Genomic DNA, 270634 nt, shown 5'->3' with positions numbered 1-270634 from the left:
ACTTCCAAGGCCAACGAGTGTTCTTTGATCAAGACTACGCGGGAGAGATACTGAAGAGAAGGAAAGAATACACCCCCATTAAGAAAGCACTTAAAGAGAAGGGTATTCGCTTCCAAACACCATTCCCGGCAAAAATGCGGGTATTTCTGGAAAATGGCCCGGTTACATACGAGCATGCACACGAGGCAGCTGAGGACCTGAAGTCAAGGGGCTTCCCAGTGGAGTATACTGCCAGGAGAAAGGCGACATCACCAGTGGAAAGACTTGAGCAGGCTCTCCCTTGGATCATTGTTGACAAGCAGGGTCATGGAGAAAGAGGAAAACCCTCTCGGCGAGAGGACGTTCACATCCAAGAGAGACTCAGGCATTTCCAACGGGAAGATGTAAGACACGGAATCGGATTTAACAGAAATAATAGTTACCGCGAGCTGTTAAGACTTTGGGTTGTTACGGTTGACATTGCAATAGGTAAAATATATCCCCTATTTTCCCCCAATGCTGAACAAGGGTGAGTAGCCAAAAGCATGTGTTCTTTATGAACACACTAAGTAGCGTCACGTTAATAACATATATATTAGCTAAGGATTAATGACACATTGACGGGGCGACAGAAGGGCATATCAAGGGGAGGATTCATGAAATGCACGCATGACCGATATAGTTTTCACTTGTAATATACCGATGTGTATAAGCGACGAAATAGGCGCCCTTATTATTTTTGGTTCCACTAGGTCTTGTTTGTGACTACGTCACACATTTTCATATCTGAGCGAGGGGCCCATCCTGAGGACAGGCTCATCTCCTCAAACCCCAGAGGCAAGAGACCAAAGTATTTTCCCACTTTGGTTTACTTTATGATCGTTTTTGATTTTTTTGTTCATTTTTAGGTTCATGATAAGCAGGCAGATATGTTGCACAGGGCTTTTTATTTATAACGATGCATCATGGGGAATTTAAGGTCATCAGTCTCAATGTAAACGGACTGGGGAGTGACATCAAGAGAGGTAAGGTAATAGCAAAGATGAAACGGGAGAGAGTTGACGTACTATTCTGGCAGGAAACTCACTTATCCACACCTGAATACGAGAAACTCAAGAAAATGGGATACAGGAACACTTTTTTTTCTTCTTACAAAATGGGTAGAAGGGGAGTTGCAACCTTGATCCCAAATTCAGTTAATTTTGAGTTTGTCAGAAATAAAAGACAAGGAGGGTAGGTTTATACTTGTTAAATGTAAACTGGATAACAAGGAAGTTACATTATTTCATGTATACGCACCCCCAGGGAGTGACATGGTCTTCTACAGGAAGTTACATTATTTAATGTATACGCACCCCCAGGGAGTGACATGGTCTTCTACAGGAAGTTACATTATTTAATGTATACTCACCCCCAGGGAGTGACATGGTCTTCTACAGGAAGTTACATTATTTAATGTATACTCACCCCCAGGGAGTGACATGGTCTTCTACAGGAAGTTACATTATTTAATGTATACTCACCCCCAGGGAGTGACATGGTCTTCTACAGGAAGTTACATTATTTAATGTATACGCACCCCCAGAGAGTGACATGGTCTTCTACAGGAAGGTGTTTGATTTAATTGCCACAGAAACCACTGGCACTCTTATCTGTGGAGGGGACTTTAACACAATTCTAAACTCAAAATTGGACAGCACAAACCAAAATAGGAAAATTAGCCTAGTTGCCAAAAAGATCAATAGGATATTGCAGGATCTAGGACTGCTCGATGTATGGCGTGACACCCACAAGACCGATAAGGAATATACTTTTTACTCAGCCCGCCACACTGAATACTCCAGGTTAGACTACTTTTTGATGTACAGTGCAGATAGACACGGGCGTAAGGATTGTAAGATCGGGCAGAGCGACTTATCAGATCATAATGGAGTTTACCTAACTCCACACCTTGATAGCAAACCAAGAAATACTATATGGAGACTTAATACAAGCATGCTGAATGATCCAGCATTCAAGGAATCAATAAAGACAGAATTGAACATCTATCTGGAGAATAATGATAATGGGGAAGTATCTCCTGCTATATTGTAGGATGCAGCTAAGGTGGTTATACATTTACATTTAAGTCATTTAGCAGACGCTCTTATCCAGAGCGACTTACAAATTGGTGCGTTCACCTTAAGACATCCAGTGGAACAGCCACTTTACAATAGTGCATCTAAATCTTTTAAGGGGGGGTGAGAAGGATTACTTTATCCTATCCTAGGTATTCCTGAAAGAGGTGGGGTTTCAGGTGTCTCCGGAAGGTGGTGATTGACTCCGCTGTCCTGGCGTCGTGAGGGAGTTTGTTCCACCATTGGGGGGCCAGAGCAGCGAACAGTTTTGACTGGGCTGCGCGGGAACTGTACTTCCTCAGTGGTAGGGAGGCGAGCAGGCCAGAGGTGGATGAACGCAGTGCCCTTGTTTGGGTGTAGGGCCTGATCAGAGCCTGGAGGTACTGAGGTGCCGTTCCCCTCACAGCTCCGTAGGCAAGCACCATGGTCTTGTAGCGGATGCGAGCTTCAACTGGAAGCCAGTGGAGAGAGCGGAGGAGCGGGGTGACGTGAGAGAACTTGGGAAGGTTGAACACCAGACGGGCTGCGGCGTTCTGGATGAGTTGTAGGGGTTTAATGGCACAGGCAGGGAGCCCAGCCAACAGCGAGTTGCAGTAATCCAGACGGGAGATGACAAGTGCCTGGATTAGGACCTGCGCTGCTTCCTGTGTGAGGCAGGGTCGTACTCTGCGGATGTTGTAGAGCATGAACCTACAAGAACGGGCCACCACCTTGATGTTAGTTGAGAACGACAGGGTGTTGTCCAGGATCACGCCAAGGTTCTTAGCGCTCTGGGAGGAGGACACAATGGAGTTGTCAACCGTGATGGCGAGATCATGGAATGGGCAGTCCTTCCCCGGGAGGAAGAGCAGCTCCGTCTTGCCGAGGTTCAGCTTGAGGTGGTGATCCGTCATCCACACTGATATGTCTGCCAGACATGCAGAGATGCGATTCGCCACCTGGTCATCAGAAGGGGGAAAGGAGAAGATTAATTGTGTGTCGTCTGCATAGCAATGATAGGAGAGACCATGTGAGGTTATGACAGAGCCAAGTGACTTGGTGTATAGCGAGAATAGGAGAGGGCCTAGAACAGAGCCCTGGGGGACGCCAGTGGTGAGAGCGCGTGGTGAGGAGACAGATTCTCGCCACGCCACCTGGTAGGAGCGACCTGTCAGGTAGGACGCAATCCAAGCGTGGGCCGCGCCGGAGATGCCCAACTCGGAGAGGGTGGAGAGGAGGATCTGATGGTTCACAGTATCGAAGGCAGCCGATAGGTCTAGAAGGATGAGAGCAGAGGAGAGAGAGTTAGCTTTAGCAGTGCGGAGGGCCTCCGTGATACAGAGAAGAGCAGTCTCAGTTGAATGACTAGTCTTGAAACCTGACTGATTTGGAACAAGAAGGTCATTCTGAGAGAGATAGCGGGAGAGCTGGCCAAGGACGGCACGTTCAAGAGTTTTGGAGAGAAAAGAAAGAAGGGATACTGGGTCTGTAGTTGTTGACATCGGAGGGATCGAGTGTAGGTTTTTTCAGAAGGGGTGCAACTCTCGCTCTCTTGAAGACAGAAGGGACGTAGCCAGCGGTCAGGGATGAGTTGATGAGCGAGGTGAGGTAAGGGAGAAGGTCTCCGGAAATGGTCTGGAGAAGAGAGGAGGGAATAGGGTCAAGCGGGCAGGTTGTTGGGCGGCCGGCCGTCACAAGACGCGAGATTTCATCTGGAGAGAGAGGGGAGAAAGAGGTCAGAGCACAGGGTAGGGCAGTGTGAGCAGAACCAGCGGTGTCGTTTGACTTAGCAAACGAGGATCGGATGTCGTCGACCTTCTTTTCAAAATGGTTGATGAAGTCATCTGCAGAGAGGGAGGAGGGGGAGGAGGATTCAGGAGGGAGGAGAAGGTGGCAAAGAGCTTCCTAGGGTTAGAGGCAGATGCTTGGAATTTAGAGTGGTAGAAAGTGGCTTTAGCAGCAGAGACAGAAGAGGAATATGTAGAGAGGAGGGAGTGAAAGGATGCCAGGTCCGCAGGGAGGCGAGTTTTCCTCCATTTCCGCTCGGCTGCCCGGAGCCCTGTTCTGTGAGCTCGCAATGAGTCGTCGAGCCACGGAGCAGGAGGGGAGGACCGAGCCGGCCTGGAGGATAGGGGACATAGAGAATCAAGGGATGCAGAAAGGGAGGAGAGGATATTTATGTTATTAGAGGGAAGATCATAGCCACATTATCTCTCAAGAAAAAGATTAAAGCACAGAAACTGCTGAAATTACAGGAAACCCTAAGAAACTTAGAACGATCTAATAGTCAATAAAAAGACCCTCTTATATTACGAGAGATTAAAAAGGTAAAACAGGAAATTGACCAGATTTATAGAGAAGAAGTAGAGAAAAAGCTTAGGTTCCTGAAACAACGATATTATGAAGCAGGCTCAAAGGCAACCAAATTACTAGCATGGAGACTCAGGAAACAACAAGCACAGAATACCCTTTTCAAAATAAAAGACCCCAAAACAAAAAAGATCACATGCAAATGAGATGAAATACAGAATGCATTTGAATCATATTACACAAATCTGTACAAGCAACCAGAGAAGGCAGATGCACAGACAATAGAGCACTTTTTGAACTCACTTGATCTCCCCTCAATTGGGACAGAGCAAAATGATAGACTAACTTTAGAAATATCCACAGAAGAAATTAATAAAGCAATATCTCAACAAGAAGTCAACAAGTCTCCAGGCACTGATGGCTTCCCTTCAGAATGGTTCAAGACCTTCAGAGAACAATTAGCACCTCTACTTTAAGGCCTGTTTTAACTGGACTCTGAGGGAGGGGGGTCTCCCACCGTCATGGAGAGAGGCCATCATATCAGTAATCCCAAAAGAGGGTAAAGATAAGAAGGAATGCAGTTCATATAGACCGAATGCAATTCTTAACTTGTTATGGAAGCGGTTCCCCATTGGGAATCGCATTTTCTGAAATTTCAAGTGCACCACGCATAGTTTATGATAAAAGTCAAAATGTCATAAAAATTGACATCCAATATACCAAATTAAAGCTACACTCGTTGTGAATCTATTCACCAAGTCAGATTTGTAAAATGCTTTTCGGGGAAAGCATGAGACGCTTTTATCTGTACCATGCAGCCTCACATAAATGCAACATCACAAAAACGACAGATTTTTCGTTAGCGCTCGCAAACGAAAAGGCTGAAATAAAATATAAAACATTCCTTACCTTTGACGAGCTTCATTCTTGGCACTCCTAGATGTCCCATAAACATCATTTAGGGTCTTTTTTCGATTAAATCGGTCCATATATAGCCTAGATATCGAGCTAGGAATACCTTGGAATTGGAGTAAAAAATTAGCATTTTATAACGTAACGTAATTTTTTAAAATGCCAAAAGTCGACGATAAACTTTCACAAAACACTTCGAAATACTTTTGTAATGCTACTTTAGGTATTAGTACACGTTAATAAGCGATAAAATACCTCAGGAGACGGTGTGAAATCGTTAGCTGGTCCGTGGAGAAAAACATGTTTGAAAATGGTCGCTCGAAAATCTGGGCGGTGGCAGTAGGAAAGTAGTTCCTTTGTTTCGGTTAGACCAAGAATCAATTGCGAAACTAATGACGTAACTCTAGACAGCATGGGGAAGCTGTAGCCAATGAGAACGCGGCTCTATTTAATTCTGTTCTCTGTAAACAATTGCCTGCAGGCGCGGAAGAATATATTTTTACATTTTCAGTGAACAGATTTTCATGACATATTCGACCGAAACGCACGTTCTGTAAATGGCACAGGCGTGATTTAAACACTTTTGGAAAGGTCTGACTGTTTCCTTTCCACACAAACTAACCAAATGAACGTACCATATTCCTGGCATGAATAGCAGGGCGCTGAAATGTTGCGCAATTTTTTTTTAAAGACTGCGAAAATTCGCATGCTCCACAGATTATAAACTATATGCATCAATAATAGCCAAAAGAATAGAGAACATAATCCCAGAATTGATTGACGGAGATCAAACTGGTTTCATACAAAATAGGCAGTCACAGGACAATATAAGGAGAACACTACATGTCATGAACCACATTACTCAGAATAAGACAAGTGCAATATTAATCAGCCCAGATGCAGAAAAAGCATTTGATTCAGTGGGATGGGATTCCCTATTCCAAGTTATGGAAAGATTTGGTTTCAACAAAGAAGTGATACAGTGCATCAAACCACTGTATTCATGTCCGACCGCTAGAATAAAGATAAATGGACATTTGACACGAACGATAAAATTAGAGCGAGGGGCAAGACAAGGCTGTGATCTTTCACCCACGCTCTTCTCCTTGTACCTCGAACCATTAGCACAGGCAATAAGACAGGACCCAACCTTAGAGGGAATAACAATAAGAGGCAGTGAAGATAAGATATGCATGTATGCTGATGACGTTCTGTTATTCCTTAAAGACCCAGGCTCAAGTGTACCTAGATTGATGGATGTTTTACAAACATTCGGAACATATTCAGGCTATGTGCTTAACGTACAAGACCCAAGCCCTAGTAGAAAATTATACCCCACAGGAAGAGCTGAAGAGTAGGTATAACTTCACCTGGACCTTTTCATTCGTTAAATATCTGGGAGTAAATTGACCAAAAGATACACATTATTTCTTAAGGTAGATAAAAGTGACTGACCCTCGAGCACCTCCAAAATTAATCCAAGTATTCACTAACGCATACAAATCTCTACTTAGGTATTCAATCCTCAAAGAAACATTCTACAAACTATATTAAAAAGAAATGGGAGGAGGAACTTAACATTGAAATAACTGATGACACATGGTTGAACATATTAGAGACTCAACAAAGCTACACCAACTCAAGGTCATGGAGAGAATTCTGTTGGAAGAATGTTATACGTTTCTTCATAACACCTAAACTGAAATCAAAACAGACTAGCTCACTACACCCTTGTTGGAGAGAATGCGGTCTATTGAGGGCGGACCACTCTCATATCTTTTGGACTTGCCCCGCAATCGAAACTTACTGGGGAGAAATAAGATCTAACATTGGGAAAAATAATGGGATTTGACACAGAACAAACATTAATTTCTTTGTACATGGGTGAAATACCTGATAACTTACACAATAGAGAAAAGTACCTCTTGAAGGTCCTACTGGCAGCCAGTAAAAAGGCTGTCACTAGGAAATGGCTACAAAAAGACCCTCCCACAGTGACACATTGGATAGACATTGTAGAAGAAATACACCACATGGAGCGTGTGACCTTTGCTTTTAGCACTCAACAGGAGAGAGGTCAAGAATACTGGGGAAAATGGGTTTCATCTTGGAAAAGGTCTAATACAAAGATGTCAATGTAACTAATATGATGATGAAGGTATGAAGTGCACTGTAACTGCCAGATCTTTTTTTTTTTGTTCTTTTATTTGACTTTGTTTGTACTTCCTTTGTGTTCCTACAATAAAAACTAAGTATAAAAATAAAATAAAAAGACTTGACTAGGTTGTTGATTTCTATGTTGGCCTGGTATGGTTCCCAATCAGAGGCAGCTGTTTATCGTTGTCTCTTATTGGGGATCATATTTAGGCAGCCATTTCCCCACTGTGTTTTGTGGGATCTTGTTTTTGTGTTGTTGCCATTGAGCACTTCATTGACATCACATTTCGTTGTTTCTTTATTTTTTCTTGTTCAAAGTTTCACTTCAATAAATATGTGGAACCCAGATCACGCTGCGCTTTGGTATGCTTCCCACGGTGATCGTGACAAGGTATGTATGTATGTCACTGATAAAACAAACAGTTTGGTATGCTTCCCACGGCGATCGTGACAAGGTATGTATGTATGTCACTGATAAAACAAACAGTTTGGTATGCTTCCAACGACGATCGTGACAAGGTATGTATGTATGTCACTGATAAAACAAACAGTTTGGTATGCTTCCAACGACGATCGTGACAAGGTATGTATGTATGTCACTGATAAAACAAACAGTTTAGTATGCTTCCAACGACGATCGTGACAAGGTATGTATGTCACTGATAAAACAAACAGTTTGGTATGCTTCCAACGACGATCGTGACAAGGTATGTATGTATGTCACTGATAAAACAAACAGTTTGGTATGCTTCCAACGACGATCGTGACAAGGTATGTATGTATGTATGGTCACTGATAAAACAAACGCTTTGGTAAAGAGAAAAATGACCAAGGGGGTTGACCCTACAGCAGGAACCAGCAGCCTTAGAATCTTCACAGCCGAGCAGGGTCTCAGATGACATCACTGGGGGAGATGGCAGCATTGTTAGTGTCCCAACATGGGGCAGTGTATTAAATGCAGCATGAGCTTGATCCCCTTTCAGTCTTGACTTAGCTGCACAGACTCTAAGACCTATGACATAGTCGCACATTCTTAGTGTGACCTCACTCATGCAGCCTGTTGGCTCCCTTGGAGAGTTAAAAGTCACAAAGAAGAATGCTGATAGCCACCAGGAAGATTTCAGCACACTAACAATGCTCTTTTTCCCTCGGCCATGGGGTGGGTTAAAGAAGGACCTGCTCGTGATAGCAGTGGAGCGAGGAGCACCCACTTTGATTGACAGTGTCTGTCAGGGACAATGAACTCCACTTAAACATTGTATTTATGTGTTCCGTGTAGAGTTGTTCGACTGTGACCCTTCCATCTGTTCTTGCTAATCTGTCCATCATTTGGACTGGGTGTCTCTTGATAGGCATCCGTCCAGTCTCCTCTCGTTCTCTCCAGTACGTATAGACGGGTGTTTCAGATGGAGAAAAATGAAGAGGACAGTGAGCCTCACTAAGAACCTCACTTCAGTCGAGTTCAGACTTCACTGAATGACAACAGACGGAATACAATATGGAATATTATTGAATAGTTTGCGGTAGGCCTCGTCTCTGAGGAATGCTCATCCGAGCCAGATGTTGATGACAGGTTGCGCTATACTGGGTAGCTGGCATCAACCCCCCTGCTTTGAGAATGGGGTTTCTGATGACGGGCCTATAGGTTATAATGCTGGGGGTGGTGGGGAGGTAGAAGGTTGGTGCAAAACATCAAGTGAGAGGCAAGGGGGAGTTAACATAAGTACTCCCCTTGACGTATGCCCATTGATTGACAGAAAGGGAAGTGATTATTACACGAGTGATCCCATAGGTTAATCAGCAAGCGTGGTGGAATTGCCTTAGTGTGCCATGCTCATTGGCTGAAGTTAATAGGTGAATGACATTCCCTACGCTTGCTAATGGTAAAGACGAGGAGAGACATGACTCTATACTGATGAGGTAACATGAACAACTACCCTATAAATACCTGCTTTGCTGATGAGGTAACATGGGCACGCCATATCAATACCTGCTATGCTTAGAATGCAGCATTATAAACACTACTATTAATACCTGCTATGCAGGTAGCCTAGTGGTTAGAGCGTTGGGCCAGCTGGATCGAATCCCTGAGCTGACGAGCTGATGCCAAGCTCAACAGATCAGAGGGCATCCAGAGGACTTTGAAGCTACTGCTTTAATCTGCATTATTACTGCTGACTCATTCAGCAGCAACATGGGCACTTAGAGTATTTCTCAAAGAAACATGAGAAAGAGAAGATTTTCATAACCTTTGTTATTGGCCTTGACCCCATGTGTCCATTGACTTTAAGGGAACCCGAGAAAGCTGACATCAAAGCAGGATGAGGGGGGAAAAATACTCAAGGTTACTTGCGGAACCCAGGTTCTCTGATATTAGGAGTGAGATATCTCACATGTGGGATTCACCAGAATCTCAGAAGCTTGAAAGAACCGATCACACACGTCTGTTGGATACAGACAGGTCGAGTGGCGAATGAGGTGAGCCCCTCCCCTCATTACAAGGAGCCACTCGGCCGCCCTCTGTTCATTCTCGAACATACCGAACTTCCTCACACTTATGCTAGTAGGGGAATGCGGTGAAATACAGGTAACTGCCAAAATAAAGGAAACACCAACATAGTGTCTTAATAGGGTGTTGGGCCACCACAAGCCTCCAGACCAGCTTCAATGTGCCTTGGCATAGATTCTACAAGTGTGTATTGGAGGAATGCGTCACCATTCTTCCACAAGAAATTCCTTAATTTGGTGGAAAATGCTGTCTCAGGCACCTCTCTAGAATCCCCCATAAGTGGTTAGTTGGTCTGACATCTGGTGACTAACACACACAACACACCTGGGTACCCAACCCTGAAATCTGAACATCTCCGGAATGACGTGTTGATCACACCCTGTTGAACATGCGGTCACCCGAGAGGGTTGCCTGATAAGAAAGAGAGGTATTCTATTCTCTGTGTTGGCACCAAACAGCCCTTTATCTGATTTGATCTTGAACCCTAGCTCGGAGAGGTGGGTTACAAGGGAAGTCGTGTCACGTACCTCTTAAAAACGGGATCGAAAAGCGGGTGGTCTCAGCGCAAACTGCAGTCTGTAGCCCTTCGTAACCATGGACCAGACTCAGGGCTGGACTGTGCATGCGCGCCATTTCCCTGCTCTTGTGGCGAGTACCCCACAGGTCGGTAGACTCTCGCTCACCAGTGGTGCCGGAGCGTCCTGTGGTGGCGATGGAGCGAGTCGCCCTTTCATTGTATTTTTGCTCTGTGTGCTTGGCATGATGCCTGGATACAACAGAGACTTTTGTTGTTGTTGAAAAGTGCAGTGTTGTCACACCCTGATCTGTTTCACCTGTCTTTGTGCTTGTCTCCACCCCCCACCAGGTGTCTCCCATCTTCCCCATTATCCCCTGTGTATTTATACCTGCATTTTCTGTTTGTCTGTTGCCAGTTCGTCTTGTCTCATCAAGCCTTTCCATACTCCTGTTTGCTCTAGTCGTCCCAGTTCTGACCTTTCTGCCAGTCCTGAGCCTGATCCTGCCTGCCGTCCTGTACCTGCCTGACTCTGATTTGGATTACGATATTTTGCCTGCCCCTTGTACTTGAATAAACTCTTGAGACTCGCACTATCTGCTTCCTATGTCTGTATCTTGGTCTTATCCTGAGCCGTGATAAGTGTTGACACACGGGGACAGTGCTTGGTGGCACGTCACAATTTGTTTTCCTGCCTCTTGCACGGAGGGCACTCGGGGGGGGGGGGGGGGGGGGAGGAGCGAACACATAGAAATGGGTTGCTGCACATAAAGGGTTCTAGGAGCATAGATGTAAAGTAGGAAGGAAAAACTTTGAGTGGCGAAACAGTGCTTCTGTATTTTATACTTTTTCAAACACTTCTAGGTTTTATATTTTTAACCTCTTAAATGTAATGGCATAATGTAGATTCTCGCCTAAATAGACATACCCATATTTGGAAAGAAGACATCTGAGAGATTATGAGGAATTGATCAGAAGAGAGGAGTTACATAATTCAGAATACATAAGATCAAGCACACGCAAAATATGTATTTTGAAAGTAATCTTTCATTGACAAGCTATAAATGAATGATTGATTCCCAAAGCTGTAAACACATCAGATGGCGTCCACAACATGTGAACAATATCAGAAAAAAATGGGATTGATAGACCTAACAATTAGAAATGGCTAGATGTTTTAGTAAGTGGTATCAGATGTGGTCTTGGGACGTTTCCAAGTGTCCCTAAACCTCTCCAAAGTGGCATATGTCTGTAAATTAGATAATTCCAGTGATATTACATATTTGCAATCCCTAAATGCCACTTGTTCAGTATAAATACACCATTTCTACCATATCAACCTCACTCAAACATTGTGGTGGTGTTATGGGGTATCCAGGGTACATTCAAGTGTCCTTTCGACCTCTACAAAGTGTCAGAACTTAGCTAGCATCAAATGCAGCTAGTTAGTTTAGCCTACTCAAACACCTGGCGCAAACAGAGAAGGATGCTATGTTAGCTAGCTGGATATGGCTATCCAACACTGAAACTCTTCCAAGTCTGTATCAATCATTACAGGGATGTAAAAAAAAAAAGGTGTTTCCTTGGAGAAAACTTCTGGGGTACTATAACTTAGTTCAGTTAAATCTCAATTTGCATCAACAGTTGACTAGTTTTTGTACCTAAAACGCAGGCTTTTTTTAATGCCCGTTTCTGTTTAGTGTATGTATTTGTTTATTGTACTATACACACTAAGAAAAAAGGGTTCCAAAAATATTATGCGGCTGTGAAAAGGGTTCTACCTGGAACCAAAAGGGGCGCTTCAAAGAGTTCTCCTCTGGGGATAGCCGAAGAACCCTTTTTGGTGCTAGATGGTACCTTTTTTCTGAGTGTAGTCAGCAAGCGATGAATCTCTCGGAGCTGAAACACAAAACATTGCACACCAGATGTCCATGTGAAGTCCCCCAAAAACGGCAAGCACATGGCCTTTAACGTAAAGTTGGCCATTAATTAATCCCTGTTTTTCTCTCAAAATACCCTATCCTTCGGCTCTTTTACTGTTTTCAACACACTCGGGAGCTGAACTATAGGGGAGTGAAAAGCTCCATAGAAGAAGTGAAGTGTCTTAATTAAAGCCCAGAATTACCAGCGCCCTCCACCTCTCCCTGCTCCTTTCTTCCAGGCCCAGAGAAGCAGGAGGAATGGTCCAATCCCACTTGAAGGCCCCCTTGTTTTCTACCGCCAATAGAAAGTCCCATTAGATACAATGACAGAGAGAGGGCTCAAACTAAAACTAAAACTCCTCTGCCTATGTCCTCCCCGCTCATTATTTCCAAAATTAGAAAGCGAGAGGGAGTTGAATGTGGCTTCTTCAAATCCTCGGCATGGCAACACTTGATGCTAATTAACAGAGACTTATTGTCGCAAACCAATGTATATATAAGGGTTTAGTGGTCCTAGAGAAAAGCCCCAAAGTGAGGGCGAATAACTTCATGGATAACTGACACTCATTGGCTTTCACCCTGCCCAGCCTGGATGGAGCTACACTATACTGTCATTTTTAAAATGAACTAATTGCGACATAACTTCTCATAGAACTTGGTCTAGTCAGTCAGTTCAGATAAATATGATGTACAGTAGATGGGGATAAGACAAGACAGTTATGTTCATTTTATGTGGGATACAGAAAACTGTAACTTAGAAACTTTATTATGTGGATCATACACAAAACTCCATATTCCAAAGCACCTTAGACTTGTTTTTCTAGGATCAAAGTGGAATATGGTTAGAGGAAGTAGAACTATAATCACTTGATAAACAAATAACACGCTTTCTAAATACTGTAGATATTTAATGAGTGTAGTAAAATATGCAGTTGCCATTTTAAGGAGGACGGATCTCTTCTTTATTCCAGTTAATAAATGTGACTCAATCCATCCAAAATGAAAGACTCGAGTCCCCTGAATCCTTTCCCCGTTCCACTGTGGAGTGGCACAAAGAGAACGATCCAGAAGTCTTGGAGTCCGCACATTCTGATGACTTTATACATGACTTGGCCGCTCACTCTAGTATTCCCAGATAGAGGATTCGTTTTCTTTGAGACTATGCTTTTCGAATTCATCCTCATTTTAACTTTTCTTTTCACAACCGCAACGTGCCCCTTCAAACAAATCAGGCTCTCTTTTCTTTCGTGTGGTGGATAGATGAGAGAATATGTCAGTATGTAAATTGTCGGTACATATGAGGCCTTTTTTGTTGTTGTTCTCCTTCTTTTTTGTTCAACCCCCCCCCCCCCCCAAAAAAAGAAACAATTATTTGGACCACAAAGGAGATGTGGAGGGGGGGATTCACGGAGAAAACGATATAAATCACATTTTGGGGAGTATTACAGAATAATTACACATATGCTTAGATGGGAGGCATTCATTGGGGTTCACAATATTTTAGGGATTAAATATGTTTAGTGGTGCAGCCACTAAGGGACGGGGATCGTTGACACATTCAAATGCAAACGCGTAGCATTTGGAGAGTGTAATGCCGTCTGTCTCTGGCGCCTTCTACACATTTTGGAATGGCTTTCCTGCATCCAGGCACTGGGCCCTTAATTCCTAAATATGTTCCCTCGTATAAAGCAGGTGACAAAGGCAGGCAGCTTTCATTGTGTAAAAGTAATTACCTTTGAGCTGATCAGAAGAATCTCCTCCACCCCAAACCTCTGTCTACTGCAACAGGCAACTGACCACAAATACCACAGTGTTTTTATTTGATCTCACACTTTAGTCCACCATTCTAACTTCATGGTTAGTGACAAAGCATAATACCTGCGGTGCTATTTTACAGGTGTACTTGTCTTTCCTCCCTTGAATGTCTTCAGAGAATATATACCAGCTCAAAATAAATTTTCCAGATTTATAAAACGTGTTTTCCTTTCACTCAACTGTGGTCATCTGTGATGAGAGAGACAATAGAATTGTAGAGTTTTCAGCCTGCTAAATTCTGCAGCTCAAATCGAGCTCTACTCCGTCATTTCACCTTCTCCGTGCCATAAAAAAAGAACCACATTTGTATCCAGACTGTAACAGAGACTCTGGATTGTATGTTCTCTTTCCTCTCCCTGCCAGTGTGGATCTGCCTGGCTGAAGTCGGGGCCATGAAATCCCTTTTTTGTTGATGTTTAGACATGGAAATGTAAAGTATTCATGGCAATTATAGGCATGAAAAATGGATGAAATTACAGTCTGTTCGTTGAAAGAGACCGAGTGGGTGCGAAACGAAAGGCGATTGGCTGTGTCTGCAGTGTGGTGGTGGCTTTCAAACAGGTGAAGGGCCCTGTGTGTGGGATGACTGGGATCGGCACGTGAATGTGGCAGGACAACAGGCCTCCTGCTGGGCCGGCACAAAGAGGGGGCACACACCAGAACCGCCAGGACATTGACTGAAATCAGCACCCACTCTTTCTCTGAGGGAAATCTTTTGGACCTCCTCGAGTGTTACAGATACGGCACATTTCACCAAACGAAGACCTTCAAATGGGAGGTGAATAGCTTAGTGCACGCTTTCATTTCCCCCAGCCCTTTTCAAAGGAGCGGCGATATGGGATGAATGAGCGCCGCTTGAGAATATCCTCCGTATCGCCTTTCTTTCTCTTTGTATGTGTGGGTGTGTGTGACTTTAGTCCTTGTGAAATTATTAAACAAAGCTGGTGTAGGAACCTGAATGAAAGCAGAGCATGCTGAGCGTGTGACTATAATCTGGTGAATGATGTTGTGGTGGACGTGATAACGTTTTCAAAGTGAAAATGAAATGAAAAAGCATGTATTTATCCACTCACATTGTGAAGGGAATCGTATTAGCCTTGACCCTATTTGTATATTACCAGTTTGAATACTGAATTCTATGTTCTGTTTTGTAGCATTTGTCATCTTGCTTGCTGTCAATTCTGTGGGATTCCAAGAACCGATTTCATACTTCTTCAAGATCGTCCTTTTGTTTAAAAAAAAGAGTATATTTTTAGTTTAAAAAAAAATACTCTATAAGTGGCAAGTGTTTTTCTGCCTTTTATATTTAATGCGTTTTCACATGAGACAGTTTAACGGTGACACGGCAGAGCGCAAACAAGCCTTTCATTCAGAATCAATGTACCTCTGGGGTGGGAAAGGAAGTGGAAAGCAACTTCTTGGCCTCTCTGCGACAACCCCTTTAAGGCAGGCCATCTGATAAACCCTGTTAATGAAAACACACACACACAGATCGAGGAAAGCAAATCATCCTATAGCCAAGTCCCATATTTCTTCTGCTGCACCCTGTGTGAAGTGCTAAGCTAACTGTGTCTTGAGATGTGGCAGAGAATAAAAGTCCAAGGAACCACTGTGGCCCTCTGTGGGTTCCATTCACAGCCATGCTTCCATGAATACAGCAAAATCTAAAATGAAACTTTCAATCTCTGCATCACATTCAGCTCCCTAAGAATGGGGACTTCCTTTTTAACAGCTTCCCCCACCAACCTTTTGTGTTCTCTCTGCTCGTAATAGTCTTTAGATTTCTCTCTGACCCAGCGAGCGTTATAGACTGCTGAAAGACTCCCCTTTGTCACACTCCGAGAGAATTATAAGGCAAAGGGGGAAAAAAGGAGGCTTGTTTTTTTGTCTGAATGTGATTCACTTTAAAAGAAAAAAAGGCAATGTTTCCTGGATATGGACAAGAAAAAGGTGCATATGAGGAAGCAAGTAGTGTCCTAAAACTCCTCACCTTTTCTCCCTCTTTCAGAAAATGACTTCAGTCCATTGAAGGTCAGCATACAGAGCGTTGCTCCTGTTTAAAAATACACAGAAGTATTCATGTTTTATTCAGAATCAAATGTAGTATCAAGTTGAGAAAAGGTCCCGTAAAAATGTCTGGAGGGCCATTGGGACCCCCAGGACCTTTGTAAAGGGGACCCCTCCTCATCTGAAGGAGGAATGATTTCATGACTGAGTAAGAATGAAAAAACACCCCTCAAGAACAAACCTCAGCTCTTGTGACTATTTTTGTTATTTTCTCTCTGAGCAGTAACACCTACATTGTATTCAGAGAGACAGAGAGCATTCAATGGCCTCCGAAAGAAAACCCATTCACTTCAAGGCAGCTGGGCAGGCCAAGTACTCAGTCCAGCCTCTTCACTCTTGGATGGGTTTTGTACAAAGCTCAGATTCAGAAGCCTCTGTTTCACTCACTCTGACAGAGAGTGACTATAAATTCACCTTGTGGGTATTTTTACAGAGCTTGCTAGCTTCTTGGAATGCAGGCCTCAGCGTATAGACACAGTGGCATATTATTCTACTTCACTTTATCCCCATTCATTTTTACTCACACAGATACAAGACATATGAGAAAAGACTAAATGATGTTTTACTCATAGCGGAGTGTGTTTGGTGTGGGTGGCTTAGGCTATTGCAGAGGGCTTGCCCTTTCAGGTTTCTCCAGGCAGTATTTTAGGCACCCTGATCTGTGTCTGTCCGTCAGAGAACTGAATACAGAGGACCCTGAAAGCCCCTCTTTAGAGGGCATCCCAGAGTTCAAAAGGTCCTGCAGAAATGTTTGGGACCTTTCTGTCCGCAGTCTTGACCATCAGTGGACAGGAGAACCACTGGAGGTTTCAGGGGCTGGTCACTTCATGAAGTCCCACGCCAAAAGAAGTCCCTTTGGGGGCGATTCCTTTATTCTCTTTATACCTCCACCTTCTCATGCATTGTGCTCTCCCTGGCCACTGTTTGTATAATCTATAGCAGCGCTCCAACCTTTCATCGAAAGGGCCAGGATTTCTCAGAGTTTGAAACCGTACTCATTGCACATTGTTTGAATTTTATGTATTCTACTTCTGTCAATTACTCTTAATGCTATTGTCATTATCTCTCAGATGGATGCACAATGGAGAGCAATAGTAACAGAGTCTTTTTGTAGGTATTAAAGGAGGCCAAAGCCTATGGAGAAATTAGTGTTTTTTTGGAGAGTTTGGGATGAACGTTGAAAATGAGGTCTGTGGTAAACACAGACTTAGGAGATCGAATACGTTTTTGTTCTATGAATTTTGAAGCATTTGTGTAATCACAATAGTTCATAAAGGTCATGTTAACTGACTGATATTATCTCATAGACCAAACTTTATAAGATCTCATTAAAGCCTGTGATATCCTCGGACCTTATTTTCGGCATTTATCACAAAGCCCCATTCAATTCCCCCATAGGAATGGCTGAACGAACCAGAGGTGACTCATTTCCGTTTGTTAGGACTACAAGCTGGCGAGCTCTATGTCATAGAGGTTATACCGAACATTTGACGAGGATGGTTAAATTCACCACTATTTTATAACGATATAAAGAATGGATAGAGACAAATTCATATTTGGGCTATCAACAAAGCATGGAATAGTCCTATAAAAGTTGGTACTTACTCTGTTTGTCAAATATTTTCTGTCTTGGAAAAGAGTGTGGTAACAGGTGGAAAAAAGACAACTTGAAATATCTTTAAAGCCGCAGCCAGGAAGGTTTCCAGTGATTTCAATGAATGACTAGAAGATCATAGAAAGTCGGACAGAAAGGAACAGCATATGCTGAAAATGATGTCTCATCTCATTCACTTTGTATGGATCAACAGATCCTGCCCTCGCATGGTGTCATGACAACAATGATATTCAGTGGGGCAACCACATCAGAAGTTATTATCCCTTTGATTCAGAGAACAAGGATACCAGCACAAGCAGCTTGGGATCAGATGTTCTCCATATGGGGGTGAGGACGGGGGGGGGGGGCAATATCACCCACCTCTTCAGGAAGTGTACTGTGAAAGCCCAGAGTAGTAGGGAAGGGGCTCCCCACAGCCGTGTGGAGTCCACACAGCCAGCAGGCACAGCGGCTGGCAGCATTATCCCGTTGGAGGAGGAGATCCAGGGCTGCCAGTCCCCGTCCTCTGCTCCCCCATGCCTTTCAACCCCCGCGACCTGCCACACAGAAAAGGAGATTAGGATTAATCTTGCGTCTGACATGCTGATATTAACACCATTTTTTTCTGTCTTTCCTTTTAGTTGCTGTACATTTTTGGGCTTGTGAAAAAGGAAGGAGGGGTGGGGGCCAAAATCAAAGTCTGGGCCCTGGATTACTCCTAGAGAGGGAGGGGGCAGGTTCAAAGGGGTTTTCTTGTGATGGACACAGAAGGAGAATCATTTTGGCAGAGGACAATATAGTGTCAATATCACTCTTTTACTGATCTGATTTGGGATATGTGGGTTCAAATTGACACGGGGAAAAAAGAGAGTGCTTCCATACTTTAGGTCTATTATTTCTCTCGTCTCAAAATGCGCACTAGCCAATGAAAATCGTCGATGTGGTTGTGCGTGATAAAACGCCACATGTTAGCTGTTCACACACTTAGCCCTACGATAACAAATTCTGCATTAGACAATCAAAGATCTTAGACTTTGTATCCTACAACCAATGGCATTTTTAAAAAAATAGGTCAACTTGGCCATGAGACAAATATATTTTATACCTCCAAAATCAAGGTTTACATTTGTTCCTCTTGGTCTGTCACAATTGTTGTGTGTCAAAGTTGCATGATGCATCCTTGACTAGGCTACTAACTACTAACGTTAGACAACTCTGGAGGCACGTTAGACCAAATTAAATAGGCACGTTTTCTCATATATGATAAAATATGACATTTTTGCTTATCACACACGTCCATGTGCTTTTATGCAAACATTTGAAATTAGGTTCAGAGTGTGAATTATACCGTGACATTCAGGGGAGGCTCTATTGGGTGCACGTGCACACATTTATTTTATGGGCCTAATAGTAAATACATGTAATTTAACTGTAAAAATGATGAATGAAATTCATCTGGTTGTCAAACAAATCACTTCAAAAAGTAGGCTACCTGCGGCAGCGCACATTCATCCACTTCATTTGCTGAATGGAAAGAGACATCTGTTACAAAAACCATAAGTGACATTCGGCGACTTTCATTGAGCCTACTATAATCACAGATGCCAAGGGAAGCCATGCCTCCCAAAAATAGGAACAATTAAAAAAAGAACAAAAACGAATTAATCATTTTTTCATAATTGTCCTTCAATTTGCAAGTGGCTCTTCATGTTTTTGTTTTGATGTACGATAAATGTACACAGAGTGCAAATTACAGGGGTGACATGAAAAGATTTAGATGCACTATTGTAAAGTGGCTGTTCCACTGGATGTCTTAAGGTGAACGCACCAATTTGTAAGTCGCTCTGGATAAGAGCGTCTGCTAAATGACTTAAATGTAAATGTACATGAGCTCCTCTCTAAATATTGATCATTTGACCGAAACGTGCGCCTCCAGCAAGAGCATCATCTCATTGGAGAAAGCATCCGAGCGAAACAGCGCCCCCCTGTTTCTGTATGTGTAGCCCATGTATCTGATGCTGTCTGGCCAAAAAGAGGGCCACTGTTTCGCTCGCTTGGATGCTTTCTCCGGTGAGATTGATGCTCTTGCTGTCGGCACGCATCTTGGTCAAATTATCAATATTTAGAACCCCCCCCTCCCCACTTAAGTTTGACTTTTGTTTCCTTAAGAGGAGCTCATGTCTCCCCCGTAATTTGCACTCTATGTAAGTTTACTGTACATAAAAAAAAGATTAAGTGCCTATGGATTCAAATTGCTGCCATGTACCACTATTGCCATCTCTTCCAGGTGTCACGCATCACTAAAGTGGTTGACTTGAAATCTGCACGGCACGTTAACTGTTGCTAAGCGCCCCGCTTGTGTGAAGATGTTTTGTTAAGCAAAACCCTTTTCACTGCTAGTCCTCGATGCTTGTTTCAAATAATACATATGGGATGAAGTGGATGATTTAGAATAATGCATATCAAATGCTGTTCATGTAAAAATGTTCTTCCTCTTAATCTTAATTTTTCAAGATTTTGGCAGCACTTCCCTTCTCACCACACGTAACACAATAAATATAATTATACATTTCAAAGGAAAAAACGACATCTCACCTGGGATTCAAATTTACCACAAATGGCGAAAATTACCAAGAACCACTGAGCTTTTTGTCCAGTTTATATTTTGCACACGTTTTTGTTCGTTTTGACTATCAGATCATGCCATTTGACCTCTCTGTTAAAGGACGTGAAAAAGTGTTCAATCAAGTCCACCTACATCAACATCTGTAATTGGCTGATGCAGAATTTGTTACTGGAAATAATCATGTCCAGCTGGTCAGGTTAGCATATAGAGCTAAGTGTGCCAGGTTATGTGGTGGGAACAGCTAACACGTAGCGTTTTATCACGTGCAACTATGTTGACGATTTCAATTGGCTGATGCACATTTTGAGACAGAGAAAAAGTTGAAACGTAAACTTTTTATAATGTTCACATGTATGGACCCAGGGACTTTAGGTAAACCTAGCCTTTCGATAGGCCTACTCTTATTTTCAAAAACAAACAGACTAGTCAAACAACACTGTGCTCCAGAACCAGAACTGAAATCTTAATTCCTGAGACCATATATTGTTTAATATTGATCATATTTCCTTGGTCCATTTGTATAATAACAAACAATGAACTCCATTAAAATTATAATATTTAGAAAAGCAGGCCTCCTACCTAAAAAAAATAAATAAATAATAAATAAATAAGCTGTAAAAACAACAAAAAGAACAACAACAAACAATTGTTGGTGAAATGATATCACGTGAGATTCACAGCACTTAAGGCGTATTACAGTGCCTTAGCCTGACATTACTGCTCCTTTAGTGGGAAAAGTGAAATGTTTTTTTCCCTCTCCCTTTTGATTATCCCTGTGAGAAACCCTGCTCCTCCTAAAGTACATGAATAGTATACACTTCCAATAACGCTTTACACTTAACAGGGGCTAGGCCAGGGAACCCTTCAGAAAAAGACATACTCACACACAGAAAAGGCAAACGGCCTTTGCTGTTATGCAAATATATCAGTCGGTAAACGGTTAAATGCGAATTATATTTGAATTAAATGAGTCTTTGGCTTTCTATAACTGAATTGCAAGGCGAAGTCTCAATACAGAATCCCCTTGCCGCGGCCACGCATATTATGCACTTGGCGAAATGCGAACCGACATGGCTCACTTTCAATCCGATTACTCGGCTAAACCACATCAATACCATCCAGCCAACAGGCGCTAGCGTCCCCCCATTCAAGTGGCCAGAGAACAACCCCAGCTCCTCCTTGGTACACAAGCGCCCTCGCTGCCACTGCAGAGCCCCCACGCTCAACCCATCAGCCAAACTCAAAAGAGCCCTTTCGACAAGGTGCTTTCCTCAGCTCTCCAAGCTCCGGCCTAAAAGAAAGCTAAAGATTGTGTCGACGTGCCCAAACTCCCACTGCAGCCCCGTCAGCACATACAAGTACTCAGGTTTAAAAAATACTCTCCCCTCCAAGGACTCGGGCTCTTTCGGTGTGCCATCTTATTGATTAGGTTTTCCCAATGTGTTCCCATTATCAGAGACGCCATGCCCATAAGGGGCACGGGGGCACGTGCCCCCTCAGATTTGTCCTGTTTAAAAATATATACAATAATAATAATAATATTGTTGTTTCTGTGTAATACTACTAGCCACATAGTAATTTTATGAAGTTGGCTTATAGCCCAGATCTCCCAAACTAATAACTAGCTACAAAGAAGCCATTTCAGGGTATCAATCAAATTAGAGTAGCTAGCTTGTCTAACTACAGGTAACTGCCAAAATAAAGGAAACACTAACATAAATTTTCTTCAAGGGTGTTGGGCCACCACAAACCAGAACAGCTTCAATGCACCTTTGCATAGATTCTACAAGTGTCTGGAACTCTATTGGAGGGATGCGACACCATTCTTCAATAATAAATTCCAGAATTTGGTGTTTTGTTGATGGTGGTGGAAAACGCTGTCTCAGGCACCTCTCCAGAATCTCCCATAAGTGTTCAATTGGGTTGAGATCTGGTGACTGAGACAGCCATGACATATGGCTTAGATTGTTTTCATGCTCATCAAACCATTCAGTGACTAATCTTGGATGGGGACATTGTCATCCTATGGGGGCATAGCCATGGTAGCCAAAATAATGGCCTGCCCTGCATTTTTATACATGACCCTAAGCATGAGGGGATGTTAATTGCTTAATTATGTCAGGAACCACACATGTGTGGAAGCACCTGCTTTCAATATACTTTGTATCCCTCATTTACTCAAGTGTTTCCATTATTTGGCAGTTTCCTGTATCTTAGGTGGTATGCCTCCTGGCAAGGTTGGTAAGACTTTAGAAAAGCAAGCCATAACTTAATGTACTGAATAAGACTTTACCCAGATTTGAGCAGAGATGCAGAGAAGCATATTTAGTTTATTTGAAAAAAGAACCACCAGTCAGGAGGATACAGACAGATCAAGAGGTATGCTTAGATACGCAGAAAAATATACACATTTTTTTACATAACATTAAGCATACTGATTATGGCTCTAGATAACAGGATAAAGCTGTTTCGGGTGTTTGAAAAATACAAAATTCTACAGGGGCAGGGGGACTAGCCGCCCTCCAGCCTCATGTACTTTGTGCACCCTCAGATTTTTCGGGTACACGATGCCCTGGACATTATAATGATCAATAACAATAATTACACAGTTAGCATGACTAAGAGGTGTTAGCAACCAGCCCTGCATTCACACTGGTGTTGACAACCACTAAGATTCCCCCCTTTTTGGGCTTTGTGGCAGTGCTTTGGTTTTTCGTGGAGCACATTTTAACCAGAGGCGTTCACAATACTTTTCTAAACAACCTGCCAGGTGCAGAGGGATCCCTAAAGATCCAGCTAGGCAGTGTAATGCTATGAGGACCAAAAATATTAGAATGTTTATTAAATATGTCCCCTGAGCTCCCATGACTGATTTAAGACTAATGAGCATTCTATGAGGGTTTCAAAAAGTCCAATGTTTTTAGCCATCTATCTTAATGAGAGAAAATAACCAAGTTTTGAATTGAAATGGTTAGTTGAGCTAAGGGAGGGTACAAAAAGACAATATTGAGGCAAATGTTTCCCATATACAGTACCAGTCAAAAGTATGGTCACACCTACTGATTCAAGGATTTTTCTTTATTTGTATTATTTTCTACATTGTAGAATAATAGGGAAGACATCGAAACTATGAAATAACACACATGGAATAATGTAGTAACCAAAAAAACAAATCAAAATATATTTTACATTTGAGATCCTTCAAAGTAGCCACCCTTTGCCTTGATGACATCTTTGCACACTCTTGGCATTCTCTCAACCAGCTTCATGAGGTAGTCACCTGGAATGCATTTCAATTAACAGGTGTGCCTTTTTATTAAAAGTTAATTTGTGGAATGTTTTTCCTTCTTAATAGGTTTGAGCTAATCAGTTGTGTTGTGACATGGTAGGGGGGCTATACAGAAGATAGCCCCTTTTGGTAAAATACCAAGTCCATATTATGGCAAGAACAGCTCAAATAAGCAAAGAGAAACGACAGTCCATCATTACTTTAAGACACAAAGGTCAGTCAATCCGCAAAATGTCAAGAGCTTTTAAAGTTTCTTCAACTGCAGTCCAAGTGTTACCACGAAACCCATGTGTCAATTGGTAGAGCAAGGTGTTTGCAATGCCATGGTTGTGGGTTTGAATCCCATTGGGACCAGTAAGAAATTGTATGCTCTCGCTATTGTAAGTCACTCTGGCTAAGAGTGTTTTCTAAATGACAAAAACAATATATATAGTTAACTAAGCAAAACATAATTATGAATATATGACCAGATATAGCATGGACTAACTGACATTGGTAGGGGTTCGAGATGAAAGCCATCATAGACAGATTGGCTACCAATGAAATTGGGGAACAGGTGCATCGAGAGCAACACACACTGAAACGCTTTGTCCGTTGGACTTGTGCCTCTCTCCGTTTGAAAACGGGGGTTATGTTTAAATGCAAAGTTAATATCGATGTAATGCTGGTCAGAGCTTCTCTGTATTTTAGGCCATTCCTAATCCCTTCAATGTTCCGCAGTGGCCGGATCCTAGTCAGAAACAGATGCTGAGCCAGACTTGAAGAGGGAGAGCCCGCAAGCAAGGCGGCTTAGCGAAGGTGTTAAGACCAAAGCAAAGCAGCGTGTAAAATAAATACCATGCAAAAACACAATTTAAACTTGATGATTATCTTCTAATAATATAACCAATAATAGCCCACGTTACTTTTTAACAGATTTGGTAGTATAGTTTTTTAATTTTTAATTTCCCTGAATGTTGTCATAATTTGCAATCATGATCAAAACCCCTCCTTATTATGGTATTTATTTGATTAAAGGAAAATAATTGAATTAGTCTAAATGCAAATGATGGGCATCTGCTCACTAAGTTGGCTACTCTTAAATATATTGAATAGACTGGCAGAGTGAAAATCAGGTAAAGAGTCCAATATATTCGGTTAAACAAATAGAGGTTGCAAGAAGGCAATATATATATTTTCAAAATGTTAAATCACTTTACTTAATTCACCTGAATTTAAAACAGTTATTCTAGTAGGCTAAACGGTTCAAATAATCATGAGGCAGTATTAACGACTGAATCATTCTCATTTTAATGCAGCCACATCTTGTGTTTAGGGACAGCGAGGGTGGGTGGTGAGAGTGCACCTTATGTGGATATAATATCTTAAAAAATGGGTTTAAATCTTTAAACTGGATTAATTCAGCGACTGACCAGCTGTTGTATCTCTATTTGGTTAAGAGAAAACAATCGTGCTGGCTTGGAAAGCTAGTAGAAATTAGTTTCGGTCACTGGGGCTAAGCTATATTTCCTGCAAACCATCTGCTTGATTTGTACAATAGGGGGATTTTCGAGGGATCGCGAAAGAATAAAATGCTTTGAACATACCAGTGATGTTTTTTTCTTCTTCTGTGAAGGTGGGTGCTGTGTTAAGGTGTCTTAATATGGGTTTGGCTACAGTTTGTCTTTGCCCTGATAAATACACGATTCAATGGTCTGAGAGTAGGCTTCATCAATGTTAATGTGGAAGTGTTTCTGAGGATGTTATTATTGTCATGGTCAACGCTATTAACCTGAAAATAGGATAAATAGTCCAAAATAACTCAATCGACCCTGCTTGCGTAACATGCAGGACTATTGGATCAGAGGGATGGATAGTGGGTAGCCAGCCTACTAGTGTGAGATCATTTGTCAAATATATTTAAATCATTACAATTCATGTTGTTGTTAGTTATGGAAGTACGCTACCACACTGTAAACAAAATCTAGTTGTTTCAACTATTATTAAGTAACTGGTTTCATGGCCTTTTTTTTGTTTACTCAACTTTTTTACCTAAATGTTAAAAAAAATTGTTAGCCCAAACTTAGCTTCAACATAAGAAAACGTAGGCAAAAAAATCAGTAAATTTAAAATCACGTGTTTGCTCAATTTGTCTCGTATGTTCTTTCAACTAGAAATGATTATTTTGGCATTTTACAGGCCTGAGGAACTAGTTACACACACTGCTTTTAATATACGTTTTCAACTAACATATTTGACACACGTTGACTACATTGTGCATGTTTATTTTTACAGTAATTAGTAGCCTATTAAACATGTCCTCACCTGGGATTTGAACTCACAACCTCATGGAGCGGTAGGTAGCCATAGGGGTTAAGAGCATTGGGCAAGTAACAAACGGTTGCTGGTTTGAATTCCCGAGCCGGCAAGGTGGAAAAGTCTGCCCTTCAGCAAGGCAGTTACCCCCAACAACTGCTCCCCAGGCGCCAATGACGCGTGAGACATCGATTAAGGCAGCCCTCCATGATTCAGAGGGGTTGAGGTAATGCGGAAACGCATTTCAGTTGAGTGCAACTGTCTAGGTATCCCCCCTTTCCAACAGTATTCCAAACTTCCTGTTACCCCACAATGTCTGTGTCAAGAACTGATTTCGCCTGTATTGGTGCACTTCAGAGTAAATCTCAGCTCTGTTAAAAGTACACTCAAGAAAAGCTATTTTATTTATCATAGTGAAGGAGTAACATTAAAACAGATTAATATGTTCCACCATTAGACACCTGTACAACTATAAACAAATACATCAAATCGAAGATGAGATAATAGATGAACTGATAATCTACACAGACATGGGGTGTATAGCAGGAAGATCGGAATGCCATGAACCAAGAGGTTATGAGTTCAAATCCCAGGTGAAGACATATTGAATAATGTTTACTGTATACATGAACAATGTAATCACGTGTCAAATATGTAAGTTGAAACCATTGTATGGCAAAAGCCTGTTCCACAGCCTTTTCTTAGTTGCATGAACATATGAGACAAATTGAGCAAACTCATCATTTGAAATGCATTTCACGTTTGAGTACATTTTATCATGTTGGTTGGTCATGTTTTTTCAGGTAACACTTTGAGCGAAAAGTTTAGTGAACAAAAACAAAGGAGGTGGAACCAGTAACTTAATAATAATTAGTTGAAACAACTAGATTTGTTGGTTTGTTTTGTTGTTGTTTTTACAGTGCATGCATCTATCTTCCTGGGAAGCGCCTATAGAGCATAATTTCATGGAGATTTACCTTTTGCGCCAACACTTAGGACACACCCGGGCTTTCTCTTGCCTTCGCATTCAAAGCAGAACAGGTGACTCCTCAGAAAGAAATGTGTAAGGTAACCACTTGAAAATGAATGGTTAGGATTTAGGAGAACAAACCCGAGAGCAGCAGTCAAACACCATTAGTTGCAGGTCTTAGCCAACAGGCCTCAGGATTCACCTCTCCTGTCGTATCACACAGAAAATAACTTCGAAATACTGTATATTCTTCCTCAAATAAACTCTGTTGTTAACTTCCCCCCTGTTTTATGATCTATTTCATCAATGGGCGTTTATCATTTTCCTTCTGCAAGCTATCCTGAAACGTTTTTGCTTTGACATACTACAATGAAATGAACCCACGTGTGGCCCAGCATGCGTCTGATCTAGCCCTCTGAACAATGTCTCCCCCTCTACCCGCAGTATACCGTGCAAGAAAAGTAAGTAATGGAAAAAAAATCATGCCCTCCATCTATTTGTTTCAACTTGTTTCTAAACTTTTAACTCTTAAAAATATTATCTGACATTAATTGAATGACAGCCGTGTAAACTATGTATAGCTGTCATATTATAGGCTACCCAGTTTATTGGTGATTTATGACTAGGCCTATACATAGGGTACTAGGGGGTAACTAGTCCCCCTTAAGAACAATGTCTAATTGATGACACAAAAAAAACATTTGGGGAAAAAATGGTATGTGGATGAAGGGCATGCTTAGGTGCATAAACTATAAAGGGAAATAAATGGCTACAGTTTACACTTTTTTAGTTATGTCATGAAATCTTGTTTTTAGAAAAGGGGCGTTTTTCTTAAAAACCACCAGTTACCCCGGTGGAAGATTAGGGCATAGTCTTTCATACAAGTGTGTTAAAATCCATTTAATCCGTTTTATTTAGAGCTTTGTTAGTAAGTGATACTTAAAAGCTAAGTCTAGTTGTCTTATTTTAACGATTTAAATCAAATATGGGGGGGGAAATGGTGTTGCACCATTAATATCTGCACTATGAGGAGACTTGATGTAAAGTCCCTTTCTAACTCACCTGCAAATTAATTTTATTTGTCCTTTCTTTGTTTTCCCTTTTCTATACCATCCATTATGTACAATTGCACTAAATTTGATTTGAATAATGCAAGATTTTAAATCCCAGCAGTCTTTAAAATTACATTCGGGAGCAAAAGGTTTTCAACAGCTGTTTTTAATTAATACAAAAAATAATATATTGGAATGGAATATAAATAATACAATTAAATAACATTGGAATATAACATTAACTTAACTAATTAACTCAGTGTACCATTGATGTGGCAACTCTCTTATGCTCTGCTATTGCACGATTCTAATTTGTACCTGTAGGTCACACATTTTTTATCTTTCACTTTTATTTAACCTTTATTTAACTAGACAAGTCAGTTAAGAAAAAAATCTTATTTATAATGACGGCCTACCCCGGCCAAACCCTAACGACGCTGGGCCAATTGTGCACCGCCCTATGGGACTCTCAATCATGTCTGGTTGTGATACAACCTGGACTTGAACCACGGTCTGTGGTGAAGCCTGCAGTATTGCAATGCCTTAGACCATTGCGCCACTCAGGAGGCCCCAAATAAAGCTATTCCCACTCACATTGGAGCACAACTCATGAGCCCACCTCCTGCACTGCTCACACCTAATCCAGTCTCCACCTGTGGCTAAAAACAGGGGGAGAGATACCAATTGAAAAGCTCTCTCTTAAAAATGTAGATAGCTACCTAGCTATATGACATAAAATGCTGTGTAAAATAGTTTAAAGGTTCTAAAGTTGCATTAACTTTAAAGCTATCGGTCACCAATTTAAACATTTACAACTGAAATGCAAGTTACATTATCTTTTTTAATGTATTTTACCTCAGATGATCTCGTAGTAAGGTTAGTAGCTAGTACTCCTAGCAGCTTATGCTAACTAGCTAGCATTTACTGCTAGTGAAGTTGCTAGCTAGCAAGTTAGCATAAACTAGCGTTAACTGGGCTAGTCATGGGGAGCGGGGGTGAGTTGCCCCCAACACACTCATCCAACTTGTACTACTCTCTAAACAAGTGGATTATTTATCTTAAGGCCTTCCTACTTGTACATATGTATTAAAATATATAGATATAACTTCACTGGAATATATCTACATCTTTTTCAAAATGTATATATATTTTTTTCGATTAATTTACCACAAAGGATTTTGTCACAGACAGGGAAAGTGTTGAGAAAATAATTTGGTGACATCTTGTGTTCTTTATGTGAACTACAGGGAGGGGGGCAGTTGCCCCAGGAGGCTCGTTACCGCCTACTACCCTAACTATCATGAATTTTTAAATAAAAAAGGCCCTATGTCCTTTATTTTTTTATAGATAAATCATAGGGTTCATTCTCGTTCCATATGAGGCTTATAATGACTGTTAAATGATCATAAGCATCTAATTAGGCTCAGTGCTTCTTTTTTTTGTCCTGTGTTTTGGTCTTCCAAGAAATAGGACACTAATTGCCAAGGCGCACACTGGAACACAACAATTATTTTGAATAAATTCAGTCATTAAATTCAAAACCGTTTGGTGTCTTACAGCCCAAATTCACTTTCACTAAAGAATGATACTCTAACCGCACATTTGAAATCAAGCTGAAAACGATTTTCCAGAAAGTTACTTCTTGGATAAGAGATAAGAGATAAGAGCGCCAAGGCCAGAGCTGCACATTATTTTCAGCGGGACCATCGACATCAAACGTGATCGCTCAGATCAACAGTTTTAACACACCAGTTCAAATGCTCGGATATGAAACCTGTCTGATTTCCAATGAGAAAAACTGATTGGTACAGATGACAAAGCCTATTGTGCTCATAATATCCTACTGAATATGCTACAAAAAAAAATAAACAAGAGAAAAAGGTCATACAAAAAAATATAATACAGTCGGCTGATAATAATCATCACAAAAACAATAATAATTATGATCATCATCATACCATAATAATAATACTAATACCCTAATAATAAAACAATAGCCTAACTACAACAATATTTTGAAAACAAGTGAATGCGGATAATATTTATAATTATGACATTTTACAATCAACTTTTGTGGTCATGTAAATTGTCTCACATTGCAACGCATCCTAATAGAAATGAGGCAATCACTATAATATCCTAGTTCCTCTAACAAGTCCGAAACTAACGACATTATGCAGTTAGGTGCTCAAATTAATTGAAAATATTTTTTTATTTTTATAAACCCTCTATTCACAGACTAACGTTGTTTTGGAGTCCTTTAAAAATAACATGTTTTATTAGTTTGTGTGTGCTGCCACCATTATCACAGTGAAAGTTTTACCAGAGTGGTAAGTATATGTAAAACGGATGACTACACTTTCTTTGTTATAGGACATTGTCTAGTCTTTGCTTATGAAGTCTAATCCAATCATAAATTGTTTATTCGGACCAATCAGGAGGCACTGAATTTCCCCTGAAAGAAATTCACGTCGAGAACTTTGTTTAACTTCATTGTTAGGCTGTCAGTTTCGAAAGGGCTTTGGTAAAGGTCCACTATAAAACCCTTCCTCTAAAGGGAAGGGCCAGAAGAGAACTGTGAGTCTTTCCACTTGGATCCTATAGGCGAGGGGAAACTCCTTTAGTGAGAAAGGGCTCTTTACAATTACTTTTCCTTTACCCATCCAAACTGAGCAATGATGTTCCCTAATGCACTTGCGCCTCCCGCTATATGCCCAAGTCTTCTTCGACCGCCGGTGGGTCTCTCTCTGCCCCAGTCCTTGCATTCAGCTTTCCCCGCCCACTCGAGCTTTTTGGTGGAGGACCTGTTGCGGATCAGTCGGCCGGTGAGCTACTTCCACCGGACGATTCCCTCACCCAGCGTGTCTCCCCTGGCATCAGGAGCCACCACGCTGACCTGCAGTCGTTACACTCACCAAGCTGTCATCTCCACTTTAGCACAGACAAGGACGGGTTCTCCTCAGACCGCACTCTCCATCAACCACGACCCTAACTATCTGAAGTTTGGAGTTAATGCCATCCTAGCACCATCAACGAGAAACGGTAAGATTATTGCGAAAGTATAGGCTAATGTAAAAATGGTTAAGAGTGAATTTAGCCTACAAACAGGCGAGCTGCTTTGAATTTATGCAAATGCATGGAGATTATGTATATTTTGTCTACATGATTTAACGAAACGAAATGACAGACAATTAATGTAAATGTTTCTTTCATTTTGAATCACAGCATCGTCTCCACGTTTAATGCATCATGCTATGCACGCAAAAGCCTTCCCTCTGCCATATTTTGACTGTTCGTTTCATCCCTTCATCAGAGCATCATATTTTCCAGGTAAATCCACTTAACCCTGTCATGCCCATGTATTCAGCTGATGTTGTTGAACCTAATAACAATCTGCCTTTATTAGTTGAACCTAAGGAGAATACAATCATTAGTTCAGAGGTTGGGAGCCGTAGAACTCCGTGGAATCAGTCTCGCCAATTTGATGCCCTATTTAGCAGTGCTGACATTTTGCATCAGTCCCCCTAATCTACAAATTAGCCGCAATTGTCATGGTCTAAATTTGAGGCGGATCCCCTCTCACAAGGAAGCTGCTGGCGTCTCTTCATTGCTTCTTTTTCCCACCGAGCCAGTGAATTTAGCTACTGATAACTCACAAAGCTTTCAGCACCATGACCAATTGGCCAGCTCCCTCCGGGAAGCCACACTTGACTTAAACATGCTGTTGATAGGCATTTACCAGTCATGGACTAATTCCCCATTAGAGGCTATTCACTATTTCAATATTCTCACAAGACCACATAGAGTGTTATGCATGTTTATGCATAGTGCTGTTGTGAGAAATCTAAAGTTAGCAAACAGTAAATGGCACAGGATCCTGGAGTAATGTAGTTCAAATATAATGACGGGCTAGCTAATGCTACAATGCTAGGTGTTATATATTTCAAGATTAAGAATAGCTATAGTGAATTCACACATCCTTTGGCTTTTGAATAGTCAAGAATAAAGATAGTGATACGAAGAATCTAAAATGGCTACGCTATAAGGTACAGATCTGTGTTAAGAAGACTTCTTTTGAGAGCAATAAAACAACTTCAGCCTTATGACTAGCTTTTTGTGTTGATTTGATGACAATGATGGGACAAAAATAGGGCCCAGCCATCACTAGGCTATTCTCCTGGACCCAATTTCCTAAAAGCATTTTTAAGGCTTAGTTCATCGTTAGAACCTTTGTAGGAGCATCGCTAAGGGCTATATTCAATCCGTATCACAGAAGTTAAGCGTTACAGCGTGATTGAAATGTAATGGCAATGTTCCCGTGTTGGCTGAGACAGCATTCACGGTAAAAGCTGCATATGTCGGCTCAATAGGAAATTACTTTTAAATGTAGCCCATGATATCTGAGCCCTAAATATCTGAGCTGTTTCCCCAAAACCACCGTTATAGGCCTACTACAGTTGCAATTGAAAACGCTCGTTATTTGCCGACTGCATCAGACCATGTAGAACAGCCAAGAGCGTCTTTAGATGCTTTTTGCCCTTCGCGTCACTTCATATACAGCGGATTCCCAATAAACATATCAAGATGTGTAGGCCCTACAGTATCTGTCTCTCTGTGACCACCGATAACTTCAGAACGATGTTGCCTACAATTACAAATTAGCCAATGTCTTTGCAGTTGTTACAAACACGCGTAGGATAAAAATAGACTTAAAATGAAAACAGAGGGGACTGCATTCAAATATAAAACAGTAGGCTACATAGGCCTATTTTTTTCCCAATAGTTGACTTTTGAAATCAATATCATGTTCAATCTATTTAGTTATATTTTGGCAATTGTAGGCTACTGTATCATAGACTATGTAAATATCTGCCTCAATATATTTAATGATGTGTAACAACATGTGCGCAATTATGTGCCAAATCTGTGATTTAAGCTAGTGCTTTATTAGAGGGTAAGCCATTGGAATCGCTATTGGGAAACCGGGGCCAGATGATCTAGGCATGCGGTTGTGTTTAGTTTGAAAGTTTAAATCTCTTTTGTGGCAGTAATATATGGCTTTAGTGTCCTGTCCTAAGCCTTTTTCAGTTAGTTCATTACTACACAATTACCGTTCACGCTTCATCAGCCCCTCTCCTCTATCTTTCATTGGGGTTTTCGAAAGGGATATGCCTTTTTACCATACCAATGCTATAAGGGACCAATCAATGTGCTAATTAGCTGATTCGTGCCAATTCATTCAGGCGGACTGCATTTAAGAACTTAAGAACAAAAAACCCGTCAATATTTATAGACTTCGAGAGACTTTGCTTTAGACTACGAAAGAATTCGCTTTTATGCACGTTTATCCCCTCCACCCACTCCCTGAGTGGCTAGGCTACTTTGTTAAGCAAGGCTTACTTTGTTAGCCTATGTGTGCATTTCCTGGAATGACACGACGCAAAGCTAATGGTATGTTTTTTTCTTTTAGCATCCTCTTCAGTGGTTCCTATCCCCGGTACATTTTCATGGCCGCTGGCTGCAAGAGGAAAGCCCAGGAGGGGGATGCTACGACGAGCAGTGTTCTCTGATGTCCAGCGCAAAGCCCTGGAGAAAATGTTTCAGAAACAGAAATACATCAGCAAACCAGACAGAAAGAAGTTGGCTGCAAAACTTGGGCTTAAAGACTCACAGGTAAAAATAATAAAACAAAAATACAAAAACAACCAGTAGCCTAAGTGAATAAGACCCACATCAATGTAAAATATTCATGTTATGTATATTTGGATTACTGGCATGTTATAATATTATTAGAATAAACCATGACTAGATAGCCTTATAATATTTAATGTATTTTTCAAGGTGAAAATCTGGTTCCAAAACCGAAGAATGAAATGGCGTAATTGCAAAGAGAGGGAGTTGTTGTCGTCCGGAGGTTGCCGGGAGCAAACCCTTCCGACTAAAATGAACCCCCACCCGGACCTCAGTGACGTCGGGAAGAAGTCTTGCGAGGAGGAGGTAGACGCGTACAGCCCGCGCGCGGCCTTCTGCCGCTCTCCATCAGAGCGCGAACTTTTGAACAGTGTGGAGTCGCATCTCTCTTCGCCTTGCAACTCCAGCAAGCACTCCGACTTTTCAGAATCAGAGGAGGAAGAGATTACAGTGTCTTAATTATGAATAATACACACGTTATGTTTGTATAAAGTTGTTGGATCACATACATTGTTGCATATATTGTATATATAGACATTATTACCCAAATTAGATCCACACATCCTTTGATTTGAGTATATTATTTGTCCGTGATATTACCAATTCACCTATCTCTATACATACATGTAGGGGCCATATTGGTTGTGGTAGATATTTCAGTGCTTATTAAGGGATTCACCTAGTAAATTAGATGTATTCTTGCAGCTTTTGCTATTTGTACCATATTTTGTAAGGGCCACTTTTATATCAAGAGGATTATACCTGATTTAAAGGCTTATATTAGATGCATTGCTTTTAATCTATGTAGATGTTAAATCTATAACTTAAAAATAAATATATTATTTGTATGCTTTGTTTAAATGTTGTACTTTGAGAGTATTTTTTCAAATAAAACTAAAATGTAAAGAACAACTGCTGCTTTCTTGACAATGGTACAACAAACAGAATAACACTTAAATAGTTTCATTATATTCCCACTATAACAAGTAAACAATGTTTGATAAGGCTTGTCACTGCTTTTTTTGCTTTTCTTATAAGAAAGACAAGCGTGTCAGAGAGAGTGCAGTGTCTTCTATTGCCTTAGAAATGAGAATGAAAAACTCTCCATCTGGGTTTTACACACTTCTACAGGTATTTTCATTTAACTAGGCAAGTCAGTTAAGAACAAATTCTTAATTTCAATGACAGACTAAGAACAAACAGTGGGTTAAATGCCTTGTTCAGGGGCAGAATGACAGATTTGTACCTTGTCAGCTCAGGGATTTGATCTTGCAACCTTTCAGTTACTAGTCCAACACTCTAACTACTAGACTACCTGCCACCCCAGTATAGGGCTATACACCAGGACGTCAGTCACATAGGTAGCCTAAATAATAACAGCCCATTACATTATTTCCAACAATGCTACTGAGTTGAGACAATTGAAATGAGTTCAACACACTGAACATAGCTGAACAATATTTAAAACCACGTGAGGTCAAATAAAACTTTAACCATTTAAAACAACTTAATAAATAAACACTGGTTTATTGATTTCTCTATGAATAAAAAATATGAAAGATTGAAAGTACCGTGTTGTGACCAGATTTATTCTCACAGTCTCAAAGTTGTTCACTCTTATAGAAAAAGGAACAACCCGTGGAGGAAACCTAACTGTAGGCCTACACACATTACTCTGTAGTTTAGTAAAAGATGTACAGAAAATGTTTTGAAAACGTGGGATTCATAATCAAATATATACATCTTCACATTACAAAATAAAAATGTGCATAAACAAAATTCAAACAACTCAACAATTATCAACCACTAGATTCAATAGCATACCTTTCACATCATTCCAACATCCTAACTGTGTGGGACCAAGAAAAGACAAAACGACCACTTTGATTTGTGCTTGCACCATCCTTTACAGTCCAGCAAGATATGCTAGTGAAAATTCCAACCTTGCAAAATATTCACAGATCAATGTACCTGCAATACAAATCTTGACAATACTTAAAAATACAAGTAAACTGTTTTGGTTTCAGTCGAAAGTTCCAAATGAATGTTGAAAATAATTTGTTACTAAGAACACTCATGGGATGAATAGCAACAACACTGACAGATAATGGGGACATTGTGAGGGGGAGCAACCAAAGTGGTACCTCGTAGTAGAGTAAGCTGCTCTGAGAATACTCCATTTTATGAGGGAATAAAGCCTAGTTACTCCAATACAGCAACTCTGAGGATCCCATTAACGCCTCCGTCTCAAAGCCATGCAGTCGCTCTGATCCTTTTCTAGCCAGAGACCTTTGAGATGTGGGTCTACATGTCCAATGCGCCTCTATACAGGGAAACACCGTGTTGGAACATTTCATGCAGGGATGGAGCTCTGTCTAGAGCTGAACAAAAGACAAACAAGTGCTTTTGGGATACTGTTTGAAATGCTCACGAGGTGTAACGTTCTCATCTTCCTCAGGAGAGCACCAACAATCCGAAAAGTACCTTCTCGCTACCAGCTAGCTGCACATAAACGATGTGGAGTCATTTTCATCAAAGTACGAGCAAGTTAGCAGCCCCTAAACTCTGCACCGCCTCTATAGAAATCAAGTATATCAAAGGCATTGTCAATGCATGTGACCACCGTTGTTAATAAAGGCAGCAAGGCATCATTTGAAAGTTAAGCACCAAAAAGATGTCTCTTCACTAAGAAAATGCACACAGGTCAAGCTCTGTGAAGCTGAGTGACCGTATGTACAGTTTTTGCTACTCAGTTTGGACCACATAGCTATAGCCTAGATTAGGTCACAGTCAAGGCAACTGGTTTGATGTCTCATAAACTACGTCATTCATTCTATATGGCTGTGTCTTTGTCTGTGACTGTAAACAGACTCCTAATAAACACTGAACACAGTAGAAATACTGAGGTGAATTTATTCAGGCTATTGAACTTCGACTGGCATTTCCATCTCGGGTTACCTGCACCCAGTACATCTATTTATTCTCTTATGTATCAGTACACAGTGTAAATAGTGAGTTCCAACTGGTATATAAGATGCTCTGACTGCCTAAAGACATGAAATCGCAGAGGTCAAATTTGAACTTGAAATACATGACCGAACATTGAACCTCATATCAATGGATGATTAACGCAAAAGGTATGTTCATTTAGGATGTGTCCCAGAGTGAGTACTAGCTGACAGAGGGAGACTCATAGTGTGTACTCCCGTGGTGAGTCCAGCATGTTGTCTTCATGGGGATCCTGGTTGCTGTTGGAGTCGCTGTCATAACTCTGAGTGCTGCCGGAGCAGTGGGCTGCCTCCTTCAACCTCATCAGCATGTTCATCTGTGGAGATGTATAGAGGTCAGAGGTCAGATAGCTTGTCACCTACATAGAGACACTCATGCTAAACATAAAGCCGCAGATAGTCTGTCAATAAGGTGCTTTTAAAGAGTATGTTCTTGGATACAAATATCAAGTCAAACCTTTGCTCATACAGACCATCATCACATACAGGATTATTGTGTAATGCCATACCAAACATACTTTCTTGATTATTTCCAAGTCCAACTATTTAGGTTAAAGGTTGTCAGAAAAGTTAACAGGAGGTGTAAGACTTGTATCAACGTACCAGGGGGTCTCTGTCTGTGCATCCCTGGGGAAGCTGTTTTCTGGGACAGCCATCTTTGGAGATGGAGTATCCATCGAAGCCCACGTCCTCTGGCCGGAGCTGCAGCAGCTGGGGCCATTCGTGCTGCAGGGGGCTGGCTGCCCAGGGGTAGCTCTCCATCACCCACCGTGCTGGATCCTCCCAAGGAGCTCTCCTCCCATACATCTGGAGGATGGACAGACTCATAATAACTGCTCAGTGATTTGCATTAAGAACAGTAAATGTGTGTCAGCTTATTATAAACAGTGCCTTCAGAAAGTATTCACACCCCTTGACTTTTTGTTGTGTTACAAAGTGGGATTAAAATGGATTTCATTGTCAGCTTTTGACAGCAATCTGCACAAAATACTCTGTAATGTCAAAGTGGAAGAAAAATCAGAACATCTGTAAAAAATGTTAAATAAAACAGTAATATATCTTGATTAGATAAGTATTCAACCACCTGAGTCAATACATGTTAGAATCACCTTTGGCAGTGTGCCTTTCTGGGTAAGTCTCTAAGAGCTTTCACAAGTGGATTATGCAACATTTGCCCATTATTATTTTCTAAATTCTTCTAACTCTGTCAAATTGGTTGTTGATCATTGCTAGACAACCATTTTCAGGTCATGCCATAGATTGTCGAACAGATTTAAGTCAAAATTGTAACTTGGCCACCCAGGAACATTCACTGTCTTCTTGGTAAGCAACTCCAGTTTGGCCTTGTGTTTTAGGTTGTTGTCCTGCTGAAAGTTGAATTCCTCTCCCATTGTCTGGTGGAAAGTAGACTGAAACAGGTTTTCCTCTAGGATTTGTAGGGAATTTCCTCCCGAGTCTGTAGGGGAGTTGCAGTGATGGGACAACCAACCATTGGATATTACAAAATTAGGGAGAAAAAGGGGGTAAAAGTACAAAAATGAAAGAAAAAAAAACTTGCCCTTTGTATTCAGGAAAATAAGTTAATTCCTTTGGAACATATTTTGCAGTATCACTTTAGTGCCTTGTTGCAAACATGATGTATGTTTTGGAATATTTGATTCTGTACAGGCTTCCTTCTTTTCACTGTCATTTAGGTTAGTATTGTGGAGTAAATACAGTGTTGTAGATCAATCCTCAGTTTTCTCCCATCACAGCCATTAAACTCTGTAACTGTTTTAAAGTCACCATTGGCCTCATGGTGAAATCCCTGAGTGGTTTGCTTCCTCTCCGGCAACTGAGTTAGGAAGGACGCCTGTATCTTTGTAGTGCCTGGGTGTATTGATACACCATCCAAAGTGTAATTAATAACTTCACCATGCTCAAAGGGATATTCAATGTCTTCTTTAAAAAAATGTATCTACCAATAGGTACCCTTCTTTTGTGAGGGATTGGAAAACCTCCCTGGTCTTTGTGGTTGAATCTGTGTTTGAAATTCACTGCTCAACTGAGGGACATTACAGATAACATTTCAGCTTTTCATTTTGAATTCATTTGTAAGCATTTTGAAAAACAGAATGGGGTATTGTGTGTAGACCAATGACAAAAACATCTACATTGAATCCATTTTAAATTCAGGCTGTAACACAACAAAATGTGGAAAAAGTCAAGGGGTGTGAATACTTTCTGAAGGCACTGTACGTACTCTACGTAGTATCTCTCTGTGTCCGTGCGTTAGTTTACGAGCCATTATTAAAAGGGATAGAGCTACTACAAATGTAAATTGATGCCACATTTCAAACGTTATGTCATTGTACCTGCAGCCCCTCTCGGACAGCCTCCAGCATGTAGGGAATGATGGAATAGTTCCACAGATCTGTGAACCACACTCTGGATCCCTCCACATCCATGGGACAAGACAGGAAGAGGCGGGGCCCTGGGAGGAAGAGAGACAGACATATGTCAACAAAACATCCCTTTCATTCCATAGAACCTTCAATCTTGTCCCTTATATATATTCTTTATTGACAAATCTCAAATATACAATTGAAAAGTATGTGTTCATTCAAGTATAGTCTATTAATCTATTTCTTAAATCATAATGTAAAAAAACATGGTAATGTATTAACAAAAGGAGAAAATAAGAAGATGAATGTGATTTCCTTTGAATCTTACCGATGGTGACATCCGAGGAGCTGTGGGACTCTAGGAAGCGGTTGAGGTGATGCCAGACAGTAGGGATCCACTCGATGATCCTCACCAACTCAGCGTTGCGCTGCCGGCTGCTGATCTCTGTCTCCATCAGCCTCCTCCTCAGGAACCGACCCAGGAAGCCCTTCACTGGCTCAGTGTGGTTGGCACACAGCACCCACCTAGACAGGACACACAGGAAACAGACAACAGCAGAGAGGGTTATCAGTTACTGTTCAAACAGACCTCAAACGAGGGTTAGGCAGAGGACATATCACTATTTAAATACCGCCCTCTTGTGGCGGCTACATAACACAGCAATTACATTTTACATTTCAGAATAGAGATGACATCAAATAACATTATCTTGTAACTGAAAAAAAGACAGTAACACATTATAGATATGATGTACCTGAAGTTATGATGTAGCTGCAGGTTGGGAGTGGATGATGTAGCCTGGTTCATTGTTCCAATGATATAAGGACTGGGAACAAACATGGCAATACATTTAAAATTAAGAACAAGCAAATAAACACTGTGTGAGTGTGTGCATGCGAGCCTGTGTGTGTGTGCGCCTGTGTGTGTGTGTGTCTGTATGTGTGTGTGTGTGTGTGTATGTGTACTGACCACCGATGGTGCTTGCAGCTGAGCAGGCCATTGAAGACCTCTCCTAGAGAGCTGACGTTGTGCAGGTTGTCCAGTACTACCACCAGGGGCATGTCTACCCCATGACTCGTACTGTTGCAATGGTCAGCCAGGTTAGACAGGTACTGACGCAGCTCCTGGACACCAGAGAGAAGAGTTTACAAAGACAGTACAGTTAATCATTTCACATGAACCACAAAATGATTCCCCATACAGCCTCTAAAATACCACAGTACATTACTAATGACATATCAAGCATTTCATCTATAGAGGGGTTGCAGGTGCTTCACAAATCACCGAGCAATCACACCAGGCTCCATGCTGGAAGACCAAAGTCAGTCTGCTGGAACTTTGGTGCCCTGTGTGTCCTCCAATCTTCCACATGGCTGGCTGTAGTGATGGGAAACCGAGGCTTTGTGAACCCTTTGGGGCTTTCATGAAATTCCAATAGTGTGCAACTGCAGCCCGCAATTTGGGGTGTTCCTGCATGTGGGCATTCCTGCATCTGCAAGAACGCCTCCCCTCGAGCATCCCATTGGTTTCTTCATGAATACCTCCACCCCCCTTGAGTATCCCATTGGTTCCTGCATGAACTCTTACTAGTTAGATAGCACACAGTGTCACCCCCGGCTCCCGCCTGCTGTGTACCAAAGTCCTCCTTAGGACTAGCTGGCTAAGCTAGCACACAGTGTCCTTTTCTCCCACCTGCCGAACAGCTGTTCTCGCCGTCGTTAACAGAAGTGCTGGAAAACATGTGAACGACACTGTCTACCGGTGTACGGCTAGCTAGCTTCTTAAGGATCGGACCCTTTTTTAAAAAAAATTTTCGCCTAAAATGACATACCCAAATCTAACTGCCTGTAGGTCAGGACCTGAAGCAAGGAAATGCATATTCTTGATACCATTTGAAAGGAAACCCTTTGAAGTTTGTGGGAATTTGAAATTAATGTAGGAGAATATAACACATTAGATCTGGTAAAATTATTTTTGAAATGCAAGATAAAGGCCACAATGTATTATTCCATTAGGCACAGTTTAGGTTTTGGACACTAAATGGTAGCAGTGTATTTGCAAAGTTTTAGACTGATCCAATGAATCATTGCATTTATGTTCAAAATGTTGTTTCAAGTCTGCCCAAATGTGCCTAATTAGTTTATTAATACAGTTTCAAGTTCATAACTGTGCACTGTCCTCAAAGAATATCATGGTATTCTTTCACTGTAATAGCTACTGTAAATTGGACAGTGCAGTTAGATTAACAATCATTTAAGCTTTCTGCCCATTTCAGATATGTCTATGTCCTGGGAAATGTCCTTGTTACTTACAACCTTATGCTAATCACATTAGTGCACCTTATGCTAATCACATTAGTGCACGTTAGCTCAACTGTCCCGTGGGGGACACACCGATCCTGCAGAGGCTAGGTACTGCTGTCACCCCAGCCCCTCCTCCTGTGGGGTTGATCGGCTGCTGGCATCCAATGTTATTGTGCATTACAGCCATCTACCTTACCGGAGCGCCCCCGCCTTCTGCCTGTTCTAACAAAAAAATGTACCAATAGAAGTATAAAGAGGAGTTCCTGCAGATGCAGGAATGCCAATATACACAGGAACGCCCCGAAATGTGGGCCGCAATTGCACCCATTTCCCAAATTGTGCCGAATAAACGGTTCATTACTCTGAGCTTTTCTCACAGTGCATATTAGTGACATCTGCTGGTCAGGAATAAATATCAACATGTTTGATGTTTACATAGACTTGTTTTCCCATTGCGCCCATCAATACGTCATGGAGCAATGGATAGGAATACCACATCCAGGTTGACCTTTTTTCTTCCTGGTTCATTATTTAGGATGCTGAAGACGAAAGATTATCATAGGCTAAACTAATAAACTATTATAACAAATTATTATATTTTGTGCCAATGCTGGTGTCCGATCCCAAATCCCCGTCCCTACCTGCTGAGCTACCGTTCAGGTGCTATAAAAGGGAAGAAATGTAACTAAATGTGTAAATAAAGTGTCCAGTAGAGGTCAGTGTTTGAAGGCAACTTTGCATCAAAAAAGCACCGGCACCACAGTGTAATCAGTGGGATCTCAATTTTGCGGAAAAGCATGTGATCAAACGAAGCTTCGGACGTCATTGATCACATGGTAATGTTACTTCGAAACAAGCAACCTCGATTTTTTTGTTACAAACAAAACATTTACAGAAGACGTCGGCTCCATTGCGTGATTTAAGATGTTAAATAAAAAAACTGAACAGCCTATGCTTATTGAAACTCGTCATTTAAAAGGTAGAAATACAATGTCGCCAGTATTTCAATAATAATCTATACAGGGATTTGATCCTGAGCCTCCACAAGGCAAGAGACTCACTCATTGCTCTATGGGCAGATCCACCTGTTAGGTAAGCTAGGCTAGGGGTTAGGGTTAAGTTTAGGCATTAGGTTAGAGGGTTAGGGGAAGGGTTAGCTAACATGGTAAGTAGATAAAAAGTAGTAAGTTGCTATGTAAATAAAATGCTAAAGCTGTCAGTGATGAGATTCGAACTCGCAAACTCTGGAATAACGCCCACTCATTCACCCCGACCAACCACCCTTCTTTCGTTTTTGACTTAAGTAACCATCTGTCGTATTTAGCCATTCCAAACGTAACATATCATACTAAATGGAGTGTCGCGAATTTGAGACCAGGTTGGCTAAGAAGGTGAAATATCTAGTTAAAAAACTAAAAGCTTTCAGCAGAGGTTGGTGCACTCGGTTACGAGTTCCAACACCTGTCAGATGATAGTGTGACGTCCAAAGCTTTGAACGTCATTATCACGTGCTATTGTTACTTTGATCAGAGGAAGAGAGGCCCAACTCCGCGGAAAATCTATCTCCCTCCAACAGGTAAAAAAAAATGTATGGCCTATTTGCTACATGAGGTTTATTTGATGGAATAGAAGTTTCGTAATGCTGAAGTTGTTACGAGTACCGACATAAGTTGGACACCTGACATCCCGGCAACTGTGAGAAAATATCGGAGTTGTCTCTGCATATTCATGACATGAGCCTAGTAGCATAGCATCTCTCGCTATTGAATACAGACGGTTGACGGTATTACAATAATGAGATGCATCCACCAATCCAAAGAAAGGACAGGCAGGAGCTAAACAGCCCACAGTGCCGCTTTGCAGACAACGACTTCCATTGTTAGGGCGGAGAGACATGCATCTTGTCAGGAAATCCATCATCTTTGCTTTGATACAAGCATTGATATGTTGTGTCGAATCAGTATGCTTTGAAAATGGCATCAGAGCTCCGGTATCAATCATCCCATCACTAGCTGGCTGCATTTTGCTACCACCAAAAACATCGGGAAGATTTCCCATTATTTTGTTTTTCTTAGGACCCAGAAAATGGAGGTAGTGGGAGAACATATTTATATTTACAAGATCATAAATACATTTATACAATTATCAAAAACAATATATTATTAGCTAGCTAGCTTGCTACAGTAACTTCATGTTAGTGTGCAGGCTAAAGTTAACCCAAATGAGCCTCTAATGTAATGTTATCTAGTGTCACACCCTGATCTGTTTCACCTGTCTTTGTGCTTGTCTCCACCTCCCTCCAGTTGTCACCCATCTTCCCCATTTATCCCCAGCATATTTATACCTGTGTTCTCCGATTGTCTGTTGCCAGTTCATTTTGTTTCGTGAAACACACCAACATTTTCCCCCTTGCTCCTGTCTGTTCTAGTTCCTGTTTCCCGGTTTTGACGTTTCTGCCTGCCCCGACCCTGAGACTGCCTGCCGTTCTATACCTTGCCCCACCACACTGGATTACTGACCTCTGCCTGCCTCTGACCTGTTATTTTGCCTGCCCCTGTATTAGTAATACACTTTTGTTACTTCAACACTGTCTGCATCTGGATCTTACCTGAAACGTGATACCTAGCTAGCTAGCCAACTTTACATACGGTATAACTAGTTAAGTGAAAAAATATACCACCCGCGAGCTAACTCCCGAGTGGCGCAGTGGTCTAAGACACTGAATTTCAGCGCAATAAGCGCCACTGCAGTACCTCGTTCAAATCCAAGCTGCATCACATCCGGCAGTGATTGGGAGTCCCATAAGGCGGCGCACAATTGGCCCAGGGTCGCCAGGGTAGGCTGTCATTGTAAATAAGAATTTGTTCTTAACTAATTTGGCTAGTTAAATAAAAACTTCATATTAGCTAGATATCTTGATGTATGTATCATTGAAAACTAAAAACTCAAAATGCATTTGTAGCTAGGTAGCTAACAGTCATGGACGGTGAAAAGATTAACTTTAGCAGCTCCAGCTGTCAGAGAATGGAGAGAGTAGGCTACTCTGGATAGGGCAAGTACCTTTGTGGGAGGACATTATGAAAAGATTCTCCAGTACCAGTCCCTAGAGGGGAAAACAGAGATATACATATAGCAAACAGGTCAGGGAAAAAGTTGTGTAGAAGTACAGATCAGGGTTGGGTTATAAAAAAATATCAGAAACTTTGAACATCCCACGGCGCACCATTAAATCCATTATTAAAAAATTGAAAGAATATGGCAGCACAACAAACCTGCCAAGAGAGGGCCACCCACCAAAACTCATGGATCAGGCAAGGAGGGCATTAATCAGAGAGGCAACAAAGAGACCAAAGATAATCCTGAAGAAGCTGCAAAGCTCCACAGCGGAGATTGGAGTATCTGTCCACAAGACCACCATAAGCCGTACACTCCACAGAGCTGGGCTTTACGGAAGAGTGGCCAGAAAAAAGCCATTGCTTAAAGAAAGGAAATAAGCAAACATGTTTGGTGTTTGCCAAAATGCACGTGGGAGACTCCCCAAACATATGGAAGAAGGTACTCTGATCAGATGAGACTAAAATGAAGCTTTTTGGCCATCATGGAAAACTATGTCTGGCGCAAACCCAACACCCCTCATCACCCTGGGAAACCAGTTTCATTCTTCCAGAGATTTGAGACTGGGATGGATGTTCACCTTCCAACAGGACAATGACCCTAAGCATAACGCTAAAGCAATACTCTAGTGGTTTAAGGAGAAACATTTAAATGGCTTAGAATGGCCTAGTCAAAGCCCAGACCTCAATCCAATTGAAAATCTGTGGTATGACTTAAATATTGCTGTACACCAGCAGAACCCATCCAACTTAAAGGAGCTGTAGCAGTTTTGCCTTGAAGAATGGGCAGAAATCCCAGTGGCTAGACGTGCCAAGCTTATAGAGACATACCCCAAGAGACTTGCAGCTGTAATTGCTGCAAAAGGTGTCTCTACAAAGTATTGACTTAGGTTGTGAATAGTTATGTACCCTCAAGTTCTGTTTTTTGTCTTATTTCTTGTTAGTTTCGCAATAAAAAATATTTTTCATCTTCAAAGTGGTACGCATGTTGTGTAAATCAAATGATACAACCCCCCATCCATTTTAATTCCAGGTTGTAAGGCAACAAAATAGGAAAAATGCCAAGGGGGTGAATACTTTCGCAAGCCACTGTACATCCTTCTATACCATGGTTTATATGTGTACCTATGTTAGCAAAAATACAGTTTAAAAGCTACGCACAATGTATAAACCTATTACAACTGGAGCAGACCAAACCTGCTGGGTTTGTAAACGTTAGACATTTTAGTAAGAAGTAGAGTATTACTACAAAAGCAAAAAAAAAGTAAATACCAGAGATGGCGAACCTCGCTCCACTGATCATTGATCATTGATCTATCTACGTCATATGTCACCTGGCAACACTCTGTTCCAATTACTGTATCCTCCAACAGTTCCAATTTGCAATGTAAAGGGGAATAAGCATTTCCGTTTGTGAATCTCCTCTCTCATATATTTCCATATCGGTTACATTTTGACACCTCCACTATCATACAGAAAGTATCCCTTGGTAAAGGTTCTTTCCTACATTCAACATATTAATCATGATAGTGTTTGACAGACCTTGCTGGACTTGTGGTCTACGTTGAACGTGGCAATGGTCCCGTCGGTGACCTCTCTCCCTTCCCTCAGCACTATGTGTTCGGCCAATCGGCTGGCCAGGAAACTCTTCCCGGTGCCACTGGGGCCAGACAGGATGATCCGACGGTGCTCATGGAGCTGGGACACGTAGCGCTGCAGCAGGGGTTTGGGGATCAGCGTCTCAAACACCAAGTCGTCTTGGCTGTGCTCACACACACCTGCAGGCAGGGGGCAGCAGAGGACACATACATTAAAGGATAGGTTCACTGGTGTTGTTATTGACTGATCCAGACCGCTTTGAATTACAGGGTTCAAATTTATTTAAATATTGACTGCCAGCAAAAACAACGCGAGTGGTAGAGGTATAGTTCTAATTTTCCAAACTTCCGAGAGGTCCATTCTTGCCCATACCTTTGAGGGAGACAGAGATGGTGTCACTGTCTCCAACGAGGTATCCACAGGGCAGAAGTTCAGGGGTGTCAGTCCCACGTGTGCGATGGATGTCCCCGATGCTATAGCCCAGGACACTGTCTGAGTTTAGACCCAGCTGGCTCACTGGGTCCACGTGGATAATGTACTCCTGCAGGACCAGGGACCAATCAAACATCAGATACAGGACAATGGACCAATCATACATCAGACAAAGGACCACCAACCAATCACATGTCAGATACAAGTGTCACTCTAGTCACTCCTATAACAGGCTGAGTTTTTAGTGTCTGTTGATTTACCTTAAAGAGACGTCTGACCACCCCATCTAGCACATCCCATTTGGTTTTCCCACTGACACCAATGCAACCAATCAGGAACTGGCGAGGTCTACGCTCCTATAAAATATGAGGACGAACTTATCATAAGATCTGATATTAAGGACAAATAAGGTGAAAGGCATACATTTTCTTGGTAGCCATTGTAATTACTGTTGGGTTGGAAGTGTTAGAAGTTTCATACCTCTTTCCACTTGGCATCCTCATCTAGAGTTACGACCACCTTGACGTGTCGTCCTTCTTTCCGTGAGCTACCGTCCCCGTTGTCCTCCAACAACATGTCTACAGAGACAGGGACATAGATATCAGCTACAGCAGACAGGACTACAAACACACACACACACACACACACGGACAGGTGAATGCATGTGCTCGCGCACAAAGACTAACACAGGCGCACGCACGCTCGCTCGCTCACTCACACTCTCTCTCTCTTACCGAGGCTGGTGGACTCTGTTAGAGCGAGGCTATGCTGTGACTGGCCCGCTGAGGGTGAGGCCACTGAGGCCTGTGAGGCTGCTCTGCTGCAGCTGCCCTGACTCTCCATCTTCAGACAATCGTTCTCGGTCTTCAGCTTCTCTATCTCGCCCTGAGGACAGGTTACAACACACAGGGTCAAACACAGCTCACAGCATCGTACGACTTTGTATTTGGCATGCTTTGTGATGGCCAATGACCATGCAAACCTTGACCAGGAAAATGCCAGGTCACTAGGTCAGGGAAACCTCCAGGCCCTCATCATGTTATATCAATGGTCATATGTGGTCCTGTTTCAATCACCCTCACCTGCATGCGGTTCATGGATTCCCTGAGCTGGTCCAGCTGGTGGGCGGAGCTGAGGGCCTCCAGGCGTATGTCAGTCAGCTTCATCTCCTTGTCTCGGAGCTCGCTGCGGAGCGCCATCACAGTCTCCGCCTCGCTGTCTGTGCACTCTGAGATCCTGCACACGAGACAGATGTCTGGTCAGTTCAGGGATAAACAGAATGCTAGTCCTCAAGAGCACATCCCCGAGAAACCTCATGGAGCACAATTATAATTTTCTTACAAAGATTTTTTTTTTTACTCAGTAACATGCTGTACAAATTATTGGTTTGTCACTGCAAAAAAATATTGTCGCTTATTCCAAGTTAATCCAGAGGCACAGAATCACTGTGCGATAGATAGGGGTTCAGGCAATTGTAAACAGGACAAGATCAAGGTCCTGTGAAGGATGTGTGTGATTGGCTCAGAATTCCAGTTGCAATGGCACAACATGGCATGAGTGATCGAGTCGATATTAATTGGTTAAATAATAATTTGGTGCATCAAGGACATTTGTTAGGATTAGCTATCATCAGAATTGCTCATAAAGTGAATGTGGGTTATTCAGACATTTTTCATACTCTATTACCAAGCGAGAGAACCAGTCCTCAACACCCCAGTGATACCGCCCCAGCCACGCCCACTAACAGGCAGGGGAGAGAGAAAGGGACTAGAGACACACACAGACAAACAGACGGACAAGAGAAGAACAACTTCAATACAAACATCCAACTATCGACTAAAACAATGAGGTCATGCAGTCTCTAATGATAACACACACATACATACACAGCTTGGGGTACTGGTATATACACACACACACATACAGTACCAGTCAAAAGTTTGGACACACCTACTCATTCAAGGGTTTTTCTTTATTTGTAGAATAATAGTGAAGACATCAACACTATGAAAGAACACATGTAGAATCATGAAGTAACCAAAAAAAAGAGTTCAACAAATCAAAATATATTTTATATTTGAGATTCTTCAAAGTAGCCACCCTTTGCCTTGATGACAGCTTTGCACACTCTTGGCATTCTCTCAACCAGCTTCATGGGGAATGCTTTCCAACAGTCTTGAAGGAGTTCCCACATATGCTGAGCACTTGTTGGCTGCTTTTCCTTCACTCTGCGGTCCAACTCATCCCAAACCCTCTCAAATGGGTTGAGGTCGGGTGATTGTGGAGACCAGGTCATCTGATGCAGAACTCCATCACTCTCCTTCTTGTTCAAATAGCCCTTACACAGCCTGGAGGTGTGTTGGGTCATTGTCCTGTCGAAAAACAAATGATAGTACCACTAAGCTCAAACCAGACGGGATGGCATATCGCTGTAGAATGCTGTGGGAGCCATGCTGGTTAAGTGTGCCTTGAATTCTAAATAAATCACTGACAGTGTCACCAGCAAAGCACCCCCACACCTTCTCCTCCACGCTTCACGGTTGGAACTACACCTGAAGAGATCATCTGTTTACCTACTCTGCGTATCACAAAGACATGGCAGTTGGAATCTAAAATCTAAAATGTGGACTTATTAAACCAAAGGACAGATTTCTACCGGTCTAATGGCCATTGCTCGTGTTTCTTTGCCCAAGCAAGTCTCTTCTTCTTATTGGTGTCCTTTAGTAGTGGTTTCTTTGCAGCAATTCGAACATGAAGGCATGATTCATGCAGTCTCCTCTGAACAGTTGATGTTGAGATGTGAATGTTACTTGAACTCTGTGAAGCATTTGTTGTTTGGGCTGCAATCTGAGGTGCAGTTAACTCTTAATGAATATTTCCTCTGCAGCAGAGGTAACGCTGGGTCTTCCTTTCCTGTGGCGGTCCTCATGAGAGCCAGTTTCATCATAGCGCTGGATGGTTTTTGCAACTGCACTTGAAGAAACTTTCAAAGTTCTTGAAATTTGAAATATTTCCTTATTTGAGTCAACTGATTGGCTCAAAGAAAGGAAATAAATTCCACAAATTAACTTTTAACAAGGCACAAGGTTAATTGAAATGCATTTCAGGTGACTACCTCATGAAGCTGGTTGAGAGAATGCCAAGTGTGTGCAAAGCTGTCATCAAGGCAACTTTGAAGAATCTCAAATATATTTTGATTTGTTGAACACTTTTTTTGGTTACTACATGATTCCATGTGTGTTATTTCATAGTTTTGATGTCTTCCCTATTATTCTACAATGTAGAAAATTGCACAAATAAAGAAAAACCCTTGATTGAGTAGGTGTGTCCAAACTTTTGACTGGTACTGTATATATACAGTGGCAAGAAGAACCCTTTGGAAATACCTGTATTTCTGCACAAATTTGTCATAATATTTGATCTGATCTGCATCTAGGTCACAACAACAGACACACACAGTCTGCTTAAACTAATAACACACTCGTGTTTTTATTGAACACGCCGTGTAAACATTCATAGTGCAGGGTGGGAAAAGTATGTGAACCCTTGGATTTAATAACTGGTTGACCCTCCTTTGGCAGCAATAACCTCAACCAAACATGTTCTGTATTTGTGGATCAGACATGCACAACGGTCAGGAGGAATTTTGGACCATTCCTCTTTACAAAACTGTTTCAGTTCAGCAATATTCTTTGGATGTCTGGTGTAATCTGCTCTATTGAGGTCATGCCACAGCATCTCAATCGGGTTGAGGTCAGAACTCTGACTGGGCCACTCCAGAAGGCGTATTTTCTTCTGTTGAAGCCATTCGGTTGTTGATTTACTACTGTGTTTTGGGTCGTTGTCCTGTTGCATCACCCAACTTCTGTTGAGCTTCAATTGGCGGACAGAGACACTTGGGAATTAATTTTTCTGTGATAGCAAGCTATCCAGGCCCTGAGGCAGCAAAGCAGCCCCAAACCATGATGCTCCCTCCACAATACATTACAGTTGGGATGAGGTTTTGATGTTGGTGTGCTGTGCCTTTTTTCTCCACACGGTGTTGTGTGTTCCTTCCAAACAACTCAACTGTAGTTTCATATGTCCAGAGAATATTTTGCCAGTAGCACTGTGGAACATCCAGGTGCACTTTGGTAAACTTCAGAAATGCAGCAATGTTGTTTTGGACAGCAGTGGCTTCTTCCGTGGTGTCCTCCCATGAACACCATTCTTGTTTAGTGTTTTACGTATCGTAGACTCATCAACAGAGATGTTAGCATGTTCAAGAGATTTCTTCAAGTCTTTAGCTGACACTAGGATTCTTCTTAACGTCATTGAGCATTCTGCGCTGTGCTCTTGCAGTCATCTTTGCAGGACGGCCACTCCTAGGGAGATTAGCAACAGTGCTAAACTTTCTCCATTTATAGACAACTTGTCTTACCGTGGACTGATGAACATCAAGGCTTTTAGAGATACTTTTGTAACCCTTTCCAGCTTTATGCAAGTCAGCAATTCCTCATCTTAGGTCTTCTGAGATCTCTTTTGTTTGAGGCATGGTTCACATCAGGCAATGCTTCTTGTGAATAGCAAACTCAATTTTTTTAGTGATTTTTTTATAGGGCAAGGCAGCTCTAAACGCAACATGTAAAGTATTGGTCCCATGTTTCACGAGCTGAAATAAAAGATTGCAGAAATGTTCCATACGGAAAAAAATCGTATTTCTCTCAAATTTTGTGCACAAATTTGTTTACGTCGCTGTTAGTGAGTATTTCTCCTTTGCCAAGATAATCCATCCACCTGACAGGTGTGACATATCAAGAAGTTGATTAAACAGCATGGTCATTACACAGGTGCACCCTGTGCTGGGGACAATAAAAAGGCCAGTCTAAAATGTGCAGTTTTGTCACACAACACAATGCCACAGATGTCTGTGAGTTTTGAGGGAGCTCGCAATTGGCATGCTGACTGCAGTAATTTCCATCAGAGCTGTTTCCTGAGAATGTAATGTTAATTTCTCTACCATAAGCTGCCTACAACGTCATTAGAGAATTTGGCTATTTTATAAAAATGTTAAAAACGGAACCAATCACATTTATGTAACTAGTCAGACACTTTACTCAGTACTTTGTTGAAGCCCCATTGGCAGCGATTACAGACTCCAGTCTTCTTGGGTATGAGAATTTCTCCCATTCTTCTCTGCAGATTCTCTTAACCTCTTGAACCTCTGGGGGCAGTATTTAATTTTTGGATGAAAAACGTTCCCGTTTTAAACAAGATATTTTGTCACGAAAAGATGCTCCACTATGCATATAATTGACGGCTTTGGAAAGAAAACACTCTGACGTTTCCAAAACTGCAAAGATATTGTCTGTGAGTGCCACAGAACTAATGCTACAGGCGAAACCAAGATGACATTTCATACAGGAAGTGAGCCAGATTTTTGAGGCGCTGTGTTCCAATGTCTCCTTATATGGCTGTGAATGCGCAAGGAATGAGCCTACACTTTCTGTCTTTTCCCCAAGGTGTTTGCAGCATTGTGACGTATTTGTAGGCATATCATTGGACAATTGACCATAAGAGACTACATTTACCAGGTGTCCGCTCGGTGTCCTCCGTCGAAACTATTGCGTAATCTCCAGGTGCGTGCATTGTTCCATTTTGAACAGAGGAGAAACCAAACTGCCACGAGTGACTTATCATCGAATAGATATGTGAAAAACACCTTGAGAATTGATTCTAAACAACGTTTGCCATGTTTCTGTCGATATTATGGAGTTAATTTGAAAAAAAGTTTGCGTTTTAATGACTGAATTTTCGTTTTTTTTCTTAGCCAAACGTGATGAACAAAACGGAGCGATTTCTCCTACACAAATAATCTTTTTGGAAAAACTGAACATTTGCTATCTAACTGAGAGTCTCCTCATTGAAAACATCCAAAGTTCTTCAAAGGTAAATGATTTTATTTGAATGCTTTTCTTGTTTTTGTGAAAATGTTGCCTGCTGAATGCTAGGCTTAATGCTATGCTAGCTATCAATACTCTTACACAAATGCTTGTGTAGCTATGGTTGAAAAGCATTTTTTGAAAATCTGAGATGACAGTGTTGTTAACAAAAGGCTAAGCTTGTGAGCCAATATATTTATTTAATTTCATTTGCGATTTTCATGAATAGTTAACGTTGCGTTATGGTAATGAGCTTGAGGCTATAATTACGCTCCCGGATACGGGATTGCTCGGCGCAACAGGTTAAGCTCTGTCAGATTGTATGGGAAGTGTCGCTGCACAGCTATTTTCAGGTCTCTCCAGAGATGTTTGATCAGATTCAAGTCCGGTCTCTGGCTGGGCCATTCAAGGACATTCAGAGACTTGTGGCTGGGCCACTCCTGTGTTGTCTGACTGTGTGCTTAGGGTCGTTGTCCTGTTGGAAAGTGAACCTTTGCCCAAGTCTGTGATCCTGAGCGCTCTGGAGCAGGCTTTCATCAAGGATCTCTTTGTACTTTGCTCCGTTCATCTTTCCCTCAATCCTGACTAGTATCCCATTCCCTGCTGCTGAAACTCATCCCACAGCATGATGCTGCCACCACCATGTTTTACTGTAGGGATGGTGCCAGGTTTCCTCCAGATGTGACGCTTGGCATTCAGGCCAAAGAGTTCAATCTTGGTTTCATGAAATCTTGTTTCTCATGGTCTGAGTCCTTGCTGGCTGTCATGTGTCTTTAATGAGGTGTGGCTTCCGTCTCACCACTCTACCATAAAGGCCTGATTGGTGGAGTGCTGCAGAGATTGTTGTCCTTCTGGAAGGTTCTCTCATCTTCACAGAGGAACTCTGGAGCTCTGTCAGTGTGACCATCGGTTTCTTGGTCACGTCCCTGACCAAGGCACTTCTCCCCCAATTGCTCAGTTTGGCCGGGTGGCCAACTCTACGAAAAGTCTTGGTGGTTCCAGACTTCTTCCATTTAAGAATGATGGAGGCCACTGTGTTCTTGAGTACCTTCAATGCTGCAGACATTTTTTGGTACCCTTCCCCAGATCTATTCCTCAACACAATCCTGTCTCGGAACTCTACGGACAATTCCTTTGACCTCATGGCTTGGTTTTTGCTCTGACATGCACTGTCAACCAGACCTTATATAAACAGGTGTGTGCCTTTCACAATCATGTCCAATCAATTGAATTTACCACAGGTGGACTCCAATCAAGTTGCAAAAACATCTCAAGGATGATCAATGGAAACAGGATGCACCTGAGCTCAATTTAAAGTCTTACAGCAAAGGGTCTGAATACCTATGTAAATAAGGTATTTCTGTCTTTTGGTGGTGGAGGCAATGTGATGGTCTGGGGGTCTTTCAACAGATCTTCTGTTGAATCTGACAATTAATCTTAATGGTTGTACAGTCATCTCAAATAAAACTGTGAAGCACCTCGGCGTTACTCTGGACCCTGATCTCTCTTCTGACGAACATATCAAGACTGTTTCAAGGACAACTTTTTTCCATCTACGTAACATTGCAAAAATCAGAAACTTTCTGTGCAAAAATGATGCAGAAAAATGTATCCATGCTTTTGTTACTTCTAGGTTAGAACACTGCAATGCTCTACTTTCCGGTTCCCCGGATAAAGCACTAAATAAACTTCAGTTAGTGCTAAATACGGCTGCTAGAATCCTGACTGGAACCAAACATTTTTATCATATTACTCCAGTGCTAGCCTCTCTACACTGGCTTCAAGGGCTGATTTCAAGGTTTTACTGCTAACCTACAAAGCATTTACATGGGCTTGCTCCTACCTATCTCTCTGATTTGGTCAGAGACCTCTCTCTCGGAGGACCTGAGCCCTAGGACCATGCCTCAGGACTACCTGGCATGATGACTCCTTGCTGTCCCCAGTCCACCTGGCCGTGCTGCTGCTCCAGTTTCAACTGTTTTGCCTGTGATTATTATTATTTGACCATGCTGGTCATTTATGAACATTTGAATATCTTGGCCATGTTCTGTTATAATCTCCACCCGGCACAGCCAGAAGAGGACTGGCCACCCCTCATAGCCTGGTTCCTCTCTAGGTTTCTTCCTAGGTTTTGGCCTTTCTAGGGAGTTTTTCCTAGCCACCGTGCTTCTACACCTGCATTGCTTGCTGTTTAGGGTTTTAGGCTGGGTTTCTGTACAGCACTTTGAGATATCAGCTGATGTTCGAAGGGTTATATAAATACATTTGATTTGATTTGATTTTTGGTGGTGGTAAAGTGGGAGATTTGTACAGGGTAAAAGGGATCTTGAAGAAGGAAGGCTATCACTCCATTTTGCAACGCCATGCCATACCCTGTGAACGGCACTTAATTGGAGCCAATTTCCTCCTACAACAGGACAATGACCCAAAGCACAGCTTCAAACTATGCAAGAACTATTTAGGGAAGAAGCAGTCAGCTGGTATTCTGTCTATAATGGAATGGCCAGCACAGTCACCGGATCTCAACCCGATTGAGCTGTTGTGGGAGCAGCTTGACCGTATGGTGTCAGGATTTGGCCAGGGTTGTTCCGGTTTTTGGTCACTAGATGCCCCCATTGTGCCTTTTGACCTTTTGTTTTCCCTTGATCCCCATTATTATTTGCACCTGTGCCTCGTTTCCCCTGATTGTATTTAAACCCTTTGTTTTCCTCAGTCCTTTGCTCTGTGTTTGTATGTTAGCACCCAGCCCTAGTACTCTGTGCACTCTTGTTGATCCCGGTGGACTCTCTTGTGGAATTCTGTTTTTTGTTCTTGTTTGTTTGTTTTTGAGTATTTTTTGAGGCTTTTTGTGCTATACCTTCCACCTTGTGGATTTACCTTTTTGTCTTGGAGGATTACCTTTGTTCTTGTGGAATTCCTTTTGAAGTTGTGGAGTTACATGTTTTCCTGAAGAACTTCATTTTTTACTTCATTAAATACATCGTCTCAAGTACTGCTGTGTCTGCCTCATCTTCTGGGTTCTGCCAACTATTCGTGGCTCAGTTGGTTAAGTGACTGTTTCTCACTCCGGAGACCCGGGTTCGTAACCGGGTCCTGACATATGGTACATAAGAAGTGCCCATCAAGCCAATCCAACTTGTGGGAAGTGCTTCAGGAAGCATGGGGTGAAATCTCTTCAGATTACCTCAACAAATTGACAACTAGAATGCCAAAGGTCTGCAAAGCTGTAATTGCGGCAAATGGAGGATTCTTTTGATGAAAGCAAAGTTTGAAGGACACAGTTATTATTTCAATCAAAAATCATTATTTATAACCTTGTCAACGTCTTGACTATATTTCCTATTCATTTTGCAACTGATTTCATCTATGTTTTCATGGGAAACAAGGACATTTCTAAGTGACCCCAAACTTTTGAACGGTAGTCTATATATAATATAAAGCTGTTGAGAGAGCTGTATCAGACACTATGGGAGTCAGTAGTAATCATTAATACGGTCATGTGATCTTCCAGACCCCTGAGTTGACTGTATTAAATGAGAAAACAGGGAGCCTCCACTATGATCCACTATCCTCTCCCATTTAGAAACAGGTGAGTGTCTAATAGCCTGGGCCCAGGTACTCACAGAGAGTGGGAGTTCCGGATCATGGGTGTTGAGGCGGTGGAGCCGTTGTATGCAGTTAGCTTGGGGGAGGAGGGCAGGGAACAGTCGGCCATCTCTTCTACGTCGGAGTGGGAGGACGCAGACTTGGACGACTTCTTCTTCCCAAATGCCTGCTTGAAGGAGCTCCGCAGCTGCAGCCAAGGATGGGGATGGGGTCAGAGAAGAGAAGAAAACAGAGAGACCTGATTACATAGTAAAGCACACAGACATATAAGGGGCCCAGAAATACATTTTGAATCACAAAACAGTTTACAAACATCTACTCTTTCACTATCTCCACCTAATCATTTTGGAAATGAGTGTGTTAATCTTACCTCATAAACCTCCACACGATAGGAGAGCACAAGAGGGGAAAGACAAGACCATAGCATGCTGATCATAGACCATTTCAACTTGGAGACACAATAGAGGTAGGGTGGATTTGTTTTGTTAAGACAGGTCTTAACAGACAGGCTGTCCACAAGGCGGCTCACTAAAGAGACTGAACGCAAACTATACCCTCACAGCTACAAACAAGGAATGAACACAAGGCTAGGGAGGAAGAGTTATCACCTTTTACAAACTTCTCACTAATTGACACGACTACTCAACCACTAAAGGGGAGATGTAGATATTTAAACTCAGTAGTCATCTGTCCCCTTGTGGTCAAATAGTCAGGTACACCACGGTTGTATTTCTAACTAATACACAGATACTAGTATCATCACCGTCTGCGTACATAGTCATCATTCACCTTCCCTCCAGCACACGCAACAGCATCATGTCAGGACAAAAGAACACACGCGCAGACATTTTCATTTGACTTCATAGGTTAGTACAGGCAGTGTTCAAACAACATACATACTGTGTCCACACCTCTTTTCTACAGGCAGAAAATGCATGAGTATATTGACCTAACCTTGTGTCTCCCGACTAACAGATTACAGGTGACCTTTTCGTAGTTGCGTGCAGTTTCTTTGCGGTTTTGCCATGTGTAATAAGGGAACACCTCACAATCTAGTTTCTAGAGCAGCTCACTAACAACAATAACCATATTCACCTTTGCTCCTGTGCAAGAAGGCTGAGCACAAACAGAAGGATTGGAGGAAAGGGCAAGAACATCTGACAGATTAGACGTGCAGACAGAGACAGACAGACGAACAGACAGCTAGCCAGCCATGTTGATAAACAGACAGACATAGAGGGACAGACAGACAGCTAGCCAGCCATGTAGATAAACAGACAGACATAGAGGGACAGACAGACAGCTAGACAGCCAGCTAGATAGACAGAGAGTGGAGGACCTACCCAGTTCTTCTTCGTCTTTTTGTTCTTGGCGTCCAGCTCCAAGTTGCTGCCCACGCTGGAGTGGCTGGTGGCGCTGGTGATGCTAGACACACTGTCAGACGAGTGCTGTCTGCGGATACACAGATCCTGCTGAGACTGGGGGCTTTCATTGGCTGAGGCCGTGGGATGCACAAGAGAGAGAGTGAGACACGGACCAGCATAGAATTCTAATCCATTCCGATTCGGTGTCAGATGCCCTTTTTCTCACTAGCAAATAGTCATTTGTTCTTGTTGGGTTTCATGTTAATGTGGGAGGTAACTTCTCACCTGGCCTATCACCTTTGCATGTGAGCTCTGGCAGGTTGATGACACCGTCCATGGCTGCCTGGGCTGCTGTGTTCTGCTTCTTCATGTGCTCTACGGTTTTCCTCAGGTCGTTCAGCTCAGAATCCTAAAGTACAACAACACGATGAAGCAACACAGGTAGCATCACAATCCATCCAAGGAAAGACAGACATATTTCTGAGGAAACCCACATTTTGACGGCTCCAGTCCTTACCTTCTGCTCAGCCGTGGTGGTAAGGCCCTGGAGTCGGATGGTCATGTTCCCCAAGCTCTGCTCAAACGCTGCTACCAGGTGAGCCTACGGACACGCACACAGCAGTACGCATTCAGCTAGCCATGTGTAAGTTTGCAAACTGACCTGCAGACAATGTCATTTGTCCTCCTTCAACTGACACACATTTGTATGATTCGCAAGCCCCCCCCCCCCAGGTCTGGGAAAGTTTTAGGAAAAGGTCTCGCTCGTAAGAACACACCCACATACCTTTCACGACATGCAGACACAGAGCCAAAACAAAAACATACACAGGCGATGATGGCTTCCGTGTCAAGGTGTACGTTGAGTATTCTGAGTAAGAACGACGGGAGTCGGGTTGCTCCACAGGGACAGCTGGGGGAGTCACTGCATGTTAGAAATGGATCCATGCTGATATAATGGGCCAGGCTCTCTGCCGACCACCTGTCTACCTGTCTGGGCAGGGTTCCATGGTTCAGTAGCATGGTAGAGATGAACATGAGGCCAACACGAGTCCTAAAAAAAAAAAACACTCTAGCTAGCTACCATCGGGCTTCGTGAAACCAGAGACCCGCTACCTTCTCACCGCCACAGACGAGCAGAGAGAAAGGAAAAAGAGGGTTAAGCGGAAAACATTTCGGATGTTTTCTCCTCGTACGCAGAGTAAACGGATCACACGTATTTGTTATCTTCTGTAGAGATACAGGTGAGAGAGAAACATGCTGCTTCAAGTCATGCTGGTTATCAACTTGCACGTCGATTTACTCATCAATGCCACAGCTGGAAATTTGAAGGTGTACAAAGAGATTGCAGACCGGCTCAGTACGCAGTCAGTTTGGCAATCATATTCATCCAAAGAAACCACCTCAAATGCATGAAATCAATGGATGGCTTGTGTTGTAGAAGATAAATGCTAAAACTATTCCATACCGTAGGTGCTAGGATTTCCAAAGCTGCGGTGGGTTTTAGATAGTACATATTCTCTTATGCATCGCTGTTGTTGATATGCTTTGCAAAGGACAAGAATCAGCGCAATCGATTCACATTACACAGAAAACCTAAAGCATGCAATTAAAAAAAAGAAGAAAAATCAAACATGAAATCAAACATCACGTTCCTGGTAGTTGATAACAGCTTTACAGGCTAAACAAAAGCAGAACATCAAGAGCATTGCAACAGAGACAAGCCTGTCCTCTGGCATATCTAGGACAGACACACTGAGCTCCAACCTCTAGTTACAGCTCACAACCCAGCCATGTACTGTAGTAGCAGTAGTACACAATACTGCTGTCTCCACAATAAACAGACAAATACCCAGGATGTAGTAGCAGGAGTACACAATACTGCTGTCTCCACAATAAACAGACAAATACCCAGGATGTAGTAGCAGGAGTACACAATACTGCTGTCTCCACAATAAACAGACAAATACCCAGGATGTAGTAGCAGTAGTACGCAATACTGCTGGCTCCACAATAAACAGACAAATACCCAGGATGTAGTAGCAGTAGTACGCAATACTGCTGGCTCCACAATAAACAGACAAATACCCAGGATGTAGTAGCAGTAGTAGGCTATACTGCTAGCTCCACAATAAACAGACAAATACCCACAGGCCAACATACAAGCTCACTTCCCAAAACAAAACATCCAGAGACTCAAAGCTCCTGAAGCCCTGTGAGAGCCCAGAGGTTCCAGTCAGATCCCACCTCAGTGAGGTCCTGCTGTATGTTGCTGTCCTCCTTGTGGCCTGCAGGGCTGTAGCTCTGGCTACGTCTCAGCCTGGGCTGCAGCTTGCGTCTGGCCTTCCCTCTGGTTGCCTCCTTCCCCAGGGACGGGTAGTGGTTCAGGGGACACCACGTCACCATCACCGGGCTGCTAGCCCCCGGACTGGGGCTTTTGGCTGACATGGCTAAAGCGCCTCAGCTCAGGGTGATCCAGGTCCAGTCAGGGACCAGTCTGCCTTTGATAAAGAATGAGTCCGGTAGCAGACAGACGCTGAAGACGGATACTTAGGTGCTTCTGTTCTGATCATCACACAGAGGTATGAGTAAACACATGTTCTGATTCCTATCACAGCCCAGAGCCCGGCCGCCACGGAATATGAGCTGATAGCTTGGCAGAAGAGAAGGCGGGGAACAGATCTGGAGGGTTTCCATCAGACAGAGGGGCTGGTGTTGGGGCATGTGGCAGGCTGGCTGATTCCTCCACTATCAGGCTGTACAGTCTGTCAGGTCCTAGTGCAGGTACGTCTTACAGGGCTGGTAAGGCCAGGGGCTCAGGCCATACTCTAGCAGCCTAACCCGAGTTCTCTTACAAGGAACTACAGCCTTCATACTCCACCCAAGCCCCCCACAGCTGCTCTAGCCTGCTGTGTTGTGAAATCTCTGTTTGTGAGATCACATAACCAGTGTGGATGCGGGCCCGAGGATGTACCATTTCATTAGGCTGTTACTGACTCTGTTTCTGCTGCAAGGCTGTCATGTTTGTTTACATTCAGAGAGCAGATAATGGGGCTGAACGCCTGTTTCCCCTCTCAGACCATTACCCAGTGTCATGTTCAATGTGCAGTAGGAAGCCATGCAAAGGTAAACAAAAACACCACGCGCAATGCTGGAACCCTTTGACTTCTAGGCATTTTAAATTCTGGTAACACGCAACACTAGGACGAATCCATTCCAATGACCACAACCAAGGCATTATATACAGTTAGCAGGGTTGGGGTCAATTCCATTTAAATTCCAGTCAATTCACAACGTACACTGAAAGACCAATTCCAATTCTCTTCTGTGCTTTTCAATGAGGAAAATGTGGAATTGGAATTTGGTTTACTTTATGAATTGACCGAAATTTAAATGCAATTGACCCCAACCCTGACGGTTAGTACCAGCGGAACCCAGGTTTTGCCACAGTGCTTAGCATAGTAACCATTTGCCATCAAACTTACATTAGCACTCAGCTGAGTGGTCAAACCAGACACCTTCTCCTGGGAAGCGTCCAATTCTCTCCGCAGCTTACGAATCTGAGAACAGACAAACAAGATAATGCTTATCGACAGGAAACATAATATTAGGATATAAAGTATGTAGTACCCAAATAACTTGCTGGCTCATTAACAGTTATGATGTTACAGTCCCAAAGGTAATCAATGGTGGAAAGTAAAGTTGTTCTTACCTCCGACTGAGATTTCTCCTCCGGCTATGAAAAAGAGGAGAGGAGAAGAGAAGAGAGGGTTATGCGGGTCACAGTATGCATGGGATAAGACAGCAAGGAAGACAATCTGAACCTATTCAGTTTCCACCTCAGGCTATAAGGATTCAACCAAGCAGTTGATTAGCAATGCAACTCGGCAGTCAAGTCAGACACATTGAGATGGTCCCTCTTCCCTTTCACCCATAAAGCTCACTGAGGGCTGGTTTCCCAGACACAGATGAACCCTAGTCCTGAACTAAAAAGCATGCTCAATGAAGAACCTCAATTAAAATAACTTTTTTTTTTTTTGCCCGGGACTAGGCTTAATCTTTGTCTGGGAAACCAGCCCTAAGTATATTAACATTGGTGCTGTGTGTTTGGACAGTGCATCAAACATGAATCAAAGTGTCGCTCACCATGGAGTGGGCAGAGGAAGTGCTGGACACTAGAGACAGAGAGGAGCCGTGGACTGGAGAGAAACAAAAAAACAACACTCGACTCATTCCTCTGGTGACGTCAATCATGGATAATGGCTTCATGCAAAGCAGTGATTCATCTCCCCTTGGACGACTTTGGAGACAGGAACATGCATAAACAGCTCCCCTGGGTGAACATTTACAACAGAGGTGCTGCTCTAGGTGTGTGTGTGTGTGTGTGTGTGTGTGTGTGTGTGTGTGTGTGTGTGTGTGTGTGTGTGTGTGTGTGTGTGTGTGTGACCGCGCGTGAGTGCGTGCGTGTGTGACCGCGCGTGAGTGCGTGCGTGGCACTGTTATGTTACTGTGACTCGCTCACGTTGTAACCTACCCTTTAATTGTGCTGATATGGTTTGACATCCACACATCAGCCCCGATATCTAACTGCCTGACTACACTCACATAACCACATGTCCAGACATAAAATCGCCCCGGTGAGACATACGGTAGGACACATTCACACTTTAGCAGCAGTCATCAGCCTATACATCATCATTACGCTTTAGTGAGTGCTGTTACTACACTAACACAGCCTCGCTATATGAGCTGTCTCTCTCTCCATTAATCATAATGGAATGGAACCACAACATCACTGCAGGACTAAAATGACAGCAGGGGGAAGTGCCAAACTTAAAGGTCCAATGCAGCCATTATTATCTCAAATCATTTCTGGGTAACGATGAAGCACCTTACTGTGATTGTTTTCAATTAAAATAGTCAAAAAGAAACAAAAACAGCTTCTTAGCAAAGAGCAATTTCGCAAGCAAGAATTTTGCTCGAACTGTCTGGGGGTGGTCTGAGTAGGTGCAGAAAAACGGAAAACTAGCTGTTATTGGACGAGAGGTTAGGAACTCTTTCTTATTGGTCTATTAACTATACTGAACAAAAATATAAATTCAACATGCAACAATTTCAAAGATTTGACTGAGTTACAGATCATAAAGAAATCATTCAATTGAAATGAATTCATTAGGCCCTAATCTATGGATTTCAAATGACTCGGCAGGGGTGCAGCCATGGGTGGGCCTGTGAAGGCATAGGCCCACCCACTGGGGAGCCAGGTCCAGCCACTGGGGAGCCAGGCCCACCCACTGGGGAGCCAGGCCCACACACCGGGGAGCCAAGCCCAGCCACTGGGGAGCCAGGCCCACACACCGGGGAGCCAAGCCCAGCCACTGGGGAGCCAGGCCCACCCACTGAGGAGCCAGGCCCAGCCACTGGGGAACCAGGCCCACCCACTGGGGAGCCAGGCCCAGCCAATCAGAATGAGTTTTTCTACATAAAAGGGCTTTTCACATACATAAATGCTCCATTTCTGGGATCTTTTATTTCAGCTCATGAAACATGGGACCAACACTTTGTATGTTGCGTTTATATTTTTTTTCAGTATAATTTACTGCCTGGTGATGTTACCAGGCAGGCCAAAACAGGCTGTAATTACAGGTGGTCTTTTCAAACAGCTCTTAAACTAAATGGGCATTATCATATTCACAATTTTCCAGTATTTCCCCAATCTCGTAGTGTGGAAATGTGTGTGTGTGTGTGCATATATATATATATATATAAATAACACAGAGAAATCACATTTTTGCCTGCACTGGGCCTTTAACTAAATGCTTAGCTGCTTTCCAAGCCTTTGTACAATTATGTAGAGCCCTGAGTGTGTTCTCTAATGTCCCAGAGTCCACTGAAGCGTGTGGATGTATAGTGGGGTAAAATCATTCCATAACAGTCTGGATTTCCAGGCACTGGTGTCAAAACCAAGGGCAGGTCTTATAGGACTACAAGCTCAAGGAAACCCATGAAGAGTTACGGGGTTCAGCTAGTTACAGATAGTGACATTTAGCCCAGGTATACACTTAGTTGCCAGTTTATTAGGTACACCCATATAGTACCGGGTCGCATCCCTCTTTGCCTACAGAACAGCTTGAATTCTTTGGGGCGTGGAAACATTGCTCAATTGGTATCAAGGGACCTATTGTGTGCCAGGAAAACATTCCCCACACCATTACACCACCACCACCAGCCTGTACAGTTGACAGCAGGCAGGATGGGGACATGGACTCATGCTGCTTACGCCAAATCCTGACTTTGCGGACACAACAGGAACCGGGATTCGTCGGACCAGGCAATGTTTTTCCATTATCAACTGTCCAGTGTTGGTGATCGCTTGCCCACAGTAGCCGCTTCTTCTTGTTTTAGCCGATAGGAGTGGAACCCAGTGTGGTCGTCTGCTGCAATAGCTCATCCATGACAAGGACAGACAAGTTTTGCGTTCCAAGATTCCGTTCTGCACACCACTGTTGTACTGCGCTGTTATTTACCTGTTATTTACCTGTTATTTTACCTGCACACCTGTTAGCTTGCACGATTCTTGCCATTCTCCTTTGACCTCTCCTCAATGAGCTGCTTTCACCCACAGGACTACCGCTGACCGGATGTTTTTTGTTTGTCGCCCCATTCTCGGTAAACCCTAGACACTGTCGTACATGAAAAGCACAGGAGGCAATCCGTTTCTGAGATACTGGAACTGGCGAGCCCGCCCCCGAAGATCTTACCAGGCTGAAAGTCACTTAGTTCACGCGTTTTGGCTCTTCTAACCTTCAATCAAACAGTAACTGAATGCTTCGATGCCTGTCTGCCTGCTGTATACAGCAAGCCGCGGCCGCGTGACTCACTGTCTGTTGGAGCGAACCATTTTCGTGAGCAGGGTGGTGTACCTAATAAACTGTATATCATTGCAGTAGGCCTATACAGTGCCTTCGGGAAAGTATTCAGACCCCTTGACTTTTTCCACATTTTGCTACCTTACAGCCTTATTCTAAAATGGATTAAATTACAAAGAAATCCTCAGCAATCTACACACAATAACCCATCATACATTTTTGCTAATTTATTACAAATAAAGAACAGAAATACGTAAATATAAAGACCCTTTGCTATGAAACTCGAAATTGCTCAGGTGCATCCTGTTTCCATTGATCATCCTTGATGCTTACTCCCGCTCCTCGGTGCTCTACGTCGCTATTTGTCTAATCATTACGGACACCTGCCACCATTGTTACCTGCACCTCATGACACTCCCCTGGACTCCATTACCTTCCTGATTACCTCCCCTATATCTGTCACTCCCCTTGGTTCTTTTCTGAGACATTATTGACTCTGTTTCTGTCTGTATGCTTTTCGTGTTTCTTGTTTGGTACTATGTTATTTTTATTATAAAATGTGCACTCCCTGTACTTGCTTCCCGACTCCCAGCGTTATAGAATAATGCCTCCCCAAGGGGAAGCAGCAGCAGGGATTATATATATATATTTTTTTACTGGTGACGTCGGCTCCCACGCCTCGGCTGGCTCGCCCTGCTCTCACGCGCCTCGCCTGGATCGCCAGGCTCCTGCGCCTCGGCTGAATCGCCAGGCTCCGGCGCCTCGCCTGGATCGCCTGGCTCCTGCGCCTCGGCCGAATTGCCCAGCTCCTCGGCCGTCTCCCGCGCATTCATTATACTTGCTTCCTGACTCCCAGCATACACGTTACACTTGAGGTATTTCTACAACTTGATTGGAGTCCATCTGTGGTAAATTCAATTGATTGGACATGATTTGGAAAGGCACACACCTGTCTATATAAGGTCACACAGTTGACAGTGCAAGTCAGAGCAAAAAAACTAACCATGAGGTTGAAGGAATTGTCCATAGAGCTCCGAGACAGGATTGTGTCGAGGCACAGATCTGGGGAAGGGTACCAAAACATTCCTGCAGCATTGAAGGTAACCGAGAACACAGTGACCTCCATCATTCTTAAAGGGAATAAGTTTGGAACCACCCAGACTCTTCCTAGAGCAGGCCACCCAGCAAAACATGAACATGATGGTCACTCTGACAGAGCTCCAGAGTTCCTCTGTGGAGATGGGTGAACCTTCCAGAAGGACAACCATCTCTGCAACACTCCACCAATCAGGCCTTTATGGTAAAGCGGCCAGACGGAAGCCACTCCTCAGTAAAAGGTACATGACAGCCCACTTGGAGTTTTCCAAAAGGCACCTAAAGACTCTCAAACCATGAGAAACAAGATTCTCTGGTCTGATGAATCCAAGATTCAACTCTTTGGCCTGAATGCCAAGCTGGAGGAAACCAGGCACCATCCCTACGGTGAAGCATGGTTCTGATCATAATGTGGGGGTGTTTTTCAGCGGCAGGGACTGGGAGACTAGTCAGGATTGAGGCAAAGATGAACGAAGAGATCCTTGATGAAAACCTGCTCCAGAGTGCACAGGACCTCAGACTGGGGTGAAGGTTCACCTTCCAACAGGACAATGACCCTAAGCATACAGCCAAGATAACGCAGGAGTGGATTCATGACAAGTCTCTGAATGTCCTTGAGTGGCCCAGCCAGAGCGCGGACTTGAACCCAATCGAACAATGAGGGCCTTCTACACCTTCAGAGAAGGGCTAAGGATTTATATAATAATTCTAATAATAATAATTCTAATTACATTATTATTTTCAATGATGTTCTGATTCAATCTTTTCAGTTTTTGTTGGAATGGGTTAACAATTAAGTGAAAAGAATATCCAATCAGGATTTTTCTTTAGTGGTCTCGGGAAGAAATTACGAGTCCTCACTGTCCTAGAACGAGTCAAGACAGAGTACAAATGCATCAGACTCCGAGACAAGACCGAGACGCTCAGAATGAGTCCAGTCTCGAGACCTACAACACTGATATGTATACTGTTACTGGAGCAGGGATTTTCCCATGTTCACTCTATAATCTGTGATCTCCTGTCAGGAGGCTGGTGTTGAGTCAGATGCCTGTCTGCGATGGGGGGAGGAGAGGAGATACTTATCAGCCTTTCTCCTCCTCCTCCTCACCCTGGCCTGCATGCCACAACACCAGCCCAGAACCTGGCATCATAGAGGGATCAGCTAAAGTGAGAGCCTCAGGACAAGCACAAACCACAAGAGCAACAAGCCATTCAGAGCCAAAGAAGTGCAGTCAATCATCAAACCTCAGTCTATGTACATTTCGCAAATCGAACAAAGTGCTTCTTTCTATTTCCCAATTCAACTGTAGATGTGTGGAAAGTCAACACAGGTTCCAAAAGACACTGGCACACTAAATGTAATGAATGATTTCACTGGTGATTTAAGTGGTTGGTTGAACAAGCATGTCGATTCAATACATATTCATTTTGTAAGAAAAATATGAATCTTTCACTAGCGTCCTGTAAAGAATGAAAGCTTTCAAAAAATGATCTTAGTTAAAGCAAAAGCTTGATTTTCTAAGGGAGTTATAATCCATTCAGAAGTAAAATGAGAGTTCCGTCATGCACGTGGAGTGTCAAAACAACCCTCTAAAAAAACTTGAATAAACAAAAAATGACTTGACCGGTATTTCTCTGAGGCCATGTGTGAGAGCAGATACTGTAGGTAGAAGAGTGTGTCAGTCTGTCTTACCCTCCTCTAGTCCATCCCTGAAGGACCCAGAGCTGCTCATGGTGCGACTCTTCTCCTCCAGAGACATGGACGAGTTCCTCAGGCGTTCACTGTACGGGTCATATGGCCCTTCCTGATTGGCCAGGCCGCTTCGGAGGTTGGCCAGGTTGATCTGTGCAGCTGTGGTAGGGCTGCCTGCTGGGGCACATCCGTTACATAACACAGGTCTAAGGTTATCTTAAAAACAGACATGGGCAGAGGGCATTGATCAGACATCTTTGCTTGCGGTCTGTTACTCTTCACTCCAAGTGGAAAGTAAGAGTGAAATACAACATTTAAGTGATAATGCCAGAGCCATGCAAACCGTGCCAATATGTCCTCCAAACACCGGCTTCGAGGGTATTATCACTTTTGTACAACGGGTTACCAACATATTCAAATAATGATTGGCATATTTTCATTAAAAAATGTATTTTAATTAATTTAAATCTAGGGTTGCTACCCAAGACGGCTGGTCATTCGTTCTATCAGTTCGGTTGCTAGAGACTCGGCGACCCAGTCATTCAGTCTTTTTGTTCTGTATCTATTCGTTCATTCTAAATGTCGCAATTTTCGCTTGGCATAGAACATGTGCTCTCTCATCAGGACACTGTTGTTGTTCAGAGGAGCTAGCCAACAACACAGTTAACACAATCACTTCAAACTGAAGGTGGAAAGACTGCAAACTAGCTGCACTTCATTTAGTTGTACCTTTATTCATTGACATTTCTTTATATATAGATCCATAAAAATGAAGCCAGCTGACTCATGACTTAGACTGGCTGAGAAACGCAGACTGTCTGTCTGTCTCATTCCGTCTCCTGACACGTTCATTACTATGGGACAGCTGGAGATCGAATTTGAATATTGAAACAAAAAAACAAACATTGGAGAGACAGACAAGGTTTATTCAAATCTCAGCTTTTGAAAACAAAATGTTAGTCAAAAAGAAATGTGAGATAATGTCTGGATGATTTTTATAGAGGAGATCATGTTTATAAATAGCTTGGCTGGGATGAAGAGACAGTGGATTGCATAGTCAGATGGAACAGAGTAAATAGGCATTTTAACATAGATTTAGCTGGTGGCAACTTGTAGAATTGACACCGTCTGGAATGCGGTTTAACCAATCAGCATTCAGGATTAGACCAACCCGTTGTATAAAATAGATATAATCACTACTACTTTTCCTTACGTCACCACTAATATCACTGTAGTCTCTTGAAAGAGAGGAAACATTAAGCCAGCATGCACACAATATTTAGTTCTGGGTGCAGAGATGACTATCACTGCTCCTGCAATGATTATCATAGCGATGAGTAGAGAGGGTTGAGGCTACACCTACCAAGCTGGGAGAAGTTGAAGCGGGCTCCGGAGGGCGAGGTGAGGCTGGAAGCGGGGGAGAAGGGGGAGCTGCCGGCAGACTCCTGAAGACCTCCTGCAGAGTGGGAACGCAGCCAGTCCCGGGGGTCGTCATGACTACGCAGCTGGGGCAGGTGGCCGTACCTTGAGAGAGATGGGAGATGCTGAAAAGCCACCTCACATCCACATCTATGTGTGAATGTTGCAAGTCACTAGCTGCACAGATATAATGACCTAGGTTGTTGATGGACAGGGAGGCACGTGGATAACGTCAAGGCTGTCTGATAATGTGCATCTAGTACAATCACAAATCACAGGTGGAAGTTGTACGTCAATGTACCTTCATGAAAACAATGTTTAAGTGCCTGTTTTTTCTCAATGTGTCTATTTTTTTTCCTGAGTAAAAATCTCATGGAAATGGTGATTTACGGAGAAGTATTTTGGGAGTTCTGCCCTTGTTAAAGTAAAAGAAAACTGGTGTAATATGCATCTAATCACAGGGCCAATTCCTGTGTTGGTGCAGGTAGGTGTGTTGTCATTCTGAACATATAGAGACAGGAGACTGCTTCAGCTAACTGATCTCTTATCTATAGAAGCATCACAGCTGCTGTGTCCTATATGCTTTGATGTACATCTCAAGATTAGGCCTCAGACTACAGGCCTGCCCTTCCTAGCTCAGCCAGAAGATGGCGCTGTGCATGCGGTGAAAGAGATGCAGGCAGTGAAAACATCCAACACCCACTTCACTTCACAACACAGTACACCACACACAGGCAGCTGTTTCACTATCAAGCAAGCCTAGCTCCATATAGACACATTTACCTGTCCTGTTTCCGGGGTAAAGTGTTTCTGCTGAATTTGGGACTAGCTGAGGGAGAGGAGAGGGGGCTAAGACTAGGGGGTAGGGAGAAGGGGGTTAGGGGGTAGGGGTAGACAAAACAGAGAAAGGAGCAGCACCAAGAGAAGGGGGAAAACAGAGAGATCATCAGTCATGATAGAATCCATGCTTTCATCCCACCAACACCTGCTAGGAGTCAGTCTCCTATCATCTCCTTTATCATCAATATGGCCAGTCAAACACTTCTGTTAACCCTCATGCACACAACAGTTTAAAGGTCGCGTTACAAAGGGAGAAAAAGGGAGGGAGTTTGTAGGAGATATACAAACACATAGCCACACCTGGCCGTTCCTGGAACCACCCTCCCCCTCCTACCTTTCTGAGATTCCTGCTTTGATGCCGTTGTTCCTGACGCAGGCTGGCAGTGTGTCGTGACCATGGCCGTGGTGTCCGTGGCCACCGCTGCCCAGGGACACGTCGATGGACTCGCTGCTGGTGGCAAGGCTGCTGAGGGAGGGGTAGCCGGGGCTCAGGGTATCCCTGCTCATGGTGCTACTCCAGGCCAGGCTGTGGGAAGGGGTGGACAGGGCCGAGCCTGGGCTGGAAGCCAGGGGGGAGAGGGAATGGGCCTCAACACCCAGACGACCTCCACCCCCATACAGAGGGCTACTGCCCCCGCTACTGGCCGAGGGGGAGTCCAGAGCGCCGCCCTGCTGGCCAGAGTTGGCGTGGGGGTTGGAGATGACGGTGGAGTTCTTCATGTTCTCTGCGGTGGTGACTGGGGCCTGCTGCTTAGCCTGCTTGCCTCCGAACAGTCTGGATGGCACGGGAGAGGGGTGAGGAGTGACAGGAGAATTATATGCGGTACATGGGTTTTAAGTAGAGAATTGTTGAAGGAATTTGTAATGAAAAGGCTGGTTAATGCAAACAGAAGCGAAACAAATACATATCATAACGTTGCCACGGGAACACAATACCTACTTCATGGTATAACCATATAATCACAAGAAAAATAAATCTCTCTCTCTGATTCACCGGTCCGTTTTGGGCGTCCGTGTGAACAGCTATCATACATCTTCTACCGTGGCGTTTAATCAACAGGTCATTTATATTAATTAAAGCAGGATGTAAAGCGTGTGCCACAGACACCACATTTGTTTTGACAACATTAAATCAACAAGGTTTAAATGAGAAGGGAGACTCTCAGACCACTGAGGGAAAACAGCTGCTCTCTTTTCTCATTACCTCATCAGGCGATTAGTCAGATAAGTCCAAGCACCAGCAGCATCAGTTAAAGCAACACCAGGCAGCCCAGTCCTGGGTTCGAGCTAGAGAAAACACTGGCCTCTCAGTCTGGGCCATGTCACCCTGCTTTTAATGAGCAGTGATAGGCCATTATTTCACAGGCCACAAGGGAAGAGAGGCCCTCTAGCTGCCTAGTGATAAAACAAGCCTTTTTCGTTTATGGGAAAAAAAGTAACTGGCAAAAAACATAACGAAACCCTGATAAGGTCTCTCTAAATGTTCTTTAATGCCGATATGATGATTATCCCAACTCAAATCTGTTTGCACTGTGCCTGAATACATCGCCCCTTGAAACACAAGCAGGATGGTGTGGTAGTGCTGTCAGGGCTGGAGAGAAGGAACTATCAGACTCATCAACAGTCAGTGTAAGACAGACCCTGATATATGGGGGTAGGTGGACTTTAAGTAGACTGTAGTATGGAGGTGATGGGCTCACCTGCGCAGAGTAGGGGAGGAGATGTCTGGGTACTTTCCCCCTGGCTGCCTGGCTCCCTGAGGGGGTAGAGTTGTTGAGCCCTGGGCCATGGGATTGGCTTCAGAGAACACCCCCTTCTCCTTGTCTGTCTGGTTAGATCCAGAGCCAGGCAGAGGGATGCCACCGGCGCTAGGCTTGGGGACTTGGCTTCGGCTTTTGGGGCCGTGGTGCGTGTTGGACCTGGAGCTGAGGTTGGACTCGATGCTGGTGCTGGAGGAGCGGTTGGTGCTGCGAACCCCGCCAGAGGCTCTGCTGGGCCGGGGCAGGCTGCGGTACTGCAGGGTGGAGTGGGAGCTCACAGGCAGGTAGCCATCATCCACACTGGCCTGGCGACCAAGACCCCGACCCCCGTGGAGCTGCACTGATTTGGGGATCTTCCCCAGGGTGGCAGAGCCACCGGTGATGGTGACTCCGCTGGCTGTCACCATGGTCATACCTCCTCCTGCGTGCTTCTTGAAGCCAAACGTGTTGGTGGTGGGGGTGCGGCTGGAGGTGGAGGGGGTCTTCTTGGCCTCGTCTCCACTGCTGCGGCCCGTGTCTGATGGGGAGCGCTGCATACTGCTGTTGGCCCGGGGCAGGAGAAGATGCTGGCCCTTCTCAGACACCTTGGTGTCGTCCGTTTTACCTGTGGGTGGAGACATGACACAGTCTGTCAACCATGGACCAAGCACATTCACTCAGCAGTGCAGTTATACAGTAGCATCAGACATCCTGCTGAGTTCCAACACGTTTCAACTCAAAGGCCTCTCTATCTACCACTTCAATTATAAAAAGGTAAGAGATCACGTCTTCAGAACAGTTCTCCGGAGAGTGGTTTCATCACCTGGCAACCTGAGCCCTGATCTCACCAGATAAAACCTCTCTGTGGTTGACTGTTGGCTGTCTTTTCACATGCTCCAGGAACCCATGCAGTTCAGACTGACAGAGCACAATACACAGACAGTGTGGCTGTTGGGACTGCAGACAGAGACAACATAGCTCTACTATGTATGTAACGTGCCTGTTCCATGGGTCTTCAGCGTGCCGCAGACTGGCGTGACAGGCGCCTTGGTCCTGGGCGAGGTCACGCCCACCTGGGCACTCAGGCCTCGCCTCCAGGAGCCCGTGTGGGCCATGGAAGGCGTTTTGCGGTCCGAGGAGCTCCTGCCCGACTCTTCCGACATGTCTGAGGGGCGGCGGCACCACTTGGAGCCCGATTCCATTTTGAACCCGCTGTCCGAGCCCCCGTCTGACCTCTTGACCTCGTCGCTGCCGGACCACACAGAGTTCTGCTCGACGGCTGAGTGCTTCTCCGCGTCCGTCTGGAGCTGAGGGGGAAACCAAACATAAAACATCTGTTACTTCTGTTTATTCAAGTGGTGTAGATACTACACATACCATATCAGTACAATAACAGGTGAATCATCTCACAAGGAGAGCAAGCAGAAAGAAAAGCAACGATCTACTATAGCATCTCCCCTCATAAGCTCACCCTTATGCTATCATTCCAGTCAAACAACTCCACATGCCCCTATTACTGTGAATGCTTTAACATTCTCATCAGCAAACAGCACTCGTTGACGAAACACTGTCAAGACCAGGGTGCTTTTCTTAGTGGCGTAAGCCCCGTCCACCTGAGGATCTGTCTTTTTTCAGTCATCTATCTCCTGTGTTTGAGGGTTGCAAAATCCACTTGTCACTTCAATCTTGCTGAGACTAAGTTATTCTTTTTTTTTAAATGATTTTTTCCCCCACCTTTTATTTAAACAGGTAGGCCAGTTGAGAACAAGTTCTCATTTACAACTGCGACCTGACCAAGATAAAGGAAAGCAGTGCGACACAAACAACCACACAAGAGTTACACATGGAATAAACAAACGTACAGTCAATAACACAATAGAAAAATCTATGTAGTGTGTGCAAATGTAGTAAGATTAGGGAGGTAAGGCAATATATAGTCCATAAAGGCGAAATAATAACAATTTAGCATTAACACTGGAGTGCTAGATGTGCAGATCTACTTCCGGGTTGGAGCGAGCGGTCGCATCCGCACTCGGTCCGCAGGTAGTATTACATTTCATTACATTTCATTATAGTACAACGGTTTGATTTGTCTAATCTTAGCAATTTCTTCTTAGCTAGCTACATAGCCGGCTTTGTATCATAGATAATTGCGTAATTATCGTATTTCGTCGTCCTAACGCAGTCTACACTGCTATCTGCCCTGCAGCTAGCCAGCTAGCTAACGTCCACCGTCTACCGATTAGCAGCACAACTATTACACTCAACTGAACGACTTGATTAGTGTAGTGTTAGCTAGCTACATAGTTGTCTTTGCTGTCTTCGTATCCAAGATAATTGTGTAGTTTAGAGTGTGTAGTTTTAGAGTGATTATCTTAATTTACCGAGGTTAGCTAGCCAGCTATTTGTCGTCCTTAACGTAGGAGACACTGCTAGCTAGCCAACAGCTAGCCAACGTCTACCGAACAGAACTTCCGCACTCAACAACCCGGTCGCATTTCGCTTCGCTCCACAGGTAGTATCACATTTTTCATTTCATTTCATTACAGTACAACGGCTTGATTTGTTTGATCGTAGCTAGCTACATAGCTAGCTACATAGCCGTCTTTGTATCAAAGATAATTGTGTAGTCTAGAGCGATTTCCTAGGTTAGCTAGCCAGCTATTGTCGTTCTTTTAACGCAACGTAACGTAATCAACACTGCTAGCTAGCCAGCTAGCCCCGAATAGCAGCACAGTAGAAACTATTACACTCAACGGAACGACTTGATTAGTGTAGTGTCAACAACGCAGCCACTGCCAGCTAGCCTACATAGTCAACAACGCAGCCTCTGCCAGCTAGCCTACTTCAGCAGTACTGTATCATTTTAATCATTTTAGTCAATAAGATTCTTGCTACGTAAGCTTAACTTTCTGAACACTCGAGACGTGTAGTCCACTTGTCATTCCAATCTCCTTTGCATTAGCGTAGCCTCTTGTGTAGCCTGTCAACTATGTGTCTGTCTATCCCTGTTCTCTCCTCTCTGCACAGACCATACAAACGCTCCACACCACGTGGCCGCGGCCACCCTAATCTGGTGGTCCCAGCGCGCACGACCCACGTGGAGTTCCAGGTCTCCGGTAGCCTCTGGAACTGCCGATCTGCGGCCAACAAGGCAGAGTTCATCTCAGCCTATGCCTCCCTCCAGTCCCTCGACTTCTTGGCACTGACGGAAACATGGATCACCACAGACAACACTGCTACTCCTACTGCTCTCTCTTCGTCTGCCCACGTGTTCTCGCACACCCCGAGAGCTTCTGGTCAGCGGGGTGGTGGCACCGGGATCCTCATCTCTCCCAAGTGGTCATTCTCTCTTTCTCCCCTTACCCATATGTCTATCGCCTCCTTTGAATTCCATGCTGTCACAGTTACCAGCCCTTTCAAGCTTAACATCCTTATCATTTATCGCCCTCCAGGTTCCCTCAGAGAGTTCATCAATGAGCTTGATGCCTTGATAAGCTCCTTTCCTGAGGACGGCTCACCTCTCACAGTTCTGGGCGACTTTAACCTCCCCACGTCTACCTTTGACTCATTCCTCTCTGCCTCCTTCTTTCCACTCCTCTCCTCTTTTGACCTCACCCTCTCACCTTCCCCCTACTCACAAGGCAGGAAATACGCTCGACCTCATCTTTACTAGATGCTGTTCTTCCACTAACCTCATTGCAACTCCCCTCCAAGTCTCCGACCACTACCTTGTATCCTTTTCCCTCTCGCTCTCATCCAACACTTCCCACACTGCCCCTACTCGGATGGTATCGCGCCGTCCCAACCTTCGCTCTCTCTCCCCCGCTACTCTCTCTCCTCTTCCATCCTATCATCTCTTCCCTCTGCTCAAACCTTCTCCAACCTATCTCCTGATTCTGCCTCCTCAACCCTCCTCTCCTCCCTTTCTGCATCCTTTGACTCTCTATGTCCCCTATCCTCCAGGCCGGCTCGGTCCTCCCCTCCCGCTCCGTGGCTCGACGACTCATTGCGAGCTCACAGAACAGGGCTCCGGGCAGCCGGCGGAAATGGAGGAAAACTCGCCTCCCTGCGGACCTGGCATCCTTTCACTCCCTCCTCTCTACATTTTCCTCTTCTCTCTCTGCTGCTAAAGCCACTTTCTACCACTCTAAATTCCAAGCATCTGCCTCTAACCCTAGGAAGCTCTTTGCCACCTTCTCCTCCCTCCTGAATCCTCCTCCCCCCTCTGCAGATGACTTCGTCAACCATTTTGAAAAGAAGGTCGACGACATCCGATCCTCGTTTGCTAAGTCAAACGACACCGCTGGTTCTGCTCACACTGCCCTACCCTGTGCTCTGACCTCTTTCTCCCCTCTCTCTCCAGATGAAATCTCGCGTCTTGTGACGGCCGGCCGCCCAACAACCTGCCCGCTTGACCCTATCCCCTCCTCTCTTCTCCAGACCATTTCCGGAGACCTTCTCCCTTACCTCACCTCGCTCATCAACTCATCCCTGACCGCTGGCTACGTCCCTTCCGTCTTCAAGAGAGCGAGAGTTGCACCCCTTCTGAAAAAACCTACACTCGATCACTCCGATGTCAACAACTACAGACCAGTATCCCTTCTTTCTTTTCTCTCCAAAACTCTTGAACGTGCCGTCCTTGGCCAGCTCTCCCGCTATCTCTCTCAGAATGACCTTCTTGATCCATATCAGTCAGGTTTCAAGACTAGTCATTCAACTGAGACTGCTCTTCTCTGTATCACGGAGGCGCTCCGCACTGCTAAAGCTAACTCTCTCTCCTCTGCTCTCATCCTTCTAGACCTATCGGCTGCCTTCGATACTGTGAACCATCAGATCCTCCTCTCCACCCTCTCCGAGTTGGGCATCTCCGGCGCGGCCCACGCTTGGATTGCGTCCTACCTGACAGGTCGCTCCTACCAGGTGGCGTGGCGAGAATCCGTCTCCACACCACGTGCTCTCACCACTGGTGTCCCCCAGGGCTCTGTTCTAGGCCCTCTCCTATTCTCGCTATACACCAAGTCACTTGGTCGCTCTGTCATAACCTCACATGGTCTCTCCTATCATTGCTATGCAGACGACACACAATTCATCTTCTCCTTTCCCCCTTCTGATGACCAGGTGGCGAATCGCATCTCTGCATGTCTGGCAGACATATCAGTGTGGATGACGGATCACCACCTCAAGCTGAACCTCGGCAAGACGGAGCTGCTCTTCCTCCCGGGGAAGGACTGCCCGTTCCATGATCTCGCCATCACGGTTGACAACTCCATTGTGTCCTCCTCCCAGAGCGCTAAGAACCTTGGCGTGATCCTGGACAACACCCTGTCGTTCTCAACTAACATCAAGGCGGTGGCCCGTTCCTGTAGGTTCATGCTCTACAACATCCGCAGAGTACGACCCTGCCTCACACAGGAAGCGGCGCAGGTCCTAATCCAGGCACTTGTCATCTCCCGTCTGGATTACTGCAACTCGCTGTTGGCTGGGCTCCCTGCCTGTGCCATTAAACCCCTACAACTCATCCAGAACGCCGCAGCCCGTCTGGTGTTCAACCTTCCCAAGTCTCTCTCACGTCACCCCGCTCCTCCGCTCTCTCCACTGGCTTCCAGTTGAAGCTCGCATCCGCTACAAGACCATGGTGCTTGCCTACGGAGCTGTGAGGGGAACGGCACCTCAGTACCTCCAGGCTCTGATCAGGCCCTACACCCAAACAAGGGCACTGCGTTCATCCACCTCTGGCCTGCTCGCCTCCCTACCACTGAGGAAGTACAGTTCCCGCTCAGCCCAGTCAAAACTGTTCGCTGCTCTGGCCCCCCAATGGTGGAACAAACTCCCTCACGACGCCAGGACAGCGGAGTCAATCACTACCTTCCGGAGACACCTGAAACCCCACCTCTTTAAGGAATACCTAGGATAGGATAAAGTAATCCCTCTCACCCCCTTAAAAGATTTAGATGCACTACTGTTCCACTGGATGTCATAAGGTGAATGCACCAATTTGTAAGTCGCTCTGGATAAGAGCGTCTGCTAAATGACTTAAATGTAAATGTAATGAGATACTGGGGGTGCAAAAAGCAACATTTTTTAAAAACAATATGGGGATGAGGTAGTTGGGTGTGCTATTTACAGATGGGCTGTGTACAGGTACAGTGATTGGTCAGCTGCTCTGACACCTGATGCTTAAAGTTAGAGAGGGAGATATGAGTCTCCAGCTTCAGTGATTTTTGAAATTTGTTCCAGTCATTGGCAGCAGAGAACTGGAAGGAAAGGCGGCCAAAGGGGGTGTTGGCTTTGGGGATGACCAGTGAGATATACCTGCTGGAGTGCGTGCTACGGGTGGGTGTTGCTATGGTGACCAGTGAGCTGAGATAAGGTGGGGCTTTACCTAGCAAAGACTTATATATGACCTGGAACCAGTGGGTTTGGCGACGAATACGTAGCGAGGGCCAGCAGGTCACAGTGGTGGGTAGTATATGGGGCTTTGGTGACAAAACTACATCCAATTTGCTGAGTAGAGTGTTGGAGGCTATTTTGTAAATGACATCGCCAAAGTCAACGAACGGTAGGATAGTCAGTTTTACGAGGGTATGTTTGGCAGCATGAGTGAAGGAGGCTTTGTTGCGAAATAGGAAGCCGATTCTAGATTTAATTTTGGATTGGAGATGCTTAATGTGAGTCTGGAGAGTTTACAGTCTAACCATACAGCTAGGTATTTGTAAGTTGTCCACATATTCTAAGTCAGAACCGTCCAGTGTAGTGATGCTAGTCGGGTGGAGGGGTACGGGCAGCAATCGGATGAAGAGCATGCATTTAGTTTTACTAACATTTTAAAGCAGTTGGAGACCACATAAGGAGTGTTGTATGGCATTAAAGCTTGTTTTGAGGTTTGTTAACACAGTGTTCAAAGGAAGGCCAGATGTATACAGAATGGTGTTGTCTGCGTAGAGGTGGATCAGAGAATCACCAGCAGCAAGAGCAACATCATTGATATATACAGAGAAAAGAGTCGGCCCGAGAATTGAACCCTGTGGCACCCCCGTAGAGACTGCCAGAGGTCCGGACAACAGGCCATCCGATTTGACACACTGAACTTTATCTAAAGTCTATAGAAGTAGTTTGTGAACCAGGCGAGGCAGTCATTTGAGAAATAAGAATTAAGTAGTGGACTACAATGGAGGCCTACAAGTCCTGACAAGACCTGAAGTGATTACCACAGGAAATCAGCATAGATGGCTCTTTCATGCTTCGCGAATCAACATTACCGCCTTGAAAAAAAATGAAAAAAGTGGAGACTGGAGAGTGAGGCGGGCGAACAGGACCATTACATTGGGCCTACAAATAAACAATGTGTTGGAGCAGTATAGTGTGTTTTCCCGGCGCTCACCAAGCTTACTTAAGCCCCAGTTATAACAGGGTATTGTTTAAATAGCTACTGAAAATACTAATAAAAATCGATTGCCAGGGAAAGAATTTTAATGGCCCTGTTCTTTATCAGCATGAATCTGAAACACTAATCTCTAGGCCTATACCTGCAATAATATATCTATATTTTACAGAGCAGCAGAAAAATGCAACACAAAGCAATTCTATACAAGGCAATAGTTGCAGAGAAAATGGGAGGGATTTTGTGATTGGTTGTTGGCTTGAAGAGCTGGTTTTGGGGCCGGACTTCAATCAAGTCACTCGTTGGCACAGGAGGATGCAGAGAAAATCTTAATGGTAGAAAACATGAAAACTAAACGGGTGCCAAAGCAGCAGTCTCTGCTCTCGTCTACCAGTGCTTTTTCTATGACTGGAAATAACCTTGCTGCAGTCTTCTACACTGTAAAAAAAATACATTTAGTTTTTACGTTGACTTACTGGCAGCCAGTTACTTTACTGTAAAAAGAATGTACAGTATGTTACCGTATATTCCAAAGAACCTTTGGTTTAACAGTATATTAGTGTCTAACGTTTACAGTAATGTACTGCTAAACCAAAGTTTCTTTGGAATTTATGGTAACATACTGAACCTTTTAGTTTTTTTTACAGTCACTTAAAGGTAACTGGCTGCCAATAAATTACTGTAAAAACAACTGGATATTTTTTTTACAGTGTACAATATCACAACCACGCCAACTGCTTTATTCCTGAGAAAACTAATTCAGTGCTGTTCTCGGGATGTTCCATTGAAAAGAGACGGTCTCTACAGGAGCATTATGTGGTTAACTTTGGAAAAACATGAACTGCTTGGAACGGCTAGACTTCTACCACACAGACTTCAACATAGACAATGTTGACAGACATAACCCACTGGGCACAGACTGGTTGAATCAACTTCATTTGTCAACTTATTGTGATGTGGAATCTAGGTGTAAAATACAATGGATTTGAAAAAAAAGTCTGCAACTGTGGTTTTGAGGGAGAAATGTCAACCACAGGATTATGACATCATGGTAACAAATGTCAACATAGACACATCTTGTGTAAAATATTCCTTTAAAACAACATCAATTCTTTAATGTTATATCCAATGTCAGAAAAAAAACTATAGGCTGGGCAGTACCTCCTACTGGAGAGTTGACCTATAGCCACTACCCTTTGGTCTCCCATCCAGGGTTTTAACCAATCCCAGCCATGCTATGATACAGTACTTGTCACTGAGTATTGCCAATGTGCTATCGTGAGAATGATTGTTGATTGCGCTCCACTTAAAAACTAAATAGATTCACTGTTGCTATCGAAGTCATTCCAAATAGTAGATTTAACAGAGCAAATCAAATGTGACCAATCTTTATCACTCCTATATAGTCAATGGTGCTATTTAGGCCTATATAACATTTACAAAGTCATCAACAGCAATTGTTTCAATTCAACCCAGGGTTCAACTAAAAATAGACAATACAATAGTCCTTGGGTTTCAAACTCTGGTTGATTTCAAATGCCATGATATTTAGTGACTTTGAATTGTGGTTGGTTGTCAACGCAACCAAATATCAACATTTAAAGGAGATGTATCTTCTGCTTGGATAGTTCAATCTGTGCCACTGACTTAGTCTGGCCTTAATAACATTTAGTCTACAAATGAATAATTGATATGTTAGATTCACGTCTGCATCTCAACCAAAAATCTAAGTTAAAGAATAGGACTGAATCGAATCATACTTTGATTAAAGTGCATTTAAAGTTTGATTTGATTTAGTCCTATTCTTTAATAAATAAAAGTTGGAGAATAGGATTAAGCAAGTGGCTCAAATGGAACTACCCAAGCAGTCGGTACAGCTCCTTTAAATTTGGATGTTTTTGTGTTGTCAACCAAACACAATTCAATATTACCTTCAACGTAAATAGCCTAAAGTTAAGGCTATCTTACAATATAATGTAACAGTATTTATTCAACCTTAAAATGAGTAACAGATCCATGGTCCTATTTTGAGGTGACTGTAACTCTACAATTCTTCTTATATCATTATATAAAGTGTGCATGTTCAAGATAGCGTGCATAGGTCATCGCAGGTCTGTGTAGATATTCACAATAGCTGTAATAATCTCTGCAGAATCTCAAATAGCATTGATCACTTGCACCATCTACTTCTAATCAGGGCAGGTGTTGTGGGCGGGCCCTAGGGGGTCTGGCACGCCCTACCGTACCTCCTTGACTGTCCTAAATAAAACATTGAAATATGAATAATTGATTTGACCAACAGGCAGAACGACATATCAATCTCATATAAAGCATCCGTGCGAGAAAAAGAGCCCCTCTGTCTCAGTACGTGTAGCCCATGTATCTGATGCTGTCTGAACAAGAGTATGGCATGTCGTACTCTTTTTGTCCAGACAGCATCAGATACATGGTTCACCTACAGTGAGACAGAGGGCCGCTGTTTCGCTGACCCGGATGCTTTCTCCAGTGAGATAGTTTCAGCCACTAGCGAGTTGAACAGGGATGTAGTGCTGCCGGAGGCGTAGTAAAATAATATTTCTGGATACATTTGAAATAAATGATTTAATTGCTACAAAAATCCATGAAAACGATAGAATGACAAACCAAATAAATATGTAGGCTGTAGCAGCCTATAGGTAGGTAAATGGTGCTTTCTTCCCGACCTCTCAACTCAATTCAATTCAACGGCCTTTATTGGCATGGGAAACATATGGTAACATTGCCAAAACAAGTGAAGTAGATAATATACAAAAGTGAAATAAACAATAAAAATGAACAGTAAAACATTACACTCACAGAAGTTCCAAAAGAATAAAGACATTACAAATGTCATATTATGTATATATATACAGTGTTGTAATGATGTGCAAATGGTTAAAGTACAAAATGGAAAATAAATAAACATAAATATGGGTTGTATTTATGTATTGTAATTTGTTCTTCACTGGTTACCATTTTCTTGTGGCAGCAGGTCAAAATCTTGCTGCTGTGATGGGCCACTGTGGTATTTCACCCAGTAGATACTGTATGGGAGTTTATCAAAATTGGGGTTGGGTTCGAATTCTTTGTGGATCTGTGTAATCTGAGGGAAATATGTGTCTCTAATATGGTCATACATTTGGCAAGTTAGGAAGTGCAGCTCAGTTTTCACCTCATTTTGTGGGCAGTGTGCACATAGCCTGTCTTCTCTTGAGAGCCAGGTCTGCTTACGGCGGCCTTTCTCAATAGTAAGGCTATGCTCACTGAGTCTGTACACATTCAAAGCTTTCCATACATTTGGGTCAGTCAGAGTGGTCAGGTATTCTGCCACTGTGTACTCTCTGTTTAGGGCCAAATAGAATTCTAGTTTGCTCTGTTTTTTTTGTTAATTCTTTCCAATGTGTCAAGTAATTATCTTTTTGTTTTCTCATGATTTGGTTGTGTCTAATTGTGTTGCTGTCTTGGGGCTCTATGGGGTCTGTTTGTGAACAGAGCCCCAGGACCAGCTTGCTTAGGGGACTCTTCTCCAGGTTCATCTCTCTGTAGGTGATGGCTTTGTTATGGAAGGTTTGGGAATCACTTCCTTTTAGTTGGTTGTAGAATTTAACGGATCTTTTCTGGATTTTGATAATTAGCGGGTATCGGCCTAATTCTGCTCTGCATGCAGTATTTGGTGTTTTAGGTTGTACACTGAAAATATTTTTGCAGAGTCTCAATTTGGTGTTTGTCCCATTTAGTGAATTCTTGGTTGGTGAGCAGACCGCAGATCTCACAACCATAAAGGGCAATGGGTTCTATAATTGATTCAAGTATTTTTAGCCAGATCGTAATTGATATGTCGAATTTTTTGTTATTTTCGATGGCATAGAATGCCCTTCTTGCCTTGTCTCTCAAATTGTTCACCGCTTTGTGGAAGTTACCTGTGGCGCTGATGTTTAGGCTGAGGTATGCATAGTTTTTTGTGTGCTCTAGGGAGTCTAGATGGAATTTGTATTTGTGGTCCTGGTCAACTGGACCTTTTTTTGGAACACCATTATTTGGTCTTACTGAGATTTACTGTCAGGGCCCAGGTCTGGTAGAATCTGTGCAGAAGATCTAGGTACTGCAGTAGGCCCTCCCTGGTTGGTAACAGAAGCACCAGACCATCAGCAAACAGTAGACATTTGACTTCAGATTATAGTAGGGTGAGTCCGGGTGCTGCAGACTTTTCTAGTGCCCCTTGCCAATTCGCTGACCTTCTCTCACTCTCTCTCTGGCGGTGGCGCAAATGATGAAGAACTGCAGATGTGTGTAAAAAGGCCTGTCAGTGGGAGGGTTGACCTCTTCGAGTGGGCCAAATCCAAGAACAGCCACAGAATGAAAACACGACCAGGGGGTGATAACACGTCTGTCCTCAAAACAGTTTGTTACGGACTTGGGGTTCATGTACGACGCATTTGAGCTCGCCCTACTGTCCGAGTGTTAAGCTTACAGAAAAGTACTACCTCTATTGCGCATGCAGGCAAACTGATCCACCGCATGAACCGTATCATCCCACCAACGGGGATCTAGCATCGGAATTCACTGCGTGTCCGCCTTGATGTTCATAAAACTCCACGGTCCTCCTCTTAACCTCTTCAGTCGACCCTCTACTTTTTTGAACATTTTGTTAAAAATCGCGCAACATTTCAGCGCCCTGCTACTCATGCCAGGAATATAGTACGTTCATATGGTTAGAATGTGTGGATAGGAAACCCTCGGACGTTTTTAAAACTGGTTAAATCACGACTGTGGCTATTACATAACGTGCGTTACATCGGAAAGCGCAGGAAAACCTGATCACAGAAAATGGAAATAAATATCCTTGCGCCACTTCCAGCAATTGTTAACAGTGAGCCGAATTAGATAAGACCGAGCATTCAACTCCCACAGCATCCCCATGTTGTCTAGAGTCTTGTGAATTGAATCATCTTTGATTCTTGGTTGAACCGAAAGAGGGGCACCGCTTACCTCCAGTCTCCGGCCCAGATCATTCCGGAAGAGCTCTCTCCTGAAATTTTTTCCAAGACGACAGCTAATGATATTTACATCGCCTACGGATGATTTTTATCGCTTATTAACGTTTACTAATACCTAAAGTAGCATTACAAACGTATTTCGAAGTGTTTTGTGAAAGTTTATCGTCTACTTTTTGAATTTTAAAAAATGACGTTACGTTGTGAAATCGCTGTTTTTTTCGTTTATCACACAGTCTACATATAACGATATCTTGGCTTTATATGGCCCGATTTAATCGAAATAAAGACCCAATAGTGTTTATGGGACATCTAGGAGTGCCAACAAAGAAGATGGTGAAAGGTAATGACTGTTTTCTATTTTATTGTGCGGTTTGTGTAACGCCGAAATGCTAATTATTTTGTTTACGTCCCCTGCTGTGCTTTTCTGTTGTAGTGTATTGGTGCATGCTATCAGATAATAGCTTCTCATGCTGTCGCCGAAAAGCATTTTAAAAATCGGACTTGTTGCCTGGATTCACAACGAGTGTAGCTTTAATTTGATACCCTGCATGTGTATTTTAATGAACTTTTGAGTTTTAACTAATACTATTAGCATTTAGCGTAGCGCATTTGCATTTCCAGAGCTCTAGTTGGGACGCAAGCGTCCCAAGTAGAGGCAACAGGTTAAGCAGTGGGACCCAAAACGATATGTGACCAACCCGGTTAGGGAGTGTTTTTCTCTGTAAGCTTAGTGCTCGGACAGTAGGGTGGGTTTCAAGTGCGTCATCCAGCACCACATTTTAAAGGGCGCTCAAATTGCTTAAATGAACCCTTATCAAGTTCCGCTGCCTACACCTAGTCATCACATATTGGTATTATTAGTATTGCGATTACAAATAAAAAAAGACTACCACTTCTCACAATGGTGCTCGTTTAGTAAAGTTAGATCCAAGCTGAATCATTGCCTCACAAAATCACATCATGATTTTACATAACAGAACAGAATATAATAGCATGTTCTGTACAGTAGTAGTAGGTGTATAATATGTTACACCAAAAACACCTCCTCAGTCATTTCTTATCTAGAGCTGAATAGTCAAAAATGTTTCCTCATGCGGCCAAAACTCAATAGCGCACAGGACCCAAGTGGTAAATATAAAGATCCAGTCCATTTTAAATTTTGGAGGCCCAATACACTTCAGCGTTGTGATGGAAAAATTCTAGTAAAATGCATAGAGCTTAGAATTAAAAAGCTATTGTCGTATATTATTCAACCTAATCAGACAGGTTTTTTACATGGACAAAAATGTGGAGATAATATAAGGCAAGTACTGGAAACAATAGAACACTATGAGAAATCTGGGAAACCAGGCCTGGTTTTCATAGCTGACTTTGAAAAGGCTTTTGATAAAGTATGACTGGAATTTATATATAAATGCCTGGAATATTTCAATTGTGGAGAATCTCTTATACAATGGGTTAAAGTTATGTATAGTAACCCTATGTGTAAAATAGTAAATAATGACTACTTCTCAGAAAGTATTAAACTGTCAAGAGGAGTAAAACAAGGTTGTCCACTATCAGCATATCTATTTATTATGGCTTTCGAAATGTTAGCTATTAAAATCACATCCAACAATAATATCCAAGGGCTTAGAAATCCAGGGCTTAAAAACAAAGGTGTCATTGTACGCTGATGATTCATGTTCTTTTAAATCCACAATTTGGATCCCTCCACAGCCTCAGAAGATCTTGATACTTTTTCTAACCTCTCTGGATTACAACCAAATTATGATAGATGTACTATGTTACGTATTGGATCACAAAAAAATACAACTGTAACATTATCGTGTAGTTTACCAATGAAATGGTCTGACGGTGAAGTGAACATACTCGGTATTCATATCCTGAAAGAAAGAAACGATCTCACTACAATACCTTTTAACAGAACATTAGCAAAAATAGATAAGATCTTGCTGCCATGGATAGGAAAATACCTGTCTATTTGTGGAAAAATCCCCCTGATTAACTCTTTAGTCATATCCCAGTTTACCCTTTTGCTTATGGCCTTGCCTACACCTAGGGAACCGTTTTAAAAAATTATACGAGCAAAAAATGCAATTTTATTTGATACAGCAAGCCAGACAAAATTAAACAGGCCTATTTTATATAATGAATATGATTTCGGAGGGCAGAAATGATTAAATATGAAAGCATTAGATCTCTCACTAAAGGCTTCAGTCATACAGTTATACTTAAATCTGAACTTATTTCAGCTCATGAAACATGGGACCAACACTTTACATGTTGTGTTTATATTTTTGTTCAGTGTAGTTTTAATTAGTGTTCAGCGGCGTGTCGCCCAGGACCTGGGGGGCTGCTGGGTAAGAGAGTTTCCCACCACACCACGTCTTGCCTGTCACCAACCCTGATGGGCCCTAACCAAGACACCGTTTTAAAGGAGGTTTTTGTGGAGGCCAGGAGATAAGAAATAGTTGGGATGTTATTCTCAGGGCCAGATTTAAAAAATGTAACTAACTTGGAGCTGGTTTCCTTGTGTTTTCACCTGGGTTTTATTGCTCAAAAAACTTGCGGGCCCAAATAAAACCAACCGCAGGCCAAATTCGGCCGCGGGCCACCAGTTGGAGAACCATGACCTGAAGGAAATGCACCATAAGTCTCTAGAACCAAGATTGAGACAGGTTTACTGTATGGCAAACAAAGTCTGCACCTCAGATCGATGGTCTAAAAAGTTGAAAATGTGCACTTAAGAATAAATACCTACTGATGGGATTGTCGGGATAAGATGAACCGTGAACCTGGGTGGTGGTGTGCCTGGCTGCGATTTCAATACACACTTTGAAGCAACCACATCAGCACATACTGCAGAACAGACACAGATGTGTATTTTTCACTATGCTTATAACTGCAGTGAGAAAGTTGAAGTGAAGCCTAGTGTATGCAGTTCCTTCCAGCTTACGATACCCATTCAAATGATTGGGGCCAAGAGAATCAAAGTATATAAACTTAGATTCCCTATAAGTCCCTGGTATATTACATAGGAGAGTCTAAGCGTTCATACATTAGACTAATAAGAATATAAACTATGGTAATGTCTGGCTGCAGACATCATGTGATCTATATACTCTGAGTCTCTTAAAGGGAAATAAAAGTTTAATTTAAAAAATGTTTTTTTTTAACTTAATAAAAAAATCAACATGTTTCAAAGCCAAAGATGCTGCCACCCTAGAAATAACATGTTCATTCACCCTTCTAGTAATTCTAATAATATGCCACCTCCTACAGTGTCATTGGGGCAGAACCTACCTGGCCCTCTAGGTCCTTGCAGGAGACGGACGGAGTGTTGACATAGGAGCTGACTGAGGAGCTGGTGTTTATGTCATCTGTGTCGACGGTGTCACTGATCCCACTGCTCACCGAGCTGCTGTCGTCCCAACTGGGAGCGAGGAACACAGAAGAGAGAAAGAGTATGAGTTCAAATGTTATGTGGTAGGAGTTCATAGCGAGAAAGGGGGAAGACATGATAGACCAAACGACAGGGAGAAAGCAAGAGACACTGTAGAGCAGGGGTGTCAGACCAGTCCCCCCCCCCCACCCCACGTGCTACTTTTGATCATCTCATGTTTCTAAGCCAAAGATGCTAACATCGTAAAAAAGAAGCTGGTTCAGGCCACTTCTCTCTCTGTAGTTGATTATGGTGACTTGTTGTATATGCATGTAACCTCCTCCGTCTTACAGAGACTGGACTCTGTTAATCATAGGTCCTTGCGCTTTATTACAAATGCCAAGTCACTCACCCACCATTGCACCAAATTGGTAGCTTGGCCCTCACTTTATATGCGCAGAAAGCTACTTTTGTATGTGTTCATCTACAAAGCCCTTTTGGGTAAACTCCCTCTTTACCTGTGTAGTCTGGTCTCCTTCACCAGCAGCAGTTACCATACCTGGTCTGCAAGGGGGTTGCTACTTAAAGTCCCCAGGACATTCACAGTATTAGGCAAGACTGCCTTCTCTTCGTGTGCACCAGACGCATGGAATAATCTACGATCCATGCTTCATCTAGATATGTTGGTGCCACTGAATGAATTTAAAATATTGATGAGAGACTCTGTGACAGAGGAGTGTAAATGCTTTTTTTTTTAGGCTTGATCATGTTGTTGTATTGTATTGTTGTATGTTTTAATAATGTCATGTATTGATTGTTGCTGCCTTCTTGGCCAGGTCGCCCTTCAATAAGAGACTCTGAGTCTCAATGAGTTTTTTCCTGGTTAAATAAAGGTTAAATAAATACAAATAAAATCAGGGAGGTTCTGAGGGTGGAACTTAAAATGTGTTATATGTCCTTGTCATCAAAATGTACTAAAGACTGGTCTCCTCCCTGGCTGTCTAGCGACATGCGGTCGGGGTACCCACCCTGTGAAAATTAATGGGGGAAAAAAACTGTTATGTAAAAAATAAATAAATACACATCTTTATCAATAATCATTTTATCAATGAGCTTAAGGACAAGAAGGGACAGAAAATAACAGGATCATTTCAAACTGAGCGTTATCAACGGAAAAACTGTCTCTGTGGCTGCGCTGCTCGCAATCAACTCGACTGCTTCCCCTGCCTGCTGTTCTCCTTCAGCAACAGCGTGTGGACAAGAGCCGGTTACTGCGACTTGAACAACTAGCCCACAGCACTCAACAAGCATGAGCAATCTGTGCCTCACATCCAGAGCCAGATAGCTCTGAAGAGATTCAGTAGCTCACCGCTAGATCTGCCATTGAATGAACAACGGAGGTTGAACATCGGCATGCACAATATGCAAAGGTAAACGAGAACCGTGAGATTTTTGAAAGACCTAGCTAATTAATGCTACATGCTACCTAAACTGGAGATGACATTTCGTGGCAGCGATGAGAGTGCCAGCTCATCAAACAGGCCCAGGGGCAACCACGTGGAACTAGTACACGCCTTAAGACCGAGCTGAAAAAGATGAACAGTTAGCAAGACGCCACCGTGTTTGATTTTTGCTCGCGGCCCATGGAGTTTTCAAAGAAACAGTTGCGCTTTTCTGTGTTCTGCGGAACCAAAAAGATGAATATCGGTTTCTGCCGTACCCGTAACGGCGGCACATTGAAAGAGCTGGAACGTCAGCGACAAGACTTTGATTGTTTCTATGAGCGATTCAAGCAGAAATCCAATGACCTGGGCCTGGCAGAAAGCAAAACTCATAGTAAACAGCCGATCAGTAGAGAGGGGGCGAATCTACTACTACATGCTGGACAATATTAATGTTCAGATGAGAGCCAGGTTTGACCACTTTGGTGACTTTCATTTCATTGGCTTAGAGGACTGCAAAAAAATCGAAACAATGTCGCAAATTTCGACACCAGCAAACGAGAGCCTGTCAAATTATGCCAATTACTTCGATTTCGTTTAGACTTAAGGAAGATCTCGTCGGATTGTGCAGTTAACAAATGGTACAGGACAAATCACACGGACAGCTCCTCATTTTCTTCTTCCAGCATGACCAGACACAGACTGAGTTACTGCAGCTGGTGCTCACTATACCAGCCACAACAGCATCCGTTGAGAGGTCATTTTCGCCACTGAAACGGATAAAGACATATAGTCGAAATCGGACCGATAAAGGGCGACTCTCATCCCTTGCCATCATCTCCATTGAGAATCGAGACCGAGAGACTTTTAAAACGGAGGGCCAACAGGGAGGAGTTCTACAGTTCAGTCGCTGATGTCTTTACCCAGAGGGAAAGAGGGAGGGAGCGCCCACTACTATAATCACATTACATGTCTATTGTGTTAGTATATATCTCAATCAGTAGCACCGACTACTAGGCATTTAGTGTGTGTAGCGCTGTCTACAAGTAGCCCTACTCGCTGGCATTTGGGTCGCTGTCTGTGGTGCTGAAAGTTGCCTGGTCGTGCAGGGCAGTTGCGCATTAGGGCCTGTGAATGTGTGCCTAAAGGTTGTTCCGCCTACCTGCTGCTGTTTGATGGTTGGTTGTGGTTGTTTGATGGTTATCTTTGTGATCGAGTCATACTGAAAAAACAGCGTAGCAACAAATCCGCTTTATGGGTGTGTGCGTGTGGAGTGAGTGATAGACAATAGAAAGTGTCGCCCCGGCCTCGGACCTGACCACACGTCACTGTTTGCTTCGACGACATTAGCAAGCTGGACAGAGTGAAAAGACTTTAGGCGTAGGCCCGTTATCCTTTCTTCACGGTTTCAATTTGGTTTCAGCCATTTCAACGTCGATTCAAATACTCAAACCACCCGCGAGGCCTTGAGTTTAACACGCGCTGCAGAGAGACAGAGATACATTAATGAGACTGGACAGGGTAGAAAGAAGAAAAGAAACCCTATTATTCTCCCTCTTTCTTATTCTCCCTCTTTTACCAGGTCTGTTGGCCAGAGACAGCATTCCCATCATGCCTGTGACGTTAGGAACGTCTCCCTCCAAATTCCTAACTAGTTTTAATTAGCGTTCAGCAGAGTGTCTCCCAGGTCCTGGGGAGGGGGGGCTGCTGGGTAAGAGAGTTTCCCACCACACCACGTCCTGCCTGTCACCAACCCTGATGGGCCCTAACCAAGACACCATTCTAAAGGAGGTTTTTGTGGAGGCCAGGAGATAAGAAATAGTTGGGATGCCTGGGTCTCATGCAAGCTGCCTTCTGTGTGATGACAGACAGCTCCACACCAGGGCCTCCCTGTGGGTTCACACTGAGGATACCTTTAATTACAGGAGTGGAGGTCTGACTGAAAATGTTGCTATTGTCAGGGCCAAAGGCTCTATCTGTGTGTGAACGGACTTAAAGATGTGTGTGTGTGTGTGTGTCTGCGTGCATGTAGATGTGTGAGGAGTTTATCATCCACTAGTCTGTGTGACAGAACCACTCCTTTCACAGTACTCACAGAGGTGTTGAAGTGTGGAGGGAGTTGGGTGGGGGGGGGTTCTCTTTATGATTCTAAGTTCACACGGATCAGGACACTCACTCCTTCCAAGTCTGCCTGTCTGTCTGTCCTCAGTCTCCCATGCCAGTGTGATTGTTGCTGAGCTAACCAAAACAAACTCGGCCAGCCACAGCCAGACACTGCTGAGTGTTCCCTGTGAGAGCATCAACACCTCAGCCAGAAGCAACAGACCCCTCAATTCACAGGTCTACTCAGTCCACTGTCTCAACTAAGTCCAACCATTTCAGTATAGTACCACGTTTACTGTGAGGAATATAAAATGGTAGCAGGGGGAAATCAGAGTCCATAGATGACCATAATGAATGATGAACTGATTCAACAGTAGTTCTAAACATCATCCACAGGTTCCAGTCTGGCAGGTAGGTGGGCAGAGGTTTGGCTCTAATCTAACACTAGCCAGGCTTGGGTTGCAAAGCTACCGGCAATTTACCAAAGTTACCAGAATCTTCAGTAATTTTGGTAATTAACCAAAATGTATGGCAATCTATCGTATTTGATCATTTAAACTTGAATAACCTACTTATTTGTTATTAATATATAGTATTGTCCATAAGTTTGTAACAGATAGACCATATGATTCAAGAGAAAATAGCACAATTAATGAAAAAAGCATCTTAATCAACAACGCCAATATTTTCAATGAACTCTGCAACTCTTCCATTGACATGGTCAAATGAGGTGTGTAGAAAATAACAGATAGGTTCATGCTGAAACCCTCATATTAAACATCAATGGTATTCACTCAGTTGGTTTGTATTTAGGATAATGTTTTACAGCTTTGTCATTCTATTTTGTATTTTAAAATCATCTTATTTAATTATTTCATATATTTTACATGTGATAAGGCCAGACAGGGGGCCAAAGATAATTACAGACACCTGCGATAATCTGAAGTACCCAAAATGGCCACTAGATGTCTTGTGATAGATTACATAAAATCCCACATTCTGGTAGTTTACTGGTAAAATGTGAAAGTTTCCAGTAATATACCCTCCCTCTGCAACCCTAAGCCAGGCACAGTTGTTACATTTTCATTGAGGATTTACCACAATGTTTTACCCAAAAGGCTCAGACTTTTCTGTTTCCATCTACATGGGCTGGCACCGGTGTCTCCCTAGGCCATGGCTCCGGCGGACCTACTCTAACTTGGAGCCAAGGCAAGTACCCTGGGTACTTTTCAGCTCGCATTTACATAACAATGTCTAACTGTGAACTTTAACACCTTCTCACAAAGCAACAGTCTTGAATGATGCCGAGGTTGTTGATTCTGATCGCCAGAAGTCTTTAGTGTCACACTCCTGATGGAAACACCATAACTGGCATTAACATAAAACACTGGCGGCCCACTGGAGTGGGGGTAAGTGTCAGTGGTAAAGCACCAGGTGTGTTCTGCTGGCCAGATGCCTGCCCGGTGTCCTGCAGTGCCCAATCCAGCCCTTGTTTCACTGCACAGGTCTTCGCACACACACACACACACACACACACACACACACACACACACACACACACACACACACACACACACTAGAACTCCATCCACACAGCTACACCAAAGTGGGGTGGCAAAGGTGGAAGAGGTCCAGCACAAAGACACAGTCACTCAGTATTCAGAATGTCTCCCGTCCTCCGTTTCAGCTTGGGAGAGTTCTACTGTATACTTTATGGACTTGTGAGAACTGAAGTGGTCAAAACAATACATATTTCAGATGGACCCATTCTGCTTCTAGCCACCCAGCACAGGACTAAACATGGCTGGTGGGCTGAGGTTCAGACAGGTTACTGTTCACCCTTTGCTATGATATCAACCCTGATTATTTGTTAAATGGAGGAGGGAGTCTCCTGGGGGTGTTCTAGGCTGTGAGTCAGAGATTGACTGGGGGTAGAGTGAGCTCTCAACCCATGTAGGCTGACTGATACTGTAGCTCCTCCAGGGCCTGGGGGAGATATAGGTTAGGTACAGGTTAGGCCCTCCCCTCCCCGGCTCCTGATGCTGCAGTGCTGCTGTCTCTGCTTCCTCCAGTCTGAATAATGAGCAGAGACTGGAGCTGGCAGGGTACACCTGGCCCCTAATCAACATCGCCCATCCCTCCTCTCGTTTCCCCTTGACTGGGAGATTGTCTCTTATCAAAAATGTGTACTTGCAAAGAAAGATGACCAATATATTCCATGACCAGAAAAGTATGTGAAAGACTAAGGTGAGTTGATATTGTTGTGTTTGTTTAGATATTAAAGACTGGGGTCTCTATAGAGTGATTTGGGGGAGGTGTGGCGGCACACATTGTATACCCCCCTGTTTCTGTGTGGCGAATGCAGGATTAGAGACACAGGGCCCCAGAGGAATGAGGGGATCAGTGGACACTCTCTGGGACAAGACATTGGGTGACTTTGGTCTGAGAGGCCAGTGGAGGGAAGTGAGCCGAGCTCAATCCAGAGGCCCCCACACCACACTGTCCTGCATGTCCACTCTGTTTGGTCAGGGTGGGAAGACATTAGTTCTACTAGACTTCTCACCCCCTCAGCAATATATTCAAAGCTGTTGCCAAGCGATGAACACCTAACTCCAAGCTGCTCAGGTCATTACACACAGACAAAAGTGTCACATAACCGTTTTATACTTGCTTGGAATAAAAACAACACCATAACTATAATTTGATAACAAATGATATTAGAATGGCTGCTTGCTGACATAAAAAAAAGCCAGTCTGTCAGTACACTAAAGCAGACAGATTAGGGAGAAAACAAACCAGGCAAAGACAAACCCACTGGGCACACCGCGTCATTTCAACGTGGAAATATGGGTCATTTTCGGTTGAGACGTTGATCAATGAAATTTCAACCTTTATTCGCCCAATCAAAAAGACTGGCAGAAGTTTGTTGAATTCCCAATGTATTATCATTATGCACCACCAGATTCCAATAGAAAAACAATGTCTGATGTTTGGTTTAGCTGTCATATAAATGTGTTATCACTGCACTTTCAACCATTTCAAAGCAGAACAAAATTCTAATTGGAATACAATGTCAGATATTTCTGTATTTATACAACTTAATGTGCTCTCACTGTGCTTCATCTAATACCACAACAAAATGACCTGGATCGCAGTTGAGATTACATTCAAAGCACAGGGTGCAAGTGATCAATGCCGTTCGGGATTCTGCACAGATACTTGTATTGTGAAGATCTCCACAGACCTGCGACCTTTGCATGCTATCTTGAACATGTACGCTTTTCTATGATAGCATAATCCGATTTTTAGAGTTACAGTCACCTCAACATGTGGCCATGGATGAGTTACTCATTTTAATGTTGAATTAAAACTGTTACATTAGTTTCACACACTAGGCGTAACATAGTAGATGTAAATCCGGGACAATCCAATTGGTGTGATATGTAACATTTGGTATGGTTACATTAGACGAAAGGTTGCTTAATGCAAAAACTAAAAGGAGGGTGGTTGGTCGGTGTGGATGGATAGGCGTATAACGCGAACGTCTAGCAACCCAAATTGAGACATGGATTGTGTATGTGTGCCATTCAGAGGGTGAACGGGCAAGACAAAGATTTAAGTGCCTTTGAATGGGATAATGTTCCCCCTAGCTTCCCCGGCACTGCTGCGCAGAAGAAATATCAACCGACACAGAGAAGCACGAGATTGAACTTGAGAGTTTTCCCCCTTAGTTAACACTATCAACGTTTCTCTTTACTGTGGCAACTGTGATCGAATCAACACAATATTAGCCAGTTTCAATGCAACACACCGAAACAAAATGAACTATGCAAGAGATTTTGTTGTAGGCAGAAGGCATCGGAGTAGGATTCTGTTGCATTGACAAGTAGGACTCAGCCAGTACTCCACACATACGGGTGTGTATAACCAATCAGAGCTGCAGTAGGCCCGTATGCAAATAGACCATTGCCATAGATGGATCTGTGCCATTCACTTTGAACTGGACTGTGTTTACAGCATGAGTGGTCATGAGTTGATGCGCTTGTTTTGAGATCAAAGCAGGAGCTGCACGTAGCAATGTGTGCACATTTTGTTCATATCCTTTGCTAGTTAGTGAGTTATTAGGCCGGTTATAGATCATTCGTAGTCAACAAGGGGGGAGTGATTGCTTCCTACAAGAGCACAAAGCGTGTACATTTCTAGACACCTTTGGAAAGCAAGTCAGGTAAAGAGCTTTTTTTTGTCTAAAAGGGGCAGTGTTCTATTTTGAGACGGTCTTGAATAAGCTAAGTAGCCAATAAGCAGAGGCTAGCATAATTTGTCTGATTCTCTGTAATAATGGTATGGGAATAATGATGCATTTTATTTTGTAAAGTGGTTCCTTGCAACAAACAACAATTCTCTGGAGAGAATTGCTTGTGGCAGATTAACGAGTGCATGTTTCCATGGGATATCTGTTGCTGCTAAGGAGTACCGTCTGCTTTGATAGCCGTGCTTGCTGTGGATCTCGTGAGGACACCTGCACGGAACTGTCATACTTCGCCGAGGGAATATCTACGAGTCGTGAGGTGGGGTGCTTCGGGACTTTATGTGTGTCGTCATTTCTTTTGAGCTCCAACGCGCGCCAACGGGTTTAAGCAGGCTTTGCAAGTCATTTGGGCATAGGTTGTGAGAAACCATTGGGGTTGATTCCTTTTTATTTCTTTTGATGTGGCACATTGAAAATGCGATCATATAGACCTTGAACCTTATGTCTGTTCTATCTGAAGTTAATACTCTCGTTGTCATCACCCTAGTGAGTTTACAATAGGGATTAGTCTTGGAGACGTCCTTCTTAACTAACATCCGTTGAGATATTCTAAGTAAGGTCATATCGTGAGAGTCAAATTCGAGCCTGGTGAGAGGGTTACACTAGCAAGCAAGGGATAAGGACGCTGCAAGCCAATATGGCAATGGAACATTTCGAACAAACGACTGGCTTGCGTCCATAGATACCGAACAAAATGACTGAACGACTGGGTGTCGTCTCTGGCAACCGCACCGATAGATCGAACGACCAGCCGGCTTGGGTAGCAACCCTAGATTTGTGTCGGGACTATATCTTGTGGAAGGATTAAATAGTATGAATAATGTCATAATAATAAAGATTTGAATGAAAATATGTAAATCATTATTTGTATATGTTGGTAACTCGCTGTGCAACAGTAATAATGCCATCGAAGGCGGAGTTTGGAGGATATATCGGCACGATTTGCCGGCCCTTGACTTCGTCTCTGGCCTAACAGCACCCGTGCCAATATATCCTCCAAACAACGGCTTCTCGGTTATTATCACTTAAATAGCCACGGTAGCCTACTTGACCACTGTCTGAAGCTGTAACTCAAAGCGGGTTCAGCCTCAGTGTTCACAGTAAACACGCGCTGGAAGTTGCGCAGAAGTTTCACAACGTTAAAAGTTTGTGCTCAGCAGACCGGAAATTTGCTCAGTACCAAAAAAAATTGAGGTAACATTGGTAGTAGGTACCAGGCGCACCAGTTTGTGTCAAGAACTGCAACCCTGCTGGGTTTTTCACACTCAACAGTTTCCCCGTGTGTGTCAATAACGTTCCACCACCCAAGGACATCCAGCCAACTTGACACAACTGTGGGAAGCATTGGACCCAACATGGGTCAGCATCCCTGTGGAACGCGTTTGACATCCTGCAGAGTCCATGCCCCGACCAAATTGAGGCTGTTTTGAGGGCAAAATGGGGGGGAAACTCAATATTAGGAAGGTGCTCTTAACGTTTTGAACACTAAGTGTTTGACTTACATTTGGTTACATTTAATTTTTCTCTGTTAAACCTTCCCTTTGGAATAACTTCAATAGCAACAGTGAATCTATTTAGTTATTAAGAGATCTCTCAATAGTCATTCTCACGACAGCACATTGGTAGTAGTCATTGGCAAATATCAATGCTGGGCTACGTTAAAACCCTGGATGGGAGACCAAATGGATATCTGTAGATAGATCAACTCTTCAGTAGGAGGTGCTGCCCAGCCTGTTGTTTTTTCCCGATAGCGGATATAACATCGAAGACCTGACGTTGATTCAAAGGCACAAATTCAACATATTTTAAACAAGGTTTGTCTATGTTGAAAATTGGTTAGCATTATGACACAATTCGGTTGTTGAAATGTCATCCTCAAAACAACAGTGAATGACTTTCTGCAAATCCAATGTATTTTCCACACAGATTCTACGGCACAATACGTTGACAAATTACGCTAAAACAACGTTGATTCAACCAGCTTGTGCCCAGAGGGAAGCTCTCTGTAACCATTGTCTGTAGGCCTTCAGCACTCGGCAATGAACCGTTCACATTAATAAAACACATCACTCAAAAGGAGCAACACTGTTTAAGGACAATTTGCATGCATGAATAGGAACACGTGGCCTGACATTAAGCGATGCGCTACATTCAAGGATAAATTACATTTAGCTGCCATTTTAGGAGCTCCTGTGAAGGTTTTGTCACATATTCACTACCTCTAAAAATAATACATTAAAACAAACACACCTGTAAAAATGTATAAGAAATGTACCCGTTTTAAACTCCAACACAAAATTGTATAGCTCCACAACACCACAAATAAAGATTCTCTATTCTAATCTCACACAAACAAGACAATGATAGTGAGCCAAAGCCAACTCAGACCCACATGGCTGTGGTCCTGCAGAATTGTCTGTCTGTCTGTCTGTCTGTCTGTCTGTCTGTCTGTCTGTCTGTCTGTCTGTCTGTCTGTCTGTCTGTCTGTCTGTCTGTCTGTCTGTCTGTCTGTCTGTCTGTCTGTCTGTCTGTCTGTCTGTCTGTCTGTCTGTCTGTCTGTCTGTCTGTCCATACCTGAGAGAGCCAGCAGCAGTAGCAGCCCACTGTGATATCCCCTGGCTGCAGTAGGAGCTACTAGGAGCTCACTGAGGGAAGCAGCTGAAGTTGGACTGACTACACTTCCCCCGTCCTACTCAGTCCTCCGCTACAGCACACTGACTGACTTACTGACTGACTGATCTCTCCCCCTGCAGCGAGACAGGCAGCCACACACACACACTGGGGGCCTCACACACACAAACACAGAACTGCCACAGAGGGGAGTAATCTGAACTGGGAGCAGAGTTAACCTGGGAAGTACTTCAAACACCACTTCAGCTTCTGAGTCACCATCCAGACAGCCAAGTTAGAGCTGATAAAACAGAACAGAACCTGTGAGGTCCTTCAAACATAGGTAGGTAAAGCCTCAGATCTCAGAACAGCTTTACCTCTGAGATGTTCAAACAATAATAAGCTATTAACATGATCTCAGAACAGCTAACCTAAGAAGCGCTTTAAACCCACATTTGTCCAAACCAAATGCTTTTATTTTGCCAGGTGGATGGTGCTTGGGGGGTATTTGTAAAGACAACAAGCCCAGGAGGACACGTTGGTGGATTTTCCTAAGCCAATCTAAATTGTACATTCCAATGAGGCTCATTTTCTTTCCCTGCTTTCCCTTAAAAGGATTGTTCAGGGTCACGTCCCCGGGTCAGGGATCAAGTTTAAAAATGGCTGACTCACTAACTCAGAGGAAAACATCAACATTAAGCAAGAAAGCCAAACCAGCCCCCTGGTCATGTTCAATATCTCTCCACTTTCCAGTGATATTCAAGTGACATGCATTTCACAAAGATCTTTAGAATGACTGAAAGTAAGGTGGTCGCCCAGGACTGTTAACAAACTCTAACAAGCTGACTGACCCATATTTTAAATTTGCTTCATAAGCAGAAACCAACAACACACATAGAGCAGAACCGCACTTGACAAACATAAAATATAAAATGTAGTATTATATTTATATGCGTGTTTTTTTTTTACGCACACTTAGAAAAAAGTTGTCATCTAGAACGTAAAACGGTTCTTTGTCTGTGCCTATAGGAGAACCCTTTGAAGAACCCTTTTTGGTCCCCGGTAGAACCCTTTTGGTTCCAAGTAGAACAGTTTTAGGTTCCAGTAGAACTCTTTCCACAGCAGGTTCTACATGAAACCCAAAATGGTTCTACCTGGAACAAAAAAGTTTTTTTTATACCTGGAACCAAAAAGGGGACAGCCTTTAAGAACCCTTTTTTCTAACAGTGCATCATAAAACGGGACCGCTATACATTTAGCTTCAGATTCAGTGTGTAGAGGGAGTTTGATTGGCACATTCCAGGCTAGCAGGCTAGCAGCCCAAACCTCTGAAGCCAGTCGTGTGTAATGGCATGGCTGCCTCAAAGCCGGAGGACTGCCAGGAATTCAGCAGAACAACAAATCTCTCGACGGACTCAGTCTCTCTCTCCCCTTCTTTCTCTCGCTCTCTCTTTCTGACGCGCGTGTCTGTCTCTCAAATGAGTGTAGTAATCAAGCAGCAGAGAAATGACACAATTTCCACTGTATTCTGTAGTTTCAGCTGTCCATAAATTCGGTTCCGAATGAAAAAGAAATGAAGAAAAAAGACATTGCTGACAAGCTGACCTAAATATAATTAGCTAAGTCAAATTGTCTCTTTTCTGAGCATGTGCAGTACCTTAAGTAGTCCAGTTTCTTTGCAAGCTATTGGCTGCTAGCTGCTACCAGCAAAACATTTGACCCAGAGTGATCATGTGTTATGTGCTCCTCTGGCCTGGTCCGGCTGTGATTTCACATCTCTGATGTGAACCCAAGCCGAGTTCCCTCTCCTTGTTCCAGTGTTACTCTGCTGAGACGGTGGGAGCTGGAGTCGGACTGTGGAATAGCAGGTCACAGGGCGGAGTAGTGCTCTACACACACACACACCCCACACGCAAAGTTACTCAAGCAGACATACAGTGGGGCAAAAAAGTATTTAGTCAGCCACCAATTGTGCAAGTTCTCCCACTTAAAAAGATGAGAGAGGCCTGTAATTTTCATCATAGGTACACTTCAACTATGACAGACAAAATGAGAAAAAAAATCCAGAAAATCACATTGTAGGATTTTTTATGAATTTATTTGCAAATTATGGTGGAAAATAAGAGGCTCCTCTGTCCAAACATAAACACACACACACAATCAAAGCTCAAATCCACAACATGGCATGCCACAATAACAAACGCTGATAGAGTCACACTAGCGTTGAGTGTTCTTTTGTTATCGCTCTCTGAGTGTTGAACATTCTATTGCTTCTGCAGAGAAAGACACAGGGAAATGACAGAGCACTTCATTCACTGCCACATTAAATCCACTTCCATCATCCATCGCTCCAGGTGACAGAGTACGATTTACACCTTCCCTTCCTTGCTTCCTCTTCACGCCGACTCATTTGCATGCCAATCGGCTGCAGGGTGTTATTCCTCTCAAGCATAATTAAGGCTATTGTCCGGAGCATTCAATTACCACAATGTAGGGTGTGAAACGCCTCTATTTCGAAACACTCTGACTGAAGGGCCAAACACAATGTAGTTTCACATCAGCGTGGCGAGGAGTTTGAAGAGGCCTCTCTTCCTATCCACATGACATGCTGTGGTCAAGAGCTGAGATGTAACAAAAAAAAAGCTATTTTCATTCATTGTTTTCCGTATAGGCTTGGCTTTCCATCTGATTCTCATACAACAGCCCAATCATGTGCAAATATATCTGCATCCATCCATTCAGCCGTCAGCCAAAAAGCATTTTGATCGCCGATGTTCCAACGCATCGCTTGTGTTGATCTTGCTCTGCGAAGCGGCGGTTTCTTAACCAGATGAACAGATAAAACACGTTGTCCCATCGCTCTTCCTCTCTTCCAGACGTTGTGTTTGCAGAAAGCCCCCCCCCCCCCCATTGCTGTATTAGCTAAGCCCCCTCATAGCCAAGACTCACCAGACCAGACACAGCTCCTGGGGACGGGCATGTAACACAGCCAGCAACACATCGCTAAATCACTTTCACACCACTCTGGACTCCTCTATCTCTCTGGTTTAACTCCTAGACAATAAAACAATATGGTGCTTGTGTTCACGTAGTGTTTGCCGAGATTTCAGCCAATATCACACCGTGTCCTAAACTAAATCACATGGGCCGCCTTTAACTGTGTCAACAAGTGGCATCTGCCCAGAAGCTACTGACGTTGACGACCTCCTATGGAGTTCACCTTTCGTAGCCGTTCCCCGTGTTCCAGCGGCATAGTGTCATCCCTAGAGAACCAAGGGAGGTCCTTCACTTCTTCCCAGGGCGCAAATCACATGGACATAAAGAATGCTCATTCTCGCCGTAAGTTCTCACGCTTTCTGCTTGTACCGTTAGAGCCCAATGACACTGCTCACTTATCTGTTGTGTAGTGGGCTGTTCCTCTGGTTTTCACAGCTGGACTTCTAGCTTGTGATTGGGTAAGATAGCCAGTGGGCCACTCCGAGATCATAACGAATGGCTCACCGTTCATCAACATTACACGAGATAGGAAGTCTTCAATAGCAAACAGGCCCGAGTGACATCCCGTCCGATCACATCGACCCTGAGAACGTTCTCATTCCTCCACATCACATTTAAAACATGCCAATTCACATGAATAAACATACAAAAAAAAAAAAACACTTACTCCGCAGCTTACATCCTCCACTTTGTTATATTGTTCTCTGTATCCAGTTTGTCCCTTTGCGTTGCAGACAGCCTCTCATTCCCACTGCATGCATAACAGAGCAGAGCCGGAGCCCGGTCTGCACACCAAGGAGCTGCACTCAACAGGTAAGCAGCCCAGCAGACAGACAGCACGGTCACGACGACAGCCCTCTGCCAGCCACCCAGACGGCACAGGGTTATCACTGATCACTATCAGCCCTCAGCCCAGACAGACAAAACCGGAGGATTCTAAGCTATCAGCATTGTGCTCCCCGACAGACTGGAGTGGAGCCCCTCCCTGCTAGTTCTCTCTCTGGTTGAGGTGTGTGTGTGTGTGTGTGTGTGTGTGTGTGTGTGTGTGTGTGTGTGTGTGTACAGTCGAGAGTCCTGGGGCTAGAGCAATGAGACACGGAAGATCCTCCCCTCTCTCTTTTTCCTCTCCACCAGATTCAAGCCCCCTCCAGCGCACTCTGCTACTCCCACATACATTGCTGGTGCTCCACTCCTCTGTGTGTGTGTGTGTGTATGCCTCTCTGATCATCATCTGAATACAAATGCATGTTTGTACTGTAGCGGTGTACTGTAGGTGTAGCTTTGAGGGGATGGATTCTCACTTGAAATGCGTGGGCGGCCGAGCTAAACGCAGCGCAAATGCTCAAACAGACCGGTGGAAAGAGCTTTTGGCGAACACAAGTACTCTGGAACTACTGTAAGAACTATAAAAACGGGGCCAGGTTTCGACATCAAATCAAATATCCGATGCATCTCTGTCTGAGACAACACAGTCCTCCCTCCAAAAATGCCGCTTTCCAAAAGCCCTTGTAGGGCTGAGATTACAGAGTGGAGCATCGATCAGAGTCCGAGAGACACAGCGTAGGGGCTTTTTTTAAAAACCGTTGTCAGCATCTCAAAGACAATAAGGCTGAGCAACTGCGACGGCTGGGGGAGAAGAACGCATGTAATCAGGCAGGGTGCCAGGTTACACTGTTCTGTCTACCTCAGACTGCCTCGAGGCAGCGGACTGCCACCAGACCCCCCCACACACACACACTGGCTCTGAGCCTCCAGAATACACATGCATACATTTACACAGCCATGGTTAGGACACAGTTTACACCGTCCTGTCAGCCACATCACAGGTCTGACTTCCTCTCGTCACCTAATTTGAACCGTTGGTAAAAAACAAAAAGACGCAAAAGTAGGTTTTCATTAAGGCTCTCTTGTTCGTGTTGTCACAATCTCCACCTGACCATGCCGAGCAATCTTTACGATTCTAAAGATGTATAATAAAGAGCAGATGAAACAGGGTTAAAAAAAAAAAAAAGTATTTCATTTAAAAAAAAATTTTAATGACAAAACAACTGGTTTGCCATGTTGCCAGAGTTTGCTGGTCCTCTATGTCTCCCGTTGGAAGCAGAAGCTCAGTGTGTCTGTGTCGAGTCGTGGCCTGTGGACTTTCCACTGGAGCCCAGGGTAACAGGGGGGAGGGAGGAATGAGTTTCCATGCCTGGAGTAAAGAGGGCTGTGTCCAGACAGGTTGGACACAGTGGGGTGGGACTATCTAGTACGTGAGCTCAGCTGCTCTCCTGTAAGGTGGTCCATTATTACAGCCACTAGAACCCCTCTAATGTGTCCCATTAGCTCTAACTCTGTGGGAGGTGGGCTTGCACCGGGTTTGTGCTTTATACTAATCTTGTTAATACGTGGAACCACCTTAATTAATTACCCCCCCCCCCCCGACGGAATTCTTGATCTCTCAACAAAGGCCCAAACCAAAAACGGTACTGGTAACAAGTGTTGACTGTGTTGCCATATCGTCTGTGATTGTCTATTTAAGATAGTAGTGTCATTTCTGGTGTAAACCTTTGTTCACAACTGTAGACACCTTCATCAATAAATCAGGACACCCTGTCGGTTTGTGCGTAAAGTGCACAGGGCAGTTTCCTGTGCGGAGGAACACAGCTGGATCGTCTTTGTGTACCTCTCTAACCTCCATTCATTAGGTTGTAAACACCACAAGGGAATCAGAAAAGAGATGAGCCTGCAATGTAGTCTAGATCTGTAACACAGGCACATGGGAGAGGAATCAAGAGAGCGTACAGCGTTGTATAGAGCCATTAGAGAACTCCCTTCTCATATTGCTCAAATGAACAGCAAACCAGTTTAAAAAATATACTTTTTTAAAGATAATGAAAAACCTCACGGCACAATACCTCTTCCCTATCGGACCTTGATATTTTGTAGTTCTGTACTTGAGCTGTTCTTGTCTATTGATGTTCTGTATTATGTCATTCTGTATTATGTTTCATGTTTTGTGTTGGACCCCAGGAAGAGTATTATTATTAGGGGATCCTAATAAAATACCAAAATACCAATTACCTCCAAAAAGGAGTTGGTTGGCTGAAGACAATGAGGGGGGAGGGGGGGGGGGGGGGACTGTGAGTGTCTACTGTCTACCCCGAAACCATCCATTACCCATCCATAGCCTGTAGCACTGAGGAAAATGCAGTCTGTTTTCACTCAGACTCAGTCAGCCTCCCAACAATGGCAGCTCTGTTGCTTCTAGACTGATCCTATTGGATGACTCAACATTCTACTGGATTCTTTGGCTGAAGCAGGGACCTAATCCACAAACCAATCCAAAACTGGCCAAACTTACAGTAAACCTCTGTCCGGTACATGGTTCCTCGATAGGAACGTGTGACTGTACAGAAGCCTCACCTGACCCAGACACTGCAGGTGGGGTGAGGGGACAGGGGAAGGGGTGGTGCTGACCTACCTGTCAGTGGCGTCCCCTTGGCCCTTGAATGTGTTGCGATGGAGCGTCTCTCGGACGGCGGCCATGCCATCTGGCAGGCGGTTGAGGCAGTGCGTGTACCGGCTCAGCCCGCCGTCCGTCATGTAGCTGCAGACAGACAACACAACAGGCCTGTCAGTCACAGTCTATGTACCTGTCTCAATATCGGTGTCTGTCCTGGTCTCTGTCCTTGTCTCTGTCACAGTCCCTGTCTCAGTCCCTGTTAGTCTTGGTCACTGTCCATGTCTCTGTATTTGTCCCTGTCCTTGTCTCTGCCACAGTCCCTGTCTCTGTCCTTGTCTCCGTGTATATCTATGTCCCTGTTTCAGTCTCTGTCTTTGTCTCAGTGCCACTCTAACCCGGCCTCGGTCCCTGTCTCTGTCCCTGTCTCGGTCTCTGTCCCTGTCTCTATCTCTGTCTCTGTCCATGTCCCTGTCTCGGCCCCGGTCTCTGTCCCGGTCCCTGTCTCGGTCCTAGTCGCAGTCTCGGTCTCTGTCTCGGTCTCTGTCTCAGTCCCTGTCTCGGGCCCTCTCTCTGTCCCTGTCTCTGTCCCGGTATCTATCTCGGTCCTGGTCTCTGTCCCGGTCTCTGTCCCTGTCTCGGTCCCGGTCTCTGTCTCGGTCCCGGGCTCTGTCTCAGTCCCGGTCTCTGTCTCGGTCTCTGTCTCGGTCCCTGTCTCGGTCCCTGTCTCTGTTTCGGTCCCTGTCTCTGTCTTTGTCCCTGTATCTGTCACATCTCTGTCTCTGCTGTGTTACATGACAGGCTGTACCGATCCACTTCACTGACAGGATTACAGCCTTCAACACACTACAATCCTGTTATATACTTTTATGCTGTGTCTGACCTGAAGACCCCTATACAGAACAACCATGACGTATGTCATCTGGAAAATGCACTGGAGACAGCTCAGTTGGAGACGCATATTTGGTTTGTATCATCTGGTAACACTATCATTGTTATTCCACATAGTATGTGTGTGATGTCAGTGCCAATAATACAGCAGAAAAAGAAAAACCACGATATCTCCTGTCAACATAATATGGCACGGGCATTCAGAACGGTCACACCATCCCTGCAGTAGGAGAGGTGGGGGTTTGACACGACGGAAGAAATGACAACATATAAAACAGAAGAACGTGCCCAACGTCATCTCAGCATACGAGACGATTAACCCCGCCGCAGCTCAGTCAACACCAACTAACCCCCCATAATTACCCATTTTCAGTTACTCATTTCGAGGGCCATTGTCATGCCTTCAGCCCAGAGCAACGCCATAGGCTTACCAGCTTAGGTTGAGATAAATTCATTGAGGCAGTCCCATTGAAAGCACAGCTTTACTGTCATCCCTGCAACTTCACATAATCCCGAGCACAGTTTCACGCTAATCCAGGTGACGCAGGGAGTCTCGGCGTGTCTTGGAGTGTGACAGGAAATCATGGGAAACTGCCTCTGTTTAAACTACCACTCATTAAACACATACAATTGCTTCCCAAGCCTGTAGTACTACTTGTGTAAAAATGTTTATGGGTTTGTTACTGCAAAGCATTTTCTATCTCTAACTGTTAGGAGAGTTGAGCAACACCCAATCTGAGGGCTTGATTTTCGAAAACAAAAAGTGAGGAAGTTCATGTTACCATTGTCATGTTGTGTGTCCCAGAGCCATTTATAACCATGTATATTGATGGCTTTGGTGTGTAGAGACACGACAGCTCCCAAATCAATGTTGAAAAGGTGAATTTGAGCCATAATGAAAGCCACATTTCAATGGGACTACTGATTAACTTGGGTTTTGTCCACACATTTTGGGAGTCATTACTTGGGTTAGCACACCTACCTCGGCATAAGGTGCCTGACCCTAAACTGAAGTCCTTCAGTCAGTTTAGGCTTTTTCACATAAAACATTTTTTATTTTCTTCTGCTTTTTAAAAAATTTGAGTAGATTGAAAAACATACCTGTCAATATTGAGCTTCTAGAAAATGCCAATCCTGCAGGTTGGTCAGAGGAGAGATTTCACTACTGAATGGTCAACTAAAGGTGGTCCAACACAAAGTCATCCGAGTCACCCAGCCAGTTCTCCTTTACTACTATCCTCTCTTTCTTTGTATATCTTTATCTTTCTCTGTCACTCTCTCTCTCCTTAACACAACTGCCTCTCTCTCGCTCTCTACCCCTCTCATCCCCGTCAAGTCTGTTCAGATGGCGGAGCTCTTTAGGAGGAATGATGGGGTCATTGGTAACAGAAGGAGCAGACGAAGGACCAGGGAGCTGCAAGCTCAGTGTTTCAGGCGGAGGCAGAGTGAGAGGAAGAGGGGAAGGACATGGCAGTACAGGACAGGAGAGCCCCAGCACAGGAGGGGAGGGGGTGTTGTTTGCGGAAGGGGTAGGGGTAAGAGGAGGGGCCGGGGTAAATGTCTCGGGGGTATGGGCTGTGAGTCAGGGAGTAGCTGATTAGAATGATTTTCCTCAGAGCATCTTCCCCCATTAACTGGAGGAGGGATATGATTCGTTAAGGCCGCAATAGGTCACTTTTTGGGCAACCCAACCAAATTCACATAGAAATGTGAGTTATTGATCTGTCATTCTTATTGAAAGCAAGTATAAGAAGCCGTAGATATGTTCTATGTGCGCTATTTCTATGCGGCCCATTCCTACGTTTCCTTTTACTTTCGGTTTTATACACCAGCTTCAAACAGCTGAAAATACAATATTTTTGGTTATGGAAAATATATTTCAAAGCGGTTTAGATGGTACAATTATTCTCTACACAATGACTGCTTTTTTGTCAAATAAATTAGGCAACCTTTTAGAATTGTAGGAATCAGGAAATTACCCTCAAACTGAGCAAACAGAGAGACTATGATTACTCCCCAAAATCATTTGTACAAAAAATCCTTACTCTCTAAAAAGTTACTGTTTAAGCCAACCTGATTATGGGCTTTAGGTAATAACACTTCATAGTGAGTGATGAAAGAGAGAGACACCAACCTAAATTCAATATCACCTTTCATCTCAAAGATCAGGAAGTACCAATTACACGCAAGCCCCGGCAGCACTAGCATGAACAAAAAGCCCAGAATTTCCTCGGATAAGCAAAAGACCTAAACAGCAGCCACATTTCCTGGGACGAAGTCTTTTGAGTGGTTCGAGGTGGACAGTGACTGATGTGACTGGAGCTAAACTGTAGGCAGCTATTAAAGTGGAGTCAGACCAGTTGTTGACTAACCAGCCGGACAGGTAAAAACCCCTAACCGTTGTCAAAGGAGGGAGTGGAGTGTATTCCTTATGCCTTCCTGTAAACAAAACAACACCACCGACATAGGGAAACAAAAGACAAGTTATGATTTTGAATTAACCGCCTGCTGCCATGAGACACGCCACAGCGGATGACTCATTGACTGGCTCACTTTGTTATTAAGAAATAACGCAAATGTAATTCAATGCAAGCAAACCAAGTACAAAGCAATATATTTCCAAGCAGGTCAATGGCATATGGTATATACACTGCTCAAAAAAATAAAGGGAACACTAAAATAACACATCCAAGATCTGAATGAATGAAATATTCTTATTAAATACTTTTTTCTTTACATAGTTGAATGTGCTGACAACAAAATCACACAAAAATGATCAATGGAAATCAAATTTATCAACCCTTGGAAGTCTGGATTTGGAGTCACACTCAAAATTAAAGTGGAAAACCACACTACAGGCTGATCCAACACTGATGTAATGTCCTTAAAACAAGTCAAAATGATGCTCAGTAGTGTATGTGGCCTCCACGTGCCTGCATGACCTCCCTACAACGCCTGGGCATGCTCCTGATGAGGTGGCGGATGGTCTCCTGAGGGATCTCCTCCCAGACCTGGACTAAAGCATCCGCCAACTCCTGGACAGTCTGTGGTGCAACGTGGCGTTGGTGGATGGAGCGAGACATGATGTTCCAGATGTGCTCAATTGGATTCAGGTCTGGGGAACGGGCGGGCCAGTCCATAGCATCAATGCCTTCCTCTTGCAGGAACTGCTGACACACTCCAGCCACATGAGGTCTAGCATTGTCTTGCATTAGGAGGAACCCAGGGCCAACCGCACCAGCATATGGTCTCACAAGGGGTCTAAGGATCTCATCTCGGTACCTAATGGCAGTCAGGCTACCTCTGGCGAGCACATGGAGGGCTGTGCGGCCCCCCAAAGAAATGCCACCCCACACCATGACTGACCCACCGCCAAACCGGTCATGCTGGAGGATGTTGCAGGCAGCAGAACGTTCTCCATGACGTCTCCAGACTCTGTCACGTCTGTCACATGTGATCAGTGTGAACCTGCTTTCATCTGTGAAGAGCACAGGGCGCCAGTGGCAAATTTGCCAATCTTGGTGTTCTCTGGCAAATGCCAAACGTCCTGCACGGTGTTGGGCTGTAAGCACAACCCCCACCTGTGGACGTCGGGCCCTCATACCACCCTCATGGAGTCTGTTTCTGACCGTTTGAGCAGACACATGCACATTTGTGGCCTGCTGGAGGTCATTTTGCAGGGCTCTGGCAGTGCTCCTCCTGCTCCTCCTTGCACAAAGGTGGTGGTAGCGGTCCTGCTGCTGGGTTGTTGCCCTCCTACGGCCTCCTCCACGTCTCCTGATGTAACGGCCTGTCTCCTGGTAGCGCTCTGGACACTACGCTGACAGACACAGCAAACCTTCTTGCCACAGCTCGCATTGATGTGCCATCCTGGATGAGCTACACTACCTGAGCCACTTGTATGGGTTGTAGACTCCGTCTCATGCTACCACTAGAGTGAAAGCACCGCCAGCATTCAAAAGTGACCAAAACATCAGCCAGGAAGCATAGAAACTGAGAGGTGGTCTGTGGTCACCACCTGCAGAACCACTCCTTTATTGGGGGTGTCTTGCTAATTGCCTATAATTTCCACCTGCTGTCTATTCCATTTGCACAACAGCATGTGAAATGTATTGTCAACCAGTGTTGCTTCCTAAGTGGACAGTTTGATTTCACAGAAGTGTGATTGACTTGGAGTTACATTGTGTTGTTTAATTGTTCCCTTTATTTTTTTGAGCAGTGTATATGTATATACACAACCCAGGCAGGGTAGCCTAGTGGTTAGAGCGTTGGACTAGTAACCGGAAGGTTGCAAGTTCAAACCCCCAAGCTGACAAGGTACAAATCTGTCGTTCTGCCCCTGAACAGGCAGTTAACCCACTGTTCCTAGGCTGTCATTGAAAATAAGAATTTGTTCATAACTTACTTGCCTGGTTAAATAAAGGTTAAACCTTTTTTTTAAATTTAAAGCACAAGTTCATAGAAGTACAAGTTCATAGAAGTGGTCTGATGTTGGTCCCTATCTCTTCAAGGGGCATCAAATCAATAACTTGAATATCTGCCAATGTTTAGGTTTTAGAGTTGCGTGCTTGCAGTGGGCCATCCAATAACTCTGGTTACTGAACAACACCGGTCGGTTTGAGCAGAGACAGTTAACCTGCAGCAGGTCACTCATTTGTACTAAGTCACTCAACTCTCGACCACGTCAGGCCTTGGTTCAAAACAGAGTGAAACCCAGTAGAGTTTAAAGGTTACGTTAGTATTAGGCCTATGTGTTAACCCAACCAGAAAAAAATACAAAATAGATTTTTAAATAGATTTAAAAAATACAGTGAAATATTTAAAATTGGCTAAATATTGTATTTATTTATACATTTGAAATACATTCCAAAATATATAACAGCATTCATGTAAAATGTGTATATTAATATAGGTCAAATGTATATCACAATATATGTTAAATGGTTCAGAAAATGTATTTAATGTCTTTAAAAATACATTCTGAAATAGATTAAAGAATGTATTTTAGAATATAATTTCACATGCTTTTTCAAACCGATTGTGTTGCAAAATGCGAGATCCCACTGACTCTTAAGTAAAAATAATTTGAAGTACTACTTAAGTAGTTTTTGGGATATCTGTACTTTACTATTTATATTTTTAACAACTTTTACTTTTACTCCACTACATTCCTAAAATAATGTACTTTTTACTCCACACATTTTCCTTGACACCCAAAAGTACTCGTTACATTTTGAATCCTTAGCAGGACAGGAAAATGGTCCAATTCAGACTCTTATCAAAATAACACCCCTGTCATCCCTACTGCCTCTGATCTGGCGGACTCACTAAACACAAATACTTCGTTTGAAAATTACTGAGTGTTGGAGTGTGCCCCTGGCAATCCGTAAAAAAAGTAAACATTTATAATCATGCCGTCTGGTTTCCTTAATACAAGGAATGTGAAATGATTTATACATTTACTTTTGCTACTTAAGTATATTTAAAGCTAAAGACCTTTACTCAAGTAGTAGTATACTGGGTGACTTTCACTTTTACATGAGTCATTTTCTATTAAGGTATCTTTACTTTTACTCAAGTACTGTACAAATATAGTTAGGATTTTGTACAAAAAGTTTCACCTGACTGGTATCTTAGCAGGTAGAGTAGGGAACTATGGCACATTCAAAGGACCTGAGGGTACGAGGTCAAATCCCATTTAAAGGCACACTATTTCGATTTTAAAGAAAGAAGTGAAACCACAGTTTCTGCGCTGTTGTTTAAATAATTTGTTTTATTTTGTATAGTATAAACTCCTAAATAATGCCATAGATTCAGTTTCTGAAAAATGGTAAACTTGAAGGCAAAAGAGGGAAGCATGATGTGAACTCGGTGTGTATTCCAACAGACTGCTACTAAAGCCAACGACTTATCGCTGCACCACAACGCTTTGATGAAAACAGTGGAGAAAGAAACACTTGTATCTGATCATTAAACGCTGCTATTGAATGGTGACCAGAAGATGTCACTAATGTGCATTGTGAACAGAGCTCAGAGTAATGAACTGTTTTTCATCACAATATAGTGAAAGCCTCAGTTTCCCATCACTAGCTGTTGACTGTATTAATGATGAAACTCCAGATGGCTCTTCAGTAGCACATATACTTATGTCAGTCTCAATGCTCCTGCAGAACAGGCAGTGTACAAACTTAACCTTCAACCAGAGAACACAACATAACACATTAACTGGCATGACAATCTGGTCACATGGTGAGGCCAAAAAGCACTACGACAAAGCCACACCCCCAACACGCCATGCCTCCAAGTCTTCTAATAGGCTACTGCTGCTACAATATATTTGGTCAAAATTTGGCTTGGGCTGTGAACCCGTATATACCGTATACCAGGGTACTTGGAAATAGCCTCGGGCTTGGTTTTTCAAAAACCCTCAGTACCATTGAAACAATTATTTTGAAGTTTTAAAAATACATTTTTATATTTGTAGCTACACTTTAAGAAAATACCTGCAGTCAACTTGTGCAATATGTTAGGAGATAAAACAGATCGTATTCTTCATTTCATCTGTCACATTATTTTACATTATGAAGCTTACCATACTGTAGTTCCCCAGGACAGTTGAGCCAGTCACGCTTTTGTTTGTACATTGCACAATGGGAGAAAGCGGGAGCAGATGAGTCCAGCTGTTTATTAACAGGGATCTGGGTTTACATTGAAAGTTAACAGTGTTTTTTTTGCTTCAATAGAGTGATAAGAGACGTGCAACTATAGATTTCCTTCACACGTGCAACACATTAGGCAGAAAATAGCTTCATTGTAATCAGATGTCAATGAGTTTACAATGAAAAAGCAAGGTATTTTTTTGAGAAAAAAATATTATAGAAGGAACGTAACCAGCTACATTTCCTCATGTTTTGCTTAAATTTAATCTGGCATTTTACCAGAGAAAAGTAGGCTATCCCGAGAAAGGCTACACATCAGTCAGAGCCCTGTCTTTTGATAGAAAGCCCATTTGTGAATTCTCATCCAAGTGGAGAAGGGCATGGAGTGAAGCACAACATTTGTTTGATGCTGAGCAGAAATTACAAAAAGAAGCATTTTAGATACGCGTTTTATCTTTTTTTCCTGCGTTAAAAATGAAGAATTCTGCGTTAGGGCAACCCCTAAGTTTAACTTGCTAGTTATCTAAGTAAGTGGCTGAATTAATAAGATCACGGAGCATCATAGTGTGTTAGCTTTCTGCCGTGTTTGAGAAGTCAAAGCCCTTTGCATGAGTTATCTACAGCTGCCACTGCAGCTTGATTTCCTTGCGGTTTTCCTACTCTCTCTTCAGGGCCGTCTGCTTCTCCCCCCTATCTTCTCCTGAGCAGAGCAGGCAGGACCATTGCCGTAGAGAGACAACCCAGACACCACACAGACACAGCGTGTACACAGTACTCTTCATCCTTCAGACAAGCATGCGTCAAAACTTTGTTCATTTGCACAATGTCTCTTGTTCACATTCGCTTGTAAATATCAAAACTCACCAAAAAATAACATTTGGTAGCTTCTACCTATATATGTATTACTTTATAAGTTGGACTGCCTGTCTTTACAATTTGTTTATTTTCATTTGCGCTAGTTAGCATATTTAGGTAGCAGCCTCCATGGAAATTCGCTATTACTTGTGCTAATTTTGTTTGCATTCTGGTAATAGACACCCAATGGCTTTTTGCATTTTTGGCGCCCCCTTGTGTACTAAACCAGTAATACCGTGAGAGAAGGACAGTATGATGACATGAAAATCTGCATACCGCCCACCCCTAGTCAAAATGCATTTTTATTGCACGTGACACATTCCAAAAGCATACCAAAAGTACTAACATGCATTTAAATTACTACAAAAATGACTACAAACACAATACATTATCGGTCATGTAGTGACTCCATGTCTTTCATGCACATATGACAAATAAATAAATGAGAGAATTGCAACTAACGTCCAACGGGCAGAACTTAACATGTATTGGGTCGTTCCACGAAATGAGTGCTTTTCTTTTGTGTCCCTTTGATAAGTTAAGTAGAAATGATGCACCCATATAAAATTTTAAAAGCCAAATATATCGTGCCCTTAAATATACACCACATGGAGAGCTCAATTGATCTGATTTTCAATATGAATAAAGACTAGTGCAAGTACTCTTTTTGGCAATTTTCTGGTGTTTGGGGTGAAAACTGAGCATAACACGTTAACCCTGTTAACCATAGTTAGACAGGCTAGAAATGTGTGAATAATTACATTTTTGTTGTTGTTGTGAATCTTGCATTCAATTGCCCTTCCCACACAACACGCTTATATTCCTCCTGTCACATGGGGATTAATGGCTGATTTAACTAGTAATTACCAGTTGGAGGGCAGTTCAAGTGGATTTTTACCAGATGTTCCCACTTCCCACTTGGTTACAAATGCACCATAACACCGCTAACCAGCCACCGTAGAGCCGTATAATACCACTTATTAAAAGCACAAGACCTTGACATATTGTGGTGTGTTGTACGATGTATAGTTTTTGTTTAAATCGATAAAAATGAGAAATAAAAAAGAGCAAAAACAGGCACTAGATTTCTTTTCCTTATTTAATTAAGCTGGAGCGAGGCACTTTGCTATAGTCTTTTCTTTTTTACCTCTTGAGATGGGAGAATATTTTAAAATTTTCAATGAGGTTGAACATGTGCTATTCATGACAGAATGTAAAAAATGATGTGACAATTCAAATTTATATCACTTCCAAAGAGTCATTTAAGAAGCTGAATTAGGAACCACTTTGTCCACCCTGTAGACTCGATGTCAATAGCCAAGCATTTCTGGAATATTGTCAGGCATTAAACGCATTTGAGCAAAAGATGCAAATACATCTACTGTATACATATTTTTAAATACATTTCACGTGACGTTAAACACAAGGAATAATTATTGTTCCTTTCTTTGTATGGGAACTCGCACCCTTTGACAGGTGTGGTCGTCCTATCCTTTTTTGACAAAGTGCTATCACATCACCAAGACATTCATAATGAACTTGCATAAAGCCTTTCCAGAGCATGGACCCTGTCACCACCGACCTTCTCCATTGCTTCCGGGTCCTAGAGGACAATCAGATAATAAGGACGATTGTGGTGAACAACATCCAAGTTCTCCAGCATCCAGTGCCTGTTTCAAGATGATGGTAAAGTAAACAGCCTATTTTGTCCAATTCCACTGAGATGAAACACACAGCATTCTATGTCATCACATCATCTACAGACATAACCCGACCTGCATTTGGCTCCGTGTCACATGACTTACCTCTTTGTGGAGACCTCTGGTTGACTATGTGAGGTTGTTACCACAGAACCTCTCGAGGCCCAGTAAAGGAGAGGATTCAAATCGAAGCGGGACCAGCATTCTTTCTCTAGGAGTGAATAAGAGCTCTCGCTTTCTCATGTCATCTCAAAGCTAAGAAGAATATTTCCCATGAGATGCTTTCTCTCTAGCGCACAAAGGGCAGTTTATTTTTTTGAAATCAAAACTCTCTTCCCCCTGAGAGCTTTCCAAATAAGACAGCATGTTACCAAGCTATCTTCCAAACGAAAGACGTTGCCTGATGTCTCAAGTGATCTCTCATCTGTCGTTCTCTCTGAGCTACCACTGACAACTAAGAGACATTAGCAGAGAGGACAGTCACACTCACAAGGAGAGAAGACAGAAACACTACCATCTAGTGACAAGAAAGCAGAAAACAGAGGTGGTCCATTCATAGCAGGGTTATTGCTCTTCCCCTGGTTGCTTTCGCCAGTTGAATACATAAAAGTACAGATGTCGTGTGCACTCACCCACTGGAGACTTTGTCCATGCGGAGATTCTTCCCCAGCACGTCACCGTCGCTCATGTACCCCATGGTCTCCATGGCGATGCCCTCCAGCTCCTCCATCTTATCTGGCGGGTCCAGGTCACACACACTGTTCCTCTCCTGGCCTGGTGTCTGCCCGCCGCGGAGGTAGCGCCCGCTCTCGGGGCTCACCATGCGACTGGTACTGTCCCGTGTTGCCACCTCATACCCGTTCCCCACTGAGGGGGCGTCGCCCGCTTGCAGACGGGGGCTGGAGGGGCCCAGTCGCCAGGGCAGCGCTGGGTTGGGGCGGGGGGACAGGTTGAGCATGCCTCTCCCGCTGACCTCTGTGGTGACGCTGCTGTCAAAGGTAGTCTCCAGGGTACTGGGGAGAGAGAGGGAGGCGAGGATGGAAGGAGGGTGGGGTGGGGGTGGGGGGGTGGGGGGTAAGATCCAGATTCAAAATTAGATAGACCCCTGCTGCGAGAGGCTGTGGTGAGTCAGGAGCCAGACATGAACAAGTCCCTGTCCAGGGCAACGGGCTGTCACTCAAATAAATCAAAGGTTTGTTCAGGGGGTGAGTGGGTCAGGACAGGAGCCTGCTGAAACCAACAGCATAGCCCAGCATACATTTCAATATGTTGGTCAGATGCTGGTCAAGCTGGTCTAACCAGCATGGTCAAGCTGATTATGCTGGTTTACTAGCATGGTCTAGCTGGTTTTGTTGGTGACCAGCCTTCGCTGTGTTTTGGACACTGGTGACCAGTCTTCGCTGGGGTTTGGACTAGTGGTCGACCGATTAATCATTAATGGTTGATGATATTACTAGGTTAATTAGCTTGTCCTGCGTTGCATATAATCAATGTGGTGCCTGTTCATTTATCATCGAATCACAGCCTAATTCAACTTTGCCAAACGGGTGAAGCGCATTCGTGAAAAAAGCACATTCGTTGCACAAATGTACCTATAACCATAAACATCAATGACTTTCTATGATGTGATATCTGATAGAGCAGTCTGACTGAGCGGTGGTAGGCAGCAGCAGGCTCGTAAGCATTCATTCAAACAGCATAATTCCTATAATAACTACAACCTAAAGCTTCTTAACTGGGAATATTGAAGAACTGGGAATATTGAACCACCAGCTTTCATATGTTCTCATGTTCTGAGCAAGGAACTTAAACGTTAGCTTTTTACATGGCACATATTGCCCTTTTACGTTCTTCTCCAACACTGTGTTTTTTGCATTATTTAAACCAAATTGAACATGTTTCATTATTTATTTGAGACTAAATAGATTTTATTTATGTATTATATTAAGATAAAATAAAAATGTTCATTGTTCATTCATTATTGTTGCAATTGTCGTTTATTACAAATATATATATATAAATATTGGCCAATTAATCGGTATCAGCTTTTTTTTGGTCCTCCAATAATCGGTATCGGCGTTGAAAAATCATAATCAGTCGTCCTCTAGTTTGGACACTCATGACCAGCCTTCACTGTGTTTTTGACACATACCAGCTTATGCTGGTGATGCTGGTATGCTGGTGACAAAGCTGGTCCAGCATGGTCAAGCTGATCTGAATAGCAGGTCTGACTATGCCCATCATTATCATATTTCCCAGCATTCTCTATTGCAGCTGATTTTTAGAATTGTTTGTTTCAATATCTTTTTTTGTTTGTTGCGTTTTTGCATGTACATTGATTCATTCATCTTATAGTAAACAAAGATTAATAACATGTTGTTTAAAAAAAAATGTTTCTAAACTAATCCAATCTGTTAGTTGGACTTATCGCACCGGATACTGAAATGGTTGTTCCAGTTTAGATGGTTTGTGTCGTCTCATTTATCATACTTTCTAACCCTGGCAGACATTCTGCAAACATATTATGGGTGAACAAGAGTTCAAATTGTTGGATATCCCCACTCTGGCTAGATTCCAGTAGGAATTAAACGTCACTTTGCAAGCCAGCATGATGTGACTTGATGCTGGTTTTGCTGGTGACCAGCATAAGTGTCCAAAACATAGTGAAGGTTGCTCACCAGCAACAAAAAAAACACAGTGAAGGCAGGTCACCAGCAAAACACGGCAAAGGCACCACGAAAACACGGCGAAGGCACCACGGAAACACGGCGAAGGCACCACGGAAATACGGCGAAGGCACCACGGAAACACGACAAAGGCACCACGGAAACACGGCGAAGGCACCACGGAAATACGGCGAAGGCACCATGGAAACACGACGAAGGCACCACGGAAACACAATGAGTCACCACGAAGACACAGATGAGGCTAGTCACCAGCAGCTATGCTGGACCAACCAATGCTGGTCTATGACGGGGGGGTTTTTTCCAGCTGGGGAGTTACCTCTCTCACTCACTGACAGACTAAAGATCAGACTGGTCAAAATGGCAAAAATAAAATATGTTCAATATACAAAACAATAAATGTAAGAGGTAGAGAGAGAGAGAGAGAGAGAGAGAGAGAGAGAGAGAGAGAGACATGAGATGAGCCACTTCAACATGAAAAGCTGCATTTACATGCCGTTCAGAGAGCATGTCAATCAAAACCCCATCAAAACCCCATTCGAATGCATATACTATGATAATGTTTGTCCTGGCTGAACAATCCTACGAGTTGAACTGAACTTTTCCCTCCCATATGATGCTAAAGAGTGTAGAAATGCGTTTGGCATTGTAGATCAGCCCACCAGGAGTGCTTTTCATGTATGTTCTCCCCTTTTATCGACTCGGGAGACAAAAGCAGCTTTTAACCCAGTGCTGGCTGACCACGGGGGTCCAGTCAACCCCTCTGAGCCGATTTCACGGCTGGGCTCAGGACGAGGCGACTGGGCAACACATCAGATTCATCAGAGCAGAGACAAAAGAGGATGCCTCCAGATCAACATCTGCTCTACCAGTCCAACTGCCAATCAGGCTAAAGCCTTTAGACCCCGAAGGCAGACTCTGTCATGTAGACAAGATGGAATCCAAATGGTTCACATGCTGCACATAATGGTCCTCATTTTGAACGCTTCCTTCCCACATCAATCAAAATGAATGTCATGTTTTTGTTTCACCCTGCTGTTCTCCTGCCCTCGGTAATAGATCGCCGATGCATTACAGAGCTTGTGAAGACCCCGACATTAAATGCTCCGTGGAGAGCACTTTGCAAAGTAAGTATCCAATCATGTTTGGGAAGTGCGGCGCCAAACCACTCAAATAAACCTCTCAGTCCATAAGAGCATCGGAAATGACACACACTCGCACTCGCATCAAATGGGTGAGTAATGAGTGACACACACAGATGGTGCTGAAGCAAGGTCAGTGATCTACCTGTGGCTGATCTGTGTTCCCCTCAGGCTGGACATGGTCTCTTCCAGGTTCTGCCTCAGATCGGCAATGTTCTTGACCGTCCGCAAGCGCCTGGCCTCAGGGTCTTCACCTAGGAGTGGAGGGGGCGGGTCTGTTAGAGACAGCCTACCTGAAACAGCTGCTACGTCAAACCACACACGTGGCACAGGCTCGTCAGAACATCCTCAGAAATGTGCATCTTTCCTTCAAAGGTACCCGTTAACACTTGAAACAGACCATTCACAACAAGAGGGTCCCAAACGTTGCATTACCTTCCTGTAGCTCCTTCAGGGCCAATCAGAAAAAATATACATACAAAAAAACGGCATATGAATTCTCTGTGCTTTTGAGGAAAGAAAATGTTGATAAAGTTCTTACGATCAGTCAAAACAGTTGCTGGGAAGGAGAAAAGCTTGGCCAACTAATTCACCCATTCACCCTTTTTCCAAATAAACATGAGCAGTAGGTGAGTGGAGGGTGTTGCTGGGCAGATTGAAATGTATTTGCCTATCACACACACGCACACGCACACAAACACAAACACACACACGCTGCCGTGACATGGAAACGTGGGCTGGAGAGCTGAGGAGCACTACCAGTCAAGGCTTTCCAGGGGGGCCTTGAAGGGAACACAAACGAGCCCATTCACAGGGCTAAACCTGCCCTTTACAACACCACTAACTCCTTACAGGCAGCCCTTTGATGGAGGGATTGTGTAACTTTTCTCCCGTCAGCTTCACTGAGAAACATAACGGTGAGGGCTGGCGGAATGTTCCGCCGGCAGAGTAACGGTAACATGCTCTGAATGCTCTGAATGCTTTGAGAGCATGAACAAACTTTTGCTCTGCGAATGAAAAAAGCCGCATCTAAGTCCGAGAGGTCTGGGACAGTAAAGGAAAGCATCCCCGAAGACCACATGCAGAGGGCAGCGGGGGGGGGGCACACACATGCACACATACACAAGCACTTACTCTCGTGTTTCTCATATATCTCCAGCATGGTGAGGAGGATCTCCTCGTTGAGTTGAGCGATGCCGTCCCAGACACAGGTCTGCTGCAGGTGCACCTGGTACAGCCGGCTCTGCCTCCGACTGGACACATAGTTCTCCTCCCAGGTCACATGCTTGGTTCTGACCTCTGACGTCCTGGCTGTCTGCCTCAGGGTCACAGGGTCACAGCTCTCGGCGCCCTCTCTTCCTGGACTCTCCAGATTCTCCACAGAGGTGTTTAGCTCAATGGCTGGTTGTCTAGTTTCGTCTGGCGTTGGTCTGGTGGGGATGGGGATGTGACAGGCGGGGTGGCTGTGCTGGCTGGAGCCCCTCAGGGTAACACTGCCCAGGGACAGTCTGGTCCTGGTTCCGTCTCTGCTGTGTCCTACCTCTCTGCCACTGGCTCTGCTGGGTGAGGAGTCATTGCTGCTGCCATTCTTACCAACACCCTCCTTGTTTCCGTGAGGAAGCATTTCTTCTCTCTCCATGTAGTCCTTACTAGGTGCTCCAAGTCTCTGACACAAGTCCTGTCCGATATTGACACATCCTCTCCATGACACGTTAGGATTCGGATCGGAACAGAACGTAAGTGAGTGCTTGTTTTCTTGAAAATCCTTCGGCCTCGAATTGACAGAGAGAGAATGATGTCGCTGACACAACTGCTCCAGCGTTGCCCACTCCTCCTGTGGCGACTGGTTTGTCTGGAGAAATGCCTCTCCAGCCATCCACAACGTGCACACACACACGCACACACACACACACACACACACACACACACACACACACACACACACACACACAGTGTGGTGAGGAGCCTTGGCAACTCCATGACATCCACAGCCTTTAACATGCAGATGAGCTTTTCCTGTTCCATTCAGTCAGCCCCTGGCCTTTTCTCTCCCCCCTGGCTGCCATGTTAGACACAGAGACACAGATTCCGGGCTGGGGCTGCCTCAGGACAAAACTCCATCACTTCACCAGTCAACTCCAGGGTCAAAACAAGCCTCTCTCTCCACACTCTCTCAACGAGTCTTGCAATTCATACAAAGCTCAATACGAATCCAGTGTTTCACTTTTCTTTATTTTTCCATCTCAATATTTTTCTGTTTCCTGTGTGGCAGCAGAGCAGTTCTCCAAATTAACAGTACCAACCAACATAAACCCACTTACTTCCTGGCTGAGAAACTAAGAGTTTCCAATAACGTTTTTTTTCCACAGTGCTGTTAATTGAATTCAGACAGACCTTGTGTGGGCCTGCCAAATCATTGTGAACTTTGAGGCAATATCTCTGATCCATTACGAAGAGGCTAAAAAGGATCCACAGGGAACTGAGGCTTTTGCCCTCCATGGTGGCATTTTGATTCAGTCCTCGCTATAGAGTACTGACATGTATAGCTGGGAAGAGAGACCCTCATTTGTGCCTGGGAACAATGCGAGGCTGAAAAAAATGGTTTCCATGGACAGGATCCTTTGATGCTAATGAGAGCTATTTATCACCAGAAACCAATGCTGGCACGAAGACTGCACTCAATGAGCTGTAGAAGGCCATAAGCAAACAAGAAAATCCTTTAATGCAGGAAAACTTAAATCTGTTTTACCTGATTTCTAACAGGACGTCACAAAACACTCAAGACCCCCTTTAGTCCACAAACAGAGACACATGCAAAACTCTCCCTCGCCCTCCATTTGGAAAATCTGACCATAATTCTATCCTGATTCCTGCTTACAAGAAAAAACTAAAGCAGGAAGTACTAGTGACTCGATCTATACTGAAGTGGTCAGATGAAGCGGATGCTAAGCTACAGGGCTGTTTTGCTAGCACAGACTGAAACATGTTCTGGGATTCCTCCGATGGCATTGAGGAGTACACCACCTCAGTCACCGGCTTCATCAATAAGTGCATCGATGATGTCCTCCCCACAGTGACCGTACATACGGTGGGGAGAACAAGTATTTGATACACTGCCGATTTTGCAGGTTTTCCTACTTACAAAGCATGTAGAGGTCTGTAATTTTTATCATAGGTACACTTCAACTGTGAGAGACGGAATCTAAAACAAAAATCCAGAAAATCACATTGTGTGATTTTTAAGTAATTAATTTGCATTTTATTGCATGACATAAGTATTTGATACATCAGAAATGCAGAACTTAATATTTGGTACAGAAACCTTTGTTTGCAATTACAGAGATCATACGTTTCCTGTAGTTCTTGACCAGGTTTGCACACACTGCAGCAGGGATTTTGGCCCACTCCTCCATACAGACCTTCTCCAGATCCTTCAGGTTTTGGGGCTGTCACTGGGCAATACGGACTTTCAGCTCCCTCCAAAGATTTTCTATTGGGTTCAGGTCTGGAGACTGGCTAGGCCACTCCAGGACCTTGAGATGCTTCCTATGGAGCCACTCCTTAGTTGCCCTGGCTGTGTGCTTCGGGTTGTTGTCATGCTGGAAGACCCAGCCACGACCCATCTTCAATGCTCTTACTGAGGGAAGGAGGTTGTTGGCCAAGATCTCGCGATACATGGCCCCATCCATCCTCCCCTCAATACGGTGCAGTCATCCTGTCCCCTTTGCAGAAAAGCATCCGCAAAGAATTATGTTTCCACCTCCATGTTTCACGGTTGGGATGGTGTTCTTGGGGTTTTACTCATCCTTCTTCTTCATACAAACATGGCGAGTGAAGTTTAGACCATAAAGCTCTATTTTTGTCTCATCAGACCACATGACCTTCTCCCATTCCTCCTCTGGATCATCCAGATGGTCATTGGCAAACTTCAGACGGGACATGCGCTGGCTTGAGCAGGGGGACCATGCGTGCGCTGCAGGATTTTAATCCATGACGGCCTAGTGTGTTACTAATGGTTTTCTTTGAGACTGTGGCCCCAGCTCTCTTCAGGTCATTGACCAGGTCCTGCCGTGTAGTTCTGGGCTGATCCCTCACCTTCCTCATGATCATTGATGCCCCACGAGGTGAGATCTTGCATGAAGCCCCAGACCGAGGATGATTGACCGTCATCTTGAACTTCTTCCATTTTCTAATAATTGCGCCAACAGTTGTTGCCTTCTCACCAAGCTGCTTGCCTATTGTCCTGTAGCCGATCCCAGCCTTGTGCAGGTCTACAATTTTATCCCTGATGTCCTTACACAGCTCTCTGGTCTTGGCCATTGTGGAGAGGTTGGAGTCTGTTTGATTGAGTGTGTGGACAGGTGTCTTTTATACAGGTAACGAGTTCAAACAGATGCAGTTAATACAGGTAATGAGTGGAGAACAGGAGTTCTTCTTAAAGAAAAACGAACAGGTCTGTGAGAGACGGAATTCTTACTGGTTGCTAGGTGATCAAATACTTATATCTTGCAATCTTGCAATACTTATTAAAAATCATACAATGTGATTTTCTGGATTTTTGTTTTAGATTCCGTCTCTCACAGTTGAAGTGTACCTATGATAAAAATTACAGACCTCTACATGCTTTGTAAGTAGGAAAACCTGCAAAATTGGCAGTGTATAAAATACTTGTTCTCCCCACTGTATATACCCCAACCAGAAGCCATGGATTACAGGCAACATCTGCACCGAGCTTAACGCTAGAGCTGCCACTTTCAAGGAGCGGGACACTAATCCGGACTCTTATAAGAAATCCTGCTATGCCCTCAGACAAACCATCAAACAGGCAAAGCATCAATACAGGACTAAGATTGAATCCTACTACACCAGCTCTGACGCTTGTCGGATGTGGCAGGGCTTGAAAAATATTATGGACTACAAAGGGAAACCCAGCCGCGAGCTGCCCAGTGACGTGAGCCTACCAGACAGGCTAAATGCCCTTTATGCTCGGCAAGCAACACTGAAGGATGCATGAGAGCATCAGCTGTTCCGGACAACTGTGTGATCACGCTCTCCGTAGCCGATGTGAGTATGACCTTTAAACAGGTCAACGCTCATAAGGACGCAGAGCCAGATGGATTACCAGTGAAGGCTCCTCAGATGTGGAAGGGGAGGACCATCCTCCTCAGTGAATTTCATAAAAATGGTAAAACATTGAAAAGTTATCCTTTTTAGATAGAACTATACTAAATATATTCACATGTCACCAAATAACTGATTAAAACACACTGCTTTGCAACAGAGTGCTGTTGAGGCTACTACACTCTGTTGGGGCTAGCTTACGTCCTCCTCTTGGTACATTGACTTCAATACAAAACCTAGGTTACTCTTGGTTCTCACCCCCTTTCATTGACCCCCACAGTAATTATGACAACAAATGCAGCTGGCTAGTTTAGGTACTCAAACACCCGGCTCAAACAGAGGGATGCAATGTAAGCTAGTTGGCTATGACTATCCAACACAACATTAGAACTCTTCCAAGTCAAGGTAAGCTTTTGGCTTTTTTATTGCCACCAGGGCCCACCGGCGTAACTGCTTACTGACTGTACACTGTAACGTTACTGCATGATTGTAGCGAGTTTACTAACGCATTTGTTCTATTAGCTGTGTTACTTTAGCTAATATGGGAACAACGATGTGGTCTGTGTGTAGCGGTTATGACATGGTTTGGCTTGGAAAGTTTTTTTCGCCTGGTCACATACAGCTGATGTGTTGTTCATTAAAGTCCACAAATGAAGGGAAAAGGTGAAAGGAGGAGAGTGCATAGAGGCGAGAAGGAATACAATGTGGCTGCTATGAAAGTGAACTGTGTTTATGCATGATCAGGGGTGAATTCATTCCGCCGATCCTGTTGAAAAACGTTTCCTAAACGGAAACAAATGAAGCGGAGATAAAAATACCTGAATTTGTCCAACAGAAACTCTCGTTTGTAACTGCTGGACTAATGATTACACCCTAGATAAGCTAGATGCAGGCAAGAGTGTGCAAGGCAGATTTAATGTGTCACTGTCTGTCCATGTGTCACTGTTTGTCCCCTCAACATTTTCTCTCGACCTGTGTGCACCTACGTTGTAAAACTTTCATTCACAGGCTAGGTTGTAGCATGATGGGTATAAGGAAAATGCAAGTATCATGTAGTAGCCTAAACCTATCTATGCTACATTGAGCTGGGTGAATGGAATATAAATGACAGATATCCAACATGCTGTAATAGAAACAAGGCCACGCTCATGAAAAGAAATGGTCCTCCCTCATCTTAAATGGCACTGACCGCCACTGGTCTTCACTGACATTTTCAACCTCTAGTCTGTAATACCTACATGGTTCAAGCAGACCACCATAGTCCCTGTGCCCAAGGAAGCGAAGGTAACCTGCCTAAATGACTACTACTATGTCTTTAGCCATGAAGTGCTTTGAAAAGCTGGTCATGGCTCACATCAACACCATCATCTCGGAAACCCTAGACCCACAACAATACGCATACCGCTCCAAAAGATTCACGGATGATGCAATCACAATTGCCCTCCACACTGCCCTTTCCCACCTGGACAAAAGGAACACTTATGTGAGAATGCTATTCATTGACTACAGCTCAGCGTTCAACACCATAGTGCCCTCAAAGCTCATCACTAAGCTAAGGACCCTGGGACTAAACTTCTCCCTCTGCAACTAGATCCTGGACTTCCTGACGGGCCGCTCCCAGGTGGTAAGGGTAGGTAACAACACATCTGCCACGCTGATCCGCAACACGAGGGCCCCTCAGAGGTCCGCGCTTAGTCCCCTCCTGTATTCCTTGTTAACCCACGACTGCGTGGCCAAGCACGACTCCAACACCATCATTAAGTTTGCCGATGACGCAACAGTGGTAGGCCTGATCACCGACAACAACGAGACAGCCTATAGGGAGGAGGTCAGAGACCTGGCCATGTGGTGCCAGGACAACAACCTCTCCCTCAACGTGATCAAGACAAAGGAGCTGATCGTGGACTACAGGAAAAGAAGGGCTGAATACGCACCCATTCTCATCGACGGTGCTGTAGTGGAGCAGATCGAGAGTTTCAAGTTCATTGGTGTCCACATCACCAACAAACTATCATGGTCCAAACACACCAAGACAGTCGCGAAAATGGCACGACACTGCCTATTCCCTTTCAGGAGACTGAAAAGATTTGGCATGGATTCCCAGATACTCAAAAAGTTCTACAGTTGCATCACCGCCTGGTATGGCAACTGCTCAACCTCCGACCGTAAGGCACTACAGAGGGTAGTGCGAACGGCTCAGTTTATCACTAGGGCCAAGCTTCCTGCCATCCAGGGCCTCTATACTAGACGGTGTCAGAGGAAGGACCCCCCCCCACACACACACACACTTTACCCCCTACCTACATGTACCAAGTACCTATTACCTCAATTACCTCGACTAACCTGTACCCCCGCACATTGACTCGGAACTGGTACCCCTTGTATGCAACATAGCCTCGTTATTGTTAGTATTTCTTTTTTTTCTTTTTTTTTCTCTTAAAATTGCATTGTTGGTTAAAAACTTCTTCGGGATCGGTGTCTCTTCCAAGGGACGGTTGAGCTAACGTAGGCTAATGCGATTAAGCATGAGGTTGTAAGTAACAAGAACATTTCCCAGGACATAGGGTGAAACAGTGAAATAATACCATGCTATTGTTTGAGGAGAGTTCAGTTTTGAACATAAAAAGTTATTAATAAACAAATTAGGCACATATGGGCATTCTTGGTACAACATTTTCAGTCTAAAACATACACTAAATTGCAGCTGGGCTGGAATAATACATTACGGCCTTTCTCTTGCATTTCAAAGATGATGGTACTAAAGAACAGTTGGTTTTTTCTTTGTATTATCTTCTACCAGATCTATTGTGTGTTATTCTCCTACATTCCTTTCACATTTCCACAAACCTCAAGTGTTTCCTTTCAAATGGTACCAAGAATATGCATATCCTTGCTTCAGGCAGTTAGATTTGGGTATGTCATTTTAGGCGAAAATTGAAAAAAGGGGCGAATCCTTAAGAGGTTTAAGGGCTCGTAAAGTAAGCATTTCACAGTCGTATTCAGCGCATCAAATTTGAATTTTGATTTGAATTTCGATTTTTGCCATTCACAATACTCTCATCTTCTTAACTACAGTCTTTTACCGGAACAGTGAAAAAAATACCTACAGAAAAACCGATACGGAAATTGAAGTCACGAAGAACAGTATGTAAATGCCCCGTTTCAATCTGCATGTGCATTGTGGGGAGAATCTCTTGAATAACTACTCAGCAAATACAAATGATGTCTAGTATGCTCGGAAAGCTGTGAGATTTCACCAGTGAACGGACATTGTGATGTACAGCGACACATGTACTCATACATCGTAGCGAGCCAGTCTTACCTGTGAGGTCCGACAGGGAGTTGTGTGCTGATTTGCTGTAGGCTGCCGTCTCCCTGTGACACTCCAGTGACCCTGCTGCCTCCATCGTCGTGTCTCCTCCGGTCACATCTGGCTGAGACCTATAGGACATGACAGCAACAACAAAGACAGCGAGAGATGTCACAGAGCCCTCTCTCAGTCTACCTCTCTGTGCCTCTCTCTACCTCTGCGCTCCATCAGAAGTAAACAGTTGCCAGTGAGTATATGTAGTTCAGTCCTCTCCAATTAGTCATTTAATATCATCTTTAAGCTTATACAGATCCTCGACAATCGGTAAAAAGGTTTGATATGTGGTATGTATAAAATGTTTGACATTGTGGTATATTCCTACTATCAAACTATGAAAGCTCAAATTCTGTACATCAAAGCGGGCGTAGTACCTGTACATGAATGGTGCAACAGTAGCAGTGTTGGGGTGGTTGTATTGCTGCTGAGGATGAGGTAGCTGAACACTGATGGTGTTGCTGGCTGTGGTAACGACTGGGGGCACTCCGTTGGTGTGGTGATAGTGAGACCTCCCTTCAGAGGCGGCCAGGCTGGAGCAGGAGCTTCTGCTGTCCAGCTGGCCCTTGTGCACCGAGAGACCACCACCCCCACCGGCCCTCAAAGTGCGGGGCCTCTCTCCATCTCGACCAGAAGAGGTCTTCCCTGCCTTGGAACCTGGCTTTGGTATTCCACTGTGTGTTGCTGAGGCTGAGCTCTCCTTTGTGCCACTGCCAGCCTTGCCCCCTTTTGGGATGAAGCTAGTGATCTTGGCATTCCTCTTGGGCTCCGCTGCGTCTGAACCTTCTACCTCCGGCCTGGTGTTGTCCCTGCGTACCTCCTGCTCTGTGACTGACCCCAACTTGGAGCCTTCCTCCTGGGCCTTGTCTCTCTCCTTGAGCCTGGCCTTGTCTTTCTCCTCCCCAGTCTTCAGAGAGCTCTTCCTGGGGGTGAGGGCCCGGCTGAAAGTGCGCTGGGCAATGCCCTTCAGGGCCAGTTTGGGGCTGGTCGCCATGGAGCTGGGGGGCCGGGAGTTCCCATTCGCCTCTTCCAGGGGATCCACGCCGGTGGGGCGCACCTCCATCGCTTTCGTCTCCTTCCCCGTCAGACTGTCAGTCAGGACTCCAGCTGCCTTGGAGGTTCCTTTGGTGTTGAAAAGCTTGAGTTTCTCCAGCATGGACTTCTGGGCAATGACTTTAGGGGGGACCTCTAGGGGTGGGGCCACGGGCTGCCTGGTGGGAGGGTCCTGCTTGACGGACAGCATGGAGGAGGTGGCGCTGTGCTTGACGTTCAGGGACTTACTCCTCCAGGGCTTGCTGCTGTTGCCTGCATCGGGCTGGGAGATGGAGGAAGAAGAGCAGCCATTGATGGGCCCTGGAGACAGACCATGCTCAGTCATGATGGGAGATGTCATGGAGCTTCTCTCTGTGGAGATACACAAACAGAGGCAGGGAGAGATGAGGGAGGACAGAGTGCCTGCTGTAGATCGAGATCTCTTATTGAATAGTTATAGTTGGGATAAGGGATGAACCATCCCTGGCAAAGCCATCGATCACGTGCCACCATTCATTCCAATGTGAAGACTCAGTAGCGCATTGAAGCCAAATGAAGCCGGTTAAGATGGCATCTCATGGAAGTGACATTGCAGGCTAGCTCAGCACTGCCCCCTCTCATAGAGTAACTCCAGTTGAAGGCTGACTGGAGTACTGCAAGCTGCCATTAGAAACAACAATTATCTTCTTCTGTGTGCAATAAAAAAAAAGATGGTTCAAGGACATAGATCTGATGTATTAGAAGCAATTATTTGGCACCATGATTGTCTTCTAAACATTGACCACGAAGATTGTAATTTTTCCATTCACTATAATGGGGGATCCTGTTTTCTGTCTGCCTGCAGTACCAAGGTTGGCCTTGAACCTCTGTGACTTCAATGAGAGGCGGCAGTCGTTCTCCCCTAGGATGTCTGTCTGTCTCTCTGTCTGTCTGTCTGTCACTCACTCACTCACTCACTCACTCACTCACTCACTCACTCACTCACCACTCACTCATCACTCACTCACTCACTCACTCACTCACTCACTCACTCACTCACTCACTCACACTGGTCTCCATGGCTACACTGGGCTTCACACAATACTGATCTAATGCAATACAAAATTATTACTCTGTGAATTACATGCTGAGTAAACACATACTCTATCTACAATTTGGTATAAGAGTCATGAAATACACTCCAAAATTCGAAATATTAATTGCGAACAGTTCTGATCAAAAAAAGACATATTTCTCAGTATGATTTAGAGTACCCCAGCAATCTTTAACATGCAGATATTTAATGATCAATTAGCTGGGAATGCTATTGTTATTAACATGCTTTAAGCATATCTGACCTACCTCTAAGTCCAGTAGTCTACATGGGCAACAACAAGCAGGGAAACTCGTTTCAGACGTTAATCCACTCTCAGTAAGCACACCTTCAGAGTAAACCCAGCCACATACCTGTCTTTTACCATGCCTGAGGGGAGGTAAACAAAAATGTACTGCCCCAGCTAGCAGACGTTTCAATTTCAAACCCAAACATCAACGAGGGGTTGTGTACAGTTTAGAGTGCAAGCTATGCAGAATACCTGGGAGAGAGAGTCAATCATGAAAGCCTGTCTGTTCTTGCCAACTCAACACTGAACACCAGTGACCATATGCAACTGTCACACACACACACACACACACACACACACACACACACACACACACACACACACACCTCAGCTCACAAATTACGCTCTAACAATGTTGAGCTTTGTAACACATACATGCAGTAAATCGCACACATGCATAATTCACTTAGCTTATACACGGAGTGTACAAAACATGAAGAACAGCTGCTCTTTCCATGACATAGACTGACCAGGTGAATCCAGGTGAAAATGGTGATCCCTTATGGATCTCCCTTATTGATGTTAAATCCACTTCAATCCGTGTAGATGAAAAGGAGGAGACAGGATAAAGAAGGATTTTTAAGTCTTGAGACAATTGAGACATGGATTGTGCATGTGTGCCACTTAGAGGGTGAATGACAATAGATTTAAGTGCCTTTGAAAGGGGTATGACAGTAGCTGACAACTGTGGGAAGCATTGGAGTCAACATGGGCCAGCAACCCTGTGGAACGCTCGCGACACCTTGTAGAGTCCATGCCCCGACCAAATTGAGTCTGTTAATGAGGACAAAAAGAGGAATGCAACTCAATAGTAGGAAGGTGTTCTTAATGGTTTTTTTTTACTCTCGGCGTATGTTGTTTTTAGACCTCAGAGGCATCAACGACTTGATTTGTTACCAGGCTCACTTGTTAAGCTCATAACCCTGGCTAGGAAGTAGCGTGTTTCAAGTGCAACATTTATCAGCAGTGTTGCGCACCAGTCTCCAACAAAACGTACAACTCAACAACACCGAACCTTTTCCCTCCCCGAAAAGTGTTGAATCTTCCCCAACAAATGGATAACAAACAGCAGGTGTCCTGGCCTCTCTGTGTCCACCACTAGTGCTCTGGTTTACAGGTCAAATCACCAGAGACACTTGGCCAAAAGCACTCAACTCCCCCGTTAGTTACACTATATACTCAGTAGCTTCAGACGCTCCGTACGGTATACTTCCCTGTGTCCCCCGTGCGGTGTAATGGTCACAGCATTCCCAGCCCGGCAGCTGCTCCAGGGTCTAACGGTCAAGCGCAGCGGGAAACTGTTTTACATTCTCAATTACTAGACAGTAATTCTGTTTGTGTGGGAACCCTTTAACGATCATGAGTACTTCCTTTCACCTCAGTCACTCGCGGCTACATACAAGTGTTCTGTTCCACCTGGTGTAACTAGAAACACATTGGACCTTTCACATCGTATAGTAGGACAGAATTGAGGTGAACAAGATTTTTTTGTGTGACTGAGGCGGATTCATTGTAGTCGTCATGTCTCCCATTCACCGCCTAAAGACATGCATCTACGTTGCGCATGTTTAAGTGAGTTAGACAAAATGCTCTGGTTCTTTATAGACACTGGTAACTGAGTTGGCAGATCATGGCACTTTCAACGCCAGGGTTTCAAATCTCCTATTGACTCCACTACAATAAACATTTTGTAAAGCATAAGGACAGACAGACACATAAACATTCTACAGCCAAGCTCTAGTGTCTACTGTTTCACTTGCATAATCCTACCCCCCCCAGTCTAAATTTGGCAACAAAAACAAATCTATTTACCCCCCCCTACTCACTCTCTCAGATGATCCTTGATTGACAGGTCAGGAATGACAGTGGTCATTGTATAGTTCCAATCATGCTTCTATCCTCTCCCAAGAAGTCAACACTAACCATTTCTGATTCCCGTAACTCTCACTATGTCCTTTCCACCAGAGATCTACACTTAACAAGCTATGAGGCTCTCTCCCTCACCACCTATCTTTTCCCCTCTCTACCCTTTCCTATCTGTTCATCTCTCGTTCACTCGCTATCCCACCCTCCCTGTTGCTATCCCACCCTCCCTGTTGCTATCCCACCCTCCCTGTTGCTATCCCACCCTCCCTGTTGCTCTCCCACCCTCCCTGTTGCTATCCCACCCTCCCTGTTGCTATCCCACCCTCCCTGTTGCTATCCCACCCTCCCTGTTGCTATCCCACCCTCCCTGTTGCTATCCCACTCTCCCTGTTGCTCTCCCACCCTCCCTGTCGCTATCCCTCCCTCTCTGTCGTTCCCTCTATCCCTCCCTCTCCTTACCACAAGTACACTAATTAGGGCTCAATCAATGCACAGTGAATGCCTCATCAACGCAGCAGCAGCAGCTTACCACAGGCTGGCTTCAGTAGACCGTAGACTGAGTTATCCAGGCCCCGGCCCAGCCAGAGCTAACTCCCACTGTCACGCTGCTCTGCTCGGCTCTGTTCTCACTAACATACATCACAGTACTTGGGGAGTACCGCCTGACTGGCTTCATACCAACGAGGACTCAATCTGTCAATCTAGGACTTAGTCGTACAGTGGGTATACATTATGGGATGTATAATTCTACGTCAAACAAGGCCATCTTTTCATACAGATGTATTTACACCACTACGATTGCAAAGCCATGGTGTGATGTGACGTCCACCACACTATAATCCAACACAGAGGCAGGAAGAAACAGTAAATATAGGCTTCAGAAAGGAGAGGAAGTGACACATTTGTTATGTCAAATGTAGCACTTTGCAATACTCAAATAGAGGATAAGAGGTGGCAAGCCAGCTGAAATGATAGGTGCCGAAATAGCTCTTCACTTCACAAACAGAAATGGCAACGGCTTAAAGGTTATCTGTGAAGCATTACAAATAAAACCTCAACCCTAAACCTAAGACCTAATGTAAAAAGACACCGAAATAATTCATATCTTTCATCTCGTGTAACATTTGACCTCGAACGACCCACAGGGGAGCCTGTACGCCACAAGGTCAGCTTGAGTGGCACCAGTGTTGTTAAATCATTACCTGCTCCTCTTCAGAGCAGAGGAAATGTAAAGGCAGAAACCACATTTACATAGGTCATCTATCTATGTGTGTGTGTGTGTGTGTGTGTGTGTGTGTTTAGGATCACTGTCTATGCGGTTAGCTATTTATGTGTGTGTGTGTGTGTGTGTGTGTGTTCAGGCTCGGGGGAAACCATGCCTTCTCACCTCCCTGTGGTCCAGTCTGTTAATGTACCTCTAATGGTGCGACTGTTGACAGTTCAGTCACACGGTACTGGATAAATGGTTCTCTCCCAGCAGACAGCTGTTTCCCACACCATTCTTCTAAGGAAGAGGTCTTTAACTCGCAGCACGACTCTAGCCACAACCAGCTAACAGCACACAACTAATAGACTGTACGATAGACAAGATTGCCCCCAATCCAGATGTGTTTAGATCTTTTTCTGTTGTTGTCGCCCTGGACGACCAACCATTGATTTATAAAAGGGGTGTCCCCGAAAGTGGTTTCCCTCTAAAAGCACAGACCCGACATCCTCCTGTACTGTAACTCACCTCTGTCGCTGCTTGAGGGCTTGGGCTTGTCGTAGTGGTTGAAGCTCTGGCTGCGACGGTTGCCGTTGGAGGCCGCGCGGGGCTTCCCCTCGCTGCCTGGAGCTGAGACCCGCATGGTGGGAGCTGGCAGTCTGTGGGCCACAGGGGGGGACAAAAGTTACAGGTTCAATAAAACACCCAACAGTATAAAAAACATCTCCTAAAGAGGATTAAATAATATTCCTCAAATCAGTCTAAATAACTCCCTTTTTAAGGAGTGCATTCAGCATCTCGTGAGTACTTGAACAGACGATCTATGGACAAGAGCTCAAGAAAGACGCATGTGGTTGCACAGTTATTCCATTAGGTGGTGCTATTGCATAACCTCATGCTGGGCATTTCCCGAACTCATCAAAAGCTACTGCACACACTCACACACAGTAAAACAGAATACTTTTTTTTTAAAGGACAAGTTGAAAAGCACTTCCAGTCTACTGAAACCATGCACACAGCAAACCCACCAGGAAGCAAGTGTTAACACATCAAAAGTAGTCTAGTAACATACAACAAGACAACCTGAAGTTAGTGGGAGAATGGAGATGGTGGGAGCTTTACAAACACAATACGTGGTGCCTCTCCAGTGTGAGTGGATTGCGGCATGCAGTGTCTATGGAAGTGAGATAGAGGACAGCTGACCTAGAGGATTTTCTCTGAGCCACAGAGAGCTTTAGCCCTTTACTCTGAGTGGAAGAAGCCTTGGATGACAGACTGCATGGAGGAGAAAAGAGAGAGACAGGTAAGAACGAATGTTAAGAGTAGACAGAGATATGAAAGCTGATTGGGTGAGACCAAGAGGATCACAGAGATTTGGACAAGTTAACGGAAAGCGAAGCGATTCACAGACGTGGAATGAAGGTGGCCTGCTACGCATGGAAGCCGCAGAAGACGAGACCACGCGCAATTCGAATGGATGACATGAACAAACCTGAGGAACCAGTGTCATGAGGAAACATGAGGAATCAACGTCACATTTTATGGGGAATGACTGGGGGGGTCACTCACAAATAACCTCGCATACTATATCTGAGCTTCTCCAAACCATTGATCTCTTGCCATGCGTGGAAGCTGAAGGTTGGGTTGTTACAAGGTACTGTTACCTAGACAGCATATCTGATGCTGCTTTGTGTGCTGGTGCGGTGGAGCTGTGGGTATGATGGGTGTGGGTCTGAGCGGGGGCTGGTGACCCATGGGGAGTATGTCCAGGCTGGTTGCTGTGCTCTGGGTGATGAGAGGCCTGCTGCTTCAAGACCTTCTGCTGCTGCTGCTTGTAGCGGGACAAGCTGAAGAACAGGCCCAGGATGGTTTTCAGGTTCCCATGAAGGATCTCTGCAATAGGAGGAGAGACAGAGAGGTTGGTCACCTTTGGTATCATTTCCTCTTCACAGTCGGCTCTAACGTGGAGTTACTCGTTCGAGGCTCTAGATGAGAAGTCGATATGAGGGAGAGTGTCCGGTAGATGACGTACCTTCTGCACTGAGTCCCTGGATGTTTACCCCTTTAGCTGCCAGGAATCCTAGGCAGGTATTGATGTTCTCAATCTGGGGGAGAGGAGAGAGGAGAGAGGAGGGCATGGTACTTTGTCAGCGCAGATAAAGCAGAGTCATCCATTAACAAATATTTCCCCCCATACAATGATAAGGTAATATTAGCCTTGATGTTTGTCTGCGATGTAGGAAAACCTGAGTCAAATCAAGAACCATATGGTCCTCTGTGGATTATAACCAACCACTAGTGATGCAAGGTGAAACAATTCTGTCTGATCCACAAGCAGAAATCATCCTTCAGACAGTTCAAACATAGTAGTAAAGGAGTAGAACTAAACTAGCATACAGGCCACAATGGAATGATTAACCTCTCTTAATTCAGACCTTTACCACAGATCTTTTCATGCAATTCACAATCACCCATTGGTAAGAGCAGGGACGTTTCCCAACAACTAAAAGCAACGTGTTTCTGAGGAAATCTAAACGTGTTCCCACCCATTACACTAAACTCCAGGAAGTTCACTTTGAGGGAGCGCAGATTACTGAAAGACTTCCATTCATAGAGCTACTCCTTATTTTAATAATATTTTCCCAATTTCTGGCTCGCCACAAGAGAAAAAATGTTGTACAACAATGGGATCTGTCATTTAATGTGTAGGGGAGCTGGTGCTGGTGGGTGAGCCAGGGTGAGTCAGCTAGAGTGAGATATATTAGACTGAGGGAGGTGGTCCAAGTGACAGACAGCTTGTAGGAGTGAAATAAGGTCAGAGAAAGAGAATGAGCTGCAAAATTGAAAGCAAGGGAGATATCTAATAATATTAAAGGTCCAACACAGCAGTTTTGATCTGAACATCAAGTCATTTCTGGTTAACAATTAAGTACCTTTACTATCATAGTTTTTCATTCAAATGGTCAAAACATCAACAAAAGTCACTGTTTTATCACTGTTTTATCACTGTTTTATCACTGTTTTAGGGGCTGGAGGGCTGGTTCCCTTATGTTACAGAACACTCACCATCTGAGTCTGGCTCTTTGGGTAGCCATTGATGTCTTCTATCTTCTCATTCGCTAGAAAAGAATGATGAAACGAGAGCGAGAGGGCAAGAAAAGAAAGAGGACATTTAACGATGACGTAACACATCCTCCTTGGGACTTCCCCTGCACTACGACGAGTCACATTGAAGACGCCCGTACAGTGTCTATCCTAAAGCAGTAATAACTTACGCTAACCGTGGGAAGCAGCCGGGTTTTGCACCTGATGCCATCTCAGTCAAATACCACCGCTATGATCCTCATTTAGCCTCCGCTAACCACGCTGCCTCTATTCACCCCACTTAAATATAATGTACAGTGCAGACACACAGGAAATAATGACAGGCTTGGCTGCTCCACCTCTCATCCACCCTGGGAGGCTAAAAGCAGAGCTGGAATCTCAAATTGCTGAATTTCCGAGCAGGAAAGACTTGATTTTAAAGACTCTCCTAACCTAAAGATCCCGCCTAACCTCTCCACAGTAAAGACCCGTAGAGGCCACTGAGTTGGAGGCCAGAGAAGAGAGAAGCACTGTGACATATCATACTCATCATAGCACACTAATATTAGGCTATATAATATGATGAAGCATGCAAAAATGTTTGTTCTTGTCATTGCATTGCAATGGAAAGCCAATAGGAAACGCATAATGGTTACATGGAAGCATTCCAATTGATCTGCTGATTTAAAAAAAAGAAGTTACCAATAGAATGCCAGGCAAGTCCTTACCGACAACCTGTATGATCTCAGCCAATAGCACTCCATCTGTAACATCCTGCTGCAAGTCCTTGATCAGTCGCTGACGGCCCGACTTCACCAGGTAATGGTTGGCCCAGTCCGTGTAGATCTGCCCAACAACAAAACACATAGGAATACAATTGACATACAAGCAATTCACTTAATACCAGACCATTACCAGTTAATGCAGGCAAAGCAATAGCCTGTAGATGACCTCTTTCGAACACCTTTCAGAACACACTCGCTTTTCAAGGCGTGACACTCACATTCCTCCAGAAAGCAGGCCACCGAGCACAACGTACGTTCTGCTCTGAGAGTGAGAAATTGTGTCTTTCAAAGAGTAGGAAGTATGACGTCACGTATTAAGACAGAAACTCACTGGCTGAGAGCACCGGTGTGTGGTGTCTGTAATCTGAGGAGCTTTGCTCATAATTGGATGATTACTGCTGCTGCATTTTAACATCTCAGTCATTTTAACATCTCAGTCATTTTAACATCTCAGTCATTTTAACATCTCAGTCATTTTAACATCTCAGTCATTTTAACATCTCAGTCATTTTAACATCTCAGTCATTTTAACATCTCAGTCATTTTAACATCTCAGTCATTTTTTAAGTCTGTTTGATCTGACGGAAAATAGTCTACACTTTTTTGCCCCAAACTGTTTATGAGATTATTATGCTTATACAGATCCACCCAGAGTTCACGCTCTATGAGAACCAGGGGGATACGTACTTCACCATGGGGTTAAGAGGAGTTACCAGGGGGTTAAGAGGAGTTACCAGGGGGTTAAGAGGAGTTACCAGGGGGTTAAGAAGGAGGCACCAGACGGGGTAATCAGACATGAAAGTGAAACAGATTAAGAAAATCTGTGGGTTTGATTGGCAAAACTGAACAGGTGATCGAGGTAGAGCGCTTAATGTGGACAACAGAAAGTAGCCTGGCAGAGAAAGATGGTTTTAAGAAATGTACACCTTTCAAGGTACTATAAAGACATTACAAAACAGCTAAGAGCACAACACAAGTTTGCTATTCTGTTTACCGGCATGGTGTTTCGCTGACCTGTTTCTGGTGGATTTGCATGAGAGAAAAAAAAGAGTGTTGAGTTTGACACTAAAACCTCAGTCTCCTACAGATAAAGCTATGACTTTCACTATGGAACAAAACACAACGCAACAATAGGGTCAATGAAAAGTCACAAACCAATCAAGTAGCTCATGAAGCTCAATATAGATAAATAGTTACAAATGTGCACATTGCTTTCAGAAACTGTGAAAACTTCATGTGAAGTAAAATGGCGCCAGAGAGGAATGCAGATGTTTTACGTGTCGCCAATCTGTTGTGTTTTTTGGTTTGTTTATTTGCGTTGTTTGTAACTTATTGTTTCACTTATTTTGTACATACCCTCTCTTATGACCGAAAATAACTTCTAGACATCAGGACTGCGATTACTCACCACAGACTAGCAGAATGCTTTTTTTTTTTACACGACACTGACGATCCCGACGCGAAGGATATACTGCTTTCTCAGGAACAGGCCCAGATCCCCGTGATTTGAAGAGAAGGCAGAGAAAAAGGGTCCAAAGGGCGGGCTGCTTTCTGATAATTTGTAGGCCATCGAATAAACCCCCACTTCCCTCCATTCTGCTAAAAAACGTACAATCTGTGGAGAATAAAATCGACGGAGTCGTGGCTGAATCACGACACTATCTGCTAGCTGGCTGGTTACACGGTATACCGACAGGATAGAACAGCGGCGTCTGGTAAGACAAGGGGCGGCGGACTATGTATTTTTGTAAATAACCGTATCTAAGGAAATCACAATATCTAAGGAAGTCTCGAGCTATTGCTCGCTTGAGGTAGAGTATCTCATGATAAGCTGTAGACCACACTATCTACCTAGAGAGTTTTCATCTCTATTTTTTTCGTAGCTGTTTACATACAACCACAGTCAGATGCTGGCAATAAGACAGTATTGAATGAGCTGTATTCCACCATAAGCAAACAAGAAAACGCTCACCCAGTGGGGGGGCTCCTAGTAGCAGGGGACTTTAATGCAAGGAAACTTACATTTATATCAGCATGTTAAATGTGCAACCAGAGGGGAAAAACTCTGGACCACCTACAGTGACTTGCGAAAGTATTCACCCCCTTGGCATTTTTTCCTATTTTGTTACAACCTGGAATTAAAATAGATTTTTTGTGGGGGTTTGTATCACTTGATTTACACAACATGCCTACCACTTAGAAGATGCAAAACATATTTTATTGTGAAAGAAACAAGAAATAAGACAAAAAACTGAAAACTTTTTGCAGAAATTACAGCAGCAAGTCTCTTGGGGTATGTCTCTATACATCGATTTTTGCCCGTTCTTCAATGCAAAACTGCTCCATCTCCTTCAAGTGGTATGAGTTCCGCTGATGTACAGCAATCTTTAAGTCATACCACAGATTCTCAATTGGATTGAGGTCTGGGCTTTGACTAGGCCATTCCAGACATTTAAATGTTTCCCCTTAAACCACTCGAGTGTTGCTTTAGCAGTATGCTTAGAATCATTGTCCTGTTGGAAGGTGAACCTCAGTCCCAGTCTCAAATCTCTGGAAGAATGAAACAGGTTTCCCTCAAGAATTTCCCAGTATTTAGCGCCATCCATCATTCCTTCAATTCTGACCAGTTTCCCAGTCCCTGCCGATAAAAAACATCCTCACAGCATGATGCTGCCACCACCATGCTTCACTGTGGGGATGGTAATCTCAGGGTGATGTGAGGTGTTGGGTTTGTGCCAGACATAGAGTTTTCCTTGATGGCCAAAAAGCTCAATTTTAGTCTCATCTGACCAGAGCTTTGCAGCTCCTACAGGGTTATCTTTGGTCTTTTTTTGCCTCTGATTAATGCCCTCCTTGCCTGGTCTGTGAGTTTTGGTGGGCGGCCCTCACTTGGCAGGTTTGTTGTGGTGCCATATTCTTTCCATTTTTTTATAATGGATTTAATGGTGCTCCGTGGGATGTTCAAAGTTTCGGATATTATTTATATCTCAACCCTGTTCTGTACTTCTCCAAAACGTTGTCCCTGACCTGTTTGGAGAGCTCATTGGTCTTCATGTTGTCGCTTGCTTGGTGGTGCCCCTTGCATAGTGGTGTTGCAGACTCTGGGGCCTTTCAGAACAGGTGTATATATACTGAGATTATGTGACACTTAAATAAAGTCCACCTGTGTGCAATCTAACTAATTATGTGACTTCTGAAGGTAATTGGTTGCACCAGATCTTATTTAGGGGCTTCATAGCAAAAGGGGGGAATACCTATGCACGCACCACTTTATTTGTATTTTTTATTATTTTTTATTTTTTAAACAAGTCATTTTTATTTTCACTTCACCAATTTGGACTATTTTGTGTATGTCCATTACATGAAATCCAAATAAAAATCCATTTAAATTACAGGTTGTAATGCAACAAAACAGGAAAACCACAAGGGGGATTGTCATGCCCTGACTGTAGAGAGCTTGTAATGTCTCTATTTTTGGTTTGGTCAGGGTGTGATTTGGGTGGGCATTCTATGTTCATGTTTCTATGTTTTCTATTTCTTTGTGTTTGGCCAGGTATGGTTCTCTATCAGGGACAGCTGTCTATCGTTGTCTCTGATTGGGAATCATACTTAGGTAGCTTTTTTCCTTCTTTCTGTGGATCTTGTTCTTCGTTTGTGACCAGGTAGTCTGCACAACAAAGCTGTTCGGTCATTGGTTTCTTTATTGTTTTTTTTTTGTCTAAAGTTTCACTTCAGTAATAAATATTATGTGGAACTCAAGGACCGCTGTGCCTTGGTCTCATCCTTCCGACGACACCCGTTACAGGGATGAATATTTTGAAAGGTACTGAATACTCCACACACAGAGACGCATACAAAGCTCTCCCTCGCCCTCCATTTGGCAAATCCAACCATAATTATATCCTCCTGATTCCTTCTTACAAGCAAAAATGAAAGCAGGAAGAACCAGTGACTAGATCATTAAAAAAAGTGGTCAGATGAAGCAGATGCTGAACTACAGGACTTTTTTGCTAGCACAGACTGTAAAATGTTCCGGGATTCCTCCAATGTCATTGAGGAGTACATCACAGCAGTCCTGGCTTCATCAATAAGTGCATTGATGACGTCGTCCCCACAGTGATCGTACGTACAGTACATACCCCAACCAGAATATATGGATTACAGGCAGCATCCGCACTGAGCTAAAGGCTAGAGCTTCCGCTTTCAAGGAGCGGGACTCTAACCCGGAATCTTATAAGAAATCCCGCTATACCCTCCAATGAACTATCAAACAGGCAAAGCGTCAATACAGGACTAAGATCGAATCATACTACACCAGCTCTAATGCTCATCGGATGTGGCAGGGCTTGCAAACCACAGACTACAAAGGGAAGCACATCCGAGAGCTGCCCAGTGACACGAGCCTACCAGACAAGCTAAACTATTTCTATGCTTGCTTTGAGGCAAATAACACTGAAACATGCATGAGAGCACCAGCTGTTCCGAAAGACTGTGTGATCACGCTCTCCGCAGACGATGTGAGTAAGACCTTTAAACAGGTCCGCAAGGCACTAAAGGTAGTGCGAACGGCCCAGTTCATCACTGGGGCCAAGCTTCCTGCCATCCAGGACCTCTATACCAGGCGGTGTCAGAGGAAGGTGATAAAAATGTTCAAAGACTCCAGCCACCCTAGTCATAGACTGTCCTCTCTGCTACCGCATGGCAAGTGGTACCGGAGCGCATAGTCTAGGTCCATGAGGCTTCTAAACAGCTTCTACCCCCAAATCATAAGACTCCTGAACATCTAATCAAATGGACACCCAGACAATTTGCATTGCTCCACCCCCCTTCTTTACACTGCTGCTACCCTCTGTTGTTGTCATCTATGCATAGTCACTTCAATAACTCAAACTACATGTACATACTACCTCAACTAACTGATGCACCCGCACATTGACTCTGTACCGGTACCCACCTGTATATAGTCTCGCTATTGTTGTTTTACTGCTGCTCTTTAATTACTTGTTACTTTTATCTCTTATTCTTGTCTATATTGTTTGAAACTACATGGTCAGGGGCTCGTAAGTAAGCATTTCGATGTTGTATGCGGCGCATGTGACTAATACAATTTGATTTGATTTGAACAGCCATTTATATCCTATAGCTAGCTACCACTGAAAACAAAAGGCTCAGGGCTTAAGTTACCTCTCCAACCAGACAGAGAAGGGGTGTATAGATCATAGATTTAGACGTTACATCATTGTATCTGTCCCATTATGGTGTCTGTGAGTAGTACATTTTATTAATCTACTACTTCCATGAGTTGGCAAACAAACTGAAAAGACGAATACTGCCACCTGTAGTGTGTTGTTTGAACAGGTATAAAGCCAAGGTGGGCGATTTACTGCCACCTGCAGTTATGAAATGTTTGCTTGAGAGTATAATTCATTGGCTGATCCCTCCCGATGACCTGGACGGAATTATATGATCTTTCTTAACCCATAGGAAGTCCCACCCAGTTAGCTACTTCAAAATGCTGAAAGTCGTCAATGGTGCTTCCCCTACTAAAACATACTCCATCTATCGCTATGGTGGCGATCCTCTTTCTTACCTCTCACAGCATGCGGACGCTGCGTGAGCCAAGAAACACCAAAGTGCGGCAGACAGTGAGAATATTCTTGATATAACATTGAATGAGGCGAGCACCGCTTTCACCATCCAGCTGGGGTGTCCATTAGTAAGCATTTGTCATGTCTAACACCGCATGTCTAGGCACCTACTGTCCATCACAGTTCTACACCCACAGTAGCTTGACTTTCTGTTTAGATTCGTTTGATTTGATTTTTATCTCTTTTACGTCTAGTTTTTATTTTATGATTTGTTTGTTTGTCCACACTGCTGAATATGTGTGATTTATGGTCATTAGGTGGAGGCGACTCGACAAGCCCTTTTGTGCTTTTTTCCCTCCTGCGTGTAGCGTTTTAGCATTTTTTTCAACTGTTACAAACTGTCTCTCTATTTGTGCAAATTAAAATAAAATAAACTAGTCTAAACTGTATGGTCCACCAGCTCCCTCGTCTATATCCTGTCCTGTCCAGGTGGGAAAAGCCAACACTAGGGGGCAGTGTGTGTGTGTGTGTGTGTGTGTGTGGCCAGTGCATCCCATGTGTCAGTGGACCAGAGGTAATCTATTCTAACACATCATGTTACTGTTCCCCCCTCCTCCTCCCTCAAAGCCACTCTATTTCATTATTAATGTCCTACACACACACACACACACACACACACACACACACACACTCGAATGCATGCACATGCACTCTCACACAAATAACTCATCCAGAATTAGGCTGCATCTGATCCTGCTTTTTGTTTGTTTGTAGTATTGCAGAGAGCAACCGAGCACTACTCCACCCAACCAAACCTTATGCATTACGGCACCACTTCAGACCATCGGCGGAAGTTCATCTGATCCTCATAAATAAACACGTAACCATCCTGGTGGAATGGAACCCTGTCTGTGGTGGTTGTCTGTCGGCTGGAAGTCAGTGCAGGCCAGCTGGACGTGTGTTTACTGCAGAAGAAGGCTGTGGTGGTGTTCGGCTGGAAGTCAGTGCAGGCCAGCTGGACGTGTGTTTACTGCAGAAGAAGGCTGTGGTGGTGTTCGGCTGGAAGTCAGTGCAGGCCAGCTGGACGTGTGTTTACTGCAGAAGGCTGTGGTGGTGTTCGGCTGGAAGTCAGTGCAGGCCAGCTGGATGTGTGTTTACTGCAGAAGAAGGCTGTGATGGTGTTAGGCTGGAAGTCAGTGCAGGCCAGCTGGACGTGTGTTTACTGCAGAAGAAGGCTGTGGTGGTGTTCGGCTGGAAGTCAGTGCAGGCCAGCTGGACGTGTGTTTACTGCAGAAGAAGGCTGTGGTGGTGTTCGGCTGGAAGTCAGTGCAGGCCAGCTGGACGTGTGTTTACTGCAGAAGAAGGCTGTGGTGGTGTTCGGCTGGAAGTCAGTGCAGGCCAGCTGGATGTGTGTTTACTGCAGAAGAAGGCTGTGATGGTGTTAGGCTGGAAGTCAGTGCAGGCCAGCTGGACGTGTGTTTACTGCAGAAGAAGGCTGTGGTGGTGTTCGGCTGGAAGTCAGTGCAGGCCAGCTGGACGTGTGTTTACTGCAGAAGAAGGCTGTGGTGGTGTTCGGCTGGAAGTCAGTGCAGGCCAGCTGGACGTGTGTTTACTGCAGAAGAAGGCTGTGGTGGTGTTAGGCTGGAAGTCAGTGCAGGCCAGCTGGACGTGTGTTTACTGCAGAAGAAGGCTGTGATGGTGTTCGGCTGGAAGTCAGTGCAGGCCAGCTGGACGTGTGTTTACTGCAGAAGAAGGCTGTGATGGTGTTAGGCTGGAAGTCAGTGCAGGCCAGCTGGACGTGTGTTTACTGCAGAAGAAGGCTGTGGTGGTGTTAGGCTGGAAGTCAGTGCAGGCCAGCTGGACGTGTGTTTACTGCAGAAGAAGGCTGTGGTGGTGTTCGGCTGGAAGTCAGTGCAGGCCAGCTGGACGTGTGTTTACTGCAGAAGAAGGCTGTGGTGGTGTTCGGCTGGAAGTCAGTGCAGGCCAGCTGGACGTGTGTTTACTGCAGAAGAAGGCTGTGGTGGTGTCTTAAAGGGATTCTCTCTTCCTGGTAGGACCAAACGAGCGGTTGCAGACCACCCCCCAGCGATCTTCACTATACCGAATGTCATGTACTGTATGAATGTAGCTGATAAATCATGTTTTAGGTGTAAGAGAAGCTGTGTGTATTCTCATTTGGTAGAGAGTGCAGGTAATCAGCAGTAAGATTCACTGTGATCTTCTTCACTGACGTGCTGAGACTGTGTCAGAGGAATCACTCATCTTGTCTGGTTCACTGGACGTACAGTGTTCATTGTGAACATACTGTGCTTCCATTCAGGAAATATCTGGGATCTCAAGACTGAGATCTGGTTGTCGCTTCTCCAAACTTTCACAATATGTAAGACAAACACACCCCAATCCCACTGGTTGATCAACGTGGTTTCCACGTCATTTCAATGAAATGGACGTAGAACCAACGTGGAATAGATGTTGAATTGACGTCTGTGTCTGGTAGTTCTACGCCACAAAACACCACACTGGCTAACTCATGATTCCATAATGTACCAATCCCAGAAAGAGGTATTTTCATTCTAATCTTTCACCATATGTCCCCCATTAGGGTACGCCAACGAAATATGAAATACGACAATATTATTCTACGCTTGTGTGTTCCCGTTTCCTCTCCAGTGGGCCCCCTGGCCCCCCAGCCCCATGAACTCTGTAGCCGGGCTGCAGTGTGGAGCACACTGAGCCACAGCACAGTACTACCACTCCAAATAGAGCGCTGGAGAAAACCCCCTGACCGCTGTTCACTCTCACTGTGTAATGATAGGCCATGCAGGAATCTTTCATCCTCCCCACCACATGAAGCAGAACATCAGCTCCTGCTGCCTGACTGGGACAGTAGGCTATGGGATAGGCCAAATTCACATAGGCTACATATAGGCTATACATGGCCAGGCCAGCAATATAGACACAAGACCGGCACTCCTGGACTATAATCTATAGTCACTTTCAGTTGAACTATAATCTTTGTACAGTTCTGCAAATATATGAATATAAAGGCATACGTTAGCAGACATCAGCCAGACCAGGTGTGTAGAGCCCATCTGCCTGCCACTCACACATCTGCCTGCCACTCACACAGGCCAACATAAGGGGGTAAAATTCTCACACCAGCAACTGCCATGAGGCCAAACCCTGCTGTTGTATTCTGTTCTCACTGCGAACCTTAGTCTTTTCAAATTTCCCCGTGAGAAAGTAACTAAGGTACGTCAAAGAGAATTAGATATCTATTGAAATGAATGCATTACATACAGAGGATTTCAAACAAACACTTCCTTGCATAGTTCTCCATGAGTAGCGCAGCGGTGTCAGGCACTGCATCTCAGTGCAAGAGTTGGCCACTACAGTCCCTGGTTTGAATCCAGGCTGTATCATATCTGGCTCGTGATTGGGAGTCCAGTTTGGGGCAGTGCGCAATTGGCCCCGCGTGGGCCGGGTTAGGCAGTCATTGTAAATCAGAATTTCTTCTAAACTAACTTGCCTAGTTAAATACGACACAAACTCCACACAGTAGTGACAGGGACAAGGGAAAAGTCGTTGTTCTCTATGTGCACCGCTGAATGACCGTCTGATTAGAGTACTAACTCCTCCTCTTCACTGCCTTAAACAACATGCGACTAATGCTTTAACCTGTGACATATGTTTACATTACTTACCACACACACACACACACACGCCATTCATCATTACGTGCCTTAGACACATTAGCCTGCATCTCTCCTATACGCACAGCAGCTGCAAAACGCCGATAGTGTTCGCTGTCCAATTACGCATGCTGAACAGGTGCAGAGGTCCTATATTTTATCCCAGTTCACTCCAGGTTTTGTCTTTTTAGTACGTAACAAATATGAGATTGAGAAGAACAGTGCTCTGACCTGAGGGTCCTCTCGGTCTTCACTCTCTGCGGTGGAGAGGCTTCTGTTGGGGGTGGGGGTCGTCTCTCCCTTTCCCTGGCCCTCTCCCTGCCGGTGAAGGGCTTTCAGGGGGCTGTGTCTGAGGGCTGGAGGTCTGGCCCTGTGAGGGCTGGAGGTCCTGGACCTAGCAAGGTTCTGTGCCTGAGGGATGGGCAGGGCGCTGTGCACCGGTTTGGGTAGTCCTGACTTCATCTTAGAGGCGACCAGAATTGGCAGCATCTTCCACTCATCTCAGAAACCTCTCCACACACTCACACACATACAAGCACTCCAAATCTCCCTCTCTCCCTTTCTCTCTCTCTCTCCGCTGCTTTCTAGGAAGGTTGGCCAAAAGCAGCCATACTCTCACACAGAAGCTCCACAGCTGGGGTAGACATGTACAGCAGGAGGATCTTTGTGGTACACACAAACTCACCAAAACGCTCTCACACACACACACACACACACACACACACACACACACACACACACACACACACACACACACACACACACACACAGTCCAATAGTAAACCTTTGGAAACGGCTCTGGATGCGACGCTCGGAGAGATCAGAGCTCTGTTTGTCCAGGCAGACAGCAGAAGTGTCTTAGAGACTCTAATGACTAAACACCGTTGGGTGGCAGCCTGGAGGGACGCACAGCAGTATCCTCCTCCTCCTTCCTCAGCTTGTCAAGTAGTCAATGGAGACAGCCTCTCTCTCTCTCTCTCTCTCTCTCTCTAATTGGCCCAGTGTTGCTGTATTAAAGAGAGTAGGGTTTCTGGGTTCTGCTGATCTCTGCAGGAGGGGAGGGGCTCCAGTTCTGATGCCCCCTCCCTGGGTTTTATATTATGCTCCCCACGGCTTTGAACTCAACTGTTAACTCCACAGTGCCAGAACAATTTGGATGTGCATAGGGATGAATATGACGTTATCAAGTGCTTTTCTATGTTCTTTGTAATTCTGTACGGTTGATTCTCAGTGTCATGTAAACTTTCAGTCAGCAGACAGAATGGGGGGGTTATTATTCAGAGCCAGCCCAGGCAGAAGCTTTGTGAGGTTTCAAATAGTGCTGCAGCCAGCAGTTCCTCCAGCCGGTGGATTGAACCCTGTAATCCCTATGGGTCTCAGTCAAACAGAACTCTCTCTAACTCTGTTTCAACACAAACCATCCATAGGCTGAGGTTTTTCATCCTCCTCTAAAAGGACCGTCTATCCCCCTTGCCGTGAGAGCAAATCAAAGGTCATACAATCTGGAGAAACCACAGGCTGATCGATAATCCACTGGGCAATCTTTTCACTTTTCATCGCAGGTTAGGATAATTAATAGCAGGTTAGGAGTCTGAGGTTAAGGTTAGGGTTAGCAAAAACGCTCTCCTAACCTGCTACGACAATCACTTTGCATCGAGGTGGCGTGAAAAGAGTTGGTCGCAGTCAACCAACCCTCCACTCTCATTCACTGTCATCTGTTTTCTGTACAAGACCTAGCTAGTTTGCCTTTGTTTCTATCCTACACACCTGCGTATTGATTGAATAGTTCACGTGTATTATAGAAATGAATGTGCTTTAGAGGTCTACGTGTGCCTGTTACTACAGTGTTGATGAGCCTGATCCCCATTCTGTGTTTGTGTTCGTGCCGACTAAAACGTTCACCTCACTGATCACCCGGGTGGCACAGTGACCCCGCAGTGTCGTGACTTCTCTGATAGGGTCATAGAGAGGTCTTTTTTTTTTTCAAATACTGTGCGGCGAAGACGCACAAGGCACGTCTTTCTCCACTAATGAGCACATTCATTGTTTTCACGGCATGAATTGTTTGTCAATGTTTATGAACCATCCACCATCCATCAGAAGTATCACCAGCAGTAAAATGTAGGCATTTCCTCATTCAACTAAAATGTTTGGTTACGGTCATTTCTATTCATTCAATGTACAGTACCAGCCCAAAGTTTGGACACACCTACTCATTCAAGGGTTTTTCTTTATTTTTTTTAACCATTTTCTACATTGTAGAATAATAGTGAAGACATCAAAACTATGAAAACTATGAAATAACACATATGGAATCATGTAGTAACCAAAAAAAGTGTTAAACTCGTGTCAAATATATTTTACATTTTAGATTCTTCAAAGTAACCACCCTTTGCCTTGATGACTGTCACGCCCTGATCTGTTTCACCTGTCCTTGTGCTTGTCTCCACCCCCTCCAGGTGTCGCTTATTATCCCCAGTGTATTTATCCCTGTGTTTCCTGTCACTCCGTGCCAGTTCGTCTTGTTTGTCAAGTCAACCAGCTTTTTAGTGTCTCAGCTCCTGCTTTTCCCAGTCTCTTTTCCCAGCCCGCCTGCCTGACCAATCTGTCTGTCCCTGACCTCGAGCCTGCCTATCGCCTGGTACCGTTTAGACTCTGACCTGGTTACTGAATCCTTGCCTGTCCTGACCTCGAGCCTGCCTATCGTCTTGTACCGTTTAGACTCTGACCTGGTTACTGAACCCTTGCCTGTCCTGACCTCGAGCCTGCCTATCGTCTTGTACCGTTTAGACTCTGACCTGGTTACTGAATCCTTGCCTGTCCTGACCTCGAGCCTGCCTATCGTCTTGTACCATTTAGACTCTGACCTGGTTACTGAATCCTTGCCTGTCCTGACCTCGAGCCTGCCTATCGCCTGGTACCGTTTAGACTCTGACCTGGTTACTGAATCCTTGCCTGTCCTGAACTCGAGCCTGCCTATCGCCTGGTACCGTTGAGACTCTGATCTGGTTAATGAACCCCTGCCTGTCCTGACCTCGAGCCTGCCTATCGTCTTGTACCGTTTAGACTCTGACCTGGTTACTGAATCCTTGCCTGTCCTGACCTCGAGCCTGCCTATCGTCTTGTACCGTTTAGACTCTGACCTGGTTACTGAATCCTTGCCTGTCCTGACCTCGAGCCTGCCTATCGTCTTGTACCGTTTAGACTCTGACCTGGTTACTGAATCATTGCCTGTCCTGACCTCGAGCCTGCCTATCGTCTTGTACCGTTTAGACTCTGACCTGGTTACTGAATCCTTGCCTGTCCTGACCTCGAGCCTGCTTATCGTCTTGTACCGTTTAGACTCTGACCTGGTTACTGAATCCTTGCCTGTCCTGACCTCGAGCCTGCCTATCGTCTTGTACCGTTTAGACTCTGACCTGGTTACTGAACCCTTGCCTGTCCTGAACTCGAGCCTGCCTATCGTCTTGTACCGTTTAGACTCTGACCTGGTTACTGAACCCTTGCCTGTCCTGACCTCGAGCCTGCTTATCGCCTGGTACCGTTTAGACTCTGACCTGGTTTATGAACTCTCGCCTGTCCCCGACCTGCCTTTTGCCTACCCCTTTTGTTATAATAAATATCGGAGCTCATTTGGGTCTCGCCTTATGCCCTTATAGATGGCAGATTTCCACACTCTTGACATTCTTTCAAGCTTGGATGTCTTCACTATTATTCTACAATGTAGAAAATAGTAAAAGTAAAGAAAAACCCTTGAATGAGTAGATGTCCAAACTTTTGACTGGTGCTGTATTAATAGTACCGTTCTCATTCTCACAGTGGACACGTTGTTTGGAGAGCTCACAAACTGCCCAACCCTGTGATTTCTTGAATTATGTTTACCAGTTTTATGTCAATTTCCTTCTTGTATTTCGTTTGGAGCACATATCTGGTTTCTTCATCTTGTCACTGTAGCGTGAACACGTGCGCTTGAGTGCGCGCAGATGTACCCCCGGCCTGCGTTCGTTCCCTATCGCTAGGAAGCTCTCCTATCACAGCACGATCAGCTCCCTGACAAATCACGTGGTAATCAAGCACCAAGAAACTTTCTCGGAGGGGAACAAGCAGCAGCAATCGCGCGTCACATCATTTGGCACTGCAAAAGCGCCGCTGTGACCACGCCAGAGCCTGAACCGGTAACACAGCTCATTATGGCATCAATAAATTAATCTTAAATGGCACTCGTTTTTTTTATTGACTGAATATACAGTATATGGGGCAAATGAGGATTTGTTATCTGTAATGTTTATGATAAATTGGGGGTTGTTGTGCACTGTTGGCTTATAGATAAATACGCTCTTGTTTTTTTCTCCAGTAGGGGCCAGGTGTTCAACGTGTTTTTTTCTCCAGTAGGGGCCAGGTGTTCAACGTGTTTTTTTCTCCAGTAGGGGCCAGGTGTTCAACGTGTTTTTTTCTCCAGTAGGGGCCAGGTGTTCAACGTGTTTTTTTCTCCAGTAGAGGCCAAGTGTTCAACGTGTTTTTTTCTCCAGTAGGGGCCAGGTGTTCAACGTGTTTTTTTCTCCAGTAGGGGCCAGGTGTTCAACGTGTTTTTTTCTCCAGTAGGGGCCAGGTGTTCAACATGTTTTTTTCTCCATTAGGGGCCAGGTGTCCAACGTGTTTTTTTCTCCAGTAGGGGCCAGGTGTTCAATGTGTTTTTTTCTCCAGTAGGGGCCAGGTGTCCAACGTGTTTTTTTCTCCAGTAGGGGCCAGGTGTTCAACGTGTTTTTTTCTCCAGTAGGGGCCAGGTGTTCAACGTGTTTTTTTCTCCAGTAGGGGCAAGGTGTTCAACGTGTTTTTTTCTCCAGTAGGGGCCAGGTGTTCACCGTGTTTTTTTCTCCAGTAGGGGCAAGGTGTTCAACGTGTTTTTTTCTCCAGTAGGGGCCAGGTGTTCAACGTGTTTTTTTCTCCAGTAGGGGCCAGGTGTTCAACGTGTTTTTTTCTCCAGTAGGGGCCAGGTGTTCAACGTGTTTTTTTCTCCAGTAGGGGCCAGGTGTTCAACGTGTTTTTTTTCTTCTTCATTCGAGTACTAGCAGAAAAAAAATCATGTGAGTACTTCAACAGTCAACAAAATGTCAAATGCCCATCCCTAGTCATTCAGGTGTGGTCTAACTGTGTCGTTGCCGGGGACCGCGGAGACTTGCTACAGATGAGAAATCAAGGGCTGATTTTTCATGAAAGCACACCGGAGTGACTTATTCCATCCTTTAGAGAGAGAAAGAGAAAGAGTGAGAAGAAGAGAGATGAGCATATTTCAGATGGCCTCTGGGCACCTGCTCAAATCTGTTGGGCTGGTGATAACAATGGGAGCTGAAGACAACATGACATGAGAAGGTTTTTTACCTGAACCCTGTCACTCATTTATATCGCCTACCTGCCAGCCAATGAGTCAAGAGTAACCAGGTGAGTTCTACCAAACCAACAATCTGACATTTCGCTGTGAGTGTGGACAAAATCCTTCGTATGCAGCTGAGAGCTGAATGAACTAGCTGAATGAGTACATGCGTGTGTGACTGTCTTCACGAGCATGTGTGTGTGCGTGTAACTGTCTAAGTGTGGCTGTCTGGGGATGTGTTTAACCTGTGATTCAGTGCAGAGGAAGCCCTACTGACCTCTCCGGCGTTGGGAGGGCCTGCAGTGACAGCAGCACTATCACCCTGGCTGTATCCTGTCCTGAGTGCGGGCCGCACAGCAGATAGGGTGGGTGCCAACTGAGTGAGTGCCTACAGGGTGGTGACGCTGCCGCGCCACCCTGGCCACCCTCCTCCCCTCCTGCTTTCTGGATGACAGCAGCACGTGCCGCCGATAAAACAGACACATATCGTCTTGTCCTCTGGTGATGTTACGCAGACAGAGGCCCAAATGAACATTTAGCGATGACAGCGGCAATTAACAGACCAAGACTAGATATGGAGGACAACAAGCCGCAAAAGGTACAGTGCAATACATTTCATTGTTAAGCAAACAGGCTGCCTGCCACAATACTGTCTGCCGCTTTATAAAACCGTAAAATGACCTACGAAGAGGGGATATCAAATCGACTCTGTGAATGTGGTGCATTAACTCCTACACACTGGATTTGGCCACAATTCCACATCCGAATGTAAATAACTCGTTATTGACAGATGGTTGTAACGTCAACCTCCCTCCGACTATATCAGAGGTCAAAGGTCGCCCCTCAGCCCCAGTCGGGTCCCACTTCCACCATAGCATTTGTGGTTTTAAACGCTGTAAAAAGGCGGCAGACGGCACGCTGGCAACACGGTTAATTCCACTTTCATGAAAATCCCATGATTAGATTACAAGATGAGTGCCCAGTCAGCAAATAATCCCCTTAAGGGTTTAGGTGGAAGCAGGGCAGGATGGCGCTACCACCACTGGGTCAGTAAGCCAGGGCTCTCTGTCGCCTCCCCAGCTCAGCTCCTCTCTGATGGGCTTTTATACACCACAGTTTAGTCAGACTGCAACTGGCAGGGGTTAATACGAGGAAGTCAGTAGGCTGTGTCCATTGGCAATATTTTGGGTTAATGGCGTAATGAAGCAAGCATTTTCTATTTTTTTGTTGCAGTTTAACAGTTTTCCAGACTATAATAATATGGTGCGTAATTGTTCTGGCACACTGTCGTCTTGGCTGACCAGGCTGCTCAGCTTCAGAAGCTCTTTTACGAAAGGCGCTAGATGAGATCGACGATGTGAAAACCAGACTATATCAATGATCTTCACATACGAGAGACTGACCAGAGAACATCTGAGAGAAAGTAACTGTGAGAAATCTTTTTTTATGGGAAAGGATGTTTCCAGATTTTGAACCTCGGTCTTTGCTACTCATGGTGGCTAAAGGGCCCGGACTGGGTCAGAGATGGAGACATTCAGACATCCCCTGTTCTCTAACCCACAGGAAAACCCAAGGTACTGAGCTGAAAAGCTGTTGATACATTTGCCTATCAATAACACAGTATGCTGCTAAACGGATTGATCCGCAGGCCACCATTACATGCCAAGAGACATATGGTCTCCTTTCAATGAGCCAGTCGGCTGAACTTCCCATCATAAATCCATAGATGTGGCTGAAGAGATGTTCAGACTAATAGAGATGAGCTAATATGGCTGTATTTAATCATCATATTAAACTCAATTAACGGTGTAAGAGCCCCTAAGTTATGACCAAAGTGACATCCCTATTTCCCAGCATCATATATATATATACGATATCTGAGTGTGAGTGACTAAAGTCAATGGGGGGCCCCGCGCTTCCCATCCCCGCTGTAGACAGCGCGTCACCGCCACGCCATTCGGGTTTTAGTCACGTAGCGGAGCTTCCAACGAAGGCACATGAACAGCAATGACACAGAGGGAGCGGGCTAACAGAGAAAGTTTCTGGTAGAAAGAGAGAGGGGCCAGGGGCAGAGATATTAATGTATGGATGCTTTGACTAGGCGCAGTATGTTATAGGGACGTTCACTGGGTGGGGTGGGGGGGGGGCACACATTGCACACCACCTGTTCTGCATCCTCCAACACCTCAATCCACTTACAGAGCTCACGTACTGTATCAACATCACCAACACAACAGTTTTGTTCTATAGTGATAAGGCAGCAACAGACCTGAATGGTAAACAACCGCCTCAAGCTGTTGCCTACATGAAGTGGCTTACAGTTACGTGTCCAGTATCCACATGGTGAGCATCTGATCGCATGTGAGAGTACAACACAGGTGCTATACATGCTTCACCAATAACATCAGCTGAATCAGCGGTAGATCAGGTTGTTGTCTTAGGTCTCTCTTCATGTAGTGTTTTGTTGTCTCTCTTGTGGTGATGTGTGTTTTGTCATATATATATTTTTTAATTGTATTTATCCCAGCCCCCGTCCCCGCAGGAGGCCTTTTGCCTTTTGGTAGGCCATCATTGTAAATAAGAATTTGTCCTCAACTAGTTAAATAAAGGTTAAATATATATATATTTTTTTAATCTGGAGTCTTGACTGAAGAGATCCAAAACTCAGTAGCCTTAATTTTTTAAATATTTTATTTAACCTTTATTTAACCAGGTAGGCAAGTTGAGAACAAGTTCTCAGTTACAATTGCGACCTGGCCAAGATAAAGCAAAGCAATTCGACACATACAACGACACAGAGTTACACATGGAGTAAAACAAACATACAGTGAATAATACAGTATAAACAAGTCTATATACGATGTGAGCAAATGAAGTGAGATAAGGGAGGTAAAGGCAAAAAAAGGCCATGGTGGCAAAGTAAATACAATATAGCAAGTAAAACACTGGAATGGTAGATTTGCAGTGGAAGAATGTGGAAAGTAGAAATAAAAATAATGGGGTGCAAAGGAGCAAAATAAATAAATACATAAAATAAATACTGTAGGGAAAGAGGTAGATGTTTGGGCTAAATTATAGGTGGGCTATGTACAGGTGCAGTAATCTGTGAGCTGCTCTGACAGTTGGTGCTTAAAGCTAGTGAGGGAGATAAGTGTTTCCAGTTTCAGAGATTTTTGTAGTTTGTTCCAGTCATTGGCAGCAGAGAGGCGGCCAAAGAAAGAATTGGTTTTGGGGGTGACCAGAGAGATATACCTGCTGGAGCGCGTGCTAATACTGCACGGTCTATTCATAATGGAAACCTTACCCAAGTACTATTCATAATGGAAACCTTACCCCAGGACTATTCATAATGGTAACCTTACCCCAGGACTATTCATAATGGAAACCTTTCCCCAGGACTATTCATAATGGAAACCTTATCCAAGGACTATTCATAATGGAAACCTTACCCCAGGACTATTCATAATGGAAACCTTACCCCAGGACTATTCATAATGGTAACCTTACCCAAGGACTATTCATAATGGAAACTATTCTGCCCTTGAGTTGCGTTCCCATGCAAAACTAGACAGATAGCTAACAACTAAGTCTTCAATAAAACTCCCAAGGCGTGACTTTTCTTGAATGAATATATTGAAAACGTTTATGTTGTGAAACTGCAAAATACAGAAAAGAATATACTTTAGTGTTCAATTCACACCGACATACTGTAGCTGTACATTAAACATTTGAAGTTGCATAAATACAAAGCACGCGCTAAGGTACCATGCATCTGGCATGATGCCAAACCATATAGCTAATTGTTAACCATATGGTAATTGCTCCTTTCATTACTCTAATAATGTATACCCATCTATGTAGAATAACAAAGCATATTACACTAGAAACAGTAACAAAACTACAGTATTGTATATTTTACAATTCGTTTGCATGAGCAAAGTAATACAGCTAACGACATACATTAAAGGCATTGCAATTTGTGAGTAAATGCAACCAACATTGATATGTAAGAAACTCTATCAATAACAAGATTATCATCATTAGCTAAATGCTTGAATCGAACTTACAAACAAATATTTTTCCAAGGCTGAAGCGTGACAAGAAATAACTACATTGAAAGACCTGCACCGTAGCGTTGTTTGTAGCTGCTTCTATGCGTGCAAAACAAATTCTGAACTTCCCGTTTGCGTTGTCTTTCTAAGTACCAGAAAGCGCCACTAGGGGGCAAATAACACCATTGAACACAATGAAAATCCAATTTAACCATTGTAATAAAATAATCTGTTACCTTCTAACAGGATGGCAGCACAGAAACCTTACCCAATGACTATTCATAATGGAAACCTTACCCCAGGACTATTCATAATGGAAACCTTATCCAAGGACTATTCATAATGGAAACCTTACCCCAGGACTATTCATAATGGAAACCTTACCCCAGGACTATTCATAATGGAAACCTTACCCCAGGACTATTCATAATGGAAACCTTACCCCAGGACTATTCATAATGGAAACCTTATCCAAGGACTATTCATAATGGAAACCTTATCCAAGGACTATTCATAATGGAAACCTTACCCCAGGACTATTCATAATGGAAACCTTACCCCAGGACTATTCATAATGGAAACCTTACCCAAGGACTATTCATAATGGAAACCTTACCCCAGGACTATTCATAATGGAAACCTTACCCCAGGACTATTCATAATGGAAACCTTACCCCAGGACTGTTCATAATGGAAATCTTACCCAATGACTATTCATAATGGAAACCTTACCTAAGGACTATTCATAATGGAAATCTTACCCCAGGACTATTCATAATGGAAACCTTACCCCAGGACTATTCATAATGGAAACCTTATCCAAGGACTATTCATAATGGAAACCTTACCCCAGGACTATTCATAATGGAAACCTTACCCCAGGACTATTCATAATGGAAACCTTACCCAAGGACTATTCATAATGGAAACCTTACCCAAGGACTATTCATAATGGAAACCTTACCCCAGGACTATTCATAATGGAAACCTTACCCCAGGACTATTCATAATGGAAACCTTACCCAATGACTATTCATAATGGCAACCTTACCCCAGGACTATTCATAATGGAAACCTTACCCAAGGACTATTCATAATGGAAACCTTACCCCAGGACTATTCATAATGGAAACCTTACCCCAGGAATATTCATAATGGAAACCTTACCCAATGACTATTCATAATGGCAACCTTACCCCAGGACTGTTCATAATGGAAATCTTACCCAATGACTATTCATAATGGAAACCTTACCCAATGACTATTCATAATGGAAACCTTACCCCAGGACTATTCATAATGGAAACCTTACCCCAGGACTATTCATAATGGAAACCTTACCCCAGGACTGTTCATAATGGAAATCTTACCCAATGACTATTCATAATGGAAACCTTACCCCAGGACTATTCATAATGGAAACCTTACCCCAGGACTATTCATAATGGAAACCTTACCCCAGGACTATTCATAATGGAAACCTTATCCAAGGACTATTCATAATGGAAACCTTACCCCAGGACTATTCATAATGGAAACCTTACCCCAGGACTATTCATAATGGAAACCTTACCCAAGGACTATTCATAATGGAAACCTTACCCCAGGACTGTTCATAATGGAAATCTTACCCAATGACTATTCATAATGGAAACCTTACCTAAGGACTATTCATAATGGAAATCTTACCCCAGGACTATTCATAATGGAAACCTTACCCCAGGACTATTCATAATGGAAACCTTATCCAAGGACTATTCATAATGGAAACCTTACCCCAGGACTATTCATAATGGAAACCTTACCCCAGGACTATTCATAATGGAAACCTTACCCAAGGACTATTCATAATGGAAACCTTACCCCAGGACTATTCATAATGGAAACCTTACCCCAGGACTATTCATAATGGAAACCTTACCCAAGGACTATTCATAATGGAAACCTTACCCCAGGACTATTCATATCAACGTTTTCTAACAGCAAAAACCCTGTGTGATTGACAGCAGACTAACACCCACAGAACAGTGCATCACGGTCGGCATTCTTTCCCTGGCTGGTTCAGGTCAAAGGGGCAGCCAGGAAAGCTTCAGCAGTGAAGAGTGCTGTCATCCTGTCGATAAAAAAGGGTATATAAATAGTGCTGGGAACAGGAGGGCATTAAGGTGGCGCGAGAGAGGGCACAGGGAGAGAGGAAGCAGATGTGTGAAGACCCTTAAGACACTTCTTCTGGACCAATGCCAATAGATTAGAGCAGCTATTGCTGGTTCTGGTGAACATCGCAGCTCACGGAGTCTCCAAAATCCAATCCGGAAGTGGGAAATCTGAGATTTGTAGTTTTTCAACTCTTTTCCTTTCGAATACACAGTGTCTGTGGGGTCATATTGCACTTCCTAAGGATTCCACTAGACTTCAACAGTCTTTAGAACCTTGTTTGAGGCTTCTACTGTAAAGGAGGGGGGAATGAGAGGGGAATGAGTCAGAGGTCTGCCAGAGAGGCATGAGCTGACCACGCACGTTCACGTGATAGTTAGCTTGCGTTCCATTGCAATTCTACAGACAAAGGAATTCTCCGGTTGGAACATTATTGAAGATTTATGTTAAAAACATAAATCCTAAAGATTGATTCTATACATCGTTTGACATGTTTCTACTGACTGTAACGGAACTTTTTGACTTTTCGTCTGCACCTAGTGATCGCGCGCCATGAATTTGGATTACTAGGCTAAACGCGCGAACAAAAAGGAGGTATTTGGACTTAAATTATTAACTTTATCGAACAAATCAAACATTTATTGTGGAACTGGGATTCCTGGGAGTGCATTCTGATGAAGATCATCAAATGTAAGTGAATATTTATAATGCTATTTCTGACTTCTGTTGACGACACAACATGGCGGATATCTGTTTGGGTTGTTTTGGTCTCCGAGCGCTGTACTCAGATTATTGCATGGTGTGCTTTTTCAGTAAAGTTTTTTTGAAATCTGACACAGCGGTTGCATTATGGAGAAGTGGATCTAAAATTCCATGCTTAGTAGTTGTATCTTTTAGCAATGTTTATTATGAGTATTTCTGTAAATTGATGTGGCTCTCGGCAAAATCACCAGATGTTTTGGACATAACGCGATGTAATGTAAACTCAGATTTTTGGATATAAATATGAACTTTACCGAACAAAACATACATGTATTGTGTAACATGAAGTCCTATGACGCTAGCGTCCCACATACCCTAGTGAGGTTAAATTCAATTGATTGGACATGATTTGGAAAGGCACACACCTGTCTGTATAATGTTCCACAGTTGACAGTGCAAGACAGAGCAAAAACCAAGCCATGATGCCGAAGGAATTGTCCGTAGAGCTCCGAGATAGGATTGTGTTGAGGCACAGATCTGGGGAAGGGTATCGAAGAATTTCTGCAGCATTGAAGGTCCCCAAGAACACAGTGGTCTCCATCATTCTTAAATGGAAGAAGTTTGGTACCACCAAAACTCTTCCTAGAGCTGGTTGCCCGGCCAAACTGAGCAATCCGGGGGAGAAGGGCCTTGGTCAGGGAGGTGAACAAGAACCCGATGTTCACTCTGACAAAGCTCCTGAGTTCCTCTGTGGAGATGGGAGAACCTTCCAGAAGGACAACCATCTCTGCAGCACTCCACCAATCAGCCCTTTATGGTAGTGGCCAGACGGAAGCCTCTCCTCAGTAAAAAGCACATGACAGCCCGCTTGGAGTTTTCCAAAAGGCTCCTAAAGACTCTCAGACCATGAGAAACAAGACTCTCTGATCTGATGAAACCAAGATTGAACACTTTGGCCTGAATGCCAAGTGTCACGTCTGGAGTAAACCTGGCACCATCCCTACGGTGAAGCATGGTGGTGACAGCATCATGCTGTGGGGATGTTTTTCAGTGACAGGGAACTGGGAGACTAGTCAGGATCGAGGTAAAGATGAATGGAGCAAAGTACAAAGAGATCCTTGATGAAAACCTGCTCCAGAGTGCTCAGGACCTCAGACTGGGGTGAAGGTTCAACTTCCAACAGGACAACGACCCTAAGCGCACAGCCAAGACAATGCAGGAGTGACTTCGGGACAGGTCTCTGAATGTCCTCTAGTGGCCCAGCCAGAGCCTGGACTTGAACCCGATCACTGGAGAGACCTGAAAATATATTTTAAGTGACGCTCCCCATCCAACCTGACAGAGCTTGAGAGGATCTGCAGAGAAGAATGTGGGAAACTCCCCAAATACAGCTTTTAGCGTCATACCCAAGCCGACTCGAGGCTGTAATCGCTGTCAAAGGTGCTTTAACAAAGTACTGAGTAAAGGGTCTGAATATTTATTATGTTTTATGAATTTGCAAGAATTTCAAAAAACCTGGTTTTGATGTGTCATTATGGGGTATTGTGTGTACATTGATTAGGGGTATAAAAATAAAACAAACTTAAAAAAAAATGATTTCATCAATTTTAGAAAAAGGCTGTAATGTAACAAAATGTGGAAAAAGTCAAGGGGTCTGAATACTTTCCGAATGCACTGTACATCTAAATCATTTGAAGTAAGAAAAGCTTTATCCCACATTTCCATCATTGGACGTATGTACAGGGCATTAGGACTAGTGAGCAGGTTACATTGGCAATTCAGACATTCAGTTGATTGTTAGAGGCCACAATGAACGCATGAGGTAAAAACAAGTCAGCCTTGAATTACGCGACTTCTATGGTTGCCCTAGCGACTGGGCGCATTGCAGACTATTGACTCAAGTCAGTCCGTACCCTGGACTATGGCATCCATCTACTCCAACATCCGCCCGCCACAGTCACCAGGCCTATTACAGCCCACTCTATTAAAAGTAATGACAGGAAACCCACAAAGCAATAACACATCATCACGGACAGACTGACGCCACACAAATCTGAGGACATCTTATGTCATTATTCATTACCAAACAATAACTAAGTAATATATGTATTTAGCTAACTTTATATGTTTGGACTGTGAGGGGCCTCTTCTACATGATAACCGAGTGTGGCAGGAAAGGTTAATGCTCTTTTAAGTCCCTCAGTTGGTCATCAGTTGGACCACAGCTGTGGTTACAAATCAAATCAAATCCAAATAAGAACATGACCACCAGGAGGTACAGAACAGTATATCATGTGCTGAGCGAACGAGACTTAACTACATCCCCTAATGAAAGTACTCCAGTTGCTACTCCTTCCTTTGCACCGCTGTACTCACACACTGTGGTGAATTATTTCCTGTACTACCCACAAGAGCCAAGTGAGGGCAGCATACACTGATTCTTTCTTTGCCACAAGAAATGCTCGACCTTATCAGGCTGGTCACAAGGTTACCCCTTATTGGATTGATGGTAAACTCCATAAAAAATGTATTTGTTTGAATTAAAGGGGCACTTCTCCCACATCATCTTTTCCCCTGAGTCAACCCCTGTTTGTATCTCTATGTTCAATCTCTGTGTTTTAAATGTTGATATGTGTGAATAAAAATGACCTGAGTGAAATAATACAAGATAGATTCCTTCTATTACAATTCATCCTGTTGAGGTATTGAGACATGAATGTATGCCTTGTTCTTTATAAGGCTGGGAACCCGTCAATGTCCGTGTGTGAAGTTAACAGGGTAGAACTGAGCTGTTCTGTTAGTTAGATTGTAGCTCCACACAGTGAGAGTGCTGACTGAACACAAGAGGTCTCCTTCACTGCACTGTGCTGAAGGGATCAAATATCACTGTTTAAGTACCAGGAACTTTTACCAGGTTTCCTCAATGACCTTTCTCTCCCTTCATGCCAGTGCTCTACAACAACTACTTCAAAAAAGCGATAATACAACCCTCCAAAACAACTCCTTGAATGATGCAATAGCACACAATCAAACATTCACACGACTGCAACATACAGAGACGCTCAAGTAAACTCCGTTCAGCGCAAGTCACTCCATCACTCCGACCCACAAGCACAACAATGTACAGTCAGACGGTATTCCTTTTTTCCCCTTTCTGTTTAGTGCCTGTAAACCTGGCCAGACCTTGTGGCCCTTCGCAGTCTGTCCAGTCACCTTGTGTGATTGTGGAGTATTGCAGGCGCCTCATCTATTATTTACCGACATAAAGCCTTGGAGGAAGGAAGCCAGAGAGAGTGGGGGGGGGGGGGGGGGGGTTCTGCCCTTTGAAAAAAGGGAGGGAGGGGAGGGGAAGAAAGAGAACGTGCCCTTTCACTACATCCCCTGTTTCCATACATCCCAGACTAGATCCTCATAGAGAAGGACCGTGCCCGCTCAGGGTATAACGAAATTCACCACTCTGATCCTCCTCTCCATTCCTTCATCCTCCTTTCTTCTCTCCCCGTCTGACCAGTCGTTCCCTACCAGGGTTCTGGCACAGCTCTGTGATACAGGATTACATGGACAGACCTGACCATGGTTGATGAGATTACAGCACAACAAAATAGTTGAAATAAAACGCTTGATGGGTCCTGCATGAGTGCCTCAGCCTGTGAGGTTTATGAACCGAGAATTTAGCCGTTTCCGTTTTGGTTATTTCAGTTTGGTAACTCATTGGTAACACATAACTGCCACAACTATCATTGATTAACTTGGATGAATGAACCTATTCAAAACAGTTCTCTTTTCCCAATCTGATTTGAAAAGATGTGCTTGAGATGCAGTCAGCCAAGAGGGCAACTCAGCATTGCATGCCCAGCCATTCCTCCTCAATTCATTTGGCAAAAAGGAATATCTATTCAGTCAGACAGCTCAAGAGAGTAGAATTTTCACAGATAATGGATTTAATACACATAGATTGAGCATTTCCTGCAAAAGATTGTGCAAGGAAATTTCATAGAACCTGTTAGCAGAACGTCCTCTTCTGTAATTTGTGTGCTAAATGTACGGCTCGGACACCACACATCCCTCAGTTGAGGAACAAACAGCAAATAACAGCTCTGGCCAACATTTCTACAGACATACACTACCAGTCAAAAGTTTTAGAACACCTACTCATTCAAGGGTTTTTCTTTATTTGTATTATTTTCATAGAATAATAGTGAAGACATCAAACTATGAAATAACACAATCATGTAGTAACCAAAAAAGTGTTAAACAAAAACATATACAGTGTGGCAAAAAAAGTATTTAGTCAGCCACCAATTGTGCAAGATCTCCCACTTAAAAAGATGAGAGAGGACTGTAATTTTCAGCATAGGTACACTTCAACTATGACAGACAAAATGAGAAAAAAATTCCAGAAAATCACATTGTAGGGTTTTTAATGAATTTATTTGCAAATTATGGTGGAAAATAAGTATTTGGTCACCTACAAACAAGCAAGATTTCTGGCTCTCACAGACCTGTAACTTCTTCTTTAAGAGGCTCCTCTGTCCTCCACTCGTTACCTGTATTAATGGCACCTGTTTGAACTTGTTATCAGTATAAAAGACACCTGTCCACAACCTCAAACAGTCACACTCCAAACTCCACTATGGTCAAGACCAAAGAGCTGTCAAAGGACATTAGAAACTAAATTGTAGACCTGCACCAGGCTGGGAAGACTGAATCTGCAATAGGTAAGCAGCTTGGTTTGAAGAAATCAACTGTGGGAGCAATTATTAGGAAATGGAAGACATACAAGACCACTGATAATCTCCCTCGATCTGGGGCTCCACTCAAGATCTCACCCTGTGGGCTCAAAATGATCACAAGAACGGTGAGCAAATATCCCAGAACCACACGGGGGGACCTAGTGAATGACCTGCAGAGAGCTGGGACCAAAGTAACAAAGCCTACCATCAGTAACACACTACGCCGCCAGGGACTCAAATCCTGCAGTGCCAGACGTGTCCCCCTGCTTAAGCCAGTACATGTCCAGGCCCGTCTGAAGTTTGCTGGAGAGCATTTGGATGATCCAGAAGAAGATTGGGAAAATGTCATATGGTCAGATCAAACCAAAATATAACTTTTTGGTAAAAACTCAACTCGTCGTGTTTGGAGGACAAAGAATGCTGAGTTGCATCCAAAGAACACCATACCTACTGTGAAGCATGGGGGTGGAAACATCATGCTTTGGAAAGTTTCTGTAAGTGCAGTCGCAAAAACCATCAAGTGCTATGATGAAGCTGGCTATCATGAGGATCACTACAGGAAAGGAAGACCCAGAGTTACCTCTGCTGCAGAAGATGAATTCATTATATTTACCAGCGTCAGAAATTGCAGCCCAAATAAGTTCTTCACAGAGTTCAAGTAACAGACACATCGCAGCATCAACTGTTCAGAGGAGACAGTGTGAATCAGGCCTTCATGGTCGAATTGCTGCAAAGAAACCATTACTGAAGGACACCATTAAGAAGAAGTGACTTGCTTGGCCCAAGAAACACAAGCAATGGACATTAAACCAGTAGAAATCTGTCCCTTGGTCTGGAGACCAAATTGGAGAATTGTGATACGCAGTGTGGGTGAACGGATGATCTCCGCATGTGTATTTCCCACCGTAAAGCATGGAGGAGGAGGTGTTATGGTGTGGGGGTGCTTTGCTGGTGACACTGTCTGTGATTGATTTAGAATTCAAGGCACACTTAACCAGCATGGCTACCACAGCATTCTGCAGCAATACGCCATCCAAACTAGTTTGCGCTGAGTGGGACTATCATTTGTTTTTCAACAGGACAATGACCCAACACACCTAAAGGCTGTGTAAGGACTATTTTACCAAGAAGGAGAGTGATGGAGTGCTGCACCAGATGATCTGGCCTCCACAACCCCCTGACCTCAACCAAATTGAGATGGTTTGGAATGAGTCGGACCGCAGAGTGAAGGAAAAGCTCAGAATATGTAGGAACTCCTTCAAGACTGTTGGAAAAGCATTCCAGGTGAAGCAGGGTGAGAGAATGCCAAGAGTATGCAAAGCTGTCATCAAGGCAAAGGGTGGCTATTTGAAGAATCTAAAATATATTTGTTTAACCATTTTTTGGTTACTACATGATTCCATGTGTGTTATTTCATAGGTGTGATGTCTTCACTATTATTCTACAATGTAGAAAATAGTAAAAATAAAGAAAACCCTTGAATGAGTAGGAGTTCTAAAACTTGACCGGTCGTGTACAGTACCACCTCTCCCAGTTTACTCAATACTTGTGTAATACCCTTGTTAGAACCAAGTATTTTATTTATTTGTTATAATTAATTGGAGATGTATAAGTGAATAGGTTGGTTTACTTTTAAGTTTAAGTTTTGACCAATAAGGTCGCTTGTTAAGCTGTGGCCTATGAGAGTTGACCTGGTTAACGGAAGGCCTGGGGGAAACAAGAGGGAGAGAGACGTTGAGAAAAGGATGGACATTACATTATGACCTTTGGTTAAGAAAAATTATAAAAGAAGACAATAGAAATAGAACAAAACCCATATCGAGTTTTGAAGGAAAATACTGATTTTATTTTAGAAGAGAGTTGTTATAATTTTGTTAAGAAAGACTTAGTAAAGACTGGAGCTACCGTCTCATCGTGAAGGTATTTGGCAGCATTGAGGTTAGCCTAGCATCGTGTGACACCGAGAGAGAATTGCTTGGGAAAGATTAACGAGTTCATGTTCCCATGGGATATCGGTTACGGCTAAGGAGTACTGTCTGCATTGATAGCTGTGCTTGCTGTGGATCTTGGGAGGAAACCTGCAAGGAACTGCCATACTTCACTGAGGGAATATCCACGAGTAGTGAGTAACCACAATGGTGGGGTGCTTCGGGACTTTATGTGTGTCGTCATTTTGTTTTAAGCTCCAACGCGCACCAACGGGTTTAAGCAGGCTTGAAATAATTTGGACATCGGGTGTGCACGACTCATTGGGGTTAATTATTTTCATTTATTTTGATGTGGGCCTTTGAAAATGTAATAATGCACATTTTGAACCTTGTGTATGTTACCTTGGTGAAGTCATTTCCTGTTTCAATTGAATTGAATGCATGGGAAAATATATCCTTATAAAATAACAACAATCTATAATCATTCCATCTGAAGTTAATACCCTATTTGTCATCACCCTAGAGAGTTTACAATAGGGATTCTTCTTGGAGATGTCCTTCTCACCTAACACCCCATGCTGTTGAGATACTCTAGCTAAGTTAATATCGTGAGAGTCAAATTCGAGCCTGGTGAGAGGGTTACACTTGAATGTGCTACTTTCCGAAAAGGATGAGAGTACAGTCGTGTGCTTTGGTAGTTATGAGTCAGGGCCATCTGACACATCCATTATTCTGAATTAGAATACACTTCACTAGTCCAAAAATGTCCAAAGATCTGAAGTGACAGTGCAAGGTGTGACCTGAAACACGTCGCTGATCTGTAGTGTGGCACAGCTCTGGCATGGCCTGCCTACCTCACACAACACCAGTCTGCCCTGATCACATCATCACTACAACTCTTTTGTCCACAGAGCACAGAGATCACAGCCCCTGGCAGAGACACAGAGGAAAGGAACGGGAGTAAAGGAGAGAAAGGAATGAGGAGTAGAACAGAATAAGCCTCTGCTCAGTGGCACTAGACATGTCCTTACCTAGAGGGACAGTGCGAGAGAGCGAGACAGACTGACAAAGAGACAGAGAGACATTGAGAGAGAGAGAGAGAGAAGTTGAACCATATGTCGACGTACAACCACTATTGCAGTCATGATCCTGTTCGTCAGAACATAACAAACCCGTGTTGTATCACTCTCTGCAAACATCTACGTCGGGGGTCATCCTACTACACTTTGCAACCAAAGACCAGACTTCAACATTGTCTCCATCTGCAACTCGAACACAGACCTAGTTGAGTGTACCAGAGGCTGGAGTCTCCTAGCCTGGACCCAGATCTGTTAGTCTCGCTAACTCCTAAAAATGTAGGATCTTAATTTGAGCCAGTTTCCTACTGAAGGAAAATAATCCTGCAGCAACAGGACATTTTCATTATTATGTGGATAATAATGAATGGATATTTTTTGTAGGGGTTGATGCACGTTCGTTAGGGGAAATCAAGTAATTTTAAACTTTAGAAGCCTTATTAAACCTCGAATGCACTCCAAGTTTGCATTTCTAAATCCTAAAAAGGCTACAATATGTCCAGAACTGTGCTGTACGTGTCCTCACCCACACCTTTATTTATTATATGTAACCAGGTAAGTTGACTGAGAACACATTCTCATACAGCAACAACCTGGAGAATAGTTACAGGGGAGAGGAGGATGAATGAGCCAATTGGAAGCTGTGAATAATTAGGTGACCATGAGGGACAGATTGGGAATTTAGCCAGGGACACAAGGGTGAACACTCCTACTCTTCTGTGCCATGGGATATCTTTAGTGACCAAAGAGAGTCAGGAAACCAGTATAACCTCCCCTTCTGAAAGATAGCAACCTACACAGGGCAATGTTCCCATCACTGCAATATATATTTTTTAAATTACACAAAGGAAAGAGTGCCTCCTACTGGCCCTCCAACACCACTTCCAGCCACATCTGGTCTCCCACCCCGTGACCAACCAGAACCAACCCTGCTTAGCTTCACAGGCAAGGCAGTAGTGGGTTGCAGGGTGACACGCTGCTGTTCAAACTCCACTGGCTCCCCATATGCTCACGCATTGACTTTAAAATCCTGGTTCCCACCTACCAAACTATCCACAACTCTGGACCCAAGTACCTGTCTGACTTTATCCTACCCTCCTGCCCCACACGCACCCTTCACTCCTCCAAGTCCATCTCCCTTCAGCAGCCCCACAACAGATTAAAAATGATGGGTGAAAGGGCTTTCAGTTGTGCGTCTCCTCGGCTGTGGAACGCACTTTCATTAACTATCAGGGCTGCAGAGTCTCTGGCCTCATTTAAGGCACAGCTAAAGACTGTCAGAACAGCTTTCGAGGACCTATGTTAATTCTGTTCTCCTGTCCACCGGTTCTGATGACACCTGTATATAGCTTTGATTGTTATCTGCTTACAATGTTCTGTGTTTTGGATTGTTTTTATTGTCATCATTTGTATTTTCTTCAGCACTTTACAAATTAAATGAATTATTATTATTTCCAACAAAATTCTCAGCAACAAAGGAGTGATCAAATTAAGATCCTACATTTGTATGATCATTGTCACGCATGGCAGCACAAACAGATCTGAGACCACCCACCAGGCACATATGTCAGTTCAACTTCTAGTTCTGATTTACATTTGGTTGAGTTGTCAATTTAAGTGAATTCAACGTGAAATCAACAAAAAATGTCACCATGTCATCGAATTTAGGTTAAAAGTTAAAGGTTGGGGGAAAAATGAAATTCCTTTTCCCAGGTTAGGTTTCCTGGACGGTAACTGTTACGGATACAGTTATCCTGTGTGTGTGTGTATCCTGTGTGTGTTTCTTTTCTCTCCTTCTCCCCTCACAGGTGAAAACCATCACTCCCCAATCAGTCAACAATCAATCATCAATCAGAAGACACACCTCCTCCTATTTCCTACCCTATCACAGTTCCTTCCCCATGGTTTAAAAACCCCATCATTTGTTTGTTCTAGAGCAATCTCTAGCTCAATCTCTCTGTAAATGCCATGTCTGTAGGTCTCTGTGTTTCACTCTCGCTTTGTGTCTTAACCTCTCTTTTGTTTAAGCACCTCATAGCACTTTGTCATCACCTGTGAGTATTGTTTTTGGTTATGGTGTTTGTTTGCTGGTGGGAAAAGAGGAAACCAAGACAAGTCGCCCATGGTCATACACTACCCGTAGGTGAACTTTGTTAAATACACTAGTTAGAACTGGGTGGACCACCCACTGTATTTTTGGTTAGTTAGTTAGCTGTTGTTAAAGTAGGCTAGTCTAGCTTAGGGGTGTTTTTGAATACTTATTGTTTCTTTCCTTGGGTCCAGCTCAGCCCCTTTTCCTGCTCCCCCCATTACCGTGTGTTTATAAATAAATCTAGAGTTTGACGGTAGATTTCTGTTGTCGTGGTTATTTCGTGCACACTTTTACTTTGTCACAATAATAATTTGCATGAGTTATGTTACGGGTCTCATTACCATCCCCCCTAGACTGTCGGGCCAAAAGGGATTCGTAACAGTAACCCAACAGCAGAAGCTGTCCTCTACTGACTGCAGCTGGCTGGGCTGCCTTGGGGGGCTAAGCTCCCTGACAGGCAGTTATCTCAATGCCAGATCTGAGACAACACGGCAGATTACAGGCAATAGATGAGCAGATTACAGCCGTAATCCACTGTCTCCTGACACTCAGGGCCTGATCCTGCTAATGTTGGTGTCTTTCTGGCTCCTTCCTTCCCTCTCACATCAGCACCATATGGGAGCCTATCATAACCATATGAATTGGCTAGGTCAGGTGAACATACGGTGTGCAAATATGCTACTTCCATCGATCTTCTGAGGGGAGCCAGTAGCCTACTACAGAATCACTTGGCTGACCCACTACCAGCTTCTCCTGAGGCACAGAGACTGGGGGGGTGAGATCCTGCAGGGATACTTCAGGGCATAGGTGGACATGCCCAATGGAAATAGTTCGGCCTTGGACTGTGCATTCAATGCTACAGTATAGCACTTCAACCAGTAGCATTGATTTGACGGAGGGTACTGTATGGAAAGCAGTCGTCAGATGCTTTCCAAGATGAACAATGTTGGCACCTTTGATGCATACACGAAATCGGGCGCACGGTGATACTTCGACACGGTCATTTATGTTAATGAGCAAACCAGAGTCGCATTACCCACACTTTCAGAACAGCATACACTGTATGGCAACAAAGACCTACAATGCAGTCAATAACAGTACCATGGAAATGTATTTGACACACACTTGTATCAAACACACACACACACTGTTCAGTGGGCCACAACCCTCCATGCTAATCTCTTGCAGTGAAGAAAGGAAACAACAAATTTGTATTACAACAGGGGTGAGAGAGAGAGAGAGAGAGAAAGAGGGAGACTAGAGACAGAGAGAGAGAGAGAGGAAAGAAAGAGAGAGCGAGAGACGGTGACAAAGAGGTCAAATAGTTGTTCTCTCGGGGCAACTCATTCCCCTGGGCACTGAAGGCTGAACACAGGCAACAAGCAGAACCTCCTACACCGTAGCAAAGTGTGATCAGCGTGTATAACTGGAGGTTCCTCTCACCAGGCTCCTCCCAGCTACACCACAGCAGTTCCACGGGGACCTCCAGACAGCCAGCCAGACTGAATCACAGCAACCTGACGTGAAGACAGGGTTTACTACTCTCATTGCAATATTAATAAGGAGATGATGTCATCCAGACGTCGCTGCTGCACGCTGGCGAGTCTGCCCTCGCTTGAACGCAGTGACGGAAGTCACCTCGAAGTGACAGGGGCAGCCTTGGGTGAAGAAACGCGCAGCAAGCTCCTACTGCTAAATAACACATGGTGGTCTGGGGCAAATCAAATCGAATCAAAAACAAATTTTTATTGGTCGCATACACATGGTTCGCAGGTGTTTATACCAATAGATGGTATGAAATACAGTATATACATATGATATGAGTAATGTAAGATATGTAAACATTATTCAAGCGGCATTATCTAAAGTGACTCGTGATCCATTTGTTTAATCGGCCAGTGATTGGGTCTCCATGTAGGCAGCAGCCTCTCTGAATTAGCACTACTATACTACTGTTACAGAGTACCGAGGCACAGGTAACAGGAACGCACAAATGATGGAGGTATAGCGCTAATGAGCACCTAAGTATCACGTTGGGGTCACCAACACAGGGTCGTTGGGAAATAGGTCTCAGCCTTACAGATGTTCCTCATTTTGTTCGAGGGGCGGCAGGTAGCCTAGTGGTTAGAGCGTTGGGCCAGTAACTGAAAGGTGTGTGGAATGAATCCCTGAGCCGATAAGGTACAAGTCTGTTGTTCTGCCCCTGAACAAGGCAGCTCCTAGGCTGTCATTGTAAATAAGAATTTGTTCTTAACTGACTTGCCTAATTAAATAAAGTTTTTTTTTAAAAATTGTTCCACGGTATCTGTGGTTCTTTCACATTTGTCAGAAAGGCCAGATGAATCAGTCTCTAAATCCCAGATGGACATTATTATTAATGAATGCCCTGTTTTCCATGTTAATTGGCTCCTCCAATGGCAGCCTGACAGCTGGTCATCAATAACCCCACGAGGGAGGCATCCTCCATTAGAAAACAGCAGGAGGAGAGGCAGGGGAGGAGCCCTGCATAATGTGTCTGAATGTCTGCCTATAACAATGTTCCAGCAGTCTGGAGCTCAGTCGTACTCTTTAGAGCAGCTTATGTGATTGAGGAAACAGGAAGTCAGGTTGAGACACCAGGGGTGACCACTATATTGTATGTACAGCATATCAAACTGGGGAAAGGTATAATCAGCTAAATAGCCTCAGGGATATACTGCTCAATATTTTATATAGTTATGCTTCCATTAAAAATGTATGGGTCTTACCCCCCCCTCCCCCCCAGAACATTGAACTATAGTTTAGTGAGAGGGAGTGAGGGATGCATTCCTACAGGCAGTGAGGCAGGTGTCCAGGTGTAAGAGCACCTTCTGAACAGATGGAGGGGTGAGGAGTCTGTCTGGGGCTCAAATTCCTCTCCATCGTCAGCCAGTGTCCATTAGCCAGCTTCTGCTCTGCTGCAGCCTGATCCAAAATATCTGGCAACGAGATCTTCCAGTTCTACAGTTTAATCCAGTACTCAGTTGGTCCATCAGAGAAGCCATCCAATCCAGGTGTAGTTTATAGTACAGAGTTTATAGTACAGTATAAACATCACATCTGGCCAGTCAGTCCCATCTGTTTCAGCTGGTGCCCTGCTGCGTTTAAATCATCCAGACTGGCTTGTCCGCTTCAAACGCTGGGTCAAACACACAACATTCCTCACAAATCTCTCCAACTATCAGTGTGCTTGAACATCTACTGTATCCTAGAAGGACAGTCATCGGGGAACGGCATAAAACACATTCAGTATGGGCTTTCAATGAGACACTATCAATGGGTTCGAGACTAATAGTGCTGCTTAAAACTCATAAGGAGTGATACGAAGGATCATATCTGATAAACATTTACCATTGACACCCAAGCCAGTGACAGTCTAGGTATGAGATGAGAACAGTAATTTTCACAAGTTAATTCATTTAAATTAATTTATAGCCATTCATACTTATATTCCAGAGACTGCTAGTAGATTAGCTTTGGCTGTGGGCCAAACTGCTCCTTTATGACTGAATCAAACGACCATCTGTGGAGCAGGCATCTCCACAACTAGGTTTACAGCATGGATCTTTCAGATTCTTGTCACCTTTATGCAAATTATATGCCAAATGTCCCTATGAGGTGTTCTGTGTCATATGGTTTGTTTGTGATACCAAGTAAATGCCAACATGCCATACTCACATTCAATTCAAGCATGAATTTGATATATTTTTAAGGACATTACAATTTGCACTCATCATTATCATTCTTTGAAAATTGATGACAAATTCTACTTCTTGAGACAGAAACCTGTATCACATTGGTAATTCCTTACACATATTCTCCTTGGTTTAGAGCTCATGTTTCAGGCGAAGGAGGACATGGTAAAACATACACTAACTAGAATAGAAAATCAATTCTTAAATCAATAGTGATCCTTAAAGTGGAACTGACAGCATTTTAGCAACATGAAATCTTATTCAAATCTGTTCATATACACCCCCAGGAAGAATCTAATACTTTAAAAAAATCTCTGACAAGCTGGCAGAGATAGTCATTTTCACGTTTTCATAAATTCTTAGAATGTTTGGGAATTACGTATACTAAGGCATTTGTGAAAATTCTATAGCAATAAGGTGTCACACCCTGATCTGTTTCACCTGTCTTTGTGCTTGTCTCCACCCCCCTCCAGGTGTCGCCCATCTTCCCATTATCCCCTGTGTATTTATACTCTGTCTGTTGCCAGTTTGCCTTGTCAGGTCTTACCAGCGGTCTTTCCCGCCTTCCTGTTTCCTAGTTTTTCCCAGTTCTGACCATTCTGCCTGCCCTGACCCCGAGCCTGCCTGCCGTCCTGTACCTGCCTGACTCTGACCTGATTATGAACCTCTGCCTGCCCTGACCCCGAGCCTGCCTGCCGGCCTGTACCTGCCTGACTCTGACCTGATTATGAACCTCTGCCTGCCCTGACCCCGAGCCTGCCTGCCGGCCTGTACCTGCCTGACTCTGACCTGATCACAAACCTCTGCCTGCACTCGACTTACTCTTTGCCTGCCCCGTGTTTCTAATAAATGATCTGAGAACTGTACTATCCGCCTCCCGTGTCTGCATCTGGATCATAGCCTGAGTCGTGAGAGTACATGACTGACCCAGCAGATTCGGACCAGCTCCCCAACGCTGTATCCTCCCAGGGAACCACCATTGGAAGACACGAGGAGTTACTTCAAGGTCTTCTGGAAAGATTCCAGACCTCGGAGGAACGTCAGGACTGTGCCTTCAACACATTGCTGGAGAAATTCTGCGGAATGTCTGTGAGGCAGCCCGCCACTACAGTGACACCCCAGACTGTCAATTACCCCATTACCAGCGGTGTTTCTCCCCAATCTACCCCAGCTTCCGAAGGAGCCCACCTACCTCCCCCAGAGCGCTACGCTGGAGATCCCCAATCCTGGCGGGCATTTTTCTCCCAGTGTTCTCTCATCTTTGACCTGCAGCCCTCTTCATTTCCCTCGGATCGCTTGATGATAGTGTATGTGATAACGCTGATGTCCGTCGAGGGCACTTGCCTGGGCTCCGGCGGTGTGGGAGCAACAATCCACCGTTTGCCTCAGATTGGAGGAGTTTGTGGAGGAGGTACGGAAAGTGATTGATTCTCTGTTGTCTGGGAGACAGGAGGCTCGTAAGCTGCTCCAACTACGTTATGATTTCCGTAGTGTGAAAGACTACGTGGTGGATTTACGCATGTTGGCAGCTGAGAGTGCCTGGAACCCGGAAGCCCTGTTCAACGCGTTCCTTCCCGGGTTGTCGGAGGTGATTAAAGACGAGCTCGGGAGCTGCCCCTGGACCTTGACTCCCTTATAGCCTTGACCATCCGGATCGATGGGCGGCTACGGGAACGTAGGAGGGAGAGAGAGTCTGTTCCCTGTCGCCGACGTTCGTCCTCAATTTCCACCTTGCTTCTGAGGAATCCCGGAAATCCCCGAAGCCCACATATCCGAGTGAATCTGATGTCGGCCGAAGTTTCTCGGAGGTCACCAAGGGCTGTCGAGTCATCTCCTCCAGAGCCCATGCTACTGGGCAGGGCTAGATTGGGTCTCTGGTGACTCTGGCTAGATTGGGTCTCCCAGGGTCTTTGGTGGCACAGCTAGCACTGCGATGCAGTGCCTTAGACCACTGCGCCACCCAGGAGGCCCCGTGCATACACAGACTTAACACCCAGAGCTGTTTGCATTGTGGAGCTATGGGACATTTTTATCTACCTGCCCATTAAAGAACAAGGATCATCAAGGAGGTACTAATACGAGTACGCTGGTGAGCCATATGGGGAGTTTCCATCTTCCATTGCTCGTACCCCTCTCTATGCTACCCTGTTGTGAATTGACCAGTCCAAATCTCTTCGGGTGCTCATAGACTCTGTGGCCGACGAGAGCTTTATGGACGCTACCTGGTGTCGGAGCTGGGAATCCCCACACCACCCCTCTCCATTCCCATGAACGTCAGAGCGTTGTATGGGCGCTCTATTGGCAGAGTCACCCACACCACGTGTCCCATTAACATGAGAGTGTAGGGTAATCACAGTGAGTTTATGCAGATCCTGCCCATCGAATCACCTCATGCACCTGTGGTTTTGGGGTTGTCCTGGCTCCAGAGGCAAAATCCCCTGATGGACTGGGCTATTGGTTCTATCCTGGGTTGTAGCCCGTTTTGCCATGGGCATTGCTTGAAGTCGGCGCTGTCTGCCCCGGGAAAATCAATACGAGGGGAAATAGTTAGTCACTCACCGACTCCTCCAATGACATGACATCCTGCTTGCAGCCAGCTAGTTATCTAGCTAACGTTAGGCTCTGTGTTTTTAGCTTGCTACAGAAATAGATACGCTAGCATATTAGCCACGTTATGACTGACTTGTGATCATTTCCCTTGCCAGTTCGATTGCATTGACTTTGCCAGCCTTAGTTACATTCTTCCATTTTCTCCCCCAAATATTGAGTCATTGAAACTGAAACAGTGCATCCCGAATGAAGGCATCAAACAATGTGACTTACAATCTGAGAGCAATATTTCTTTATACCAATAAATCTATTGGTGAATCATATGAATCATGCATTGAACTGCATCCATCCATACTGCCAAAAATGCCTTAGTGTACGTCATGGAACGTTGAATCAAATAGAACCTACTTTTAAAACCTCTTGTAAATTTGGTTTTGTAGCATAAACTGGGAATTTGATATTGTTTACTGATCGTATGATTGTCTGTTTGTTTCATATCGGCAAAGTAGTTAAAACGCTGCCAGTTCCACTTTAAATGGTAGCCTTAACCTTTAATGGGATTTTGTCCCGCCACTGGTTCTCAGATGAAAACACGTTTTACGATCTCTATTACCGACTGCAATACATCCTGTCCCTGAAGAGTAGCCCTCAGATACTGTATGTTTCCTCCAAAGTGAACTCATCATTGCAGCCGGATACCACACTTCCTCAACCATGTCAATATAAGGGTTATTCCACAAAATGAGTCCCTTTTGGGTAACTTGGTGATTTTTATATATATATATAAATATATATCTATTGTTTTATACATCCTGTCATAAAGAGCACATTTTCAACTTAATACAAAAAATATGTTTTCCCATCTCAAGGGGGTAAAAAAAAAGACTATAGTAAGTGCCTATTAAGTGCCAAATAAAGTAACAGGGTTGACTGTAACAGGGTTGACTGTATGATGGTTGACAATTTCATCTTAAATCAGCCATAACTCCCCTTGTGACAGGAGGAATGGAAGCTTGTGTGCAACAGGGAGGGGCAATTGAATGCAAGCTTCACCCCAAAAATGATTGTAAAAAATGTTCTAGCCTGTCTTATATGGGGCAGGAGGTAGCCTAGTGGTTAGAGTGTTGGGCCAGTATGTGAAAGGTTGCTGGATGACGAATCCCTGAGCTGACAAGGTACAAATCTGTTGTCCTGAGAAAATAGTTAACCCCCTGTTCCCCGGACGCAGGAGATGAGGAGGCAGCCCAACGCACCTTTCTGATTCAGAGGGGTTGGGTTAAATGCGGAAGACACATTTCAGTCGGACAACTGACTAGGTATCCTCTATCAATGTGTAACAGGGTTGATGTGCTATGCTTGACTCGCTCAGTTTCCCACCAAAAAGTGACGAACCAGCTCACCTGTTTTTACACTACGATTTTTCTATTAGATGTTCAAGGTTTCTTTTGAAAAACGTATCAAAACGGCACTTCATTTAATATAATATCAAATTCAATATTGATGCACAATTTCTACTTAAAACATGAAATGGATGCAAAATGGACACGTCATGTGACGAACCATAAGCACATTACAGAGGACTACACTCTTAGAAAAAAAGGGTTCCAAACGGGTTCTTCGGCTGTCCCCATCGGAGAACCCTTTTGGTTCCTGGTAGAACCCTTTTTGGTTTCAGGTAGAATCCTTTTGGGTTCCATGTAGAACCCCCTTTAAGGTTCTAGATAGCACCTTTTTTGTAAGAGTGGATGTATTTCTATAGGATGTCACTAAGATGGGGGCAAAGGTTATGATTAGGCATTAAAATAAATGAATAGAGACTTCATAAACAGTGGTAATGCAACATAATGTATTAGAAATACCACAAAGCTAGCTAGTGGAAGCACCCAGATGAACCCTGACCTCAGCATTACTGCTGTGGGCCATTTGGGATGATGATGATCATGGAGTGTGGTGTTGTTATGAGGTTGTTGCCAGTAATCAGGGGCCCAATGAGAGGCAGGGTCAGGGAGGTCTCCGTCTGTAGGTTCGCCTGGGTAGGCAGCCAGTCACCTATACCCCTGGTCCCAACCCAGACCTCAACCCTGTCTCACCCCTATTGCTCTGTTCACTCAAGCAAAAAACAACCGCATGCTAAGCAATCCCAGGATGTATTGTATCCACATTCTCTCCAAAAGACAGTTCCCATGTACAGCACATAGCTTAGTATGCAAATGTTTTACCAGTACCGTGACATCATGAGCGTACAAAACAATCATCAAACCTCATTTATTGGTTCATCTACGTTGAAGATGACAAACTCAGCTGAACTACTGGGATGCTTTGGCTGTGAACAAAAGGTGATCACTGAAGTGCATCTGAAAGAACAAGCATAGAGAATTTGGGCACTGAAAATCATATCTATAATCCTGTAATAATAACTTGTGATGCCAGTGACAGATGGTCCGAGGGGAGGCCAGTGGGGGATGCTTCTGCAAGACTAAGGCACATAGCCAAGGTGAACGATTCCATCACACTGTCTCACTGATCTGCCTACAGCACTGTGGTTCTGAAAATAACACAGCCTACAACAACCCATACCCTCAGCTTAACCGCACAACACTGTTCCTATTCAACCTACAAAACACTAACAGGGTACTTCGCCAACAGACGGTCATTGAGAGGTGAGCATAGGGCCACTGGAGCCACATATTCTGGCTGAAGCATTATCACACACACATTTTGTACATCAAAGGCATCCTGCTTATTAGCATTCACCACACACCACATGGCCCTTCTTATTCTTCCGAATCCAAAATGAACCCATAGCAGAACCAGTACAGGTACAGTAGTAGTGGGGTGTAAGGAACACTCCTGCCCTCCCTCAGGTGTCACAGCTCTGCCCCTCGACCTGTTCTTCAGGGCCTAGAGGACCTAATTGAAACAAGTGCCGTCCATCCCCCAACCTCTCCGCATTTCCATCCCACAGACAGTACCAGTCAGTCCCTTCAGTGGCTTGTAAGCTCCAGTCCCCTCTGGTTCTCTGTTCTTTAGTATGGCCCCTGAAGAGGCTTGTAAGCTCCAGTCCCCTCTGGTTCTCTGTTCTTTAGTATGGCCCCTGAAGAGGCTTGTAAGCTCCAGTCCCCTCTGGTTCTCTGTTCTTTAGTATGGCCCCTGAAGGGGGCAGTGCTTGTAATGGTGTTCCCCTTAGTAAGTGCACTGCGCCATGGAGGGGATAATGGGTTGATATTACTGAGGCATCGCAGGGGGTTCCTCACATTAGAAGAGCATGATTTAAGCTCTGTCCAAGTGTGTGTGTGTGTGTGTGTGTGTGTGTGTGTGTGCGTGCGTGCGTGCGTGCGTGCGTGTGTGTGTGCATGTGTGTGTTTTACCACTGCAGCTGCAGCATGGTAGGTAAAGATGATATTGACACCTTCTAAAAGAACAGATGTCTAATCAGATTTACAACCAGAAGGAAACATGAGATTCTGGGTGACCTCACCCCACAGTTCAGGGACAATCCTCAGGATAAACACGCAATTTAATATTCTTACCATTGTCCCCCTTGCAAGCTTTTGTGTCTGTAATCTATGGTTGCTTTGGGCAGAATAGCACACCTGCTTCACCGTGAAGTAGAAGAATGTCTAAATGTTTATACAGCAGAGAGAAGATGTGTGGACATTCTCTCATTTCTGCAGGAGAGCAATTCTCTCCCTGAGATCAAATTGTCATCCATTAAAAAGTGGAGAATGATATTTTGACTCAGAATGCAACGGCACAGCTCTCACCATATGGCCTAATCCCCGAGGTTGATGATGGATGTGTGTACATTCCGAATAAAACAATGAATTGCATATTCCACCATATCGCACCGTTCATATCACAGGTGTACAACCATCCATTACACCTTCCTTTATCTTTAGCGAAATCAATCAATCAATGCCACCCCTTTCCATGGGAGACCAAGACTGTGGTGACAGGGTAACACAAAACTCCTAGCTACAAGGATAGAGAAAAATATTACTCTGGATTTATGAAATATGACGCACAGATTATGGACTAACATTAACGAATATATGAAGAAAATAGTAGTAACCTTCTTGAATAGTACTGTACTCCTCATCCTCAATCACGTCATCTAACCTCATACTTTAGGCTGAACTTTTCCAAACGATCGCGAAGACAAAGTCTGAGCTAAAGATACCATGGCTCTGTGTAGTCTAATACCTTTTGACAGGATCACTTGATGCCCCTCCATAACTATGGACAATCCACCATTATTTCCAGGCCCTATAAACTGATTAGGATCAATGTCAGTGACTACAGCTAACGCATTTGACAGGACTCTAGTTCACACAGAAGTCCTCTCCTCCAACTCCACAGTGAGGAAAGGAGAGGAGACAAAGCTCTGCCCAACACTACATAGGATCAGCAAAAGAATTCACTTTTATTTCACTAGGCAATTCAGTTAATAACAAATTCTTATTTACAATGATGGTCTACCCTAGCCAAACCCTAACCCGGACAATGCTGGTCCAATTGTGCACAGCCCTATGGGACTTCCAATCACGGCCAGTAGTGATACAGCTTGGAATTGAACCAGGGTCTGTAGTGACGCCTCTAGCACTGAGATGCAGTGCCTTAGACTGCTGCGCCACTCGGGGGCCACTCATCACACCATTCTATTCCTAACTTTCCTTTACAGAGCTTGCATAAAAACCCCAAATATGAATATATAGTGCTGCAGAGCCTAGATGTGCACCAACGTAAGAACACACAAAGACAAACAGACGTTATGTCTGACTCTATTACAACTTTCAACAAACTCAACAGAAATGGTTATGAAATGTGTGCTTTGTTATAAAAGTGCCAATAAGTGTAATTCAAGGAGGGCACAGTTGGGGCACATGTGGACTGTGAAAACAACTGCCTAATTTGACTAACTTTGACTAACTTTCACGACAAGAAATCAAGAAATAGCAGTACAAAGTAGATATACAGTGGGGCAAAAAAGTATTTAGTCAGCCACCAATTGAGCAAGTTCTCCCACTTAAAATGATGAGAGAGTCTTGTAATTTTCATCATAGGTACACTTCAACTATGACAGACAAAATGAGGAAAAAAAATCCAAAAAATCACATTGTAGGATATATAATGAATTTATTTGCAAATTATGGTGGAAAATAAGTATTTGGTCACCTACAAACAAGCAAGATTTCTGGCTCTCACAGACCTGTAACTTCTTCTTTAAGAGGCTCCTCTGTCCTCCACTCGTTACCTGTATTAATGGCACCTGTTTGAACTTGTTACCAGTATAAAAGACACCTGTCCACAACCTCAAACAGTCACACTCCAAACTCCACTATGGCCAAGACCAAAGAGCTGTCAAAGGACACCAGAAACAAAATTGTAGACCTGCACCAGGCTGGGAAGACTGAATCTGCAATAGGTAAGCAGCTTGGTTTGAAGAAATCAACTGTGGGAGCAATTATTAGGAAATGGAAGACATACAAGACCACTGATAATCTCCCTCGATCTGGGGCTCCCAGAACCACACGAGGGGACCTAGTGAATGACCTACAGAGAGCTGGGACCAAAGTAACAAAGCCTACCATCAGTAACACACTACGCCGCCAGGGACTCAAATCCTGCAGTGCCATACGTGTCCCCCTGCTTAAGCCAGTACATGTCCAGGCCCGTCTGAAGTTTGCTAGAGAGCATTTGGATGATCCAGAAGAAGATTGGGAGAATGTCATATGGTCAGATGGAACCAAAATATAACTTTTTGGTAAAAACTCAACTCGTCGTGTTTGGAGGACAAAGAATGCTGAGTTGCATCCAAAGAACACCATACCTACTACTGTGAAGCATGGGGGTGGAAACATCATGCTTTGGGGCTGTTTTTCTGCAAAGGGACCAGGACGACTGATCCATGTAATGGAAAGAATGAATGGGGCCATGTATCGTGAGATTTTGAGTGAAAACCTCCTTCTTCAGCAAGGGCATTGAAGATGAAACGTGGCTGGGTCTTTCAGCATGACAATGATCCCAAACACACCACCCGTGCAACGAAGGAGTGGCTTCGTAAGAAGCATTTCAAGGTCCTGGAGTGGCCTAGCCAGTCTCCAGATCTCAACCTCATAGAAAATCTTTGGAGGGAGTTGAAAGGCTGTGTTGCCCAGCAACAGCCCCAAAACATCACTGCTCTAGAGGAGATCTGCATGGAGGAATGGGCCAAAATACCAGCAACAGTGTGTGAAAACCTTGTGAAGACTTACAGAAAACGTTTGACCTCTGTCATTGTCAACAAAGGGTATATAACAAAGTATTGAGATAAACTTTTGTTATTGACCAAATACTTATTTTCCACCATAATTTGCAAATAAATTCATTAAAAATCCTACAATGTGATTTTCTGGATTTTTTCCCCTCATTTTGTCTGTCATAGTTGAAGTGTACCTATGATGAAAATTACAGGCCTCTCATCTTTTTAAGTGGGAGAACTTGCACAATTGGTGGCTGACTAAATACTTTTTTGCCCCACTGTATTAGAGTGTGCATGTGTGAGAATCCAGAATATAAATATGTGGTGTGTAGGGACAGTATTTCATTTGGAAAAGAAAATGGTGTGTACAGTAGTAGGTATATAGGATGAGAATACATTATATACACATCATCTTCTGAGGAAACAACAGTTTATAAACAGAATATGATGTGACCAGCTTTCAATGACTCTATCTATATACATGGGGCATTAGTCTCAAGGTGCAGGGCTGAGTACCATGCAGGTAGCTGGCTATTAATGGCTGTTCAACAGTCTGATGGCCTGGTGATAGAAGCTGTTTCTCAGTCTCTCTGTCCCGGCTCCGATGCACCTGTACCGTCTTCGTGGTAGCACAGTGAATAGACCTTAATGAGGGCATGCAACGTACCCCAGACGGTGCGTTGGGCTGATGGCACTGCCCTCCGAAAGAGCCAGGCGGTGACTCAGCCCGACAGAATGCTCTCAATGGTGCATCTGTCGAAGTTCGCGAGGGTCTCAGGGGCCATGCCGAATTTCTTCAGCCGCCTGAGGTTGAAGAAGCGCTGTGGTGGGACCATTTCAGGTCCCCAGTGAAGTGCACGCCGAGAAACATGAAGCTTTTGACCCTCTCCACTTATGTTTAACATACTTTTTTTTAATGTACTGTACTTTTGGCAAACTATTGGAGATTTACGATGCGTAAAAAAAAAAGCTTCACCCGTTTTGAATGTTATATTGTTTTTGTGCATCTCTGAGCGATGTTTTATCTATTCCCGGGGTCATTTGATGTTTCCATGTGTATCTGAGCTATTCGCCGTTCAAGCAGGCAGAAATACAGCCAGTATGACGAGTTTTGCATCGTATGGCCCCGGGAATTGATAGAAGATCGCTCAGAGACGCACAAAAATGATATAACATTCTAAATGTGTGACTCTTCCCTTTAACAAACAGCATTCTTCTACCTGTACCCATCAAGAATCCAAGAACCCTGAATCATAGAAACCGCAGGTCTGAACAAATATAACATTTTATCAGCCACAGATGAACTAATGACAAATAAGGGTCGGCTGAATGAAGGACAACAATGAGTTAGGAGTAACAAGGCAATTAGGTTGCCATAAGGCGTGAGTGAGGGGTCTAATGTAATAATACTCAACACCGAGCTTTACTTTGTTCAAAGGGAGACTTCCACACGGGAAGTCATCAAAAGCGATTTATCAAAACAAATTACATAATCTCTACGACAGCCCCACAGTTCAAAGTTGACGCTTCAGCAAAGCGTGACCAATATATGCTGCCCAGCTGCCAGCCATGGAGGTGGGGTGGGGTGACAACCTAGCTACCGCAGAGAACCCCCTTATAAGATCCTGGTCTAAGGCCTGAACAGATGGGGGGACGGGTTCTCCAATAACTCTCTTATAAAAGACACATAATCAACTCTGCAAATATGCATATTGTATCTAGCCAAGCATAACAATACTTTTGTTCCTGCCATCATACATAATTTATATTCTTTCATACCATTTCTAAGTTTTCCAACAGATGACAATCAGAATGACTTATATCACTACTCAATAATTTAGTCCTATGACATGCACACATTTTGATGTCAGCAGAGGATTTGTCCAAAGAATCAACCATCGACACTGAGACACATGGTGCACCATCCGCTGATTTGATACACCACCTTAACATCATTATGTCAAAATCAACGAGCTCCTGTTTGTGACATGATGACCACTGTGGAGCAGGGCTTCAGGGCAGCTACCTAGAGGTCATTAGGGAACAGACAGAGAGACCGACAGCATAGTGGCCTCCACTTACCTTTTTCTGGTCCTCCAATGCATGTGTCACAGGCTTCCTCCTCTGGTGCTGGTGCTGGCTCCCCTCAGCTCCCGAGTCCATCTCAGGCTGAATGCCAGATACCCCCTCTCTTCTCTGCTCAGTCCCAACTCGTCAATATCCACAACCCAATAATCCCCAAGGGGAAGGGAAATCCCAGATCCTTCTTCCCAGGTTGTCAATAAGGATACACCACTTCTCAAAAGAAATGATCAGATTCGATACCTCCCAAAGGACTCTGGCAGTGGTGAGGTCAACCATAGCTCTGCTTCTTCAGTCTCAACCCAGAGATGCTGCATTGAGGACTGGGGCCACAGGATTGACAGGAGAAACTGGGTCCCAGAGGATGCTGGTCTCTGACCCATGGTGATTAGTTAGGGATGCAGCCTGCAGCAGTGATGCCCTGCCTTCATTGGAATTGATAGGGTTTAACCCACTGATGATGAGCTCTGATGAGCATAGTTCAGTCCAATGGGCTTAATACAGTTCCATCACGCATGATCTGAGAGAAGAGCTTGAATTACCCACCATGTAAATCACACTAATGCTGCAGTCAGAGATGTTGGGCCCCATGGAGACTGTTGTCTTTTTATGATAGTTGGAGATAATCTGATCAGTTGAGATGCGAACAGATATTGCAGCTGAACTAAACTGTATTTAAAGATAAGTAATCACCATCAGGCAGTTGCAACCTAAATGTATTTTATGAACATGTAGCTGCAATGAATATCTATTTGTAAGGTTAGATTAAATTGATACATCATCTTCGTGATCGTCATCATCATCGTTTAGGAAAATCGATGATTCTCAAAACTCCACACTGTCACTAAACTAAAGTTACCCAAATAAGCTGCAGACTATAGTAGTTAAACACATTTAAAGTTTCCCCATTAGAAGTAACCTACAACATGAATGATATTCTGACTGTGAACGCAATGTAAAAAAGAAACCTCTACAAATGCACTCCAAAAGGAACGTAGTCCAACATGATATATATCACTGTGGGAGAATTCTTGAAATGTAAAACACTCACCGCAATAAAATCCCGTGTTCGCTGAATATCCATGCAAGAATATGAAACGCTCATCTCCCGTGCGCACATCGTGCACCAGCACAGACCATGCTTCCCACCATCCCCATCAAATCATTACGTCACCACAGTGAGCGCAAGGCTCATTTTCAATAGTTTTTTTGGGGGCACAGCTTTCTTGTTCCATCTATAGAGCTCGTTCCCATGCGAACTTTTAGCAATGAATTTTCTGCCATCTAGTGTCAAAAGACGTAACCTCCGCTATTCATTTATTGCACCTTCGACCGCAGGGGCATCGAGCTTCACTAGGCTACTTACTGTATGAAAATGCTCGACTTTTCGGAATGATACATTCTTGAACTTTCCATCTCCTTGAAATTAGTGGTAGGTTGTTATAACATAATGCAATAACCAGCTGAATACATTATAACTAACTAACTGGACTGTCTACAGGCTGGGTGTACTAGGGAATTGGTTGTAAGTCCCATCACGCATGATGGTCCTAAACCAGAAGTAGGTGGAAACACCAAAGTGATCCCCGCCCCGCCCATTGAGCAAGAAATCTTCATGCCTGTTTGACACTTTTGAATGTGGGTCTAAAGACAAATAAAAGTATTCTCTGAGTTTTTTCCTGCCGCTTACGGGACACACGGGCACACCCAGACATCATCATCATCGCCAGATCAGAGGCAGTAGGGATGACAATTGGGGCCACAGGATTATATTGATAAGTGTGTGAATTGGACCATAATTCTCTCCTACCTCAGCATTCAAAATGTAACGAGTACTTTTTTGGTGTCAGGGAAAATGTATGGGAGTAAAAAGTACGTATTGGAGTAAGAATAAAAGTAGTCAAAAATATTATAGTAAAGTATAGATACCCCCCAAAACGACAAAGTATTTTGTTACTTAGGTACTTTACACAACTGGTAACTCACTAAACCATGGCCCCTTATAATAGTTTAGGGAGAAGGGAGTAGGAAATCAGACGGCTGAGAAGTCTTTCAAGTCAAACGTACAGTTACATGACTTATTTTCCCTAAGCAAAGGTTTACTCCTGTTGTGAATAAACCATGCCAAATAGTAATCGAGCATTTATACACCATATTTGTTTCTAACCCTGGCCGTTGGCTAACGCCATGGTACAGTGTACCATGTGTCACATCAGTGGATGTGATGACCTAAAGATGTGGGATCTTAATTTGACCTCTCTTTTGTTGATGAGAATTTTCCTGCCCCGCAGGAAATGCAGATGAGCTTTGGGATTTACATATATTAATTGAAAACCTGCACTACCACACCTATTAACAATATTGCACTTTTCATGTAGCCTACTTTTGTCCAGCTAATAGCTTAACCACCGATCAAGTAACCTTTTGGACTAAACGTTAAAATCCTGTTGCTGCAAGATTATTTTGCTACGACAATACTGGTCAAATTCAGATCCTACATCTGTATGTGGCCTGAAGGCTGAGTGGGTTCTCTCAGAGAGGGTCATCGGCAGCAGGACCAATCTGGACAAGCACGGTTCTGCTTTCTGATGGGAGGAAGACTGCAGGTCCACCCCAGCATTGTCCATGGCCACACCACCACCCTCCTACCTCTCCTGTCAAAAACAGCCTCGCAATCAATCCATACAAACATGTTGAACTTTGAACTTTTTATACATACATTCATTTTAAACAGACCAATTCAATGCTGTTTCAGGAGTTGATCATCCATTTCAGATTTGATGGATACATACTGTCCTTGTTGTTTCCTCTTTTGTCCACACAGCGGCGGTGTGGAGTGGGGCCAATCATGGCTGTGCTCCAGAGCCTCACTAACGAGCTGGAGGCTGGGCAGGACTCAGACCTTTATTAACGGTACTGACGACCAGCATTATCCCTGTCACAAGGAAGTGGGTCATCACTAAATCACTAGAAACAAGGGCTTCAATTCCAGTTGGTATTATTTTGAGTATACACACACAGTAATATGTGAAATGTCTGTCTTTAGTGCTTATAAGGTGATCTGGCTGAACCTCCTGGGCCAATGGTCTGAGTGTGTCCAGCCTAGCACAGGTCAAACTCAAGAACCTCCGCACCATTCACCCTTTGTCCACCCTCACCAAGGTAGGTAGACCTGCAAAACAGTGTATTGCCTACTGTAATAGCGTAATAACAGTTGTGTATATTATAACATATTGTTGTGGAAAACTCAATCCAAAGATTAAGGCAGAGACTATTTAATTGTATCATAGAAACATATTTAATCAAGCAGCTGCGAGGGAGCTCTGTCTTTGATTTCACAGGGAAATGGCGCCAGTGTCACATCCTGATCTGTTTCACCTGTCCTTGTGATTATCTCCACCCACCTCCAGGTGTCGCCCATGTTCTCCATTATCCCCTGTGTATATATACCTGTGTTCTCTGTTTGTCCTTTGCCAGTTTGTCTTGTTTGTCAAGTCAACCAGCGTTTTGTTTCTCAGCTCCTGTTTTTACCCAGTCTCTCTTTTCTTGCCTTCCTGGTTTTGACGCTTGCCTGTCCTGACTCCGAGCACGCCTGCCTGAACACTCTGCCTGCTCCTGACCCTGAGCCTGCCTACCGACCTGTACTTTTGCCCCCCGCTGGATTTTTGACCTCTGCTTACCCTGACCCTGAACCTGCCTGCCATCCGGTACCGTTGCCTTGCCTGTGGTTTACTGACCCCTGCCTGCCTTGACCTGTCTATTGTCTGCCCCTATTGGATCATTAAACTATTCGACGTGGTCTGCATCTGGGTCTTACCTTCATACCTGATAGCCGGAGGGGATGGCTGCCGTTTTACGGACTCCTAACCAACTGTGCTATTTTGTTGTTTACTTATTTTGTACATAATGTTGCTGCTACCGTCTGTTATGACTGAAAATAACTTCTGGACATCAGAACAGCGATTACTCACCTGGAACTGGATAAAGATTTTTATTTAACGAGTCCGACGCGAAGGATATACTGCTTTCTCAGGAACGGGTCAAATCCCCGTCATTTGCTCGAAGAAAAGACAGAGAAAAAGGGAGCAAGTGAGAATTCGTAGGCAAGTGAGGAAACTTCCACTACCATCTGTTCTATTGGCCAACGTGCAATCATTGGAAAACAAAATGGATGATATACGATCAAGACTATCCTACCAATGGGACATTAAAAACTGTAATATCTTATGTTTCACCGAGTCGTGGCTGAACAACGACAAGGATAATATAGAGCTGGCAGGATTTTCCATGCATAGGCAGGACAGAGAAGCTATGTCTGGTAAGACGAGGGGCGGGGGTGTGTGTCTATTTGTCAATAACAGCTGGTGCGGGATGTCTAATATTAAAGAAATCTCGAGGTATAGCCTACCTGAGGTAGAGTACAGTATGATAAGATGTACACCAAACTGTCTACCAAGAGAGTTCTCATCTATATTATTCGTATCTGTCTATTTACCACCACAAACCGATGCTGGCACTAAGACTGCACTCAACCAGCTGTACAAGGCCATAAGCAAACAAGAAAATGCTCATCCAGAAGTGGCCGGAAACTTTAATGGAGGCAAACAGTTTTACCTCATTTCTACCAGCTTGTCACATGTGCAACCAGAGGGAAGAAAAGTGTAGACCACATTTACTTCACACACAGAGACGCATACAAAGCTCTCCCTCGCCCTCCATTTGGAAAATCTGACCATAATTATACTTTTTTTGACCAGTGACTCCCTCAATACGGAAGTGGTCAGATGACGCGGATGCTACGCTACAGGACTGTTTTGCTAGCACAGACTGGAATATGTTCCGGGATTCATCCAATGGCATTGAGGAGTATACCACCTCAGTCATCGGCTTCATCAGAAAGTGCATCAACGACGTCGTCCCAACCAGAAGCCATGGATTACAGGCAACATCCGCATCGAGCTAAACGCTAGAGCTGCTTTCAAGGAGCGGGACACAAATCTGGACGCTTATAAGAAATCCCGCTACTCCCTCAGACGAACCATCAAACAGGCAAAGCATCAATACAGGATTAAGATTGAATCCTACTACACAGGCTCTGTGTAACTATTACGGACAACAAAGGTAAACCCAGCCGCGAGCTGCCCAGTGACGCGAGCCTACCAGACGGTGCTACAGAGGGTAGTGCGTACCGCTCAGTTCATCACTGGGGCCAAGCTTCCTGACATCCAGTACCTATGTACTAGGTGTTGTCAGAGGAAAGCCCAACAAATTGTCAATGACTCCAGTCACCCAAGTCATAGACTGTTCTCTCTGCTACCGCACGGCAAGCGGTACCGGAGTGCCAAATCTAGGACCAAATGGCTCCTTAACAGCTTCTACCCCCAAGCCATAAGACTGCTGAACAATTAATCAAATGGCCACCCAGACTATTTACATTGACACCCGCCCCCCCAATTTGTTTTTACACTGCTGCTACTTGTTGTTTATTATTTATGCATAGTCACTTTACCCCTACCTACATGTACAAATGACCTCAAAAAACTGTACCCCCGCACATTGACTCGGTACCGGTACCCCCTGTATGTAGCCTCGTTATTGTTATTTTATTGACTTACTTTTTATCATTTTTTACTTTAGTTTACTCTTTCTTGAACTGCATTGCTGGTAAAGGGCTTGTAAGTAAGCATTTCACGATAAGGTCTTTCTTTACCTGTTATATTCAACAAAGTTGGATTTGAAGAACTCAAAGAGTCAATGGCAACATGTCCCTTACATAGTGCGAGGTAAAAATACAATCATATCGTTTACACAACAGTTCTTTTATACAAGCAACCGTTCCAGAACACAATGGCATCGTGCTAGGTTGCAGACATACCAGGAGTCTATGAAAGGCATAACATCACAGTCCAACACAGAACATATCCCTGGAGAAGGTACAACAGCTGCCACCACAATATGATGTGTGTGGGTGTTGTGATTGTGTATTTTGTGGCGTGTGTGTGTGTGTTTTTTTCTAGGGCATGTTAGAGGAAGAGGTGTTTCTCCATGTGCTGGGCTGGGAAGGGATGTAATGGAGTACTGATGAACATGCCCCAGAGGGACACAGAGGCTCAGGGACTACAGGAGAGTGTACAGATCCTGGGACAAACCAACAGAGCGCTGAGCCACAGAGCTCCAGGACAAAGAATGAATTAAGCTCATACATTAGTTTACACTGAGGATAACTAACGTTGTTCCATATACAGTAACAACGTCTAAACATGACCCATCAAGCTCATTCAAGCGATTTCGGTTGTCTCGTCAATAGTGATTTATGTATATAGCAACAAAAAAAACAACAACAAAAGAAAACAGAATGCGTTTGATGACTAAAGAGAGTTGTTGAAAACAAATCTGCCCCATCTCCAATGTATAAAGGAGAGTTAGCGAATTATGACCAAAGGAGGGCATCGTTGTCCTCTTTTCAAGTGAGGTAGCATGTTAAATGTACGGCAAGAAGGCGGCAGAATATCCTTTCCTGACCAGGATTGGCCAAACGTAAGGTGGCAGCAGAGTGGCTTGTAAACAGACAACGTGAGCTAGGCAGGTTCAGTAACACTCTTCCCCTGCCCTTCCTGACACAGTGTCTTCCTGACACAGCGTTGAATCAGCAGGTTCATGGTTCCTGATGTCTGTCTCTCTCCTCTTTATGGCCCCCTCTGTTTGCGTGGCAGTTTCTCTTTGTGCATCTGAAATCCCCTCACCTCTGGCAGGTTCATTTCTAGGTCAGCCATCTGACTGGGACATGAAGCAAGGTAACATGGGGACAGACTGTGAATGAAGCCTGAATGGATGATTACCAGCACAGTACATGACTCCTTTAATTGCGGCATGTTGTCTTGAAAAATACATTTAACTAAAACAACAATCACAAAATCTTGGTCAAATGTAAAGATTTAGTGATGGACAAAGACAGAGAACGTAAGAAACTTGATGTCTCTGATTATTTCAGTATAATGCTGCCTTTAAACAGTAATACTATTGCCCAAATAATGGGTTAAGCAAACAAACCGTTGACCATCTAACACGGACACTAATACTGACATGCCCCTGTCAATCTTCCTCTGCATTTGACTGAGTTGTTCTGACAGGTAGAAGCCTGCAACAAGGCACTGCTAGGCCTCAGGGCCTGCTGTGTTTCCTAGACCAACTGAAATACCCTGCTGACCCCACTGATCCATCTGGAGGCCAAGACATTTGGGTGATGTTGTTATCCATTGCGCTTCAATTCACACAGTGGGTTACTTCCCCTTGCACGCCTGTCATTGTGTGAGCGTGAGGGAGCCAACATCACCCTAACCTATGTCGTTAGCATGTTGTGTGGGGTGAGTGTGTGTGTGTGTGTGTTTGTATGTGTGTAACTCACACGCCGTCTGAGATGACGGGGCTTGCTCTGGGTCCTCAGTGTTGAGTGTCATGAACAAATGAAGCAGCCAACCAGAGGACACAATATGTAACTGTCTCAAGCTCTTACTAGAAATGGGTTGCCTGGAGTCGCCTCTAATGAAAGTCAATGGAATTGAGAGGTCCAGCGGGTTTCAACAACAACAAAAATATCCACAGCGACGTCAATGTTCCCTTGTTCGTGGAGACCATATTCACAGTAAATGCTGCATATGTCAGTCAATGGAAATTACCTTTAAATGGCGTATTGTTCAGATCTGCAATCAGATTGAATCCCAGCCTTTTTTTATGCAAAGTAAATCAAATCCTTGTGATAGAAGGAACGTGGAATAACAAAAGAGTGGATACTGTAAGCGTAACTCATATTTCTCATATTGTTATGGGGTAGGTAGGGGCAGATCTGAGCCCCCCCCCTCCAAAAACTGTAATGGGATTTACACTACTGTTCAAACGTTTTAGAACACCTACTCATTCAAGGGTTTTTCTTTATTTTTTTTCTTTATTATTTTCTACGTTGTAAAATAACAGTGAAAACATCAAAATTACGAAATAACACATGTACATGAATCATGTAGTAACCATTTGTTAAACAAATCAAAACATCAAATCATTTGAGATTCTTCAAATAGCCACCCTTTGCCTTGATGACAGCTTTGCACACTCTTGGCATTCTCTCAACCAGCTTCATGAGGTAGTCACCTGGAATGCATTTCAATTAACAGGTGTGATTTCTTAAAAGTTATTCTCTTAATGCGTTTGAACCAATAATAAAGAAAAACCCTTGAATGAGTAGGTGTGTCCAAACTTTTGTCCGGTAGTGTAATTTAACTGTATAATTGTATGACCTTTTAATGTGCCATGAACACAACCAGTCATGTTTTCATCTGATTGTCAAATCACTTCAAAAAGTAGGTTAGCTCTGCATGTTCATACAAAATAATTCCAGCATCCGAACAGTGCACTATGAACCCGCTAACTCTCCTTCAATTTGCAAGTGACAAACTATCTCACCTGAGAAAGCATCCGAACTAGCGAAACAACGCCCCTCTGTCTTACTATGTGTAGCCCATGTATCTGATGCTATCTGGCCAAAAAGAGTATGACATGCCATAATCTTTTTGTCCAGACAGCATCAGATACATGGGCTACACATACAGTGTACATTTCCTCTGCCTCGACGACAATGGCAGTATTAGCAGCAGCACCTGTCTTTTTACTAAAGAAATAGAAAGTGTATTCTCCTAGAGCAGGGTTACCCAACTGGCAGCCCGTGATTTTATTTGGTCCCCAAGTTTTCAAATTAATTAAAAATTTTTGGACATAAAATACTTTAAAAAACACCAGCAAATCAGCTCCAAGTGATTTTAATTTTGTAAATCTGTTCCAAAGTATTACCATACCATAAAAGAGAGATATATGTGATTGTATACAAATGTAAGCAAGTTTTGAAATAATTATGTTTTAGTCAAAGATTATATCTGTTTGGGCTTCTTGCGGTCAATTTGCAGTCTACAAATGATTTGTAAATAAAAGGTAAGGGGATACCTATTCCGTTGCACAAGTGAATTCATTCAACTGAAAAGTGTCTTCCAGATTTAACGCTGAATCAGAGAGGTGTGGGGGGGGGGGCTGCCTTAATCGGCGTTCAGTCATCGGCACCCGGGGAAAAGTTGTTGTTCGGGATTAACTGCCTTGCTCAAGGACAGAATGGAAGATTTTTTTTACCTTACTGGCTCAGGGATTCAAACCAGTGACCTTTCGGTTACTGGCCCAACGCTAGGCTGCCTGCTGCGATTATGTTCTGGCCCCCTGACCATCCACTCAAGGAAAAATCATCCCGCGGCTTATTCTAGTTGATGATCCCTGCCCTAGTGTCTAAGGGCCCCGGGCTGGGTTTTTACTAAGCTAACATATGTAATTGTTTTAAAATGGTCATACCAAGGATCATTTAGCTATTGGATTTAGAAATGTAGGACCGCTGTAGGTATGACAAATGTATATACAAAAACATTCATTGATGGAACATTGAATTAGACTATTATCCCATAGAAACACATTGAATAACAGATTCATAAATGGAAAAACAGTCTAAAATGTAATCAGAAGGAAGTATGTTTTGAAGTGTCTGTCCTAAATCTGTATACCTTTGACAAGGAAATGCACTATTCAAATCCATTCATTTTTCGCCCCGGTACCAGGTTAACCTGCAGACGAGTCCAGTCTCATGATTGCATTGTTTTACATTTTATTGAATTAAATATGTATCCTAATTTTGGCGTTTAGAGGAGAATAACGGGCATTGTCTAATGGGAGATTTTAAAGCAAACTTTGCATGCTAAATGCCTCAACTCTGCAATGCTGACGGAATTCCTGATCATTACTGCAAACGTGTAAATATGTTGACTGTGTGAATAGAGCCGTACTCAGTAGAGTTAACAGGTTCCAACTTGAAAAAATCAAAGGGTATCTTCTTGATGTTGTTTTGCAGCTGCACATGGAGCCTCATACATCTGGTCAGACAACATCTGGTCAGAAACATCACCTTCAGGCTCCTAGGCGTTTTGACTGCATAAAAATAGCAAACCCTCATGCTCCACCAGCTTACCTACATTGACAGAGATGGCGGTGTGCAGTGACATAAACATGTTAGAAAATTATTCATACGTGGAAGTTTAAAATAAATATTACATACACTGTAAATGCAAACATTGTGATAGTGACCATGCAACCATTTTCAACATTTTACAAGATGGCTTTACTGGCTCACTTGGCGTGTCAGAATTTTTTTATTACTAGGCAAATCAGTTAGGAACAAATTCTTATTTACAATGACAGCCCAGGAACAGTGGGTTAACTGCCTTGTTCAGGGGCAGAACTACAGATGTTAAACCTTGTCAGTATGGGGATTCAATCTAGCAACCTTTCAGTTACTGGCCAAATGCTCGAACCACTAGGCTACCTGCTGCCCAAATTGAAGAATTTCATTTTTGTTTTGTCATAGACAGACGTTTCGAAGTGATTCTGAAGAGTTCCATGGATCATTTCCACTGAATTTGGCTAGAAGCTGACAGAAAGAGAAGCAGCCAGCTGCAGATTATGCACACTGATGCTGTGTGGTCTGCGAACCTCAAAGCCCGCGTGCGTGAGTCTCAGATGGTAGTTTTGCGTCTCAAACGGTATGTGCGTGCAACCTGTAGACGTTTGTTGTTCTCGTGTGAGTCATTAGCTTTGTTCCAGGGCTCAGTGTGCTATGCCAGGCTGCTTGGGCTCCCGAGTGGCGCAGCGGTCTAAGGCACTGCATCTCAGTGCAAGAGGCATCTCTGCAGTCCCTGGTTCAAATCCAGGCTGCATCACATCTGGATGTGATTGAGAGTCCCTTAGGGACTGGGGTAGGCTGTCATTGTAAGGATTTGTTCCTTATTTTCCTAGTTAAATAAAGGTTACATGTGCAGCTAGCTAGCTAGTACACACTACTATGTCTCAGCATCTGTGGCTTGAGAAGGTACAGCATATGCTGGAGCCAGACCCTATAGCATAGAAATGCATTTAAAAACGATAAAGTGTCTGTCCTATATCTGAGGGATACATTCACCAGACAGTTTATTAGGTGCACCCATCTGGTACCGGGTCGGATCCCCCTTTGCCTCCAGAACAGACTGAATTCTTCAGGGAATTCTACAAGGTGTTGGAAACATTCCACAGGGATGTTGGTCCATGCTGAAGCGATGGCATCACGTAGTTGCTGCAGATTGGACGGCGTTACATTCGTTCCGTATCATCTTAAAGATGCTCTATTGAGTTGAGGTCTAGGGACTGCACAGGCCACTCAAGTAAACTGAACTCTCTGTCATGTTTTTCCACTCCTCAATTGTCCAGTGTTGGTGGTAGCGTGCCCACTGGAGCCGCTTCTTATCTTTAGCTGATGTAGAATTGTTTGGAAATTAACTGAAAGTAGGCCGATGGTAATTGATGGCTGATGATCTGTGGTCAGAGGCAACAGGACGCCCACCCACTGCTTTAAAAAAAGGGTAGGTAGCATAAACATAACCACATGTAACACATGGATTTGCATTAGCATATGCATCAAAAGTCCCAATGAAAAGTTACACATCACTTTTCAATTTTTGTCATTGTTACATAAAACTGGACATAATTCCGTAGAATGACTTAGTCAAGTCGGAATGTTTTTTTTCCCGGGTGTGTGATGTAATATGGAGGATCCTCAATTCTAGGACTGATCCCAATTAGTCGACTGGTCCATTGTTTGGTCGATAGGCTGTTAGTCGACCAATCATTCTTGAGTCGAGCAGTAGCAGATATATTCAGTTTTATGCAACAAGACACCTGTCTGATTCGTGGTCAGTAAACGAATGCATTGCGGAGGCTGCAGGGAGGCTGCAGTCCAGGAAGAAGGGGAGTGTGGCTAATAGTTTGTTGATGCTTGATCTGGCAATGCTGTCCATAGGCTCTGTATAGAGGGTGTGACGCGACTGTGAAGCCTCCGGAGGCTTGCAAAGTTTTTAAAACAATGCATAGGGCTCCATATAGCTCTTCATAACTCCGCATTGACATGATTCGCTGATGGTAGGTGGGAGATCCTGTATAAACAAAAACTCACTGACTTGACAACTTTATTCACAACAGCTCTGCGAAGTGCGAGAAGTATGAATACCTGACTTCTACAGAGGCCATGTCACAGTAAAAGCTGTACAGCCACTGCAGATGTCAGATTGACCACGCAGAGCCTTTAAGATGCACAATACACGTCTCTCCAGAATGCGCTATCCCATTGATTTGCACATTCATTGTTTCATAACATCATTGTGTGAATTGTTTGCGTTTGATTGTTAGTGTCTATCAATCCCCATTACATACACAATATACAAAAGTATGTGGACACCCCTTCAAATTAGTGGACTCTGCTATTTCAGCCACACCCGTTGCTGGCAGGTGTATAAAATCGAACACACAACCATGCAATCTCTATAGACAAACCCCGGACTTGTTGGAAAGGTGGCATCCTGTGACGCTGCCACGTTGAAAGTCACTGAGATATTCAGTAAGGCCATTCTCCTGCCAGTTTGTCTAATTTCTGCCCTGCTGGAGCTGCCCTGGTCAACTGTAAGAGCTGTTATTGTGATGTGGAAACATCTAGGAGCAACAACGACTTAGCCCGGGAAGTGGTAGGCCACACACAAGCTTACAGAAGTGGACCGCCGGGTGCTGAAGCGCGTAGTGTGTAAAAATCTCTCTCCTCGGTTGCAACACTTACTACAGAGTAAACTACCTCTGGAAGCAACGTCAGCACAAGAACTGTTTGTCGGGAGCTTCATGAAAATGGGGTTCCATGGCCGAGCAGCCGCATAAAGCCTAAGATCATACCAAGCGTCGGCTGGAGTGGTGTAAAGCTCATCTCCATTGGACTCTTGAGCAGTGGAAATGCGTTCTCTGGAGTGATGAATTCAACTTCGCCATTTGGCAATCTGATGGACAAATCTGGGTTTGGTGGATGCCAGGAGAACGCTACCTGCCCCATTGCATAGTGCCAACTGTAAAGTTTAATGGAGGAGGAATAATGGTCTGGGGATGTTTTTCATGGTTTGGGCTAGGCCCCTTAGTTCCAGTAAATGGAAATCTTAACACTACAACACACAATGACATTCTATGTGTTTTAATAGAAATCAACTATATGTGTCCACATACTTTTGTACATTAAATAAACCAAGTTTTAGAACTCCAGCTATCAAAGAATGTTAGCTATATGCAGTGATCTTTGCCAGCAAGCTTGTCAAGTAGCTAATGTTAGCGATTTAGCCAACTAGCGATTAGCCTAGCCATCCACCATGGATATGGTAAGCAAGCTAAAGCCTTACTTCTTGAGACCAGCTAGAACACAACACAACTAAAGCATAACCACAGATTAAAAGCAAAGAGAGAGCAGAGACTTACAGATTGATGGTTGGGGCCCATCTGATGGTTCAACTTTTAAAAGAGTTAGCTACCAAAGCGAAGGGGAGGCGGGCATTTCAATGGACCAAAATAGATAGATTCCAGATGTCAGTCAGGCTGAAAAAGTTACAAAACACCCGTAGCCTACTTCACAGAGAACATGACAAAAAGTTGACAAAACAAAAAGGAGAACAGATGAGGTACTACACTTTTGGAGCAAGCAGGTATGATTTTCTCTTTTGTTTTGAGCACACGGCAAGAAGGCACCAGAGTCTGCCGTGCTAATGGGTTCCCACTAGATAACACAACCACAAAGTCTGAAAAGCATGAGGTGTGGCTAACGTTAGCCAGCTTGAGCAAGCTACTGAGCTAGCATTTGAACTCTGTAGCAGAGTAGATCCTCCACATGACGTTGAGAAATAGTGCATTGTGTATAGTTTAGAAGTTACCTGGAAATACGTTATGTAACCACCCAAAAACATAACTATGTTTGTGCTTATAGGTAACCAGATCTTGACTACACAGTAAAAACTCATGCCTCCTACCCTTCAAGTACACATGGTCGTCTGTTTTTTTACTCAGCTCTGCAGCTCTCTACCTTCAAGCGGAGACAATCAAGCAAACAACCCCACACACAGGGTGGCAGTCAGCCTTCCTTCCCCACCATGCCCCTGACATCCATCAACGCCAAGGCCACCCTGACAATTCTGCCCAATCAATAGTAGGTGTCAGGACAGCATAGGGCCACAGCCATCCTTGTCAAGAGCACCCATTAATCCATGTTGCGGTCAGTCAGGGGATAAGTAATAGACTTAGGGCTTGATTCAATCTGTATATAACGGTGAACTTTACTGAAACAGATGGAATCCACCCCGCAATCAGTCTGGCCTAGACAGATGGTGCACAGATACAGCTTCACCTCTATCCAATGGAGCGAGAGATAGGGGGATGTACGCTTTCCTTTAGTGTGCTCCGCTACTAATGTATATAAAAGGTCAAATAAACAAAACTGTATAGCTATTCAACAGGTACAAATATGGCAATTTTATTTGCATATAAAGGCAACTAAACGTATTACAAGTTAAACAAAAGTTTCATAAACCAGGAAACTAAACAGGCATTTACAATGACAGAAGACTACCGTTGGCAACTTTTTTTGTGCTAGCAAGATCGCATTTTCACACTGTGCAACAAAACAAAAATAATTAGCAAAATTCGTATTACTGTATTTTAGGGAACAACTCACTTCTGCTTAGAGAGTTGTGAAATATAATTTAAAAACAGCTGTTTGCTGAATATCGATAAAAATATAAAAGTGAGATGAAAATGCATGTGTGCTTTGAATAGCATATAACATACATTTTTGAAAGGCTTTAGTGGGCCTATATAAATTCACACAAACACCAAATCACATGTACTCCATGGAAGATGGGGACATTTGAGAATATACATCAATTTTGCGTCCTGTTGAATGTGCCCCAGATCAAAATAGATAACCGGTACATACCTTTCCAAAACCCAAGGGACTACAGTATATAATAATTGGATACATTTTATATACTCAAAATGTTTCATTTTCAACAATACACAGGGCTTTAGGAGAGACAAAATAACTTATGTTACAATGCCAAATGCATGTTCTATTATCATCATGAGGTCAGGTATTGCTGATGTAGAGGGTACGATTACTGTCAGGCAGTGTATTTGCCTGTCAGACAAAAAGCGTATACAGTTGAAGTCAGAAGTTTACGTACAACTTATCCAAATACATTTAAACTCAGTTTTTCACAATTCCTGACATTTAATCCTAGTAACAATTCCCAGTCTTAAGAATTAAGAATGTGAAATGTCAGAATAATAGTAGAGAGAATGATTTATTTCAGCTTTTATTTCTTTCATCACATTCCTAGTGGGTCAGAAGTTTACATACACTCAATTAGTATTTGGTAGCATTGCTTAACTTGGGTCAAACGTTTCGGGTTGCCTTCCACAAGCTTCCCACAATAAGTTGGGTGAATTGTGGCCCATTCCTCCTGACAGAGCTGGTGTAACTCGAGTCAGGTTTGTGGACCTCCTTGATCGCACATGCTTTTTCAGTTCTGCCCACACATTTTCTATAGGATTGAGGTCAGGGCTTTGTGATGGCCACTCCAAAACCTTGACTTTGTTATTCTTAAGCCATTTTGCCACAACTGTGGAAGTATGCTTGGGGTCATTGTCTATTTGGAAGACCCATTTGCGACCAAGCTTTAGCTTTAGCTTTGACTGATGTCTTGAGATGTTGCCTCAATATATCCACATAATTTTCCTCCCTCATGACACCATCTATTTTGTGAAGTGCACCAGTCCCTCCTGCAGCAAAGCACCCCTACAACATGATGGTGCCATCTCCATGCTTCACGGTTGGGATGGTGTTCTTCGGCTTGCAAGCCAAAGTGTGCACTTCCTCTAAACATAACAATGGTCATTATGGCCAAACAGTTCTATTTGTTTCATCAGACCAGAGGACATTTCTCCAAAAAGTAGGATCTTTGTCCCCGTGTGCAGTTGCAAACCGTAGTCTGGCTTTATGGCGGTTTTGGAGCAGTGGCTTCCTCCTTGCTGAGCGGCCTTTCAGGTTTTACTTTTCTCCAGTATCTTCACAGGGTCCTTTGATGTTGTTCTGGGGTTGATTTGCACTTTTCCTACCAAAGTACATTCATCTCTAGGAGACAGAACGCATCTCCTTCCTGAGCGGTATGACGGCTGCGTGGTCCCATGGTGTTTATACTTGCATACTATTGTTTGTACAGATGAACATGGTACCTTCAGGCATTTGGAAATTGCTCCCAAGGATGAACCAGACTTGTGGAGGTCTACAATATTATTTCTGAGGTCTTGGCTGATTTCTTTTGATTTTCCCATGATGTCAAGTAAAGAGGCACTGAGGTTGAAGGTAGGCCTTGAAATACAAACCACAGGTACACCTCCAATTGACTCAAATTATGTCAATTAGCCTATCAGAAGCTTCTAAAGCAATGACATTATTTTCTGGAATTTTCCAAGCTGTTTAAAGGCACAGTCAACTTAGTGTATGTAAACTTCTGACCTACTGGAATTGTGATAGTGAATTATAAGTGAAGTAATCTGTCTGTAAACAATTGTTGGAAAAATTACTTGTGTCATGAACAAAGTAGATGTCCTCACCGACTTGCCAAAACTATAGTTTAAGAAGAAATTTGTGGAGTGGTTGAAAAACGAGTTTTAATGACTCCAACCTAAGTGTATGTAAACTTCCAACTTCAACTGTACGTCTTGAGAGAGAAAACAAAGAATGACAAATGGCACAGAAAACCCGTTATTGCAGCAAATGCAAACAATTGGGAAATATGAAATATTTTACGAAGTTCATCATTTCATTACTAGAATCAGATTTTCATGCATTTTTACAAGCATTTTTACAAAAGCCAAATATCTTGAAGATTAACATTTAGTACAACTCATTTGATTTAAAAAAATGCTGGTTCATTTACGATGCTCTATGGGTTGGGCAGGTCGAATATGATGGGGGGGTTGGTGGGCTGGAAACTGGCTGTACAGGTGGAGGAGTTGATAAAAGTTGTACATCCATCCGTCATAATGCCGTACCCTGCAGACAGAGGACAGAGAAACAAGACGACACCAGAGTCAAAACAAAGACAATACAAGGTCTGTTAAGCTAGAGATGCATGGCACAGGATAGAGTATTAAGTGCCCTAGTACAGCATCCATGTTAGGAAGTGTTTTGCCTGAAATTGGACTCCTTCCTATAATTGTGTTAACTGCCTTCATTTTGCGGGACCCCAGGAAGAGTAGGTGCCAAGGCAGCAGCTACTCTTCCTGGGGTCCAGCAAAATGAAGGTAATGGGGATCCATAATAAATACAATATGGATGCTGTACATCAGTACTCTATCAATCTGTTATTGCGTAGAACCAGGACTATGGAGGACAGGGTACAGAATACTCACCCTCGTGGATGCCACCGAAGGCGTGGAGCTTGGGTCGGACCCTCTGCTGTACCGTGTTCAGCAGCTCCACACAGCCCACTCTCTGGAGCTCCTTGGGGACCCAGTCACGGAAACCTGTCCCAAACCACACCAATAGATTGATTAACACACTGGATTAAGCATAAGAAGGATACATTTGTACCGAAAATACATTTAACAACAAATTAATTTATAACATGTAGGCACAAACTAAGGGCGACATTTTCCCTGTCTTAACACTGTTCGGAATTACATTATAAAACAATAATGTGTTACGAACATATGTGCTGTGAATGTTTGAATGGAATTTAGGCAATAGATTATAGATTTTGTTTTTACTGGCAAGAGCTTAAAACATTAACAATATAATACAGACAATAATATTATTTTAGTTAAATATTAAAAACATAGGCAACAACACCAGCCTCATTTCAAGCATGGGCCTATGATGGCCTACTCTGCACTATTCATCATCTACCATTATTGTCCCTGTTTTATTCTTATCTTGTAGCCTTCTCAATACATTCATGTAATTATACTTTATGTGGGAAGGTTAATTAGCATACTCTCCCCCAAACCTCATTTTGACACTTCCATTTTTGGCTCCACATACGCAGAAGCACATACAGGTGAGGCGAAAATACCCAACTCGTCATTGCACAGGCTTTGTAGCTCGTTGCGCATGTTTCACCGCGAGGAAAAGGTCACCCTAACTCTGCTTCCATTACTACCAGTTAAAGCCCAAACTATATGTTATTTTGGGTCCGATACCGATTCAGATTTTTTTGAGGGGGAGAATTGACCTATACTGATATATCTGCTAATATGGTTTAACAGCAGGGATTTTTTTTCCCAATACTGAATTCTCTTGTGCCACCCAAAAGAGCAATTGTCCAAGAAATATGCTTCAAACATTGATTTCTAACATGGTGACAATAATGAGAATTACCGCAAGTGTTCAGATAAGCATAAGATTCCGGTTTTCATCCTATTTATTGAATATCAGCTCTCTGTGGAATTACTTCCAGTATGTGACACAGTAATCATGCTGGTAAATAAGTGCAACCAGTTTTAGCAGTCTGTGGGATAGTGTGTTTTGCGGTTTTATGAACTCAACTCACCGAGGGGAGGTCCATGGGTCATGAGAACGTCTATACCCTCTGGAACCTGATTCCACTTGTCCAGTAGTGACTGACCGCGGGGAAGGTTAAAACCCCAGCCATTAAACCATGGCGTCCTGTAGAAACAGTTCAAAAAAATCTACATTACACACACCTGCACTGAATACTGAATGCAGTATATGGGCATACATGCAATTCAAACATGAACACAGAACTGAGTACAATGTTGTTTTTTAAAAATAAATTGCGAGAAAGAGAGAAACAGTTTTTTTCCACCAGGACATACAGTGCATTCGGGAAGTATTCATGCCCCTTCCCTTCTTCCACATTTTGTTACAGCCTTATTCCAACATGGATTAAAAAAAGAGTTTTTCCCTTAATCCACACACAATACCCCATAAAGAGAAATTAAATGACAATACATTTGAACACATTTGCAAAATGTCATTTTGCAAATGTATTCAAAATAAAACAGAAAAAAACGTATGTACATAGGTATTCAGACCTTTTGCTATGAGACTTGAAATTGAGCTCAGGTGCATCCCGTTTCCATTGATCACCCGTGGTAAATTAAACTTACTATTATTCAACCATGCTGGTCATTTATGAACATTTGAACATCTTGGCCACGTTCTGTTATAATCTCCACCCGGCACAGCCAGAAGAGGACTGGCCACCCCACATATGCTCTCTCTAATTCTCTCTTTCTTTCTCTCTCTCTCGGAGGACCTGAGCCCTAGGACCGTGCCCCAGGACTACCTGACATGATGACTCCTTGCTGTCCCCAGTCCACCTGACTGTGCTGCTGCTCCAGTTTCAACTGTTCTGCCTTATTATTATTCGACCATGCTGGTCATTTATGAACATTTGAACATCTTGGTCATGTTCTGTTATAATCTCTACCCGGCACAGCCAGAAGAGGACTGGCCACCCCACATAGCCTGGTTCCTCTCTAGGTTTCTTCCTAGGTTTTGGCCTTTCTAGGGAGTTTTTCCTAGCCACCGTGCTTTTACACCTGCATTGTTTGCTGTTTGGGGTTTTAGGCTGGGTTTCTGTACAGCACTTTGAGATATCAGCTGATGTACGAAGGGCTATATAAATAAATTTGATTTGATTTGATTGGAAATTATTGGAAAGGAACACCCCGTCTATATACAGTCCCACAGTTGACAGTGCATGTCAGAGAAAAAAACGAGCCATTAGAGGTTGTCCATATAGCTCTTTGACAGGATTGTGTTGAGGCACAGATCTGGGGAAGGGTACCAAAAAATGTCTGCAGCATTGAAGGTCCCCAAGAACACAGTGGCCTCCATCATTCTTAAATGGAAAAAGTCTGAAACCACCAAGACTCTTCCTAGAGCTGGCCACCCGGCCAAACTGAGCAATCGGGGGAGAAGGGCCTTGGTCAGGGAGGTAACTAAGAACCAGATGGTCACTCTGACAGAGCTTCAGAGTTCCTCTGTGGAGATGGGAGAACCTTCCAGAAGGACAACCATCTCTGCATCACTCCACCAAATCAGGCCTTTTTGGTAGTGGCCAGACAGAAGACACTTCTCATTAAAAGGCACATGACAGCCCGCTTGGAGTTTGCTATAAGGAAACTAAATGACTCTCAGACCATGAGAAACAAGATTCTCTGGTCTGATGAAACCAAGATTGAACTCTTTAGCCTGAATGCCAAGCATCACATCTGGAGGAAACCTGACACCATCCCTACGGTGAAGTATGGTGGTGGCAGCATCATGCTGTGGGGATGTTTTTCAGCGGCAGGGACTGAGAGACTAGTTAGGATCGAGGCAAAGATGAACGGAGCAAAGTACAAAGAGATCCTTGCTCCAGAGCGCTCAGGACCTCAGAATGGGGCAAAGGTTCACCTTCCAACAGGACAACGATCCTACGCACACAGCCAAGGCAACGCAGGAGTGGCTTCGGGACAAGTCGCAATGTCCTTGAGTGGCCCAGCCAGAGCCCGGACTTGAACATCTCTGTAGAGACCTGAAAATAGCTGTGTAGCGACGCTCCCCATCCAACATGACAGAGCTTGACAGGATCTGCAGAGAGGAATGGGAGAAACCACAAATACAGGTGTGCCAAGCTTGTAGCGTCATACCAAGAAAACTCGAGGCTCTAAATCGCTGCCAAAGGTGCATCAACAAAGTACTGAGTAAAGAGTCTGAATAGTTATGTAAATGTGATGTTTCGGTTTCTTTTGATACATTTTCTAAATTTAAGAAAACCTTTTTTTGCTTTGTAATTATGGGGTACTGTGTGTAGATTGATGAGCAAAACATATATGTAATCAATTTTACAATAAGTAACGTAACAAAATGCGGAAAAGTCAAGGGGTCTGAATTCTTTCGGGGGTGAGGGGGGTTCCCTCCCAGATTGGATTTTTTTGTAGTATTATTGGTGTAGAAAGACTTGACTGAAAATGTTTAAATTCAGTGTGATGTTATTTTGGGGGCATATCATCTGGGTGTACGCCTATGAGAATCAGAACTATTTTCTCAGTTAGAGAACCTTAAGCCTTTAACCGGTCTTCGAGATGAAAGTCTTATTTACAGAGGTACTTATTTAGTTGTTTAGTGGTGTTTTTGCAGCACATGTGATGGTAGAGTTCGCAAAACAAATACCCACTGGATTGATGACAATAATCATGATATCATTGATTATGTGACATCATGGTAAGCATAGGCTACTATGTAGTTAGCGTGTAAATGAGAAGGTTTTCGGGAAAGCCTTTCCATCTACGAGAGGACTGTTTTAATTAGCATCAATACTAACGGCTACACAAAGTGGTAGACGTGCGAACTGCACACACGGACATTCTCCTTGCCTCTTCAGAAAGTTGTTCATATCTTATGATAAACTTGGACTAATGAATTTAGGTCAATACATTTTGGGAATATTGTTGAATTCTATTTTAATGCCTGGATTCTGCGAGGGCCCTAATTATCATATTTGGACCATAATGAGGCTCTCCATCACCTATTGGTGTAGTTACGATTCACCATCTTCATAAAATGTTTTCATCATTTATCTACATATAAAATCACCAACAAGCCTAAGCCTACCAGTAGCCTATCCATAGTAGGGAGCCAAATTGATGGCTCTCACCGATTCGATAGGCTACACCGGCTGACGAGACACACACTTCAGCATCACTGTCTGGCAAGCCCCAACATCCTAGGAAAGGAAACCTAGGAAATCCTTTGGTGTACTTGTCCCGATGCGATATCGTGGACATAAACACATTGCGTGATTTATGAATGGCAAAGGGTTATAGATGTACTTTATTTGTTCAGTTCGAAGCTTTAGCCAGAGTGGAGCATCGCGTTCAGTTCGAAGCTTTAGCCAGAGTGGAGCATCGCGTTCAGTTCGAAGCTTTAGTCAGAGTGGAGCATCGTGTTCAGTTCGAAGCTTTAGCCAGAGTGGAGCATCGTGTTCAGTTCGAAGCTTTAGCCAGAGTGGAGCATCGTGTTCAGTTCGAAGCTTTAGCCACAGTGGAGCATCGCGTTCAGTTCGAAGCTTTAGCCAGAATGGAGCATCGCGTTCAGTTCGAAGCTTTAGCCAGAGTGGAGCATCGCGTTCAGTTCGAAGCTTTAGCCAGAGTGGAGCATCGCGTTCAGTTCGAAGCTTTAGCCAGAGTGGAGCATCGCGTTCAGTTCAGAGTGGAGCAGCTTTAGCCAGAGTGGAGCATCGTGTTCAGTTCGAAGCTTTAGCCAGAGTGGAGCATCGTGTTCAGTTCGAAGCTTTAGCCAGAGTGGAGCATCGTGTTCAGTTCGAAGCTTTAGCCACAGTGGAGCATCGCGTTCAGTTCGAAGCTTTAGCCAGAGTGGAGCATCGCGTTCAGTTCGAAGCTTTAGCCAGAGTAGAGCATCGCGTTCAGTTCGAAGCTTTAGCCAGAGTAGAGCATCGCGTTCAGTTCGAAGCTTTAGCCAGAGTGGAGCATCGTGTTCAGTTCGAAGCTTTAGCCAGAGTGGAGCATCGAGTTCAGTTCGAAGCTTTAGCCAGAGTGGAGCATCGCGTTCAGTTCGAAGCTTTAGCCAGAGTGGAGCATCGCGTTCAGTTCGAAGCTTTAGCCAGAGTGGAGCATCGTGTTCAGTTCGAAGCTTTAGCCAGAGTGGAGCATCGCGTTCAGTTCTCCACCGTGTATTTCTTACTGATGTTTCAGTCCCTCCTTTCTGTAACTGAGGGACAACAAGTTCCTCCAGAAGGAGACTGCAAACCTGGCAGAAGCTCGTTTCGGCAAACAAGCTGTATGTGACACACTGATCGTCAAACGCACAGATGCATTTGCCACAGAACTTTATGGCAGAACCAAAGCACTCCGTGAAATGCACATGATTCCAGAGGCAGATGCAGCAAGAAAGTGCAAACAAAGAGAGATTGTGTGGTGGAGACCTCCTTGGGTTTAGGTAGAGAATTGTCATGATCCCAAACAATGAGAACAGAGTTGTTGCTTCCCATGCTTGGACAAGATGGATTCTCAACTGTAGATGCAGGTCTGCTCAAAGGCATACAGGCATGCAGCCCCAACTCAAAAAAAAACAATTCCTCGATACCTCATGCTTAACTGAGTTTGCCAAGCACTACGGTATTGATGTTAAAACACAAGAGATGTTGGTGGCCAGAAACTTTCTTCCCCGGAAAAGAGAGGCTGGTTGTCCTCCCAGAGATATACTTGCTGGGCATAACCTCCTGGATGAGGAAGTGTTTCCTTCTCTGAAGGAAATCATTCAGCTTGCCCTGACAGTTCCTGTGAGCAGCTGCTCCTGTGAAAGGTCCTTTAGTGCACTGCGCCGGATGCACTCCTGGTTGCGTAAGACAATGGGTCAGAAAAGGCTTGCAAGTCTTGCAGCCCTGTCCATTGAGGGTGAAGTGTTTGGGTCACTAAGTGTCATTGACCGCTTTGCCACCTTTAAAATAGGAGGTACACTGATGCGTCCACCCACAAAATAAGCATCAAAAGAGAGAAGCAGGAGGAGCAGTTTCTTAATATAGGTTGCGATATTTGTTTGGGATCTTACTTTATCAGATTTTATTCCTAATATATTTTATTTAGCTCATTAGTTGAATTTAGTTTTGCCCCTTTGTGGATGAATGGTATAACATGATCTGCATCTCTCTCTCTCCAAATAAAATCCCAAAGTATTTTTGATACATAGTACTCCCATTTTTGTGCCTTTTGTTGTTGGATGGATGGGGACAGAGTAGACTTTAATTTCTTTATTTGGATATAATTGAAGTAAGTCATATTAGATCAGTGTCTAACCTAATGTAACATCTACTTCCAGCTCACACTCTCAAAACACATAGATCCCCCTGAACGCAGCCCATTCTCCAGATCCCAACCACCTGAATTCTGATCGCACATCTGTATGTCATTATCACACACTATTTAGTTCAGTTCTCTGCACCGCATCATTGTGAGGTATTGTTTGTTTTGTGACAAGTCTATTCGGAACTCTGTTTTTCCCGTAATTTAATCCTCCTGTGTATGATAGTTTCTGCCTGCCTCACTAACGACACCTTTTGCCTATTCCCTGCCTGTACTTTAGCCTATCGGATTTCCTGTTATCAATCTATTGCCTGATCTCCCAGACGACGTTACTAGCCTTTTCCCTGCCTGTGTTGTTGCCTTTTTGGACCCCCTGTGTATGACATTCTGTCTGCCCCTTGACCCAGCTACCTGCCTCCTCCTTCCTTTAAAAAAACATGAAAATATGTTTTGGGGGCTTAAAAAAAATCCTGGGGGAGGATGCCCAGACACCCCCTAAAAGAGGATTAGCCCCCCCTATTCATGAATCTCTAGTGACATCTATGGTAAATAGCCAATGCGCCATGAGTCTGCATGGCTGGCTATGAAAGAAAATAAATGAATATGCCAGAAAACAATAATTAGGCTAAGTGGATTTCGACTCATTGTTACAACTTACACGGTATGTACAAATTCACAAGCATCATGCTCTCTCCCTCCTCCGTGTAAAGAAATTTGACTGCAACCAACCCACGGCGCACACAAATTGTACCAGAAGGCGGGACAGATGACAGGTAAAAGCAGTCTGCTATCACTCGCTTTATGACTGACAGGCGCCTATCCTATCAATAGATCGCTAGAAGATGCCCAGAGAAAATGCGAGAAAGAGAGAGAGAGCTGAAGACAGCGAGCCATAGAGGGAGATAGAGGGCTATTAGACAACCAGGACATTCATTCTGGCCACACGGCTGTGCCACAGTATAACAGAGGTCATCCAAAGAGGAGGCAAATTGATTAAGCTGTCAGCACCAATGAGAAAGAGCATGTTAAGAGATTTATGTCTCTCCTGGGACAGGCCTCGTAACACACACATCAGTATGTATGGTCAGCCCTGCCCTGACTGCCGCCTTTATAGCGACTGCTCAGACAGCCAGGGCACAGGGAGGTAACGGCCAGACAGCACAGCACACATCAGCCCACGGCTAAATCTGTCCAGAGCTGCCTGGGAGAGGGTGGGGAGACGGACGGACAGACGGGGGGGGGGGGGCGTGGAAGCTCTTTGGTCTCGACTAAATGAACGCTGATAGCTGTGGCCTTATGACTGATGTGGCCCGTGGGGCATTTATCAACCTGCCTGGACAGTCTAGGCTACACCGTGGCGCAGGTCTCCCTGGAGGGTTCAACCCAGGGCTGCTGCTGCCTACGGGGGACATTAACTACGTACAAAACACTCCAGATTGATGCTTCCCTTCTGACCAAAGGCGCATTTCACGGTTCGAGTCATTCCAGTCCTAACCTAAAATCTCTGGCGTATAAGAAGCGCATGAGCTCCGTTCCTTTCTTAATGGTCCTAGCGAGAGAGGAAAAAAATGTCAGGGTGAGGTTCTCTTCTGCACTGTTCAACCAATCCAGTAAATGTGGGGTTAAGATGCAGTGTCCTCTGTTAAACTCCCGGCACTCCTTCCATTTCCCCCTGATGCCTCTGGACCAGCCTATGGACCAACTTTCACATCGAATAATGTGAGCTTGAAATCAGGCACATTTTGTATAGTGTGGCTTTCAACAAAAATGAAAACATAAAACTCACACACTGCCAAGTTCAATTCAAATGCAAATTTGATTTGTATGGTCTCGTTACATTTCAGCATTTCTGTTAAACCCCCCCCACTGTGCGATAGCAAAGGCCTGCTGACACAGCTCTGCACTGCGTTGCTCACAAACAGCCAATTCATATTGACTGCACCTATATATTTCCCTCCAGGCTGGGTAACACTGCCTTCTCCAACCTTGTGACTCAAAGCTGAGCCTGTTCTGTGTTAGAACTGGATCCTACCGCTGACACCAGCGCACAGATTAATCCTGCGTTTTCCCCCGGCGTCTCTCTCGATCCCAGCAGAGCAGACAGAGATGAGAGGTGAACAATGAGCTGTGCTGCTCAATACTGGAGCCTGTAAGAGACAGGAAGTGGAGGGGGGCAGGCTCGGGCCGGAGGACTCCATTAGCCGGAGCAGGGGGAGCAAGAGCATCACCTCGTTGTGAGGGGGGCCTTGGGAAGAAAGTACACAGATACATCTCTATGTTGTCATACCGTCAGAGGATTCACAACAAGACAAAGACCAGAAATGGGAGGGTGGGGACAGAAGAAACAACAACCTTAGCGTCCCCCAGTTTAATCATGGACAAAAATGATTTTAAAGTGCCCATATAGGCCTAAACATATCAGCAAAGATTGGGGGGGGGGTGTAGGATATTGAGGGTAGCACGACCAAGTAGACATGAGATAAAATCAGATGAGATTCAACTCTGCGTGCCTGTCATCACTAGGCTAACTGATAGACTACCTCTGGCCACTGCTGTTGTCTCCTGTTGGGGAATGATCCATCAGGACGTGCGGAGCTCTGGCTGCCCGGACTCAGGCTGTTAAAAAAATAATACAATAACGCTAGGTCCTGTCCTGCATGCCTGGGCCCTCTGCTTTAAGAGGCCAGTGGCAGCTTGATCGTGATTGATGGCAGAGTAAATAAAGCACAGTGCCTGCTTTAGAGCATGGTGTGTCGGGGGGTATACACACGGGTGCAATCCTTCATCATTGCTAGGGCTAGCGTTTCTGCAGACACCCCCCCCGACAGGCAGGCAGACATTCAGCAGATAAAGCCCTGCAATAACAGCCACTGTCTGGACTTGCTGCTATCTGATCATCACCTCACTCTCTGTCATTACACCCACACGCACAGTACACACATGTAGGTGTGCACACGCACAGTACACACATGTAGGTGTGCACACGCACAGTACACACATGTAGGTGTGCACACGCACAGTACACACATGTAGGTGTGCACACGCACAGTACACACATGTAGGTGTGCACACGCACAGTACACACATGTAGGTGTGCACACGCACAGTACACACATGTAGGTGTGCACACACACATGTAGGTGTGCACACGCACAGTACACACATGTAGGTGTGCACACTCACAGTACACACATGTAGGTGTGCACACACACAGCGTACACACATGTAGGTGTGCACACACACAGCGTACACACATGTAGGTGTGCACACACACAGCGTACACACATGTAGGTGTGCACACACACAGCGTACACACACACTTTTCCAAGCATAGATCTGACAACGTCCTCTTGTTAAATATGCCAACCTGTACAGTGTACATCGTCTTGACACGACAAACCACGTGTGTCATTGGTTGGAACTTCTATCAGCATGTGAGCTTGGTGACCTGTCAGCTGAACCGAACACAGAATGCAGACACGGGCCAGACATTTTTCGCTCTAAAACAGTGCCCCAGCCGCACCCCTAGCTTCAGGTTATTTATGAAAGGGGTCAGGTCAGCCAGTAATGCACTGCCTCGCGAGTCCCTCAAGTCTCTCCAATCTAAAAGGGCTACTGGAATCTTCAAATATTAATCCACTCGGTCAGGACTATCTGTGGGTAGTAGCACTAGACTAGAAGTGAGGGGCATAGGGCTGTAATGTTCAACAGCTCTCTGCTGCAGCAGAGTGTTACTGAGAGGGAAATTAAGGGCCCAGGGATTTCCTGTCTGTCTGCAATGGCATAGGATGCTACATACCTGGTAACATACTCTGTCAGTCACAATACTGACATGAGGAAGCTAAAATGGTAAAATGCTGCATTTTCTCTGTGTAAAGCCTACCATCTCCCGTTTCTCTCTATCGCCTGGCCTGGACAGATGGTCTTAGCTTCTAGCAAACACTAGTCACACTACACTTGACGGTGTCGTGTACTCAGCCAGGCTTGTTGTGACACTGCACTGGTGGTCCAGTCAACCACTCAACCCCACTGAGTAGGCTAGCTGCATCCTCCTCAGTCTGAATGTCACCTGGTAGTACGATCAGCTTTTCTGCATTCATTCATTTGCTAGTCATTGAAGCCTGGGAGTGATCATCAGTAGTCTACACACACCACAGAGGGCTACACACACACACACACACACACACACACACACACGTCGTGTCATCCAAGGTCTCCTCTACCGAGATGGCTCTGGACGACCCTGGTTAGTCAAACGAGCCGCATAATTCATTGTGGTAAAGGGCACCGCACTGGTTGGTTATTTCACAGATCATTACATTGTGGTGCTAGACGGAGGCTGTTAAAGCACTTGTGATGTCACTGTAAAATTCTGGATGATGTTGAGGTAACAAGGTTCTGGCTGGCTCCTGGCTGGGGGGCAATAGCAAGGCAAGGCCTCTTACAGCTGACTGACACATACAGGGACTGAGGAAGGGCAGGCTCACAGAAACACATCGCTAGAGAAATTGGTGTCAGCGGTGGGATTTGCCCCTAACACCTGAACATCATTCAACCTGGACACAAAGGCCCTAGCCATCCGAATCCACTGTGGCCTTGTGGTAGGCTGGAGTTCATCCAAAATGGTAATCCTCTGAATAGAGGGCAGGCGTCTCCTCCTCTCGTCTGTGGGTGTTCATCCCACTCCTAATCTCGGCCACTTATTGTCTGCCTGACCCACTCTTCACTCTGCCCCCCTCCCTCCTCTCTCCCCCCACCACCACCCTTATGCCGCCTTCGTGGCAACCTGACCCCTCTTCCTGTGCACAAGTTTGCCCTGCCTGCCTGGCGCTGTGTGAGAGCCTCCAGCGCTGGGCTGCAGTCAGCCAGAGCAGGACAATGCACTGCTGAAAGATCTGAGGAGGGTAGCGGACACGAGCGGCTAATTAACACTGACGTGCAGCTTGCACCTCCGGGTCAAAGGTCACTTCACAATCAGTGATGTCAGCATGTAAGGCCTCGCAGGGGCCTGTAGGGCAGAGTAGAGCAGCATTTCAACACCTCCCCAGTGAAAACCAACGCTCCCAGAGCATAACCATACAGTCCCTTGTGGTTTTGATTTTGGGAAGGAGAACAGACCGTGGCCTATTTTCCCCAGGCTCTCACGTTACTGCTTCTTCCTCTGAAGTGATGGATCTTGTGGAACAGTCCACTCGCCAATGGACAGACAGACATTCAAAACTTGACCAAAACCACTGCTATCCCAAAGGCACTTCTTTTACATACTGTATTATTACATTATCATATCCAGCTATATTCTGGAAAGTCTTTATTGAAAAGTGAGGCAAAGTATTTTGTCAGAAAACTAGGGCTGGGAATTGCCAGGGACCTCACGGTATGATATTATGGCATTTTGTTTTGTGCTGATATGATATGTATTTGCAATTCTCATGATTCTATATGTTTTACGATTCGATACTGCGATTCTATTGCGGTTTCCAAACATATTGCTCACAACATGTCTTCCGCAGAGAGACAAGAGAGCATGAGAGAATTTGTTTTGATCAATCATCGAAAATAAGTGCTGAAAACACGTTGGCTCACTATTTTTTTTAAGAATACGGAGAACAAGCTATAGGATGAAAAATAGGAGAGTTTTGACAGAGGTGCAGACGACTAGTGCTAGCTAACGCTACCTAGCAAAAAAAATTGAATAATTCCAAATAATATAATAAGTCATACTGTGTGAGGTAATTGTTATCAGACAAGTTGTTGTGGTGACAGGATTAACACATTGAGGGGTAAACAGAGATTTCCACCAAGTGATACCGAGAGTTGGAACCTCATTTCAGATTTGCCCTTTATTTCCTTGCATAAAAACTCCAGGGTCATTTGAGGCTATGCTCGCATACTGTTGTCGATTAGTCAGGCAGCTTTTCCCATTCCCATCTATTCATCTGCTACACAGATGGACAGGGAAAAAAAGCCACACATGACATTAAGACAATGGCCAGTCAACCAGTCAATAAAGTAGATTGCTAGCCCAGCATGAGTGTCCATGTGAGAGATTGAGCTTGCATTAACCTCACAGCTACGCTGTCCTCACTGACCCACACACCCAGTGGAACTGATTTAAATAGCAAACACACTGAGGATGATACACACACACACACACACGGCTGTGCCACGGTTTCTATGGAAACAGAGAACCACACCTTCTTTGTGGCTCTGCCTGGCGGGCTCTCGCCCGAAGTGAACCCAGAGGTCACATGACCAGTGTGTCCGCAGTCATAGGCGGATTAGAGGAAGTCTTAGCATTTCTAAAGCCATACTCAGGCTGCCACTGTCACCTTGCTGCCTATAGCATAGCAGCTCAGCTCCCTTTGCCCTCAGTCACACTGACACACACACATAGAACGCTACTAGGTCAGGTCATGGTATATCTGCCATGAAAGGAGGAGGTATTAGCTGTTCAATGCTACTAGGAGATATGGAACATTTCAAGTAAATGTTTTTGGCAATGAGGCCCTTTATCTACTTCCCCGGAGTCAGATGAACTTGTGGATACCATTTGTATGTCTCTGTGTCCAGTATGAAGGAAGTTAGAGGTAGTTTCACCAGCCAATGCTAACTAGCGTTAGCGCAATGACTGGAAGTCCATGGGTATCTACTAGCATGCTATCTGACTCTGGGGTACACTATAAAATATAAATGCAACAATTTCACTGAGTTACAGTTCATATAAGGAAGACATTTCAGTTGAATGCATTCAGTTGTACAACTGACTAGGTATCCCCCTTTCCCTTTTAAGTAAATCAGTCAATTGAAATAAATTAGGCCCTAATCTATGGATTTCGCATGACTGGGAATACAGATGTACAGTTGAAGTTGGAAGTTTACATACACTTAGGTTGGAGTCATTAAAACTTGTTTTTCAACCACTTCACAAATTTCTTGTTAATTAACAAACTATAGTTTTGGCAAGTCGGTTAGGACATCTACTTTGTGCATGACACAAGTACTTTTTCCAACAATTGTTTATTTTAGTCCTCGGATGGGGCCACAGTGTCTCCTGACCCCTCCTGTCTCAGCCTCCAGTATTTATGCTGCAGTAGTTTATGTGTCGGGGGGCTAGGGTCAGTTTGTTATATCTGGAGTACTTCTCCTGTCCTATTCGGTGTCCTGTGTGAATCTAAGTGTGCGTTCTCTAATTCTCTCCTTCTCGCTTTCTTTCTCTCTCTCGAAGGACCTGAGCCCTAGGACCATGCCCCAGGACTACCTGACATGATGACTCCTTGCTGTCCCCAGTCCACCTGGCCGTGCTGCTGCTCCAGTTTCAACTGTTTTGCCTTATTATTATTCGACCATGCTGGTGATTTATGAACATTTGAACATCTTGGCCATGTTCTGTTATAATCTCCACCAGGCACAGCCAGAAGAGGACTGGCCACCCCACATAGCCTGGTTCCTCTCTAGGTTTCTTCCTAGGTTTTGGCCTTTCTAGGGAGTTTTTCCTAGCCACCGTGCTTCTACACCTGCATTGCTTGCTGTTTGGGGTTTTAGGCTGGGTTTCTGTACAGCACTTTGAGATATCAGCTGATGTACGAAGGGCTATATAAACACATTTGATTTGATTTGGTTTATAGACAGATTATTTCACTGTATCACAATTCCAGTGGGTCAGAAGTGTACATACACTAAGTTGACTGTGCCTTTAAACAGCTGGGAAAATTCCAGAAAATGAGGTCATGGCTTTAGAAGCTTTTGATAGGCTAATATACATAATTTGAGTCAATTGGAGGTGTACCTGTGGATGTATTTCAAGGCCTACCTTCAAACTCAGTGTCTCTTTGCTTGAGATCATGGGAAAATCAAAAGAAATCAGCCAAGAACTCAGAAAAAAATGTGTCGACCTCCACAAGTCTGGTTCATCCTTGGGAGTAATTTCCAAACGCCTGACGGTACCACGTTCATCTGTACAAACAATAGTATGCAAGTATTAACAACATGGGACCACGTAGCCGTCTAACGGCCAGGAAGGAGACGCGTTCGGTTTCCTAGAGATGAACGTACTTATGTGCGAAAAGTGCAAATCAACCCCAGAACAACAGCAAAGGACCTTGTGAAGATGCTGGAGGAAACAGGTACAAAAGTATCTATATCCACAGTAAAACGAGTCCTATATCGACATAACCTCAAAGGCCGCTCAGCAAGGAAGAAGCCACTGCTCCAAAACCGCCATAAAAAAAGCCAGACTACGGTTTGCAACTGCACATGTGGACAAAGATCCTACTTTTTGGAGAAATGTCCTCTGGTCTGATGAAACAAAAATAGAACTGTTTGGCCATAATGACCATCGTTATGTTTGGAGGAAAAAGGGGGAGGCTTGCAAGCCAAATCCCAAATGTGAAGCACAGGGTTGGCAGCCTCATGTTGTGAGGGTGCTTTGCTGCAGGAGGGACTGGTGCACTTCACAAAATAGATGGCGTCATGAGTGAGGAAATTTATGTGGATTTATTGAGGCAACATCTCAAGACATCAGTTAAAGCTTGGTCACAAATGGGTCTTCCAAATGGACAATGACCCCAAGCATACTTCCAAAGTTGTGGCAAAATGGCTTAAGGACAACAAAGTCAAGGTATTAGAGTGGCCATCACAAAGCCCTGATCAGCTCTGTCAGGAGGAAGGGGTGAAAATTCACCCAACTTATTGTGAGAAGCTTGTGGAAGGCAACCCGAAACGTTTGACCCAAGTTAAACAATTTAAAGGCAACGCTACCAAATACTAATTGAGTGTATGTACATTTCTGACCCACCGGGAATGTGATGAAAGAAATAAAAGCTGAAATAAATCACTCTCTCTTATTATTATTACATTTCACATTCTTAAAATAGTGGTGATCCTAACTGACCTAAAACATGACATTTTTTATGAAGATTAAATGTCAGGAATTGTGAAAAACTGAGTTTAAATGTATTTGGCTAAGGTATATGTAAACTTCCGACTTCAACTGTATCTGTTGGTCACTGATACCTTAATAGAAAAGTAGGGGCGTGGATCAGAAAACCAGTCAGTATCTGGTGTGACCAGCATTTGCCACATGCAGCTCAACACATCTCCTTCGCATAGAGTTGATCAGGCTGTTGATTGTGGCCTGTGGAATGGTGTCCCACTACTCTTCAATGCTGTGCAAAGCTACTGGATATTGGCAGAACTGGAACACTCTGTCGTATGCATCGATCCATAGCATGCCAAACATGCTCAATGGGTGACATGCATTGTCAACAAAAACCCTCAAACTTTTACAGATGCAAAATTGAGAGCATTCTGTCGGGCTGTATCACCGCCTGGTACAGCAACTGCACTGCCCACAACCGCAAGGCTTTCCAGAGGCATCACCGGGGGCAAACTACCTGCCCTCGCTCATCCACATATTTATATCTACATATTCTTATTCCATCCCTTTACTTAAGATTTGTGTGTATTAGGTAGTTGTGGAATTGTTATTTATTACTTGTTAGATATTGCTGCACTGTCGGAACCAGAAGCACAAGCATTTCGCTACACTTGCATTAACATCTGCTAACCATGTGTATGTGACCAACATTTTCAGCTTCCAGGAATTGTGTACAGATCCTTGCGATATGGGGCTGTGCATTATCATGCTGGAAATACCTTGACTTTGTTGTCCAAAACCCCACCGCCATCACATGAGGTGATGGCTGCGGATGAATGGCACGACAATGGGCCTCAGGATCTCGTCACGGCATCTCTGTGCATTTAAATAGATAGATAAAATGCAACTGTGTTTCATGTCCGTAGCTTATGCCTGCCCATACCAAAACCCCACCGCCACCATGGGGCACTGTGTTCACAACGTTGACATCAGCAAACCCCTCGCCCACACAACGCCATACACGCTGTCAGCCATCTGCTGAAACCGGGATCCATCCGTGAAAAGCACACTTCTCCAGCGTGCCAGAGGCCATCAGTGGTGAGCATTTCCCCACTGAAGTCGGTTATGACGCCGAACTGCAGTCAGGTCAAGACCCTGGTGAGGATGACAAGCACGCAGATGAGATTCCCTGAAATGGTTTCTGACAGTTTGTGCAGAAAATCTTCGGTTGTGCAAACCCACAGTTTCATCAGGTGTCCAGGGGCTGGTCTCAGACGATCCCGCAGATGAAGAAGCCAGATGTGGAGATCCTGGGCTGGGATGGTTACTCGTGGTCAGTGGTTGTGAGGCCGGTTTGACGTACTGCCAAATTCTCAAAAACAACATTGGAGGCGGCTTATGGTAGAGAAATAAACATTAGATTCTCTGGCATCAGGACATTCCTGCAGTCAATTGCATGCTTCCTCAAAACTTGAGACATCTGCGGCATTGTGTTGTGTGACAAAGCTGCACATTTTAGACTGGCCTTCTATTGTCCACAGCACAAGGTGCACCTGTGTAATAATCATGCTGTTTAATCAGCTTCTTGATATGCCACACCTGTCAGGTGGATGGATTATATTGGCAAAGGAGAAATGCTCACTAACAGGGATGTACACAACTTTGTGCACAGAATTTAAGAGAAACAAGCTTTTTGTGCATATGGAACATTTCTGGGATCTTCAATTTCAGCTCATGAAACATGGGACCAACACTTTACATGTTGCGTTTATATTTTTGTTCAGTATAGATAAGGGGCCTCAATGCCAAGAAGTATCTAGGGGTCAAGGTCATGAACTACTGGCTTTGACAATCACCCCCCAAAAACAATTAATTTAGATGATTTCAGTCAGCATTGACCCTGAGACTTAGAGCAGGCCTGCAGTGTGTGTCAAGCCTGGCTGAGCTCTTTGTGGGTGGTGGGAATTACCTCTGTGATCACTAGGCTCAGAGGTAGCAGGGGCCACCGTGGCCTGCGGGGAGGGCTGTCCCTAAGGGAGCGGGGTCAGGCCCAGGGTTTGATCTGTATGTCCCAACAAAAGAACCAGGATGTGTCGGAACAAAAGGCCACTTCCTGCTGGAGAGGCTGGGAAATCGCCCCGGTAAAGATCACCCCAGTGCTGCACCAAAGACCTCCCATCATGCATCCTGTCGGCTGGTTCGCTCCCCTTCATGTCCCTGCCCCTCTTGCCAAAATAATAATTTTATTCAGCACTACTCTGTGACAAACACAGTTCTGCCCTCATTGTTGCTCTTTCCTCACGGCATGCATTGTGAGAAACTGTCCACTATCACCAGGAAAACTAAAACCTTTGAAGTGGAAGATATAGGATTAAATCAAGCTAGGAGAGTTACCCTCAAGACAGGAAGGTTTGACACTGAGAATGAGAGTTGGGCTCAGGAAGCAAATATAATATAATACTGACTGAGCCAGGTTAAGGTATGAAGACCTAAAAGCACTACTTCTCGCACGATCATCAGCATAACATTACACCTGGTCAGACTTTCATTGTCAGATGAGTCATACCTATTCAACTGGGGCTTGAGGAGACAAAAGCCCCATGACCTCTCTCCGAGACCAAACGTCCAGGGGCTGATGAAGAACAACACAGGCAGATGGAGGCGTGTGGTTGACAGAGAGATTATTAGCTCTGGGAAGGGGGGGAAGAGAGCCTGTGAAAGGAGGTTGGTGTGTGCCAGCCAGCAGGGAGTTGTGATGGCCAGACAGGGGGTCAGGCAGACTGACACACAATGCCATGATTCCACTGCTCTGGCCCTCTCCAGCCACCCAGGGCCTCTGCACAGCTAGCCAGGCTGCATGTCTCTGTCCATCCTGCTGGGGAGAATACCAGGGGGGTGGAGTTTACAGTCGGTTATGTTTTGTAAGTCTAGCCTCTTAAAAAAAGGTCAATAAAGTGTCTTAGACGAAGAAATATTACAAATGTGTCACTGGCACAGCATTAAAGAAAATTGCGAAGAATCATATGACAGGCCTGCAGCGAACCTCTTCACTTGCCTCATGAACTACCTCTGAGTCGGACTTCCAAATCTAAATGTGAGATCAGTCATCCCCTCGCAGACACTGTAGTACATTGAGTACACTATGAGTACATGTCTCCATGGCAGCCTGTAACATGTTAGGACATGCCACAAGTCTAGGACAGGAGGAGAGGACATGGCTGGGACTGACCCACACCCAACCAATCAGACGTGTGTCTCAGGCACTCTGTGTCTAACCAAAAACATGGAGTCCCCTGTCAGGATTCAGGACAACAAGGCCATGACCTCACTGAGGTATGGAAATGGTAAAAAAACAATAACGGATTTAGAACATAGAAGCAGTGAATACTCTGTAGAGTGTTTGATATCCACCATGGACACACACTAGTAAAGACAAAATAAACTAGACTCATTCAGGGTCTTGATAAGCAAGCAAAGCGAGTCACCTCACACATTCTGTCATCACCTCCACTGTATGTAAAGCATAAGGTATTTGAGCAACACGGCCAACTCAGGTACAGTGATCCGTGTCACTGAGGCCATATTATGCAGTAGTCTGTCATTCAGCGATTAGCCTCTAGAGCAGGTGTAGGGGCAAATAGATTCAGCCACGAGCCGATTGTTGTCAGAGTGAATGGTCAAGGGGGTCAAAAAATATAATAATTTAGACACTGCAAATTGACCACAACTAAACCCAAAAATATATTATTTTGAAATAATAATTTCACACCTTAATTACATTGAGACATGAGACAAGTCTCTTTTTTTTGTGGTAATACTTGAACAAACTTCCTAAATTAAACACATTTTTAGCTGAATTCCTGTTGTTGTTTTTTTTACTCAAAAACTCAAATCTGACCTATAGTCACTGTAGAATAACACTGCATAGCACTCATGATATTTAACCCAAGACGAGATAAACTTACCACGGTGCCCCGAATATTTGGAAACCCTTGACTGTAACCTCAGAGTCCTGCAGGTAAGTACAGTTTGAGAGGAGGGCCTGAACATCGTCAAAGTCCTCTGGTCTCAGCTTAGAGACGGAGGGAAAGCGATAGTAATCCTGCTTGACCAGCTCAGCCATGAAGTCCTTGTCAAACGTCAGTTCATGGTTCCCTGCGATCACCACCTTGAATTCATACGGTAGACTCCCTGCAGGAAAGACGGAAACAGAAAGAATTGTTGAATATCAAATCAATTTTTTAAATACTCAGAACACAACAGGTGTAGACTTAACCATGAAATGCTTACTTACAAGCCCTAAACCAACAACACATTTCAATGTAAATAGTCCGGGTGACCATTTGATTGATTGTTCAGTAGTCTTATGGCTTTGGGGTAGAAGCTGTTAAGGAGCCTTTTGGACCTTGACTTGGCGCTCCGGTACAGCTTGCCATGCAGTAGCAGAGAGAACAGTCTATGACTTGGGTGACTGACATTTTTTTGGGCTTTCCTCTGACATCGCCTAGTACATAGGTTCTGGATGGCAGGAAGCTTGGCCCCTGTGATGTTCTGGGCCGTATGCACTCTTCCTCTGTAGCACTTTATGGTCAGATGCTGAGCAGTTTCCATACCAGGTGGTATTGCAACTGGTCAGGATGCTCTCAATGGTGCAGCTATAGAACTTAAATTTTTTTCAGTGTCCTGAGTGGGAATAAGCTTTGTCGTGCCCTCTTCACGACTGTCTTGGTGTGTTTGGACCATGATATTTTTTTGGTGTTGTGGACACCAAGGAACTTGAAACTCTCGACCCGCTCCACTACAGCCCCATCGATGTGAATGGGGCGTGTTCAGCCCTCCTTTTCCTGTAGTCCACGATAAGCTCTTTTGTGTTGCTCACGTTGAGGGATGAGGTTGTTGTCCTGGCACCACACTGCCAGGTCTGACAACATCCCTATAGGCTGTCTCATCGTTGGCGGTGATCAGGCCTACCACTGTTATGTCCTCAGCAAACGCAATGATGGTGTTGGAGTCGTGCTTGGCCAAGCAGTCATTGGTTAACAGGGAGTAAGCACACATCCCTGAGGGGTCCCCGTGTTGAGGATCAGCGTGGCAGACGTGTTGTTGACTATCCTTACCACCTGGGGGTGGCCTGACAGGAAGTCCAGGATCCAGTTGCAGAGGGAGGTGTTTAGTCCCAGGGTCCTTAGCTTAGTGATGAGCTTTGTGGGCACTATGGCGTTGAACGCTGAGCTTGGAATGGATGCCACCTTTCTAACAACTCAGTTAGTCAAATATCTGACCTGCTAGAGCTGCCGTGGTGAATTGTACGTGCTGTTATTGTGAGGTGGAAACATCTAGGAGCAACAACGGCTCAGATGCGAAGTGGTAGGCCATACGAACTCCGAACGGGACTGCCGAGTGCTGAAGCGCGTAAAAATTGTCGGTCCTCGGTTGCAACATTCACTACCGAGTTCCAACTGCCTCTGGAAGCAATGTCAGCACAAGAACTGTTCGTTGGGAGCTTCATGAAATGGGTTTCCATGGCCGAGCAGCTGTACATAAGCCTAAGATCACCATGCGAAATGCCAAGAGTCAGCTGGAGTGGTGTAAAGCTCACCGCCATTGGACTCTGGAGCAGGGAAAACGTGTTCTCTGGAGTGAGGAATCACCCTTCACCATCTGGCAGTCCAACGGACAGATCTGGGTTTGGCGGAAGCCAGGAGAACGCTACCTGCCCGAATACATACTGCCAACTGTAAAGTTTAGTGAAGGAGCAATAATGGTCTGAGGCTACTTTTCATGGTTCGGGCTAGACCCCTTAGATCCAGTGAAGGGAAATCTTAAAGCTACAGCATACATTGACATTCTAGACAACTATGTGCTTTCAACTTTGTGGCAACATTTTGGAGAAGGCCCTTTCCTGTTTCAGCATGACAATGCCCCCATGCAAAAAGCGAGGTCCATACAGAAATGGTTTGTCGAGATCGGTGTGGAAGAACTTGACTAGCCTGCACAGAGCCCTGACCTCAACCCTATCGAACACCTTTGGGATGAATTGGAATGACGACTGCGAGCCAGGCCTAATCATCCAACATCAGTGCCCGACCGCACTTATGCTCTTGTGCTGAATGGAAGTAAGTCCCCACAGCAATGTTCCAACATCTAGTGGAAACCCTTCCCAGAAGAGTGGAGGCTGTTATAGAAGCAAAGGGGGGACCAACTCCATATTAATGCCCATGAGTTTGGAATAAGATGTTCAATGAGCAGGTGTCTACATACTTTTGATCATGCAGTGTATATATATTTACTGAAATAGAAAGTTGTCTAAGGAGAGGTTAAGGGAATGGTCCATGAAAGTAAAATGCCACAAATGAAAAGGTGAAGGCTTCTTGACCTCCTCAGATCACAGTAAACATTTTCCCTCTCTTACCAAAGAGCAATAACTGCAGATGAAGACCGTAGTTACCCAGTCAACAGACATCTATTAAAGTCAACAAGTGACATTTTAAACATTTTCATTTGACCTTTTAACTTTCTTGGAGATAAAGGTCCTTTGTCCCAGTTACTTCATCTATTACCACGCTAAGGCAGTTCTGTATAGAGCGCAAACTGAAAGCTCGACTCCATTTTCTCTCGGCTGTAGGCTAAAATGAATTTGAAACTAAGGAGGATGGCAGTGTTTTAATAATGTGTGGCCTTCAGGGAAAATTACTTCTTCCTTTTTGTAGGTTCTTAATCTTAAAATGTTTTATTGCAGTAGTAAATATTAAATAAAAGGTCAAAGCAGACATGAGAAGACCACATTAGACTAAACGCTGTTCTTGTAGTAACTTACAGATATTTACATTTGATCAGATTGCACAAAACAGTGATTAGCCTAGATAGAGGTTACATGTTACAGTATGATGAGTGTTACGAAACAGCATTGTGTGTGCATTAAAAAGAGACACTTTACCTAGCCAATCGTTGAACTTCTTGACCTCAGAGGGTAAGCCCAGTTCAGTGAAGTCTCCAGTATGGAGCAGGATGTCCCCGTATGGCATCTGGATCCCATCGGTCCTGGAGTGTGTGTCCGACACGCAGACGAAACGTGTATGACCGGAGGGCTTAGGGCTGTCATAGGGAATGGGCTCCACCCTGTCATCGAAAGAGGGACAGCATAATCAGTTTCTTAGCTTGTATCAAATTATTAAAGCAGCCCTGTGTCAATCAAATTTGAAATAATCCCCATGAAATCCATCAGTTTAAGCCAAAAATGAAACTTTTTTTATTCTAAAAATGTCGGTCTTCCGCATCTACGGTGGAAGGTGGCCAGGCTACATTGGTGTTTGTCAGACCATGATGCATCTCGAAAAATCAGTTCTCTCACAAAAACGTAGAGTCTGAATGGTTTGGCCTACAAAGTAACATAAAGAGCTCACTTCTATCTCCTAGACATATAGAGTTTTGAAGTCTCTCCTTCCTTATGATTGACTTTTTATTGTCTTTTTTTGCCATTTATGAATGTGTTATACACTGCGTTTCTATGGGCTATATTGTAGTAAAGACCAAAGTCAACATTTTACCCCCCCCAATAAGTAATATATCTAAATGGGTCCTAATATTCAAAAACAAATAACTATTTCCATGTGTTAGCTTAGTAGAAACACCCCCCCCCCCCTCATCCCTCAGCCTCTTGCCAGACTGAGGCAGCCAGGCTGTGACTGCGAGGTCATGTGGGATTTGGGGCTGGCAGGGCTAGACAGGTGCCAAACTCTGATGCATGGAATGAAGCTGGCAAATGAGAGATTAGGCTGCCAGCTTCAATGAGTCACCCGAGGCGTTTTAATGCAAACCTCCACAACATCCAGGAGGTTATTCAGAACTCCATACTCCTGCCCTGTCAGATATGAATAAATGGGCGTACCTACGGTGCCTCCGGGAAAGTATTCAGACCCCTATACTTCTCCCACATTTTGTTAGTTACAGCCTTATTCTAAAATGAATTAAATAAAACAATTTCCTCAGCAATCCACACACAACACCCCATAATGACAAAGCGAAAACTGGTTTAGAATTTTTTGCAAATGCATTAACGTGATGTGGAAAGGCACACACATACATATATATATATGTATATATATGTATGTGTGTGCCTTTCCACATCACGTTCAATCAATTGAATTTCCCCACAGGTGGACTCCAATCAATTTGTAGAAACATTTCAAGGATGATCAAAGGAAACCAGATGCACCTGAGCTCAATTTTGAGTCTCATAGCAAAGGGTATAAATACTTATGTAAATAAGGTATGTCTGTTTTCCTGTATTTAATGCATTTGCAAAAAATTCTAAACCAGTTTTCGCTTTGTCATTATGGGGTGTTGTGTGTAGATTGCTGAGGAAATTGTTATATGTTATATGTATATATATATATATATATATATATATATATATATATATATATATATATATATATGTGTATATATATATATGTGTATATATGTATATATATATATATGTGTATATATATATATATATGTATATGTATATATATATATATATATATGTATATATATATATATATATGTATATGTATATATATATATATACACATATATATATATACACATATATATATATACACACATATATATATACATATATACACATATATATACATATATATATATGTGTATATATATATATGTGTATATATATATATATATATATATATATATATATATATATGTGTATATATATATATGTGTATATATATGTGTATATATATGTGTATATATATGTGTATATATATATATATATATATATATATATATATATATATATATATATATATATATACATACACATATGTATATGTATATGTATGATTCTTCTGATGGCATATACATATACATACATACATATATATATATATATATATATGTATGTAAGGTCCCACAGTTGACAGTGCATGTCAAAGCAAAAACCAAGCCATGAGGTCGAAGGAATCGTCCGGATTGAGTTGGAGCACAGATCCAGGGAAGGGTATACTCCTCAATGCCATCAGAAGAATCATGGAACATAATAAGTCTCTCCTTATTATTGGTGTCCTTAAGTAGTAGTTTCTTTGCAGCAATTTGACCATGAAGACTCCGATTCACTCAATCTATTCTGAGCAGTTGATGTTGAGATGTGAATGTTACTGGAACTCTGTGATGCATTTATTTGGGCTGCAATTTCTGAGGCTGGTAAATCTAACGAACTTATCCTCTGCATCAGAGGTGACTCCGGGTCTTTCTTTCCTGTGGCGGTCCTCATGAGAGCCAGTTTCATCAAAGCACTTGACGGTTTTTCAACTGCACTGTTTTTTAAATGTTCTGTATTGACTGACCTTCATGTCTTAAAGTAATGATGTACTGTCGTTTCTCTTTGCTTATTTGAGCTGTTCTTGCCATAATGTAGACTTGGTCTTTTACTAAATAGGGCTATCTTCTGTAAACCACTCCAACCTAGAAACAACATAACTGATTGGCTCAAACGCATTAAGAAGAAATTCCACACCTGTTAATTGAAATCCATTCCAGGTGACTACCCCATGAAGCTGGTTGAGAGAATACCAAGAGTGTGCAAAACTGTCAAGGCAAAGGGGGGCTACTTTGAAGAATCTCAAATATATTTTGATTTGATTAACACTTTTTTTGGTTACTACATGATTCATGTGTTATTCCGTAGTTTTGATATCTTCACTATTATTCTACAATGTAGAAAACAGTAAAAAATAAAGCAATATACTGGGATGAGTAGATGTGTCAAAATGTTTGACTGGTACATCTATGAAGAAGAAAACATAAATTCATGTGAAGAGCTGCATCTGCTCTTCTCCTGTGCGTTTGGTAGCTGAGCGAGCTGGTGATCCTTGTAGTAGTTTTCTGCCGTCTGTAGCTAGCGTTAGTTTTCATTTCAGACCAATCAGCTTTTTTAAAAGCTAAATATCCCAAGGAGGTGTGCTGTTGCTGGGTGAGATAATACCCACGAGGGTGGGCTTTACGACTCATTTGTGGCCCAAAAACATGAAGCTAGCTTTGAAGTGGAACCGGTTTGTACAGTTGAAGCAGGGCAGATTGGACTAAGGGAACCGCGGGCACGTCTACTGTGTGGGATGCTCATTTCAACCCGGAGGACCTCAAAGGCTATAACCAGTGGAAGGCAGGATTCTGAATGAGACTCCGACTGAACCCAGGTGCTGTGCCGAGCGTGATTGTGAAGCCTGCAAACTCTGTTTCCTATCGACCTACCGGTACATCGCAGGTGTCAGCAGTGATGGAGATAAACTGGGTAAGTTCAATGTGGTAATAAATTATATCTATACATAATCTTGCGAAGATTTCTAGACTGTTATATCTAGCTAGCTAACGTTCATTATAAGGTTTCTACCTGTATACTAGTAATGTTACAAGTAAGGCTACACCGCCTGCAATGTTTTTGACAAGCTAACTTAGCCTCTTTCTCTGCTAGCTAGCAAGCTTATCAAATGGTGAATGTCGACACATTGCTGGGATTGAAACATAGGAGCCAGGCAGCCACCTCTCAAACTTTCCCAGAAAATGTTCCATATGCACAAAGCTTATTTCTCTTCAATTTTGTGCACAAATATGTTTACATCCCTGTTAGTGAGCATTTCTTCTTTGCCAAGATAATCCATCCACCTTCTATGGGGTGGCATATCAAGAAGCCGATTAAACAGCATGATCATTACAAGTGCACCTTGTGCTGGGGACAATAAAAGACCACTTTAAAATGTGCAGTTTTGTCACACAACAAAATGCCTCAAATTGAGGAAGCGTGCAATTGGAATGCTGACTTCAGGAATGTCCATCAGAGCTGTTGCCAGACAATTGAATGTTAATTTCTCTACTATAAGCCGCCTCCAACATTATTTTAGAGAATTTGGCAGTGCGTCCAACAGGCGTCACAACCGCAGACCCCGAACCACGCCAGTTCAGGACCTCCACATCTGGCTTCTTCACCTGCAGTATAGTCTGAGAGCAGCCACACGGACAGCTGATGAAACCGAGTAGTATTTCTGCCTGTCAAAACCCTTTTGTGGGGAAAAACTAATTCTGATTGGCTGATCCTTTACCCTCCAAAGCCCACCCATGGCTGCACCCCTGCCCAGTCACATGAACTCCATAGATTACAGCCTAATTTATTTATTTCAATTGACTGATTTCCTTGTATGAACTGTAACTCAGTAAACTCTTTGAAATGTATATCTCCGTTCAGTATTTTTTTAGACGTTGGTCCTGTTGATTAATGTCAATTGCATTATAACAAAATTGTCCACCAAAAGTTGGCTGGCTAGCTAGGTCAAGTAGCAAGCAAGTCAGTTATTTCACTTTTAGCGAGTTAGGTAACGACCAAACCATCTAGATAATATAACATTATTACAGATACTAGCTATATTATTTAATACTGCCTGTATGCTGTGATAAATGAAAGCTTGGCTTTATAAATACTGAACAAAAATATAAAATGCAACATGTAAACTGTTGGTCCCATGTTTCGTAAGCTGAAATACAATATTTCCATACGTGCAAAAAAGCTTCTCAAATTTTGTGCACAAATTTGTTTACATCCCTGTTAGTGAGCATTTATCATTTGCCAAGATAATCCATCCACCTGACAGGTGTGGCATATCAAGAAGCTGATTAAACAGCATGATCATTACACAGTTGCACCTTGTGCTGGGGATAATAAAAGGCCAAAATGTGCAGTTGTGTCACACAATGCCACAGATGTCTCAAGTTGAGGGAGCGTGCAATTTGCATGCTGAATGCCCACCGGAGCTGAATTTATTTTAATTGACTGATTCCCTTATATGAATTGTAACTCAATAAAGTCTTTGAAATTGTTGCATTTATATCTCTCTCATTTATATTTTTGTTCAGTGTACATTATGCATTAAGCTGATATAGTGCCTTGAGAAAGTACTCACAACCCTTGACATTTTCCACATTTTGTTGTGTTTACAGCCTGAATTTTTTTTTTAAAGCAGCACTCACACATCTGAGCCATCTTTGTTGCAGAAGCATGGTAAAAATTGAATAAGATGCGAAAAAAAGATGTGAAAAGCCTTATAAAGAGCAGTGATACTAGCAAGAGCAGTGTGCGTTTCTTCTTTTTACAGCCTGAATTTAAATATAGATTTTGTGTCACTGGCCTACACACAATACCCCATATTATCAAAGTGGAATTAAGTTGACATTTTTACAAATGAATTTAAAATGAAAAGCTGAAATGTCTTGAGTCAAGTATTCAACTCCTTTGTTATGGCAAGCTTAAATAAACTCAGGAGTCACAAGTCACATAAGTTGCATGGACTGTGTGCAATAATAGTGTTTAACATGATTTTTGAATGAGTACCTGATCTCTGTACCCCACACATACAATTATCTGTAAGGTCCCTCAGTCGAGCAGTGAATTTCAAACACAGATTCAACCACAAAGACCAGGGAGGTTTTCCAATGCCTCACAAAGAAGAATACACCTAGTCACTAAATAAACAGGAGTCCTTCCTAACTCAGTTGCTGTAGAGGAAGGAAACCGCTCATGGAATTCGTCATGGGGCCAATGGCAACTTTAAAACAGTTAAGAGTTCAATGGCTGTGAGAACTGAGGATGGCTCAACAACATTGTAATTACTCCACAATACTAATCCAAATGACAACGTGAAAAGATGGAAGCATTTCCAAAACCGTCATACAGTTTGCAATAAGACACTAAAGTAAAACTGGAAAAAATGTGGCCTGAATACATAATATTTTTTAAGCATGGTAGAGGCTGCATCATGTTATGGGTATGCTTGTCATCGGCAAGGACCAGGGAGTTTTTAGGGTAAAAATAAACCAAATAGAGCTAAGCACAGGAAAAATCCTACAGGAAAACCTGGTTCAGTCTGCTTTCCAACAGACACTGGGAGATAAATTCACCTTTCAGCAGGGCAAAAACCTAAAACACAAGGTCATATATACACTGGAGATGCTTACAAGAATACATTGAAATATTCCTGAGTGGCCTAGCTACAGTTGACATAAATCTGCTTGAAAATCTATGGCAAGACTTGAAAACGTCTGTCTAGCTTTGATCAACAACCAACCTTGACATTTTTTTCAAAGAATCATTGGCAAATATTGTACAATCCAGGTGTGCAAAGGTCTTCTGGTTTACCCAGAAAGGCTTCTCTACACCTTCGTGTGCAGTCTCAGTATCTCCCCAGTCTGAAGTACCAGTCGCATCATCTGCATTGGGACCAACTGGACCGTGTAATAAAGGCACACTGGTGTCATTTCTAATGCCACATACAAGAAGCATTGGTGAGTCATCATCTTATATCTCTGCCCTAGTTTCTTTGGATTGGATATTTTGTTGCTTTTTCTTCTCATATGTCACATGTATACTGCTCACCTCAAGTCCAGGCAGTTATTGTGAAAAAGCTGTCAATACCAATAATTTATAAATCATAAAACCTGAGAAGATTTAATTTGTGCGCACATACTGAAATATGTCTAGGATGTAAAACAATTCAACACTATGGCACAGTCCTAATTTGTGCAATGCACATTCATTGGATAAGATGAAGAGATGGACCTGGGTTTGGAGTAGGAGAACATCTATGGCAATAGAGAGGACATGGAGGATGAGGAAGGTGACGTGGTCATTGGGTGAGTAGTGGTGTGCATATTTTGAATTGTCAACTGTTTGCCCTACAGCGTCCATAAAAATGTCTGACATTTTATTCACGCTCAAGGAGTCAGGCTTCAGCCAGTCCGTACAAGGAACATATGTTTGTGTTCCAGTCAACTGATGAAGATTTTCCAAGTCTGTTGGGTTCCAGCATTGTTCCTGTACCCAAGAAAGCAAAGGTACCTGATCTAAATGACTATCGTCCCGTAGCACTCACTTCTGTCATCGTGAAGTGCTTTTAGAGGCGAGTTAAGGATCAGATCACCTCTACCTTACCTGACACCCTAGACCCAGTTCAATTTGCATACCGCCCCAATAGAGCCACAGATGACGCAATCGCCATCGCACTGCACACGGCCCTATCCCACCTGGAAAAGAGGAATACCTACATCAGAATGCTGTTCATTGGTGTTGAATGCTGAGCTATAGTCATAGTACCCTACAAGCTCATCACTAAGCTCGGGGCCCTGGGTCTGAACCCCGCCCTGTGCAACTGGGTCCTGGACTTCCTGACGGGCCGCCCCCAGGTGGTGAAGGTAGGAATCAACACCTCTACTTCGCAGATCCGCAACACAGGGACCCCACAAGGGTGCGTACTCAGCCATCTCCTGTACTCCCTGTTCACCCATGACTGTGTGGCCATGCATGTCTCCAACTCAATCATCAAGTTTGCAGACGACACAACAGTAGTAGGCCTAATTACCAACAATGACGAGACAGCCTACAGGGAGGAGGTGAGGGCCCTTGCGGAGTGGTGCCAGGGAAATAACCTCTCCCTCAATATCATCAAAATGAAGAAGATGATCGTGGACTTCAGGAAACAGCAGAGGGAGCAAGCCCCTATCCACATTGACGGGACCGAAGTGGAGAAGGTGAAAAGATTCAAGTTCCTCAGCATACACATCACTGACAATCTGAAATGGTCCACCCACACAGAGTGTGGTGAAGGTGGCGCAATAGCGCTTCTTCAAACCTCAGGAGGCTGAAGAAATTCGGCTTGGTTCCTAAGACCCTCACAAACGCACAATTGAGAGCATCCTGCTGGGCTGTATCACTGCCTGGTACGGCAACTGCAACCGCAGGGCTCCCAGAGGGGGGTGCGGTCTGCCCAATGCATCACCGAGGGCACACTGCCTGCCCTCCAGGACACCGACAGCACCTGATGTCACAGGAAGGCCAAAAGGGTCATTAAGGAGAACAACCATCCGAGCCACTGTCTGTTCACCCAGGCTATCATCCAGAAGGCGAGGTCAGTACAGGTGCATCAAAGCTGGGGCCGAGAGACTGAAAAAGAGCTTCCATCTCAAGGTTATCAGACCGTTAAATATCCGTCACTAGCCGGCTACCACCACGTTACTCAACCCTGCACCCTGCTATCCGATGTACATGGACTCACTGGTCACTTTAATAATGGAACACTTGTCACTTTAATAATGTTTACATACTGCTTTACTCATTTCATATATATACAGTGGGGCAAAAAAGTATTTAGTCAGCCACCAATTGTGCAAGTTCTCCCACTTAAAAAGATGAGAGAGGCCTGTAATTTCCATCATAGGTACACTTCAACTATGACAGACAAAATGAGGGAAAATAATCCAGAAAATCACATTGTAGGATTTTTTATGAATTTATTTGCAAATTATGGTGGAAAATACAATCGGATTTGTGACCAATACAATCGGATTTGTGGTGCGGAGAGTCCAGAGACTACATCATCAGCCAGAGTAACAGCTCTCAACGTCACGCAGATCTGCAGGTCGCGCAACCATGTGAGTGAATAGTTCAGCCAGCCTATGATCAGGAGGGTGCCAGCAGGCAATCTGCTCCTTTCTGCTGCCATTTTGGTGTCAGGTTGTATGCCGACCAAAGTCCTCTGAATGCTCGGCATGATGGGAGTGGCCACCATTCACCGCAGCACAGTCTTCTGTCACCAGCAAAACCACCTTGAGCCAGCAGTCCTCAAGTTATGGGATGTCGAGCAGTGGCACCCGTCGAAACTCTCCAAGAAATGGGTGGAGATCTAGTCTTGGCAACAGATGTAAGGAGTGAGTCCCGCCCCCTCCTCTCTCTCTCAACATAGTGTGTAGTCTTGCGTTAAGTGATACTACTTTTGTCTGAATAAGCCTACTTGTCACATTTCTTTTGGCTGTGTTGTCTAACTGTATGTCTATTTTGCGTTCATACAGCCAAATTCCCTTCTGCTAGCTGAAAGAACCAAGTATTTTTTTCAACGGGCCGTGTGTGTGTGTGTGATATATATATATATATTTTACACACACACACACACACACTAAACTGACTGGGATGTTCTGTCTGTCTGAACTGACTGGGATGCGTCACCACCATCAAGAGACTGGATTGTTTTATCATATTGGTAATATGCTATATCATAATGATTCAAAGCCTAAACGATTGTCAATACTTGAGTAACATAGAAATAGAAAATCGCCTTTCTGGAATGACAGATACAATTTTTTAATGACCCATGACATATATTTTTACAACTTTTAATAAAAAAGGTAAAAACGGGTTTGAATTGTTTTTATGGTAACTTGAAGCCTGTGTAGGGCATGCTCTCGTCATTTGGGAACCTATTTCTTATCCTATTGACACCAAACGCTAGATAGCCCCAATTCCAGCTGATGAACTGCCTGCGGGAAACGTGTCTGAACTTTCTAAAAAGACAGGGAAAGAAATGTGCTACTATTGGTAAGGTGAGTGGTGTAACGTCATTTTGATTTCATTATTGCATTCGACTGGTGAGGGTTCTATTTATAGATGAACTAACTCGTGTTGAGTATGGACTGTCTGCATCACGGACGTAGTCCTGCCGGTAGGTATTGTAGGCCGTCAGCAGCACAGTGACATCCAGGCAGACTGTGGGGAAGCCAGAATGTTGCGTTATACAACCCACTGTATAACCTTCTGTCACCATGGACATTGTCTGCCAGTATTCCTGACATCACACAGACTCCATGGGAATACACCCGTTGCATGAGCACCGACAACAAGTTATTTTTATGTGGTTCAGCCATAGTTACAAAGGAAGTGACATTATAGGGTGTATTCTCAGTAGCAAACTAGCTTGCCATATTACCAATCAACATTCCCCACAAGTGGAGCCGCATCCTGCACTACAAGTTTAGCACCAGCACACTCTCTGTGCCTTGATTCGTGCTCAAACGGGAAAGTGGCCTGCTCTGCCACCACCTCGTCTTCATCAGATTCTCCAAAAAAAGTCTGGCCCAGAGGAAACAGAGTTCCTGCTATGCTCGGAGTCGCTGCTTTTGTCTAACATTTCATATCTGGAGGAAGTTTCCTCTGCAGTGATATGCTAGCTGGCAAGGCTAGTTAGCTGGCTAAAATAGCTAGGCTTCTCACATCGGAGGTGCCTCTCTCACTGGCTCTCATTTTGTTTGGTAGCTAACTCAGCCGACAGTCCTTACAATGATGGGCCCCAGCCGTCAATATGTAAGTCTCCGCTCTCTTTGCTTTTTAAAAAATCTGCTGGAGGGTTCTGTTTTCGTTGTGGGTTACTACCTGTGCTTGCTGTTCTTCACTGTTGTAGAGTTAGCTGGCTAGGCTATCTAGCCAGCTATATATAGCTAATGCTAGTTTGCTGGCTAAGATAACATTAACTGCATATAACATACTTTGATAACTGGTTTGATCGTGGTTGTGTTTTTCAACAACGTTTGTTTACTTTAATGTAGCTGTAAGCTAGGTATTGATAGCAACTGTCTGACTCATGAAGTAGTCTGGTAGGGCTAACATTAGCAGGCTAGGTGGCTAGTAACCTTGTAAGCTTATTTGTAACAATAGATTCATAACGTATTTGCTTGTCAGTTGGCTGAACATTCGATTGAAACCAGTAGTCATGGGTGCAAACTGTTTGGTTTAATTTGAAGCTCTACATTTGAAGTTATTTTGGTTAGTGTCTACATTATAGGGTATAGGCTGGCTTGCCAGGTCCTCCATATTACATCACGCCCCAGAAAAGCATTTTCCAACATGACTCATAGCTAGGGCTGTGGCTGTCATGACATTTTCTCAGACGGTTATTGTCGTGCAAAAGTCTGCCGGTCTTACGGTAATTTACCATTAATTAACATAAACATGTTTAGCACCTCCAGGTCTCCACACGTGTATCAGTGGCTTGTGTCTTTGGAACATCTACATTTAAAAAAAACTATAATAAATCTATTGAATATACACCATCACAATAAATACATCATTTATTTTAGGTAGGTCTAAAGAAACATTTTCTTCATATTCATAATGTATTTCAAAAGAACAGAATATGAGTTGGCCTACTGTATGTTATCTGGCTATGCGCCATGCCATAGGCTTGTTCATTTAGCAACAATATATTTCATTTTACTAGGCAAGTCAGTTAAGAACAAATTCTTATTTACAATGACGGCCTACCCCGGGCCAAACCCTAACGACGCTGGGCAAATTGTGCGCCGCACTATGGGACTCCCAATCACGGCCGGTTGTGATACAGCCTGGATTCGAACCAGGGTGTCTGTAATGACACCCCAAGTTCTGAGAAGCAGTGCCTTAGACCACTGCGCCACTCGGGTGCCACTTTCTTTATAGTAAGAAGAATATAATTGAACTTAGCTGAATAAAATAGGATATTTTTCCCATTCTGGAGTGAGAGTGCTCGAATATGAAGAAGTGGCTATGTTGAATGTAAAAGTGATCATTTGAAACAGGTCCTATACACAAGACTTAGAGTTACTTGGCAACTTTAGTTGTGAATGATACAACACCTTAGAAATCAAAAGAAATAAGGGCTACCTGATGCGAATATAGGCTACTGAAGAAATGAGAGAAAGTCACAAAAAAAAGCTTGCGCTCTGTTCCTTACCTCAGGCTGCACAATGCTGTTCCCTCATCAAGTGATCCTACTTTCACCCATCAGACTATTCTTACATTTGATCTAGTCTTCCTTCACTAATATGTCAAATGAGTTTCGATTTAGAATGGCCCATTACCAAATTGTCAAGAACAGGGGCAAGACAAAAGACATGTCATCCCTGTGCACAGGTTCATCTGCCTCAACTGAAGCCCATTCTTGTGGGAAGCTGCTAAAGACAGCCAAGTGCTAACAGTCAGTATCTAGATAACGTGTGTGAAATGCTTGATAATGTATGTGATATCAACAGAGAAGTATATTTTCTGGGTGATTTAAATATTGACTGGCTTTTATCAAGCTGCCCACTCAACAACAACAAAAATCGAACTGCAACCAGTGTCCTGTAACCAGTGTCCAGTAACCTGGTTCAGATCGTCAGTCAAACTACCAGGGTAGTTACAAATAGCACAGGAATAACATTTTTAAGAATCAACATGTATTGATCACATCTTCACTAATGCTGCTGAAATGTACCTTTAAAGCAGCATCCAAATCCATAGGATGTAGTGATGACAATATAGTAGCCACATCTAGGAAAACCAAGGTGCCAAAGGCTGGGCCTAACAATGTATAAGAGGTCATACAATAGATTTTGTAGTGATTCTTATGTTGATGTAAAGACTATTTGCTTGTCTGTGGCGTGTAGTGAGGAGCAACCAGACGCTGCACTTGACACATTTGTGAAATTGCTTATTCCAGTTACTAATAAGTGCACACCCATTAAGAAAATGACTAAAAACGGTTAAATCCCCTTGGATCGACGAGGAATTTTAAAGTCGTGTGGTTGAGAGGGATGAGCCAAAGGGTATGGCAAATAAGTCTGGCAGCCCTACCGATTGTCAAACGTACTGCAAATTGAATTATTTATTTATTTTCATTAAACTAGGCAAGCCAGTTAAGAACAAATTCTTATTTACAATGATGGCCTATCAAAAGGCCTCCGGCGGGGACGGGGCCCTGGGATTAAAAAAATAAAAAATAGGACAAAACACACATCACGACAAGAGAGACAACACTACAGAGACCTAAGACAACAACATAGCAGGGCAGCAACACATGACAACACAGCATGGTAGCAACACAACACAGCATGGTAGCAACACAACATGGTAACAGCACAAAAGGCCAAGAAGGTAGAGACAACAATACATCACACAAAGCAGCCACAACTGTCAGTAAGAGTGTCCACGATTGAGTCTTTGAATGAATAGATTGAGATAAAACTGTCCAGTTTGAGTGTTTGTTGCAGCTCGTTCCAGTCGCTAGCTGCAGCGAACTGAAAAGAGGAGCGACCCAGGGATGTGTGCGCTTTGGGGACCTTTAACAGAATGTGACTGGCAGAATGGGTGTTGTATGTGGAGGATGAGGGCTGCAGTAGGTATCTCAGATCGGGGGGAGTGAAGCCTAAGAGGGTTTTATAAATAAGCATCAACCAGTGGGTCTTGCGACAGATATACAGAGATGACCAGTTTACAGGGGAGTATAGAGTGCAGTGATGTGTCCTATAAGGAGCATTGGTGGCAAATCTGATGGCCAAATGGTAAAGAACATCTAGCTGCTCGAGAGCACCCTTACTAATCTCCGTAATCTAGCATGGGTAGGATGGTCATCTGAATCAGGGTTAGTTTGGCAGCTGGGGTGAAAGAGGAGCAATTACGATAGAGGAAACCAAGTCTAGATTTAACTTTAGCCTGCAGCTTTGATATGTGCTGAGAGGAGGACAGTGCACCGTCTAGCTATACTCCCAAGTGCTTGTATGAGGCGACTACCTCAAGCTCTAAACCCTCAGAGGTAATAATAACACCCACCTGTGGGAAGAGGGGCATAACATGAAAATAAACTTTACTATGAAACAAAGACAAATTATATAAAGAATGATATTTAAGGTGCTCCAAAGATTTTTACTAACATTTTGGGAAAAAAGGTCAACTGGGCTCCATCATTCATTGAATCAGATGGCTCATTCATCACAAAACTCACTGATATTGCCAACTACTTTAATTACTTTTTCATTGGCAAGATTAGCAAACTTAGGCATGGCATGCCAGAAACAAATGCTGACACTACACATCCAAATATATCTGACCAAATGATGAAAGACAAGCATTACACATTTGAATTCCGTAAAGTGAGTGTGGAAAAGGTGAACAAATTATTGTTGTCTATCAACAATGACAAGCCACTTGGGTCTTGACAACCTGGATGGAAAATTACTGCGGATAATAGAGGACGAGAATGTCACTCCTATTTTACATATCTTCAATTTAAGCCTACTAGAAAGTGTGTGCCCTCAGGCCTGGAGAGAAGCTAAAGTCATTCCCCTTTACTGGCTCAAATAGCCGACCAATCAGCCGTTTACCAACCTTTAGTAAACTTCTGAAAATAATGGTGTTTGACCAGATACAATGCTATTTTACCACTTACACAAATGACTGATGGTTGGCGGAGATAAATTGATGAAAAAGATTGTGGGGGTGTTTTGTTGGACTTCAATGCGGCTTTTGACATTATCGATCATAGTCTGCTGCTGGAAAAACGTATGTGTTATGGCTTTACACCCCCTGCTATATTGTGGATAAAGAGTTACTTGTCTAACAGAACACAGAGGATGTTCTTCAATGGATACCTCTCCAACATAATCCAGGTAGAATCAGGAATTCCCCAGGGCAGCTGTTTAGGCCCCTTACTTTTTTGAATCTTTACTAACAACATGACACTGGCTTTAAGAAAAGCCAGAGTGTCTATGTATGCAGATGACTTAACACTGTACACGTCAGCTACTACAGCAACTGAAATGACTGCAACACTTGACAAAGAATGGGTGGCAAGGAATAAGTTAGTCCTAAATATTTCCAAAACTAAAAGCATTGTTTTTGGGACAAATCAGTCACTAAATCCTAAACCTCAACTAAACCTTGTGGAAATTGAGCAAGTTGAGGTGACTAAACTGCATGGAGTAAACCTGGATTGTAAACTGTCAAGGTCAAAACATATTGATACAAGAGTAGCTAAGATGGGGAGAAGTCTGTCCATAATAAAGCACTGCTCTGCCTTAACAACACTATCAACAAGGCAGGTCCTGCAGGCCCTGGTTTTGTCACACCTAGACTACTGTTCAGTAGTGTGGTCAGGTGCCACAAAGAGGGACTTAGAAAAATTACAATTGGCTCAGAACAGGGCAGTACGGCTGGCCCTTAAATGTACATGGAGAGCTGACATGAATTATATGCATGTCAATCTCTCATGGCTCAAAGTGGAAGAGAGATTGACTTCGTTACTACTTTTTTTGTAAGAGGTGTTGTCATGCTGAATGTACCGAGCTGTCTGTTTAAACTCGGGGTGGCAGGGTAGCCTGGTGGTTAGAGCGTTGGACTAGTAACCGGAAGGTTGCAAGTTCAAATCCCTGAGCTGACAAGGTACAAATCTGTCATTCTGCCCCTAGGCTGTCATTGAAAATAGGAATTTGTTCTTAACTACATTTACATTTAAGTCATTTAGCAGACGCTCTTATCCAGAGCGACTTACAAATTGGTGCATTCACCTTATGACATCCAGTGGAACAGTAGTGCATCTAAATCTTTTAAGGGGGTGAGAGGGATTACTTTATCCTATCCTAGGTATTCCTTAAAGAGGTGGGGTTTCAGGTGTCTCCGGAAGGTGGTGATTGACTCCGCTGTCCTGGCGTCGTGAGGGAGTTTGTTCCACCATTGGGGGCCAGAGCAGCGAACAGTTTTGACTGGGCTGAGCGGGAACTGTACTTCCTCAGTGGTAGGGAGGCGAGCAGGCCAGAGGTGGATGAACGCAGTGCCCTTGTTTGGGTGTAGGGCCTGATCAGAGCCTGGAGGTACTGAGGTGCCGTTCCCCTCACAGCTCCGTAGGCAAGCACCATGGTCTTGTAGCGGATGCGAGCTTCAACTGGAAGCCAGTGGAGAGAGCGGAGGAGCGGGGTGACGTGAGAGAACTTGGGAAGGTTGAACACCAGACGGGCTGCGGCGTTCTGGATGAGTTGTAGGGGTTTAATGGCACAGGCAGGGAGCCCAGCCAACAGCGAGTTGCAGTAATCCAGACGGGAGATGACAAGTGCCTGGATTAGGACCTGCGCCGCTTCCTGTGTGAGGCAGGGTCGTACTCTGCGGATGTTGTAGAGCATGAACCTACAGGAACGGGCCACCGCCTTGATGTTAGTTGAGATGTTAACTGACTTGCCTAGTTAAATAAATCAAATAAATACCCCACAAGACATGCCACCAGAGGTCTCTTCACAATCTGCAAGTCCAGAACAGACTATGGGAGGTGCACAATACTACATAGAGCCATACCTACATGCAACTCTATTCCACATCAGGTAACTGATGCAAGCAGTAGACTCAGACTTTAAAACAGGCAAAAATACACCTTAAAGAGACTGTGAAGAGACACACACATATGCACACAAGCGCTAGCACATTGTAGTATGGTGGTATTATACATTGGTTATATGATGTATGGTTTTGTGTTAATGTGTTTGAATCCCAAATTTAAAAATGGGCATCCCTAATAAATACAAATACTGGAATAGCAAATGGAGGGTAGTTTCCTGCCAGTACATTTTTCACTCATGTTGGGTCGGCTTCTCAGCTGCTATTCCGCCCAAACTCTGTATGCCATAGGCTCTCCAACGCTGTTCCTGCAGCTACCCAGTGCTTAATTTGGGAAACCAAGTGAAATCTGTTTGGGAACGTCGATAGTAATATGCTTTCACAACATATTTCATTAAACTGTTGACAGGCCCTCTTTCTGCTTGTTGGAGAAAGGAATGAAGGAGAGGGGAGGAGATGGAAACTCACAGTAGTGAGATATTCTGTAGCAAAAATGTAACTTGTCAGCCTATTAATTATGCCCTATTACTAGGCTATTCAAGATACAAATACACTAATTGTAGGCTAAATCTGAATGCGTTTAATTTAGTCGAGACCAATTATGTACCAAAGATATCTTAAATCAGTATATATATATATATATATATATATACATACACACTGCTCAAAAAAATAAAGGGAACACTTAAACAACACAATGTAACTCCAAGTCAATCACACTTCTGTGAAATCAAACTGTCCACTTAGGAAGCAACACTGATTGACAATAAATTTCACATGCTGTTGTGCAAATGGAATAGACAACAGGTGGAAATTATAGGCAATTAGCAAGACACCCCCAATAAAGGAGTGGTTCTGCAGGTGGTGACCACAGACCACTTCTCAGTTCTATGCTTCCTGGCTGATGTTTTGGTCACTTTTGAATGCTGGCGGTGCTTTCACTCTAGTGGTAGCATGAGACGGAGTCTACAACCCACACAAGTGGCTCAGGTAGTGCAGCTCATCCAGGATGGCACATCAATGCGAGCTGTGGCAAGGTTTGCTGTGTCTGTCAGCGTAGTGTCCAGAGCATGGAGGAGCTACCAGGAGACAGGCCAGTACATCAGGAGACGTGGAGGAGGCCGTAGGAGTGCAACAACCCAGCAAGGAGGAGCAGGAGGAGCACTGCCAGAGCCCTGCAAAATGACCTCCAGCAGGCCACAAATGTGCATGTGTCTGCTCAAAGGGTCAGAAACAGACTCCATGAGGGTGGTATGAGGGCCCGACGTCCACAGGTGGGGGTTGTGCTTACAGCCCAACACCGTGCAGGACGTTTGGCATTTGCCAGAGAACACCAAGTTTGGCAAATTTGCCACTGGCGCCCTGTGCTCTTTATAGATGAAAGCAGGTTCACACTGAGCACATGTGACAGACGTGACAGAGTCTGGAGACGCCGTGGAGAACGTTCTGCTGCCTGCAACATCCTCCAGCATGACCGGTTTGGCGGTGGGTCAGTCATGGTGTGGGGTGGCATTTCTTTGGGGGGCCGCACAGCCCTCCATGTGCTCGCCAGAGGTAGCCTGACTGCCATTAGGTACCAAGATGAGATCCTCAGACCCCTTGTGAGACCATATGCTGGTGCGGTTGGCCCTGGGTTCCTCCTAATGCAAGACAATGCTAGACCTCATGTGGCTGGAGTGTGTCAGCAGTTCCTGCAAGAGGAAGGCATTGATGCTATGGACTGGCCCGCCCGTTCCCCAGACCTGAATCCAATTGAGCACATCTGGGACATCATGTCTCGCTCCATCCACCAACGCCACGTTGCACCACAGACTGTCCAGGAGTTGGCGGATGCTTTAGTCCAGGTCTAGGAGGAGATCCCTCAGGAGACCATCAGCCACCTCATCAGGAACATGCCCATGCATTGTAGGGAGGTCATACAGGCACGTGGAGGCCACGCACACTACTGAGCCTCATTTTGACTTGTTTTAAGGACATTACATCAAAGTTGGAACAGCCTGTAGTGTGGTTTTCCACTTTAATTTTGAGTGTGACTCCAAATCCAGACCACCAATTTGATTTCCATTGATAATTTTTGTGTGATTTTGTTGTCAGCACATTCAACTATGTAAAGAAAAAAGTATTTAATACGAATATTTCATTCATTCAGATCTAGGATGTGTTATTTTAGTGTTCCCTTTATTTTTTTGAGCAGTGTATATGTTTTAATGTTTTTCGGCCATGTGTAATATGAGGTAGGCTATGTATTGTATAACGGCAAAAATCATTATTTAAATTCAGTTTTTCGTTGGGGGGGGCTTGGGCTCATATTTAGGCCTAGGCTTTTGCATAAGCTCTAATATGCATGTTTTTAATTTGAATTAATCATTACCTTAGAAAGCGCTGTCCATTTCGTCGTATTAGGCTTTGAAACAACATCCACAATGACCATGTTTTCCACTCAGTTTTAACCTGTTGTTGAACTTCGTTCTTCAAATTGATCAATTACAGTTAAGTGAGCTATAAAAGCATGATACTCTTCTGATAAGTGTTTGATGTGATTTTTGATTGCATTTGCATTTAAAGTCAGAGTGGTTAGAGGGACAATAGAGCCCTGAGTACCAGGCCATTAGACACCTGATGATCGTTAGTAAGTTTGGTACGACTAATGCATGTCCAGAGTGCATAACAGGAGATTACCGTGACTCAAGGTCAGGTAGAATTTTACTGCGGTCATGACTGCCGGTGTGGCGGTAATAAGGTCACGGCAACAGCCCTCCTCATTGCGAGTCAAATGAGAAAGAAAGTCGACTTTTCCTCGAGTCTATGCGGAGCAATGTTGGTAAAATGAGCTGATAAATTGTCCGAATATGTTGTACTAAAGAGGTTTCATTGGGCTGTAGGCTAGGATTTACCTGCTACCTATTTGATAACAATAGCCCACTTGTGTTGATTTCGAGCAGGCATATCAGCCTTAGGCAGGCTACAACTGGAAAACCCGAGGAACTCCGGTTTCAAGAGAGAAGCCATGTTATACGGAAAAGAACGAGACTAGCCAACATTTTCAGAAACTGCTCGGCTTTATTATCTACAACTCTCCTCATGCTAGCATAACAAAATGTTTAGTCCCGTATAATAAAATAATTCCCAAGGGGCTACATAGCAAATATAAAACAAATACAACGATGTATTATGGATTTTCATGACAATTAATTTGGCATATGCTACGTAGCGTTTGAACTGACACTTGCTACTCTTGCGCGTCAATGTCACGCCGCTGACGGACGTCTCTCCATGTGACTTCGGCTTTTAGCTTCTCATAGTCCTGTGCTGAAACGCTCCATCCGATTGAATTACTGTAGCAGTGGCAGATAGCTTCAATAAACAAGCTTCAATAAAACAAAGTCCACCTTGTTGTTCTACTGAGACATCTGCTCGGGGTCTAAGACAAACAGACAGAGAGAGCCGTTGTGATTTTATGGCTAATGTTCAAAAAATAAAGTTATCAGTGGACTAAGTGAAAAACACTGGTTAACGGAAGTCCAGACTTCGATAAAAGAGGACATCTGCCGTACGCCTTTGTTTTCTCTCTGCTGGTAAAGTGTTTTGTGTGGGTGTCACTGCCAGGCAGTGAGTCCCAGGGAGACAGCCAGAAGCACCTGCCTCCCCCTCTGACCACCCCGGGCCAACCCACCTCCATCCACAGCAACACTCATTACATCCTAATGATTCAGAAGTCAATAGGCAAGTTACTTACAATTGAACTGTGACCCAGAGGTCAAAGGAACATTGTTAAATAGCTTATAAACCCACCGCACCTCTGACCTCCGTTAAGTTGATAACATGAAAAGGTGGCCTCCGCCACTCTAGATTATTTGGCAGGGCGGATAACTCACAAACCAATCCAATGAAATAAAATCATCCTCCATCTACTCTTCTGTATGAATCACAAGCTAATATCTGGTGAGAATAGAATAGAGGCACCACCAGCTGGGGGTTGGTGGTAGAGGTAGTGAGGACAGATGTCTATATATTCACTTTCTTTAGTTTGAACCCCATCAATCAATACTCTGTGCACTGTAAAGGCCCTTCAGATGAAAGAGAGATAGATATAACGCAGTCTGTGGATAGATAGACACTCACATGTGGACATGGGGTGGTTGGAAGCGGCTCTCGTTGATGTTGTAGTGGGTAAAGGCCTGTGTGGGGTTGGAGCTGTACTCGTCCACAGTGATGGTCACCTTGCCCTGAGAGGGGGGGGTTCTGTGAGCCATGGCTCCACTGCTAGGGACATGGGCAGTTAGTTTACCAGGATCCAGGACCATCCTAGGAAGCAGGCATCATTCAGAATGGCCCCGCTCAGCTCACCAACTCAGACCCACCGGCCCTCTGGATAATCTGTACCACCGCAAACAGAAAGAGAGGAGGAAATCTTAATGTACAATAATTGTGCCGTATCATCAATAAATGACAGCATTAACTGAGCCTTATTTCAAATAAACTAAATGACAGCATTAACAGAATACTGTACAAAAAAACTCAGCAAGAAAACATTCAGAATACAGGGTTACAAAGAAGCCATACATGTCTTGTTCATTTCTGCTGCTAGATTTTACCTACAGTAGATAGGATAAAACAAATAAGCTCAGACATTAAAACCTAACAATGATGTAGTAGAAAATATTTTGACCAAATGTAATAGTGACTCAGTAAATTGATACGATATAACCAAGTGAATTATATAGTTGCAGTAGTAGGCCTATTGGCTAGATGACATAAGTGAACTTTGACCAAACTACTTTAAAACGGTCAAGACAATAAAAAGTGAACACAAAAACATAACTAGGGGGCAGCAGGGTAGCCTAGTGGTTAGAGCGTTGGACTAGCAAGTGGAAGGCTGCAAGTTCAAACCCCCAAGCTGACAAGGTACAAATCTGTCATTCTGCCCCTGAACAGGCAGTTACCTCACTGTTCCTAGGCCGTCTTTGAAAATAAGAATTTGTTCTTAACTGACTTGCATGGTAAAATAAAAAAAACTACCCAGACGATTTTAACATGAGCAAATTAACAGAGATGCAGACAAGACTACATTTTCCACCACTCAACTTCAACAAGCTGATTGTCTTACAAACTAAATTGTAAGAGGATGTTTTACGAACAATCGGTTCACTCTTTTGTTTCACACTGCAACATTTTGAAGAGGGATTTTTTTTTAAACTACGCACCATTTCTACCAATCAGCCTAAAAAGAGAAATATGGAAAGAGACCAAATTGGACCTCTGACACCAGAGATTACACGATTGTGTTGTTCCTAATTTATTGTATCCTGCATTACAGAGAATAAAATACAAACATAAACCAAGTTATTGCATCTATAAAAAAAAAATAGTACGAATAGCAACATCTATAGCTTCTGCAGAAACCTCTGTATCCATATGGCTCGTAAATGACAAGCCACCTCTAACCCACCGCTTTGTGCCTTCCTCGTTATTTTTTCCCCAACGATTTTCTTGCCAAACGGGTAGCGAGTTCCTTTCCTTCGGCCGATAACTGCTCCGGGTTAAACCGATCTGTTTTCAAAAACGCGGTCCCATAGGTAACGCAGAGAATTCAGGTGGAGGTCGTGGCAAGCAGGGCAGAACCTTCGACCCTGAGAGACCCTCGGCTGGCTATTGAGGAAATGCGACAGACAGGCAACGAGCGAGTAAGGAGCCTCGATGTGAAAAGAGAAGGGGGGGTGCAGTGCGAGAGGACTGCCACCGGGGTCAGAGAGCAGTACAGAAGCACAGGGAGACGCGGAGGGGACTGCACTGGGACCACTGTTTTTTAGAATTTGAAATAGGATTTCAAGCAAACTATTATTATAATTTTTTACTATTTATATTTTTGGATAGCCTACAATTGGGCTCACATAGCCATTGTTGCCTATTAAAACGTATTATACATAATATATAAAGAAAGACAAATACACCAAATTAAATACACATTTGTTCTGTAAAATGTAAGGTCCTAGCAGTGTATATTAAAACAATGACATACTACCTGGACTACTTGCATTGACCCCCCCCTTTTTTTTAATGCTACTGCTAGTCGATGTTTATTATCTATGCATAGTCACTTTACCGTGCATTCGGGAAGTATTCAGACCATTCACTTTTTCCACATTTTGTTACGTTGCAGCCTTATTGTAAAATGGATTAAATAAAACATCATCAATCTACACACAATTCCTCATAATGACAAAGCGAAAATATTTTTTTTTAGACATAAATACATAAATACCTTATTTACATAAGCATTCAGATCCTTTGCTATGAGACTCGAAATTGAGCTCAGGTGCATCCTGTTTCCATTGATCATCCTTGAGATGTTTCTACAGCTTCATTGGAGTCCACCTGTGGAGAATTAAATTGATTGCATATGATTTGGAACGGCACACACCTGTCTATATAAGGTCCCACAGTTGGTAATGCATGTCAGATCACAAATCAAGCCATGAGGTCGAAGGCGTTCTCTGTAAAGCTCTGAGACAGGATTATGTCGAAGCACAGATCTGGGGAAGGGTACCAAAAAAGGTCTGCTGCATTGAAGGTCCCCAAGAACACAGTGGCCACCATCGATCCTAAATGGAAGACGTTTGGATCCACCAAAACTCTATCCTAGAGCTGGCCGCCGGGCCAAACTGAGCAAATGGGGGAAAATGGTCAGTGAGGTGACCAAGAACCCGATGGTCACTCTGACAGAGTTCCAGAGTTCCTCTGTTGAGATGGGAGAACCTTCCAGAAGGACAACCATCTCTGCAGCACCCCACCAATCAGGCCTTTATGGTAGAGTGGCCAGACGGAAGCCACTCCTCAGTAAAATGCACATGACAGCCCGCTTGGAGTTTGCCAAAAGACTCTCAGATCATGAGAAACAAGATTCTCTGGTCTGATGAAACCAATATTTAACTCAGTTGCCTGCATGCCAAGCGTCACGTCTGGAGGAAACCTTGCACCATCCCTACGGTGAAGTATGGTGGTGGCAGCATCATGCTGTGAGGATGTTTTCAGCAGCAGTGACTGGGAGACTAGTCAAGATTGGAGGAAAGATGAATGGAGCAAAGTGTAAAGAGATCCTTGATGAAAACCTGCTCCAGAGTGCTCAAGACCTCAGAATAGGGCGAAGGTTCACCTTCCAACCGGACAATGACCCTAAGCACACAGCCAAGACAACGTGGGAGTGGCTTCAGGACAAGTCTCTGAATGTCCGTGAGTGGCCCAGCCAGAGCCCGGACTTGAACCTGATCAAACATCTCTGGAGAGACCTGAAAATACTGTGTAGCGACACTCCCCATCCAACCTGACAGAGCTTGAGAGGATCTGCAGAGAAGAATGGGAGAAACTCCCCAAATACAGGTGTGCCAAGCTTGTAGAGTCATATCCAAGAACAAAGTACTGAGTAAAGGGTCTGAATACTTATGTAAACGTAATATTTCAGTAAAAAAAAAATAATAACATTTAGCTTTGACATTATGGGGTATTGTATGAAGATTGATGAGGAAAAAAATACTATTTGATCAATGTTATAATAAGGCTTAAATGTAACAAAATGTGGAAAGAGTGAAGGGTTCTGACTACTTTCCGAATGCACTGTACATGTACATATTGCCTTGACTAACCTGTACCACACACATTGACCATTTCCGGAGACCTTCTCCCTCGCTCATCAACTCATCCCTGACCGCTGGCTACGTCCCTTCCGTCTTCAAGAGAGCGAGAGTTGCACCCCTTCTGAAAAAACCTACACTCGATCCCTCCGATGTCAACAACTACAGACCAGTATCCCTTCTTTCTTTTCTCTCCAAAACTCTTGAACGTCCGCTATCTCTCTCAGAATGACCTTCTTGATCCAAATCAGTCAGGTTTCAAGACTAGTCATTCAACTGAGACTGCTCTTCTCTGTATCACGGAGGCGCTCCGCACTGCTAAAGCTAACTCTCTCTCCTCTGCTCTCATCCTTCTAGACCTATCGGCTGCCTTCGATACTGTGAACCATCAGATCCTCCTCTCCACCCTCTCCGAGTTGGGCATCTCCGGCGCGGCCCACGCTTGGATTGCGTCCTACCTGACAGGTCGCTCCTACCAGGTGGCGTGGCGAGAATCCGTCTCCACACCACGTGCTCTCACCACTGGTGTCCCCCAGGGCTCTGTTCTAGGCCCTCTCCTATTCTCGCTATACACCAAGTCACTTGGCTCTGTCATAACCTCACATGGTCTCTCCTATCATTGCTATGCAGACGACACACAATTAATCTTCTCCTTTCCCCTTCTGATGACCAGGTGGCGAATCGCATCTCTGCATGTCTGGCAGACATATCAGTGTGGATGACGGATCACCACCTCAAGCTGAACCTCGGCAAGACGGAGCTGCTCTTCCTCCCGGGAAGGACTGCCCGTTCCATGATCTCGCCATCACGGTTGACAACTCCATTGTGTCCTCCTCCCAGAGCGCTAAGAACCTTGGCGTGATCCTGGACAACACCCTGTCGTTCTTCAACTAACATCAAGGCGGTGGCCCGTTCCTGTAGGTTCATGCTCTACAACATCCGCAGAGTACGACCCTGCCTCACACAGGAAGCGGCGCAGGTCCTAATCCAGGCACTTGTCATCTCCCGTCTGGATTACTGCAACTCGCTGTTGGCTGGGCTCCCTGCCTGTGCCATTAAACCCTACAACTCATCCAGAACGCCGCAGCCCGTCTGGTGTTCAACCTTCCCAAGTTCTCTCACGTCACCCCGCTCCTCCGCTCCCTCCACTGGCTTCCAGTTGAAGCTCGCATCCGCTACAAGACCATGGTGCTTGCCTACGGAGCTGTGAGGGGAACGGCACTCAGTACCTCCAGGCTCTGATCAGGCCCTACACCCAAACAAGGGCACTGCGTTCATCCACCTCTGGCCTGCTCGCCTCCCTACCACTGAGGAAGTACAGTTCCCGCTCAGCCCAGTCAAAACTTCGCTGCTCTGCCCCCCCAATGGTGGAACAAACTCCCTCACGACGCCAGGACAGCGGAGTCAATCACCACCTTCCGGAGACACCTGAAACCCCACCTCTTTAAGGAATACATAGGATAGGATAAAGTAATCCTTCTCACCCCCCTTAAAAGATTTAGATGCACTATTGTAAAGTGGCTGTTCCACTGATGTCATAACATTGTTTAAGGGCTTGTAAGTAAGCACTTCAAGGTAAGATCTACACCAGTTGTATTCGGCGCATGTGACAAATAAAATTTGATTTGCACACTTGGAAATGATTAGAGATATTGGCATACTATTAAGTCCCGCTACTGCATTTTCCTTTCATAATGCGTGCAATCAGTACCAGCAAAAGTGTGAAGGAAAAAGTAACTACTCTTCATGTATTCTATAATAAAAAAACAAACATTTAAATTCACCTTTATTTAACGAGGTAGGCTAGTTGAGAACAAGTTCTCAGTTACAACTGCGACCTGGCCAAGATAAAGCCAAGCAGTGCGACACAAACAACAACACAGAGTTACACATGGAATAAACAAACATACAGTCAATAATACAATAGAAAAAGTCTATATACAGTGTGTGCAAATGAGGTAGGATAAGGGAGGTAAAGGCAATAAATAGGCCATAGTGGCGAAGTAATTACAATATAGCAATTAAACACTGGAGTGATAGATGTGCAAGTAGAGATACTGGGGTGCAACGGAGAAAAATAAAAACAATTTTTAAAAGTATGAGGATGAGGTAGTTGGATGGGCTATTTACAGATGGGCTATGTACAGGTGCTGTGATCTGTAAACTGCTCTGACAGCTGGTTTTTAAAGCTAGTGAGGGAGATATGAGTCTCCAGCTTCAGTGATTTTTGCAGTTCGTTCCAGTCCGTTTTGGCGACGAATATGAAGCGAGGGCCAGACAATGAGAGCATCCAGGTCGCAGTGGTGGGTAGTGTATGGGGCTTTAGTGACAAAACAAATGGCACTGTGATAGACTGCATCCAATTTGCTGAGTAGAGTGTTGGATGCTATTTTGTAAATGACATCGCTGATGTCAAAAATCGGTAGGATGGTCAGTTTTACGAGGGTATGTTTGGCAGCATGAGTGAAGAATGCTTTGTTGCGAAATAGGAAGCAGATTCTAGATTTAATTTCGGATTGGAGATGCTTAATGAGTCTGGAAGGAGAGTTTACAGTCGAACCAGACACCTAGGTATTTGTAGTTGTCCACATATTCTAAGTCAGAACCATCCAGAGTAGTGATGCTGTATGGGCGGGCAGTTGTGGGCAGCGATCGGTTGAAGAGCATCTATTTAGTTTTACTTGCATTTAAGAGCAGTTGGAGGCCACGGAAGGAGAGTTGTATGGCCATGAAGCTCGTCTGGAGGTTAGTTAACACAGTGTCCAAAGAAGGGCCAGAAGTATACAGAATGGTGTCGTCTGCGTAGAGGTGGATCAGAGAATCACCAGCAGCAAGAGCGACATCATTGATGTATGCAGAGAAAAGAGTCGACCCCCATAGAGACTGCCAGAGGTCCGGACAACAGGCCCTCCGATTTCACACACTGAACTCTATCTGAGAAGTAGTTGGTGAACCAGGCGAGGCAGTCATTTGAGAAACCAAGGCTGTTGAGTCTGCCGATAAGAATGTGGTGATTGACAGAGTCGAAAGCCTTGGCCAGGTTGATGAATACAGCTGCACAGTATTGTCTCTTATCAATGGCGGTTATGATATCGTTTAGGATCTTGAGCGTGGCTGAGCTGCACCCATGACCAGCTCGGAAAAAAAGATTGCATTGCTGAGAAGGTACGGTGGGATTCGAAATGGTCAGTGATCTGTTTGTTAACTTGGCTTTCGAAGACCTTAGAAAGGCAGGGTAGGATAGATATAGGTCTGTAACAGTTTGGGTCTAGAATGTATCCCCCTTGGAAGAGGGGGATGACTGCGGCAGCTTTACAATCTTTGGGGATCCCAGACAATACGAAAGAGAGGTTGAACAGGCTATTAATAGGGGTTGCAACAATTTTGGCGGATCATTTTAGAAAGAGAGGGTCCAGATTGTCTAGCCGATTTGTAGTGGTCCAGATTTTGCAGCTCTTTCAGAACATCAGCTATCTGGATTGGGTGAAGGAGAAATGGAGGAGGCTTGGGCAAGCTGCTGTGGGGGGTGCAGGGCTGTTGACCGGGGTAGGGGTAGCCAGGTGGAAAGCATGGCCAGCCGTAGAAAAATGCTTATTGAAATTCTCAATTATCACAGATTTACAGGTGGTGTCGGTGTTTCCTAGCCTCAGTGCAGTGGTCAGCGGGGAGGAGGTGCTCTTATTCTCCATGGACTTGTGTCAGAACTTTTTGGAGTTTGTGCTACAGGATGCACATTTCTGTTTGAAAAAGCTAGCCTTTGCTTTCCTAACTGCCTGTGCATATTGGTTCCTAACTTCCCTGAAAAGTTGCATATCGCGGGGGCTATTCGATGCTAATGCAGTTCACCACAGGATGTTTTTGTGCTGGTCAAGGGCAGTCAGGTCTGAAGTGAACCAAGGGTTATATCTATTCCTGGTGCTACATTTTTTGAATGGGGCATGCTTATTTAAGATGGCGAGGAAAGCACTTTTAAAGAATAACCAGGCATCCTCTACTGACGGAATGAGGTCAATATCCTTCCAGGATACCCGGGCCAGGTCGATGAGAAAGGCCTGCTCACTGAAGTGTTTTAGGGAGCGTTTGACAGTGATGAGAGGTGGTCGTTTGACTGCAGACCCATTACAGATGTAGGCAATGAGGCAGTGATCGCTGAGATCCTGGTTGAAGACAGCAGAAGTGTATTTGGAGGGCAGGTTGGTTAGCATGATATCTATGAGGGTGCCTGTGTTTACGGATTTGGGGTTGTACCTGGTAGGTTCATTGATCATTTGTGTGAGATTGAGGGCATCAAGCTTTGATTGTAGGATGGCCGGGGTGTTAAGCTTGTCCCAGTTTAAGGCCCCTAACAGCACGAGCTCTGAAGATAGATGGGGGGCAATCAATTCACATATGATGTACAGGGCACAGCTGGGGGCAGAAGGTGGTCTATAGCAAGCGGCAAAGGTGAGAAACTTGTTACTGGAAAGGTGGATTTTTAAAAGTAGAAGCTCAAATTGTTTGGGCACATACCTGGATAGTAAGACAGAACTCTGCAGGCTATCTGCAGTAGATTGCAACTCCGCCCCCTTTGGCAGTTCTATCTTGTCGGAAAATGTTATAGTTAGCAATGGAAATTTCTGGGTTTTTGGTGGTCTTCCTAAGCCAGGATTCAGACACGGCTAGGACATCCGGGTTGGCAGAGTGTGCTAAGGCAGTGAATAAAATAAACTTAGGGAGGAGGCTTCTAATGTTAACATGCATGAAACCAAGGCTTTTACGGTTACAGAAGTCAACAATTGAGAGTGCCTGGGGAATGGGAGTGGAGCTAGGCACTGCAGGGCCTGGATTAACCTCTACATCACCAGAGGAACAGAGGAGAAGTAGGATAAGGGTACGGCTAAATGCTATAAGAACTAGTCGTCTAGTACGTTCGGAACAGAGAGTAAAAGGAGCAGGTTTATGGGCACGGTGGAATAGATTCAAGGCATAATGTACAAACAAAGGTATTGTAGGATGTGAATACAGTGGAAGTAAGCCTATGCACTGAGTGATGATGAGAGAGATATTGTCTCTAGAAACATCATTTAAACCAGGTGAGGTCACCGCATGTGTGGGAGGTGGAACTAAAGAGTTAACTAAGGCGTATTGAGCAGGGCTAGAAGCTCTACAGTGAAATAAGGCAATAATTACTAACCAAAACAGCAATGGACAAGGCATATTGACATTAGGGACAGGCATGCGTAGCTGAGTGATCATAGGGGTCCAGTGAGTGGCTCGGCGGGCCGGAGACACGGCGATTCAGGTAGCTAGCAGGCCGGGGCTAGCAAGCTAGAAGAATGTATACATGAACAATAGGGGAAGTGCTGTGCAAGTGCTGTATGCAGAGTCTTGAGATCCTATGCAGTAACAATTGAGGTGGTCTGATCTCTCAGAGGAAGTGACTAGGTCTGAGTGCCGTTACCTCACCCTGTCCTTTAACGTAATGCACCTTCAGCAAATAAATGATTCTACTTTTCTACTAATGGATTGGTGACCTGACCCCATGTAATTACCTCATGGTTATTCTACTCTCATTTAGTTGTAACTTTTTGTTGGGAAAAAAGTTACCTTCCGTTACCTACAAGTTTGTACACTTGTTTCAGTTTTTCTGTAGTGTTGATTTACACCTCACTTCTTCATAGATCACAATATCTGGTCCATAGGGCTGTGTGTGTGTGCGTGTGTGTGTGTGACTGTGTGTGACTGTGTGTGACTGTGTGAGAATCATGCAGTGTGCGTAAGGATGGATATTTCTCAGCTCTCATATCCATGCCTCTCCTCCTTTGCTTTGTCTTTAACTGTTATCTTAGAGTGTGATGACAGGCTGAAGGGCTTCAGTGCCATGGCAACCAGACTGGTGAGTATTTCATGCCGTCTGTCATGTCAAATGCTGGTATGCCACCATCTATGCAGGGTTACATGGTTCAGTTGATGGCAGAAATGGGAAGTTATCTAGCAAATAATAAACACAAGCTGACAATAAAACAGGTTAGAAGAAAAGCCACTTATACCTGTGAGACCATGTTGCTTACAATTCAACTCCACCTTCTATTTCTTTTGAGCTATCTACAGTAGCGACAGTACAGTCCCCTGTGTGGGAACATATGCCCCTCAGTCGACCTCAAAAAATAATAATGATGAAGTGAACAAATCCATAATGCTAGGTAAATAAATCAATAGGCTTGCTGCTCACAGAATGCAGCGGTTCTTTCAAGCAGTAGTGGTCTGGTGGGTCCGAGTGAATGCAGAAATACAGCAGCCTGGGTTGAGCCCACCCTTTGGAACAGTATTGACTGATTCAGCAGCTGAGGTAATCAGTGGAAGGAGATACAAATATGACCCCCCCCCCCCCCAACACACACACACACACACACACCAGAGGAAGCTGGTGGTAGGAGCTATAGGAGGACGGGCTCATTGTAATGGCTGGAATGGAATAAATGGAACGGAGTCAAACATGTGGTTTCCATATGTTTTGATACTGTTACATTTATTCCATTCCAGACTTTATAATGGGCCCATACTCCTATAGCTCCTCCCACCAGCCTCCTCTGACACACACACATACAAACACACGTATACACACACAAAACCAATCAACTCCCCAATTCTCTGCCAGCCCCATATGTTCTCCTCCATTGGCCTCTCCACCTCTGATGAAAGGCCGTTTATGTACTGGTGTTTCTAGCTATGTGTCAATTTTCTAAAAACAGCACGTTTGCTATTGACAAATGGTCCGACAGTCTAGTTTCTTTGCGGCAATTACTTCTACTTTGGGAATGATGTCACATCTTCAGCGAGGCAGCCCCGCTATTTCCTTGGCCTTTGACCCCTGAGTAGAAAATGTGTTTGTCAATTTTGACTTGTTCAATAATTAGAGGACAGTCCAATACAGTGGCATCATATACAACCCCCACATTCAGGGGAGGATGCAGGGAAAGACTAGCCAGAGTCACTCAGAGAAATAGCATTGTTGGGAGAAGACGAAACAATACACAAAATCAAACAACAATGACTCCAATGTCACGGGTCTCTCGAAACTTTGCCTGAGCAGAGTTTATACCATTTCAAACCCAAACGGTACCTTTTCTTACCTGATCAAGGAACCTCATCAATGTACTGTAATCCTACTAAGTAGTCTGTGTGCTCCCTCTCATGCTGTGATGATGTTGTTCACAATATAGCATGGCGAAATGCAGGTGGAATTAGTATTCACCTTGTGGTACACTCCCTGTGTCGTTTTACGTGTGTTCAAAGCCATAGCCTTTCTAAACGGATGCCACTTTAGATGTATTGATGAGAGCCAGGTTTCCCATATCGGCTTTGTTCCCATCCAGTAAAATAAAGCCTCAGCGAATAGGCTTATGATTCCAAATAGACATGAAGGGATGCTGACACTTTTTTTCTCCCCCCATCCACCAAATCAGTGTCCATAAAACAGTATTCATTGTGTCCCATGACCTTTTTCTCTTACTGGTAACTGTTACGAACGACCTTTGTTCTGACCGCCGCTGCAGTGTGCGCGTGTGAGTTTGCACGGGCACCTTGGGTATCTTTAATCCACCCAGTGTGTCCTCCTGGGGAAATAACGACGCCCATCGTTTTGGTAGGTGTTTCCAGAAAGCTGTTTCTTTTGTTTGATACAGCTGATGTTGAGTGTGATACAGGAAGCTGATGTTGAGTGTGATACAGGAAGCTGATGTTGAGTGTGATACAGGAAGCTGATGTTGAGTGTGATCCAGGAAGCTGATGTTGAGTGTGATACAGGAAGCTGATGTTGAGTGTGATCCAGGAAGCTGATGTTGAGTGTGATACAGGAAGCTGATGTTGAGTGTGATCCAGGAAGCTGATGTTGAGTGTGATACAGGAACGAGAGACTAAACCTGGGTGGCTAAATGAAGTATCGATCCAACCACAGTGGCTCCCTGGCCTTGCCACCATGTTGTGCATTACACACCTGTATGCTCTCCCTTTCTGATTGTAAGGGGATTTAGGGGGGGACTTGAATAAACGATTACTCGGTGGTGTTGATAAGGAGGCCGGTTAATATCGTTTTGAGGAGAAGTCATTTAGAACACAACCTAATTTGGTCGCCTGTCATTCATTTGCCCCGTGTCTCTCAATCCCGATTCAATGCTTTTCCCCTTCCATTAATCATCAGCGTTGTCAGGGCAGGTTTATCAAAGGTATGAGGTTAGAAATGTGACACATGGCCTCAATTTACCCATAGAAGGAAAGGAGAAACAGGTCTGCCGGGAGAGATTTGATAATGACTTGTCTTTGTGATGTATATGGCTGTCAGTCTAAGTGGAAGTGCAAGGTTCTGTCGTACACAGTGGAGTTGGCAGTTTGCTGTACAGCGTGAGCCTCCATGTACCGTTTGCGGTGAAGGTCACAGAGGATGGTCGATGGCTGAACAAAGGTGTGTGGATGCTGCATGCGTCATTGTGAGTGAATGCTTAGTATTTCCAGATAGCCCACTCACTGGCATACTGTAAATGCACATGCTCCTTTCTGGAGAAATCATTAATACAATAGTTACTTAGGAAATAATAAAAACCTTTCTTTGGTCCCAGCATGATTAGCTCAAATTAAAACATACCAAAGCATACCAGTATCAAAGGGCTGAAGATGCCTAGACATGAGTCATATTCCTGATTTAATTATACTCCCGTGATAAATCCAAAGCAAGCTAAAGTTGAATGCATTTTTTTGGAGGAAATAGTTAAACCCATGGAATATGTAGCCTATACAATGAAATGGTCAGAAAATGCGATTTTCCAAAAAGATGTATAAAGCTGAAAAGTAGTTACACATTTACAAAAGCGCTCTGGGGAGCAAACAGTGTAGCTCGCATTGGAAATTGACTGCTTCTGAGGCTATAGTCTGGTGGATCCAGTGCAAGGAGCACAGCGGGTACATCCATTGTAGAAGACATCCAATCAAATATCCCCTGCACTTTATGAAATCCATTTCTCGGCGCCTCCTAGTTAAATCCTCATTATATGTCATCTCTCTCTGTCCCAACTCACACTCGGACGCTTTATAAACACTGAAGCATGTAAATATACAGCTCCGGGCGCACACTGCATGAATTAAACCCAAATCTCACTCGTGAATTTTAATGCCACGTTTTCTAATGTATGTTTCCCGAGATGCATATCGTATAGGTGCGGTGCTTTACCGAAGCAATGTGCATCTTCTGTATCACAGATGGAGGCGTGAGACTGTAAATTATCACTCCGGGCTGACAACTGTTAAAGCTATTACAATACTGCATTGGTAGAGCGTAGAATGAGCCCTGGCCTCTCCTGTGCTCTGTGACGGCTGAACCAGGGCCTTGTTGGAGGAATTATGATATTCAATTTTAGATCAGTAACACACGCTCCTCTCAGGCATCGTAAAAACTAGGATAACAGGATGAGTTTCACGGTCCTTTCCCTTCAATTGCTGTCATTCAAAGTGGGCCTATGAATATGGATGGGGAGGCAGTAACGTGCTGAGAGATCCAAACGGACTCCAAATGCTCAGGAGTGAAGTGGGAAGTGTTGTTTGTTGTACAGGAATACTGGTGGGCCCAAAATAAATAGAGGAATTACTGTAACTACTAATGAATGATGATTGACACACAACTCCCAAAAAGGTGAAACAATACTTCTTAATTGAGATCATATCTATTTTTTTATTTATTTTTACCCACAAGGCTATTGTAAGAAAGTACAGAGTGCAGGTGCAGACACACCTTTTGCTATTTGGAAACAACATCATGGTCATTTCTCCCCAACTAAGCAATTCAGACGAGAGAAGCTACATTCTAGAGACATCCTACATTTTATTGATCTCCAAACAACCAACATTTCTATTGCTCGTGCAATTTCTGTCCCAACAATGTGATACATTGTCACACGGACAGGTGGGGAAATCCAGCTGATTTCCATGGCCAGGACCTCAAAGCCAATAGCCCACAACAGAGGACCCAGAGGCAATAGCCCACAACAGAGGACCCAGAGGCAATAGCCCACAACAGAGGACCCAGAGGCAATAGCCCACAACAGAGGAGGACCAACAGAGGACCCAGAGCCAATAGCCCACAACAGAGGACCCAGAGCCAATAGCCCACAACAGAGGAGGACCCAGGACCCAGATAGCCCACAACAGAGGACCCAGAGGCAATAGCCCACAACAGAGGACCCAGAGGCAATAGCCCACAACAGAGGACCCAGAGGCAATAGCCCACAACAGAGGACCCAGAGGCAATAGCCCACAACAGAGGACCCAGAGGCAATAGCCCACAACAGAGGACCCAGAGGCAATAGCCCACAACAGAGGACCCAGAGCAGAGGCAATAGCAGCCCACAACAGAGGACCCAGAGGCAATAGCCCACAACAGAGGACCCAGAGCCAATAGCCCACAACAGAGGACCCAGAGCCAATAGCCCACAACAGAGGACCCAGAGCCAATAGCCCACAACAGAGGACCCAGAGCCAATAGCCCACAACAGAGGACCCAGAGCCAATAGCCCACAACAGAGGACCCAGAGGCCAATAGCCCAACAACAGAGGCCAATAGCCACAACAGAGGACAGAGCCAATAGCCCACAACAGAGGACCCAGAGCCAATAGCCCACAACAGAGGACCCAGAGCCAATAGCCCACAACAGAGGACCCAGAGCCAATAGCCCACAACAGAGGACCCAGAGCCAATAGCCCACAACAGAGGACCCAGAGCCAATAGCCCACAACAGAGGACCCAGAGAGCCCACAACAGAGGACCCAGAGCCAATAACAAGAGGACCCAGAGGCAATAGCCCACAACAGAGGACCCAGAGCCAATAGCCCACAACAGAGGACCCAGAGCCAATAGCCCACAACAGAGGACCCAGAGGCAATAGAAAGAAAAGTTGTAAAAAAAAAGGCGAAACAAGCCAATGGGTTCAGCTCATTTAAAATCATTAAAAGTAATGGGAGTCAAGCCGCCAGAGTGGTAACGTTTTAATGTCCTACCAACATGAAAAAAATACTATAGTATACTATGATATAAATACTATAGTATTCACTGTAGTGTTTTTGCAGACCTTACTGTAGGTAACTGTAGTATACTGTAGCATTTACATTTCACTATAGTATATGCTATAGTAATTACTGTAGTGCTTTGAAGACTGTAGTATACTACAGTATTATTCACATTAAAAAAAAATTCTACAGTATTATTCACATGTAAAAAATAATAATAATACTACAGTTTCTGCAAAAACACTACAGTATTTAATTAGCATATACTCTACCAATGCCCCTCCCCATATACCAATTTGTGCCACTCATAAGTGAGACACCTACTGTATGTGCCAAGTAAAGACCATATATTGTGTTCCCTACAGGTTATAGACTGTAGTATTTACTGTAGTGTTTTTATTTACATTACAGTAGTATTTACTATGGCGTTTCTATTGAATTATTTTAGACATAGAAGTGGAGGCTTTCTCCTTGAGGAAACCTCCTGGAGAAATACTAAAAGAGCAAATTGTTCATAAGCTGTAACAGTGGAGGCTGCTGAGGGGAGAATGGCTCAGAATAATGGCCGGAACAGAGGGATGTTATCAAACACATGGAAACCATTTGATACCATTCCACTTATTCCGCTCCAGCCACTACCATGAGCCCATGAGCCCTGCCACCAACATTCTGTGACCTGTAGGTAGGTAGGACTGGAGTCTGAATGGATATTTTTCTATAACCTGTAAGGAACACAATATATGGTCTATACTTGGCATATAGGTTTCTCACTTACGGGTGGCACAAATTGGTACATGGGGGAGGGGAATTGGCAGAGTATAGGCCAATTAAATACTGTAATGTTTTCACATTACAGTATTTAATTGAATAATAATAAAAAATAAAAAATAATACTGTAGTATTTACAACAATTTGGTGTGTAAATAATACTGTAGTATTTGCTGTAGTATTCTACAGTATACAACACAATTCTATAGTAAGTACTACACATGATCAAGGGATACTACAGTGTGTAGTATAGTATTCTACAGTATTTTGCATCATTTGTTAGTTTACTATAACTACCGCACTTACTAAGGTGCAAGGCAGACAGTCGTGCAGCATGGCCCGTCTGTCTCGCTTTGGAGTAGCCAGCTGCTCTCCTCAGGCCTCTCCTGGTTGGACCTATCCATTAACATCCAGCTTCATTAGAATTGGTCTCATTAAGAGTGGGGCTATGTAGGTGTAGTCCAGCGGTTCCCTTCCTTGACATCACAAAGGTGTATTTTAGAAGTAGAGCATTTCCCCAGGGCAGAATCCAGGACATGGATGAAAGTCATCTCCGTGTTGTCACCGAGCCTGGTCCCAGACCTGTTTGTGGTGTCTTGGTAAATCCTATGGCCATTGTCAAGAACCCTTTTAGGTTCTAGATAGCACCGTTTTGTCCCTATGAGTGTAGCTTGAACTTGAGCTTGGACTGAATGGTCATCATAACATCCAACTGAAACGCCTTCTATTACATCATACTGTACCAAGAGCTGAAAATAAAAGGCCATGTGTCTGCAATATCATCAGATTAAGATCTCCAACGTAACTCTCATTGAACCACTTTCTAATAAATGCAAGCCATTAAAAGAACATTTAATCTTTGAGATTTAGAAGGAATTATATATAGAGAGAATCATACAATCAGGAATTACTTTGGAGAACGCTCCCAATTATCTGGGAGACTGTATGTTAAATAATAGTCACGGCAGACGATTCATATAAGCCCAAGAGTAAAGCTGGGGTAAACAGTCCACTTCTGTTCTCGATCAACACTGTAATCCTCCAATTACCAGCCCTAAATCTCCACATCATTACCCACAACGCTGCCTGCAGCAGTTACAGCTCAGCTGTTGTTCTGCGCGAAATAAGAAGTTTACAGAGATGGACAGCAATAAAGAGTACTGGGGTAGGAAGGTAGCCAGCCTATTGTGTGCTTTGCTTTGGTTGGTACACTAATGGAAATCTGGTGCATTAGTGCCATCTACTGTTCGTTTTAAGCATTGGCTGACAAATGTTTTGGAACATACTTCAGGACAGGGATACTTTACAATCAAAAGCCACACCCATTTTTTTGCATAGTATGGAGGTGTATCAAATTGCCTTCCTTCATTTAGATTACTTGGCTCTAGGAGGCGCTGTTGAGACACTAGTATCCAATTATACAGCAATCAACAGTCACGTCACCCGGTATTCTCTCGTATTTCTTGTGTTTTTCATATCTATGTTATTACTTTCATTACTGCACCGTTGGGAAAGCGCTTGCAAGAAAGCATTTCACGGTGTTGTTTTACAACTGCTGTACCCTGTGCATGTGACAAATCAACTTTGAAACTTGAAATCAACTCGAGCTTACAGAAGGGTATGGAGCATTGACAGTAAATTCCTTCAGACAAATCTGAAGAGAAGACAAAGCATACATTATTCCTCTTTGGTTCTGAATAGTGTTTATTATGGTTCGAATTCAATAGTATCATCATCATCATCATCATCATACATATATATCATAACAAACCAAGGTCAATGATTCACACCCTAGTAAAACTGACTATCCTACCGATCCTCGACTTCGGCGATGTCATCTACAAAATAGCTTCCAATACTCTACTCAGCAAACTAGATGCAGTTTATCACAGTGCCATCCGTTTTGTTACTAAAGCACCTTATACCACCCACCACTGCGACCTGTATGCTCTAGTCGGCTGGCCCTCGCTAAATATTAGTCGCCAGACCTACTGGGTACAGGTCATCTACAAGTCCATGCTAGGTAAAGCTCCGCCTTATCTCAGTTCACTGGTCACGATGGCAACACCCACCCGTAGCACGCGCTCCAGCAGGTGTATCTCACTGATCATCCCTAAAGCCAACACCTCTCTGCTGCCTGTGACTGGAACGAATTGCAAAAATCGCTGAAGTTGGAGACTTATCTCCCTCACCAACTTTAAACATCTGCTATCTGAGCAGCTAACCGATCGCTGCAGCTGTACATAGTCTATCGGTAAATAGCCCACCCAATTTACCTACCTCATCCCCATACTGTTTTTATTTATTTACTTTTCTGCTCTTTTGCACACCAGTATCTCTACCTGCACATGACCATCTGATCATTTATCACTCCAGTGTTAATCTGCTAAATTGTAATTATTCGCATACCTCCTCATGCCTTTTGCACACAATGTATATAGACTCTTTCTTTTTTTTCTACTGTGTTATTGACTTGTTTATTGTTTACTCTATGTATAACTCTGTGTTGTTGTCTGTTCACACTGCTATGCTTTATCTTGGCCAGGTCGCAGTTGTAAATGAGAACTTGTTCTCAACTAGCCTACCTGGTTAAATAAAGGTGAAATAAAATAAAATAAATAAAAACACACTCAGCACAGACTTTGCACACATCATATCAACTCAGCAAAAAAAAGAAACGTCTCACTGTCAACTGCGTTTATTTTCAGCAAACTTAACGTGTGTAAATATTTGTATGAACATAAGATTCAACAACTGTGACATAAACTGAACAAGTTCCACAGACATGTGACTAACAGAAATGGAATAACGTGTCCCTGATCAAAGGGGCGGGGGATGTCGTGTCCCTGATCAAAGGGGCGTTGTTGCCGGTGATGTCTGGTGAGGACTTGCCTTACAATAGGCCTACAAGACAGTCTGAGCACTGATGGAGGGATTGTGAGTTCTTCGTGTAACTCGGGCAGTTGTTGTTGCCATCCTGTACCTGTCCCACTGTTGTGATGTTCGGATGTACCGATCCTGTGCAGGTGTTGTTACACGTGGTCTGCCACTGCGAGGAGGATCAGCTGTCCGTCCTGTTTCCCTGTAGCGCTGTCTTAGGCGTCTCACAGTACGGACATTGCAATTTATTGCCCTGTCCACATCTGCAGTCCTCATACCTCCTTGTAGCATGCCTAAGGCATGTTCACCCTGGTCATCTTTCCTTTGGTGTTTTTCAGAGTCAGTAGAAAGGCCTCTTTAGTGTCCTAAGTTTTCATAACTGTGACCTTAATTGCCTACCGTCTGTAAAACGACGGGTTCCACAGGTGCATGTTCATTAATTGTTTATGGTTCATTGAACAAGCATGGTAAACAGTGTTTAAACCCTTTACAATGAAGATATGTTGAAGTTATTTTGATTTTTATATTTGAAAGACAGGGTCCTGACAAAGGGAGTTTCTGACTCGCTTATACCACTGCTTCCCACTCGTGGTGAATATATAACATCACACGGTTCCTGGTAGTTACTGTCCCATTGGGAATTGCTTGAACATAGCGACAGTCCAACAACAGTGGATAACACCGATCCTGATCAGGCATGGTACAGTTGTTTTGTAACAGTTATATGCTTCTGCAGCCCAATGGAGAGAATGGCAGCCACATGGAATCTAAAAAAGACAGTACACAAATATGAATCATCTATATAACCATTAGTAGCATAATGCCCTGGTACAGTTATCCCCTCTCCTCTTACTGTGGTAGTCAGGTGCTCCTTTGGTCCCCTGTCTGTTGTGGTATTACCAGAGTCTAGAGATCTCATCATTCGAGCGAAGGTAGCTCTCATCTCAATCTTGTCCCCACAATCTGGACAGAGAGAAAAGACAGCCCAAATGCTCACGTAAATAGATCTGTATAAATTAGCAATTTACAGGAATGTATTTCACTTTCTTTCTATTAACCGAAACATCAGAATAACCCCTACTCTCTGTGTGACAGTCAGTAGGAGGGGTCAGAATTTAGAGGTGAGCCAGGGCCTGCTGATCTTCAGGGCTAATGAAGGGCTGTCCTGTTGACACACACAGCAGCATGTCCCTGTAGATGTCCACCCAGGAGCTCAGAAGCCTGCCGTCTGCAGCGTATAGCCTGGGGGCGGACCTGGACAGGGCCAGCCTCACAGTACTGCAGCTCAGCAGCTGCAACATATAGCAACACAGTCACCGAGGAGATATAGGGGGGCGCTGTTTGTCACGTGCTAGCTATGTTTTGTGAAAAATATTAATTCTGCGACATGAAATTCACACGAGTCATTTAAGCAGACGCTCTTATCCAGAGAGACTTACAGGAGCAATCAGGGTTAAGTGCTTTTGCTCAAGGGTACATTGACAGGTTTTTCCCATAGTCAGCCCAGGGATTCAAACCAGTTATTGGCCCAACGTTCTTAACTGCTAGGCTACCTGGCGCCTCCGCTCTCTTTGTCACAAAATATAGCATGCTACAAACGGCGCCCCATAGACAATCTAGACTGGAGTATGATATATCCGACTCTCTATTTGGAGGAAGTACCTCTTCGATGCTTTGCCCCTAGACGTGGACAGATACATGCCTGTCTCCACTGTGGTACACCTGAACTCTCTTGACATCAGACTGATGGTACAGTTCCTGGGAGGTCTTCTGTGGAAGAGGCCTGTGGCCTTTCTCTGGGAGGGCCTCCATCTCAGCAAGTCGAGTCTGTAAAGAGAAAAAGGGATTATCAACGCCACATGATTATAAGGTATCAAAACCATCTAACCTCGGAAGGATCAAAACCCTTATAAGGTCACTATCTAACCTCGGAAGGATCAAATCCCTTATAAGGTCACTATCTAACCTCGGAAGGATCAAATCCCTTATAAGGTCACTATCTAACCTCGGAAGGATCAAAACCCTTATAAGGTCACTATCTAACCTCGGAAGGATCAAATCCCTTATAAGGTCACTATTATAAGGTCACTATCTAACCTCGGAAGGATCAAAACCCTTATAAGGTTACTATCTAACCTCGGAAGGATCAAAACCCTTATAAGGTCACTATCTAACCTCGGAAGGATCAAAACCCTTACAAGGTCACTATCCAACCTCGGAAGGATCAAAACCCTTACAAGGTCACTATCTAACCTCGGAAGGATCAAATCCCTGCTACTACCATGCTCCTCAGTACCGTGCTTATATCAGAAGAGTGCTCTCAGAGTCTCTACCAGAGATACAGTTTCACATTGGACATGTTAGTCATTTAGCAGATGCTCTTATCCAGAGCGACTTATAGTGAAGCGCATTCATTTTAAAGGTAGCTGGGTGAGACAACCACATATCCCAGTCGCTGTAAGTACATCCTCAGTAAAGTCGTTGTCAGCAAAGTCAGAGCTAGTAGGAAAAGACAAGTGCAAGTATTTTGTTGTGCAACAAGTACATCCATACCTCAGTGTTGTGCAGCTCCTGGTCCAGAGTCAGTTCCTCATGGCTGGGCTGTAGCCAGCTTTGCTCATCCACTACAGGCCTGGCAGGACTCTGGGTGGGTACCAGGGAGGCTTGGCCCGGTCTGGAGAACCGGCGGGCTGGGTGAACGCAGGGGTAGAGAGAGAACACTGTTAGGGGCCATTCTACACCCAAGATTGTACCCGTGCGTACAAGGAGGAACACTGCCTATACTAACGGAGCTGCAATGTCATTGAATGAGCAAATCTAGTTTATTCCCCCATAGTACATGATGAGGACACGGGATGGCCGGGTTCCACCATCCTCCTCTCGCCAGTTTACCTTCGCCACATGGATTCGCAGCGGTTAGGTCAGGGATGGTAGATCAGGCTAGCCACACGACACTAGGTTTTCAAATGTCACAGAATTTAAATACGTTCACTGGGATGCATTATCGCCGCGTATTTCATGAAGCCACAGCAGCCATGACGGATGGAAAGCAGAGCAAAGCTTTCAGGTGCCTCATCTTGTGTCTCTTCATCCCCAGGTCAGTCAGTACTCTCTCTCCTTCGGGAGCCACTGAGCCCTCTGCAGCTTCTCTCTTCTCCTGACAACTGAGGCAACATAACGCACACGCCGGGATTATGTGTATAGAAATGTGCAGTGCTTTGCGAACCCCCTAATTGTTGCCTAGAGTTCGTACAAGGCTTAAGCAAAGAGAACATTATCTGCAAAATCATCATCCAGGCAGCAAAACACACGTCTCATTAGCATCTCGCCATTACAGGCCATGCGTGAAATGTGTTATTAAATGAAGAAGCGTCTCGTCTGGGTTGGGCCTCCCCCCCAGGGCAATGCTGCCAAGATTCACCCACAAGCAAGAAAATAACTGAACAAGAATAAACAGGATGGACTAATGTGCTGTAGTAGTAAGAGAAAGGAGCAAGGAAATGACTCTACATTTATTTACATCCAATTTCATAATATCAAAATTCCCTTAGCAAATGCAAGCACCATTGTGTGTGTGTGTGTGTGTGTGTGTGTGCATCTCACCATCTGAAGGGAGGTAGGGCTCTCCACAGGACACCCAGACATGGATGGGGGACCTCAGTATTAGCGTCAGCAGACACTCATCTACAGAGCTCATGTCCTCAGCACTCACCTGGAACACTGTCTCTGAACCTGAGGTTAGAGGAGAGGTCAGTGTCAAAAGTCAACAGACTGGTTATCAGAAAGGCAATCTAACCTTTGTGTGTCTGTGTCATCCGGCATACAGTCATTGAGGGCCCAGGCTTTGAGCTGACGCAGGGTGAGTACCTAAGCTCTGGTTAGCTGGAGCAGGCGGGTGCACTCTGACAACAACTACAGATACACAGAAACTCATACATTCAATTCATACCGTCCACCTAGAAAACAACAAAGTCATACACTGTCTATTTGCCTGTTTCAGTGGCCCCTGTGGAGCCTCACCAGAGGCATTGTTGCCACCGTGATCAGCTGGCCCTCCTCTAGGCCCCCCTGCCCATTCCTGTGGGCCAGGAGCTTCACGCTCGGCTTGGCCTGGGCTGCGCTGCACACCTCTGGGGACGGCGTCTGCTTCTGCAGCACCGCAGCCTCCGTCCTCAGTGACTCCCAGACACTCGTCTAGACGCTGCAGAGTGACGTCTGCCGCAGACTCACTGAGCTCCGTCTGCAGGAGGACACAGCTGGAGTCTTAGTCCCTCACAGACAGATATGCAGACATACAGACACAGACAGACACCCGTACACATACACACAATCTCCTGGGGGTTCATAAGGAGAACATGTTTACTTCAGTGCAGCCATCTGCACCGCCTTGGACAATGAACTTCACACCCACTTGATTTCAGGGAATGCTGTAGGGGGATATGGGATGTTCCACTAGCCAGCCTGGCCTCAAAGACTAGATGTAACACAGTAAATGTGTGATAATAAAATTAGTATGATATGTTACGTTGGGTATGGTTACATAAGAGAGAAGGTTACATAAGCCAAATACTTGGTTGGGGAGGATGGGTGGGTGTGTAACGCGAACGTCTAGCAACCCATTTGAGCTAACTATCAACTTTGCAACTACTTAGCATGTTAGACAACCCTTCCCCTAACCCTGGCTAAAGTTAGCCACCGCTAATTGAAATCCGTAACATATCATGTGAATTGTAATTCGTAACATATTATACGAAACGGATGATGGACGTCCACAAAGGAACATATACCATACGAAACGTACCATAATCATACTAAATGGAGGGAGATTTTACATTGACTATGTTACGTCTACCCCCAAGTCCAGGTTGCACTACCTGGTGGACCTTCAGGATCCTGAAGTGTCCAGTCGGGCAGAGATGGTGGTTGTGACTGGCCATGCAGCAGAGGGAGGAGGATCCTGGAGGAGGCTTCTGGAGAACTCCTCTCCCTCTCAGCCCAGTGGAACAGCTAGGACACACCTTCACTCTGCCTCCCACTCACACCTGACCTGGCGAAGGAGAAACCCTGCCCCCCACATAGCACAGTAGGAGATACTGTGGAGTACAGAGGAGGCTGGTGGTAGGAGATATAGGAGGACCGGCTCATTGTAAATGGCTGAAATGGAATAAATGGAACGGTACCAGACACATCAAACACATGGAAACAACGTTATCTGACTCCGTTCCATAATTATATTCCAGCCATTACACTGAGCCCCTCCTATAACTAGCCTCCTCTGGTATAGTGCATACAGAATTATTCCGAGAGTATGCAATACTGTACAGACACAACATTATTCCCAAATAAACATCTAAACAAAGAAGAATGTACAGTTGGTATCCAAAATGTACCACTCCTTTCTAATCTTCCTATAATCCTCACAACCAGCGCATAGAACCACAGAATACACTAAGAATGTACAGCAGAACAGAATGGGTATGGATACCTAACACTGTGTCAAGTACAGTGTGCTACAGTAGTTGTTCTGGACTGGTTCTGGTATACCTGCTGGTGCAGTGGTTCTGGGGACACACAGGCGGTACACACACGGAGGCCTGATTGGCTGCAGTCACTTCCTGGTCCAGAGATGAGGTGTAGAATGCACTCAGAACCGTACGATCTGGAAACCAGCCCCACTTCTGGTTGGCTACTCCGTAACTATAAGGCTTATATTTCTGAACAGGCAGTATATGAAAGAGATCAAACCATGATACTTTCAGTATGTACTTGTTGTTGTACTTGTTCGTTGTTGTTGTTTGCTTGTCAGTGAGTCTTACCTGTAGGACTACAGAGCAGCCTGTGAGGAGACGGGGTTCAGAGCAGGAGTCTCCTGGGGGGGGATTGTAGTCATGGAAACAGACAATACCAGCTCAGGGTTGGCCAACAGATGATGAGTCCTGTGTGAAGAGACAAACAATAATCAAAACAGAGTCTCTTTATAACAACTACTTTCATAAACGTTCCCTATGGCTTCCGAGAACACGAAAAGACCTTTGACCCTGTCAATTTGTCTGTGCCTGGATCTCATAGGTACAGTACAGTGCCCTAGACAGGGCCAAAGGGGGTCAACTAATATATCAGTGTGACGTGGGAGGATAGACAGACAGGGTCACGCTCTGACATTAGTATCAATTCACATGGGGCCCATTCTCCTACCTCTCTCCCTCATTCAGTGTCCAACGTTGGTTTGAGTAAGAGGGGTTACTGCGCACCAACTGACCCTGCTTTTACCCCACCTCCCCCCACTGCCCCATGGCCAGCGACCCAAACAGCCAGACAGGGGTTTCTGCAGCTTACTATCTGGCCCTTACTGAACTCGAACTGCTGTCGGTGGGCCTGTGTGATGCTCCTACCGCGCTGCTGCAACCTATAGAGAGAAAAAACAGAGAGAGAGAGAGAGAAAGCACTGGAACAAGCACCCAGCAACAATGGAGCACTGGTGCTAGTGAAACAGAGTACCCTGTGCAACCCCACGGAAACGATGGCTGTATGTTTGTTTTAAAGCAGCTTAGCCAGAGGGCTAAGAGGGTGCAGTAGTGGCGGATCTGGGACACGTCCGGCTCCAGGTGGAGAAGGAGGCGCTGTTTTGACATTCTACCACGGCTGAGATGAGGGTTAACCCACGGCTGAGATGAGGGTTAACCCACGGCTGAGATGAGGGTTAACCCACGGCTGAGATGAGGGTTAACCCACGGCTGCACACAGGACACATACACCTCAATGACACAGAGAGGAAAGACTTGAGTGAACTTTTAATTCATAAGATAAAAGTTTTTAAAAAGTCGATTCAAAAGTATGACTTCAATACCAGCTGGTCTAGAATCAGATCTAGGAGTAGTGTTCTCTCCCTGCCGTCTGTGAGGAACAGCCTGAGAGCAGCGTGGGACAGATGAAGAGACTCTGTGCACCTGAGAAGAAAGCATTACAGTCTAGACTGGCTGTACTGTTCTTCCCTTCCCAACCACGAGGGGAAATGAAAATACATATATTTCTTCGTCATGAATATATTTCAATTCAACTTGAGGTTTTACCTCTCAAGGAACTGCTGAAACCCAAGGCTGTGGATTTCTGCCTTGTTACTGTTTTCCCTCTCCCTGCTGGTGCCTCTTTCTGCTTTGAGTCTCTGTGCTGTGCGGGCGAGAGGCTTCCTACTGCACAGATGAATGGAGGGAAGCAGAATCATAATCAGTTCTATTCCCTGGCCTCGCACGGCTGCGAGGGGGATCGTAACGAGGAATTAACTTATGCAAATGATGCCCCAGATTCCAGGCCTGAGCCCGTAATGAAGGAGAGGCTGACACAGACTGAAAGGTCAAAGGTCAGGCAGGCTGCATGTGCTCATCTGTAAACGGGAACCCGGGGCAGCTTTATTTACTTTGCTCCAAAGACGGAGAAATGATTGAGTTAATTAGGAGGTACAAATTATATTCCTGGATCAGAAACTCCAATTTCAGGCTTGACTTTACCTTGAGTGAATGAACATTCATTGGTGGGTTGTGTGGGGGGTTGAAGGCTATGCATTCTTTTCCAAATGATTGGTGAACAGTAGAGAGTCCTCTTACTTCTGAATCAGGCCTAATGTGCTAATACATATATGATCTGAAGCTAAATGAATACATCTACATAAATCATCTCATTTGAGACTGAAGGATCTTTTTCAGGATGTGTAAAATCCTGCAGTGAGAACATCAGGCTTAAACCAGAACCACTACCCCTACTAAATGTGCAGCTACTAAATCTGCAGCTATCGCTATCATTTACATGTACATTTTAGTAATTTATCAGACGCTCTTATCCAGAGTGACTTACTTTACAGATGCTACAGGCTTTTGACTGATGCTACTATACCACTGGTATACTACACCATATTTAAAATGGAACTGTAATTGACAATATTGTGTTGCCTATAGTGGATGTGGAATGAGATGTACCCACATTCTTCAGATGTAGTTGTCAGTGTCAGAGAGGAGGGATGTAGAAGATCTGAGAGGATATTGTCCTCACCAAGTGTTCAGTGTGAGGTTGGGTACTGTAACAGTTATGGCCTTGGCCTTTTCTACCCCCTGTCTGTTTCTCAGTACCCTCAATCTCAGTGGTGCAGGTCTGAAACAGTGCCATTTCCTGTTGGAGTCAGTCAGTGGTGGCGCACAGCGGACTAGGGCACCCTCCAGTGGCCAGCTTAGGTCCTGCAGGGGCATTCAAAAGTGTAAAGTAGCCTGGTAATTTCTCCCTCTAGTGTGTGTCTCAACACTGTCTGTACAAATGAATGAGCAAACTACACTTCCAAGGCAAGTTAAGGTTGCACAAAAGCTGAAAAGCACAGGATATCTTTAATATCTTGCACACGCACACACACACCTTATGATTATTCCATTATACGATTCCATGATAAAACAACCAGCTAAACATTTGTTAGTCTCTATTCATTGAGTGTAAAATGTGAACCTGTCAGTCAGTGGTTGTGCCCAGTGGACCGATTCGTTCCTAACAAGCCTGTCATGCTCCTGTCCGACTCGCCTCATCTGATCCTTCAGACAGACAGACAGACAGACAGAGGAGATATGCCACGGCATAACAACAACACAGATCCACTCTGACAGTCAGTCAGCATGTTGCTCCTCGCTCTAACAGACCGGGGTTCTCTGAGAGAGATTCCTCAGCCAATACACACACATATTATCTAGAGTGCGCTGTGTGTGTTGTGGACCATTGGGTTGCTTTGATATAGGCCTTCATTTTATTCTGGACCCCTCAGAGACTAGCACTCACTGGACTGAGTGTATGTACCCCGGACCAGTTCCAGGTGTACCATGGGTCTCGCACTGACCCATACAAGAAGAGGGCTCACCTGGTTGAGCTCTCCACTGGGCAGAGAGGGCCACATGGAGGTCAGCTTGTTCCACTCTGGGTTCTCTACCTTGGACTGCTTCCATTGGCCCGCTCTTCTAAGCCCCTCCTGTTTGATGGCCCATCTGACAGAGAGGAACACACATAGGGATATTCACAGAACCTTATGTAAGAAATGGATTTTTAGAGTGGCAAAGAGCCACACATTGAGGCCACTGGTCACGAGACCAGTGAACAGATGGGGTTTGGGCTAGACCCTGTGGGTGGAGTGGTGTAAGGTCGAGCTGGACCCTGGGGCTGGGGTGCTGGGAGACAGGGTAGATGGGACTGGGTGGCCAGCAGCATTCCATAGCCCATAGCAGGACCTCTAACCTCAGAGCCATCACTAGCTGCTCATTTCACTGACATTGACAGGCAGACCAAACACCCCCCCCCACCTCGGGCATTGACACACAGGGCTGCGGTGGAGGGTCTTGTCCAGATTTGACAGCTTCCCCCACTTCCTTTGAATGAGACCTGCATTCGTAAGCTCTGGTGTCTGATTATATACTGTTGCACAATACTATGGAGCCCTGAGACAACGTGATGTGCATTTGCTGGAACAAAGCAGCGCTGTTTCTCTCATTGTCCACTAGGTGGAGACCACACTCTGTGGAATATGTGGCACTTACCTTCATTCCCCCAACGAAAGTTATTTTTTTTATCTGTCTCAAATATATGTCTATCTGTTCCTCGTCATCTTTCCATGTGTCCTCTTTTGCGCTCTGCTTTTTTTGTTTATCTGTAAACTTTGCCTCAGGGGGAAAAGTTCCTCATGGAAGTACTATCGTATTCCTAAGACCATTGCAATGTTGAACTGGTTTGACACATTGTGGCATCTACCATATCATACTTCGACCATTGTCAATTCAGACAGCCTATCTATACCGAACAGGGAGGGACACTATGCCCCCAAAACGTCTCTGCTATCCTGTACAACAAAACACTGCAGCCAATTACATCAGGGTAAATCCATTTGAATTCAATCACTTTTTTTGACAGCACTCCTTTTGATTTGAATGAAACCTTCCATGCACATTTGACCCTTGTAGAAGTGCTCAGAATGTTTTTACCAAAACATTCAGGAGATAAAGATGCTCAAAGTTGACCCATTTTTGCCCTACCATACTATGAGACACCATGTCTTCATCACTGGAAAAGAGAAACGGTTGAGATTGATATAATTTAAAAGCTTTACAAACAGGGTTGTCAAACTCTTTTTTTCCCTTCTGGATTCCCTTTCATGGTTTCAATGAGAGCACATTTGAACTCTGTAAATAAAAATGATGTCATTTTTTTAACCTTCTAACCTCAATGGTCTTAAATGCAGAAACTCTTAAAAATTCACTTATGTTGAAGCTTAGACCCAATTTGACATAATCTAATGTTTTTGTGTTGTTCCCACCATTGGTTTAGACACAACATGCTTTTGAATGTAGGGTGGGTGTCATGTCTTGGCTGATAAATGTACTAACATTTGAATACAGTTGACTTTCAAATGTTACCACAAAGATGGTTGGAGGTCTACACATACCAGAGAATGTTGACTTAAATGGAAATATCTGTTGTTTTAAATTATACGGTCAATCCTCTACAGAGAACCGATTGAAATCCTAGAAATATAGATGATAGAAAATACATGTCCATTTAAGTTGCAATTACATTTAAATATCATTGGTGTACCAGCTAAATTGCAGTGGTTTGAAGGGATAGGTCCAGTCTATGAATTCTATTTCTATGATTGAAATGACACCCACCCTGTATTCAGGTTCACATTTTTCAATAATTTACATTTGATCAAAGAAATAACAAAATAGTTTGACAACACTATTGGTAAGATTTGAAATGCTATCAAACTATACCGTTTTATATTTTACAGTGATGAAGACCTGGATGCCTCATGGTTGGGTGGGGTGTAAAATGAACACCTTCATCTCCAGAATGTTTGGGCATCTTTGGTGAGTAGTGTGGTGTTATCACAAAATGCCATTGTACTCCTCAGGCCCTCATGTCTCTGTCTCTCTCTGTGTGTGTGTGTGTGTGTGTGTGTGTGTGTGTGTGTGTGTGTGTAGAAGGATGGGGGTTCTGCACCCCATGACTCCCAGCTGTGAATTATTTAACATG

The 270634-nt window shown here is 43.9% G+C and overlaps 4 protein-coding genes and 1 non-coding gene across 12 annotated transcripts; 1 reads left to right on the top strand and 4 right to left on the bottom strand.

Annotated features, from left to right (window-relative positions):
• The first annotated feature begins 29627 nt into the window (after window positions 1–29627).
• On the top strand, window positions 29628–34629 carry LOC115108979 (homeobox protein DBX1-B-like). Its single transcript, XM_029633527.2, has 4 exons — window positions 29628–31149; window positions 31333–31437; window positions 33578–33780; window positions 33949–34629. Exons 1-4 carry the CDS (start codon window positions 30783–30785, stop codon window positions 34255–34257), a joined length of 984 nt encoding a protein of 327 aa, XP_029489387.1. The 5' UTR covers window positions 29628–30782; the 3' UTR covers window positions 34258–34629.
• Window positions 34630–35366: 737 nt separating this feature from the next.
• LOC115109631 (neuron navigator 2-like) lies at window positions 35367–145876 on the bottom strand. Of its 8 annotated transcripts, none has more exons than XM_029634805.2 (39): window positions 145152–145876; window positions 135584–135701; window positions 134838–134890; window positions 133804–133876; window positions 133436–133664; window positions 132975–133046; window positions 132300–132430; window positions 126665–127691; window positions 126246–126364; window positions 117948–118056; window positions 114609–114989; window positions 103893–104018; window positions 86887–87016; window positions 72182–72488; window positions 71143–71806; window positions 69777–70217; window positions 69386–69457; window positions 68547–68707; window positions 67184–67360; window positions 61673–61725; window positions 61239–61262; window positions 61012–61086; window positions 58047–58130; window positions 57815–57938; window positions 57509–57660; window positions 56183–56352; window positions 48325–48405; window positions 47721–47874; window positions 47373–47523; window positions 47119–47216; window positions 46899–46994; window positions 46579–46747; window positions 46150–46385; window positions 40161–40315; window positions 39946–40017; window positions 39519–39715; window positions 39161–39279; window positions 37410–37613; window positions 35367–37123 (listed from the first exon to the last, which is right to left on the bottom strand). In XM_029634805.2, exons 1-39 carry the CDS (start codon window positions 145407–145409, stop codon window positions 36989–36991), a joined length of 7197 nt encoding a protein of 2398 aa, XP_029490665.2. In that variant the 5' UTR covers window positions 145410–145876; the 3' UTR covers window positions 35367–36988. The 8 variants fall into 8 exon arrangements, with proteins under 8 accessions (XP_029490665.2, XP_064865922.1, XP_029490667.2 ...); XM_065009850.1 differs by having other exon boundaries at window positions 67184–67357; XM_029634807.2 differs by lacking the exon at window positions 48325–48405.
• A 50150-nt stretch (window positions 145877–196026) lies between these two features.
• On the bottom strand, window positions 196027–242969 carry LOC115109630 (metallophosphoesterase MPPED2-like). Its single transcript, XM_029634803.2, has 7 exons — window positions 242728–242969; window positions 241401–241655; window positions 221226–221407; window positions 218254–218479; window positions 200133–200248; window positions 198994–199107; window positions 196027–198634 (listed from the first exon to the last, which is right to left on the bottom strand). Exons 2-7 carry the CDS (start codon window positions 241580–241582, stop codon window positions 198525–198527), a joined length of 930 nt encoding a protein of 309 aa, XP_029490663.1. The 5' UTR covers window positions 241583–241655; window positions 242728–242969; the 3' UTR covers window positions 196027–198524.
• Window positions 242970–256395: 13426 nt separating this feature from the next.
• On the bottom strand, window positions 256396–256450 carry LOC115109811 (U7 small nuclear RNA). Its single transcript, XR_003860554.1, has one exon. It is a non-coding gene; the product is annotated as a U7 small nuclear RNA (small nuclear RNA).
• Window positions 256451–259393: 2943 nt separating this feature from the next.
• Window positions 259394–266016, bottom strand: LOC115109629 (doublecortin domain-containing protein 1-like). Its single transcript, XM_065009849.1, has 8 exons — window positions 265402–266016; window positions 265130–265299; window positions 264460–264649; window positions 263189–263825; window positions 262139–262275; window positions 260667–261412; window positions 260439–260548; window positions 259394–260352 (listed from the first exon to the last, which is right to left on the bottom strand). Exons 4-6 carry the CDS (start codon window positions 263280–263282, stop codon window positions 261266–261268), a joined length of 378 nt encoding a protein of 125 aa, XP_064865921.1. The 5' UTR covers window positions 263283–263825; window positions 264460–264649; window positions 265130–265299; window positions 265402–266016; the 3' UTR covers window positions 259394–260352; window positions 260439–260548; window positions 260667–261265.
• Window positions 266017–270634: the final 4618 nt, after the last annotated feature.

Source organism: Oncorhynchus nerka, linkage group LG25 (assembly GCF_034236695.1).
Source record: "Oncorhynchus nerka isolate Pitt River linkage group LG25, Oner_Uvic_2.0, whole genome shotgun sequence".
NCBI classification, from domain to species: Eukaryota; Metazoa; Chordata; class Actinopteri; order Salmoniformes; family Salmonidae; genus Oncorhynchus; species Oncorhynchus nerka.
The sequence above is the reverse complement of the archived record's forward strand: the minus strand, read 5'-3'. Positions and strand labels throughout refer to the sequence as shown.

Bases quoted from the DNA above. Each gene is read 5' to 3' on its own strand.
- LOC115109631 (XM_029634805.2), bottom strand. From the start codon at position 145,409: ATGCTGCCAATTCTGGTCGCCTCTAAGATGAAGTCAGGACTACCCAAA. The intron at 87,017-103,892 runs GTAGGTCAGCAC...CCTCGCTCCCAG, and splicing joins CAAGGGGACGCCACTGACAG to TTGGGACGACAGCAGCTCGG. The intron at 47,875-48,324 runs GTAATAGAGTAT...TCTCGTGTGCAG, and splicing joins AGGACTGGTTCTCTCGCTTG to GATCTCAGAGTGCACAGACA.
- LOC115109630 (XM_029634803.2), bottom strand. From the start codon at position 241,582: ATGGTCCTGGATCCTGGTAAACTAACTGCCCATGTCCCTAGCAGTGGA. The intron at 221,408-241,400 runs GTGAGTGTCTAT...TTTCGATGACAG, and splicing joins CAACCACCCCATGTCCACAT to GGTGGAGCCCATTCCCTATG. The intron at 218,480-221,225 runs GTAAAGTGTCTC...TCTTTCCTGCAG, and splicing joins GAAGTTCAACGATTGGCTAG to GGAGTCTACCGTATGAATTC.
- LOC115108979 (XM_029633527.2), top strand. From the start codon at position 30,783: ATGATGTTCCCTAATGCACTTGCGCCTCCCGCTATATGCCCAAGTCTT. The intron at 31,150-31,332 runs GTAAGATTATTG...TTTGAATCACAG, and splicing joins AGCACCATCAACGAGAAACG to CATCGTCTCCACGTTTAATG. The intron at 31,438-33,577 runs GTAAATCCACTT...TTTTTCTTTTAG, and splicing joins CAGAGCATCATATTTTCCAG to CATCCTCTTCAGTGGTTCCT.
- LOC115109629 (XM_065009849.1), bottom strand. From the start codon at position 263,282: ATGAGCTCTGTAGATGAGTGTCTGCTGACGCTAATACTGAGGTCCCCC. The intron at 262,276-263,188 runs GTGAGATGCACA...GCGTTCACCCAG, and splicing joins GCCCTACCTCCCTTCAGATG to CCCGCCGGTTCTCCAGACCG. The intron at 261,413-262,138 runs GTATGGATGTAC...TTCTCTTTACAG, and splicing joins AGGAGCTGCACAACACTGAG to ACTCGACTTGCTGAGATGGA.